Source organism: Phocoena phocoena, chromosome X, assembly GCF_963924675.1.
Source record: "Phocoena phocoena chromosome X, mPhoPho1.1, whole genome shotgun sequence".
In the NCBI taxonomy this organism is placed as follows: Eukaryota; Metazoa; Chordata; class Mammalia; order Artiodactyla; family Phocoenidae; genus Phocoena; species Phocoena phocoena.
Window position 1 is genome coordinate 10,621,153 of NC_089240.1, and position 288,358 is coordinate 10,909,510.

The 288,358-nt window shown below is 43.6% G+C and overlaps 5 protein-coding genes across 6 annotated transcripts; 3 read left to right on the plus strand and 2 right to left on the minus strand.

The window, feature by feature from the left end:
* The first annotated feature begins 47,119 nt into the window (after window positions 1-47,119).
* Window positions 47,120-48,237, plus strand: TCEANC (transcription elongation factor A N-terminal and central domain containing). The gene has a single exon (XM_065901315.1). It carries the CDS (start codon window positions 47,179-47,181, stop codon window positions 48,235-48,237), a length of 1,059 nt encoding a protein of 352 aa, XP_065757387.1. The 5' UTR covers window positions 47,120-47,178.
* A 46,449-nt stretch (window positions 48,238-94,686) lies between these two features.
* RAB9A (RAB9A, member RAS oncogene family) lies at window positions 94,687-95,292 on the plus strand. Its single transcript, XM_065901021.1, has one exon. It carries the CDS (start codon window positions 94,687-94,689, stop codon window positions 95,290-95,292), a length of 606 nt encoding a protein of 201 aa, XP_065757093.1.
* Window positions 95,293-99,803: 4,511 nt separating this feature from the next.
* TRAPPC2 (trafficking protein particle complex subunit 2) lies at window positions 99,804-112,795 on the minus strand. Its single transcript, XM_065900740.1, has 5 exons — window positions 112,685-112,795; window positions 105,387-105,498; window positions 102,698-102,842; window positions 102,187-102,272; window positions 99,804-100,957 (listed from the first exon to the last, which is right to left on the minus strand). Exons 2-5 carry the CDS (start codon window positions 105,477-105,479, stop codon window positions 100,859-100,861), a joined length of 423 nt encoding a protein of 140 aa, XP_065756812.1. The 5' UTR covers window positions 105,480-105,498; window positions 112,685-112,795; the 3' UTR covers window positions 99,804-100,858.
* A 580-nt stretch (window positions 112,796-113,375) lies between these two features.
* On the plus strand, window positions 113,376-176,657 carry OFD1 (OFD1 centriole and centriolar satellite protein). 2 transcript variants are annotated; one of them, XM_065900643.1, is made up of 22 exons: window positions 113,376-113,486; window positions 117,667-117,867; window positions 119,773-119,841; window positions 119,929-119,959; window positions 127,738-127,845; window positions 129,693-129,829; window positions 130,158-130,331; window positions 132,786-132,892; window positions 134,520-134,639; window positions 136,210-136,283; window positions 137,829-137,920; window positions 138,957-139,146; window positions 150,032-150,162; window positions 150,696-150,807; window positions 159,416-160,021; window positions 160,505-160,625; window positions 161,990-162,090; window positions 171,523-171,642; window positions 174,652-174,809; window positions 175,567-175,725; window positions 176,253-176,320; window positions 176,615-176,657. In XM_065900643.1, the coding sequence occupies exons 1-22, from the start codon at window positions 113,394-113,396 to the stop codon at window positions 176,655-176,657; spliced, it is 3,015 nt and encodes a 1,004-aa protein (XP_065756715.1). In that variant the 5' UTR covers window positions 113,376-113,393. The 2 variants fall into 2 exon arrangements, with proteins under 2 accessions (XP_065756715.1, XP_065756716.1); XM_065900644.1 differs by lacking the exon at window positions 134,520-134,639 and having other exon boundaries at window positions 113,412-113,486.
* Window positions 176,658-192,358: 15,701 nt separating this feature from the next.
* Window positions 192,359-234,345, minus strand: GPM6B (glycoprotein M6B). The gene is made up of 8 exons (XM_065900697.1): window positions 234,294-234,345; window positions 225,576-225,695; window positions 202,601-202,787; window positions 200,793-200,949; window positions 198,218-198,389; window positions 196,269-196,342; window positions 195,329-195,394; window positions 192,359-192,508 (listed from the first exon to the last, which is right to left on the minus strand). The coding sequence occupies exons 1-8, from the start codon at window positions 234,340-234,342 to the stop codon at window positions 192,359-192,361; spliced, it is 975 nt and encodes a 324-aa protein (XP_065756769.1). The 5' UTR covers window positions 234,343-234,345.
* Window positions 234,346-288,358: the final 54,013 nt, after the last annotated feature.

Sequence of the window (288,358 nt, forward strand, 5' to 3'; positions counted from 1 at the left end):
CCACCTCCATCCATCCTCTCATTATATCTTACCTACACTTGGAAACGACTCTAGTTTTTCCACTTACCTTTATCAACAAATAATCCAAAGAGCAACTTTGTATATAATGCCTTAGAAACCTCAGGTCTGACTCAGTAATACATGACCTCCAAAGTCCAAAGTTTTCCTAATTCCCTTTATTATTTTTTTCTAATTTGCATGTACTTACACTCTCTGGACATCCACTGTTCTCAGGTTCGTCTTCCCTGCAAAATCTGTCAACCTAGACATAGATTTAAGTACCACCCTCTAATTATCTCCTAGGGAATCCAGTTTTTAAAAATGCCTCAGCAAGCCTTATGGACTTTGTTAAAGACTCTTTAAGATAACCCATGGGAGATAGCAGTACACCCACAGATATCTATTTAATACACCCTCAGAGTATTTTTTTTCTTTTTTATAAAGTCTCTTCTGTCCAGTGAAGACTCTCAGCTCTTCTTCTTCAACATATGCAGTGTCTCACCCTTCTGATTACTCTCTGCTCTATCCCAGGGTCACTCCCTTTCCTGATATTACATTCTTTCCCAATTTTGTATGTTAGTAAAATCAAATAACATAAAATATAACATGTGAATTATTATAAAGTACACCGTTCAGTGATATTAAATACATTCATATTATTGGGTGATGAACATCACCATTTATCTTTCTAATTCTTTTCTACGTTTAAAAACTGTAACTCTATATCCTTTAAACACAACTTTCCTTTTTGTTCCATAACCACCTGAAAAGCATCATTACCCTCCCAATTTCTATGGTTTTGACCACACTAAGTACCCCATATAATTGAAATGAGTAGTTGTATTGTTATGACTCACTAAAAGTCACAAAAATGGCATTTTGGTAGCTAAATTTCCTCAACATTCATCCACGTTGTAGCATATTCCTAGATCTTTACCTTCTTAACAGTGAACAATATTGTATTATATGGGTATACCACACTTTGTTTATCCAGGAACTAGTAGATGAACACTTAGGTTGCTTTCATATTTTAGCTACTGTGATTATTACTGCTATAAACACTGGAGTACTAATATTTCTTTAAGACCCTGATTTCAATTCCTTTGGGTACACCTCATAGTAAAATTCCTGGATCATGTAGTAATTCTATTTTTCAATATCTGAAAACTTGCCATACTCTTTTGCAAAGCAGTTGTATCATTCTACATTCCCACTGACAGAGCACAATGCTTCCAACTCCCTCACATCCTCACCAATACTTGTTTTCTGCTTGTGTGTCTGTGTGCTTGTGTGTGTGTGCATGCACACAAATATATAAACATGCATTTAGTGATACGGAGCATCTTTTCAAGTGCTTAGTCATTTGTACATCTTTCTGAAGAACCATCTATTCAAGTCTTTTATCCATTTTTGAATCAGGGTGTTTGCTTTTTGTTGAGTTGTAGGAGATCTCTGTATATTCTGAATAGAAATCTCTTGTCAGATAGATGGCTTTCAAATATTTTCTCCTATCTTGTGAATCAGGGTGTTTGCTTTTTGTTGAGTTGTAGGAGTTCTCTGTGTATTCTGAATAGAAATCTCTTGTCAGATAGATGGGTTTCAAATATTTTCTCCTATCTTGTGGGTTGCCATTTTATTCTGTTTACATTTCTTTGATACACAGTTTTTTTTAATTATGTACTGCAAATTGTTTATTTTTTTGTTAGCTGTACCTTTGTTGTTCCTTCATTTCATATTGAGGAAAACAGTGCCAAATCCAAAGCCATGAAGCTCTTGTCCTGTGTCTTCTTCTAAGACTTTTTATTTTATTAGGTCTTATATTTAGTTTCTTAATACGTTTCCAATAATTTTTGCATATGATGTTAGGTAAGGGTCCATCTTCCTTCTTCTGCATGTTGACAACAAGACTTCTCAGCACCATTTGTTGAAAATACTATCCTTTCTACTTTGAAAAGTCTTGGCAACTTGTCAAAAATCATTTGGCCATATATCAGGGTTTATTTCTGGGTGTTCTATTCTATTCTATTAGCCTTGAATAAGGGAGAAAATAGTATAACCTATCCAGGTTGATGAAGAACATAAAGAAAGACCAGGACTGAGAATTAGGAGGGCAATACAAAACAGCAGGGAGTGAAAGACAGTGTGAGAGAAGAGCTTGTATTTGCATGTTCATGGAAATATGATCATGTTTAACCACTAAATGTTTGAACAATACGGTAAATGTGCTAGCAAGAAATATAACACTTACCCATCTCTGGGAAATATACTATGGGCATAAAGATAAAATACACACAAATATATTAAAAAGGGAAGGGTTTTCATGGTGTGAGAATATGGTGGGATTTGAAATACAATTTACTTCTGTTCTACCATTGTCTCTAAAATTTATCAAAGTGTATATACAAGCAATTCCAATTCTGGTAATGTGCTTGACAGGTTTATATATGAACTTCAGCAGACCAGTAAACGTACATTCATAGGAGGACTGTTCCCTAATCCAGAAAACAAAACACAAAGACTGGAAAGACTAGAGTTCACTTTGTCAACACACATACAGATGCAGCGATGGTGAACGGTCCAAAAACAGAAGGTGAGCATGGGTGCAAGAGGTTAATCCCCAGGCTGGGGTCGGGTGCAGAGTTTGAGGGTAACACAGGTAGAAAAGCCTTTGTCCTATCCTGGATTTTTGAGGTATGGAAATTCACAGATCACTACCTTCATTTCAAAATGAATGAATTCACTATTAAATTTTTTAAAACAGGAGAAGTAAACATGAGTGATAATAAATTTCAAACTGTCGCTAATCAAATAAGATACTAAGAAAAATTAAATAATATGATTTAAGAATGAAGTGGAGAGATTGTGCAAGATGGGAGCATTCAAAGACCCAGAGCTTGATGCCTCTCATGGGCACACCAAAGTCACAGCTGTTTACAGAACAGCAATTGATGAAAAAGGCCGGGACCTAACATAAATGATGTTTTAGAGCTAAAGATATAAGGAAGGCACCTCGGCAAGACAAGAAGGAAGGGCAAAATCTCAACAGAGTCAAGACCCATACCACCAGGTGGGTGGCCCACAAATGGGAGAATAATTACAATTTCTGAGGTGCTCCCAGGTAGCAAGGGGTATGAACAGAACATCAGGCTCCCAAGCCCAGGGATCCTGTGCTGGAAAGAAGAGTTCCTAGAAAGTTGGGCTTTGAAGACCAGTAGTGCTTATTTTCCAGAGAGCCAGAGGGTTGTGGGAAATAGAGATTCCACACTTAAAAGATGCTCACAGGGCTTCCCGGGTGGCGCAGTGGTTGAGAGTCCGCCTGCCGATGCAGGGGACATGGGTTCGTGCCCCGTTCCGGGAGGATCCCACATGCCACGGGGCAGCTGGGCCTGTGAGCCACGGCTGCTGAGCCTGCGCGTCGCGAGCCTGTGCTCCACAACGGAAGAGACCACAACAGTGAGAGGCCCGCGTACCGCAAAAAAAAAGAAAAAAAGATGCTCACAAAATCCCACATGACCCGATTATCAGAACAGAAGCAGTCATTTGAAAGGATCCTGGGTCACACCTACGTCCTGATCTTGGAGAGTCTCCCAGAGAGGCAAGAGGCAACTACAGCACAGCCTCAGGGACATAGACACTGGCAGCAGCCATTTGGGGGAGCTCCTTCTACCACGTGGCCACTGGTACCAGCAAGCATAATTTCAGAATCCTTCCTCTATCTTTTTAGCCTCAGGACCTAACCCTACCCATTTCCACCGGACCATAGACACAAGTACTAGGATGCTGCAGGCCAAGCAACTAACTGAGCAGGGGCACAGCCCCAACCACCAGCAAACAGGCTGCCTTCAGACCCTCTCAATGCACAGCTGCCCCTGGACATGGTCTGAGCCACCAAAAGCCCCAGGACCAGCCTCCACACCTCAGTGGACAGGCACCAGCCCCAGAGTCCCTGGCCCCTCTGACACGTGAGCCTGCTCTGGACTTGGAATCAGCCTCACCTGTCGGCAGGTGATTACTGCACAGGGACTGGATGGAGCTTGGACCTACCCAACAGCAAACGTCCTCTAGCCTTAGGATCAGCCTCCTACACCAACAGGCATGCACCAGCTCCAGGAATACCACAACCCGGCAGCCTGTGTGACCAGAACACCCACCTGCAGGCCAGAAGCAGCCATGGACTCAGCTGGGTCCTGACCCTGCCCATCAGAATGCCAACACAAGATTAGGGATACCCCGGACCCTGCAGAGAGCTGTGTCAGGGACAGTGATCCAACACCAACTCTGCGACTCCTGGACCCTGCAGACAGAACTCAGGACCTGTGTCCTCCTCCCAGTAGCCGTCATAGCCGCAGGACCAGCGACTGGGCACTAGCCCTGATATCACGTGGACTGCAATTCTACCCATAAGTGAACCAGCACTAGATTTGGTGTCCCCCAGAGTTGTGCAGCCAGCTGCCTTATGATTTAGCCTCACCAAGCAGCACAGACAGCCTCCATACATGGCAGAGTCTAGCAAACAAGCACTCTGGGGGCAGCCAAGCCTACCAGACCACCCACAGTAGTCAGCCCACCACAACAGAAGAGCCCAAGCAGTCCACATAGGGGGTACACCTTGAACATATAGCTCTAGTGACCAGGGGACAGTGGGCTGCTGGGACACATAGGATCTCTCCTACAAAAGGCCACTTCTCCAAGGTCAGGAAATGTAACGAACCTACTACATACATAGCAATAAAAACAGCAAGTTAAGAAAAATGACGTGACACAGAAACACGATCCAAATGAAGGAACAAGATAAGAAACCAGAAGAAGATCTAAGTGAAGTGGAGATAGGCAATCTCCTCAACAAAGAGTTCAAGGTAATGACTACAAAGATGATCAAAGAACTCAGGAGAAGAACCGACAACCAGAGCAAGAAGTTAATTTTTTTTTAAAAAAAGAGTTAGACCATTAAAGAACAACAAAACAGAGGTGAGGAATACAATAACTGAAATGGAAATTACACTAAAAGAAAACTACTGTAGACTAAATGATACAGAGGAATGAATCAGAAAACTGAAGGACAGAGTACTGGCAATCACTGAAGATGAACGGTAAAACAGTAGATTAAAATGAAATGAGGAAAGTTGAACAGACTTGTGAAACAACATCAAGTGTACTAATATTTGCATTATACTGGTCCCAGAAGCAAAAAGGAAAGAGAAAGCAGTGTAGAACATACCTGAAGACATAAGAGCTGAAAACTTCCCTGTCCTGGGAAAGAAAACAGACATCCATGTCCAGTAAACACAGTAAGGCCAAAACAGGATCAACCCAAAGAGGACCACACCAAGACTCATTGTAATAAAAAAGGCAAAAAAGTAAAGATTAAAAGACACTATTAAAAAGAGCAAAGGAAAAGCAACAAGTTACAAACATGGGAACTTGCATAAAGTTATCAGCTGACTTCTCAGGATAACCTCTGCATGCCAGAAGGGAGTGGCATGGTATATTTAAAGTCATGAAAGGGGAAAATCTATAACCAAAAATACTCTATCCAACAAGTCTCTCCTTCAGATTTGATGGTGAGATCTTAAGTTTTACAGAGAAGCAAAACTAAAAGAGATCAGCATCGCCAAACCAGCTTTATGAGAAATCTTAAAGGGGATTGTCTCAGTGAAAAAGAAAAGGCCACGACTGAAACATAAAAATTAGGAAAGGAAACTTACTAAAGGAAAAACCTCATTGGATAAGACAAATATTCAACAAAGGCAGTAAATCAACCATGTACACAGCTAGTAGGAAGGATGAAAGAAAACACTAATAAAATCATCTATATTCACAATAAGAAGTTAAGGGACACACAAAACAAGTAGATGTAAAATATAAGGTCAAATTCAGTAACTGTGGGGGAGGAGAGTAACAATGCAGAGTTGTTAGTGTCCATGTGAAATTAAGAGCTCAGCAACTTAAATAATCACACACACACACACACACACACACACAACTGAAAGAAATCCAAACAGAATATTAAAGATAGTCCTCACATCACAGATGAAGAGAATAAAAGGGGAAGAAAGGAACACTGAAGAAATTAAAGAGGGATTCTAAAAATACCCAAGACAAATGAAAATGAACACACAATGATCCAAAATCTATGGGACACAGCCAGTGCAGTTCACAGGGGCAAGTTATAGTGATACAAGCTTATTCTTAGGAAACAAAAATATCAAATAAACAACGTAACATTACACCTGAAGGAATTAGAAAAAGAAGAAAAAACAAAACTCAAAGCTGTCAGAAAGAAAAAAATTAAGAAAACAATACCATATGCAATCACACCAAAAAGAATAAGATACCTAGGAACAAACACACCTAAGCAGGTAAAAGTCATGTACTCAGAAATCTATCAGCCATTGGTGAAAGAAGTTGAAGGCAACACAAAAAGATGGGAAAATATAGCAGGTGCATGGACTGGAAGCATTAATACTGTTAAAATAACCACACTACCAAAGACAATCTACAGATTTAATGCAATCCCTCTCATAATACTAAAGCATTTTCACAGAACTTGAAAAAGTAATTTAAAAATTTGTATAGAAACACAAAGACGCCAAAGAGCCAAACAATCTTGAGAAAGAACAGAGCTGGAGGCATCACGCACCTTGACTTCAGATTATACTGCAAAGCGGCAGTAATCAAAGAGAATCGGACCGGAGCAAAAACAGACACAAAGATCACTGGGATAGAATAGAGATCCCAGAAAGAAGCCCACACACTTATATTTAATTGATTTATGACAAAGCAGGCAATATGGAGAAAAAAACTGTCTCTTCAATAAGTGGTACTGGGAAAACTGGTCAGCTACATGGAAAAGAATAAAATTAGAGTATTTTAGCACACCATATATAAAATAAACGCAAAACTGAATAAAGCCCTAAATGTAGGACCATAAAACCCCTAGAGGAAAATACAGAACATTCTTCAACATAAATGATAGCAACAGTTTTAGGTTCAGTCTACTAAGGCAAATGAAACAAAGCCAAAAATAAACAAATGGGACTTCACTACACTTAAAAGATTTTGCACAGCAAAGGAAACCAAAGACAAAATGAAAAGACAACCTGCTGAAGGAGACAATATTTGCACATGATAAGAGGTTAACACCAAAAAGATGACCAAGCAAGGGTTCATATCTCAACTACAGAAATAGCACATACAACTCAATATCAGAACAACACCCAAAATCTTTTTTTAAAAAATGAGAACACCTAAATAGACATTTTTCCAAGGAAAAAATACAGAGAGACAGCCAGAACTCACAAAGATGCTAAACATAGCTAATCGGCAATAAAATGCAAACCAAAACAATGAGATATATCGCCTCAGTCTTGTCAGAATGGCTGTCATCAAAAAGGTCACAAATAACAAAGGTTAGTGAGGATGTGGAGAAAAGGAAACTCTTATACACTGTTGATGTGAATGTGAAGTAGTGCAGCTACTGTGGAAAGAAGAATGGAGGTTCCACAAAAAACTAAAAATAGAACTACCATAACATCCAGCAATTTCACTCCTGGGTATATCAGAAGAAAACAAAAACACTATTTCAAAAAAATAACTGCACACCAATGTTCATAACAGTGTTATTTGCCATAGCCGAGATATAGAGTCAAACTAAGTGTTCATCAATAGGTTAGGGGATAAAAAAGATTTTTTATGATGACTTCGGCAAAAAATGAAATTTGCAAGAACATGGATGGACTTGGAGGGTATTATGCTTAGTAAAATAAGCCGCAGAGAAAACAAGCCTGGTAGGTTATCACTTACACGTGGCATCTAAAAAATTGAATACAACAACAACAACAACAACAACAAAACAGACTCACACATTAAAGAAAAAACTAGTGGTTACCAGCAGGGAGACACAGGGTGGAGGAGCAAAATAGTGATAGGTGATTCTGAGGAAGAATCCACTATGTACAAAATCAATAATCTACAGTGACATACTGTATAGCATGGGGAAGAGAGACACTCTTTTATAATAAGTATAAATGGAGAAGAACCTAAACATTTATGAATCACTATGTTGTATCTCTGAAACTAATATAATAATGTAAATTAACTATAGATCAATAAAATATAAAGTAAGAAACAATAAAGGGGAGACACTGATTATTAGATAGAAATCAATTAAATAAACACAAGTTTTAGAAATTAAGGAATTAAAAAACAACATGTAAGACACAACATTGGCATTTAAAGCGTACGATCTATTCATTTAAGTGGTGAAAAATGGTACCCATTCTCACAATTTTGTATATCTAGGATAAATTATTATCTACAAAAATATGTTACAAATATTCACTCAAAAAGAAAGAGAAAATTTGGATTAACCCATTTAGTATACAAATTTAATATCAAAGTCTCTATGTAACATTGATTTGAATAAGTTCTGTTAGCCACTTCTAGTTTCTTTGTGATGTAAAATCTTTTAAAGCATAAAAATCAGCCTTTCTACATTATTCCATTAGACATACATAGAAGTTAAAAGTAATGAGAAGACAGAACAATCAACCAGGAAGGTGAATTTACTGAGAAACAGTCACTCGTTCTCCCTCCTCCTTTTCTTTTCCTCCTTTTCCAGGTCCCTTTCGGTTCCAATCAAGAGAAGTCTTGAGAATTCTGAGAATATTTCTTTGAGGGCTTCAAATCACCATACCTACATCCTCTGCCACAACTACACACACGGAACAAAAATAAACCTCTGCTATCTACTCATGTAGGAGGGATTCGTGCAAAATAAACTCCTACATGGAGACCATCAGGTGAGTTTTCTACCTGTTCTTCATAATGTCCTTCCATTATAGTAAATCCCACACATTATGAGGCAGAAGGGGTTATGTGAGCTCTTCCTTGAAGTCAAAAAACTTGCATTCATTTCAAGTACCAGGTGATCATAGGGTACAGCCAGGGAAGATGCCATCCCCCTTCGCGGGGGGTCGGTGAATGGGCTCCCGCAACCATGCACCTCCTGATGTACAGATTCTGGAGAAACAAAGGGCGGTCACACCACAGTCAGCCTGTCAGACTGTCAGGCCACTGGGCAACCCCACCAGCCTGGAAGTGCCCACTCAGTTGCTGAAAGCAAAACTCTGTCCCCACTGTGAAGCCAGGCAATTTGGGCCAGAGAGTCAGAGGAGACGGGTAATCAACTCCTCCTCTCTGCTCACCACCTTGGGGTTACAGCAACCCCATCCCCCAATCCAACTCTGATCCTGGAGTGCCAAAGTGGGAGTGCAGGTGGGCTCTGCCGGTGCTTCAGCGCCCTCTGGGAAGCCCCCTAGTTTGAATATGATTTGAGTTTGATCCTGTGAAACCATCAGAACCTCCCACCAGAGATAAATTAGGAGATTCTGGCCTTTATTAGCACGCACGGTGAACACGGTTGTCCTGGCTGTATTTTCCAACCCTCCTATTTTACCCACCTACTTTTATCCACCTTCCTCCCTGTGAGTACCTTTGACCAACCCTGAGCTCAGACTCCTGACCTATTACAGTGACTTTGTCAGTCTTTCTTTAAAAATGGACAGGTAGGGCTTCCCTGGTGGCGCAGTGGTTGAGAGTCCGCCTGCCGACGCAGGGGACACGGGTTCATGCCCCGGTCTGGTAAGATCCCACATGCCGCGGAGCAGCTGGGCCCATGAGCCATGGCCGCTGAGCCTGCGCGTCCGGAGCCTGTGCTCCGCAACGGGAGAGGCTGCAACAGTGAGAGGCCCGCTTAACACACACACACACACACACACACACACACACACACACACACAAAAATAGGACAGGTAATAAAATGAATTTAACCTAGAAGCAGCAGCTCAGTAAGGGAAATAAAACCATCAGAAGTTATCTCATCACAGCTACAGCCATCCAGGGCTCTGTCTTATCTGCTGGGGCATAAGAATGGGACCTTCCTAAACTTGAAGGGCATCCAATCAAATAAGTAAAGGTGTCGCTCACCTCTGGCTCTTGGAGGGATTGCTAGGCAGTCTACCCAGGGTATACTAACTGCAAAACATTCTCATGGTTTTGAAACACCTATGTTCCAGGAAAGCTTTTTGGGGTGCATGGGGAAGGTTTCTTTTTGACATCAAGCAAAAAATAAATCACCAAGCTCTTTGAGCACAGGGGTTCTTAAGAGGGAAGTAGAAAGAAGGAATGGACAGAAAAGACGATCTCCTCTGAAGTGAAGGTAGTTTTCCCAAAAGAGTAGGATTTAGGCTCAGTTTAAGGAGAACACTTTTAAATAGCTGGGACAGCTCCAAACTGCAGTTTAGGGAAGAAGAGCTTCAAAAGAACAGTGCTTTAAAAGTCCTGGCAAGGCAGCAAGAGGATGAAGAGTTGGTTTTGCATAGTTTTGAACACAGGAGTAAAGAAGCAGAGGCATCTGACTAAAAGGCCCTGAGATCCTATGGCATCAATGGGTCAGTTGCAGGGGGCAGGGGTTGTGGGGGGCGATATTTCTCTCTCAACGTTTCCCAGGGCAGCCACCCCTCCCTACCCCACCCCCCTACTCCCTTCACCCTTCCTCCCTCCACTGTTGGGTCCCCAGGGACAGCACTTCTTAAGCTGGAGCACTCAGGCACCATCTCTGCAGTCTGGATTCTTCCTGGAGCCTGGCAAGTTCTGGGACAGAAAGGCAGGTCTGCAAGGCCGCTGGGGTGCAGTCGGACCTGGAGGCCTGAAGGGGAACTGGAGTCCTGTAGCCCACCCACGTCCTTGAAGCCGAGGGAGGAACACATCCTCCTAACAGTACTTCTCAGGGGTCAGCGTGCTCCCCACCCGATGGTGATCCATACTCACTTGAGGCAGCAAGGACTGCCTCTAACTGGCCCCCTCGATTCCGCCTTAAGGGTCCTCACACATGTGTGATAGCGCAGGCCCTGGCTCTCTTTAGTCAGCTGAGGCCAGTGCTGCCAGGGTCCCTCCAGTCCCATCCCCCAGCCCCTCCCTCTGGGACTGTATCTAATAGAAGAGCACAGAGGAATTGGATGATTCAAGGGACCTGGGAGCCTGGGTATGAGTTTGAAGACCGAGAACCTAAGGCACAATTACAAATTATTGGAGACTCTTGTGGGGTGTGTGGGGGGAGGTTAGGAGGCTGAGAGGCTGAGTCGACCTGGTGAGTGCAGCCCCAGGACATCACAGAGCCCCGCCCCCCTTTCCTTGCCAGCAGACAAGGGGTGCTGCAACTCCAGCTGGGACTCTGCACTTCCCCCTCCCTGATTCTCCTCCAGAAGAGCAGGTGGCCCCCCACTGAGGGCAGCGGCAAGACAACGCACCAAGTCCCCCTGCACTAAGGCGCTACTGGAAGCTCTTCCTGAACAGCAGTGCTGGCTTGGAGCGAACCCGTGCACCGCCAAAGTTGGTCTCGTCCTGCAGCTGAGGGAAGCAGGGTTTAAGTCAGCTGCCCTGGCTTTAAATCAATCAGCCCCACTTTAAGGCAGGTGACCCGACTTTAAATCACTGTGTGCCCCTCAAGCCTGCAACTTCAAAAGTTGGGAACTTCACTTTGATCCCAGCAGCTCACATAGCTGAACGCACACTGTAGTCACCCCCAAGCCTGGCTTAGAGGCAGGATATAAGGTAAGGGGATGGGCGTGCACTCATGGTGATGAGGGTGTACTTCATGTACCACAAGGGTCTAGGTACTCTGGGGTACAGCAAGCAGTGCACAATACAGCAGCTCCCTGGCAAAGCTGGTGATGCACAGGGAGAGCAGGCACACCCAGGCATGCAGAGGTTCCAGGGCGGGAGCTGGGGCACAGCCAGCCGGGATGGTGTGAAAGCAGAGGATCTGAGCCTTCTTGAGAAAGACAGACACAGAGGATGGATGAGAAGCAAAGACCAGATGAAATATGGATTTGAAAAACACACCCTGCTCTTGAAATTGGGGTGGGGAGGCACCCCAGATTTGAGTCTTCTTACTCCCCAGTACCTAGTGCTTTGACCTTTGCCCAATTACTTATAAAATTACTGATAACATCTAACCCATAGAATACTGCATTTGTAGTGGTATTGTGTTAATGTTTCTATAGTGGAATAATCTTTTCTACAAGAAAAATGTACACTATCTGAAATAAATTAAAACCCCTCTTTATAAAGTACTATATCGGACTTCCCTGGTGGCACAGTGGTTAAGAATCTGCCTGCCAACGCAGGGGACATGGGTTTGAGCCCTGGTCAGGGAAGATCCCACATGCCGCGGAGCAGCTATGCCCATGCGCCACAACTACTGAGCCTGAAGGCCACAACTACTGAAGCCCGCGCGCCTAGAGCCGGCGCTCCACAACAAGCGCAACAAGAGAAGCCCACGCACCGCAACAAAGAGTAGCCCCCGCTCGCCACAACTAGAGAAAGCCCACGCATAGCAACGAAGACCCAACACAGCCAAAAATTAATTAATTAATTAATTAATTGTTTTTAAAAAGTACTATATCCTTCTGTACAACTTCTCTGGGAAGAACAGAGAGATGGCGTGGGAGAGTGTGAAAGACCAATATTTAGTGCACATCTCTCATGCAGGTGCTCTGCTGGCTCAGATACATTTATCCCCACTTTACAAAGGAGGAAATAAGCTCAGAGAGGTTTAGTAATTTTCCCAAAGCCAAACAGCTATTGAGTGGCAGAACCAAGATCTGAACCAAGTCTGTTACCTTGAAAGCCTAAGTCCTCATCACAACAAAACTCAATTAATATTTACATTTATAGAATTACATTGCAAACTAGGGAGTTCTTGGCACAATCCTGAATAAGAGTGAGAAAGAAAGAAACAGCATTGTTCCTACAGTCAACCAAAATTTTTGGAGCAGCTGCTAGATACCTGGCCCTTTTTGGGGTTCAGCAGTGATCACGACAGGAAGAGTCCTGCTTTCATGAATCATGTAGTAGGGAGGAGAGACGGGTGCAACTTGGGTGAGGGATTTCACCTTGCTGGGCCTCTGTTTTCTCATCTGGAAAATGGGACGGGTGTTCCTCATTTTGTGGGATTGTCCAGCCCTCACATTCTCTGATTCCATAAGAAGCATTTGTTTTCCTGTTTCTTTAAAATTCATTCAGGCCATGAGCCGTGATGAATGTTGTTAGCTGCTCCCCAAATCACACTATTCCCACCCTTTTCCTGTGATCAGGTCTTTCCTGAAACATGACTCACAATCAGTCAAGTCACAGAACCTAAGGGGCACCCAGCAGAAAAATTCCAACCCTTGCTTCTCAGGAGCTCTGTGGTCTACCTGCCAGGTAAACTTAACTCACCTGGCACAAGGTGGCCATCCCTGGTTTCACATCAACGTGATCTCAGGCACAAACCTCCTTGTTTTTCCATTTTGTCTTTAAGCTACTTGTTGAAACAACTGTACAAATATGACAAAGATATAAAATCAGGCATCTTCTGCCCCCAGTGCCTACTAATAAATGATTTCCTGCCACTTTAATAATAAAGACAGAACATTTCAACATTCTGCTGCCCTTATTATTTGTCATTTTTGTTGATATTTCTATTGAACACATCTTTCAATATTTTAACAATGGAACATTTATTTAGGCTGTTCCAGACCCATGCCTTTAGCGGTAAAGGTTTTGTTGTTATATTTCTATTATGTTTCCTTTAAAAATCATTATCCTATTTAAATGGATTAAGTCAATTCTACAGGCATTTATTTTATGATTTTGATGAAATTAATACATAGAGGGCAGTAGTACAAGTTGATTGGACTTGAGAACCTCTATTAGCAGTTAAGTATAAATATTACCTATATGTAAACCAAAGTACATGCTGAGTGAGATTCTCTGACACTTTTTCACTCTCTGCCCCTCGAGCCTGTGAGAAATGGAATATTTCTTGCCATCTCAGTAAACAAAGGACGTCCCAGTCATCAGCACTTGCAGCCCTCCAGTGTGAGCCGCGGGGGCCCTGAGGAACTCAGGATATGCAAATACAGAATGCAGGCCCCAGAGAGCTGAGGTGCAAATGAAAGGCAGGATTTCAGTGAGCCCAGACTCTGGCATCTTCGCATACAAAGAAAAGCGCTACATTCCTCACGTTGGGAGAGCTGGTTTTCCTTAGTTAAAAATCAGCTTTTAATGTTCCCCATTACCTGCCTCAGTCCCCTGCCCTGTTCCCCCCCCCCCACGGTACTTTAGCTCAGGGAGGAAGGAGCGCAGAGGGACTCTGCTGAATAAGGGGCCTGCGAGCCTCAGGAGGAGTTTTCAGCCGCTTTCCCCGCAGTCAGGTGGAGGGGCGCTGACGCTGCCGACGGACCGTGCGCCTCCCTTGAACCGTTTCCCCTCAGGACGCTCAGGCCGACCCCCTCCCCACGCCCCCCAGGCCCCGCAAGCCAGGCCGAGGGCAGGGGCGAGAGGAGGGACCGAAGTTCCCCGGGACCAGGCGCTGGGGGCCGCTCTTTCTACACAGCAGCGGCGGGTGGCAGCGAACCCCTGCCCCTCAGAAGCTGGTCTTGCGCTGCCGCCCGGGCACCGGACCAGGCGGAGGGGTCGGCGCCCACTTACCGGCCCGCCGTCCCCACGACTGTCGCGGCTTCGGCCGCCGGGGCCCCTCCAGAGCCGGCAGCCTCAGTGAGGCCGCCCTCCCCTCGGCTTCCGGGTCAGTTCCGTGACGGCGGAAGGAAGAGACCCCGAGCCGGGAGTTCAAGCTCGGAGTTCAAGCTCTGCGGAAACGCGGGCTCCGTTCTAGGCGCAGGGGGTGGGACCGCTCTGCCCCGAGGCCTGCCGGGAGGGAGGGAGGGGGGCGCCGGGGGAAGAAGCAGCCAGGAGCGCAGGGCCCCAACGGGGGTCCTGGAGGGGCGGCCCGGCCTGGGGGCTCCGCCCACTGTGACCGCAGCCCAGGCCTTTTTCCTGGAATCCTACACAAAACAGTTAGAAAGATACACGGTCTACAGTAAATATTCACAAATGATTGTTGCTGCTGTGCTTAGTATCCTATTAAAGGTGTAAAATCCATAAAACACTTTAAGTTCAAAGTTAACTATGAATTTTTACCTGACCTTATTATGTCTCTGCTATTCCCAATTGCGGTTAATGAATCAGAGACTGTGGCATCACTAGTTAAAAATGAGCTTCTTAAAAAAATAGAACTCAGGCCCACCGGACCTACTGAATCAGAATCTGCACTTTTACAATCTCCCCAGTGTACTTGTGTACCCGTGACTAGTTGAAAGGTACATTCCCACCTCGACATGTCTTTTCTATCTGAGAAATACACATATTTTATCCAATTTGATATAAATAAAACACTCAGAAATGCATATGCCTGTGTTGAAACCATCATTTTATCATTTCTTTTCCAGATAAGTATAGTCTCTATACTGGTTTTGTGGATCACATGCCATACATACTCTTTTCTTGTAGTTAGAAGTAAGGTAGAGAAAGTTACTTTGTAATATATATATATATGTGTGATAATTGAAGACACTCTTCTAAATTAAAACCAGTTCTCTTAACTTGCTGTTTTCTTCTTGGGTCACATCATGAACTCTTCCCGTGGCCACATGGCATGTGTACTTTTAATTTCAGGGACTGCTGACATTCCAGGATATGGCCATAGATTTCTCTCAAGAGGAGAGAGAATGCCTGGCCCAAGATCAATGGGAATTGTACAGGGATGTGATGTTGGAGAAATATAGGAACCTGCTCTCCTTGGGTGAGGATACCTTCCTTCCAGAATTCCTTATCCACCCACAGGATAAGCTACAGAACCCATAAGCTACATATGCATCCAACAAATATTTCCTAAAACAATACACCACATCAATACTACTTATAATGGCTATTATCATTAATCTAATATACTCTGGTCAAAGAATAACAAAAATCTTTAATCCAGCAGCATCCACCCTCATGAAAATCGCCCTTGTCACAAAAGTAGGACTTTCCCCATTTCACTTCTGAGTGTCTGAAGTAACACAAGGCATTCCATGAACAACAGGCCTGACGCTATTTACATGACAAAAGTGCACCCCGATCAGTTTTATGCCACATGTCACTATCCATCAACCTAAATATACTATTAATCATAGTGATATTATAAATCATGACTGGAGGTTGAGGCAGACTTAGTCATACTCACCTGGAGAAAATTACACCCTCCTCACCAATTGCACATATAGGATGAATATGCTGGCAGTGGACTTCAGTGTTCTGGTAAGTGCACTCGGTCATGGTGTCTTTGCTATTCCCCATAAAGCATTCTCTCCATGTCTACTTCCTGTTCCTCCCGCTGTGTGTGTGTGTGTGTGTGTGTGTGTGTGGTGTGTGTTGGGGGGCTGTGAGATGTGTGCACACAGTGTTTGGAAACTTACCTCTGCCTCAGGCTTGTCTTCTTGGCTAGTCAAACCACATCTCCAATTTTCACAGAAGCCATAGGCACTGTGCTTAAACTACAGCAAGCATTCTGGAGGTTCTTCTGGTCACGACATATTTTCAAACACCGAAAATAAGATTTGAGGACAAGTGACACTGAGCAAATGCATCTCTTGGGATAGGCTAGGTGATGGCACAGTGACGAGCAAGCCCGAGTTGTCAGTGGCTCAGAACCACAGAAGGTTTTTAACCATGGCTTTTTCCAGAACGCACAACCGAAACGAAGTATGGAGCTGACGTCACTTTATCATGCTCCTCAAGCCTGTATTCACTTTTTTGTTGGCTAGCCGAGTCCCATGGTTCTTGCTGCTGAATTCCTCAGTGATCAGGTGGTAAACTCTGAAATCGATACAGCGAATGTATAACAAGAAAATGTCAGTGCTGTCCACAGTTACAACAGCAATCACAGTTTCTTTGTCACTCATGCTATATCTGGAGAGAGCTGTCAGGGTGTTTCTTCTCCGTGTTGTCACGTAGGAACCCAGGCTGACAGAGGCCCCACCGTCTTATGGTACCACGGTATCAATCTGAGGCCGTAGGGTTTGTCACAGCACGGAAGGAAGTGTGGACAGTCACCCACCAGCTCTTACTTAATTCAGCTTGGAATCAGGGGCAAAATATATATATAATCCTGCTGTGCATCCCAAAAGAGAAGAAAACTAGAGATCATGGTGAGACCCCAGAATGTCTACCAAGACAAGCCAGCAACGATTACAGCACCGTCCCTCCCCTGGCCAACCGTGTCCCACTGTGTTTAGTCATCCAGGTTTATCCTCTGATCATGTGCCTTTTAGCACTGGCTCATCACGTGCCTAGATTTGTTAACTGCCCTGACCCTGCTCTCTCACAGGCCCCTTAGCAGCGTTCCCACATGTTCCAATAAATACGGTCACAAATGGTCCCTTGACATGTATCCCATCCCATGCCCCCATCTGGCTGATGCTCCCAGTGACACAACAGAGCAGCCACTCAGTGATGGGAAAAATGAATGGTCCACACCATGACGGACACTGAGCCCCACACCCATAAAAGGTTCACCCTACCCCAGTGGCGCTGGGCGAGATGATGTACAGAAGAATATAAGCAAAGAAAGTGAGTCTGGAAATCACATTCTATGAAGAACTGCCAAAAGAACCGGGCAGCATTTAACCTGGAAGGGAAAAAAAAGTGTTGAAAAGCAGACATTGTGCCTATAAATATCTTGACGAATGTAAAATAAAATTGCCTTCCCAAAGCCGAAGAAGGCCAGTGGGTGGGGTTGCATTCTCTCTTACAGATTTTCCCACTGTGTATCTCAGAGTGGAGCAGGGGACCCCGTGGAGTGGGGACCAGGGCCTCTGGGAGGGACTCCCGCCTTGGGCTGGAGTTGAGATTCAGTGGCTACTCAGTCTTGATTCTATGGTTTCTGTCCCTCTGTGTAGATGTACCCATGGTGTCCTTCTGAAACTTTATTCAAAGAAAGAGAGAGAGACTGGCTGCCTGTGCAGGGCTGTGCATGGACGGGATGGGGGGAAAGACGCCATAATTTTGAGAGGCCCTCAGAGAAGAGACGGAATAAGTCAGCTTTCCACATAGGATCAGTGGTCAAGGGCTCCTTCACGCCACCAAATTTGCACATGTCTGTTCCGGCCTCACTTGTCTCAGGCTGTGTGATGTAATGGTCAGCAGCCCAGGCTGAGGGGCTAGGAAGGCCTGAACTTGAACCTGAGCTGTGCCCCATGCTGGCTGTGACCTTTCACAAGTTGCTCCCCCCATCTAAACTCAGTTTCCTCCTATCCAAAATGGGGCTCCTGGTGGTCCTGTGGTGGGTGCTCATAAGGGGCCAGGCCACAGTCCCTTGAAGACCCCTAATTTCAATGATGCGGGGTGACAGTTCTGTGCATGCCCCGAGCCCTGGTGCCATGGACTTTGTCTGCATCGTGGCCTTGTGGCTTCCTGTAGAGGGTGCCCATCCCCCGGCAGGTACACCCCTGAGTTCACACCCCTGGGGGCAGTCCTCAAGCAGTGAAAGCCAGGGGTCTGTGCGTAAATCCCCCAGCTTCCCCTGTGCAGTGGAACAGTTCTGAAGTGGGTTCTATGATGGTTCCCAGATGTCCCCTGCAGGACTGAGCCCCACTCACCCACAGTGATTACCTGTCCATGGAGGTACCTTTTCAACTTTTCTCCCTTCCCATCTCACTGTGCCCTTTCCCCCACTTCAGCCTCCTGGAACCACCTCCTAAGTAAACCACTTGCACCCAAATCCTCCTCTCGGGTTCTGCTTTGGGGGAGCCCACATTCCTCCCGGTAGCTCTCTCATAGGTTCATTGTGAGATTTGAATGAGGTAACTAATATAGGTGGAGAGAGCTGGGCACATAGTAGATGCTCAATAAAGTTAGCTCAGGCTGTGACTGTTATTAGCACAATTTCAATCATATTCCTTAAGGTCTAGCTCCTCTTGACTCTGAAATCCTGTAAAAGTGAATGCAAAAAAGAAAAAAATGCCGTGCAGAGAAAAAAACGGTGCCTTGGGAAAACACTTGTGTCAGTAAGTGGGCAACTCACCTCCACGTACCCACCCCTGCCCGCAAGCTAAAGAATCAAAGGGATTAGGAAGAAGTGGCCAGAGTAAATCTGGTGTCCTCTTCCTTCTCGATCATTTGCTCCCTCTTGAAACCACAGTGTGTTATCAACATCGAAATGAAGGCACTGTCTTTAAGCATGCAAGGGGGTAGGTGTTTGCAACCCGCGTTTTCGATGTTGTAGCCCAGTGTTTAGAAATTATAAATCCTACATCAACCCAAACATTTCTTTTTTAAAAAAAATTTTATTGGAGTATAGGCGATTTACAATGTTGTGTTAGTTTCAGGTTACAGCAAAGTGATTTAGTTATACATACACATATATTCATTCTTTTTCAGATTCTTTTCTCACATAAGTTACCACAGAACACTGAGTAGAGTTCCCTGTGCTATACAGTAGGTCCTAGTTGATTATCTTTTTTATATATAGTAGTGTGTATATGTTAATCCCAACCTCCTAATGTATCCCTCCCCCCACCCCCTTTCCCCTTTGGTAACCATAAGTTTGTTTTTGAAGTCTGTAAGTCTGTTTCAGTTTTTTACATAAGTTCATTTGTATCATTTTTTTAGATTCCACATATAAGTGATATCATATGATATTTCTCTTTCTCTGTCTGACTTACTTCACTTAGTATGATAATCTCTAGGTCCATCAGTGTTGCTGCAAAGGCATTATTTTGTTCTTTTTGATGGCTGAGTAATGATCCACTGTATATATGTATCACATCTTCTTTTTCCATTCGTCTGTCGATGGACATTTAGGTTGCTTCCATGTCTTGGCTATTGTAAATAGTGCTGCAGTGATCATTGAGGTGCATGTATCTTTTCGAATTATTGTTTTCTCAGAGTATATGCCCAGTAGTGGGATTGCTGGGTCATATGGTAGTTCTCTTTTTCATTTTTTAAGGAACCTCCATACTGTTCTCCATAGTGGCTGTATCAATTTCCATTCCCACCAACAGTGTAAGAGGGTTTCCTTTCCTCCACAGCCTCTGCAGCATTTATTGTTTGTAGACTTTTTGATGATGGCCATCGTGACTGGTGTGAGGTGATACCTCGTTGTAGTTTTGATTTGCATTTCTCTGATAATTTGTGATGTCGACCATCTTTTCACATGCTTTTTGGCCATCTGTATGTCTTTGGAGAAACGTCTGTTTAGGTCTTCCGCCTATTTGTTGATTGGGTTGTTTGTTTTTTTGACATAGAGCTGCGTGAGCTGTTTGCATATTTTTGTCAGCCCCAAACATTTCTTATGTCAAGAAAACTTAACGTTTTTCTTTGACCATCCAACTCTAAGTTTAGTAGAGGGGGGTGGGTAAAACAAATTTTTCCTGATTCTTGGAAACCTCAAATGCATCACAATGTTCTGTTTGATATCTGAAAATCATTCATTTTGTTACTATCCATTCTGCAGCAGAATCATTTCTTTAGTCTTTCGCCAGAATATTCATATACAAGAGAAAGTTATCTTTGGGTCATTCACTGTATTACTTGCCCAGTCCTTTCCATTCTGCTTCGATTGATTCTCTGTAAAATAAACAGCCATGCCTCTTTTAAAAATTGATCTTAAAGTCTTAACACACATTGCTTAAAGGATGGCCAAAAAATACACCCTTATGTGCAAAGAAAAGTCATACAAAAATGAGAGAATTGCATCCAATCAGCATCCAGCATTATAAGATGCTATGTTATAAAATACATTTGTATCCATGTAAATTGTATTATGTAATAACATAGCAACTTTTATTATGAGTTCATTGTTTTGGGGAAAGTTTAGGCCCCACGTGGCAGTACAGAAGAGGAGTTAGTCAGTTATCTTTATGCACCGTCTGTACCCAAAGGACAAAGCAACCTAAATGTCGATGTATGTTTTTTTTTTTTTTTTACTGTTCTAACATATGTTAGTGTTAACAATACACTGTTCGATAATTTGGTCTTAATTTGACAGCAGCTATGTGTCATTCTAAGGAAATCAAAACTTTAGTACTACCCGACTTGGGTAGTACCAGGCAATTTAGGAAAGGACCTAAAGTCATGTAGTTACCAGGAGCGTGGCTTCGGGAATCAAATTGCCTTGGTTTGATTCCTGGCTCCCTAGCCTACTGCCTGTGGACTGAAACTATTTAACCTTTCAGTGTCTCAGTTTCCACATCTACAAAATATACATAATAGTATCTGGCCCATAATATTGTTTTGATGATTACATGAAATCATCCATATATAATCAATAAACATTCACATATAGGGCTTAGCTCCAGCCCAGAATTATTAAATATTTGATAACCATGCACTAGTAATAGGAGTAATAGTGGCAATGGCTTCTTTATCAAAATTCAACAATCGTTCCCATTGGAAAGCAGCTTCTTTAGTCATGAGGAATATGCTTTGGTCATTATTAATTCAGTTTATACAGAGCATATTCAAGAGCATAGGTATCGCTACAACCAGGTCGTTGAATATTTTTTCTTTCAGTAATAACATAAACAGAAGTTTGGAGGTATGGCCTGGAATAAATTTTTTTAACTCAGTAGAAGATTTTCAACGTTCTGGTGATGAAATCTAAAAATAATAGCAAACACAGGCCAAATATATGTCAGGCACTAATCTTAGTAATTGATATGTGATCACTCACTTCAGCCTCACAAGTACCCTCTTCTTATCCCAGCTTTATAAATGGGGAGACTGAGGCAAAGAGAAGTTAAATATGGCCTTGAGGACATAGGACTAGAAGTTGTGGGGACTTGGGAGTCATACCCAGGGAACAGGCCTCCAGGGCTGTGTGCCTGAAGGCAGGATAAGTGTGTCCAGGACCCACGGCTACTCCTCTGGGGTGGGCACCTCTCCTGGACTCCTCCCCAGCAAACTCTCCTAGGTCAGCTTCTCTGCTATCCAGCCCCTTCCTGATGCCTGCACCTCACGATGCAGTATGTTCCTTGTTCATGATTAAGCCTCTCCGCCCATGACCACGTCTAAAGCTCAGATGAGAGGAGAGTTTCCCCTGACAGGTGATAGGAGATCATGTGGTGAACTTGGCACAGGTAAATGAATGTCAAAGTCATGTTCCTCCTGGGAAAGATGTTCTCACATCATAGTGGTCTTCTCTAAGCAAAGCAAGGATTTTCAGGTAGGTAGAGTTGTTGACAAAGTGGATATTTAGAGAAATCTCAGATCGCTCCGAAAGAGAAATTGTCAACCTCATTTACAGAAGACTGGCCTGTGAATCTGAAAACTGTGGAATTCCCTGTTTTTATGTCTGAGATCCCCAAATGTGCCAGATCCTCCTACTGTGGCAGCTTCCTCCCACGTTTGTGTATCCTCAAAAAAGATGTTGTGCTAATCAAGAAATTTTCAAGAGAAACAGTCATCAGCTGTGTCTTATTTGAAATAACAACACCTAGATACAGCCAAATCTATCCATTCATAGTTGTGCATATGCATAGTTTGCTTTATCCTTGCCCCAGCTCTTTACATACTGAAGGAGTGAAATTGTTGGCACCACAAAAGTTGTGATGGTTTGATTTATTTTTTTTCAATAGGAAAAATCAAAACTTCAAAACAGAAAGCAAAGGCAGATGTTTAGGTTTGCCTGGTGTGGATTGAAACCCTCTCCTCCTTATTTATTAAAGGTCTTCCGTGTTAGGTTACTGACTGCATAAAGGAAATTTCCAGGGAATGGGTATTTCCTGTTAATTTTTCATGCTGGGTCCTGGGAAAAGAATCAGAGACCCTTAGACAGAATTGCACAGTGGGGCCTTCAGAGGAAGGTGTATATATGCACATTACAGTCAGAGCTTATGCAACTTCTGGCAAATCAGCTGAAACAGGCCATCTGAAGTTCACGAAGATGAATAATGATGGATTATTTGTATTAGTAGTCATTGGTTTCGAACCTGTAACTACAGGCTGTCACATTGATAAATAACTAGAACATTTCATTGAAAAGAGAAATGTACCTCTTGTCATCACAAACTTAGATTGATTTCAAAGTAAGAGCAATGTATTAATTAGGAGTATATATATTTTCAAAGCATTTTTCTTTTTCCTTTTGATTACACAAAATATTGTGGACCTCTTCTTATTTATTTTTCTACCATTTTGGTACAGAACGAATCAGCCAAATGTTGGAGAAGGAACTGAGCAGAAGAGATTAAAATATTGCCAAGAAAAATATTCTAACAAACTCTCAATCCAATGTCTTTTTGTAATATTCTTTTTGGACACTGAAATTGGTGCCTACTCCCTTATTTCATTTCCCTCTGAACTCTATCCACGTTGTAGGATTGAGTGAATTGATTCAATGGTATTAGACCCTTTTTGCTTACTCTTAGACTACCACATGCCTAGATGTTTTATAAAAGGACAATATATTTGATTTTAAAGGTCGGGGTTTTTAATCTTTTTAAATAAGTTTTTTAATATTTTTGGCCGCACCAAATGGCTTGCAGATCTTAGTTCCCCAACCAGGGATTGAACCTGGGCCTTCGAGAGTGAAAGTGTGGAGTCCTAACCACTGGACCTCCAGGGAATTCCCTTAAATTACTTTTTCACATCAGTTTGGATATTCTTTTTTTTTTTATTGAAGTATACTTGGTATACAATGTTGTATTAGTTTCAGGTATACATCAAAGTGATTTATATATATATATATATTTATTTATATATATATTTATACATATATATTCTTTTTCAGATTCTTTTCTATTGTAGGTTATTACAAGATAATTGAATATAGTTCTCTGTGCTGTACAGTAGGCTCCTTATTGTTTATCTATTTTATATATAGTAGTGTGTAGTTGAATACTCTTTATTATCACTATTTGATCCCCAGAAAGGGGGCATGCATCTTTAGACTCTAGATCTCGAGGAATTTGAGGCAGTTAGAGAAAAGTAACCCTTAACCCTAAAGCAGGAAGAAACATGTCATGGAAATAGGACTGGAAAAAGACTCATTCATCTGCTTTACCCTCAAATCTAGCTCTGCCCCTGGGTAGCTGAGTTACATTGGGCAAGTCATTTAATGTTGCCCAGTTGTCTCATCTACAAAACAAAGATGCTGGGCTAAAAGACCTTTTTCTTCTACCTCTCAAGTTCTACACTAACATTTTCCCCCAGTGGTCATTGATCCTCTGAGGAGTATGAAGAATCACCCTAGAGATACATTTTTTAAGGTAGAACTACTTATGCATACAAACATGACAGTATCTCCAGACATTCATGAATAAAAAAAGCAGTTGTCAAATAGTACAGAGAGCATGAGTCCATTTGCATGAACCAAAATGAATAGTGTGGACAAAGTCTGAAGGATGATTTCCACCCTGATAACAGTGCTTAGCTCTGGGGAGAGCTCTAGAATTGGGGATGATGGTCAAAGGAGAGTTTGTTCTTATCCATAAGGTTTGTATTTTTTTAACTTGAAGTATAGTTGATTTACAGCGTTGTGTTTGTTTCAGGTGTATAGCAAAGTGATTCAGTTATACATACACACACACATATGTATTCTTTTTCAGATTGTTTTCCATGATAGGTTATTACAAGATTTTTTTGGTATAAATTTATTTATTTTATTTTTGGCTACGTTGGGTCTTTGTTGCTGCGTGCGGGCTTTCTCTACTTGCGGTGAGCAGCGGCTACTCTTTGTTGCGGTGTGCGGGCTTCTCATTGCGGTGGCTTCTCTTGTTGAGGAGCACGGGCTTTAGGCACGCGGGCTTCACTAGTTGTGGTGCACGGGCTCAGTAGTTGTGGCTCGCAGGCTCTAGAGCACAGGCTCAGTAGTTGTAGTGCGTGGGCTTAGTTGCTCCATGGCATGTGGGATCTTCCTGGACCAGGGCTCGAGCCCACATCCCCTGCATTGGCAGGCGGAGTCTTAACCACTGTCCCACCAGGGAAGCCCCATTACAAGATATTGAATATAGTTCCCTGTGCTATACAGTAGGTCCTTGTTGTTTATCTATTTTATATATAGTAGTGTGTGTCTGTTAATCCCAAACTCCTAATTTATCCCTCCCTTTCCCCTTTAGTTATCATAAGTTTCTTTTTCATGTCCGTCAGTCTTTTTTTTTTTTTTTTTGCGGTACGCGGGCCTCTCACTGTTGTGGCCCCTCCTGTTGCGGAGCACAGGTTCTGGACACGCAGGCTCAGCAGCCATGGCTCACTGGCCCAGCCGCTCCGCGGCATGTGGGATCTTCCTAGACCGGGGCACGAACCCATGTCCCCTGCCTCAGCAGGTGGACTCTCAACCACTGCGCCACCAGGGAAGCCCTGTGTTGATGCTGGAAGCATTCATGTACTGCACTTTGACGCTTTTTAAATGCTCCATTTTTCGTGAGAGATCTAATTATTGGCCAATGTGGAACTTCTCTTTTACTGTTGGTTTTAGTTATCCCTGAAAATTCTGTGAAGGAATTCCTCAGAGCACCTGGTACCATCAAAGACAGAATCAAGAAGTTGCTTGCTCACAAAAATAACATGAAAAAGAAGGTAAAAATGAAAAACATCGCAGAACCTGGAGGGACTCCTGCCCCTAAGGTTGACTCGCAGCCCTTCAACTCTGAAGAGAGCATTTCCAGAGATGCGAACCCTCATGGAACAAAAAAGAGGAATGAAGAGAGAAAGAAAGAGGGGCTGGAGGAAGAGAAAAGAGATGAGAAAGCGCTGGCAAGCCATGTGCAGGAGGAGCAAAGCCTTCTGGGAGATGTGTTTTGTATCACTTCTGTGAATTTATACATCTTATGAAAAGTGCATTGTAGTTTCTCCTGGCAAATGAAAGAAAAAGGGAAGACAGTTCCACGCCTTAAGTAAGATGGGGTCAGCTTTAAGTCCTAAGAAGCGGGGCTCTCTATAAGGTCTGGAAACTTAGTCTTCCACAGATACGAAATCCAATTTGCTGCTGTGGGACGCGCGGAGTGTCAGGCCTCTCCCCTTGCCTGGGGGGTTCCCTATTTGATGCAGACCCTCCTTCTGCTCCCGGCCAAGGAAGCCCACTTGTCCTGCCAGCACGGTTGTCTGGACGCCCAGCTTTGCATGAAGCACACCCCCAGACCCCAGAGAGTGCCCCCTGGTGGATCTGCCTGGCTCTACCTTTTTCCTTCGTGGAGGCACTTTTTACAGGCACACTCATGAAAGGAGATTTTCAGAGTTGTGTGGTTATGATCTAAAAATGCAAAATAGACAGTTGAAGGAAAGTTCTGTAGAGAGATTAAGCTTAAGTTTTCTGCATGAGCTGGAGAAACTGCCCTTGTCCCTGGTGACCGAGCAGAGCCCATCACCAGCCTCAGCCCCTCCAGGGTGTTTTCCATGTTAAACCACCCCGGATCCCAGGTTCCAAAAAAGACTAATGCCTCCTTTTCTGTTTCTCTTTTCTTCTGAATTCAAGAACTGCTTTGTGTGGTAATGAATCCTGAGTGTATTCCCTGAGGATGAAAGTATATTCTGTTTTAAGATTCTAGGTCAGAAAGAGGTTCAAGAGAGCTCCCAGACAGAAGATTCCCCAGATATTTGCCTGTTAGCCCGAAAGCAATGAAGGCATTGAGCTGTAAAAGGAAGGAAAGCAAGAAGGTGTCCACTTACTAATCTTTAAGATTTGTAGCCTTACTCTTAGAGTTTTTTTTTTTTTTTTTTTTTTTTTTTTGCGGTACACGGGCCTCTCACTGTTGTGGCCTCTCCCGTCGCGGAGCACAGGCTCCGGACGCGCAGGCTCAGCGGCCATGGCTCACGGGCCTAGCTGCTCCGCGGCATGTGGGATCTTCCCGGACCGGGGCACGAACCCGTGTCCCCTGCATCGGCAGGCGGACTCTCAACCACTGCGCCACCAGGGAAGCCCTCTTAGAGTTTTTTTATACTGAAACTCTGAGTAATCCTTCTTCCTTGTCTTTTTTTTTTTAAGTAATCCTTCTTCAACAATGTTCTCTTTAATACAACCAACACATACAACCTCTTTAGATGGTGGGAAAAAAATACATTGTTTTCCTTTAGTGTGAAGTTCTTTGGCCATAGAGTCTATACAGCACTGTAGCTGTATATGTTAGAATAACTTCTAGTTACAGAAACCCCCAAAACAGTGTTTCTAGTAAGACCAGATGGAGAACTACCTGGCTCGGTCAAATCAGCCCACAGAGTTGCAAGAGGTAATAAAATAGTTGTGTTAAGATGTGAAAGTTTGGGGTGGTTTGTTATACAGCAAAAGCTAACTGAGACAGGTGGTTTCTAACACTGTGCTAGGACTTGAAGAAGGACCCCCCAGCCCCAGGCCCCATGTCTTCAGTGACCAAGGAGATTTGAGAGCATAGTTTGGCTTAGATTAAAGGAAAATAGAAGGGAGACCTTGAAGTGAAGGACAGTGCCCCAGTAATCCAGGTTACAGGAAGAGATATTGAACCAGAAATGAAATAGGGAGGCCTGCAATTATGTTACGTATGGGGGAGAAAATCAATACACAAAGATGAGTTAAATTGAATAAAAATATTTCATGTTTCTGTAATATCTGTAGCAGAGACTTCTAGTTGCCTACCCCATATCCATTCTCACCTTTTTCCTTACTAGTATAACCATATACATGGGGGGAATGCAATGTGCTCAGCTAAAAGGCTGTATTTCCCAACCTCTCTTTCAAATCGGGGAGCCCGCTGAAGTCATTGGTGGGGCTTCCAGGAAGGATCATTAAAGAAGGCTCTCGGTCAGCAGCCCCTTTTGCCATTTCCCTTCCTCCTTACTGCCTGCAATGTGGCTGTGAAGGCAGGAGCTCTGGGAGCTGCCTTGTGACCATGAGGGCAAGGGCCACAACCTATGGAGGAGTACATAGCTTGAGGAAGCCTGAGTCCCTGATGACATGGTGGCATGTCTACCCCATCCCATACTGGTCACTGCTTGACATTAAGTAAGACAAAAATAAACCTCTCTTGGCCTATCTAGCATTTCAAACGAAACACAATCCAAAGTCAGGTGACCACTCTTCCCTGACCACTGGTGGGCTTCCCTGCCATTTCTACCACAAGACCACAGTGTTTGGGATTAACTTCTTGGACCTTAAATACCAACATATTATTTTGAATTCCAGTCAATGGCCAATAGCATCATGGACCTCCAGCCTGAAGTAGCATGGCATCATACTTGGGTTCCTTTGGGGAAACTAAGGTCAGATGATTCAGCCATGACTCCCATAAATGTTGACCCTGGCCATCACCCAGCATGCAGCTGCCCCTTGTCATCCATCCTCTCCCACTCTCTCATCCCCTCACTGTTATGGGCTCCCTCCTCTGGACACTAACTCCCACCGTTTCTGCCCCCTCCCCATCACACATACTCCATTGTCTGGTAAACAGACTCCGTCTCTCAACCTTAGCTGAACTGAGCTCTCCCAGGGCCACCGCTCCCCCTGCGTCCAGATCACATGAAGCTGCTCATCCTCCCCCACTGCACGCTTTTCAGGGGCTGGAGTTGAGGGCAGCATCCTCATTGCTCCAACTCTTGTCCACAGTCTCTTCTTTCTCTACTTGCACGTAAAGGCCACTGTTCCTTGAAGGAGAGTTAAATAACTCTTTGGACCTCCGTCCTTCTAGCCATAGCCATCAACCATCGTGGTGACATATAGCCAAATGACCCATTCAGAACCTGCCCTCATGGTTCTTTGACCTCCTCTATTCCAGTAACCATCTTCTCCTCCTCAGTCTCTGCCCTGTGGCCCCCCTTGAACTTGATCATCACCTCTGAACTCTTGAACTCCAACATCAAACTTTCCTGATTGATCTGGCTTTCTCTTCTTAATCTCCCCATGCTTATCCTTTGACCTTTTTAAAATGAAACCCCCATTCCCTTGACATTTCCATTTTCTCCCCATCTCTTGGTTTCTTCCTTGTTTGACTCTCCTCTCTAATAAAACACAACCTAGACCCCGAGGCCCACCATACCTTCAAAGACACCCTTGCCACTGCCTCCCCAAGGCCCGTGCTCTGGTGTCTTTCTGCCGCAGCCGCCAGGCAGAGCCGCAATCTGGGTCAAGCCAACTGCTTTCTTTTCTCCATCTTGTCTCCAGGCTGTGAAGCACTGTGAGAGAAAAGGACAGACTGTGCAGACTGGGTCTGCAACAACACCAAGATCTTCAACCTGCCACAGGCCCTGAGTGCTGTCCAAATTTCTTACCACTGAATGGTGCTGCCTGTCTGCTGTATAGACTAGATTACCTTCACCAGCATCTACCACGACCTCCAGCCTCACGAGTGTATATATTAACATTGAAATAACAATGGTGTGAACCCGATTTTTGCCTCCTCAGGAGGCTGAATGTCAGCGGCTGCCCAAAGCACTGAGTTAAAGATTTGAGACCACATCTGGGCTTCTGTCCTAAGCAAGGAAGTGTACTGAATGACCCCTTCTTCTCGGGCACTTGGTGCCTCCCTAAAATTGTGCTGATTCCTAATGTGGCCTGATGTAGCCTATATTTTTGGTACTTTTCTTTTTTTCTTAGGCACAGAATACTTGTGGGATGACTCTGGAATACTTTTACCTGAAGATGTTTACAGACGTCAAGAACTGTTCCCCTACTTGCAAGCTAACAAGTTGGCTTGTCACAGTTTCATAGATGTCAGTAAAAAACACGAGACTCCTGGGTCAGAGGTGGACTTTATTACCCACGGGACAACAGGTAGCCTGGGCCTCAGGGTCACACCACTGCCCCTTGTCACCCACCCCGAGTCTCAGAGGGGGTGGGGCAATGCAGAGGCGGGTCCAGGTGGATGCCAGGTACACAGTGAATTTGTGTCACAGTGAGGAACTCTGAGTTGAGGAAGCCCCAATCTTATAAGGGGACCAATAGCCAACCTGCCCAAACATTGCCCCAGAAGGAGATGATATTTTTATCTTTGTCAGGAAACGAATCTGCTCTTGAGAAATAAGATACTATCTCTATTCTCCCAGGCTCTACCAACATCCTTGATAAGATAGTACAGAACAAAAGCTGCCAATGCCTTTGTGCAGACGATAGGTGGAAACACGAGAGGCCCATGGAGAATGGCCTCCCTACATCCGACTCTTATTACCTTTCAGGCATCAGTGAGATGAGGTGATGGCAGTGAGAAACACTGGGTAGCAAGGTTGGCTGCTTATAAATTTATAGCTTTGCAGATAACATTCTCACCTTTGATACTACTGCTTTCTTTTTCAGGACAGCTATTTAAATCTCGTTCCAATCAGACCATAAGATATCAAGTAAATTAGTTTCTGCAAAATAAACATAGAGCAAAATCATTCTACATTGTGACTGAGAACTATCAAAATTTTATTTTTTATTTGTTTAATTTAATTTTTTTGTACATTGGTGTATAGTTGATTTACAATGTTGTGTTATTTTCAGGTGTACAGCAAAGTGGTTCAGTTATACATACACATATATCCATTCTTTTTCAGATTCTTTTCCCATATAGTTTATGACAGAATATTGAGTAGAGTTCTCTGTGCTATACAGTAGGTCCTTGTTGATGATCTATTTTATATATAGTAGTGTGTGTATGTTAATCCCAAACCCTTAATTTATCCCTCCCCCTCCCCCTGCCTTTCTCCTTTGGTAACCATAAGTTTGTTCTCAAAGTCTGTCAGTCTGTTTCTGTTTTGTGAATAAGTTCATTTATATCATCTTTTTAGATTCCACATGTAAGTGATATCATATGATATTTATCTTTCTCTGTCTGACTTACTTCACTTAGTATGATAATCTCTAGGTCCATCCATGTTGCTGCAAATGGCATCCAAAAGTTTTAGAATATGTTATAATTTGATAACTTTGCTCCAATAGTGGTTGTTTTTGAATCAAGTATTCTTGCCTTTTAGAACAATTAAGAAATCTGACAGGGGCCAATTGGATAATGACCATTTAGCATCATTTCAAGTAAATGCAGTTCTTTTGGTAGGTGGAGTGCTATCACACTGACAATCCAAATCACTAATAGTTTCTCCCCAAGCAAGAACGAGGGGCAGGGGTAGTGGCTAGACATATGTTTCCCTTTTAAAAACTGGCTTTTATAGAGAAATGCCCCTAACCACGTTTGTCTGTAGATTTTTTTCAAATTCCTTTAACAGGCTTGAGGCCCTTCAAGAAGGCTTAGACCGGGTCAACATTTAAAAGGCCATTGTAAATGAATTCGACCTTTTTTTTTTTTTTTTCTCTTCCAGTCAGTAAAACAGTGACTGCAAATGCCAAATAGCTGTGTTCTGTGTCCATTCAAAGCATCGTCCTGGCGCTGTGTGGATGCAGCTTCATTCTGTTTGGCCAGGGAATGGCAAGGCAACAAACGATTTGGGATTCCTGTAAATGTGTACAAATAAGGGTCATTTTTTTTCTGTGGAGAATGGAGTTGTAGATTGGAGTAGTTACTTATGACCTCTGGGGAACTCTTACATCTTTAAACGTCCTGTCCTGCTTCATAAAAATTCTATCCTTAGCATACATGTGAAAAGATTCTGTACAACAGTTTATAAATAGACTTAGAGGCAGTAGTAAGGGGTGGTGAGAGTCTGGCCTGGAGCTGAGAAGGGCTGCCCCAAAGTGGGTTTAGGATTAAAAGTTTACATATGCATATATTTTTTTAGCATCTGTATTGGAGTATAATTGCTTTACAGTGTCGTATTAGTTTCTGCTGTATAACGAAGTGAATCAGCTATACGTATACATATATCCTCATATCCCCTCCCTCTTGTGTCGCCCTCCCACCCTCCCTATCCCACCCCTCTAGGTGGTGGCAAATGAGGTATCACCCCACACCGGTCAGAATGGCCATCATCAAAAAATCTACAAACAATAAATGCTGGAGAGGGTGTGGAGAAAAGGGAACCCTCTTGCACTGTTGGTGGGAATGTAAATTGATACAGCCGCTATGGAGAACAATATGGAGGTTCCTTAAGAAACTGAAAATAGAACTACCATACGACCCAGCTATGCCACTACTGGGCACACGTATGCATTTTTTTTTTTTTTTTTTTTTGCGGTACGCGGGCCTCTCACTGTTGTGACCTCTCCCGTTGCGGAGCACAGGCTCCGGACGCGCAGGCTCAGCGGCCATGGCTCACGGGCCTAGCCGCTCCGCGGCATGTGGGATCTTCCCGGACCTGGGCACAAACCCGTGTCCCCCGCATCGGCAGGCGTACTCTTAACCACTGCGCCACCAGGGAAGCCCCATATGCATATTTTTGACAAAAACTTGTCCTATGTATATGTCTAACCAGTTTGGGAATGCTATAGAAATTGTTTTCCATTTCTAGGTTGTGGTTTTGTTTGTTATGGTTTCTCCCACCCTGTGGCCACTTTCTAGAGCATGATGAGTGCCGGATTCAATGAAATTAGGTAAGAACTAATTACTCTTTCCTTCTCAGTAATTTCTTTGAGAGCCTATATATGTATTTCACTGACAGTGTTGCTTAAAACACATTTGGAAGTGCCTTTTTCAGGTACAAAAATCATACAGAAGATTTGGTATGTCGATTTATGATCATGTGTCATTTATGACCGAAAACAGTACATATTTCCAGCCCAGTATTCCAGTCCTAGGTGTATACTCAATAGAAATGCATCGTGGCACTTTCTGTAATAATCACAGTGGAACAACTCAAATATCCATACTGTCCCTTGCGAGCAGAATGGATAAATCAACTGGTATATTTATTCAATGAAATATTACCAAGAAATGAGCATGAACAAACTCATGCTACTCACAGCAACACAGATGAATTTTTTAAATGTGGCATTGATGAAAAGAAGCCAGGGAATTCGCTGGCGGTCCAGAGGTTAGGACTCCACACTCTCACTGCTGAGGGCCTGGGTTCAATCCCTGGTTGGGGAACTAAGATCCCACAAGCCTCGCAGTGTGGCCAAAAAATTTAAAAAAAAAAAAAAAAGGCCAGAAAGTACATATTGTATGGTTCCACTTATATAAGTTTTTTCCCCTCTTCACTTACAAAAGTTTTGAGATCAAGGGCAATAACTCTATGATGGAGAAGTTTGGACTGTGTTTACCCTTGGAGAGGATGCTGCCAGGGAATGCAAGGTGGGGGACTTTTGGGGGGAGTGGTCATTGTTTCTTGATGCTTTTTAAAGGGACATGTTCACTCTGTGAAAATCTTTGAGCAGCACACTTATGATTTCTGCCCTGACTTTTCTATGCATGTGTTAGACTTCAATAAAAAATTTACTTTAAAAAGTAAAAGTATTACCCCCCCTTTAAGATGAACATCATCTATGTGACTTGGTGCCAGTTGACTTGGGACACCTGGAGTGAATTTGTCTCTTAATACCAGGCGGGTTGTGACTGAAAGCAAATGGCACTGGAGTCTTGAGGAGTCATTCAGCAGGAGCTAAGGCCTGAGAGTTTCCTTTCCTGCTGCCCAGGAGCCTGGAACACAGGCTCACCTTCCCCACATCTGTTGCTCTTTCTGCACAGTGATATAAGTTTCTGCCTCCCCTTTCCTATCCCTGTTACTGTCCTTTTCAAAACATTTTTCCTCCTGAGTTTGAGCTGCACTCACACAGCTCCCCCGCTGAGAGGGAGACACTTTCTCCTTGCCTCATTCGGTTTCCAGACCCTCTCTCAGAGTTCCAGCAGTGCCCCCTCCTGGCAATTTATGTGCATGTGTGTGGCTGCCAGTAGGCAAGCAGCAAAGAGGGCTGTCTTCAGCATCTCCTGCTTCATCTTGGCTCCGTTTCTCTTCTCCCCAGTGTCTTGTGAACTCATGCTTCTGGGTACCGAGAACCTTCCAATCAGTCACCCGTGGGATCTTGAAGAATCTAATCTTGCAGACCTCTCATTCTCTCCCAGTTCACCCCTATCAACATTTACTTGTTCAAGTCCCATTCTGCTGATCTCTGACAAGTAAAGAGAAACGACCCTTATAAGAAAACTCAGGTGTAAGGAGTAAAGAGGGGGCAGTGTAACCTTCCCTAAGTAATATTTGCTCTTTTGTAATAGCAGCTTCCAATGCCTTCATACAAAGGAACGAGTAAGAAGGCGATTTCAGCACCGTGTAAGATCAGGAATTCTCTTCCGATGACTCAAATCACACAGCTTCATCAAGACGGGCTGAGTCAATGTTTGCTTGTAGCAAGCAACAGAAACAGACCTCCACTAACCTACAGCAAAGGGAAATTACAGTAAGGAAACAGGAGTGTGCAGGTGGATGGAAAGACCAGAAATCCAGCCTTGGAAATGAACTACAGGGTTAGAAGCAGAATAATGGGAAAAAGCCATTGCTGATCAGGAAGCCACCATCGCAGGAATAAGCTCTTACTATGTTAGTCTCCACATTACTGTGCTTGAAATTCACATTCCAGGGAGGAATGTGCAATCAGCCCCCCTTGGGTCATGTAGCTGCCCCCTGGCTAGGGCAGAGCGGGGCACCTGATGGGCTGTTCTGAAGGTGGGCTGAAAGCCAGGTGGCCAAAACCCACCAAAATCCACCACGTAGACCCAATTACATAAAAGCTGGTATTGAGTGCATGTAATTGTCCCAGCCAACATACCAAACTATGTGATTTATTCTTGTCATAACTAAGGAGTTGACGCCTTCATTCTCTTCAGCAGGTAGAAAACTAGGTGGTGTTTGGGTCAGGTTTGAAATGTATAATAACTAGGAAAAATAGTATTGTGTGCTCCAAATCATGTGGCAACTACAATGCATTAGGTTGTTATGGGGGAAAATGAGGCTGAAATGGAAAAAATGCTTCTCTTGGGCACCATAAATCAGAATGGTACACTTCTGGCCAAATGTGTCTCCCACTGAAGACTTAGAAGACCTGGGATGAGCATGGTTCCCCTTTATATTGTCGTTTCTGACGAATGGTCCCTTCTGGCGCACGCCCAGGTCATGTTGGGAAAGGGGGGCTGTGGATGGTGTGTACAGTGGTGAGTCCATGAGAATAAGCCTTGAGGCTACAAGGGTGCGAGCACGAAAGACAAAAGAAGCAGCACAGACCAATGGTTTTTAGTTCAGTGCTCACTTCTTGTTCCTCGGATGAACTGCTGTTACAAAACGACCTCCTTTTAAAAGAAAAACCTGAGAACCAAAATGCGGTGAGGCATTTCATGGAGCAGTCCACATCCCTGGCAGGCGCATTCCTCCTGGTACCAAGCCACTTGGACAGAGTGAAATCCCAGCGGCTGGGCTTCGGTTCAGATTTGTTAACCACAATGCGGGAGGCAACTGAGTAGACAGGCCGAGGTGTTTGAGTTGGCATCCTTTTATCCCATCTCTTTTTGTACTTTTTCTCCATTTTTCTGATTACATGGAATTTTGAAGCATCCCCAGTAACAAACTAGTATAAATATTGTTTTACAGCCTCTGAATTTCCATCGTATGATAGGTACCACCAACTGATGGAAGCCAGGCTTCCTTCATTCTCTACCAACCTGTTGCCATAAATCTAGGGTACAATAACTTACATTCTACAGAAATGGCAAAATGGGCAAATGGTGTGGGAAAGGAGAACAAGAGGTATGGAAACGAGCTAAAGATTACTCTGAGGGGCTTCCCTGAGGGTGCAGTGGTTGAGAATCCGCCTGCCAATGCAGGGGACACGGGTTCGAGCCCCAGTCCGGGAAGATCCCACGTGCTGCGGAGCAACTAAGCCCGAGCACCACAACTACTGAGCCTGCGCTCTAGAGCCCGCGAGCCACAACTACTGAAGCCCGTGTGCCACAACTACTGAAGCCCGCGTGCCTAGAGCCCGTGCTCCGCAACAAGCGAAGCCACCGCAATGAGAAGCCTGCGCACCGCAACGAAGAGTAGCCCCCGCTCGCGGCAACTAGAGAAAGCCCGCACGCAGCAATGAAGACCCAACGCAGCCAAAAATAAATAAATTTATAAAACAACAAAAAAGATTACTCTGGGAACAAGAGGATGTTAAATGGGACTTTTCCTGACTTGGAGTTTCACCCAAATCTGAGCCCAGTGTTAAGTGCCCGCTGGGTACTTTTATAGATAGACATGCTAGACCATCTTCACACTGCTAAGTGGGGAGCCCAACACTATGTCAGGCACCCATGGCCTGTCACCCCTTTTCAGCTGATGTACAGGAGAAGGCAAAATTGGAAGATGGCCTTTAGAATTCTAGAAGCTTCCTCCCACCTTCCCAGCAAGTGGAGGGGAACTTGAGAGAACCGCTCAGAGAAATTGACAGGTGCTCCCGAATTGAATTGAAAGGGACAAGAAGTGGTGCATGACTCGCCCAAAAAACTCAACAGTTGAGCCAGCTGGGACTGCTGAAGTCTAGTATGACTGCAGAGGGCACGGCCTCTGCCTCCAGGGCTTGGTCGGGGCAGAGCTGCTGGGACTTTGCCAAGGGCTAAGTGCACATGAAGCAAGTAGCTGGGTTGTTCTGGAAGGGCCTCGCCCAAGAGGCCTGTCTGCACGTGAGCTGACCCAACAGAAAAAGGCTGGGGAAGACGTGCCACCAAATGTAGGAGCTGGTGGTCAACCACTGTATCATCTGAACCAGAGAATGGGTAAGAAGGGGCCCCCCAGCAAGGGGGGGGATCTCCAAAATATCCCCAAAGTGAGCGCACAAAAGGAACAAAAGAGGCAGCCTTGGATATCAGCACACAGAGAGCTCCAATACTAGGTAGCAACATCATTAACTGAATTCGTTTCCTGTGGCTGCCATAAAAAACTGGGTGGCTTAAAACAACAGAAATGTATTCTCTCACAGTTCTGGAGCCACAAGTTCAACCTCAAAGTGTTGGCAGGACCATGCTCCTCCCAAAAGGTCTGGGGAGAATGCGTCCTTGCTTCTTCCCGCTTCTGGTGGCTCTAGGAGTCCCTTGGCTTGTGGCTGCATCACCCCGATGTCCACCTTAATCTTTACGTGGCTTCTCCTCTGTCTCTGTGTCTTCTCCTCTTCTGTCTCTTCTAAGGACACTTGTCATTGGGTTTAGGGCCCACCCAGGTAATCCGGGATGATCTTACTCAAGATCTTTAACTTAATTATACCTACAAAGACCCTTTTTTCGAATAAGGTCACATTCACAGGTTCCAGGGTTAGGAAGCAGACGTATCTATCTTGGGGGGTGGGGGGACCATTCAATTCACAATACTAATCAAATAAGACCTTTTTACCACTCCTTCCTCCTCCTGCCCTCACCCTGGGGAGACCAGAAAATAGTGCAGGAAGCAGAGACAGGGTACAGTAAGGAGAGTGAAGAAATTAATCCACGTGTCTTTCCCTTTGCTGGGCCACAGAGTTACAGATCACACCTGAGCTGAGCGAGGGTCAGCACTTTGAATTGGTGGAGTAATAGAAGTTCTGATATTAGATTAGAATGGATTTAACAACCTAAAAATAAGATTGTTTCTTTATACCTGAAAGTGACTGGGAAAGCTGTGCGGAGGCAGGGGAAGGGGAACTGGATGAAGGTAGTCAAAAGATACAAACTTCCAGTTATAAACAAGTAATAGGGATGTAATGTACAATATTATAAAGATAATTAACAACCGCTGTATGTTAAATATGAAAGTTGTTAAGAGTAAATCCTGAGAGTTCTCATCGCAAGGAAAACATTTTTATTCTTTTATTTTGTATTTATATGAGATGATGTTCACTAAACTTATTGTGGTAATCATTTCATGATGTAAGTCAAATCATTATGCTTTGCATCTTAAACTTATCCAGTGCTGTATGTCAATTATATCTCAGCAAAACTGGAAGGAAAAAGAAAAGAAAAGCTGTGGGATTTGCTCAAGCCTCAAGCTCCAGCCCTAGAGCAGCCGAGGGGCAGGAGAGAGCCAACAGAGCTTGTTTCAAGGCAATGGTGAGAAAAAATTAAAAGTTTCTTCTTTCTTACACCCTACAGAGCCCAGCCTGTTCAATAAAGTAGATCAATAGGTGTCTCACTTTGGTCTTGTGATAGAAGCAATTTTGTAGCAATAGCCTTTTGAAACTAGTCTCTGAGGTTACATCCAGGATAAACTTGCAATGTTTCAACAGTTTTTAAAATGGAGTCGCTGCTGCTGCTTTACTAATTACAGCTTTAGTCTTGGTCCTGTCTTCCCTCCTTCTAGGTAAGGTTTATTACATTGCTCAGTCATAGAATCACCCTGCTTCCTGACAGCATCCAATCCAGAGCAAAACCCTGCTTCCTTTAACCTTCCCCCAAGTTACCCTCCAGTATGGGGTCAGCAAAGAAGGCTGCCACTTTCTCTAGTTCTACCAACACTTTGTCTTTATTGGACCCTTGCCGGTAAAGAATGTGTACAGGTGGGAAGTGCAGGATGCACAAGGCTACTTAATGAATGTTTTCTGCTTTCATATCAGCTGATGCATGCCAAAGGTGCAGTAGGTACTTGTTGAATTAATTACTGCGTTAAGTAAATAGATAATTCACAGTTTTGTCCAAAGTTTTGTCAACATTTAGTTGAGCGCTGTCTTGACTGGAGGCAGAAAGGGTAGGTGGCAGAGTAGTTCAACACACTTCGATGCTCAAAAGCAATAGTAGGGCTAGCTTCTTTCAATTCAGGGCCGGGTGCGGACCGTCGGCCCCAGACCACAGGACCTCATACTGGGAGCTGCGGGGATGGGGGGGTGTGGCGGGGGTGGGGGGGTGGGGGGGTGGGGGGGTGGGGGGGGTGGGTTGCGGGGGGTGGGGGCTGGCGGGTTGAGGGGGGTTGGGGGCTTGCCCCGGGCCCGGCCCCCGGCCCGGCCCACTGGGCCGCCGATCGCTCTGCGCAGGCGCCATTTCCCTAGCACGCATGCGCTGGGTCCCGGGCAGTGTTCTCCAGCTTGCGGGCTTGGATTGGTTGAGCTTTCGTGGTCCCGCCCTGGGACCGGAAGTTCTATCTGGACGCCGAGGCCTCCCGGGCTTCGCCTGTGCTTCTCGGTGAGCTCTTCTCTGTGTTCGCCGGCGTCTCTGTCACTGCAGTCAGGCGAGTCCTTGTTCCCAGTGGAAGCCCACCCCTGCTTGGGGAGGTTCTCGGTGTGCCCAGGGCCGGTAGACCGGAACGTGCCCTCGCCCTCACCTCTCCTCCAGCCGAGATCTCCCGGGTGGGCCGCTCCCTCGGGGCTGCCGCTGCCTGTGTGCTGGGTGCCAGGCTGTCACCCTTGGACGGCTTGCAGCAGGCTTTACTTGTCGCTCCACCCCACCCACTGGTACCCGAACCCGGGCCAGAGTGGGCTCTTGTGCAGGTCCCTTCCCCTCGCTGCACCTTTGCTAGGGGTCGTCGTAAGGCGAAAGGGCCCTAGAGCAGTACTGCGTGACTTCAGAAACTGCGACGCCCCTACCAACATTTGGCATCATTCCTCTGCACAGAGGAAGGGGCTCCTTGTGTAGCCGGAGAGGCGTATGTGGGTTACGGCTAGAAATTAAAATTTTCTCTTTAGATCTTAGATCTAAAGATCTAAACAGATCTAGGTTATTGCTGATTTGTTACCAGCTTTTGGAAATTTCTCTTTGATCTTTCATCAGGTTTTAGGGCGGATGTGTGCACTTTGTCCATATATCCGTTATGTCAGTTAATATTTACAAGGTTTTGTATGCATTCAGTCAACAGATATTTAGGGCCTACTGTTGTTGGCACTGTATAAACTGTTTTTAATATGTATCAGGAAGCTAGGGGTATAGGTGTGTATCTCAGCATTATCTATACTAGCATATGCTCTAGAACTGTGTTGTCCAATATGGTAGCCGCTAGCTACATAAGGCTGTTGAGTACCTGAAATGTGCCTAGTCCGAATTGAGATGTGCCTTAAGTGTAAAACAGTGAATTTTGGAGAATTAGTATGAAGAAGACAATATAAACTATCCCAGTTTTTTTATATCCATCAACGTGTTGAAACAGCAATATTTGGGATACACTGGGTTAAATAAAATGTATTATTAATTTCACCTGTTTATGTTTTTTTACGTGGCCACTAGAAATTTTACATTATATCTTTGGCTTGCATTATATTGCTATTGGACAGCACTGCCCTAGAAAGGGGTCAGCAGACTATGGCTTGCAGCCAAATCCAACCTTCCTGTCTTTGCAAAAGAGATCTATGGGAGCGAAGCCATATCCATTCATTTCTGTATTGTCTGTGGCTGCTGTTCCTGCTACAAAAACAGCAGAGTTGAGTAGTCCATACAGAGGCTGCATGGCCTGCAAAGGCCAAAGTATTTACTATCTGGCCTTTTATAGAAAAAGTTTGCCGACACCCTGCTCTAGAACAAGGCCCGGTATGGTAGATACAAGGAAACCTTTTCATTGTAGTCCTTTGTAATTGTCAGTTAGGCTTAGTGTGGGACATAGTTCTAAGGACTTTATAAGGACTCTCTCGTTTAATTCTCATATTAATTCTGGGATGTTGGATTCCCCTCCCCCCCACATACTTGACACCCCCTACTTCTGGGAACTGTACCTTCTAGACCCTCCTTATCCCCAAATGGCTTGACTCCTGGAGCCCACCTGATTAGCCCACAGGAGGCACCATGCTTCTGTTTTCTTTTTCTGAACTAGAATATTTTAAAATGATTTTCTGAACTAGAATTGAGATGAGGTTGGGCTCCCGTGGAAGAAGCTGAGGGGCACTGGGCTTAGTTAAACGCAAGTGGGTACAAGCAAGCTGGTCGTGGTGAAAAGGATGATGCTCGCAAGCAGAGAGGAGAAAGTATTTGTTGAGTAATAGTAAGCCCTGACCAGGTGTTTGCCAGGTGTGTAGCGGTGAATGAAACAGACGTCGTTCTTCTGTGGTCTTGTAGGGAAGGCACACAATAAAAAAAATTTTTTTCGTGTGATATGCACCATGAAAAAAAAACCAGTGTGCAAATATTTGATGTTCTTAATAGGTTTCCTCATCTGTAAGATGGAGCTAAGTGCTGTACCTGTGTCGGGGGTTTTGTGAGGATGGAGATGACGTGAGTGTACACGGCACACAGAGTTGCTCGATGTGCACTGTCTTCTGCTGTTAGAAGGTAAGTGCGGGAATGACTGTTCGGGACTCTGGGTGCATCGTGACACTTAAAACATTGCAGTCACCAGTTGTGGTTTGTAGAGAAGGTTCTTAGGTGAGTCGTGCACAGCAAGCGTTTTTAACATTTCCTAATTTAATGAGGCTCCTCTAGCAAAATGCAAAGTCGGAGAGGTTGTGCGCGTTCAGTGTGGGGGCAGGACGGGAGCTGCCTTCTGGCTGATGGCAGCAGAGCTGGGTTGGTCTTGCTGCGGGAGGGGGGTTGTGCCTGTGTGTACAGGGCAATGGTGGCAGCTCTGGTTTAGATCACAGTCACCTGGAGAGCTGCAAAATACCCAGGCCTGCTCTCAGAGATTCTAATTCATTCTGTCTGGGGTGAGACCCTGGCATTGTTTTTGCTTTTGCTGTTTAATTTCTCCAGATGATTCAGATTGGCAGTCAGGAGTGAGACCCACTCCTGGTGAGAGACAGGCAGGCAGGCTCAGGGAGCTAATGGGGCAAAGGCATCGAGCTGGGAGGTAGGCAGTGTCTGTCAGCGATGCAGCGCAATCACACTGGAAGCTGGAAGGAGGCTTTTCATCACCTGGCCAGGGACCGTGGGCTCCATCCTGAGAGCAGAGGGGAACCTCTGAAGGGCTTTAAGCAGGCAGATGGGGGAATCTCTTGCTGAGATCTGTACTGGAGGATGATCCCGCTAACAAAATGTCGTGAATCAGAGTGAAAGCAGCGAAGAAGTAATTGGAACCGGCCAGATGATGGGAAGCCCAGGTTTGCTTTCTGTATTCCTCCTACATGTGTCCCTTAGTAGTGGTGTCTGTCCTTGTAATTAGCCAGCTTCTTGTCTGTGTTCCTTCCGCTGGGCTGTCAGCTCCTTCAAGGCAGAGAGTAGCTCATTAGGCTCAGCATTTATCGTGTATGAGATACATAATAGATATTTATTGAATGAACTGTGTAGAACTCTAAACTGGACACACAGCCTACTTTGTCTTTTTGTGGCAGTTCTCAAAATTTTATATCCCAGGTGCTTCCACGCTATAGCCTCCTAGGGCAATAAATTGCTTTATATCTATGTGACTGTCCCACAGGGAGAATAGAAAGTTGGACAGCATTTAAATGATGTTAAAAATATGGAGGAGAATGGGAAACAGTATGGTGGTTCCTCAAAAAATTAAAAATAGAATGACCATATTGATCCAGCAATCCCACTTTTGGGTATATACCCAAAAGAATTAAAAGTAGGGTCTCAAAGAGATATTTGTACATTCATGTTCATAGCAACATTATTTACAAAAGGTAGAAGCAGTCTAAGTGTCCATCAGTGGATGGATGGATAAACAAAATATGCACTGTCCATACAATGGAATATTATTCAGTCTTGAAAAGGAAGGAAATTCTGACACATGCTCCAACATGGATGACCCTTCAGGACATTATGCTGTGTGAAATAAGCCCAACACAAGAAGGCAAATACTGTATGAATCCACTTATATAAGGCATCTAAAGTAGTCAGATTCATAGAGACAGACAGTAGAATGGTGGTTGCCGGGGGCTGCAGGGGAGAAAGAAATGGAGAGTTGTTGTTTAATGGGTGCAAAGTTTGTTTTGCAAGACGACTAGCGTTCTGCAAGTTGGTTGCACAACAGTATGAATGTACTTAATGAACCGTCCATGTAAAAATGGTTAAGATGGTAAATTATACGGTATGTGTATTTTACCACAATTCAAAACAAAAAAATATGGAGGAACAGTAAATAAAAGGACATATGAAGGGGCTTCCCTGGTGGCACAGTGGTTAAGAATCCGCCTGCCGATGCAAGGGACATGGGTTTGAGCCCTGGTCCGGGAAGATCCCACAGGCTGCTGAGTAACTAAGCCGGTGCACCACAACTACTCAGCCTGCGCTCTAGAGCCCGCGAGCCACAACTACTGTAGCCCGTGTGCCTAGAGCACGTGCTCCGCAACAAGAGAAGCCACAACAGTGAGAAGCCTGCACACCACAACGAAGTGTAGCCCCCGCTCGCCGCAACTAGAGAAAGCCCGCGCGCAGCAATGAAGACCCAACACGGTCAAAAATAAATAAGTAAATTTATTTAAAAAAAAAAAAAGGACATATGACATGCAGAGCAGAGTGCTGATATATGAATCCATTAACTTCTGTAGATTTCCATGAGTAAAGAAAAAGTTTTACTGTTAAGACAAACAGTGCTCCCATCGCCCTGAAGCCCTGAAGCCACAATTAAATTCCCCTTCAGAATCTCCTTGAAGCTCTGACCCTTCATTGAGAAATTCGACCTGAGTTAAATATTGCCTAACCTCGTTGTGGGCACTCTAGACTGGTCTCTTATTAACCGCCTTGCTGACATCCAGCCAACTTCAATCTTGCTTTCTTTCTTTGGTAGTGATGCATATAGAATGAGTATAGACGCAGGTAGGTTGAATACTTGTTAGGAAACTTTCCCACAGCTGGGGGGAGGGCTCAAGTTTATTGAGCTGCTTGAGACCTTATCATTGTGACGCCCCTGCTTGACTTCCTCCAGATCCCAAGATCTCAGGCAGACAATGCTGAGAGCAGTATTCAGCAATCGAGGATGTGTGTTTTTAATTTTTCTATGCTGTCTTGCCTGTTCTTTGTTTACTGAGCCTTTGATTCTTAGAAAGACCTCTTTTACTGTTTTCAGTCTTTAAAAGTGGAATTCAATGAAATAATGCCATTTGCAGCACCATGGATGGACCTAGAGATTATCATACTAAGTGAAGTAAGTCAGACAAAGACAAACACCATATGATGTCACTTATATGTGGGATCTAAAATATGACACAAGTGAACATATCTACAAAACAGAAACAGACTCACATAGAGAACAGACTCGTGGTTGCCAAGGGGGAGGGGCGATTCGGGAGGGATGAATTGGGAGTTTGGGGTTAGCAGATGCAAACTATCATATACAGAATGGATAAACAACAGGGTCCTACAGTAGAGCACAGGGAACGATATTCAGTATCCCATGATAAACCATAATGGAAAAGAATATGAAAAAGAATATATATGTATAGCCGAATCACTTTGCTGTACAGCAGAAATTAACACAACATTGTAAATCAACTATACTTCAATAAAAATTTTTTTAAAACTACGTAAGTAAGCGGGCAGGGCTATAAAACTTTATATATAAAAAAAATAAGTAAATCAATACATCTTCATTCTGATCATTCAGTAAAAGAAAGTGGAATTCAAAAAGGAAAAACAATGATCTTGAAGTACCAATTCTTGATAATTAGAAAATGCCACTTAAGATCCAGAATCAGTGGCCCATTGAGTTATTGCTAACTGACTTTAAAAAAGAAATAGAGAAAAAAAAGACTGCGCAGGCGGTAAAAATGCAAGACACAGAATCTTGGTCATCTGAGCTGTGCAGTGGGGAAAACCAGTAGGAACCTCAGAGTTGTAGTCCTGGGCACTTAACTGTTCACATTTGGGGTAGAGCTTGAGGGGAGATGGAACTGGTTTCGATGCAGCAGTGGACTTGTGAGGAAATCGTGAGGGCTGACCTGAATGCAGAGCCACGGGTGGGGTGAGGCAGCTGCTTTGTGGTGCCCTGATCTCCGAGGGCGGTGAAGTGGAATGAGCCATTTACCATGCCGTTTTCCAGTGGCCACATATCTTAAATGTATAGGGTTTATCATGAAATTGAACTAGACTAATCACTTTTCTGATTAGGAAAACAATACATACACATTAGAGGAAATTCAGGAAAGAGTAAAAGAACAAACGAAAATCATGTAAAATCTTGCCATTCAGAAAATGCCTCTGTCTGAAATTTTTTTTGGCCTTTTCTCATCACGTGATTTTTAAATAAAATTTGGATCAGACTCTAGATGTTGTTTTTCTTTTTATTTATTTTTAATTAAAAAAACTTTTTTTTTTTTTTTTGGCTGCCTCACATGGCTTGTGGGATCTCAGTTCCCTGACCAGGGATTGAACCTGGGCCCTCAGCAGTGAGAACACGGAGTCCTAATCATTGGATCGCCAAGGAATTCCCTAGACGCTGTTTCTTAATTTTTATTATTAAAACATTTTTTTTTTTTTTTTACCGTGCAACATGTGGGATCCTAGTTCCCCAACCAGCAATGGAACCCATGGTCCTTGCAGTGGAAGCGTGGAGTCCCAACTGATGGACCACCAGGGAAGTCCCTAGATGCTGTTTTTAAATAACAGCTTTGTTCAGATATAGTTTATGTACTGTACAGTTCACCTACTTAAAGTGTACGATTCAGTGGTTTTTAGCTTATTCACAACTGTGCATCCATCATCACAGTCAACTTGAGAGAAGATTTTGCACCTCCCCCAAGAAAAACTCTGCACCCATTAGTAGCCACTCACTTTTTTTTTTAACATCTTTATTGGAGTATAATTACTTTACAATGGTGTGCTAGTTTCTGCTTTATAACAAAGTGAATCAGTTATACATACACATATATTCCCATATCTCTTCCTTCTTGCGTCTCCCTCCCTCCCACCCCTCTAGGTGGTCACAAAGCACCGAGCTGATCTCCCTGTGCTATGTGGCTGCTTCCCACTAGCTATCTATTTTACGTTTGGTAGTGTATATATGTCCATGCCACTCTCTCACTTTGTCACAGCTTACCCTTCCCCCTCCCCATATTCTCAAGTCCATTCTCTAGTAGGTCTGCGTCTTTATTCCCGTCTTACCCCTAGGTTCTTCATGACTTTTTTTTTTTGCCACTCATTCTTCATTCCACCCCACTGGTTCCCTCCCCCTTCCTTCCATCCCAGCCCTGGTCTACCACTAATTTACTTTCTGTCTCTATAGATTTGCCTATTCCAGACATTTCTTTCATGTAAATGAAATCGTACAATACGTGGTCTTCTGTGTCTTTAATTTAACATAGAGCTTTGAAGGCTCATCCATGTGTAGTCTGTATCAGAGTTTCCTTTTATTGACAAGTAACATCCCATTGTGTGGATATACTATGTTTTGTTTATCCATTCCTCAGTTGATAGACATTTGGGTTGTTTCCACTTTTTGTCTGTTACGAAGAATGCTGCTGTGAACATTCGTGTGCAAGTCTAACCATTTGGGACCTCATAGTTTCTTCTAAGTTTGCAGGAAATTCTTACAAAAACAGCTTCCACATCTCTTATTTCCTTAAAGTAAATTTATAAAAGTAGAATTGCTGACTGCAAGGACCTTACGTTTTACAGCCCTTGTCAAGATGGTGTCTAGGAAGACTGCATTAACTCTCCCTGTAATTGCTTCAGCGTTGTTAGCCTGCGTGTGATCGGTGATAGTTTATTTAATATCACGTGCTATAAAATGAGAGTCCGTGGAGTGTTGAAAAGACAGTATCCCTGCCATCAAGATGCTTATGTTCACGTTTAGACCAAATGGGCAGATATAGATCCAAGGGTATTTGGTAGGCAAGGTTATATGCATTATGTGGATAGAAGAAGAGACTGGTTAGATAAAGTGAACATTCACCTCCCCAGGATGAGATTCACACAGACATAACCATTAAGCAACTTTTTACACCTAAAAGTTAAAAAGAAGAGAAAAGTTAATGGGACCAAACTCTGGCCTAGGGACCTGTTAGTCCAAAGTCATAAATCGCCCCGTTGTTCAGAAGAGTCAGATGTCAACAGTGTGGCCTGTTGACTTTGGGGCCCATCTGACCTGGATCCAGCTGCCTCCCAACCTGTGCCGCTTCATCATTTCTTTAGATTCCTTGGGACTTCTAAACAGCATCCACTTTTGGCCCTGTTTCTCATGCTTTTATATTCAGAAAAGTACTACTTCAAGACTGTAAAATCAGCAAGGAGTTCGGTGAAATAGCTGAACATGAGGGAAAATAGTCCGGCCTCTTGAGCCTTCCCCCATTGACGCTGACACTGGCATGTTTTCATCCCCAGCATAACCACCAAATTCCACAAAAAGGAGTTGACTAATCTTGATTTGGAAAGATCATTCATTTGTAAAATTAGAGATGGGAAAGTTACAGCAGATCTTTCAGCATGCTTCTATCAAGCAATTGTTAACGCAAAAGCTGTTTACAGGGCCATATATATATATATATATATATTTTTTTTAACTACTGAGAATCAGAGGCTAAACCATACTACATTGCAGATTGCATTTTCTAATACATTGCACCCGTTTTTATTACAGACCCTTTCTCTGCATAGGTAACTGGCAGAGAGCGCTGTGCTCCTTTCAGGAAGCTGCGCCTGGCAAACGCAAGCTTGAGAAAACGGAAACCTCTTTTTTCTTTGCAGCCGTAACAAGATGTCTGACAAGAAGCAGATAGCTGCCAGAGCTTCCCTTATTGAGCAACTGATGTCTAAAAGGAATTTTGAGGATCTCGGCAACCACCTTACTGAGCTGGAAACTCTGCGTGTGACTCCGGAGCATCTCCAGGAGACGGATGTGGTCAGGGCTGTGTACAGAGTCCTCAAAAACTGCCCCACGGCGGCTTTGAAAAAGAAAGCCAAGCGTTTGCTGTCAGAATGGAAAGCTCTGTATAAGGATACTCACTGCAAGCCACGGGGCAGCCCTAAACCATTTCATCCAGGTGGAAATAAAGAAGAAAATCAAGGACTTTCTCCTGACCCAAATCAGGATGAGATACCGGGCAGCTCCTGCTGTCATTCTCTGCACTCATCCCAAGATGTTGCAGGAGCTGTTGAAAGGATCATGCCAGAAAATAGCCCTGGTGGAGCGGAGCCTAAGGCAGCGCATCTCAGGGCCGGTGACCCTCGATCCCCCGACGAGAGAGCGAGTGGGCAGCCAGATCCTGCAGCGCCCGTGAGAGCCAAATGCACAGAGCTGCTGTATGAAGCTCTAGCTGGTCCTTGCACAGAGCAGCCCAGAGCCGATCTGTGGCACAGGTTTGCACGAGAAATCGAAGAGCACATTTTTACCCTTCACTCCAAGAACCTCAAAAAATATAAAACTTGCATCCGAAGCAAAGTTGCCAATCTGAAAACCCCCCACAAGTCTCACTTACAGCAAAACTTGCTCTCTGGGACCATGTCTCCAAGGGAATTTGCCGAAATGACTGCCATGGAAATGGCTAGCCACGAACTGAAGCAGTTGAGAGCCTCCTACACGGAATCTGGCATACGGGAACATTGCCTGCCCCAAGTGGTGGGGGGCACGCCAACCAAGAAAATAAAGTGCCAACGCTGCGAGAAATTCAATTGCCAGGTCACCGTCATCGCCAGAGGGACACTCTTCCTTCCAAGTTGGGTGCAGAATTCCAACCCAGATGAAGAAATGATGACCTATGTAATCTGCAATGAATGTGGGGAGCAGTGGTACCATAGCAAGTGGGAGTGCTTGTAATTGTAATAAATGTTCTCTTAACAGATAACTGGAGTGATCCCTTTTATTCATACCACCCTTTTATGCTTGTTTTTAAAATCTTGTACACGCTATTCTTTTTTTAAATTGAGGTATAGTTAATTTATATATATATATAAAATAACCTATAATGGAAACATATATGTATATTCTTTTTCAGATTCTTTTCCATTATAGGTTTTTACAAGATAGTATAGTTTCCAGCGCTATACAGTGGGTCCTTGTTGCTTATCTATTTTATATATAGTAGTGAGTTATACACACTATTTGCAAAACTATCCTACGAAGAAGGAAAGAAGGTTGTTTGCTGAAGCTCACACCACTGTCACTAAAAGTTGATAGTTTGGGGAGAGAGAGTGGACGCCTGTTTGCATCATGCTTAGTGGCTACTTAGTACTTTGCTGTACTCAGACATAACCTAGGTGCCCGTTAGAAATGCAGACTCTCCGGTCCCATGCTTCTGAATCTGCATATGCATTTTGGCGGGATCCCCAGGTGATCCTGTTCAAGGTCATTGGAGAAGTGCTGCTTCTGCAATAGGCCTGTAGTTCCCAGCACTGGCTGCATATTAGCAGGATCTGGGGAGCTTTGAAAACCCACAGTGCTGAGGACCCACCCTGGGACAATTACATCTGGATCTATGGGATGCAGCCCAGGCATCAACATTTTGGTTTTAATTCCTCTGCAGTCAGAGTTGAGAACTACTCATCCGTAGGCTCTCACTTGATCCTTTTGTCACCTTTAAGAAAAGAAAGTTATTCTGTACACTTCACAGTTGAGGAAACATCCACAGAGGTGCCATGACTCGCCCCAGTGACACTCCATAGTCAAACTTGAACTGCTGCCGGATTTTCTTCCTTCCAATTCCCTGTCCGAGACCGCTTCAGTATTGACTTCTGAGAAATACAGTCCTGGAGATGTGGAACTAAATGAATAGTGTCTTCAAGCTCTAACATTGGGGAACAAGAGCTTTGTTATTTTCCCCTCTCTTTTCTCTTCTCACTTTACAGGTGTCCCGTGAACCCTGAAAATGACCCTGCGACTAATCCCACAGTTAGAATTTTATTTCCAGTCTTCTTGCTCAGTCGAAGGAGTCATGTATTTTTTTCTGTCACACAAGTTCTCCAGGGTTTATAAACTATGACATTAGGTTCCTGATGTTAGGGAATCTTCATGTTATCAGGGGTTAGGTCTGTAGGGGAGGGGAAAAAATCCTGTAGCTGGGACCACGAAAACTAGACTGACAAAAGACAGATTAACAAGAGAAAAGTAGTCTATATGTGCAGCATGCATACCCGCAGGAGAAATTTGGTAATGCGTAACTCAAAAGGATGGTTACAACTTGGGCTTATACAGCATTTTAAGAAAAAATAGTACGTTTGTAGAGAAGTAACAAGACAAAGGAAAAGGGCTTTAGGCTTTTAGTGGCAGCAAACTCTGGGAAGGTAAATTAGCGTGTGTGTTGGGTGGGGGGGAACTAATGGAAGATAATGGTCATTTAGTAAGGTTTGTTTGTGTAGACTCTTTCCGGTGCCATCTTGCCTCCAGTGAAGACGTTGTTACCTCCTTCCTGGTAGGGAATTCACAAGGGGAATTTGTGTTCTGTTTTCAGGCAGGTAGTGGGAGGGCAGAGAGCTCACCCTGTGTTTGATTTTTCTCATTTGCTTTCAGCTCCGAATGATCCTTATGCCATTATAGTTTGGGGGTGGCACGCTCTGAACCCCTTTAGGTCTGAATTTCCAATTCTGCTTTTGTAAAAACTGGCATTAACCTCTCAGAGGAAGTCATTGCCTCAGCCTTTGAATCTACCAACGTTTCTCTGATAAAGGAAGAGGAAATTACTTCTTCGAGGCCTTTGTAAACAGTGTTTAACCAATTTGTATAATGTTTAAACACAACAAGCCTTCCGTGTAATTTTTTTCTTTTTTAAAAATTCATAGGGCTTCCCTGGTGGCGCAGTGGTTGAGAGTCCGCCTGCCGATGCAGGGGACACGGGTTCGTGCCCCGGTCCGGGAAGATCCCACATGCCGCGGAGCGGCTGGGCCCGTGAGCCATGGCCGCTGCGCCTGCGCGCGTCCGGAGCCTGTGCTCCGTAACGGGAGAGGCCACAACAGTGAGAGGTCCGCGTACCACAAAAACAAACAAACAAAAAAACATAGAATTTTAATGTTTATCGTTTTAACTATAGTTTGTGAGTTGTCTCCAAAACGACACATTTTCACCAGTTTTTTTCCCCTCACTCTCCTAAGTCCCTTTGCTAGAGCTCAGAATGTAATGTGCAGTTGACCTGCCTCATGACAGAATTCCCTCAGAGGTGCAGGAAATGAAAGTGCGTTCGTGTTTTCAAATGGTTTTGAAGAAATGGGCTTGAGGCCATTAATTATCAATTCTATTTTGATACCTTTGTATCTGTGGCTTCCCAGGGCTGCCTATTATGATGTAACGATCTTTTAAAGAAAAACTTGCAAAGTCACCTAAAACTTCAAGTTTCACAAAGTGTGGTTTCATGTGACTTGGAATGATCTTAGAAACTATTCAGTGGTTATAAAAGAGCACAGCACATGAATACCATGTGTGATTAGTTCATGTCAGTGTTTGTTTTTTGCTTTAGGGTTTTTGGGTGTGTTTTGTGGGGTGGGGTTTTTTGGTAGTTTTTATTTGTAGTGGACTTTTGCAAACTAAATTTGCAGACAAATAAAAGCACTTGAAATGGAAATTCCTTTACTCTCCAAGATATAAAAATCTGGGTAGTCTTCCTCATTTCGTATCAACTTTGTCAGTGACTTCTGCAACTATAGCTCGGAAAACAGTAATCTGATTTGTTTTTTTTTTTACTTTTAGTCAATGAGAGAGCACTACATTTTCTAAGTATAGATAATAATTCTTTTATATCCTATGCTTATCTCCTAAAAAGAAAGCGTTTTTGTTGTTGTTGTTGTTTTTTAAGTGCTCATGAGGTAAAGGATCTTTCATTTCATTTAAAATCATTTTTACAAGAACAGCAAGTACATAGACCCCAGGATGGGAGGGTGCCTGACACAGAGGCACAGCAAGAGTCCACCAGAGCTGAAGCACAGTGACAAGGGGAAGAAGGATGAGAGGTGAAGTCCAAGAGCCATCGGGTTCATGAGGGCCCTTGTCGGTCATGATAAGGACTTTGGGATTTTTCCAAGCCTGATAGGAAGCCATGGAAGCCAAGGGGTTGGTAGTGATGAGACTTGAATGACCTTTAAGAAGCATCCTTCTGGCTGTTGTGTTAAGTTAGATGAGGAGGGAAGCAAGGACAGATGCAGGGACACCAGTTAGGTGGCTGTAGCAATGGTCCAAATGTCATTTAACTGGTTTCAAACAAGAGTACACAAAGACTGGTCTCCCTGCATCCATATAGTTGAGAAAGTCCTTGGTGATGGGGTTGAGGACACACTACCCCCAAATCTGGCACTTTGGCATAGTGAATATTTTAAGCTGAAGGAATTTGAGAAACTATAGGTGCAGGAAGTCCTCTCTGACCTTCCCCTGAGGGAGGTCATAAGACCCTCAAGTGAGAGGTGCCCTCCCCAGACCGAGGAAAGGAGCATCCTTATCTCTGCAGATGGAGGGATGCTGGAGGGAATCGCAGTGAACGGGTCTTTCTGGGTTTTCCCCAGTTGACCACCCTTAGCTCATACTCTTTGTCCCTTTACATTTTCCCACAACTTTCCACTCTTCATCAAACCTAGTATAGAAACACCCAGGTGTAGCTGTTTCTTTGGGGGTTCATTTCCTTATAAAGGCTCCCAGGTCAGATAAAATTTACATTACATAAATGTGTGCTTTCTTCTTTTTTAAAAAAATTTTTATTGGAGTATATTTGATTTACAGTGTTGTGTTAGTTTCAGGTGTACAGCAAAGTGAATCAGTTATACATATACATATATCTACTCTTTTTTAGATTCTTTTCCCACATAGGCCATTACAGAGTATTGAGTAGAGTTCCCTGTGCTGTACAGTAGGTCCTTATCAGTTATCTATTTTATATAGAGTAGTGTGTATGTGTCAATCCCAGTTTATCACTCGCCCTGCCAACCCCCTGGTAACTGGAAGTTTGTTTTCTACATCTGTAACTCTATTTCCGTTTTGTAGATAAGTTCATTTGTACCTTTTTTATTTTTTTATTTTTATTTTTTTTGCGGTACGTGGGCCTCTCACTGTTGTGGCCTCTCCCGCTGCGGAGCACAGGCTCCAGACGCGCAGGCTCAGCGGCCATGGCCCACAGGCCCAGCTGCTCCACGGCATGTGGGATCTTCCCGGACCGGGGCACGAACCCGTGTCCCCCGCATCGGCAGGCGGACCCTCAACCACTGCACCACCAGGGAAGCCCTGTACCTTTTTTAAAAAAATTAATTAATTTAATTAATTAAATAAATATATTTGGCTGCACTGGGACTTAGGTGCGGCACGTGGGATCTTCGTTGCTGCGTGCAGGATCTTCGTCGTGGCATGTGGATCTTTAGTTGCAGCATGCAGGCTCTTAGTTGCGGCATGCAGGATCTAGTTCCCTGACCAGGGATCGAATCCAGGCGCCCTGCATTGGGAGCGTGGAGTCTTAACCACTGGACCACCAGGGAAGTCCCTATACCCGTTTTTTTAGTTTCCATCTATAAGCGATATCATATGATATTTGTCTTTCTCTGTCTGACTTACTTCACTCAGGATGACAATCTCTAGGTCCATCCATGTTGCTGCAAATGGCATTATTTAGTTCTTTTTTATGGCTGAGTAATATTCCACTATATATATATGTACCATATCTTCTTTATCCATTCCTCTGTTGATGGACATTTAGGTTGCTTCCGTGTCCTGGCTATTGTAAATAGTGCTGCAATGAACATTGGGGTGCGTGTATCTTTTTGAATTATGGTTTTCTCCGGATATATACCTAGGAGTGGGATTGCAGGATCATAGGGCAACTCTATTTTTAGTTTTTTAAGGAAGCTCCGTACTGTTGTCCATAGTGGCTGCACCAATTTACATTCCCACCAACAGTGCAAGAGGGCTCCCTTTGCTCTACACCCTCTCCAGCATTTATTGTTTGTAGATTTTTTGATGATGGCCATTCTGACCAGTGTGAGGTGATACCTCATAGTAGTTTTGATTTGCATTTCTCTGATAATTAGTGATGTTGAGCATCTTTTCATGTGCGTTTTGGCCATCTGTATGTCTTCTTCAGAGAAATGTCTATTTATATCTTCTGCCCATTTTTTGATTTTTTTTTTGATATTGAGCTGCATGAGTTGTTTGTATATCTTGGAGATTAATCCCTTGTCGGTTGCTTCATTTGCAAATATTTTGTCCCATTCTAAGGGTTGTCTTTTCATTTTGTTTATGGTTTCCTTTGCTGTGCAAAAGCTTTTAAGTTTCATTAGGTCCCATTTGTTTATTTTTGTTTTTATTTTCATTACTCTAGGAGGTGGATTGAGAAAGATCTTGCTGTGATTTATGTCAAAGAGTGTCCAGCGTTACATTTAAGTCTTTAGTCCATTTTGAGTTTATTTTTGTGTACGGTGTTAGGGAATGTTCTAATTTCATTCATTTACATGTAGCTGTCCAGTTTTCCCAGCCAAGTGTGCTTTCTTCTTGTTAATCTGTCTTTTGTTACAGAGCCCCAACCAAGGACCTAGACGGTTCGGAGAAAAAAGATTTTTTTCCTTCCCTACATTGGCAGTTTTGCAAATGGTTGTATCATAAAACACAACCAACCCTGAATTCCCAACCCATGGCCTATAATAAAAAATAACAAACAGCACAGAAATTCAGCACAGTATAGCCTGGATCCTGGTTGCCATGGTTATGGGTGATACCTGCACAGGGCATAAACATCAATTGTTATACCTGAATGTAGAAGGGCTCTCTTCATGGGATTTCACACATCACTCTCCTTTTGTCCATGTTACTTTTTTTTAGACTACAAATTGGATACAGTTGCAGCTCTGTCTCTTCTCTGAGCACTTCCTGTGATGAGAGGTTCCTTTCATTCCCTATTACCATTTCTAAACACCAGTCAGGAAGCCTGCAGCTGGCAGGGCTCCATTGCCTTTGGAAGGGTTGGGCCTTCATTTTTAAGGTCAGATTTGCTTTATTATTTATAGCTTCCGAGTAAATGCAAAGTATTTTACTAAAATATTATTACATCCCTCAGAGGTATTTACTGTAAATACCTAGATTATAAAAGGTACCTTCTTGGGACTTCCCTGGTGGCGTAGTGGTTAAGAATCCACCTGCCAGTGCAGGGGACATGGGTTCGAGCCCTGGTTTGGGAAGATCCCACATGCTGCGGAGCAACTAAGCCCGTGCACCACAACTACTGAACCTGCACTCTAGAGCCCGTGAGCCACAACTACTGAGCCTGCGTGCCACAACTACTGAAGCCCGTGCGCCTAGAGCCCGTGCTCCGCCAGAAGAGAAGCCACCGCAATGAGAAGCTGATGCACTGCAACGAAGAGTAGCCCCCACTGGCCGCAACTAGAGAAAGCCCGTGTGCAGCAACGAAGACCCAACGCAGCCAAAAATAAATATAAATTAAATAAGTAAATTTAAATAAATAAATAAAAGGTGCCTTCTTGCTTTCAGAAGAGCCTACAGTCTGAAGGGAGAACTGATGACAACTTCATATAATCCCATTTATATTATTTTTTAAAATTAGGTTTCCAGAGACGTTACTAAGCATTACCAGAAATGCTGTGCCATAATGATTGCACGTTGCTTTACACTCTGCCAAGTGCTGGGGGCCAAGAGATGAGCTAGATGCCATCCCAGGCCTCAGGCCCCCAAAATGCAGGTGACATAGCCACAATCACTTTACAGTTCAAGAACTATAAGAGAGACAGACTGTAGAGGCGGAGGTGCAGGGGACCCAGGAGGATCAGGGAAGGCTTTACAAAGGCTGTGACCCTAAGGGTAAATCTTGAGATGAAGTAAGCCAGGCAGAGAAAGCCGAGATGATGATATTCCATCACTGGACTTGCTAGATTCCTGGCACTTTGTTTTTTTTTGTTTGTTTGTTTTTTTTTTTTGTTTTGTTTTTTTTTTTTTTGCGGTATGCGGGCCTCTCACTGCTGTGGCCTCTCCCGTTGCGGAGCACAGGCTCCGGACGTGCAGGCTCAGCGGCCATGGCTCACGGACCCAGCCGCTCCGCGGCACATGGGATCTCCCCGGACGAGGGCACGAACCCGCATCCCCTGCAACGGCAGGCGGACTCTCAACCACTGCGCCACCAGGGAAGCCCCCTGGCACTTTATATACAGCATCTCAGTTAAGCTTCACACTACCCAGCCAGCACTTTAGAGATGAGAAAACTGAGGCTGAGAGACATTAAGTTACTTGCCCAAGGGTACACGGAGAGAAAGCCAGGACTATTCATAATGAACAGGTGGGGTTTTTTAATTTTATTTTTGCATATCACTTTGCTTCCAGAAACATGCAGGCTTCCTGTTAATTCCATGCAAGGTACAACTGTTTTTCAATTGTGGTTTGTTTTTCCAATGACAGGAGTGTGTGGTTTGCAGACTACACTCAGCGCAGTGCTATGCACGCTTCCCGCTGTGGAGAGATCAGCCAGGAATGCTTGGCAGTGGTTGCCAGCTCTCCTGGCACAGGGGAACCTTCCCGAACCTTCTAGTGGCACCCATGTGATTTATCTGATGTTCTGAAAAGTGATTTTTAAAATACTTAAACATATGAAAACATGTAGTTTTAAAGTGACATGCATATGTTCTTTTGAATTTGAAGACTGTAAGTATATAAATGCAGTTTCAAATGCCATTCCCTATAAAATATAGTGGCCTTTACATTTTCACTCTCTTTATTTATGACCTAGGGAAACTATATGATACAGATAATCGATTTTGACAAAAGAGGCAGGCTGTTTTGCATCCTTTGTTAAATTATCACAGACATCCATGCTGGACAGTGAAAAAAAATAGAATTAAAATAAATGTTTTGGATATATTCTTGCTCTCTTTTAAAAATATAAACAAGGTACAAATAGGAGTAGGTTCTAAGTAGTCGTTAGTCTTTTTCATGTGATGACATACATTTAAAAAAATCTAAAACAGCCATGGAAAAGTTACAGATCTGATTAATAAGCAAATGAAAACCTGGCCCATTCAAAAACTTCTTATTTTTGGAATATATTCAGTTTCAAAATGTATATAAACAGAGAGAGCTCCCAGCGGTTGCTTTTAAATAATCAAAATGGGAGCATAATAGGTAAATTTCACCTTTGTGGGTGGAAACAAAAAATTCAGACATTTCCAAGGGTGCCCAGGAAGGCCTGAGTGAGCTGAAGTAGACCTTCACCCATGTCCGAGGGGAAAGAACTCCCTGGTTTTAGTGGACTGTATGTTGGCGTCTCTGTGTCTACTAGCCCATCTGGTCTGGTCTTTAGTGTCTGCTCAGACTGAGGACTTCCATCTCTGCAGAGTTTTTTCATGCAACAGATGGACTTTAACCCCCCAGCTTTGTGAAATCTCAACAATGGCTGAGCAGAAAGTTTCCAAACATCTTAGTGGATTTTGATATCATTTTTACATGAGATGGTGGCTCAAGGGCTTGGGGATTTCTTTTGGGGGGGTGATGAAAATGTTCAAAAATTGAATGTGGTGATGGTTGCCCAAGTCTGCCAATATGCTAAACACCGTTGAATTATACCCTATTTTAATTATACCCTATTTTAATTCTGTGGTCTGTGAATTATATCTCAATAAAGCTATTACAAAAAAATCAAATGGACTGAGGGAGGGAATTGGAGACAGGATCTCTGCTGGATATTTATCTCAGTGAGTCTTTCTAAACCTATAGTATCCCAATTATGCATACATATTATCGAGAAATACTGGCAGGCTTCCTCAGAGAGGCCTTCTGGGAGGCACCCTGCCAGTTCATACTGACAGCCATCCAGCAGGCAGTGGCCTCTATCCAGGCAGTGTGCTGGGCCCTGGCCTCTGCATTTCTGCGTAGAAGCCCCTCCCTCTTTCAGTCACACAACAAACAGGGCTAAAGCTTCCATCCACAATCATTGCCCCTTCTTTTTCTTCCCTGTTTCTCAAGCCACAGGTTCGAGCTACACTATCAACGACATCAAGCCCCTGGAACATAGCAAATCATGTAGAATCAACCCAGAGCAGTTGCCATTTATGTCTCTGGTTAGATCTGCACTCAGAAAAGAAACAGCAGATAAAATCAGCCCTAGACCCTTGCTACTCATAGTGTGGCCCTGGCATCAGCGGCGTCAGCATCACCTGGGAGCAAATACAGAAACGGGGGCCCCATCCTGGACCTATTGAATCCAAGGCTATCTCTTCACAAAGCTCTCAGTGATTCTAGTGCATATTACTGTTGGTGAAATGCTGACTCATCCTCAGGAACTGGACCTATGAACTCTGCCTTCCTGCTTATATCTTTGGATGAAATGCCCGAGTTCCTAGCCAGCACTGGACTTTCCACTTGTCTCGGTTACCAGCCACCTCCACCCTCCACGTCGCTAAATCCAAGCGACAATTCTCAGCCCTGAAACCTATCAGCAGCAGTTGACACACTGGCTTCCTTCTTGAGAACATCTTTTTCCATGTGGCTTGCAGTAGGTTGTGCTTTCTCTGGTTTTCCCTCTAACTGGCTACTCCATCTCAATATTATTTGCTGCTTCCTTGTTATTTTCCTGACCTCTTAATTTTGGAGTGTCCAGAATTCAGTCCTCGGACACCTTGGATATCTACATCCATTCCTTTGTTGACTTATCTAGTTCCATGGCTTTCTGTAGCATTTATGCTGATGACTTCCCTTCCTTATCTTCATGCTAGCATCTCTCCTCTGAATTCCAGGCCCATAAGTCTAACAGCCTACTTGAAAAGTCTACTTGGATGTCTAATAAGCATCTCACCCTTAACATGTTTAAAATCAAGCTTCTGATCTTCTCTCCAATACTGCTTGTCCACTTAATGGCAACTCCATACTTGCATAACTTGAGCTAAAAACCTTGGAGGCATGCATGATTGATACCTTTCTTTCTCTCACATCGAACTTCCAAGCAATCAACAAATCCTATTGGCTGTATTCCAAATACATATACAGAAGCCCAACTTAAAAATGGGCAAAAGATTTGAATAGACACTTCACCAAAGAAGATGAAATAAGATACAGGGATGGCCAGTAAGCACAGGAAAAGATGCCCAACATCATTAGTCATCAGGGAAATGCAAATCAAAACCAGCACGAGATACAACTTCATACTGACTACGATGGCTATAATAAAAAAAAGTCAGAAAATAACAAGTGTTGGCGAGGATGTGGAGAAATTGGAACCCTTGTACAGTGCTGGTGGGAATGTAAAATGGTGCAGCCACTTTGGAAAATAGCTCGGCAGTTTCTTAAGAAGTTACGCAAAAATTTACTACACAACCCAGCAATTCCACACCTTGGTATATATCCAAGAGAAATGAAAACATACATCCACACAAAGACTTGTATGTAAATGTTCATAGCAGTATAATTCGTAATAGTCAAAAAAGTGGAAACAACCCAAATGTCCATCAACTGGTGAATGGATAAACAAAATACGGTCTATCCATTCAAAGAAATACTGTTCAGTAATACAAAGGAATGAAGTACTGATACATGCTGTAGCAAGCATGCACTTTCAAAACATTTCCTAAGTGAAAGAAGCTAGTCACGAAAGACCACACTTTCTCTGAGTCCATTTATATGAAATGTCCAGAATAGGCAAATCCATAGAGATAGAAAATAGATGAGTAGTGGCTGGGGGCTGGGAGTGGGACTGGGAATTGACTGCCAGTGGGCACAAGGGATCCAACCGGGGCGATGAAAATGTTCTGCAATTGGATTGTGGTGATGGCTGCACAAACTTTCTAACAATCATTGAACTATGCACTTAAAATGAGTGAATTTTATTGTATGTAAATTATACTTCATTAAAGCTGTTAAAGGGCTTCCCTGGTGGCGCAGTGGTTGAGAGTCTGACTGCCGATGCAGGGGACACGGGTTTGGGACACGGTTCGTGCCCCGGTCCGGGAGGATCCCACATGCCGCGGAGCGGCTGGGTCCATGAGCCATGGCCGCTGAGCCTGTGCGTCCGGAGTCTGTGCTCCGCAACGGGAGAGGCCACAACAGTGAGAGGTCCGCATAATGCAAAAAAAAAAAAAAAAAAAAAAAAAAAAGCTGTTAAGAATATCCAGAATCTGACCACATTATGTTCTCTGCTACCATCCCGCATCTCAGCCAGCATCATCCCCCACTTGGATGACCACAGTACCTTGCTAAGTGGTTGCCTGACTTCCACTCTTGTCCCCTAGGTGTATTTCCAATACAACAGCCAGAGTGATGCTGGGAAATATGCACATCAAATCATGTCACCCTTCCTCTCAAAACTCTCTGTTGGTTCCTGTCTCCAAGAGAAAGGCTAAGTCTTTAGAGCCTTACCTATCTGGCCCCTCTGCTACCTTTCCTCGACTTTTTCCTAACTTTGCCAACTCAACTACCGCTTCCCTCCTTGCTACATCCTGCACTCAGTCACACTGGCCTCCTTGCTAGTCCTTGACTGTGCCAGGCACATGCCTGCCACAGGACCTTTGCGTGAGCTGTTGCTTCTGCGTGGAATGCTCTTACCCCAAATTCCCAACAACTTAACCAACCTTTCTCAAGCCCTAGGTCAAATATCATCTTGGGCAGTGAAGTTTCCCTGGCTGTTTATTACGTTTCCTAGCACCCTTTCTGATTTTTTTTTTCCATAGAGGTTATTCACCATTTAAATACAATGCCTTGCTTATTTATATGGTTTATTGTCTGCTTCCCCCCTCCCCCCAACTAAATTGTACACTCCGTGGGGGTCAGGGATTTTTGCCTTTTTGGTTCACGGCTTATCCCCAGCCCCTATGACAGTTTCTGGCACATAGAAAGCCCTCAACAAATATTTGTTGAAGTTATGTGCTTAAGAAAACCAGAAGAGCCAGGAATATAGCCTATCAATACATACGTACATTTAAACAAAGGATTAAAAACAAGTTTAGAGGGTGTGATTGTAGTTTATAGTAGGCAAAACAGTTTCAGAGTGGAGTGAATGGAGAATTGGAAAAGAGAACATTTTTTTTCCCGGAATATTTTTGAGCTTTTCTTCCCCATGTAGTGTCTTTGAGTGGGCATCAGATACACCATCAAGCATTAGGCTATGTGCTCAAACTAGCGTACAGACAATTGTCCAGTTGTCTTATAAACTTTCCCTTTATTTAGCATTTTCCATTTTCATGTTCAATAGCACTGTCACCAGAAATAAATAAGGAAAAGGAGATCAAAAGCAAAATTCTGTTTGTTCACTGTTTTACTTGCTTGAAGACCCTACAAATATTTGATAAGGAATAGAATTTGAAGAGTTGCTTGGTGATTTCCTTGTTGTTTTTGTTTTGTTTTGTTTTTGCGGTACGCGGGCCTCTCACTGTTGTGGCCTCTCCCGTTGCGGAGCACAGGCTCCGGACGCGCAGGCTCAGCGGCCATGGCTCACGGGCCTAGCCACTCCACGGTATGCGGGATCTTCCCAGACCGGGGCACGAACCTGTGTCCCCTGCATCGGCAGGCGGGCTCTCAACCACTGCGCCACCAGGGAAGCCCTTCCCTGTTGTTTTAACTTAATTATCTATGCATTACAGACTGTACTTGGCTGTATGTCAGTAATTTTAAAAGTGGCTCTTTGAAAATAATCATCCCCAAATCATATATAAATGCCCTATGTGCAACTTAAGAGTTTATTTTAACCTTATGTGTGTTTATTTTTTGTTACAATTCAGTGGGTTTTAGTGTTTTCACAAAGTTGTACAACCATCACCATTATCTAATTTCAGAACATTTTCGTCACCCCCAAAAGGAACCCTGTACCCATTAGCAGTCCCTCCTCATTCCCCCTCCCTCCAGACCCGGGCAACTACTCATCTACACTCCGTCTCTATGGATTTGCCTATCCTGGGCATCTCCTATAAATGGAATCATGTAATGTTTGGTCTGTTGTGTCTGGCTTCTTTCACATGAGTGGTTTTTTGAAAACTCAAGTAGTAAACTAATTTACTAACCAAAGGAACTGTACTGACCTTTATTTAAAATGCAGCTTTAACTGAATTTACATAAATGATTTAGCATTTACACTGTCACAATTATACTTCTTCAAACTTTTGTGTCAATAGTTGTTTTTGGTTAACCACATGCCAAACTTGATATTTTTTTAACATCTTTATTGGAGTATAATTGCTTTACAATGGTGTGTTAGTTTCTGCTAACACAGTGAATCAGTTATACATATACATATAGCCCCATATCTCTTCCCTCTTGTGTCTCGCTCCCTCCCACCCTCCCTATCCCACCCCTCTATGTGGTCACAAAACGCCAAGCTGATCTCCCTGTGCTATGTGGCTGCTTCCCACTAGCTGTTTTACATTTGGTAGTGTATATATGTCCATGCCACTCTCACTTTGTCACAGATTACCCTTCCCCCTTCCCGTATCCTCAAGTCCATTCTCTAGTAGGTCTGCGTCTTTATTCCCATCTTGCCCCTAGGTTCTTTCTGACCATTTTTTTGTTTGTTTTTTAGATTCCATATATATGTGTTAGCATACAGTATTTGTTTTCCTCTTTCTGACTGACTTCACTCTGTATGACAGACTCTAGGTCCAACCACCTCACTACAAATAACTCAATTTCGTTTCTTTTTATGGCTGAGTAATATTCCATTATATATATGTGCCACATCTTCTTTATCCATTCATCGGTTGATGGACACTTAGGTTGCTTCCATGTCCTGGCTATTGTAAATACATAACTCTTTTTGAATTACGATTTTCTTAGGGTATATGCCCAGTAGTGGGATTTCTAGGTCGTATGGTAGTTCTGTTTTTAGTTTTTTAAAGAACCTCCATACTGTTCTCCATAGTGGCTGTATCAATTTACATTCCCACCAACAGTGCAAGAGGGTTCCCTTTTCTCCACACCCGCTCTAGCATTTATTGTTTGTAGGTTTTTTGATGATGGCCATTCTGACCGGTGTAAGATGATATCTCATTGTACTTTTGATTGTTGACCATTCCTTCATGTGTTTGTTGGCAATCTGTATATCTTCTTTGGAGAAATGTCTATTTAGGTCTTCTGCCCATTTTTGGATTAACTCAATCCAAAACTGGGTTTAAAATTGTTTGTTTTTTTTTTGGATATTCAGCTGCATGAGCTGCTTGTAAAGTTTGGAGATTAATCCTTTGTCAGTTGCTTCATTTGCGAATATTTTCTCCCATGTTGAGGGTTGTCTTTTCGTCTTGTTTATGGTTTCCTTTGCTGTGCAAAAGTTTTGAAGTTTCCTTAGGTCCCATTTGTTTATTTTTGTTTTTATTTCCATTTCTCTAGGAGGTGGGTCAAAAAGGAACTTGCTGTGATTTATGTCATAGAGTGTTCTGCCTATGTTTTCCTCTAAGAGTTTGATAGTATCTGGCCTTACATTTAGGTCTTTAATCCATTTTGTGTTTATTTTTGTGTATGGTATTAGGGAGTGTTCTAATTTCATTCTTTTACATGTAGCTGTCTAGTTTTCCCAGCACCACTTATTGAAGAGGCTGTCTTTTCTCCACTGTATATTCTTGCCTCCTTTATCAAAGATAAGGTGACCATATGTGCGTGGTTTTATCTCTGGGCTTTCTATTCTGTTCCATTGATCTATCTTTCTGTTTTTGTGCCAGTACCATACTGTCTGGATTACTGTAGCTTTGTAGTACAGTCTGAAGTCAGGAAGCCTGATTCCTCCAGCTCCATTTTTCTTTCTCAAGATTGCTTTGGCTATTCGGGGTCTTTTGTGTTTCCATAAAAATGCTGAAATTTTTTGTTCTAGTTCTGTGAAAAATGCCAGTGGTAGTTTGATAGGGATTGCATTAAATCTGTAGATTGCTTTGGGTAGTGTAGTCATTTTCACAATGTTGATTCTTCCAATCCAAGAACATGGTATCTCTCCATCTGTTTGTATCATCTTTAATTTCTTTCATCAGTGTCTTATGATTTTCTGCATACAGGTCTTTTGTCTCCTTAGGTAGGTTTATTCCTAGATATTTTATTCTTTTTGTTGCAGTGGTAAATGGGAGTGTTTTCTTGATTTCACTTTCAGATTTTTCATCATTAGTATATGCAAGAGATTTCTGTGCATTAATTTTGTATCCTGCTACCTTACCAAATTCATTGATTAGCTCTAGTAGTTTTCTGATAGCATTGTTAGGATTCTCTATGTATAGTATCATATCATCTGCAGACAGTGACAGTTTTACTTCTTCTTTTCTGATTTGGATTCCTTTTATTTCTTTTTCTTCTCTAATTGCTGTGGCTAGAACTTCCAAAACTATGTTGAAAATAGTGGTGAGAGGGGATAACCTTGTCTTGTTCCTGATCTTAGTTGAAATGGTTTCAGTTTTTCACCATTGAGGATGACATTGGCTGTGGGTTTGTCATATATGGCCTTTATTATGTTGAGGAAAGTTCCCTCTATGCCTACTTTCTGGAGGGTTTTTATCATAAATGGGTGTTGAATTTTGTTGAAAGCTTTCTCTGCATCTATTGAGATGATCATATGGTTTTTCTCCTTCAATTTGTTAATATGGTGTATCACATTGATTGATTTGCATATATTGAAGAATCTTTGCATTCCTGGGATAAACCCCACTTGATCGTATGATCATGGTGTATGATCCTTTTAATGTGCTGTTGGATTCTGTTTGCTAGTATTTTGTTGAGGATTTTTGCATCTATGTTCATCAGTGAAATTGGCCTGTAGTTTTCTTTCTTTGTGACATCTTTGTCTGGTTGTGGTATCAGGGGGATGGTGGCCTCGTAGAATGAGTTTGGGAGTGTTCCTCCCTCTGCTATATTTTGGAAGAGTTTGAGAAGGATAGGTGTTATCTCTTCTCTAAATGTTTGATAGAATTCGCCTGTGAAACCATCTGGTCCTGGGCTTTTGTTTGTTGGAAGATTTTTAATCACAGTTTCAATGTCAGTGTTTCTGATTGGTCTGTTCATATTTTCTCTTTCTTCCTGGTTCAGTCTCGGAAGGTTGTGCATTTCTAAGAATTTGTCCATTTCTTCCAGGTTGTCCATTTTATTGGCATAGAGTTGCTTATAGTAATCTCTCATGATCCTTTGTTTCTGCAGTGTCAGTTGTTACTTCTCCTTTTTCATTTCTAATTCTACTGAGTTGAGTATTCCTCCTTTTTTTTCTTGATGAGTCTGGCTAATGGTTTATCAGTTTTGTTTACCTTCTCAAAGAACCAGCTTTTAGTTTACTGATCTTTGCTATCATTTCCTTCATTTATTTCTGATCTGATTTTTATGATTTCTTTCCTTCTGCTAACTTTGGGGTTTTTTTGTTCTTCTTTCTCTAATTGCTTTAGGTGTAAGGTTAGGTTGTTTATTTGAGATGTTTCTTGTTTCTTAAGGTAGAATTGTATTGCTATTAATTTCCGTCTTAGAACTGCTTTTGCTGCATCCTGTAGGTTTTGGGTCGTCATGTTTTCATTGTCATTTGTTTCTAGGTATTTTTTAATTTCCTCTTTGATTTCTTCAGTGATCTCTTGGTTATTAAGTAGTGTATTGTTTATCCTCCATGTGTTTGTACTTTATACAGATTTTTTTCCTGCAATTGATATCTAGTCTCATAGCGTTGTGGTCAGAAAAGATACTTGATACGATTTCAGTTTTCTTAAATTTACCAAGGCTTGATTTGTGACCCAAGATATGATCTATCCTGGAGAATGTTCCATGAGCACCTGAGAAGAAAGTGTATTCTGTTGTTCTTGGATGGAATGTCCTATAAATATCAATTAAGTCCATCTTGTTTAATGTATCATTTAAAGCTTGTGTTTCCTTATTTATTTTCATTTTGGATGATCTGTCCATTGGTGAAAGTGGGGTGTTAAAGTCCCCTACTATGATTGTGTTACTGTCAATTTCACCTTTTATGCCTGTTAGTATTTGCCTTATGTATTAAGGTGCTCCTATGTTGGGTGCATAAATATTTACAATTGTTATATCGTCTTCTTGGATCGATCCCTTGATCATTATGTAGTGTCCTTCTTTATCTCTTGTAATAGTCTTTGTTTTAAAGTCTATTTTGTCTGATATGAGAATTGCTACTCCAGCTTTCTTTTGATTTCCATTTGCATGGAATATCTTTTTCCATCCCCTCACTTTCAGTCTGTATGTGTCCCTAGGTCTGAAGTGGATCTCGTGTAGACAGCATATATATGGGTCTTGTTTTTGTATCCATTCAGCCAGTCTATGTCTTTTGGTGGGAGCATTTAGTCCATTTACATTTAAGGTAATTAATGATATGTGTGTTCCTATTACCATTTTCTTAATTGTTTTGGGTTTGTTAGTGTAGGTCTTTTCTTTCTCTTGTGTTTCCTGCCTAGAGAAGTTCCTTTAGCATTTGTTGTAAAGCTGGTTTGGTGGTGCTGAATTCTCTTAGCTTTTGCTTGTCTGTAAAGGTTTTAATTTCTCCGTCAAATCTGAATGAGATCCTTGCTGGGTAGAGTAATCTTGGTTGCAGGTTTTTCCCCTTCATCACTTTAGATATGTCCTGCCACTCCCTTCTGGCTTGCAGAGTTTCTGCTGAAAGATCAGCTGTTAACCTTATGGGGATTCCCTTGTGTGTTATTTTTTGTTTTTCCCTTGCTGCTTGTAATATTTTTTCTTTGTATTTAATTTTTGATAGTTTGATTAATATGTGTCTTGGCATGTTTCTCCTTGGATTTATCCTGTATGGGACTCTCTGCGCTTCCTGGACTTGATTTCCCATATTAGGGAAGTTTTCAACTATAATGTCTTCAAATATTTTCTCAGTCTCTTTGCTTTTCTCTTCTTCTGGGACCCCTATAATTTGAATGTTGGTGTGTTTAATGTTGCCCCAGAGGTCTCTGAGACGGTCCTCAATTATTTTCATTGTTTTTTCTTTATTCTGCTTTGCAGTAGTTATTTCCACTATTTTATCTTCCAGGTCATTTATCCATTCTTCTGCCTCAGTTTTTCTGCTATTGATCCCTTCTAGAGAATTTTTAATTTCATTTATTGTGTTGTTCATCACTGTTTTTTTGGTCTTTAGTTCTTCCAGGTCCTTGTTAAATGTTTCTTGTATTTCCTCCATTTTATTTTCAAGATTTTGGATCATCTTTACAATCATTACTCTGAATTCTTTTTCAGGTAGACTGCCTATTTCCTCTTCATTTGTTAGGTCTGGTGTGTTTTTACCTTGTTCCTTCATCTGCTGTTTGTTTCTTTGTCTTCTCATTTTGCTTCATTTACTGTGTTTGGGATCTTTTCATAGGCTGCATGTTCATAGTTCCCGTTGTTTTTGGTGTCTGTCCCCAGTGGCTAAGGTAGGTTCAGTGGGTTGTGTAGGCTTCCTGGTGGAGGGGACTAGTGCCTGTGTTCTGGTGGATGAGGCTGGACCTTGTCTTTCTGGTGGGTAGGTCTACGTCTGGTGGTGTGTTTTGGGGTGTCTGTGGCCTTATTATGATTTTAGGCAGCCTCTCTGCTAATGGATGGGGTTGTGTTCCTGTCTTGCTAGTTGTTTGGCATGGGGTATCCAGCACTGGAGCTTGCTGGTCATTGAGTGGAGTTGGGTCTTGGCGTTGAGATGGAGATCTCTGGGAGATTTTTGCCATTTGATATTACGTGGAGCTGGGAGGTCTCTTGTGGATCAGTGTCTTGAACACTGCTCTCCCACCTCAGGCACAGCACTGACTCCTGGCTGGAGCACCAAGAGCCTGTCATCCACATGGCTCAGAATAAAAGAGAGAAAAAGAAAGAAAGAAAGAAAGAGAGAGAGAGGGAGGGAGGGAGGGAGGGAGAGAGAGAGAGCAGGAGGGAGGGAGGGAGGAAGGAAGGAAGGAAGGAAGAAAGGAAGAAAGGAAGGAAGAAAGAAGGAGATAAAATAAAATAATGTTATTAAAGTAAAAAATAATTATTAAAAAAATTTTAAGTAATAATAAAAGAAAGAAAGAAAGAAGAGATCAACCAAACCAAAAATCAAATCCACCAATGATAACAAGCACTAAAAACTCTACTAAAAAAAACAAAAAAACCCCAGACAGACAGAACCCTAGGAGAAATGGTAAAAGCAAAGCTATGCAGACAAAATCTCCCACAGAAGCATACACATACACACTCACAAAAAGAGGAAAAGGGGAAAAAATAATAAATCTTGTTCTCAAATTCCACCTCCTCAATTTGGGATGATTCGTTGTCTATTCAGGTATTCCACAGATGCAGGTACATCAAGTTGATTGTGGAGATTTAATCTGCTGCTCCTGAGGCTGCTGGGAGAGATTTCCCTGTCTCTTCTTTGTTCGCACAACTCCCAGGGGCTCAGCTTTGGATTTGGCCCCGCCTGTGCGTGTAGGTCACCTGAGGGCGTCTGTTCTTCGCTCAGACAGGAGGGGGTTAAAGGAGCCGCTGATTCGGGGACTCTGGCTCACTCAGGCCGGGGGGAGGGATGGGGTGCGGATGCGGGGCGAGCCTGTGGCTGCAGAGGCCGGCATGTCGTTGCACCAGCCTGAGGCACACTGTGCGTTCTCCCGGGGAAGTTGTCCCTGGATAACGGGACCCTGGCAGTGGCCCGCTGCACAGGCTCCCGGGAGGGGAGGTGTGGATAGTGACCTGTGCTCGCACACAGGCTTCTTGGTGGCGGCAGCAGCAGCCTTAGCGTCCCGTGCCCGTCTCTGGGGTCCACGCTGATAGCCGTGGCTCTCACCCGTCTCTGGAGCTCCTTTAAGCAGCCCAAACTTCACATTTTGAAAGCAAAAAAAAAACCCTCTTATCTCTAAGGTAAAGGTCATAAAATTCTTTTTCTTTAAGAAAAAGGAAATTTGGATATTTTCCCCTAGTTTCTTAATTTAGTTGACAAAGATGAGTTCAATCAAATGTCATCACTCTAACCATTGTAAGGACTAAAGTTGGGAATTCTTAGCAACATATTGGATCAATCTCTCCTCCCCTGCACATCTCCATCTAAACACACATACCCTGTGGTGTAAAATTATTGTGCATTTGAATTGTATGCCTTGTTGTAAAGTAGTCCCTTCCTCACATTTTCATAGGCTGAATTACATTATATCTCTACGGTGGGGGATTTCACACTTAGCTAATCCTATGAATTTTCCTCTATTTTATCATTGCCTTATATTATTTGTGGACATGTTTTTTTCCCTTGAATTGTCCATCAAGTTTTTAGTTGTATTTATATCCTTCAAAGCCCAGAGGCTATCTCTGGCCATGGTAGATGCTTAATGAAACTTTGTAAAATAGGTTTTTACTTAGAGCGGAATTTCAATATGAGTTCATATGTGTTTCTGTTCTGCATATTCCACCCCACACTTTGGAAGCCCGCATCCAACTTTAATAAACTAGATCAAATGTTACTGTTGTTCATGTTTCAAACTCAATCTCCAGAAAAGGAACTTATTCAAAATCAATTTATTTCATTGATGTTATGCAATTTGAAACTTATCAAATTAATAAAACAAAGCCCTGAGTTGTAAGAGTTGTGTTATATTGTTACTGTTCAAATATTTGGTGACCCTCCCAGTGGGCCAGTTCTAGAACACCACACCACTCAGATCAGATTTGCCACGTGACTTGCAGTGCCCTTCCCTTTGGAAGGATTGTACATCCCAGTGTGTGACATGCTTTTTAGCCAATGACATGGGTGGAAATGATGAACATTGCTTCTGTGTGGAAGCTTTGAGAGCCAGCAGGGGTATTACTTTGATCTCTCTTCTTTCAGTCAATGAGATATATCAGACAGAGGCTGCTCCGCTAGCTCAGGTTCATCAGTTTGGGTCCAGAGGGATGATGACATGGAACGGAACCACAGCTGACCCATAATGGACATTAAGGTAAGGAATAAATCTTGTTTTTGTAAGCCACGGAGATTTGAGGAGGGGTCATTTTTTCTACCACTGCGTGGCTTAGCTTAAGCTGGCTGATCCAAAAGTGTTAAGAGAGTGTTAACAGCTTATGGAAAACCCAAATGAACTTTGTGGCCAACCCAATAGTTGCAAATAAAGACATCAACTCCTTCTAACTTAGAAAAGGAGTTTCTTGGGGAGATGCTGGGTAGCTCTTAGAGGCAAGACTGGAGTGTTGAGTTTGGACAGTGGGCAGGAAAACAGGAATCCAGATCATGAATGGCTTAATTAAGATGCTGTCACTACTATAGGTACTAGATCCTGCCACTGGCATCATCACCACTGCTATTATCTGTGGTCACTGGGTACCAGGGGCCACCACTACCCATGGCAGAATGAACTCTGAGCTGTTCCAGCATCTCCGTGTTGCTTTCCCAAGACTCAGATCTTCAAAGAGAGTATCTGATTGGCCGGAGTATCACATTGGTAGTTAGGATTTCAACCTATGAATTTTGGGGGAATACACACTTTCAGTGTATAGCAAGACAAGCTGTTAAACTCTTTGAATGATAAGTTTTCTATGGAGTCCTTTGCATTTTCTAAGCATATCATCTGTCCTTAATACAGTTTTGTTTCTCCCTTTGCTATCATGATACTTGTTCTTTTATTTCTGTGTGCTAAGACCTTCAGTGCAATGTTGAAGAGACATACTTATCTTTGCCCTGCTTTAAAGGGCATATTACAGATTTTAACTATTAAGAATGAATGATGTTTTGGTATAGGTTTTCAATAGATATTCTTTATGAGGTTAAGAAACTTCCCTTTTATTCCTGCTTTGCTGAGATTGTCACGAATGGTTGTTGAATTTTATTGAATGCATTTTTTTCTTCGTCTATTGATTTGATTGTATGTTTTTTCCCTCTTTCAAACTGTTAATGTTAAACCACCCTTGCATTCCTGAGATACATTTAAATTGTCATAACATATTCAATTCTATTGTTTTGTTTTCTCTTGACTATGAGTCACTTTTTGCTGCTTCTTGGCATGTCTAATATTTTTTTGTTGCATGCTGTGCATTGTGTATAAATGAAACATAAATGGTCTAGATAATATCTTTCACCATTGAGAGTTCCCCCAGTCCTTCATTAGGCAGATAGGGTGAGGGATTTATCACTTTAATCCAATCAGGCATTGAGTTTAGGCTGAGCCTAGCTACAGCTGTGGCCAGCAGCCTGAACTGGCATGGATTATTTATGCCTATGTGGATGGCACTGACAGGAGGATGTGAGAGGAAAGAAGTTGCTTATGTGAGCACAATAGTTGTCTCAGCTTTTACACTGAAAAGGTCAAGAAAGCTGTTGATGGGCATTGGGTACTCAGACGTATGGCAACGGGGAGGTGGGAAGAGCACACTTCAGCATTACTGTCCTGAGTTCTAGGAGTGGCTCAAACTTTTATATGTGTCTGTGGATTTGGAAGGGCTTCTGTCTGAAGGAACGAGTTGGTAAGATAACTGGATTTTAGTCTGGCCCTTACCATTGAAGTCTGAGGCAAAGATTACATTTGGATGTCATAGAAAGTATTTCGAAAGGTTGCTTAAAATTGCTTCATTAAAAAATTTCCACTTACTGCTCAAAAGCATATTGTAACATGGGATTCAAAAATTCAATAAAAATTACCCAGATTTCTACTCCCCTAACAATTCAGCTGTTTTGAGTTTCCTACTTCCTTTCCATTCTTTTTTTTTTTAATAAACACTTATGTGCACAAACACCCATACTAACACACACAAACATACTATTTACATATCGTAACCATGGTGTGCCTGGGGTTTTCCTCCTACTGCCTTTAAAGGTGAAGTTCAGTTTATGACTCACATTCGCCAGGAAATCAGGAAAGGGATCAAATTCCCCACTTCATTCCTGAAGGTTAATGCCTGTGTCATTCTGCCCTCTGTAATTGCCCAGGTTAAGCTATGTTTAGAGTGTGGTAAAGAAAGAGCAGCGCTATTCAACATGTACTTATTACTTTTAAGAGAGCACATTGGATTTAGTTATGGATAGAGAAAAAATTATAATTTCAGTTTTTCCATCAGTGATGAAGATCTTGTAATAGTTTGCATCTTTATTTAGAATTTGCGTGCAGCTACATGCTAGGTTCTTGGTGAACTGCTGTGCCCTCAACCTGCACCAGCCCTGCCCACTGCTACTTGCTCATCATGAGTTACCTCCTCACTCATGCCTTCTTTGGTCCCATCACCCTGTATTCCCACCAGCCGCACCTTGTTTATTTCCTTCAAGGCCCTTAATCCAATTTATAACCACATTTATTTAGTTGCTTATTGAATGTCTCCTCCACTCTTCTGAGCTCTCTTAGGAAAGGGACTGAATCCAATTTATTCAGCAAGGTAAGGTCATATGATATAAACACAGCTGGTGGATAGAGGCAAAAATGAGGGAGGGTACCTGGGGACACCCCTGAATTCCTCCAGTGTCTTGTCTACCCGCTGTAGTCTCAATGCCTGAGAGGTCACATATCTGATTATTTAGATATGTCATTTAATGGTCAAATTGCCGACCATTGAGTCCTGTGTTTTTTCCCTGTATGTGAAAAGTATAATCAATTTAATTTTCTTTCTTTTTTTTCTGGCCGCGCCACGGGCCATGCGGGATCTCAGTTCCCCGACCAGGAGACCAGGGATCAAACCCGCGCCCCCTGCAGTGGAAGCGTGGAGTGTAAGAAGTCCACAGTCAGTTTAATTATAATCAATATTTATTATACCTGAATCTGGGGTCCACTTACTTGTAGCTTTTCATCAGAGACACCAGAGGTGATTTCTTTCAGACTCCAACTTGAAATGGAGTATTAACTCCCAGTGCTCATAGTAATAAGTAGGTGTTATTTAAGGAAAGGAATCATTAATGCCCAGCAGCCTTGATCTCTTTTTCCTCCTTGAGTGATGCACTAGATGTTTACAGAATATAAAGGCGAAAACCCTAATTAGACGAAGGGGGCCAAAATACGTCAGTTCTTCAATGTTTTTCATCAGTAAACAAGCTCATGGAGCAAGAGTGATAGAGACCATCTATCTAAGTTGTGTCAGCTTGCCAGCCACACACATCCAACAACAAAAATGCCCCAAACTTGCCCTTCAGGGAAAAATCTTTCCACCCACCCTACTCTTGCACTGTCAAATCGATTAGGTAAAGAAGTGGATGGTGGGGACTTCCCTGGTGACGCAGTGGCTAAGAATCCGCCTGCCGATGTAGGGGACATGAGTTCTATCCCTGGTCTGGGAAGATCCCACATACCGTGGAGCAACTAAGCCCGTGCACCACAACTACTGAGCCTGCGCTCTAGAGCCCGTGAGCCTCAACTACTGAAGCCTGCGTGCCACAACTACTGAAGCCTGCGCCTAGAGCCCGTGCTCTACAACAGGAGAAGCCACAGCAATAAGAAGCCCACGCACCGCAACTAAGAGTAGCCCTTGTTCGCAGCAATTAGAGAAAGCTCGTGCACAGCAATGAAGACCCAATGCAGCCCAAAATAAATAAAATAAGTAAATTTTTAAAAAAGAAAAAGTGGATGGTGGAAGAGACCAAAATATACAAGTATTCTTAAGAGTCAGCTGGCTAGTGTCCAAGTAAGAGTTATTTCAGAAAAAGTAGCTTTCTGCAATTCTTTCTTCAGGTGCTGACTATGGCTACACTCAGATATGTTTATATGCCTCACTCACATTTTGGAACAGCGTAAGAATCACTTGTAGGACCTTCTTAGGGCCCTTTTTCGAAAACTCTTAGATTTCTCAAGGCTTACTTTAAGTCAAGGTACAATAATTTCGTAAGTGCACCTGTTAATAGCTGGTTGGTATTACCGGTTACAGAGATAAACCCTTACCCCGTCACTCCTTGGCTATGATTATGACACATGATTTTCAGGTAGCATTTCCTTAGTGACCCTATGGAATGCTTGTTGCAATTTAGTCCAATGTATCTGACACTACGTATTTTTATTTTCTTTTGGAAAATTAACTCTAATGTTCTTATATGTTTGTTTTGTTGTGTAGTTTTAATTATGTGTTTTAAAATAAGATAATGAATATCTCTTCCTCCTCCCTATTGTCAATAGGTTTGTATTTTATAAGCCTTTACTCATATTTCCTTGGGGAAATAACCTATATGGATAAGATTCTTTTTAAATTTAATTAATTAATTAATTTTGGCTGCCCCAGGTCTTAGTTGCAACATGTGGGCTTCTTAGTTGCAGCATGTGGACTTCTTAGTTGCGGCATGCATGTGGGATCTAGTTCCCCCCACCAGGGATGGACCCCGGGTCCCCTGCATTGGGAGTGCCCAGTCTTACCCACTGGACCACCAGGGAAGTCCCTAAGATTTTTTTTTTTCTATAAAAGAAAAATTCATTGAAGCTCAAACTAGAACTCAGTCTTTATTACGTGTCCCACTTCCACAAGTATTCTAAAATTGTCTTTTATATTGATACTTGTGACAAACTCTCTCAAATAGAACCGTTCTAGTACTGAATGAAAAGTCTTAAATTAGATTCATTACCTGAAAATGACTCCCTAAAGAGCCAGAGGTTAATGATTGTGGGCCCAGGAAATAATAAAAGTGAGATCCTTCTCTTGGAAAATAAACAAACTAAATCTGCCCTACAAAATATATTTAGAGGGACTAAAAATCCCTCTTTGGTCTCCAGGAGCCTGTATCGGAAGACCCGTTCGATCAACTCCATGTTTAAAGTGAGGAATTAAGATGAGTTTCCCCAGTACCCCCTTTTCCCACTACTGCTTTTTTTTTTTTTTTTTTTTTTTTTTTCTCTTTTGCGGTATGCGGGCCTCTCACTGTTGTGGCCTCTTCCGTTGCGGAGCACAGGCTCCGGACGCGCAGGCCCAGCGGCCACGGCTCACGGACGCAGCCGCTCCGCGGCATGTGGGATCCTCCCGGACCAGGGCACGAACCCGTGTCCCCTGCATCGGCAGGCGGACTCTCAACCACTGCGCCACCAGGGAAGCCCTCCCACTACTGCTTTTTATTTAGAGAGGACAGAGGCAGTAAAATTTTTAACAAGAGCAAGGAAATTTAAAAAATTTACTCAAAAATCCTGTTATTTCACAGTATCACAGCTGTTCTCATTTTTCATCTACTCGTTTGTCTATTTGCATATTCATTTTTCAACGTAATCACAGCATCCTGTGATTGTGCTTATGCGATCTATTTATTTCCACTTTACGTCAGCCTTTAAAGATAACTATTATTTCGTGCTCTCTCGCGCGGAAACGTAGCCGTAGGACCAGAGGAATAGCCGACCGGAAGAAAAACCGGGATTTAGCTAGAACTGACAGGCACGGAGTGGGTGAGGGCTGGGCGAAGGAGACCTCGAGGCCCCGCCGCCCCCAGGCCCTCCGACCAGGCCCCGCCCCGCCTTCCCAGGGTTCCCGCCGTCAGGCCCCGCCCTCTTTTCCCCGGCCCCGCCCCGTCGCCATGTTGTTCCCTCGGTGCTGGACGGGAGCAGCTGTAGTCGGACCCGGGCAGTGCTGCGGACGTCAGCTGCCCGCTGGGTCCTCGACCCTCTCTCTTTCCTCACTGCACCCGGACGGGCCGGCCCGGAGCTCCCGGGCTTCCTCCGTGTGGCTGCGAGGTGAGCGGGGCGCTGACTCCCTTCGGGGCCGGGCGGGGGCCTAGGCGGGCTGCGCGGGCGTCAGAGTCTGAGAGGAGCCCGCGGGCCGCGTGTGCGGCCTGGGCCTCGGGCAGCTGGGGCGGGAGGCGTGCGTGGCCCGTGCGGGTCACTCTCCCGCCCCCGGGGTGGCGGGGCGGCCTGTTGCCCCCTGCCTCCTACTGACTGACGCAGGTGGAAAGATGGGGTCGCGCACCCGGGGAGAGAGACACACGCCCGAAGACAGACGCCCAGACGTCCTGGAGACACACACACGGGGAAGGAGATCCATCGACACCTGGTGACACATACCCAAACACCCAGGGAGAGGGACACATCCACACCAACCCCCGGGGAGACACACAGGGTCACACGGAGAAACCCCACCCAGGCACGCCAACCCAGCGCACTCCCGCATGACTCATGGAGAGAAAGCAGAGGCGCGCACGATTTGATATTGGCGACCTCCGACCTGCTTCCCAGGTGGATATTTGCTAAGGTGTTGGGGCCACTCGGAAGACCAGTTGGGACGTGTGGGGTGTTATCGGATTCAGACTCTCGCTAGGGTTTCGGAATCGTGTTCCTCTCTTTCTTCCAACTTAGTATGTAGGGAGGCAAGATGAAAATTTTAAGTGCTGACCAAATAGTTGTGGAGGTATCCAGTTGGTTTTTGGGTGGTGGTTTTTTCTTTTCAAATGATGACACATCCCGTGACCGGGGTTCTTTTTAGGAATGACTTTTCTGCTAGTTTCCAAATTGTCACGTGACCGCGCTCTTTTTGTAGGATTTCGGAGGCCTGATAAAAATCAATAGATTTTGGTTCCTTTTAAAAAAATAAATTAAAAAAATTTTTCTTCCGGGTTTGTCTTCCTCTGGCATCATTGTAGTGGAAAATACGTAAATTGCCCGTAATCTCAAAAACCGTTGGGTGGAACAAAACTGAAGAGATGAAGGAAGCTCCGTATTCTTCAGCCAGGGACTTTAAAGAAGAGTGTTCTTTGTTTCGCTTTTAGAAGCTTAGGTTGAAGTTATCTTCACTGCTTGCCTCCTACTCTCTGCATCTGCTGTGGCCGTTTGGGGCTTTCAGTATTTTTGTGTGGACATTGTAAATTCCTCTTGTTAGTACTAAAAAGTTTCTGGCTTGCTGACTTATTTACTTTGGAGAGTTTTGTGAGTTGGGGATATTTTTGGTTTATCATTTGTGAGGTTAGAATAGACGGAGGAAAACTAAGTAGAACATTGCTGGCCTTGACTCCAAGCCGGGTTCTTGAAGACTAAGGAAATACTTCAGTGCTCTTCCCTCTTGTCCAGCCTCTCCTATTTTCATTTCTTTCTTCCTCAGCCACTTCTTCCATCTAGACTGTGGTACTCTGGAGGCCTGCAGATAAGTTCCTTTGGTTCTAGAGACGAACTTTTAGTCTACCCTCATTTCTTAGCATTTCTTGGGCGGCCACTCCAGCACTGGGAGTTCTGTGCATGTAAATCCTGTAAGTACATCTTTTCATTTACTTCTCACAGCATTTCTGTGGTATTAGCTCCATTTTAAAGATGAAGAATTTGCTGGGGCGTAGGAGGGGTAGGTCTGTTCCAATGGTCACGGGTGGTGAGGGGGCAGAGCCGGGATTCAGAGCAGGGCTGTGTGAGTTTAGAGTGGTAGTTCTCAGTGGGGGGCTGAGGGTATTTGACAGTGTCTGCAGGCATTTTTGGTTCACACCTGAGAGGGTGTGCTGCAGGCACCTATTGGGTGGAGACCAGGGATGCTGCTCAACAGCCTACAATACACGGGACTGCTCCCCACGGCAAACAGTTGTCTGGCCCAGAATGTCGCTCGCACCCAGGTTGAGAAGCCCTGCTTGACCTCAGTCTGTGTAACTCCAGAGCTCACAGTCAGCGCTTCTCTAGTTCTTCAAATGTGATGTTGGTTCTATTTAGGGTACCGCCTCCTCATTTTTAGAAAGAGCAGGGGGTGGGGAGGATTTGAGAACTTGAAGAGATTTCCCTTGATTAAGGGACATATTCATTCATTTGAAAGATTGACCAAAAAATTTCTGATAACAGAATCTCCCCCCATCCTTTTAAAAAATATTTATTTATTTGACTGTGCCGGGTCTTAGTTGCGGCACTTGGGATCTAGTTCCCTGACCAGGAATCGAACCTGGGCCCCCTGCATTGGGAGTGTGGAGTCTTAGCCACTGGACCACCAGGGAAATCCCTCCCCCCCTTTTTTTTTCCGAAGGCAAAAGTGTCAGAACTTGAGAGTCACTCAGAGCCCTTGAAGTAGACATAGGGAATTTGGTTTCTGTATTATTCCACTTGTCAACAAACATTTTCTGAGTAGCCCGTCGGTTGCTGATACAAAGGTGCTGGTGATATGAAGGGCAGTGGGGAGTCCCCACCTCCCTGAAGCTTACAGTCTAATCACAGTCATGAGATCACGTTCTAACTTTGTCCTAGAACAAAATTTATTGCCCAGCCAAGGTCATGGGCCAGGTGTCTTTAAACAAAACAGCTGGGACTTCCCTGGTGGCACAGTGGTTAAGAATCTGCCTACTAGTGCAGGGGACACGGGTTTGAGCCCTGGTCCGGGAAGATCCCACATGCCGCGGAGCAGTGAACCCTGTGCGCCACAACTACTGAGCCCGCGTGCCACGACGACTGAAGCCCGTGCACCTAGAGCCTGTGCTCCATAACAAGAGAAGCCAACGCTGTGAGAGGCCCCCGCACCTCAACAAAGAGTAGGCCCCGCTCGCCGCAACTAGAGAGAGCCTGCGCATAGCAACAAAGACCCAATGCAGCCATAAATAAATAAATAAATTTGTTAAAAGTTTTAAAAAAACAGCTGCACGCCAGCACGTAGGTACCTGTGTCATGGCATTTACTGTGGGTGGACTTAGGTGAAATGGGGAAAGATTGTTTTTCTTTTAAATTTTCTTTTAAATTTTATTGGAGTATAGTTGATTTACAACGTTGTGTTAGTTTCAGGTGTACAGCAAAGTGATTCAGTTATACATATATGTATATTCATTCTTTCTCAGATTCATTTCCCATATAGGTTATTACAGAATATTGAATAGAGTTCCCTGTGCAGTACAGTAGGTCCTTGTTGGTTATCTATTTTATATATATATATTACTGTATGTATGTTAATCCTAAGCTCCTAATTTATAAGGTTGATGTGTTTTTGATAGTTTTGTCAGTTGATCACATGTGAATATTTACAAGAAACAAATTGGGAAGCCATTCTTGTTGAGCATAAAATTCTTCCTTGAATTAGCCTAAGTAGACAATAGTTCTGCATGCATTTTATCATTGAAATCAAGAAATATGGGGCTCCCCTGGTGGCGCAGTGGTTAAGAATCTGCCTGCCAATGCAGGGGACACAGGTTTGATCCCTGGCCCGGGAAGATCCCACATGCCGTGGAGCAACAAAGCCCGTGCGCCACAACTACAGAGCCCACCCACCACAACTACTGAAGCCCACGCGCCTAGAGCCCGTGTTCCGCAACAAGAGAAGCCACCGCGGTGAGAAGCCCACGCACTGCAACGAAGAGTAGCCCCCGCTCGCCGCAACTAGAGAAAGCTCATGCACAGCAACAAAGACCCAACACAGCCAAAGATAAAAATTAAAAATAAATTTATTTAAAAAAAAAAGAACAAATAAGCGATGAAATTTTTTTTAATTGAATTTTGCATTCTTCCTCTGGCATTCTCCAGCCTGTTTTCACCATGCCTAAATCTAGCCCCTTCAGTCCATGTAGTGCTTCATTCTGGTGGCAGATATAACTCTTAGGTGAACTTTGGGAGTGAGTGAGAGGAGTCCAAAAGGGTTGGTTCTGGGAGTTCCCTGGTGGCCTAGTGGTTAGGATTCTGGGCTTTCACTGCTGTGGCCTGGGTTCAATCACTGGTTGGGGAACTGAGATCCCGCAAGCTGTGCAGCACGGCCAAAAAAAAGGGTTGGCTCTGTTTAGGAATCACTGTGAGTGTTATTCTGTTATTCATGCGGTCAGCATGGCATCTTTTGTGAGGAGCTTTGCTTTTTGACTTGTGCTGATGGACAGTGTGTTGTTCATTGCTAATGGATAGATTTCTCTGCCTCTTATCAATTTTTGTCTGCTGTGGGGTAGAGGGGATGCTAAATTATACACCTAAAAATGATTGCTATCGCGTGGCATCTAACAAAGGGATGTGTGCTCTGTTATTACTGGAGGGGTTTTATTCTGGGAAGGATCAGAGGAATTGGTGCAGGAAGAACATCCACTGGCCTTGGAGGAGTCTTGCTGGATCTGCAGTTGGCTTGCTTCTCTGGCCAGGTTAGGTCATCACATTTCTTTCTTCATAAAATGAGATGCTTTTACTTTATAACGTATGTGTATGAGAATACATGACACCAAGTAAAGACGTCACATAATTGGCTTTCAAGTACAGGCATACCTCGGAGATATTTTGGATTTGGTTCCAGACCATCGCAATAAAGCGAGTCACACAAATTTGGTTTCCCAGTGCTTATAAAAGTTACATTTATACTGTACCTGTCTATTAAGTGTGCAGTAGCATTATGCCTAAGAAAAACAATGCTTGTACCTTAATTAAAAAATACTTTATAGCTAACAGATGTTAACCATCATCTGCGTCTTCAGTGAGTTGTAATCTTTTTGCAGTACTGACATCAGTGATCACAGATCAGCATAGCAAACATAATAATAATGAAAAAGTTTAAAATATTGCAAGAATTATGAAAATGTGACACAGAGACAAGTGAGCAAATGCTGTTGGAAAATGGCGCAGATAAACTTGCTCCATGCAAGGGTTTACCACAGACTTTCAATTTGTAAAAGCCCACAGTATCTGTGAAGTGCAATAAAAACGAGGTGTGCCTGTAGTTCTGCCTCAGGCAATTTGCTGGTCAAGCAGCAGGAGGAAATAAGCAAAATGGGAGAGAGAGAGAGAGAGAGAGAGAGAGAGAGAGAGAGTGTGTGTGTGTGTGTGTGTGTGTGTGTGTGTGTGTGTGTGTGTTTGGGAAACACATCTCACTTGAAAGCTAGCTAGGTAATAAATTTGTTAGTCAAAACCAAGGACAAGAAAACAGGGCCTGTGACTAAGTAGGTCTTCAGCAGAACATTTATTAAGGATTTTTATTTTTGAGGGGGTGAACTCACAAAACGCCTCAGCGAGTTTGGAAAGCTGTGATGCAGATGAAAGGTCAGGGTACCTGAGGGAAGGAGGGGGGCCGGCTACCCTGGGTTAGGGAGGTGAGGCCAGAGCTTGCCAGAAAGCCTGGGTGTGCCAGCTGGGGAGAGAACTCGGAAAACTCTCCATTTCCCAGCGTGAATCTTGGTATTGTATGTGTAGTGAAGTTGAGCTCTCCGTGTTTCCACGTTCTGGGTTCTTCCATTACTTTCTGTTAGTTTTTGATCGTGGCCGGTACAGGGTTTAGGATGCTGTTGCTTATCATGAACACAGAGAAGATGAGATCTAAGTGAATGTAGGCAAGGTCATAGCTAGATGAGCATGGGCTCGGGAGAGCTGGCCGTGCGTTTTGGAAGAAATATAGAAAGAAGCGAAGCAGGCCATGGAGGCTTCACGCTGGCTTCACTGAACCCGGCTCATTTCATCACGGGGAGTCTGAACACAGGCTCCACTTGTGTCCGAGGCCTGATGCCTTACAAATGTCTACTGTTGTTTGACGGGGATGGAGAAACAGTATGGAACAACTTTCTACATTCATCCCGTGGCCACATTTCATTATCCAAATGTGAAGGACAGCAGAGCAGTGTAGCCAGTGAACTGAGCTGCTGGGTCAGCGTGAACTGTTTTCATTCCAGGTTCTTATGAGCTGGATTAGGTTTGGGGGTACAGAAGCCAAGGTCGTTTCCAGAAGGTTTGTTCTCTTGAGAGTGGTTGTGTTATCAGTGTTAGAGAAGCGTGAAAGACGCCTTACAGATTCCTGTTTCTGGAACTTGCTCTGTAGAACTTTAACAGATAGGGAGTGTTTAAATGATTTAACAGGTTTGCAAATGCTGGAACTCCCTGGGGTGCGGTGTGTGGCTAGGCAACCTCTCCGGTGTGCGCAGTTTCACACTTGCATGTGTAACCAGAGCAGTGACTAGGTGAATACACCTGAACATACATATGTGGTTTAGTTGGAAGTCAGAACAGAAGAGCTGCTTGAAGGCCACATGTTGGTGAGTGCAGAGCATTTTCTAGAATGAGTTCCAGTACTCTTAAATAAAATTTCAGCTATCCTCTTTGGGAGCAAACAGCTCCTACCCTCATATCCTGTTCCACATTAATATTTGCACAGTACCTGAATTTTATCACACTAGCCCTGGGAAACCCCGCCTCACAAAGATACGGTGTCATTGAAAGGAATGTGGTGTGAGCTAACGTGGAGACTGAACTCCCTTGAGCGCCAGTTGTGTGGCATCCTGTGGGCGGCCAGGACCTCTGTGGTGCCCTCCAAAATATCACATACCCTGCCCTGCCTGGTTTCCTGTGTGCACTGTCGCTTGATCTCCCCTCCCTCATTGTCCAGAGTGTTCCATCCCCAACTTCTGCTGCACACAGTTTATTAGGAAGTGGGTCTGCTGGTGGGGAAAGGGGCCCCTGGGTGCAGAGGAGGTGTCATGGGGTCTACCCTTGTGCTTTCCGCCCAGCCAGCCTGTCTCAGTCAGTGTTGAGAAGTGCCTCGTGCCCTCTGGGGTCTGTGTGCTCTCTGGGGCTGGTTTCTCATTGTCAGCTGCTTCTCCCCAAGTTAGGATTTCTGTCTCTTCAGTTTGTCACTGCTGGACCATTTGCTTTCCATCTTCTCGGTTTTGTCTCTCATCTACAGTTGTTCTCTCTTATTGTCCTTTTCGGGTTTGTACATTATTTTAGACCTTTCCTGTCTTCTGATGGGAGTGAAGGTCACACATGTTTGACCTGCCCTGTTTAAGTAGACCAGGGGGAAGTTATTTAATCTTTATGAACTTGGTTTATTGATCTATAAAACATGGGTGGTAGTGTCCAACTTGCAGGTGACTTCAAGGTGCTCTCTGCCAGGTACCTAGTAGATATTCAGTGAACAGTGGTGGCTGATGTTACTACGGTCATAGCATTTGTTATTTGAGCAAACAAGAGAATGGCAGTAGGTAGGGAGGGAAGTGGACATGTTTGTTGTGTGGGTGAATGAAGTGGGTAAGACAGAAGAAGAAAGAGATTTTGAAAATGGGGGAAATAGTTAGTTTGGTGTTAGATATGTTGAATTTGAACTGCCATCAGGGTACCAGATGAATATATTATAAAGGGGGTTGGAATTCTTATCTGGTGCCCAAGGGGTGGGAGGGTGGAGGTGGGCTTTAGTTTAGGAATCACTGGGTTTTATATCCCAGGAAGATATGGTTTGGGAAGAGGTAAGGTCATCAACCTTGCGGTACATCTCCTTAAGAGCCCGTAAGAAAAGGGAGCCATCTAGGTTGCAGAAAGCCAACGGGGTGAGGGGAAGAGAAAGCAGAAACTATTATCAGGGTAGTTTTATGAACAATGAAGTAGGAAGCATTTTCAAGGTCATTGCCAGGCTGTTTAGACCTAATAGAGGCAGTAATGGTGGCTGAGTCCTGGCTAAGACTTGAAGGTCCTACTGAGGCCTCCAGCTATGGGTGTGATACTTACAAGACCCTTTCCCAGTTGGGCCTCCATTACCTTATTTGTTTAAAAAAAAAAAAAAGCCTTGTGTACCCTTCTGAGATTTTATATCATGTACATTCAGATAAATCTCTACATCTCAGAGTTCACTGTCTCCTAGGTGGGCCTCTGGTGAGAACATTGGTCAACCATGAGGGTGTGTCTCCAGAAGTGTACACAGGGAAGTCCTAAGAGAGGCACTTTTTTCATTATTTAGGGCTGCATGTGCCTTAGGTCATTTAGATGAGGACCGAGGAGAAGCCAATGGACTGGCCATTAGGAGGTCTCTGGTGACTTTTGCTGACATTCAGGGGGATAGAGGGGTTGAGAACCTGCGTTTAGTGAGAGGGTAGAGGGTTGATCAGGCACAGAGCCGAAATGGGTAGTGATGGCAGAGTAAGTTGGGGCTTGGAAAGCTTTTTGTAAGCAAAGTCAGCTTCAGTACCTTGGTGGGGACAAACTGGAGCATCACTGATGGAGAAGTGGGATGAAGTGAACTTTATATTTCTTTAATTGATCACACGAAATATACAAAAGCTACCTGCAGTGCTCTTAAATTTCTTCTCATTTTGACTTGGTGACAACTTCCTTGAAGAATGGGAGCCTCTAATCTAGTTGAGTCCTGTATGCCAGACATACAGCTGTTCTCTTTAAATAGACCTTGGGAAATTCCACTCCTCTTATTTAATTTCTCTAACAGCCAAAGAGTTCTACCTGCTGTGGCCCTCGTGGTCAGTGTTGCTATACTAACTCTTCCCTGAGCTTATATGGAAGTTCTCCAGCTCTTAACCTTTTCTGCTCCAAATTAAAGATATCAGTTTTCTTATCTAACTTGAAGAGACAAGTCAGAACCAAGGTTCCCTTAAGTTACAGCAGATCATTTAGGAATCACATTTAGTTTGTGTTTTGCTGCTTTAATGTATTTTTCTAACATGCATATTAAAATTCATTTCTTTCAGGACTTCCCTGGCAGTCCAGTGGTTAAGACTCCGTGCTTCCAATGTAGGGGGCGAGGGTTCGATCCCTGATCAGGGAACTAAGATCCCACATGCTGTGCGGCATGGCAAAAAAAAAAAAAATTCATTTCTTTCATAATGCAGTCTTCTTCCTGAAGTACCTAGCTGTACTTCCCAGTACAGTTTTCCTATTTTGTGACCTTTATCCATTTCTTTGCATTTTAATTCTGTCCCCCAAAGTGCAGCCTTTATCCCCACTCTTTTCTGTCAAGCATTTCAAATGCCTTTTTCAGGTGTCTTATTATAGGTAGATTTATGCTTGTTCCTTTTAAGGACTTCATTAAATAAAACAAAGAACAAAATGTGATCCTCACTTATAGGATTAGCAGTTTCCTGTGAATAAGTCTCTTCATTGAACTGTCACAGTTCATGGGCAAAGTGTAATATTAGGAAAGTCTTATGGGTGAGGGAAATAGTAACGCCACGTAAAGATGAAAGTCTTGAGGGTGTTATGAACTACACAGATCGATCACACGAAATATACAAATATTGCAGACATGTATTGATCATTTCTTGAGGTCCACATTCCTTTAAGAATCTGGTGAAACCTTTTTATACTCTTTCCAGAGAAAGGCTCAAGTACATGCTTCCATCCATACCCTCATCCTTATTTCACATGTGATTCTAGGAGGTGCATTTTCCCCCTGCAGCTCCTTCATGGACTCCCAATTAAGCACACTGGATACCTGTACTGTTTAATACAATACTCATGTAGCTATTTAAGTTTAAACGAATTGAAATGAAATAAAATTAACAATTCACTTCTTCAGCTGGACCAGCCGCATTTCAAGTGCTCAAGAGCCACATGTGGTTAGTGACGATGGTATTGGGCATAAGAACATTTCCGTCATCACAGGAAGTTCTGTTGGATCATGCTGCTCTGTACTTTCAGGATGATTTAAGAAAATTGAATTCCTTAACCAAATCTCTTTTTTTCTCCTCTCTTCTCCCTTCCCACTCTCTCCACCACTGTTAATGGTTAGTATACCTAACTACAAAGGTGCCTTGTTTTAAGCAAAATTGAAAGTATATATTTCTTTAAAGTTTAATTAGCTCATCTTCATAAAAGAGTACTTACTGAAACGAGTTCTTTAAGGAGAGTGAGCTGCTCTGATATCGTGGAAGCGTGGTTTGATTTACACAGCATTTTCCTTGTCTAGCTCTCTCTGAGGTAATGCTCAGTGGCCACCTAGATAATTTATTTCATCTGCCAAGTTGTGCCTCCAGTTTGGTCTGTTCTTGTGGAATTTTGCTTAATTCTTTTTGTTTTGGTTGACCTTTTGCTGTAAGAGATCACACCCATTATTACACTTAATGACTTCCTTGACTTGCCTCTCTCATTCGTGTGTTTCAGCACAGACGACCAGGAAGACTGGAAATAAAGGGTGGAGCTAATAGGCTGTTAAGCGAGACACCTGTATTAAGATATGAGGAAACAAATACACCTCAGGCGAAAATAGAAATAATGTAGGGATTATCCATGCTTTTGTTGCCTTGGTTAGTTTCTTCAAGCCTCGGTTTCTCAAGCTATGAAATGAAGTGGCATGCCTCTCACTAGGGCATTCAGAGTGAGTGCAAAAGGAATGTGTGATTTTGGGGGAAAAAAAAATTGTTCCTAAATTTAAACCAGGAGTGATAAATTCAGTTTAAGGTTTTGGAAGTGAGAGTTAGTCACGGGGTTTCAGATTTGAAAATCTGAAATTTTGAGGAAGCAGTTTATAAACCCAGCCTACTCTCCCTTTGATAACTTGTTAGAGGAATGTCGTTTTTCAGCGTTTCCTGTTGCATTCAGTACTTATTTTAAAGAGGTTTCCTCATGTGACTTTCAAGTAAGAATGAATTTTTTTGTCCTCTCCCACACATTTTTTCCCCCACACACATTTTAATAGACCTCAAAAATAGAATGGGGGAAGGAACTAATTGAATAGAGAAACACAGAACTGTAAGTACAAATAGAAAAATAAGAATAGAATAACAAGAATGAAGGAGGAAGTAGTTCACTCTTTGTTCTCAGTTTAGCATTCATTTGGTACCTCATCGAATGGAAAGCTTTGTACTAGATGTTGCAGAACCAAAAAAGGACAAATGAATGGATGGCATTAGGTGTTGTGTGTCCCTCCCAGGGAGTTGACGCTGTAATTAGGAAACAGACACGTACGCAACTGACAGATGGTTAAAGCATAAGTGAAGGAGAGCTGTAATAGAGGTGGAATGATGATGAGAATGAGGAGAAAGATTAGGTGTCAGAGGGTGGGGGGTGGGGGTGGCAAAAGTGGGCCTTCGGATGACTAGGATTTTCATAGCTGTTGATGTGTGTGGGGGTCCTGCTAGTCCAAGATAAGGGCCTGAGCAAAGGCTGGACAGTAAATGCCTGTGATAGGTTTGGGGATGGCGACTTGTAGGGATATAATTGGGACAGGCAGGTATATGAGGTTGGAAAGCTCTTGGAATGCCATGCCCAAAATCCTATATAATAAAAGTTATAAAGAAATAAATGGGTTTCATTATCTGTAAGAATGGAGGCAGTTAGATCAATGACCAATAAATACTGTCTACCTTTAATCCATACAAACATTTCTATTTGAGATATATATTCTCCATGCTTGGATCTGACTCCCCCTTGGTTTACTGTAATATAGTAATTGGCTTTGGAAGCCAGCATGGGGGTGGAGAAGGCCAGGGAAAAGGCTACTACTGATACACTATCCATAAACAATTGATAGTGCAAGATAAAAGTACACAATAGAAAAGCTGGAAAAAATAGTGTTATGAAAAGGAAAGGGTTGGCATACAATGCACTTTTTTTATCTTTAGTTTTGAGGTATTTGCTGAAAGCATGGTTTATTTTCTTTCCTGCCAGTAACCTACTTAACCAACTTCCTGTTCAGATTAGTGTGTGCCATGTATGACATGCATTGGTGCCACCACATGGTATTGTAATCCTAATAGAGTATCTATTGTGTGTGTAACTGGCTTATTGAAAAGGATACTGCTGAAGGGACAAGGAGATCGTCTGTGGCACGTGTAAATCTAATGTTAGGGTCTTACTGCTAATTCTGAGGCCGATGTAATTCCCATACCGTAAAATTCACCTTTTTAATGTATACAATTCAGTTGTTTTTAGTATATACACTAAATTGTGCAACCGTCACCACTATCTAATTCCAGAGTATTTCTGTCATACCCCCCCACCCAAAAAAAAAGAAAGAAAGAAACCCCATACCCATTAGCAGTTACTCCCGATTCCCTGGAACCACCAATCTACTTTCTGTCTCTATGGATTTGCCTATTCTGAACATTTCATATAAATGGGATAATATATATATGGCCTTTTGTGTGTGGCTTCTTTAAATTATAATGTTTCTGAGGTTCATCCATGTTGTTGCGTGCATCAGTACTTCATTCCTTCTTTGACTGATTAATCTTCCATTGTATGGATAGGCTACATTTCATTATCTATTCATCAGTTGATGGACATTGGATTGTTTCCATTTTTTGGCTATTGTAAATACTGCTACTTTGAATATTCATGTACAAGTTTTTGTGTGGATGTGTTTTCATTTCTCTTAAGCATATGCCTAGGAGAGGAGTTGCTGGGTCATAATGTTAACTCTGTGTTTACACCTTTTTGGGGAACCGCAGAATCGTTGCACCATTTTACCTTCCTACCAGCAGTGTATGAGACTTCTAGTTTTCCTACGTCCTCAGCAACACTTGTTATTGTCTGCCTTTTTGGTTTTAGTCATCCTAGTGGGTGTGAAGTGGTGTCTCATTATAGTTTTGATTTGCATTTCACTACCTGGCCAATGATGTTGACCATTTTTGCCCATTTTTAAGTTGTTTTTTTTAAAAATTATTGTTTAATTTTAAGAGTTCTGGATACAGGTCCTTTATCAGATATATGATTTGCAAATATTTTCTCCCATCCTGTGGGTTGTCTTTTCACTTTCTTGACAGTAGCCTTTGAAAGCACAAAAGTTTTAAATTTTGATGAAGTTCAGTTTACCTAATTTTTCTTCTGTTGCTTGTGTTTTGGGCTTCATATTGAGTTATTTTTAATATAATCTGAGTTACAGAAAAATTTAAGAGGCAGTTGTCCTTAAGGTCTGGTGGATAGCAGTATTTGATGAAACTTTAAAAGAAAATCATTTCTATTTCATTTCAATTAAGGCATTCAGTCAAGCTAGGCTTTAAGTGAAAATGAAGCTTTAAAAAATACTTTTGAGTCTGCCAACCCCTGCCCAAATTGCAGATTCAAGAGCAAAATAAATTATTTTGGTTGCTTTAAAAAATACACATTTGACATTAAAAAAAGCAGTATGAATTTGCAACCAAATCAGGACTTTGAAGACTGAACTCGGTATTGATTATTCGAGGTTTTCTTGCAGACTTTCATGTTAACCTGTGAGCTTTTACATGGTGTCATCACGGTGTGCACGTTCTTCAAGTTTATCACTTAACAATGTATTTCTACAGACCCGAGTCTCCATGTCTCCTCAAGGGTGGCAGACGATCCCCAATTATGCATTTAGGTCATTTCCATTTGCCCCACTGGGAAAGTCCTTCCTTCCTTCCTTTCCCTCCCTTCCTTTCTTTCAAGATGGTTTTAGAATGGTATGGGGATGTATTTTTTGGTAGAGTCTAGAAAACTGACAACTCAGGGAAAAGTCTGGGCATTTTTGTCATGGTATAATACATTTCCATTAATTGAATCTTTTTAGAGAGCTTGTTTCATTATAAAAATGAAATTACCATGGGACTTCCCTGGTGGTGCAGTGGATAAGACTCCGTGCTCCCAATGCAGGGGGCCCAGGTTTGATCCCTGGTCAGGGAACTAGATCCCACATGCATGCCGCAACTAAGAGTTCACATGCCACAACTAAGGAGCCCGCGTGCTGCAACGAAGGAGCCCACGTGCTGCAACCAAGACCACACTCATGCATATAACTATTTTAAAAAAAGAAATTGCCATGATAGGCATGCTGATTTCAGTATTGTCTCTGCACATAGAGGTACGTTCAGGGTGTGCTAGGAGCGCAGGGGAAGGGCTTCACGGGGAGACGAGGTCTAGCTGCATCTCCAAGGGTGAGCAGGAGTTCGCCGCCCACCAGAGAGCAGGAGGAAGGGTTTGTAGTGAATATCCTACTGCAGTCTCAAGTACGAGGCCCAACTACCGCAGTTTTCAACCCCAGAGCTCGCTGATACCATTGGTATTGACAGTTGAGAGGGATCATAAGGGATCCATCGCAGCTCTACCCGAGGCCTCCCTCCCGCCCTTGCCACAGTCTGCTCTTGATCGCAGCCCGCTACCTTTCTGGACTCCGCATCTGTTCAGGTTGTGGGCTGCAGAAGCCATTTCAGGGCTCCGCTCACTCCGAGGGTGTCAGCGGAAATCCTACCGTGGCTGCTGAGGCCCTGCCCCTCTAGTCCCGTCGTCACAGCTTGCTCCGCTCTCCGTGGCTCCAGGTGTTCGGCCCACCCTGGGCTCTCCCGGGACGTGCGGGGTGCCTTGGCAGGGCCTTCGCACCACTGGTCCCGCTTCCTGGTTCTGGCTCCTCCCCCTTCTCACAGGTTCCTCCTCCTGCTGCTGAGCTTTGTCGGTGGTCAGACCAAATCCCCCAGCAGTGGACTCAGCCTTTGGGGAGGCTGGTCCTAAGGACAGCGTGCTCCTGACACGGTCGTGGAGACGCTGCTTTAGAACAGCCCATGCTGGAGACTGGTGCATAGTCTCGCGCTAACGCAGGTGAACACTGCCGGTGGTCCTCTGGCCTTGGAAGTTACCACTTTCTTTAACTGAGCGGCAGGTGAAGTAGCTCTCTGTTACAGGATCATGTTGGATGAAAATGTAATTCCCTTGATAGCTGGAATCACGCAGCTCCGTGAGATGCTCACACCTGAGGTCTGGTCTGACCTAGGGAGCCGCAGGGGCAGAATCCCCGCACTGTTTAAGCTGTTCTTTGGGTTTTGGTTGGGTGTTGTACTCTATAGCACGTACCTCTCATCTGTAAGACTTGCATCAGTTGTAATGCAAGAGGGTTTGTGCCCGGATTGTCAGCTCCCCCAACTACTCGCCCCACCTGCCAGGGCCTGAGTGTGGCCTGCATCCTGAGTGCCTGGCCCGGGGAGGCACACACTGAGGACTCCTGCAGAACTGCTTTCCCACCTGCTCCACGTGCTTCTGGGAGGCGCCGCAGGGTTCTGCAGATGTGTGATTGCAATTGCATTTAAAACATGTTCAAACTGTGGAAACTCTAATAGAACTCAGATGTGCTTTATCTATGTGTCAGTGGATTGAATACTAGTAGTTCTGTCAGATTAACTTGTTTTTGTGCAGGTCTCGAAATAAAGCAAGCAAGTGGAAGACGCTTGCCATTGCTACCCCTTCTTTTCATTGTACGTACGAGAGTAACAGGAGAACCCTCTGAAATAAATGCAAAGGCAGCCAAGACTGCCGCGCCTGTGGGTTAACTACTGCGCTTTGGAGTGGGTCGCATTCCGATCTCACTCCCCCCGTCCCCCCCCCCACTAGCTGTGTGAGCTCAAGCAAGGACCGTAACGTCTCTGAGTCAGTCTTCATCCATAGGGTAGGGATAATGAGAGGCTTGTGAGGAGTGAACACAGTGAAGCAGAGTCAGTGGCTTGCAGGGCTCAGTCAGTGTTAGCGTGGTAATGGTGGTGATTTTATCCTTAACCCCCAAATATCAAGATTCTGAAGGGTAGCATTTTTTTCATCGATTGAATTTATAAGTTGAAGGCTGCTTTATGTAAGTCCCACAAAAATGCCCTTTGCTTTTAAAAAAGGGAGGGACAGGGGTTTGGAACTGTGGGTTTAGACCGAAAGAGGCTAGTACTTTAGCACAGCTCTGCCTACTCAGCACAGGAAACCTTCACCCTGAATTTGGTCTGTAGGACTGGGATCCTTTGGCTTCCTAATGTCTGCCTGCATTGCCCTCTCGTTTGTTCTGCCCATGACTCTTCTGAAATTTGACTGAAGAAATGGCCATAAAAGAAATCTACCTAGTTTCTGTAAAACTCCCAGTAAAGACTTCTTCATGTGTCCATTCCACAGAAACTCCCTGCACTCCTGTAATGAGCCTGGCACAGTGGTGAACCGCTTTCCCTGTTGTCCATGTCCAAGTGGATCTCCCCGACAGCCCTAGAGGTAGGTACTGCTGTCACCAGAGTCCCCAGAGCTGCAGGATGTCAAATAGCTTGTCCACAAGTCTGTGCTCTTGGCCTTTGGCACAGGGAACCAGTTCTCCTTTCTGACGGTGGGCCTCCATTTGCTCACAAAGTTTCCTGTCTGCCTTGACTGCCCAGAAAGAAGCTTCACGAAATTCTGCACTGCCTTTAGTCTTTGCCTGACGTTTCCTGTGTCACATTGGGTGCCTCTCCCTTGAGTGGTCCTTCTTTTTTCCTTCTTTGTTTTAGCTTTATTCTGTGGAATATGGTTGTTCTGAACCACTCAAAATTTGGGCAGATTTTGAATAATTTATATTTTACATTTCATCTTAACCAAATTTTACAGCTGTCTAAATGGGATACTTAGAAAGGTAGGATGGGTGGGGGCAGGTGAAAAACTTGTTGGAAAACAACAATGGTTAAGGTGTAGTATTTGATTCTAGGGCTATTTTTAGGCTGAGAAAGGTCATGGGCAGCTTTCAGGTGTAGTTTTCCTTTTAAATTAAGAATCTAGCTACTAATGGAAGTCAGACATTTCTTTTGCATTTTAATTCTTGTGTTTACTCTTAAAGTTATGAAAACAGATTGAATGTACATTGCTAAGGTGTGCTTTATGATTTTTTCTTTGCAGATGGTGATGTTTGAACTGAACAATTAAGGTGAGATTATGGCTTATGTGACATGCTTTTCTTATGCATATTTCTTTGTAGGGTTTAGCTGATTGCTAAAGTCATGTTTTAGCTTGGGTGAAGAATATTGCCTTTGGGCAGTCCTTCTAAACTGGAGTATAAAAGGCCTTCATATTACATTTTAAGGTAAGTTTTGAAAAGAACGTATCAGGATACCTTTATTCATTCAGCTTATACTAAAGAAGTTTCAAAGCATTTTACTGTTTTCAGAGAAGAAAAAGGGAACATTTTTAATGTTCATAAACTCATTATGTTAATGTAGAGATTGCATGAAGCTAGCTTTTGTTAGATGTCAGTGGGAAATAAGATAGTTTGTATAATTATATCACCATGCATGTTTATATTCAATGCTGCAGTTAGACTCGGAGAGCTGTTTATGTCTGGATTAGTTGTTTGAACAAATGCCAACGTACCCCCAAATAGGATATCTGGGAAGCCCCAAACTATAGATGAGAAATGTAAAAAATTGTACCCTATTTCCTGGTGTGTGGGTCTAGCATATCCCAAATTTGCTTGCTCAGAATAAGGGCACAAACTAGGAAATCCCACATTATTATGAAAAAAGAAAAGGACTATGAAAGTGTCCTGATAGAGTTAATGAATTACAAATCTCAAGGAATTTCTAAGACTTAATTTGGTAGATGTATGTAACCACACATCTGGGTGGAGGTTGTCAGATTGCACAGTCTGGTTTATAATTTGATGTACAGATCCTAACACGTTGATGCTGTACAATGAAACTTTGTGTCCAGTGAGGCAGTTAGAGACTTATTAAAATCCTGAGATAAATGATAGACTAGAATTCAGCACATCTGTTACACCCTTGTAACACAACGTGGAACGTCTGTGTTTATGTATCTTCAAAATCGTGGGAAAGGAACAGTCTTGGGATGGGGGGCTGCTGGAGGAGGTTCCCAGTGTGGGGGATGACTGTGCTGAGCGGTTCTGAGGGCCCCGTGGTTAGTTCGTGAAGCGGGGCTGGGTTCGCCAGCAGAGCGAGCAGCACGTGTGGGGACGAAGGCAAGGGCGAGCGTGAGGGCTGAGCCCGTGGATCTGAGTTTCACTTCCCTGTGACAGTGCGTTTCTGAATGGCTGATGCCAGGAATGGGGAGCAGGGTCAGGTGTCTTGCCTTAGAAGTTGGACTTAGAACTGAATCTCTGGAGAAGCACTGAAGAATGTTAAGGAGGGAGCATTAGATGCTTTCCTTGTGTCAGAATAGTTGGTGTGCTGTTTTGGTTTTGCTACTCTTTTTTTCTAAGTTGAAGTCGTGTAATCAAGATTCCAAAGAATTAAACAAAGGAACCGATTTAGTGCACTGTTACTATGTCAGGAAATTAAAGGGCTTGAGATAGTTTGAGTTTCCTCCCTAACATTAATTTAGCCTGGGCATTGGGCAGAGCCATCCACTGAAGTCGAAAAGTCTCCAAGTAGTACACACTTTGCCTCACACTTTTGTTGGCCAATTTAAATTGTATTAATTATAGTAGTAATTACTGTAGTAATTTAAAAACACCAATAAGAGTTAGGGACAAGTTGCCACATATTTGTAAGAATAGTGTGTAGCATGTAGTAGGAAATGCAGAATTCTTGCACGTTACGGGAATTGTTCAGTTACATTATACTGGGTCATACTTGCATATAACCAGGCGATTGCCAGATAATGTTTGTTTACTGCAGTGATTTTGCAAATTCATCCTAGTCAATACAACAATTATTGTTCATGCCTTTATTATCTTCCCACTGAGGGATTCACAATATCTACTTTCATGTTAAAGTTAATTACCAATTTTGCTCTAGGGCTGTGCTGTCCAATACAGTTGTTGGCTCTTTAAATGTGACTATTCAAATTAGTGAAAATAATATAAAATATTATTTTATATAAATTCATTTATATATATGTATATAATTATATAAAATATAATTTTATATAAATTCATTTTCATTTTATATAAATTCATTTCCTAGCTCCCACTAGCCACTTGTGGGTAGTGGCTGACAGTCCAGATGGAGGACATCTCCATCGTTGCAGAAAATTCTGTTAGTGCTACTCTAAAGGTTGTCTTCCTTTACAAATATCTTAAAAGCCATTTAATACTGAAATATTTACAGTTTAAATGATATAATTTGATTCAAAATAATTGGGCAGAAGGGAGAATGGGACGCTATGGAAGAAACAAGATTTGCTGTAAGTTGATAATTGGTGAAGCTAGGTTTAGGGTCTGTGAGGTGTCATCATATTATTCTCATTATTCAGAAATTGTGTATGTTTGAAATTTTTCATAATAAAGAATAAAAACAGAAGCCTTAAATAGGAATAGTGCTCCCACCAGCCTACAAAAGGGTGTCTGAATCTCCGTACCCCCCCAAGCCCCCCCTGGGGACTGGTGGTGGGGAGGGGGAGTTAGTCCTGCCCCAGGGCTTCCCCTAAAGGGTACACATGGTACCACATTTTTGTTTAATGTTCATTTCATTCCCCCTCGAAACACACGAGTAACAGCCCAGGCTCACATTTGTTCAGAAGAGTTGGAGCTGCCCAAATGAATCTTGTGGGTAGAATGTGCTAGGTTATAATATTATATCAAAAATTCGAGTGGTGCGGACATTAATGTTAGCCAACTCAAAATAGTGTTCCTAATGAAAAGAATAGAGTCCTTTACTCAGTGGTTGGCTTCGGTCTGTTCACAGCCAGATCAGTCAGTTCTGTCTCTGGTTTCCTGCTTACCAGCTCCTATGGTGATGGCGCTGGGAGAGAGAAAGAGGGGGTTGTCTAGAAACCCGCTGGCCTGAGAGGAAAGCCATCAGTGAACACTGTCACCGTGCCACCAGAGGGCTGTTTGCAGTTGCTACAGAAACGTGCCCACTTCGGTGTCCTACTGCAACTCTAACAGATGGTGGCAGGGCTTATTGTGAGCCAAGAGGAACGGTTGAGAGGACAGTCTTTGGGGTCAGACTTGGCCTTGAGTGCTAGCCTCAGTCAGCGGTGACCCGAGGAAGGGGAAGAATGAGCCCTCAGCAGCTGTCAGAGAGAGTGATGGTCGGGTGGTGCCTGGCACAAGGTGCAGGGCTCAGTAGGTGACATCTCTTGCCGTCCGGTATTCCCTGCGCAGAAAGGAATTGGGGCTCTGTGTTTTATTTCCCTTAGACACTGACATTCATAGAGGCATGTAGAACCATGTACAGGTCTAAAGGAATGTAATGGTGCCCTTTTATTTTACAGGGTTCCGAAATCAGAGATCTTGAGATTAAAAATGGCAGGAAAATCATCGCTTTTTAAAGTAATTCTCCTTGGAGATGGTGGAGTTGGGAAGAGTTCTCTAATGAACAGATATGTGACTAATAAGTTTGATGCCCAACTCTTCCATACAATAGGTGTGGAATTTTTAAATAAAGATTTGGAGGTGGATGGACATTTTGTTACCATGCAGATTTGGGACACCGCCGGTCAAGAGCGGTTCAGAAGCCTGAGGACGCCATTTTACAGAGGTTCTGACTGTTGCCTGCTTACTTTTAGCGTCGATGATTCTCAAAGCTTCCAGAATTTGAGTAACTGGAAGAAAGAATTCATATATTATGCGGATGTGAAAGAGCCCGAAAGCTTTCCTTTTGTGATTTTGGGTAACAAGGTTGACATCAGCGAGCGGCAGGTGTCTGCAGAAGAAGCTCAAGCCTGGTGCAGGGACAACGGCGACTATCCTTACTTTGAAACAAGTGCAAAAGATGCCACGAATGTTGCAGCGGCCTTTGAGGAAGCAGTTCGAAGAGTGCTTGCTACCGAGGATAGGTCAGATCACTTGATGCAGACAGACACGGTCAGTCTGCACCGAAAGCCCAAGCCCAGCTCATCTTGCTGTTGAAGTTCGAGAGGTTGCCCTTGCGATCTAACCAGGTCACACACATGCACAGATAAGCACAGGGTGGAGACGAGAATTCGTGTTTGCAGCAATGGATCGTGTACTCACAAAATTAAACTAACCATATTGCTGCCTTGTTAGTGGGTGGGAGAAGGGACACATCCACTCACAGGAGAATCTCTTTACGCAGTAACGGCACCTTACCTTTATAAGTTGTAACGGTTGTCTAATAATGTTTAATTTAAATATGTATGTCACAGAGCTAATAAATGAGATGACCAGGACTTTATAATTAAAACAAAACACTTGAGTATTCTAGAAGTTACTGTTTTTTCCCCGGGAAAATGGAGAACTACTTTTTCTATGTGTATATTTTTATGTAATTAGCACTCTGTTCCTGGTTCAGGGAAAACATGTCCTAAAGCAATAATGTTAGATATTAAAGTTTAAAATCCAGTGCATTTGCCGTGTAGTCATGTGATTTGAGGATGTGTTCATTCGGTTTAGAATTATGTGCGTGTTCGCTTTTTCATTCTACGTATCAGGATTGATCTCACTTGTAATCACTTGTCGTTTGTGTGCCCCCCTCGACCCCCAACACAGAAGCCGGCTTTATCACTCTTGGAGGAGGTACTGCTTCTGGATTGTACTGTGTGTGCGGGTAAATGAAGACATCTTTATTTGGTCATGTATTTATTCTGTGTCTTCTACATCACTGAGCTTTGTTTAGTGATTTGGTCTCAAGGAGATTTTTCGTCATTCTGCTGCAATGAGCAGCCTTATTGATAGAGCAAGTTGTGGTCTTTCGTGGGTAAAGTGCACCCACTGCGCCATTCATGCCGATCCCATCCCGCAGAGGCACACCAATGCCAGGCGCATGTGTTAGAGAGGACAGGACCCTTGGCTGTGGAGCGGTGGGTTATCAAGCGACAAGCTTTTGGGGGGCTGTCCTGTGCGGGGGAGTACATTTCGGAACAGCTAGGTTGAGAGATTTCTCTCCCTGGCCCCGCTCCTTGGAACCACTTGACACAGAACGCCAATACAGTAAGCTCAGCTTTTGAAAATCTAATTTCCTAACACAACAGATTTGGCTCTAAGCAAAACATTTTCACATTTTAAATCTGGGGAAATTAAATCTCCTTATAGTCTCAGGTTAAAGAGAGCTGTAGTTTTTATTATTTATAATCAATTCCGCCCCGCCCCACCAAACTATAATCCTCCATTCAGAAAACAAAATAGGAATCCACCATTAAGAAACGAGTGTGTAGTATATATTCCCTTTGTTTTTTTCTCTAGGGGACATGCTTTGTTATTTTAAATCATGTGTACTCATTGTTTTGTGACTTGCCCTTTTCTCTCAATCTGTCTGGGTATATGTCCATTATATAGTAGACCTACCTCATTTATCTGCTGCATGGATGTCTAACAGTTTATTCAAACCGTTCTCTGCTGATAGCTAGCTAGCAGTAGTATATTAAAGTTTCCCACACCTTGGTCACCAATGGATATTAGGAGTACATTTGTTTATCATTTGAATAGATGATAGAGTCACACGGTTGAACATTATAAGGCACAAGGGACAGATATCTACCCTTGCCACCGAGTTCCTGCACGTGGAGGCAGCCGTGTGTCAGTTTCTTGGGTATCCGTCTAGATTTTTAGTACGTAAGGAAAGCATATTGTGTTAGTTCACTACTGCTGCCATAACATGCATACCCGGTGGTTTAAACAATAGGGATTTCTTTTCTCATAGTTCTGGAGGCTAGAGGTCCAAGATCAAGGTGTTGATAGGTTTAGTTTTTCCTGAGTCCTCTCTCCATGGTTTGCAGGGGATCTTTCCTCTGCACACACTCCACACACACACACACACACACACACACACACACACACACACCCCATCTCTCTGTGTCCAGATTTCCTCCTCTTATAAGAACACCAGTGAGACTGGATTAAGGGACCACCCTAATGGGCTCAATTGAACTCACATTAACTCCTTAAAGGGCCTGTCTCCAAATACAGTTACGTTCTGAGGGACTGGGGGCTAGGTCTGTTGATTATGAATTTGGGGTGGGGGGGGACACAATTCAGCCCATTACACGTCTGTGTGTGTGTGTGTAGGTATTTACAAAATGTATAATTTTGATACTTGTATAGATTTAACTAGTACCTTAGTGGTTTTTCTAAACTTTGAAGCATCTTTTCAATAACCGCTTTTTCAGCTAAATATTCAGGGATTAGATTAGTTGGCATTCCAGAGGTCTAGAGCTGGGCAGCGAAAAAGGATCAAAGGACCGAATCCTCGTGTGTGTAGACAGGCTGACGGAAGGGAGAGTAATGGAGCTTCACAGCGTGACTTAAAGGGACCCAGTGAACAGAGGCTGACCAAACCCAGTACTGAAATGGGACGAGAGGAGGAGGAACAGGACCTGACTGACTAGCTTCCTCCTTCACAGCAACGACAACTCGTTCACCTGACGGAGGAGCTCTTCAGACAGCAGCAGAAGGTAGCTGAAAATCTGAATCTTTTAAGAAAGTAACACGGGCTTTGCCTGGCTGGTGTTACTTACACAAAGATGAGAACTAGGGAAAAAGTGAGAGCTGGGGAGCAAAGCAGGCGACTGCGGTGGCGGCAAGAGGGGCGGAGCAGCTGCGGAGCCCGAGGGAGCAGGCGGGAGGGAAGGACTGCGGAGCGTGCTGTCCCGTTCAGGGCCGGGCCCCAGTGTTAGGGGCCGGCGGCTGCCGCCGTGATGACAGGTGCTTTCGTGCTGTCTGCGCATGTAAAGCCTTGGAGACAGAGTTCAGGGTTAAGAAAAAGGCAAACTACTGAACTTGGGAGGATGGACAGATGTACACTTGCTAGTCGATGTAGCAATTACAATGTGCCACGTGGAAGATGGAAAAGTGCACGTTCCTCAGTGAATTACTGCTTTTGTCACCTTCTTCCCCTTGGGGAAAACTCCCTAGTTGAAGTTAAAACATCCTAGATGGTCCTCATGTTAAAACCTGGCGTTTTACATTTCTATAAAACCTTGTGTAAGCTTTCACTTCAATAGCATGACCCTGTGACGCCAGTTCCATCCACAGTGCCAGCGGCTTGTGGGGCAAGGAAGCGTTAGGTAGAAAAGAGGATCTGTGTAGTCAGTGGATTCTGAGAAGTTACCACCGTGGACTGTCAACCAGGAAGTGCTGTCCTGACCATAAAGTGAAAGGACACAGGTGTAGCAGGGTGGAGGAGAGACCAAAGGTCTCTACATACGTGGAGAACGTGGGCACCACCGAAGCATCCTAGGCAATGGAAGAGGACCAAACCCGATTTGTGCATTCTATTTGGATCACTTCGGGAGTGCTAACGTAGATTACAGGTTTAATGCTGACTTGCGTGTGCTCAGTGGAGCCTGATGCCCTGGGTGCTACTGATGTCCCCCAGTTGGTCTTGTGTTCCAGAGCTTTAAGTGATGGTCATCTACTACCAGATACGAGTTTTGCCGGCTCTTTTGCCGTTTTTTTTTTGTTGTTTTGTTTTTTGCGGTACGCGGGCCTCCCACTGTTGGGACCTCTCCCGTTGCGGAGCACAGGCTCCGGACGCGCAGGCCCAGTGGCCATGGCTCACGGGCCCAGCTGCTCCGCGGCATGTGGGATCTTCCCGGACCGGGGCACGAACCCGTGTCCCCTGCATTGGCAGGCGGACTCTCAACCACTGCGCCACCAGGGAAGCCCTTCTTTTGCTTTTTTAATGGTCAGCGCCTGTTTTTCCCCTTGTACCAGCCCTGGTTCCATCCTTTGAGCTGTCCTATCCGTGTGCCCACAGGCTTTCCCAGCACGGCCCTCCTTTGAGGTCCTACCCACTCCTACGCTCATCACTGAATCTGCCTTCATGCTCCTTCAGAGGCAGTCATACGTGAAATCTGACACTTAACTACACTGATCTACTCCCATGGGGCCTGTGTTATTCGTTCCCATCTCACCATCACAAGCCTGGTGCCAAGGCTGTTTGCAGGGCACTGCTGTTGTGTGGCTGAGCTGGGATCCAAACCATCTCCATGCTACAGCCTCCTGCTGAAGCATCACGCTGCTGCTCCTCACTGGAGCATTGCCACCCTCTGCACTACATGCTCATTGAGGGCAGAGCAAACTGTATACAGTAAGTACATGTGTGGGTCTCTCCAATTAGCATGGCGGACATCACTCCTGGATTTCTAGCTGAGTATCTCTTTTCTGCTCCGGCACCTAAGTTTGAGGCGATTTGAATCCTGTAAAATGAGTTGCAATATATGATAATATGCAGACTTTCATTAGGGGAAACAGGACTAAAATGGTAGTAGTAGTGGTGGGATGAGTAGCACTTAAAAAATTCAATATTGGGACTCCCCTGGCGGTCCAGTGGTTAGGGCTCGGCGTTTTCACTGCCCGGGCCCGTGTTTGATCCCTGGTCAGGGAACTAAGATCCTGCAAGCCGCGCAGGGTGGCCAAAAAAAAAAAAGAATAAAAAAAATCGATATTAAACTTCCACAATCTTGGACAAACATCTTTATTTAGGAAATCAAATAAATATGGTAAAAAATTATGCTAGCAACTTCACACAAAGATACAGGACCAAACTTTGAATTACTTGCTCAGGTTATTCAGAATGGAACAAAATTCTTCAGGTGCTCACCATTAGCACAGAAAATAACGCGGTTATATTACTTGCTTTTCAATGGACATTTACTGGTTTACTGTAAGATCCCACGCTCTTACAGTACAAAAGAGAGGCCACTCCTGCCCCCTCCGGTATACAGCCTAAGTGGCCAAGATGGCCAAGAGCGCAAGTGTTAAATGTGATGCAAGCTTTTCTTTGTTTACAATTCTAAAACTGCTTTACAACTGTTTACTAGTACAGCTATCAACGGGTTCACTTAATCTTTAGTTTACTGTCTGAGGGAAAGGAAACATAAGAACATAACCTGTCACTTTGGTCCTAGCCTCCCACTTGACAAACATGGATCCAGGATTCAAGGATTACAGCAGGATCACTGTTCCCAGTCTCCGACAGGGGCAGACCTGTGGCACTTGGCACTGCAAAGCTGTCTGCTCTGGCTTCTTGGCTTCTTAGTGTACATATACTACTTCTGTGTATACTACCTATACCTTTTCATAACATCTCTAGATGTACAGATGAACCCATGTATGTGCTGTCAACTTCATTCCCTACTGCAGAAGCTTTTGGGTTTAAATCTGCCTCTACCAAATCTTGACCATGACATTCGGTTCAGGATTGTTACAACAAGATCAAGCTATCTGAATGAGGAAAGTCAAAAGCTTATTCTCAATTTTTAAAATAAAAATACTTCAAGCTTACTGATGAAGAGCTCTTCATAAATAACACTGTTCACAAGCAAATAACAATCTGTTGATAATCATAAGAAACTGAATATGCTATTTTAAAATATAAAAGCAATTTCATTAGGTTTAGATAAATTGAGACTACAACTAAAATTTTTCCATGCTGTTTAATCAAGTTACTTACAATGTACACATTCCTGAGTACACCCCATTGTAGTGACACTGTTTACTTCTGAATTTTTTGCATTCAGCTTAAAAGGTGTTTCTTCCCAAGAAACTGAACTTTTCTGTCAAATGCACTTGATCGAATAGGAGAATTGGGTTCATAAAATGGATTCATTGCAAACTAGAAGAGAAGAAAGTATTAAGGTGAAAAGGCTGACATCATTAAGTCTCTAAAAGGAAAATCTTTTAAAGTTTTAAATTAAGTCATTAAAGACATTCAAAGCAAAAGTCTGAAGACCACATTTTTAAGTTTTAATGAAGATGTTCCACTGTTAAATATTAACAGCCCCTTAAGGAAATTTCTGTCTTGGTGTTTAAGGGAAGTACCTGTGGCAAAACCCATGGTGGCACGTATGGTAAGTGCTGCCTGTGTGAGCAAAACCAACTCCCGGGATCCACCGTGTGTGTGAAATACAACTAGATTCAACGTTCATTATCAAGATGTGGATTCATCCGGTAGGCCCTTTGGCTATATAAAACACACTAAAAATCTGATATGCTCAGAGTGGAGGAAAAGTTATACCACACTGCTTTTAAAAGTTACTCTTGTGCGGTAGTTTTTAACAATCAGGTTTTTAATACTCTCCTTTAACACAAGGTAAGTGATCAGTTTCTCAGATAATGTAATGAGTATATCATATGTGTGAGGGAAAATTAGTACTGGATGGAATCACAAATGAGGAAAGGAGTTACCAACTTTTACACCTTAATCACTTGATGTCCATCTTGATAAGATGGCTAAATATTCTTATTTGCTACTTCTGACTAGGAATATTGATTGTTAACTGTGCTGAGATGCAAAAAACCTTGTCCAATTAGAGAATGTTTAAATTATTAAGAATATACTGTCAGCACTGCAGTTTAACCACTCATATCTTATTACTATTTCATTTTTTCCAAATGAGTATCAAGAAACGCGTGTGGCCCCTTTCTCCTTGAGTGACTTTGATAATACATGAATCACTTCCTGTTTATGATCTACATTCATTGCACTGTAACTTACTTGTTAAGTAGATGGAAAACATTTTACATTAAAATTATGAAGCAACTTCCCTTATACAGACTGCTTCTGTCTCTCACTTTAGGGTTCCCTCATAAAATCAACTATATGCACCAAAAGGGGGAGAATGAAACTGATTTAAAAATAACTACGAGTTGTCCTGCATACGTGTTAAGCTGGTGGTAGAGACCTGCCTGGTGAAGGAGCTGCCGGAACGGTCCTGCTGGAAGGAGAGCTCTGCTGAGAGGAGAGCTGTGCGGTCTAAGGGGGCTGCCTCAACAGGCCAGTGTCCTGCCAAAGTTGGAATCTCTTTTATAACCAGATTTTACAAGGTACAGAACATATCATACCTTTATGTATAAATCATAGACATCAGTAAAGAAGTTCTTTATCCCGTCTTCTTGCCTGATGTCATGCAGCATAATAAATCTCATATGTGAAATAATTAAGGTATAATCTTTAGAAATGAAAACTGAAAAGCGATCAGTCACAATATTCTTCAAATGAGTCACATGCAGTGTATTTTGCGATGGAAAAGGTGAATCCGTAAACTGGGTTCAAAGTTAGGTTAGTTTTATCTTGAAGAGAACATAATCCTTTTAAGTTAGAAAATAACTACAAAATAAAATCACCATTGATATGGTTCAGATAAACCTTAACTTTATATATGAGACTTGGTTTTAAAATTATGTTAAACAAAAGGTGTTTTTTCCCCCTAAAAAAATAAAAGCCCCGTAAGTGGCCATGTTTACCTAATATTTTGCAGTCCACAGACTCAGAACCTGGCATCTAGGTCCCATGTTGGTCTAGTCTGTTACCCCAACCCTTTGTTAGAGCTCTTTATTAAACAGGTAAGGATATGACCCGCAGTGACGAATGCTGAAACAAACCACTCGTTGAACTTGTCCACCGTCTTCAAGTACATGTTGTTTGACAGCCACATGTTCTCATCTACGAGGTCGAGAGCCGCGTGAGCTATGAACTGGTTCAGATGGCGGTGATCGTCCTAGGTGGCAGCGAGCAGCACCAGATTAACATTTCCTTACAGCGCCAAGACAGCCAGACTTCACTCTGCAAACGCTAGACACAGCTTTCTGGGGTGCGGGGGGGAAGCTTTCTGCTTTTACTTAGATTATTGTCATGAGACAGAGGTCTTCAGTGCTTTCACATTATTTTCTATTTTCTAATCTGGTATCAAAAACTCAATAAATAGAAACAGCCAATTAGTAAATGAAATGTGTCCAAGAAACTATATTTTTAAAATTTTGCAAGAAGCAAGTTACCAAGTTCTGTAACCATTTAAGCATGTGAAAAAAGGATATACTACATTAAAAGAAAAAAGTAGATCCTGCTTTTTTGTTTGTTTTTCTCCCCCTCCCCATTCCTCCCCTCCCCTCAGCTCAGATCCTGCTTTCAAGAAGCTCGCATCTTTTTAGAGGAGGAAGACAGGAGAAAAACAAGGTAGGCTGGAGCTAAACAGGTGGTGAGTACAGGCCTCGGGTGGGGCTGGGGGTAGGAGGCGGGGCTTCGTGTGCGGTGACACCCGGTGAGCAGTGGAGACAGCCTGGCACAGGCCATCTTGAGGTACAGGGAGCTCACATGGCAGGGCACCTGGGAGTGGCAGGCGGCCAGGCTGAGCCCCAGCTGCGTACAGTCCCTTGTGCCGACAGTGCCAGGTGGTCCTGTCGAAGCCGCGGGTGTCCTTTTCATGGACTGTAAAGGCCTAACTGAAGAAGGAGGGTCTGTCCCAGCAAAATGTGCAGAAGGAATTCATAACCTGGAATGCAGTCTCACTCCTGTGGAATTCTTACTTTCAAAATGCATTTTTCAAAGAACACCTCTGTTACAGGTTGAATTTGTCCCCCCTCCCCCAATCCCTATGTTGCAGTCCTAACCCTCGGTACCTTAGAATGTGGCCGTATTTGCAAAGAGGGTCATTGCAGATGTAATTAGTTACCATGAGGTCATGCTACGGTTGAATGGGTCCCTAATACAATGACTGATGTATTTATAAAAGGGGGGAATCTGGAGACAGTCGCACACCTAGGGAGACTGGCATGTGAGGACTGCAGTTCTCCTGCCACAAGCCGAGAACTGCCAGAAGCTGGGAGAAAGGCCTGGAACAGACCTTCCCTAGCGCCTCTGGACGGGCATGGCCCTGCTGACAGCTTGATCTCAGACTCAGGCCTCCCCAACTGTGAGACAAGACGTTTCTGTTCTAAGGCACACCGTTTCTGGTACTCTGTGACACCGGCCCTGGGAAACGAACATAACTTCCTTGCTGAGGAGGCTGTTCCCGTGACTGGGCGGCCATGTTGCCCTGGAATCCCTCGCGTAGGTAAAGCATGTTTATACTTCACTCACGGCACCGTGACAAAGCTAATTTAATCCTCAGGGAAATGGATGTGTTTTGTCTGGCTCACAGTAGTGTCTTCCTTTACACTGATGATCAATCTTGAGACATTAGAAGAAAACTGTAGAAATGGTTTACGAAGGTAAGCGGTAGCAGGAGAAAGATCAAGTCACGTGATGCTAGTTTTACACGCACTGTTTTGCCTACCGCGAGGCCGCTGGAGTGAGAGAAACTGCCAGTAGCCGTATACCACACAAAGCAACTACTGCTGCAGGGATGCCTCACATCCAAGTTTTAACGAGCAATGTGCTCATGTGAATGTGGGAAAATAATGTAGCAACACGGGCTAGGATAATACCTTGGATTTCTATCATATCTTAGTGGCAAGATCTGAATAGTTGAAAAGCGTCTTGCACTGGACATTACAAGTCACTACTAATTTCAAAATCAGTTCCTGTCTTAAGGGACTTTCAAGCCTATTTTTGGAGGTTGGGAGAAACATAGCATAACCTGTCGGCAATTTATTTGGAATGTGCACTTGTACAGGGAGATGGAAGGCACCAGCTATGCTCATCCCAAGACTCTATGGCTCTGTTTACTCTCAGTGGCAACATGTTCCTGAAGCTTGTTTTTCGGGAACCACTCTTGACAGCAAGAAGGTTGGGTGGTGTCACGGGAGAGGAGAGCACGAGGGCACCACGCGGCCAGTGGGTGCCACGTTGGGGTCACGGAAAAAGGCCGCCGTCTCAGGGGCAATAGAAGGACGTGTAAGTCGGGGTCTCTTTTAACCCTCCCGGGGTAGTGGATCTAGCACGTATGTCCTGCTGAAAAAGGTGATTCACGGGGACAGAAGGGACTTCCCTGGCATTTCCCACTGCAGGTGAGCTATGTTTCTATGTGCTCAAGGAGCCACCTTCACAGGAGGTGAAAGAGGGAACTGATGACCAGGGAGAGGAGACCCAGGGCATCTGCTAGTGCGTGCCAAGTGTGTGCTGAATTAGAGCACGAACAAACAATTCAGAGGATGCTCCTGGCTGGCTTCTATCAACCTGTGGGACTGCAGAGCAAGCCTCATTTGTGCTGGGTTTGTAGTTACCTCATCTGTCCAGATCTCTTGCAGTTCTAAAATCACATCACACCATTATCGTTACAACAACAGGACAATTGTTATGGAATTTTTTAAGGTTCCATACGCACTTTGGATTCTGCTTTTCCAGCTGGCAAAAACTCCATTTCAAAAACTGGATTATCATGGTGACCAACAATGACAAAGTAGAAGCTTCCAGACATTGTCTTCAATATATAGCTCCTAGTTAAATGGAAATAACACATATTTTTAGTACTCAATACTGAAAACCAAAAACCAGGAAGTGACGAACTCCATTTTTTTTTTTTTTAACTTAAACCTGAATTGCAGAGGAGGTGGCCCCTAAGCTCGGCATGCTTTCCAGTATGCCACCGTAGATACATGGCTTTTGGATGATACAAATTCTTTATCTGTGATATGTACTGGAGAATCCACTGCTACATTTTCATAGGGAAACTGGAAGACCTCTAATATGAAATCCTAAGAACAACATTCTCATGATCTGAAAGTGTGGAACATTTAGGGTAAGCTGGCTTAAACTTGGACTAGATCAGTCAGCATTGGCACTAACACCTGGGTGCTGATGAGGAAATAACTTAGAAATTTTCAGGAAGGATGCTTCCAAAGAAGCTAAGAACCACTCTAGCGCGTGTCCTTTACAGAAAGGAGAGCTCCTAGAGCGGTCAGCTACAGACTGTGTGGTACTTGTATTCCTACCTGAAAGGTCTATGTTATGAATGTAACTCCGCACATAAAAGATCCTGTTATATGCCTCTTCAAACACCATTTATGAGAGAGGAAGAAACAGTTTTGTACTCTAGAAGAGATGGAAGAAGTCATAATCCAAAAGGAAGACATTCTGAGTCATTAAGAGGTCTTGGAACGAGGATTAATAGGTTTGCTACAGGAATAAAACAGAGAAAGTGGGGGGTGGGGGAGAAATCGGTGATTCTGGGGCATTTAGCACAATCAAAATCTGGATGGATGGACGGACAGATGGGCGGATGCATTTATGTATGCATTTTTCATACGAGATTTTTGGAATCAGACCAAGCTAGGTTCACGTCTAGCTCTAGCGACATGAGCGCAGGCACGTGGAGACGTGGGGCCTAGGAAGGCCCCCTCATGGGGCGGGGATCTGCTTCACTGGGAGCGTACAGTAAGGTGTGTCCGAACCCAGGGCCCGTCGAGCCTCACTGGGACTTCCATGAGACGACATCCGAAGACTTCGGAAATGTATTTCCTGATGAGTACAACATTTTGTAGAGGAAATCACGGCACAGCTGGCCCCTTTCACTCTGGAATTGGAAGGCCGTGACTGGAAGAAAAGGAAGATAGGAGACCTGTGGCATGATGAAGTGAGTCAGATTTAAAAGGTTATTTGGGGCAGCGGTTGGCACACTACGGCCTGCAGGCCCTATCTGGCCTGGTCCGTCCTCTTACTACCGTCTAAGGCTGCTCTTGCCCTACAATGGCAGCATGGGGTGGTCGCCACAGAGACCATCTGGCCCTTTACAGAAAAAGGGGAAAGATGAGAAAAAGACCCAAACAGTAAAACTGGACAACAAAGACGGGCAGGAACGATACAAAAACTCTACAAAACTAGGAGAATTGGCAGTAATTCTCCAGCACAAGTGAGGGAAAGAGGGATGGGAGCCTGAAATTTTAACCAAGTAAACAATGACATCATTCATTCTTGCCGGAATACGTTTCATAGCTGGAGTTTGCCAAGGGAAGGGCTTACTTTCTTCAGCACAAACATTTAAGCAGCAGCAGGGGAAAAAAAATACTGTAAGGAAGATGCTTCTCCCCCTACACACATTTAGAAGCAGCAAGAGACAATATATGTATAAGGAAGATTACCCTCCTCCCCGCCTTCCCCCAAACCCACTCAACCCTATATGAAGACCTGGGTCTGGGAGACAAGCACATCCTAAGAACAGTGTGAGGATAAACAGAAAGGCAACTGCAGGAAATACCGCATAAACGGTCGATCACAAACTGCTCAGCTACGCAGAACCAGAGCTGCCAATCGTGTGATTTCACACACAGCTGAAGAAGGTATGCAGCTCTCGATTCCATTCTGACAAGGAAAAGCTGAAAGGTGTAGTGGAAGAAAAGGAAGCCACAGGAGAACATAACCGTTTTGTCTCAGGAAGGGAATGTCCAGTCATTTAATACTTGGGGCTTCTCTGCCTAGGTCGTGAGCAGAGGTGAGACACGCTCTAGAATTCCGTGCTGTCTGATAAGGGAACTTTCCGCGAGGATGGAGATGATCTACACCTGCTCAATTTTTCCATCACCTAAAATAGGGGCCCTTCAAGTGTCTCCAAGGGCTTGAGGTTATGGAGGCAGTCACACAGAGCTTGGCGATGGATTACACTGGGGAGCTGCGGGAAGAATCTAGCATGTTTCCAAAATGTCTGGCTGAGGTGATCAAGCAGAATATCAAGATGATGAACCTATTCACTGAGAACAGAAATAAGAAAGAGAGGGAAGAGGGATGGAAATGAACAGGTCAGTTTTGAACGTGTGGCGGTAGCCAGAATAGCTCCCCCGAGCCCCACCAAGATGTCCACATCCTAATGTCGGAAACCTGTGAATGTTAACGTATTCAATACATGGCAAAGGGCATTAAGGCTGCAGATGGAACTAAGGCTGCTCATCAGCTGATCTTCAGATAGGGCGAGAATCCTGGGCTACTCAGGTGGGCCCAATGTAATTACAAGGGCCTTTAAAAGTGGAAGAGGGCCGCCCCCAAGGAAAGTCAGGGGGAAGCGTGGCTGTGGAAGGATCGCCGCGGAGCTACATCATTGCTGGCTTTGAAGATAGAGGAGGGCGTCATGCGCTGACGAATGCGGGCAGCCTCTAGAAGCTGGAAAGGACAAAGAAACAGATTCTTTTTTTTTTCTTTTTTTTTTTGCGGTACGCGGGCCTCACTGTTGTGGCGTCTCCTGTTGCGGAGCACAGGCTCCGGATGCGCAGCCTCAGCGGTCATAGCTCACAGGCCAAGCCGCTCTGCGGCATATGGGATCCTCCCGGACCGGGGCACGAACCCACGTCCCCTGCACAGGCAGGCAGACTCTCAACCACTGCGCCACCAGGGAAGCCCAAGAAACAGATTCTTCCCGAGAGCCTCCAGAGGGGATTTCAGCCCAGTGAGACCCATGTTGGACGTGTATGCTACAGAACTGTAAGATGGTAAACTTGTGTCGTTTTAAGCCAGTAAATCTGTGGTAATGTGTTATGGGCACAGTAGGAAACTAACACGTCAAAGCTGAAAAAACCTGCAGGTATAAGAAAAAAGGAAATACTCCCGTAAGTGTCAGCAATAAAGGTAGAAGGTGCATTCTATAGAGACTGGGGACAAAGTGAGTTTATTTTCCATGGGACGCGGGTTTCAGAGCCCTGTGGCAAGCGGGGGGAGGGCGGGCCATGGTGCATCGAGGTGAAGCCCCTGGGAACAGTAGGGGGATGAGAGTATGGAAGAGAACAGCGGCTGAGGCTGGGTTTTCCCAGCAAGTATCCCCTACAGCTAACAGCCCTTCCGCCCCCCTTGCCGAAAGGACCTGTGAGGAGGGGGCCATCGTTTGGGCAGTGTGTGTGTGGGGCGCGAGGGACGGTGCTGGAATATAGGAGAGGGAATGCAGGAAAGAGAGGCGTTGTGGGGATTAACTCTCCTCAAGGACGAGAAGCTTCTGAAAGTTCCAGTGTCGAGGCCCTCGGGGCCTCAGGGGCCTGACTGATGAATGCTGTGTCTGGGTTGATGAACAGCACGTTTGTGAGAAGTTGCCATAGTTGTTAAAGTACCAATGAAGAAATCCTCCCTTATAAGGGCAGGACTTGTTGGCTGAAGGGAGGGGAGCCAGGACTCCCATTTGTGGTGAAAACAGCTGTCTGTGGTGGCTAGAGTGTCTTGAGCTGCTTTTGAGAGAGGTAACTAAAATGCACAAGGAGCTCTGGATTTCACTGAAAAGACCGTGTACAGGATGTAAGAAGGAGGGCACTAACTAGTAATGAACATAAAAATGGGACTAGAAACCTGTGAGGCTAGCATCAGAAGGGCAAAAGCCCAAAACAAGCTGAAATGTGTGGAAGGCTTTCAGGCTACCACAGGGAAAAGCAAGGGAGAAAGGTCAATTAGTTGAGGCACCTGGTACATAAATAACACGGGACACAGGTGTGCTGAACTTGGGTTTTCTCAAAGAATGATTTTCACACGGCAAGTGTGGAAGCAGTTAGGTTAGGCAGGCTGTGAACCCCAAGACATATGTTAAAGAAACAGTTGGGTTGACAGCTGACGGTGTAACTACTGGTCAGTGACGTTTGAGAAATCACAGGAACAGAAAAGAGCCAGTAACTGTCATTCCAACTCTGAGAAACAAAGAGGCTTGCCTCCCGGTCTGAGTACTTCCAAAGAGATTAAAACACCAACAGAAATAGGTATTAAATGCCTGTCGTCAGTCAGACACCATGCTGGGGGCTTTTATGACAAACTAAGTCATTTAATGTGAATCCCTAGACAAAAAGAGTGGGTTACGGAGACGGTGAGTCACTTTCTGAAGTCCTGTAGTCTCTACCTAAGAGACCTGTAGCCTGGATGACAGCCTGTGGTACCCCCAGAGCCGCAGCAGTGCCGGGGCCCGGGAAGTGCTCGTTCTCTGCTGAAGGAGGGACGGTGCAGGGCTGACTGGAATGTCAAAGTGCTCCACGTCAGTCGACAGCATGGGGTCTCTAGGGAGCCTTTGAGGTTGACCTTAACCTAGTCCAGCCCAAGGTTTGCATCAGTAACTGAGATGAAGCCAGTTTACCACACCCAAAGATAACAAGCTAAGGGCACCTAATTTATTAGAAGGCTAAAGTTAGGATTCCAAAGATCTCCACGGCTAGGAGAAATAGGTGACATGAACAGGATGGAATCTAAAAGGATTTGAAATAAAGTCCTGTACTTGGGCTTAAATCAACCGCACGACAATAGGATGTGGGAAACCTAGTATAAGAGCAGCTAGCTCATCTATGAGAACCGGTTTTCATTTATTGCCAGCTAAATCGGAGGTGGCAATCTGATACAGTGGCTGAAAAAGCGAATGCAATTCTAGGCTGCATTAAGAGAAGATGATGTCCTCATCACTAATAATACCATCTCTGGGGGACATGCTCAGTTCTGGGAATCACATTTTAAAATCATTAACTCTGAAATGTGTGTGCTGGGAGGAGGGAGGCATCTAGGCTAGGGAATGCTCTGGAAACAAGACAAAAGCTACTGAAGGAACTGAGGATGTTTAAACCGGGGGCGGTGGGGAGACGTTTTTTGCGGGGGCAGTGGGCTATGGTGCAGTCTTTAAATACGATGCTGTCTAATGGGAAGGGATTTGACTAGGGATGGCAAATGGGTTTTTTCCCATGAGCCCATTCTAATCAACTAGCAGTGAAGGCCAGGAACTGGTGCTGAGAAAGATTCTGAGACTAACGGTGGTCCGGGGGAAAGACTGCTGTGATCAGTTACCCGCATCTGCTACGGGTTTGGGAGAGGGCAGTGCCTATGGGAGCGCCAAGTATTTGCTAGCTCTGAACTAGACAGACTTATTCCAAACTGTTCCAGAGGCCAAGCCTAGGGCTGCTCCTTTGAGGTTACATGGAAAGACATTTGGGTCAATGTAATTGAGAACTTTGTAATAATTAAAGAACTATCAGACTGCCTTGTGAAGTGACACACCACCCCCCCACCCCGATCACTAGAAGTGTGATAAGGGGAGGCTGGAAGACCACTAGTAGTGCCAGAGTGGGAGGATGAACCCAATGAACTTAGAAGGCCCCTCCGAGACAACTCATGGATGCCAGTTCCAAAACCACCCATTTTTACAGCAAACCTCTTTACAGCCTCTATAGAGAAACTTCTGGAAAACTTCCCTATGCTCCCAACAGCAGTGGCTTCACTTGTTCCACAGACCTGGAGCTGGAAGACTAACCTAGTGTGGCACTGCAATAAGCAGGATGAATACTGTTGATAGTTCTCTAATAGGGTATTTTTCCTATTAATATTAAAAGCAATTCCTCTACCTCACCATAAGTGAGGTTATGCTGGCTTTTGGACATTTAATCTAAATCTATTCAATTTGGGCGCCAAAGGTTGGGGGTAAGAGGGTCTTCAGGCACAGATGTTTCTATTTAACAGTACTTGCAACATATTAACATCGTCTTACGACATTTTTCATCATCTCACTATTTGCTCAAAAGCCTTAATGTTTCTCATCTACAGGGATCAAGTACCAGTATCAAAAATGTAGTCCCATGTTGCTCTGTAGAGCTTTTCTCATCCTCATTGCTCTACCTTGGCTACAGTGGACTGGTATACTTTTTTTCTCCCCAACTGATCGTGTCCACTCCAGATTTATTTCTCTCTCCATGCCTGGAATACGCTCCCTGATTCCATGTGTAAACCTCACCCGTCTTTCAAAGCCCACCCAAATTCCTCCTTCTCCAAGTATTTCCCAACACCAACCTACACGCTCTCTACCTCTTATGGAAGCCCTGTCACTCTTGATGCCTCTTAAATTCTCTAAGTCTTTCACCGCCAGGGGTGAAAATTCATTGTACTCATCAGTGCTGTTCACAAAACCATCACTGGCCCAATTTTGTCCTCATGGGGCCTAGATACCTTATACCCACAGCATGGGACTCTGGAGCCAGGCCAGATGCCTCACTGCTCTTGAAAGGGTCCTGATTTTTTTTATTAACTTTTCAGAGATGTGCCCACTCATGTCCATCTCCAACCACTTTTTCTAAAATCTTTACCCGGTCTACAATGCATCTTAGCTCTTAGTCAATTCTCTGGCTGTAATGTTTTCATTATTGCTTCTCGAGAGACTGGTTCCTTTCCTTTCTAATTAGATTTAAGTATATGGGGGACCCGGCTCACCTATCTTCACAGCACGTACAACGATGGGTACTCAAAGTTTAGCTCACTAGTTTTCAACCACGGGTAACTTTGCCTCCCAGAGGACACATGGCAGTGTCCGGAGACATTCACGGTTCTCAGAACCGGGGGCAGGGGAGAGCAGGTGCTACTGGCATCTATTGGGTAGAAACCAGGGATGCTTGCTCAACATCCCGCAGTACACAGGACAGCCCCACAACGGAGCATTTTCCGGCTCCAAACGGCAATAATGCCGCGGTTAAAAAACCCGGGGTGAGCTGAATGACCCAGTGAAAGGTACAAGAAGCAAAGCCCCCGAGCAGGTGGACGTTTGCAGGTTGAATCGCGCTGTGGACTGGCCCGGTGGGTTGTGAAGAGCTCAGCCGGCCCCGGGGCAGAGGGGAGAGACAGGGCCAACACTCGCATCCCGTGGGGCCGGGGACATCCCCCAGAGTCCCGGAGCGCCAGTCGCCCTCTCGCTCCATTCCCTACCTGCGGCGAGACGCCGGGAACGGAAACGCCCAGTCAGTTCCCGCGGCCGAGACCCGCGTTCCGCAGCTTCCGTAGGGACTCCTCGAGCAGCCCTCACGAGACTCTGCCGTTGCGCTCTCGCGTTAGTGGGCGGAGCTTCCAGCCGCAGCGCGGCGGCGCAGTTCCGGGCTTGCGCTGTAATGCTCCAGACTAGGGCCGCTGGCCTCGGAGGACCTCGGGGAGGGGTGGACGCAGGTCTGAGCGGTTCGGACTCCGGCTAGTGCCGCGCCTTCTCTGGCCTTCTGTCTCCGGTTTCAGCCTTCCGGGCGCCAGTGAGAGTCCCGCGTGGGCCACAACCACGCCCACCTGTCAGAACCGCGGAGGAAGGAAGTGCGTGTCTCTGCTTGAGTTCTTAGTTCGGAGTTCTGCTTGTTCCTCCCGTTTTTCTGGAACAGCGGCAGGGCTCTCCGGCCAGGGATTCCCTTAGGCCTGGGCTTGCACCCCGGTTTCGGGGTCCAACTCCGGGCACAGTGGGGAGGACTCGGGAGGAAGCTGATACCTGATACCTCAGGTAGATACATCTGCCCCCTCCTCGGGGCGGGCGGAAGTGAATCCTTTGTTTCCCTTAAACCGCCTTTGGCTTCCTTGGAGGCCACCGATCCGTCTTCAGAAATTCACGTCCCTTCTGCCCGCCAGTTAACCCGTTAACCGTTTTATCTTCTAGTCCACCATGCTCCCCAAATCTGACGTGTTGAGTCAAGATGAACTGCGCAAAAAGCTGTACCAGACGTTTAAGGATCGGGGTATACTGGACTCACTGAAGGTATCACTTTTAGGCATATCTCTTACATAAATTTTACAAGGGTAACCTGTAACAGGTAGTCCACATGTAAAGACATCCATGTCTTGGGTTTTAAAAATAGCATGATACACAGATTGTATTGGTGAATTACACTGCTCTGTTCCTGTGTAACTGTTAAATCGTAAAACAAACACATTTTAGTAAGGTTAGTAAGTGGGTTAGTAAGTGGTTTTGTAATACTCATATTTGAACAGGGGATATTGTCACCATATAGAAAACATTAAGGGACTGCTTACTGTAGAAAAGTTGGGGGAATGAGGAATTTCTTCTTTAAAATATATTGAAATGTATAAATACTTGAGCAGTAAATATTTCTTAGTACACTTTCATGTATGAATTAACAGCAAGGAGTAGGATTAGCTGAAATGTGTTTTCATTACTGTATACATTTCAAAAGACCATTTTACACTTAAAATGGGAAATTAAGGACTTTTTTTCTTGTCTCCTCCATTGTTTTTGTAACTTAAAAATACTTCAGACTCATCCGAAAAATACTTCAGACTCATCTGAAATATAGAAAAGCATACAAGAGAAGTCATCTCTAATACAAGTACTAATTGGCATAATGTTGTGTGTACTTGTGTATCCTCTTTTATGTGGTGAGCATTTTCCTGTGTCCTTAAATGTGTCTTGAAATCCTCATTTTCATTGGCACCAGGTTCATCTTTGGATCTTTGGACATATGGGTAATTTATGCAGCATTCCCCTGTTATTGAACATTTAGGTTATACCCAGGTTTACACGTTCCTTCAATTGCATCTCTCACTTTTTGCCTAGGATAGATGAAGTGGTATTAATGAATCAAAGGGTGTGAACATTTGTAAGGTTCTTGGTGTACACGTCTTGTTTTAGAAAGGTTGTAATACAACTGACCCTTGAACAACACGGGTTTGAACTGCTCAGGTCCACTTATTTGTGGACTTTTTTCAATAAATACCTAGTACAGTACTACACTGTCCGTGGTTGGTTGAATCTGCTGATGCAAAACTGGGGATATGAAGGGGGCTCCTAACCCCCGGTGGTTCGAGGGTCACCTTCAGTTTGTATTCCACCAGCAGTTTGAGAATGCATGTCTCTCTCCAGTAGTATGATCATGACATGTTTTAAACCAATCTAAGGCTGAGAAACTCTATTTTAACATTCTTTCTTTTATCAGTGAGGTTGCATATATTTTCTGGCCATTTGTATGTTTTCCATGGATTGGTGCTTCATGTTCCCCTGCCCGTTTTTTTTTTTCCCTAGGGTGCTAGTGTTTTCTTATTGATACGAGTCCTTTTAATGGAAACTTAATCTTTTTTTCCATTTTTGTGACAATACTATCTGTCTTCAATTTTAATTTGGCTCTAAAAATACTGAAGTTACATTTTTATGTGGTCAAGTCTATTGTTTACTTTTTTTGTGCTGATTATTCTCAGTCATTTTCCACTGACAGTGAATATTCACTTTTTCTAAGTTTTTAAAAAGGCTGGTTTTTTTTAACAGTTAATTCCTTAACCCACCTGAAATTAGTTGTAGTACATCACGCATTAGTCCACTTTCTTAGGCGGAATGGTTCTTGCCTCTGGGCATGGTGTTTGTTCTCTTACTGTCCTTTGGGTTTGGTTTGGTAGGGTTTTACTTCATGTCTGTAGTCCAGTTGATAATGACCTATCATTATCCATTTGGAGCTATCCTTGTTAGGCTTTGGTATCAGGATTATGCTAGCCTTGTTCACTTTCCAGCTGCAGCCTATCCTAAGGAGAAATACTGTTTCTTGTTTGCAGCTGGCCATTCCGTTTGTTATTCTAGCGTGATCAATGGCAGGGGGGGATTTTGGCAGGGGAGATTTTTACTTTCTCAGTCTGAACTAATTTACTTTCTCAGTTTAATGACCTGAGTGAGTTCTAATTTTTACAGTTGAAGTTTTCAGTGGCCTAATTCACTTTCTCTTCGGGTGTTTGGAAACAATTTGTATTTATGATTAAGTACAGAGTCATATGGGTATCTGGTAAACGAAGTTTATGAAAAATCTTTTTCCTTATTTTGAGTCTACTCTGTCAATTGCTGAGAGATGTGCTGAGGGTTCCGGGTCCCTAAGTCTTGTCTCTCCTATTTCCCCCACAATAATTGGCCTTCTTTCTTTTTTTTTCTTTCTTTCTTTCTTTTTTTTTTTTTGAGCAGAGAAAGGTTTATTGCAGAGCCAAGCAAGGAAAACAGGTGTCATGCTCAAACCCGAACTCCCCTGTGGTTTTTTGGGGAGAATTTTTCATAGGCACAATTTGGGGTGAGGGCTCTGTCCTTATTTCTGTCTTAGGGACGTTGCAAGCTTTAATTCTGAATAGATTTCCCTCTTGGCACTGGCTGCTGGAAAGCCCCCTGGCCAGTTTTTGGATTCCTTCCAGCAAGTGCTAGATGGCATGCTTTTTGGGCGTGTCAAGATGGAAATTCATCCGTAATGTCATTCCACTGTTTGCTACTCTTCCTTTTACCCTGCTTAAATCCCTCATTTAGTTCTTAGCCATTTCAGTACTTGTTTGCAAGACACCCTAAATCCTTTTGTTAATTAAGATGAATCTAAGTATATTTCTTCATTACTATGTTACAAATTTAATTAAACCACTAAAGTTTACTGGTGGAGGAGGCTTTAGTTTTCTCTTTTCAGTTAACTGTATCAGATGAGGTGAAGCATATATATTCTGTTTAGTGTAAATGTGTTTTTTACTATAGGATTTTATTTTTATTTTTGAATCTTAGTTTTTTATACAGCAGGTTCTTATTAGTCATCTATTTTATACATATGAGTGTATCCCTGTCAATCCGAATCTCCCAGTTCATCCCACCACCACCCCACCCCCTGGCCACTTTCCCACCTTGGTGTCCGTATGTTTTTTCTCTACATCTGTGTCTATTTCTGCCCTGCAAACCAGTTCATCTGTATCATTTTTCTAGGTTCCACATATATGCGTTAATATACGATATTTGTTTTTCTCTTTCTGACGCTTCACTCTGTATGACAGTCTCTAGATACATCCACGTCTCTACAGATGACCCAGTTTCGTTCCTTTTTATGGCTGAGTAATATTCCATTGTATATATGTGCCACATCTTCTTTATCCTTTCATCTGTTGATGGGCATATTAGGTTGCTTCCATGACCTGGCTATTGTAAATAATGCTGCAGTGAACATTGGGGTGCATGTGTCTTTTTTGAATTATGGTTTTCTCTGGGTGTATGCCCAGTACTATAGGATTTTAGATACATATATAAGTTCTGTTCTGTACTACTAATATAGAACTATATATAGAACTAATATATTCTCTTTAGCTAAAGGATAGAAAAAAGAGATGTAACGAGAACTTCATTTGTTTCTTGTTTGTATTCTATTAATAACAATTCCTTAGATGTTATTTACTGCTGAACCCCGTGAATCTAGGCAGTGTACTCTTAAGCTCTGCCCAATTGTATGTTTCAGATTATGTGTAAAATAAATTAGAACAAATATCCAGCAGTCTGATTAGGGGATTTTTTTTTAAAACCAAAATGAATAATAGCAGTGGTATTATAACTTTGAGAAAATTAGCCACCTTGAGCCTAAATTCCTCATTTATAAAATAGGGGAAAATTATTATATTTCATAACATCTAGAATTGTAAGTAGTCCATGTGAAAGTGAATCTTAATAAGCCTTTTTTGGGTTTACTGATTTTTCTCTTGTGTATACTATTTCCCTTTTGGGAACCTAATTTTATTTTGATCAATATACTTGAATATATTTAACCCAGTATTATTTTCGTATCCTCCAACAATTTGCAGAGAGGTGAGGAAGTAGCAGAGTTTTCTCCTGTATTTGGTACCCCAGTGAAAAGTTGCTGAACTGGGCTCGTAGGGAAGTGAAGTTAGTCTCACCACGTTCCAGCTCACCACCAGCTCACTAGGAAGCTGGTGAAAGCAAGCTACTCTTTCTAGAACCCACTGGGCTGCTTGTCTCACAGGGTAAGACAGAGTGTCCAGGGGAAGGCTCCTAACTTGTGGCCATGGATTTAGAACCATTCTGGAAACTAAAGGAAGGATTCTAATTCATGTGACAAGTCTGTGTCCCGCCAGTGGAAAAAATCCTGCTGAAAAATTTTTTCCCCTCTTGTTTCATTTTGTATTTGATCTAGACGCAACTCCGAAACCAGCTAATTCACGAACTGATGCACCCTGTACTGAGTGGTGAAGTGCAGTCCCTGTCCATCTCAGTGGAAGGGAGCTCCCTCTTAATAGGAGCTTCCAACTCTCTAGTGGCAGATCACTTACAGAGATGTGGCTATGAATGTTCACTTTCTGTCTTCTTTCCCGAAAGTGGTTTGGCAAAAGAAAAGGTAACATCTTTGCTTTTCTGTCTCTGAATTTTCTGTTAACAGCTTCTCCCTCAGATAATAGCTAGGTGCTCCTTGGCTAGCTGGGTCCCTTTCTTGTTTATCTTTGAAATTACATCATGTATTTGTTATAATGTGACCAAGGAGTATGAAATCTGACATTGTTACCAATTCCTTGGTATCTTAATTTGTCTTTATAAAATTGTAATGTTTTGGAGCTAGAAGTGATCTGACCCTCCATATAGTCTGAGGACACAAAACTGCCATTTTTGTTGAATGTCTGTTGTGAGGCTGGCACTGCTGGTCACTCTGCAGGTGGTACATGTATTACAGATGAGGATCCAGAGTCTGGAGAGGTGGGGTGATTTGCTCAAGGTCACATGATTTGGAAGTGGCAATGCAGGGCAGTAAATCTGGATCTACAGTGTGCCGTCTTCAGTATGCTACAGTCTCTTCAGATATTTGTCGTCTTTGTGATGACATAAGAGAAGTGAGGGATAAGTAACTTTTGAACACCTGTGGAGTTCTTAAATATTAGAACACCTTTTACCACTTTCCTAATTATTGTAACTATCTTTCCACCAACCACTGAACATACTAGTCACACTTGGTTATTTTAAAGGCAGATATAGCAAACTTTCCCTATTTTTTTTAATAGACATAATTTTTTAGAGCAGTTTCGGTTCACAGCGAAAATGCACAGAAAGGGAGATTGCCCATCTGCTCCCTAATCCCACATGTGCAGGCCTCCCCTGCTCTCAACATTTTTTTTTTTTTTTTTTTTTGCGGTACACAGGCCTCTCACTGTTGTGGCCTCTCCCGTTGCGGAGCACAGGCTCTGGACGCGCAGGCTCAGTGACCGTGGCTCACGGGCCCAGCCGCTCCGCGGCATGTGGGATCTTCCCGGACCAGGGCACGAACCCGTGTCCCCTGCATCGGCAGGCGGACTCTCAACCACTGTGCCACCAGGGAAGCCAAACATTTTTTACTCTGTACATTTTTACGTTCAGTGAACCTACATTGGCACATCATTATCACCTGAAGTCCATAGTTTACATTAGGGTTGAGTCTTGGGGTTGTCCCTATGTTTTTACTCTTTATCTTGGCCATAATTGTCCAGAAGTGTGGTATTCAGCTGTTTTAAGAGAACAGCAATGTTATTATTGGAAAAACTTAAAATTTAAATATGCTGTATTTATTCATTAACAATCAGATTTTACCAGCATTAGGAATTCTTTGTTGATCCTTCTAACTTTCTAATTACATTTCACAATTTTGCTTCTAGAATGAATAATGTGTCAATTATATGGTTATAGCAGTGATTATCTAGTTCCCACACTTAAAAATACTGTGCAGAATATTCTTTAATGGAAAACTAATTGTAGATGGTATCAATGTTCTCAGAGTAGACACAGCATGTATTTCTATAGTATGTATTGTTTACTAAGAATACTCAAACTCTTTGACCACATGTATATGTAAAATAGTTTTAAACATTTTGTAGTTGTAAAGATAGTACAAACTTAGTTTATTTACATTTTGAAGCAATAGTAATTTAAAAATGTCATTGCAATTGAAAGACCCTGGAATGCACTCATATATTCATCGGTGCCTCAGATGTTTGAGTGTTTCTTATCTGTAAGACATTAACCATTTCTGTTATTTCTGTTAGGCACATCATTTTTGCTGTGAATTATTTGGAGGTTAATTACGTGATCAAGAGAAAAATTTTATCCTTTTGACTGCAGCGTTTATTGTAACTTAATATAAGAAAGCTTACGTGTTACGTTATTAGCATAGTTATAATCTTATTTAGTCTGAACCATGATTTTTAGTCTTAAATTGGGATGTTTCTGAATATATCACTTACACATTGATGTTAAAATCTGTGTACTTTTTTTTTTTAAGGTATTTACTATGCAGGATCTATTACAACTCATTAAAATCAACCCTGAATCCAGTCTCTATAAATCACTGGTAGGATTGTTTCGTTTTTATAACCTGCTTTGGTTTGTTAATAATAACTGAATAGTTGAATAAAGGTAAAATATTTTCTTTTAACAGATTTCAGGATTTGATAAAGAAAACCATAAAGGTAGGAGCCTTCATCTTTGTAGAGAATAGGAACGTTTTTGTTATGTATTGTTTTGTATAAAAGTATGAAACTAATAATTTTCAGGTGGAAGAATAGGGAATTTGAATTGAATCATTTGACTTTTTTCCTTGCTGACAATACCTTTTTAAATAGAACGATTCATCTGTTTTACAAATGCGGATCCTTTCCCCAAAATTTTAACCTTTTAAAATCGCTATTACTCAAATGAGGAAACTAGAGACAGCATCAAGAGCCCTACGAACGGACTGAAAGCTGGTCTTTGTAGAGATACCCACTGTTTGGAACATTTGCAAAACAAAAACAAATAACGTTTAGGCCACTATCTTTGTATCCTAGATAGGCCCCTAAGTACAATATATAGAGTATTGTATTAATATTGGCTTAAAGAATGAAATATCTGTTCAGTAATGTGCTTGTTTTTATTGTTTATATAGGCCTGATAAATTGCATTAATATTGGCCTTGATAATAACCTTCAAAGAGTCCATAACTACTCTGAGATAATAGAAAATGTATATATTGGTCTCTGCCCCCAGTTCCTGGTACACAGCTCCCAAAATCCTTGTAATTTCCTAAGTGATGAGAACACAAGGAGCATATCTTGTTCTAGTATTGGTCTTTGACCTCCATTCTTGACACAGGTTTCCTGAAACCCTTGTAATTTCCTGGGTGATAGGAGTATTTTGTGTTCAAATGAGCCAAGACTACGTGGGTCCCTGGATGGCTCCTGGATGAGGGCTGGTCACTGGAAAGACCAAGCCATGATTAGAAGCTTGAGGTTTTCAGCTTTGCTCCCCATTCTATTGAAGGGAGGAGGACTGAAAATGAATAATCAATCATTTTTGTGAATAATCGATCATGAATGTGTGATGAAGCCTCCATAAATCCCAAAAGTATGGGGTTCGGAGAGCTTCCAGGTTGGTGAACACATGGAGGTGCTAGGAGATTGGCACACCTGGAGAGGGCATAGAAGCTCTGGGCTCCTTCCCACATGTACCTCGCCCTGCGTGTCTCTTCTATTTAGCTGTTCAACTGTGTCCTTTATCATATCCCTTTTTTTATATATAAGTTTATTTTATTTATTTATTTTTGGCTGCATTGGGTCTTCGCTGCTGCACGTGGGCTTTCTCTAGTTGCGGTGAGCAGGGGCTACTGTTTGTTGCAGTGCACGGGCTTCTTGTTGTGGTGGCTTCTCATTGCGGAGCACGGGCTCTAGGCACGCGGGCTTCAGTAGTTGTGGCACACGGACTCAGTAGTTGTGGCTCACGGGGTCTAGAGCACAGGCTCAGTAGTTGTGGCACACGGGCTTAGTTGCTCCGCGGCATGTGGGATCTTCCTGGACCAGGGCTTGAACCCATGTCCCCTGCATTGGCAGGTGGATTCTCAACCACTGCGCCACCAGGGAAGCCGCCTATCATATCCTTTAATAAACTGGTAAACGTAAGAAAGTGTTTCCCTGAGTTTTTTGAGCTGTTCTGGTACGTTAATGAAGCCCAAGGAGGAGGTTGTGGGAACCTCCTATGTATAGCCAGTTGCTCAGAAGCACAGGTGGCAACCTGGGCATGTGACTGGCACCTGAAGAATGTATAGGCATGGTGGCAGGGGGTGGTCAGTGTGGGACTGAGGCCCTTAACCCATGGGGTCGGATGCTGCCTCCAGGTGGACAGTGTCAGAATAGAGTTCAAGTGTAGGCCATCCATCCGGTGTCGCAGAGAATGGCTTGGTGTGAGGAAAAGCCCCACACACTGGGTGACCAGGAGAGTCGGAAGTAAGTGTTGTGAAGTGTTCTGTATAAAAGTCAAGGGGCTCACAGGGAGCGGAGAGATGGGAGGGAAGAGGTGGGTTTTTCCCTACACAGAAGGAGGGAAGCTGAGGGTTTTTTCCTTTACAACTGCTGTGAGTGACAGGCCACAGGCTGGACTTGATGATGGACTTGGTAGTATGAACATACACGTTACAGGCAAGTTACCAGCTTACTTGTTATTTAGATCTTTTCCAAAAAATCCGTAACGTCATGTAATGGCCTTTTTGTGTTAGCGTGCTCCTTGATTTTGTCTGTTGCCAGAATTGCTACCATCCCTGCTGGGACATTAATTCAGGACTTGCCGTTTGGCAGACACTTGAGTACCTACTTGCTGCCAGTCATTATTCTGTGACTTAACTGCCTGGTCTCCCGGGAGTAATGTTAGTAGAGGATAAGTAAATTGGATCAAAAGACATTCTGTTTTTATTTTACTGTATTATTGAAGTATAGTTGACCTACAATGTTGTTAATTTCTGCTGTACAGCTAAGTGATTCCGTTATACATACATGTACAATCTTTTTCATATTCTTTTCCGTTATGGTTTATCACAGGATATTGGATATAGTTCCCTGTGCTCTATAGTAGGACCTTGTTGTTTTCCATCCAATGTGTAATATTTGGATCACAAGACATTCTAGATCACCTGCAAAGTAGGTCATCCTTACTGAAGTTGAGGATGGTAGGTGATCCTAGGTTGTAGATTCTATGGCCTTGCTGTTTATTGTAACTCTGAGATGGGAATGTCTGTATGTGTGTTGCCTGATACGGTAGCCACTAGCCACATGGGGCTATTGAGCGTTTGAAATGTGGGTAGTGTGACTGAGGAACTGAGATTTTAAGTAGCTACACGTGACTAGTGGCTGTCACGTTGGACAGCACAGTTCTAAGTAAATAGCTGCTGTCTGTAGTGTAACTATTTCAGAAAGGAATTTAGAGCTTGAAGGTATATTAAGAAATAATTCATTTATTTATAGGTATTTATACTATTAAAAATAGCTTTTCACCTTTAAGCACTCTTTAAATCTTTCTACTTCAGAAAGACATCTGGCTAACATTTCTTACCAGCTTTACCCAGCATCCTAGTAACATTTCTGAAACTCAGAAAAACTGAGTTGCACACATGTCATGCATCCTAATGCCATAATTTGGATAGAATTCTTGGCTAACAGTAAAGCAGCTGCTTTTAAAATGAAATGATTTAAAAACTGGTGGCTCCCCATTAAGAGACTGAGACCATCAGAAAACATGTAAGAAGATGTTTTGTACCTAACTGTTGTGTATTCCCTGACAGAGATCTTTGGTCTTACCTTACTGTGTCTATACTTTGAGGGTGCTGATCTGTTACATGGTTACAGTACTTTTCCCCTAGATTCCACTCACACATCCTTCCCACCCCTAATTTTTCCTTTCAAAGATAATGATACCCAGAAAATAGTTGGCCAGAGGATTTGGACACTGGCTCTTTTCTTTCTGGAAGTTAAAATCCTTGCCTGTGATTGGCAAAAGAATAGATAGATATAGATAGATCAGTGGGACAGAATAGAGAGCCCAGAAATAGGTCTACACAAACATAGTCAACTAGCCTTTAACACAGGCAATTCAATGGAGGACATATAGTCTTGTCAACAAGTGGTGCTGGAACAGTTGGACATTCATATGCACAGATATGAACCTGGGCGCAGACCTTACACAAAAATTAACTGAAAACGAATCATATATCTAAATGTAAAACACAAAACTGTAAAACTTCTGGAAGAAAACATAGAAAATCTTTGTGACCTGCTGTTTGGCGATGAGATATAATACCAAAAGCATGATACATGAAAGAAAAAATAGACCAGTTAGACTTTATTAAAATTTAAAAACGTCTGCTCTATGAAAGAGTGAAAAGACAAATTACTGACTGGGAGAGGGTATTGGCAAAAGACATCCAATAAAGGACTTGCATCAAAAATACACAAAGAACTCTGAAAACTCAACACTAAAGGGACAAGTCAGTTAAAAGATGGGCAAAGGATCTGAACAGATAGCTCTCCAAAGAAGATATACAGGTGGCAAATAAGCATGAAAAGATGCTGCACGTTATTTGTTAGAGACATGCAAATTAAAACAAAAATGAGATAACATAGCCAAAATCCAGAACACCTTCAGCACTAAATGCTGGTAAGGATGTGAAGCAATATGAACTGTCACTCATTGCTGGTGGGAATACAAAATGGTACAGCCACCTGGGGAGATAGCTTGGTGGTTTCTTTTTTTAAAAAATAAATTTATTTATTTTTGGCTGCATTGGGTCTTCATTGCTGCGCGTGGGCTTTCTCTAGTTGCGGTGAGCGGGGGCCACTCTTCGTTGAGGTGTGCGGGCTTCTCACTGCAGTGGCTTCTCTTGTTGCGGAGCACGGGCTCTAGGCGCGCAGGCTTCAGCAGTTGCGACACACAGGCTCAGTAGTTGTGGCTCGTGGGCTTAGTTGCTCCGCGGCATGTGGGATCCTCCCAGACCAGGGCTCGAACCCATGTCCCCTGCATTGGTGGGTGGATTCTTAACCACTGTGCCACTAGGGAAGCCCAGTTTGGTGGTTTCTTACAAAACTAAACATAGTCTTACCCTACAATCCAACAGTCATTGTCTTAGGTATGTACCCAAGTGACTTGACAACTTAAGTCCACACAGACACCTGCACGTGAATGTTTGTAGCAACTTTATTCGTAATTGTCAGAAATTGGGAACAACCAAGATGTTATTTGGTAACTGAACGGATAAACAAACTGTGGTACTTCCAGAAAGGGAAATACTATTCAGCTAAGAGGAATGAGCTACCAAGCCATGCAAAGAGATGAATGAATCGCAAATGTGTATTGTTAATGTAAGAAGCCTGCCTGAAAAGGCTACGTGCTATATGATTCCATTTATGTGACATTCTGGAAAAGGCAAAGCTATAGTGATAGTAAACACATCAGTGGTTGCTAGGGATTTGGAGGGAAGGGGTAGGAGGTTGAAGAAGTGAAGCACAGGATTTTTTTTAGGGTGGTGAAAGTATTCTTCCGATACCTGTAATGGTATGATACATGGCACCAGACATTTGCCTAAAACCTGTAGAACTTTACAAAGAACAAGCCTTCATGTATGCAAATTTAGGAGGTCAGGTGATCTCAGGATGGAATGCGGACTGTGACAAAACCATCTAACTGTAGTAACCTCACTGAAGGGGGTGGGGGAAAAATATGCTAAGCTATCTAACTTGGGAAAGGAATGAAGACTAAGACAAAAGACAGAAGCAACTGTACATAGGCTGGGTATTCAAGGTGAGAGTTATTTCTCATGGGAGTGCTGGTTAACAATTCTGAAACCATGATACACGTATGCTGGAATTGAACAATTAAGTAAGTGGATAGAAGATGGCGGGAGCCAGGTGTTCACTGCTGGAGCGGGACTTTACAGATAAACAAGGGGAGGAGACTGGGATGATCCATACGGTAATGGCTTAGTTGGAGACATTAGTATGAACTCATGTTTGGCTTAATATAGATACAGATGATACATAGAGATATTTATAGATATGTTTGTGTACACAGGTTAGTGTACGTTCGTATTTCCTTGCTGTCTCGGCTGAGGGGCTGGAAGCAGTGACACCCCAGTTGCAATGAGCACACCTTGAGCCCAGTTTGCAGTACTGAGATTCGGTTTCTAATACCATTCCACAATAATAGGAACCAGGGCCCCTTGGAGTAGCGGTTGATTGCAGGAGTGGAACAGAGACTATACAAGATGAGCTTGGAGCCCCTTACAGTGCTAGAACCTAAGGAAGTGCTTAAGACAAAAACCCATGATGAAAGTGCTCCCAGAGGCCAAAGCTGGAACAATTGGAGCAACAAAATAAAAGAGTGGGTTTTATCAGTGAGTTGTAGAATTACACGTGAATTATAATTACCAAGGTATAAAACAGGAGTCCATACGGATATAAATAAATGACTGGATAAAGGAGGAGACTAGACGTATCCTTCTTGGGTGAGGGTGTGGAGGGGAGAGGGGGGAAGTGGAACTAATTAGGGGCCTGCGGAAAGCACTGCAGAAGTGGGAAAAGGCACCAGCGTTAGAAATGCTGAGGTGGAAGAGCACCCTGCCAAAGATGACCTCCTGCAGGATCTTGAAGATTTCCGTCAAACGTTGACCTTTGTCCATAGAGGGAGCCAAGATCTGGCCTCAGCATGACAGCAGGAAGGGGTGAGGTGAGAACAGGCTGATAGGAAATGGTCAGAATAAGAGGATGGATGAGACAGAAGAGTTGCAAGGCAATGAATATGAAAAAACAGAGTTTATATCTGCAGTAGGGGAAGTAAAAGAGAGTATGTTGTATGATATCACTTATAGGTTCATTTGTGTCATATTTTAGATTCCATATATCTATGAAACACACTCACAGACATAGGGAACAGGCTTGTGGTGGCCAAGGGAGAGGGGATGGGAGAGGGATGGAGTGGGAGGCTGGGGTGAGCAGATGTGAGCTATTATATATGGAGTGGATAAATAACAAGGCCCTACTGTACAGCACAGGGAACTATATTCAGTATCCTATGATAAACCATAATGGAAAAGAATATGAAAAAAAGTGTATATATGTGTAACTGAATCACTTTGCTGTATAGCAGAAATTAACACAACATTGTCAATCAACTATACTTCAATTTAAGGAAACAGTATATTGTAGTATCTTCAGGAGAAAAGAAAAATAAGCCCTTAACTTGGCTGATGCAGAAGTCCATTCATCTTTTCCAAGAAAGTGAAAACTTCTAAAATTTATACTCCTGACTTAAAAAAAAAGTTTCAGTGAATTTCCTGGCAGTCCAGTGGTTAGGAATCTGTGCTTCCACTCCCAGGGGCCTGGGTTTGATCCCTGGTCTGGGAACTAACATCTCACAAGCTGCACAGCGTGGCCAAAAAGAAAAAAAATTTTTGGACTATTCAGAAGGGTATGAAGTTAAAGAAGAGTAGGAATTTCTGTTCATATTCTCTAATTTCACTTTCTGCTGATAACTAGAATGAAGAGTGTCCTGTTTATCCTACCAGAAGTTAGTTCACAGGTGTCAAAGTCTATATGTAATCAAAACATACACTCATACATGGAATCATATTATAGATACTGTTGGGCAATTTGCTTTCTTTATCCACCAATATATCTTTCTCTAGCCGTGTACTTGGACTAATTGTTTTTTAGAATGTATTTAATTAACCCCCTGTTGATGGAGATTTTATTGTTTCATCGCTTGGTTTTTGCCATTAGAAGCCTGCGGTGTGCGGTGCTACACCCTTTTGGGAAAGTATAGCTGTGTAAATTCAGAGAGGTGGAATGACTAGGTGAAAGGGCACTTGCATGTTGAATATCCATAAACACGGGCAAATTTCCCTCCCAAGTGAAAAGAGCACGCCTGCTTCCCCGCTCCCTTGCTGACACTTAGAGCGCTAAGATTAAAATTTTGGTAATACGCTTATTGGGAAAATACGATCTTTCTGTTGTAGTGTTAATTTGCATTTATTTATAATTTTGTTCATGTTTATTCAACATTGAAAATTTTTTCTGTGAACTTTGTCCATGTCTTGCCCTATTTTTCTGTTTTCTTACTGATTTGTTAAAAACTCTTTGATGTTTATGAAGATTAGTTCTCTGTCTCTGTATTATGCCAAATAGCTGTTTCCAGTGTATCACTTGTCTTTTGACTTTGCTGTTTCACGCCACATATAAGTTCTTAGTTTGTACGTTTGATGAATATTTCTCCTTATTGCTTGTAGGTTTCTGTATCATGCTTGGAAACACCTTTCCTCAGAAATTATTCTTAAAATATACATGATGTAAAAAAGATAATGTTATAAAACCAAGATTGCATGAACAGTGATTGAGCAACAGTTAAGCAATGAAAGAAAGTTGTAAAACGAAACTATACACATTGTGTCGTTTAGGTTTTCTCATGCAGTTTCTGAAAGAATTGGCAGAATATCATCAGGCTAAAGAGAGTTGCAGTATGGGAACTCAGACAAGTTCAACATTTCCCGTCAAAGACTCCCTTGGTAATTATGGTCTTCCATAATTTCACTTCTTCCGTTTTCTCTTTTGAATGAAGGAGATGACCTGATGTACCGTATTATGTATTTGTTGCTTGACTGGGAGGGATGCAGGCTGCTGGCGGTAGGGGCGCCCATTTTTTCTGGGATCACTGCTGGGAGGGACCAGGAACTGCTCTCCAGGGCTGCTCCTCCCTTCATGGCCGCCAAGGCTATGCTTTCCAAATCTCGTGGGGATCCAAAGGCCCACTTCCTTGTCTGTTGGGTTGAACCTCTCTTGACTGGGAGGTTCTTCCCTGTGTCTCATCTAACTTTATAGCCACTAAAGTGAGAAGATCTTAGACTATTTGCATTGCAGAGAACTAAAGAAGTGAGTGGGCCATCCCTTCATTTTATAAGTTGAGAAAACTGAGGTCACCAGAGGAAGAGCAACTTGGCAATGCCGAGTCTCGGTCAGAACTGATATGAGTCCAAGTTTTCTGGTCAGTGATCCAGAGCCTTTTCTGCTGTGCAGGCTGTCTGTAATACCATCCTGCCCTTCAGTTGTGTGCTCAGGAGAGAAGGGAAACAGCTGGCTAATAGGATATGGTTAATCGATTTCTTGGCCCTTCCTTACTCTTAAACTGCACTAGTGCCTTTAACTTGTAAAAACATAAGTTCATAACTTGTAAAGACCGTATTGTATGACTGTGCCTTTCATTTATTTAGGTGTAGGTTTTATTCCATTAGAAACATAGAACATGCTTATTCTACAGCAGTTCTGTTCAATAATATGAGCCACATGTGTAATAAAAATTTTCTAGTAGCCAAAGTAGAAAAGGTAAGAAGAAACAGGTGAAATTTGTTTTGGTAATACATTTTATATAACTTCGTATGTCTAAAATATTATTCCAATATGAAATCAATATGAAAAATATTAATGAGGTATTTTACGTTTATTTTTTTGTACTCGGTCCTTGATATCTGGTGTGTCTTTTACACTTAGAGTACATCTCATTTTGAACTGGTCACATTCCATGTACTCAGTATGGCGAAGTGTGGCTAGCGACCTGCATTGGACAGTCCAGAGCATTTGGAAAATCCAGAAAAGTAGATGGAAATTTTTGCCGACAAGAGACATACCGCCAATATTTTAATCTGCTTCTGCCAGCCTTTTCTTCCTATGCCTGCTTTTTGGTGGTATTGGTGTTACACATGATTGAGATTGTATGCGAGGGCCAGGTTTGCAGTGTGCTACGTGGTTGGTTTCAAATCCACAGTTGGTTTGAGGACTGCAGGTCTGCTGGAAAGAGTGCCAGAATGCGAGGCAATCATAGACCTGGCTTTAGCCCCGCTGATGCCATTATAGAGTTGCTTAGCCCTCTGGACGTCACTTCAACTGTATGGGCGTCTGTTTCCTCTTCTGTGGAGAGGAGGAGTTGAAACACATGATCTTTGATTCATCTTAAGGTCAGTGTTTTGAAAGTGAGTCAGCTTTAACCAAAGTCCAATGAAGAGCTCTCTCCAATGGCATTTAGACACTAGAAAGAGATGCCCGTGTTTTCTGACTTGAACTGTACTTTTTTTCTTTTCCCCTGACATTTTATGATGAGGATTCTCAGACATTCAGAAAAGTTGACACAGTTTTACAGCACACACTTGTATACCTCAAGTCTGCCATGAAATTTGCATTATACTTGCTTGATCACTTACCTGTCCATCCATTAAGCTCTCACTTTTTGGATGCATTACCAAGTAAATTGCAGACATCCTTACACTTTCCCTTAAGTACACTCTTTGTGTTTGAACAGAGCTCTGGCCTCTTGCTCACCTGCCCACGTTTCTCTAACCTTTCCTGTGTTGTTTTTTGATAGCTGAGAAGCTTCAGCTTATTGACGATGAGTTTGCAGGTGCTTACCCTCAGCATCCAAAGTTAGAATCTTTAGAAATCAAGTTAAACGAATATAAGAGAGAAATTGAACAACAGCTACGGGCAGAAATGAGTCAAAAGGTAAGATTTATCTTGTTATAACCAAGAGTGATGTTTTTGCTTGTCTTTTAATGTCTTCATCTTAGGTATATGGGGAAATAACTAGAATCTTTACTAATGAATGTGATACTATACTGTTGTGCATGTTATTTCTCTTTCCAGATGATGTCATTTCTTTATGACTTTTGAACGCACCCTATAAGTACAGTGAATGAGATGAAACATAAAGACGAATTAAAACTAAATATATCTAGACAGCATTAACGTTAAACCTAACAGTGAAGAGAGAATGTTACTGTTTCTTTAGTATAGTTATTGACATTTACAATTATTTGTCATCAATTGGCAGTTGAAGTATTTTAAAGATACTGAAATAGCGAAAATTAAAACGGAAGAGAAAAGAAAGTGTGAGAAGGAATTAGCTGAGTTGCGGAATGAATTTGAGAGAGCTTGTCAAGCAAAATCTGAAGCCCTGATTTCTCAGCAAAAGATGATCCTTAAGAGAATTCAAAAGCACCAGGAGGTAATATTCTAAAATCATTTACCGGGTGGCTATTTCCGGGCCGTTTCCCAAGTAGGGACTGGGGTCAAGAACGCAAGTAGAAGCATGGGGCTTGGAAAGGATGTGCAGACACCCTTCCTCTGAGATGGCTGGAGGGAAAGGACCGGGGACGGGACCATCCAAGCTGGCAGTGGGAGAAACTCATACCAGAGAGGCGGCAGATTTGAGGCTTCGGTAGCAGCCTGGGGGAGAGGATCAGAGGTGTGGAATGGCTGCTTGCGGTAAAGGAAGAGCAGCCCTGGGAAGCAGATGGGGCTGCCTGAGCTATGTTGAGGCCCCAGCCGAGGTGGGCAGCCTGGAATGGCAGTAGACCAAATCCAGTGCTTACAGGCAATGGCTCTGGTGCAGCTCTCAGGACGATGTGTAGTGTTGGTGAGGGCGGAAGGATAGAGGTGCTTGGGGAGAGGAGCTTGAGAGCACCGAATTTCTTTGGCTTTGGAAAGACAGCCCATTTCGTGGAAGACATGGGGTTGGGTGGGGTGAGGAAGGCAGCCCAAGAGGAGGCTAATATAGGGCAGCAGGGAGGGTGACGGGGCCGTCTGGAAGACATCGAGAAGCAGGTCTGAGGATTCCTATGGGTGGAAGAAGAAGGACGGGCCAAGAGGACAGAGTTGCAGGTGGAGGTTTCAGGTCAAGACTGGAAACAAAGCACAGCGTGCTGCCATGGGGGCAGAGGTGAGGTCCCCGGAGTGGAGGCGTCCAGGGCTGCCGGGGTCATCCATGTGGCCGTTTGATCTTGTCCCCCAGGAAGGTGGCTGGACGGGAGGTGGAGAGGTTGCCAAGTGGCGGGAGGGCGTGTCGGGAGGGATTGGATCCATTGCTTTGGGAAAAACAGGTTCCTTTGCCAAGGGCATGTCTTAGACCAGGCTGGATCTGAGGCCTTGTTTCCTATGGACAGCGGGAGCTTCTATCAGGAAGTTCTGTTAAAAGTAGCAGGCTTCCTCCCAGCGTCCACCCTTGCTTAGAGCTTCTCAATAAGACCCAGTTATTTAATGGTAATTGTACCCCCTCTACAAGTTTTATATAGCAGTTCTGGGAATTGGGCTTGCTTAGCTATAAAATAAATGTTGGAGGCACAGGTGTTTGAGAAGCTTGGATTATGTTTATACTAACAGCGTCATCTTCAAGATAGGTGATTGACTAAGAAAGAAAGACAAATAGCGTATGATATCACTCATATGAGGAATCTAAAATATGACACAAATGAACCTATCTATGAAACAGAAACAAAATCAGGGACATAGAGAATAGATTGGTGGTCCCTGAGGGGGATGGGGGAGGGGGGATGGAGTAGGAGTTTGGGATTAGCAGAGGCAAACTGTTACATACAGAATGGATAAACAAGGTCCTGCTCTAGAGCACAGGGAACTGTATTCATTATCCCTGTGATAAAGCATAATGGAAAAGAATATGAAAAAGAATATGTATTTGTATGACTGAGTCACTTTGCTGTACAGCGAAATTAACACAGCATTGTAAATCAACTATACGTCAGTAAAATTAAGAGATAGATGACTGACTAGATCAGATCAACCAGTTAACAGACTCGAACCCTCGTTTAGTCACCTGATTCTCCGAAGGCACTAGAGAAGGTTGCCATCCTTGTGAAGAGCACCGTGGCTTTATTCCACCACCTGGAATGCCCCTCCCCTTCTCCGCCTGATAAAACCATCCAGTCCTTCAAAGTCCAGCCGGAATGTCACGTTCTCGTGACGCCTTTCCTGACCCCCACTGATGGAGTCCTTTGGGCTTTGTTCGTGCTGTCGAGTGTTGATGTACTTTGGTTGTGAAATCATCACACCGTAGTGTGACCGTTGGTTTGTCTCTCTCTCCCTGACTAAACTGTGAGTCTTTTAAAGGTTGGGGACGGTCCTATATCTGTCCATCATTGTGTATCCAGCTCCCAGTGTGCCCTTGGACATGTGACAGGTGTTCAGGAAACCCTTGCTGAGGGAACACATACATGGAAGTGTGGCCATTCATTCAGGACATCAGGCAAGCTTGCTGACTGAGCCAGAATGACCTCTGAATTGAAACTTTCAGACAGCGATGGAACTATGGGGATTCTTTTAAGTTTTATTGCTGAATACACATTTGTTTCATTTTTTTCTTGCTGAAGAACTTAGTGAAATTTTGTAAGTGTCTGAGAGATGTTAATTATGTAATAAAATAACGACAAGGGATGTTAGGAATATAGGGTAATGTGGCTTAACAGCCCTCCTTAACAGGAGGAGGAAGTAAATTTTTGTGGAAAAAAAGGCAAAACATATACCTCGCATTGGAACCTCTTGAAAGTGAAATTGTTCCTCTAAGTGTCCGTACTTTGCTTTCTGGAATTTAGGAAGCAGGGTATTAGTTCAAATCTCTTTTGTTTTCTTTAGCTTGCTTGCTAAAAATTACTACTTTCCTCTACAGAATGAAACAAAAGAAATTTATACTCAAAGGCAGCTTCTCCTAAAAGATATGGATTTTCTGAGAGACAGAGAAGCTGAGCTGAAGCAAAGAATTGAAGCTTTTGAATTGTAAGTAATGTGTGTTCATTTTGGACATTCAGAATGAATGAAATGCAAAAAAGAACTACTAAAATGTCTACATAGTCTAATATTAGCTGTAAAATAGAGTTCTTGGTTGTAAAGGTGATAGCACCTAACTTTCAAAAGGCACAAGTTAAGAGAAACAGGGACGAGGGTTTCACTTTTGAAATACTAGACACTGGGATGAAAGCAGAAGGAGACACCATCGTCAGGCTTCAGTGAGACCAGACAAATGATATGCAGAAGCGAATAACGCTTTAACAGATCATACGTTTCGCATTTATGTTCAACCATTCAGATCTCAGTTTCATGTGCGTGTAGTAACTGAATTCCAGAGAGTCAGACCTGCCACACTGACCTGCTCTGCTGGCGAAAAAGGGAAACACGGTGGCTCTGAGTTGACTTGTACTAGGTGAAAGTATTTCTTGTGATGTGTGTGTTGCTTTTTCCAAGTGCTCACCAACGTTTCATTCTTCACTTCTTACCTGGGATTCATAGCAAGCTCAGCAGTTTTATAGTTTATGGAGTAAGCCTTCTTTCCCATTTGGTATGTGCCATTAATTGGCACTCACAGATCCAGGAACCTTCTTTCATTAAAGGATTTGTCTTCATCTTCATTGATGTTGTTTTCTCATTTATATAAGCTCGGTTTGTTTGATTTCTTCTCTCTGCCAACCTTACTCTCTTTCTGGCAACACCGAAGAGGTAAATTGATCATAAGAGAGAGAAGGAACACAATTTGGGTAGAGATAGTTCATGATTATGTAATCACTTATTTACCTTGGCTTCCCCTCCTCCTCCTCCCTTCTAAGCATAGTATATAAGGTAAATAAATGTACTGGTCTACTGCTCCTTTGTGGACAGATTAACCAGCAGAGGGAGCAAACACACAGAGCTTTTATCCTTTGCTTGGAATAGTCTGGGTTCCCTAGCACTTCTCATTATGGCTTGATCTAAGTCCCTGTGAACCCAGTTCCTCGGCTCTGGAATTGATCTTGTGCTTGATTTCAGGTCTCACCAGGAAGATCATTCCTTTCTTCGGTGTTGGGACTTTCTGACTGATCCATCGATCTTTTGCTCTCTTTTCAGTATTTACTTTTCCGTATTGAATTAGTAGCCTGTGAAATGCCAGAACGAATCTTCTGTCTTTAATAGCTATGGGCTAGTCAATTAAATCTTACAGTTAGAAACACTATTATAGAAAAAACAAGCACTTAAGTGCACTAGCTGAAGTTTGGTTTGTAGCTTTGTAACAAAAAGCATCATTCTTTCACCCCTGAATTGATTATGGCTACTTTCCACTTACGACCTTTTTTTTTTTTAAGTCAGAACCATCTCCTGTGAGAAACCACTTTGGTTTTGGCACTTTCCCACTCCCGCCAGCCAGATGCCACCGTAGAGCTCCATTTGCTAGTTCAGATCCATCGTCACTAGGTCAGCTCATTATAAAAGAGGTGGGAGACTTCTGGCTCTTCGTTCGCATTTACTCCCCACAGCCGTGACAGGCACAGAACAGTTGAGTCTGTGGAGCTAGAAATACATGGTATCTTTTCCCCCTAAATTCTTCAAGTATTAAAGTTTGCTGATTTGCCTTATCTATTTTTGCTAATTTCAGGGCCCAGAGGCTACAAGAAGAAAAAAACAGAAGCATGACTGACGGGCTTAGGAGGCGGGAGCTGAATATAAAGCGTATTGAGGAGGCCTATGACCAAAAGCTCAAGAACGAACTTCTAAAGTAATTGTTTGGCGTCTTTAAAAAAAGTATCATGTTTGAATTAAGTTGATGGAAACACAGCAACACTAATGAAGTAGATAAGACTAATATTTTATGGCAAAATCCAGTATTTAAAAAAATACGTGTTTTCATTGGCAGTCAAGCCTTTCCCATGAGTTATTTGAGTTAAGATGGTTTTAAAAAGATACAGTACAGAGAATAGCATCCTCTGTTCACTCTTGTCTCTCCTCTGGTATTTATTGAGGGCCTGTGATTTGCTTGAATTTCTTAGGGCACCTTGTAACTTGCTGAAAAGCTATAAAATGGGAATTATCGTCACTTTTATCTTTTCCTCTACCCCACTCATGCTGCCATTAAGATGGGGATGTCTAATGATTTATGAATTATTCTGCTTATTGGTTAAAGTATTTGTCGATCTGTATTCCTTCAAGATTCTGCAAAGCCGGAATCGAAAGAAACTAGAATTAACTATATAAAGCAAAAAATGATATAGGAAAAGGAAAATAAGGACAACTCTGATACTATGGCTTTGCTCTAGTCTGAGTTTTGCTGTGTTCTGGTGAATAGTATCTTAGTGCAGAGCCATTAAGCCCATATATGGTAACTTTTCTCTCCAGTGCTCAGCAGCTCTGGGTATTTCTTAATCAGCGGCCTCTCTACTGCTTTGTCCATAATTTGGCATTGATAGTCCATCATGTAGTACCTTCAAAGGTTTTTTGAGGTTTCTCTTTAAAATAATTCTAATAAAAAATATAGCACTTCTCCGTGTATCAGTTTTGACATGATATAGATTTTATCCTCATATTTTACGTCCACTCCTCTAATACAGCAGTAAGCTCTGAAGAATCTGTAGTTGTTAAACTTCCAGGAATAAATGAATAAGAGTGTGTATGTTAGCTTGACCTAGCCATGGAGTAGGGAACTGTTAGGTATTGATGTCTTTGTCTGGCTGTGGGTGTCCTCAGTATGACTTTGGCAATTGTTGGGTTTCGGAGGATATTCACCACAGGAGTGCTTCTTTCCTTTCTCTCATCTCTGAACCAGAAAGTCAGCTGGTAATAGCTGGTGGAGATAGTAAAATTCCATGAAAACTTGCCTTTCGGTATCGCCAATCCATATATAATTCTGTTGGCAGTGGCTCTCAGTACTATGCTCAGTTCCTGAGTGGGAAAGTTCTTATCCTGCTTGGGGGTGGGGAGGCAGGATAGGTGGATTGGAAGCGACTGGCTTGTTATCCTTTGGGATTTAAAGTCTGTTGTGTACAGTGTAAAAGTAACTAAATTTACTTTCTTGCGTCAGTGGACACCAACTGAGAAACAGTGCCCTCTGTAACCTCAATAACACGACCCTTCATTTTGTGCTTGAGTTTACAGGATTGCAGCAAGATTTTACTGGACCTTTTATAGCCAGGATTCGGATCCCTGGCCTTAGTACTGAGTGACCTTGAAGTTCATGCATTGTCCTGTTCAGTGCCCTTCGGTGCCCTGGTACCATAGATAAGCTCAGGTACTGATAGCAGTCTGTTTAGGAAGGTGACCAGGAACTAATTTTCCATCCTTCTATTTCTCAGGTATCAACTTGAACTGAAGGAGGACTGCATCGCTAGAACTAATAAATTGATTGAAGATAAGAGGAAGAATAAAGGTGACCCTTGGGGGGAAAAAAAGCTGTACTGCTCAGTTTCGATGCAGGTTATCAGCTTCCTAAGTTGGGTCTGTTCTGTAATCCAAAAAATATGTACCTTCCACTTCATTGTTGCTATAAACTGACACATTTTTTGTCCGTTTAATTTTACAAAATGAAAAAAATAATCACCGTCTTTCACTGTGTTTTTGCAAACCTTCATGTTTAACCTTTTGTATATTCTCAAAGATCTGTAATTTATCGGTAGAATTTTATTCAATTTTATTTCAGTATATTTTGATGAATAAATCTGTGATGGCAGGAAGGCGGCAGCAGCTTATTGCCCTCGGTTAATATTACTCTAAGCCATGAGAGATTTCATTTTTTACTTCGGGAAAATTTTAACTTCTCTGTCCTCTGTGACCTGGTTTCTTATTTCTATTACTTCTAATATATATTTATGCTTCATGATATTTAAACTTGACATATAACCTCCTAAACTCTTATATGTATTACCCCAAGACTAGGAAAGTTGGGTAATTTTTCGATCTTTCAGACATTTTACATTTCAGTATATTTCTAGGAACCAACCTGTAACAAGGACTTTTGGTGGGCATTTCAAATGGATTCTTGGGAGTGAACCAGGGCTGGGTGCTTTATAGCCATCAGAAGGTCACCCAGTGTGTATGGCTGCTGCTTTGCAGCTATCTTGCTGAGACTAATACCTCTTGAGGAATTAGTACCGTCCTGTAGTCAGCATGTGATTTTTTTTTTTTTTTTTTTTTGTGGAACGTGGGCCTCTCACTGTTGTGGCCTCCCCCATTGCGGAGCACAGGCTCCGGATGCGCAGGCTCAGTGGCCATGGCTCACGGGCCCAGCCGCTCCGCGGCATGTGGGTTCTTCCCAGACCAGGGCACAAACCCGTGTCCCCTGCATCGGCAGGCGGACTCTCAACCACTGCGCCACCAGGGAAGCCCAGCATGTGATTTTTTTGATGATATATCTATAGAGTCTTGTGTTAGATGAAGTGAAAATGACAAAATAATAACTACAAATAACTGCAGTCTTACAGAGTAGTCTTTGTCTTAAGGAAGTTCAGAGCCGTCGGCATGAGGGCCCCGCACTCTGTGCAGGTGGTGTAACTGGTGACTTGTGTAGCAGGAAGTTCACCACATGTATGACCATTACAACCAACTTCCCATCACCTATTGAGTAATGGGGCTTACTTACTCACTCGCTGATGTTTTCTTTTTTTTTTGACCCAAGTATCTGCTATTTTACGTGTGTGTGTGTGTGTGTGTGTGTGTGTGTGTGTGTGTGTGTGTGTGTGTGTTACCATGCAACGCAGCTTGCTGGATCTTACTTCCCCAACCAAGGATCAAACCCACACCCTCGGCAGTAAAAACGTGGAGTCCTGACCTCTGGGCTGCCAGGGAATTCCCTCTGCTATTTTAGATGATGAAATAATGGTCATTAGATCTGACATACTGGCTATAAATGATTAAATGAGTTTTGTATTCACTGGGAAAACTTAATGATGTTTAGTTGGTTGGCTCTGTCTTTCAGAAAAAGCTATGCATTTCCAAGAGGAGTTTGCAACTCTTAATTTTAAAAAGGAAGAACTGGATCGTTCTGTAAATCGTGTGAAAGAACTTGAGGTAATTGTTAAGCCTATTGGTTTTTTTGAAATAGTTATTAGACAATACAGGAAATTTTAGCTTCAGTCATACATAATTTATCTCGAGTTATCCTCTTGGTATGTTTGGACTGTTTATTATATGACTCAGAGGGTGACGGTTGAACTTAATTCAGTAGTTCCTTATTTCAATCCTAGTCTCCTAGAGAAGCATAGAAAGAGCATGTCGTTTGGGGCCCAGAGTCGTCCTTGAATCCTTTGTGTCTCCCTCACTGCTTGTGCGCCTCTGGGCAAGATCTGTGACCTCAGATCGTTTCTCCGAAAACTCTGGGGTATTGCCCACATCCCATGGTTGTTGAGGGACTTCAGTGAGCTGGTTTACTGTGCCTGGCCCATCGCAGGTGGCTGGTGTATACTATTATCTACTCAGCCTCTTCTCCCTTCGCCTCAGCAGCAGGTGAAAATTCTTATCACTACATCAGGATCTCACAGATTAAAGCAAAATGAGAGGCATTTTTCACATGATACTGTTACTTTTTTTCTGTCCATTTGTGTGCTTGCTATCCAAAGGACAGGACTGGAACTTCAGGAACTTAAAATATGTTCTGTATATAAAATTTATTTTTGCAACTGTGATGACTTGTTTGAGAACTTTATAGGCTCCGGTCTCCAAACATGAGATATATTAGACTAAGAAAAAGAAAGCACCTCACAGCATGTTATTGGTATCGGTCTTACCTTTTCATATTAAAAAATAGACATATTATTAACTCTGTGAAGGCTTTTTGGTCCTTAGTGGCATCTGGAAAATGGGGTGATAATCCAAAAGACTTGCTTTGTAGGACAGGGTTCTGCATAAATCGAGTTGGATGAACTTGCCCCATCCCCAGCTCCAGGGCAGAAGTTGTAGTTAGGGTTGTCTTGTTGAAGAAAATGACACTTCAGTCAAGTGACCGTAATTAAATTATGCTGCCCAGCTGAGAGCAGCCCACCAGCATTTACCTGTGCAGTCCTGTAAAGTCACTCTTCAAGTACAAGTTTTCCTTTTCCAATTCCAGCTTCAGTTGGAGTCCGTCAAAGCTCAGTGTTTGGCATTAACAAAGCAAAACCACATGCTGAGCAAGAAGGTTAAAGAGATGAGCGACTATTCACTACTGAAAGAAGGGAAACTGGAGCTTGAGGCACAAAATAAACTACTTAAACAACAACTGGAAGACATGAAAAGTGAAAACTTGAATCTCCTAAACCGTAAGTCTTTTTTTTTTTCTGATTTGCCTGTGTTTGTAATTCGTGTTACGTTCATATTAGGAAACTCCTCTAAGGGAGGCTTCAATTGGGAAGATTTTATAAAGTTAAGATTCTCAGATTGGAATTTCTTTCTTTTTGCTTGCTATTCCATAATTTGTAGCATAAGAAGAAACATTTTTTAAAAATTTAATGTTTATTTTTTATTAGAATATAGTTGATTTACAATGTGTATTTGATTTACAGTGTTTTGTTAGTTTCAGGTATACAGCAAAGGGATTCAGTTATATGTATACACATATCCATTCTTTTTCAGATTTTTTTCCCGTATAGGTTATTACAGATCATTGAGCAGAGTTCCCTATGCTATACAGTGTGTCCTTGTTGATTATCTATTTTACATATGGTAGTGTGCGTATGTTAATCCCAAACTCCTAATTTTATCCCTCCCCCCGCCTTTCCCCTTTGATAAGTTTGTTTTCGAACTCTGTGAGTCTGTTTCTGTTTTGTAAATAAGTTCATTTGTATCGTTTATTTTAGATTCCACATATAAGTGACATCATAAGATATTTGTCTTTTTCTGTCTGACTTATTCCACTTAGTTATGATATTCCCTAGTTGCATCCATGTTGTTGCAAATGGCATTATTTTGTTCTTTTTATGTCTGAGTAATATTTCATTGTATTTATGTAACACATCTTCTTTATCCATTCCTCTGTTGATGGACATTTCAGTCACTTCCATGTCTTGGCTATTGTAAACAGTGCTGCAGTGAACACTGAGGTGCATATATATTTTCGAATTATGGTTTTCTCTGGATGTATGCCCAGGAGTGTGGTTGCTGGATCATATGGTAGTTCTGTTTTTAGTTTTTGAAGGAACCTCCACACTGTTCTCCATAGTGGTTGAACCAATTTACATTCCCACCAACAGTGTAGGCGGGTTCCCTTTTCTCCACACACTCTCTAGCATTGATTGTTTATAGACAGTTTTTTTAAAGGAATTTTTTCTTTTTTTTTCTTAAACTTATTATTTGTTTTATTTTGGGCTGAGTTAGGTCTTTGTTGCTCCACGTGGGCTTTCTCTAGTTGCAGAGAGCGGGGGCTCCTCTTCATTGTGGTGCACAGGCTTCCCATTGCAGTGGCTTCTCTTGTTGTGGATCATGGCCTCTAGGTGTGCAGGCTTCAGTAGTTGTGGCTCGTGGGTTCTAGAGCACAGGCTCAGTAGTTGTGGCGCATGGGCTTAGTTGCTCCGCAGCATGTGGGCTCTTCCCGGACCAGGGCTCGAACCCGTGTCCCCCGCATTGGCAGGCGGATTCTTAACCACCGCGCCACCAGGGAAGCCCTGTTTATAGACATTTTGATGATGGCCATTATGACTGGTATGAGGTGATATCTCATTGTAGTTTTGATTTGCATTTCTCTAAAAACTACTAAAGTTGAGCATCTTTTCATGTGCCTGTTGGCCGTCTGTATGTCTTTGGAGAAGTGTCTATTTAAATATTTTTCCCATTTTTTGATTGGGTTGTTTGAGCTGCACAAGCTGTTTGTATATGTTGGAGATTAATCCCTTGTCGGTTGCTTCATTCGCAAACGTTTTCTCCCATTCTGTGAGTTGTCTTTTCATTTTGTCTATGGTTTCCTTTGCTGTGCAAAACCTTTTAAGTTTAATGAGGTCCCATTTGTTTTTTTTGTTTTTTTTTTAATTTTCATTACTGTAGGAGGTGGATCCAAAAAGATACTACTGTAATTTATGTCAGAGTGTTCTGCCTATGTTTTTCTCTAAGAGTTTTATAATATCTGGCCTTACATTTAGGTCTTCAATCCATTTTGAGTTTATTTTTGTGTACGGTGTTAGAGAATGTTTTAATCTCATTCGTTTACATGTAACTGTCCACTTTTCCCAGCACCACTTGGTGAAAAGACTGTCTTTTCTCCGTTGTATATTCTTGTTCCTTTGTTGTAGATTAATTGACCATAGGGTCGTGGGTTTATTTCTGGGCTTTCCTGTTCATTGAACTATGTTTTTGTGCCAGTACCATACTGTTTTGATTATTGTAGCTTTGTAGTATAGTCTGAAGTCAGGGAGTCTGACTGCTCCAGTTCCGTTTTTCCTTTTCTTTCTTTTTTTAAAAATTTTTTAATTTAATTAAGTTATTTTATTTGGCTGCATCGGGTCTTCGTTGCAGTGAGCGGGCTTTCTCTAATTGTGGCGAGTAGAGGCTACTCTTTGTTGTGGTGCATGGGCTTCTCATTGTGGTGGCTTCTCTTGATGCGGAGCACGGACTCTAGGCACGCAGGCTTCGATAGTTGTGGCTCGTGGGCTCTAGAGTGCAGGCTCAGTAGTTGTGGCACATAGGCTTAGTTGCTCCACGGCATGTGGGATTTTCCTGGAGCAGGGCTTGAACCTGTGTCCCCTGCATTGGCAGGCAGATTCTTAACCACTGCACCACCAGGGAAGTCCCTTCAGTTGCGTTTTTCTTGCTCAGGTTTGCTTTGGCTCTTCAGGGTCTTTTGTATTTCTGTACAAATGAAAATTTTTTTTCTTCTAGTTCTGTGGAAAATGCCATTGGTAATTTGATAGGGATTGCATTGAATCTGTAGATTTCCTTGGGTAGTATAGTCATTTTGACAATATTGATTCTTCCAATCCAAAAACGTGGTATATCTTTCCATCTGTTTATGTCATCTTCAGTTTCTTTTATCAGCATCTTATAGTTTTCAGAGTACAGGTCCTTTGCCTCCTTAGGTAGGTTTATTCCTAGGTATTTTATTCTTTTTGATGTAATGGTAAATGGGATTGTTTCAGTAAAGGTGCACCTTTACTGAATTCATGGATGAGCTCTAGTAAGTTTTCTGGTAGCACCTTAAGGATTTTCTACGTATAGTATCATGTCATCTGCAAACAGTGACGGTTTTACTTCTTTTCCAGTTTGGATTCCTTTTATATCTTTCTCTTCTCTGATAGTTTTGGAAGTCCTATCCACAGCAGTGTTGTTTCAGAGTGGTGAGAGTGCATATCCTTGTCTTGTTCCTGATTTAAGAGGTAATGCTTTCAGCTTTTCACTGTTCAGTATGATGTTAGCTGTGGGTTTGTCATAGATGGCCTTTATTATGTTGAGGTAGGTTCCCTCTATACCCACTTTCTGTAGAGTTTTTATCATAAATGGGTGTTGAATTTTGTCAAAAGCTTTCTCTGCATCTATTGAGATGATATAGTATTTGTTCATCACTGATCGATTTGTGGATACTGAAAAATCCTTGCAACTCTGGGATAAATCCCACTTGATCATGGTGTATGGTCCATTTAATGTATTGTTGGATTGATTCAGTTTGCTAGTATTTTGTTGAGGATTTTTGCATCTATGCTCATCAGTGATATTGGCCTGTACTTTTCTTGTGGTATCCTTGTCTGGTTTTGGTGTGAGGGTGATGATGGCCTCATGGAATGAGTTTGCGAGTGTTCCTTCTGCAGTTTTTTGGAATAGTTTCAGAATGATAGGTGTGTTAACTCTTCTCTAAATGTTTCATAGAATTTACCTGTGAAGCCATCTAGTCCTGGATTTTGTTTGTTGTTAGTTTTTGTGTGTGTGTGTCTTATTTTTTATTGAAGTATAGTTGAATTACAATGTTGCATTAATTACTGCTGTATAGCAAAGTGACTCAATTCTAGATATATATACATTCTTTTTAGTATTCCTTTCCATTATGGTTTATCACAGGATATTGAATATAGTTTCCTGTGCTATACAGTAGGATCTTGTTGTTTATCCATTCTATATATACCAGTTTGCATCTGCTAGTCCCAAAGTCCCACTCCTACACTCTCCCACCCCCCCCACCCCCTTGGCAACCACCAGTCTATTCTCTATGTCCCTGATTGTGTTCCTCCTTCATAGATAAGTGTGATATTTTATTTTATTTTTTACTTCTTTCAAGTCACTTAACCTTTTATTTTAGTTTTTTTAAATTAATTTTTGGGCTTCCCTGGTGGCGCAGTGGTTGAGAGTCCGCCTGCCAATGCAGGGGACATGGGTTCGTGCCCCAGTCCAGGAAGATCCCACATGCCGTGGAGCGGCTGGGCCCGTGAGCCATGGCCACTGAGCCTGCGCGTCTGGAGCCTGCACGTCCGGAGCCTGTGTTCCGCAACGGGAGAGGCCACAACAGTGAGAGGCCCGCGTACCGCAAAAACAAACAAAATTTTTATTGGAGTATAGTTGCTTTACATGTCATATTTTATATTGCACATATAAGTGATATCATATGGTATTTGTTTTTCTCTTTCAGACTTACTTCACTTAGTATGATAATCTCTAGTTGCATCTGTGTTGTTGCAAATGGCATTATTTCGTTCTTTTTCATGGCTGAGTAATAGTCCGTTGTATATATGTACCGCATCATCTCTTATCCATTCATCTCTTGATGGATATTTAGGTTGTTTCCATGTCTTGGCTATTGTGAATAGTGCTGCTATGAACATAAGGGTGCATGTATCTTTTTTAATTAGAGTTTTCTCCAGATATATGCCCAGGAGTGGGATTGCTGGATCATATGGTAATTCTATTTTTAGTTTTCTGAGAAACCTCCATACTGTTTCCCACAGTGACTGCACCGACTTACATTCCCACCATCAGTGTAGGAGGGTTCCGTTTTCTCCACATCCTCTCCAGCAATTTGTCATTTGTAGACTTTTTAATAATGGCCATTCTGACCACTGTGCGATGGTACCTCATTGTGGTTTTGATTTGCATTTCTCTAATAGTCAGCCATATTGAGCATCTTTTCATGTGCCTATTGGCCCCCTGTATTTATTTTTTGGAGAAATGTCTACTTCAGTCTTCTGCCAATTTTTCAGTTCCATTGTTTGTTCTTTTGTTGTCGAGCTGTGTGAGCTGTTTGTGTATTTTGGAAATTAAGCCCTTGACAGTCGCATCATTTGCAAATATTTTCTCCCATTCTGTAGGTTGTCTTTTTGTTTTGTTTACAGTTTCCTTTGCTGTGCAGAAGCTTGTAAGTTTGATTAGGTCCCATTTGCTTATTTTTGCTTTTATTTCTATTGCCTTGGGAGACTGACCTAAGAAAACGTTGGTATGATTTATGTCAGAATGTTTTGCCCCTGTTGTCTTCTAGACATTTTATGGTGTCATAGCCTATGTTTAAGTCTTTAAGCCATTTTGAGTTTATTTTTGTGTATGGTGAGAGGTTGTGTTGTAACTTCATTGATTTACATGCAGCTGTCCAACTTCCCCAATACCAGTTGCTGAAGAGTCTGTCTTTTTTCCGTTGTATATTCTTGCCTCCTCTGTCGAAGATTAATTGACCATAGGTGTGTGGGTTTATTTTTGGACTCTCTGTTCTGTTCCATTGATCCATATGTCTGTTTTTGTGCCAATGCCATGCTGTTTTGATTACTGTAGCTTTGTAGTATTGTCTGAAGTTTGGGATGGTTATGCTCTTGGAAGTCTTTTAATCACAGTTTCAATTTCAATACTTGTGATTGGTCTGTTCTTACTTTCTGTTTCTTCCTGGTTCAGTCTTGGAAGATTTCACCTTTCTAAGAATTTGTCTATTTATTCTAGTTGTCCATTTTATTGGTAGATAGTTGCTTGTAGTAGTCTCTTATGATCCTTTGTATTTCTGTGGTGTCAGTTTTAACTTCTTTTTTGTTTCTAATTTTATTAATTTGAGCCCTCCCTTTTTTTCTTGATGAGTCTGGCTAAAAGTTTATCAATTTTCTTTATCTTTTCAAAGAACCGTCCTTTAGTTTCATTGATCTTTTCTGTTGTTTGCTTCATCTGTCTTTCATTTATTTCTGCTCTCATCTTTATGATTTCTTTCCTTCTACTAACTTTGGGTTTTGTTTGTTCTTTCTCTAGTGGCTTTAGGTGTAACCTTAGGTTGTTTGAGATTTTTCTTGTTTCTTGAGGTAAGATTGTATTGCTATAAACTTCCCTCTTAGAACTCCTTTTGTTGCATCTCATAACTTTTGGATTGTCGTGTTTTCGTTTTCATTTGTCTCTAGGTAATTTTTGATTTCCTCTTTGATTTCTTCAGTGATCCATTGGTTGTTTAGTAACATATTGTTTAGCCTCCATGTGTTTGTGTTTTTTCGTTGTTTTGTTGTAGTCGATTTTTAATCTCATAGTGTTGTGGTAGGAGAAGATACTTGATATGATTTCACTTTTCTTAAATTTACTGAGGCTTGCTTTGTGACCAAGCATGTGGTCTATCCTGGAGAATGTTCCATGTGCACTTGAGAAAAATGTGTACTCTGCTGCTTTCAGATGGAATGTTCTATAAATATCAATTAAGTCCATCTGGTCTCATGTGTCACATAAGGCCTGTGTTTCCTTATTGATCTTCTGCCTGTATGATCCGTCCATTGATGAAAGTGGGGTGTTAAAGTCCCCCACTATTATTGTGTTACTGTCAATTTCTCCTTTTATGGCTGTGAGCATTTGCCTTCTATATTGCTCCTGTGTTGGGTGCATAAATACTTAAAATTGTTATATCTTCTTCTTGGATTGATCCCTTGATCATTATGTACTGTCCTTTTTTGTCTCTTGTAATAGTCTTTATTTTACAGTCTATATTGTCTGATATGACTATTGCTACTCCAGCTTTCTTTTGATTTCCATTTGCATGGAATACATTTTACCATCCCCTCACTTTCAGTCTGTATGTGTCCCTAGATCTGAAGTGGGTTTCTTGTAGACAGCATATATACAGGTCTTGTGTTTGTATCCATTCAGCCGGTCTATCTTTTGGTTGGAGCATTTAATCCATTTACATTTAAGGTAATTACTGATATGTACTTACTGATGTTTTGTTAATTGTTTTGGCTTTGTTTTTGAAAGTCTTTTTTCTTCCCTTCCTCTTTTGTTCTCTTGTGACTTGATGTCTGTCTTTAGTGTCGTGTTTGGATTGCTTTTTCTTTTTTGTATGTGTATCTATTGTACATCTTTGGTTTGTGGTTCCCATGAGGTTTTGATATAGCAGTCTGTATATGTACAAGATTGCTTTAAGTTGCTGGTCTCTTAATTTCCAGTGCATTTCCAATATCCTGCATTTGTATTCTCCTCTTCCCATGATTGCTGGTTTTGATAATATATTTGTGTGGGGGTGATTCCCTACCTTTGTTTTATGTTTGCCTTTACCCATGAGCTTTCCCATTCATAATTTTCTTGATTCTAGTTGTGGCCTTTTCTGCCTAGAGAAGTTCCTTTAGGATTTGTTGTAAAAGCTGGTTTGGTGATGCTGATTTCTCTTAGCTTTTGCTTGTCTGTAAAGCTTTTGATTTCTCCATTGAATCTGAATGAGAGCCTTGCTGGGTAGAGTATTCTTGGTTGTAGGTTTTTCTCTTTCATCACTTTAAATATATCTTGCCATTTCCTTCTGGCCTGCAGAGTTTCTGCTGAAAAATCAGTTGATAACCTTATGGGAATTCCCTTGTATGTTATTTGTTTCTTTTCTCTGTTGTTTGTAATATTTTATCTTTGTCTTAATTTTTTGGTCAGTTTGATTAATATGTGTCTCAGTGTGTTCCTCCTTGGGTTTATCCTGTATGGTGCTCTCTGTGCCTCCTGGACTTGAGTGTTTCCTTTCCCATGTTAGGGAAGCTTTCCGCTGTTAGCTCTTCAAATATTTTCTCAGCCCCTTTCTCTCTCCTCTCCTTCTGGGACCCCTTTAATGCCAGTGTTGTGGATTTAATGTTGTCCTAGAAGTCTCTTAGACTGGCCTCATTTCTTTTCATTCTTCTGTCTTTATTCTGTTCCTCAGCAGTGATTTCCACCAATTTGTTTTCCAGCTCACTTACTCGTTCTACTGCCTCATTGATTCCTTCTGCTATTGATTCCTTCTAGTGTGTTTTTCATTTCAGTTATTGTATTGTTCATCTCTGTTCATTAAAGCAGCTAACTCTTTATTAAACATTTCTTGTATCCTCTTGGTCTGTGTCTCCATTGTTTTTCTTCTTGGTCTTGGATCATCTTTACTATCATTACTCTGAAATCTTTTTCAGGTAGGTTGCCTATCTCCGCTTCACTTAGCTGTTCTTCTGGGGTTTTATTTTGTTCCTTAGTCTGGAAGATACTTCTCCACTGTCTGGTATTGTCTCACTTGCTGTGTTTTTGTGGTCTCCATTCCTCAGGCCGTAGGATTGTAATTCTTCTTGGTTCCGGTGTCTGTCCCCTGGTGGGTGAGGTTGGTCCAGGGGCTTGTGCAGGCTTTCTGGTGGGAGGAACTGGTGCCTGCACACTGGTGGGTGGAGCTGTGTCATGTCCCCCTGGTGGGCAGGGCCATGTCAAGGGGTATGTTTATAGGTGGCTCTTGGCTCAGGACAACTTTAGACAGCCTGTCTCCTGATGGGTGGGGCTGTGTTCCTACCCTGTTCATTGTTTGGCCTGAGGCATCCCAGGACTGGAGCCTGCAGGCTGTTGGGTGGGGCTGATCATTGGTGCCAAAATGGAGACACCACCCCCACCCCCACCCCCACCCCCGGGAGAGCTCACGCCCAAGAGTTTTCCTTTGGGCCCCACGGGGAGCCACAGCCGACCCCCCACTCTGCCAGAGACCCTACAGTACCCGCAGGTAGATCTGGCCCAGGCTCTTACGGAGTCAGTGCTTTGTCCTGGGTCCCAGTGCACATGAAACCTTGTGTGCAGCCTCCAAGAGGGCCGTCTGTTTTCCTCAGTCCTGAGGAGCTCCTGCACTCGAGCCCTGCTGGCCTTCAAAGCCAAATGCTCTGGGGGCTCCTCCTCCTGATGCCAGGCCCCCAGGCTGGGGAGCCTGATGTGGGGCTCCAGACGCACTCATACGGGAGAACCTCTGTGATAGAATTATTTTCCAGTTTGTGGATCGCCCACCTGGAAGGTATGGGATTTGATCATAATGCAAAAGTGAACTTCCTACTGTCTCACTGTGGCTTCTTCTTGGTCTTCGGATATAGAATATCTTTTTTGGAAGGTTCAAGTCTTTTTTGTCAGTGGTTGTTGAGCAATTAGTTGTGATTTTGGTGTTTTCATGAGGGGAGGTGAGCTGAAGTCCTTTTACTCCACCATCTTGTCTCTCCCGCCAGTCCTGAAGAAACATTTTAAAACTGTCCGAATTTGCCCCTCCAGATGGTACCGGGCTTCCCTTGCCCACTGACTGCTGGTCAGGTGTGCCGAGTGCCCGCAAGCACTGGGAGGGAGGGAGGAGAGAGATCAAGGTTGTTTACCCTCCTGCCACCTCCATATACAGCGTCCCTGGGCTGGCCCTGCACCTTTCAGCCATGCAAGGTCCGAGTGTTTGTGGGATGGCCTCTCTAGCATTCTGCAGCAGCTCGCTCTCTCCAGTTCTGGGAGTTCCTGCCTCCCCAGCCCTCTAGGCCCAAGGGCTACAATCAGCATGGCTCTGCTAGTAGCCTAGGGAACTATGCCATCCTTTGTGGCTACGGACCCAGCCTAAGTCAGTCTGTATTGAAGGGTTCTCCGATGACCTGAATTGGGCGTGCCGTCTGTTTTCTGTCTGGACCCTGAGAGCCCCTGACAGATGCACAGATCGAATTGGACCTCAGGGCAGTCATTGACAGGTTTTGATAGAGCACTCCTTATCTGCCTCTGTAGGGAGAAGAGGCGGGCTTTCAAGTTAATTTGAGGATTTGAAAGAATTGTATTACATGGAGAAGGATGTGAGAATAGTAAAATTTGCATTTATGTGCATTAAATTATTTTGTTTTGAAATTTGTGAGTCAGAATTGCTTGTAGTCCATTTGATAGAATTAATACAATATTGTATGCATACAAAAAAAGGAAGAACAATTTGAAACTTCTTTGGCTGCTTTTAAAAGTCAAGCGACAGAAGTCAGAAAGAGAAAGACAAATATAATATTGCTTATGTGAAATCTAGAAAAGTGGTACAGATGTGACCTTATTTGCAAAGCAGAAATAGAGACACAGATGTAGAAAACAAACTTACGGTTACCAAGGGGGAAAGGGGGTGTGGGATGAATTGGGAGATTGGGATTGACATATATACACTACTATGTATAAAATAGGTAACTAATGAGAACTGAGTGTATAGCACAGGGAACTCAGTGCTCTGTAGTGACCTAAATGGGAAGGAAATCTAAAAAAGAGTGGGTATATGTATAACTGACTCACTTCGTTGTACAGCAGAAACTAATACAACATTGTAAAGCAGCTGTACCCCAATTTAAAAAAAAATAGGTAAACAATAAGGACCTACTGTATACCACAGGAAAGAATACTCAATATCTTGTGATAGCCTATAAATGGAAAAGAATCTGAAAAAGAATATATAGGGCTTCCCTGGTGGCGCAGTGGTTGAGGGTCCGCCTGCTGATGCAGGGGACGCGGGTTCGTGACCCGGTCCAGGAGGGTCCCACATGCCGCGGAGCGGTTGGGCCCTTGAGCCGTGGCCGCTGGGCCTGCGTGTCCGGAGCCTGTGCTCCGTAACGGGAGAGGCCACAACAGTGAGAGGCCCCCGTACCGCAAAAAAAGAAAAAAAAAAAGAATATATATTATGTATATGTATAACTTAGTCACTTTGCTGTACACTTGGAACTAGCACAACATTGTAAATTAACTAAACTTAAATTTAAAAAGAAAGGTCAAGGGCTTCCCTGGTGGCACCGTGGTTGAGAGTCCGCCTGCTGATGCAGGGGACACGGGTTCGTGCCCCGCCCGGGAAGATCCCACATGCCGTGGAGCAGCTAGGCCCGTGAGCCATGGCCACTGAGCCTGCGCGTCCGGAGCCTGTGCTCCACAACGGGAGAGGCCACAGCAGTGAGAGGCCCGCGTACCGCAAAAAAAGAAAAAAAAAAAAAAATGTCAAGCGAAATGAGAACACTTCAGGTTGGTAACGACCAGGCTCTTCTACCTTCTTAGGCATAGCTCAGCCATCTCCTAAACTGCTGATTTTTCAGAAAGAATTACAGAAAGCAGAAAATGCTATCACCTTGGAGCATAAGGAGTTTGAAACCCAGAAACAAGCTCTGCAACAAAAACTACAAAGTGAAGTGAGTATTTCTCCTTGAGCACCCAGGGGTCAGGCCAGTCCACTGCATAGACGTGTGAACTTGGCACATGCCACACTGCTGTGAGTGGGATTTATTTTAACATCAGATATCCCTTAAGGTGCTAACGGGTGTCCTTTCTCCTCTGAGAGAACTGTCCAGTGGTCATGTGACTCTACATTCATAATAGTCACAAAATCCAGAGGCAAGCAAACTCACACACAAAATTCTCCAAGTCCTGATGGTGCCCACAGTGGAAGTGTCTCGATGCTCACCCTGTGACTTGGAAATACTGCTGCCCTCTCTCTGGTGTCTTCCCATGCCCTGGAGTAGCTGCTCTGACGTGCGTGTAAGAAGAAATGGAAACTTGCGTCATCGGTCGTCATTTTAAAGGGACCCTGTGGGTTACGGGTATAAAGCTGCTCAGAATTGGCAAAAGAAAAAGAGAGAATAAGCCCAATGAGAGGATTGTTCCCTTTGAAGTGAGCTGTGATTTGTTTTATGTTGATTTTTTTTTCTTCTTTAATTCTCTGCAGATTGAGCACTCTGCCCAGCTGAAGGCCCAGATATTAGAATACGATGCTTCTGTCAAGAGGTTAACTGTGCAGGTTACCAATTTAAAATTGCAACTGAAACAAACTCAGATAGGTTAGAGACATTTTTAACCTGTGTGTGTGTGTGTGTGTGTAAAACTTCTGACATTTGTGGAAATGTAATAATTGTTACTCATTGAATTTTTAGTAATTCTCATAGTAGAGGTAAAGCCATAGAGCCATGGGCCATCTTAGAAGTCAAACTCCCTGTCCATTTCACGGATACCAGCCAGGTCATCAGCTGAAGTAACTTGCTTTCACAGGTGCCCCACGCTTGGGGGAGCCTCATACCCCAGATAGGAAAGGTGTGGTAGTGATGCAGAGGCCCCCAAATTCTTCCTGGACCTAGGTTTTCCTGTTTTATTTGCTACCCTGATAATAAGAGCAGTCTACTCTTCAGTGGTTTTATATACTCCTTGACAGGTGTATATACCTGTGGGAGAAGCAGAGTGCCCTGGCAAAAAGAGGGCTGCCGCTGGAATCAGAAAATTTGTTTTGTACCCCAATTTTGAAGTTAGTTGTTTGGCCTTGGACATGTTGCTTTTAACTTCCTTGGGCCTCAGTTGCCCCCTTTGTAATGAGGATAATAATACCTTCTGTGCCATGGAGGACGAAGGGGAAAGGTGATTGGCTCCAGTACAGTGCCTGGGGCATATGAAACACTGGGGAGATGGCCACTGCTACCATCTGATTACTATGTCTTCCTGTGGATGCGTGACATCTGCCCCTCCTCCTTCATAACAAGTGTTTCAAGGCTTAGACACTTCCTTTAGCTGCTTCCAAGCTCAGTGGAAGTTCCTGAGTGTTCGTGATTTTGAGCCTTCTTTAGTTCCTTCTTCCCACTCAGGCCCTTGGCCCCTTCTCCCCACGCCACTTTTATTGTGGTCTCTTTACTCATTTCTGCTCTTTCCCGTTCCTCATTTTCTCTCCACAATTCTGCCTTTGCCAAACTGCCCACAGCTGAAACCTGTACCAAGCTCCTGTCATTAGAAATAGTTTAATGAGGTTGGAAGCTTCTGGAACATAGGCATCACAAGCATCTGTCCCGTGGCATCATCAAAGTGGCTTTGCAGGAGAGGAGTGGTCACATTTACTGGCTTTGCATTAGGCCCGCGCAGTGGCTCGATGCCTCGCTAACTGGGGGATTCAGCCGCAGTCCCCCATCCATGGCATGGGAGCCGTGAGAGTTCTGGGCCCACAGTGGTGACCTGACCGCATGTCCTCCTATCTGAGACTCAGGCCGTATGCAGTGGATTTTGCCGCAGCCCTGGGGGTTCGGGGGCGGCATCCTGTAGTGCGACGCGTTCATTATTTTGAAGTCAAATGTGTGAACATTCATGCTGGGTGAAATAATTAAAGATTATAAATGGGTTTATATCAGCTCAGGTCAGATTTTTCAACCACATGAGTTCAAGTCTGGTTAGGCTTTGTCCCCTAATACATTGTAAATACCTTTTCAGTTCTCAAAGCTTTTAGATTTCAAGGTCGTGCATAATGGATTGTGAAATAATAACATGCGTTACGAATGAAGGCGTATGAAGCAGTAGCTGGTACACATGAGCTCTCAAGTAGATGTTAATAATTACTGTTATGACCATGCTTTCACAAACTATTTTTTTTATTTTTATTTATTGAAGTATGGTTGATTAACAATGTTAATTTCTGCTGTACAGCAGAGTGATTCAGTTACACGTGTATATATATATTCTTTTTGATATTATTTTCCATTATGGTTTATCATAGGATACTGAATATAGTTTCCTGTGCTATACAATAGGACCTTGTTGTTTATCCATTCTATATATAATAGCTTACATCTGCTAACCCCAACCTCCCATTCCATCCCTCCCCCAACTCCCTCCCTCTTGGCAACCACAAGTCTGTTCTCTTTGTCCATGAGTCTTTCTGTTTCGTAAATGTGACACAATTGAACACATCTTAGATTCCACATGTGGTATCACATGGTACTTGTTTTCTCTTTCCGACTTACTTCACTTGGTGTGATATTCTCTAGTTGCATCCATGTTGCTGCAAGTGGCATTATTTTGTTCTTTTTTTTTTTTTTTTTTTTTTTTACAGCTGAGTGATATTCCATTGTGTGTGTGTGTGTGTGTGTGTACCACATCTTCTTTATCCATCCATCTGTTGATGGACATTTAGGTTTCCATGTCTTAGTTCTTGTAAATAGTGCTGCTATGAACTTATGGGTGCATATATCTTTTTGGATTAGAGTTTTGTCTGTATACGTGCCCAGGAGTGGGATTGCTGGATCATATGGTAATTCTATTTTTACTTTACTGAGGAACCTCCATACTGTTTTCCATAATGGCTGTACTAATATACATTCCCACCAACAGTGTAGGAGGGTTCCCTTTTCTCCACACCCTCTCCAGCATTTGTTATTTGTAGATTTTTTAATGATGGCTATTCTGACTGGGGTGTGGTGGTACCTCATTGTAGTTTTGATTTGAATTTCTCTAATGATTAGCGATGTTGAGTGTCTTTTCATGTGCCTATTGGCCATTTATATTTCTTCTTTGGAGAAATGTCTACGTAGGTCTTCTGACAATTTTTTGATTCTGTTGTTTGTTTTTTTGTTGTTGAACTATATGAGCTCTGTGTATATTTTGGAAATTAAGCCCTTGTTGGTCGCATCGTTATCAAATATTTTCTCCCATTCTGTGGGTTGGCTTTTGTTTTATGGTTTCCTTTGCTGTGCAGAAGCTTGTAAGTTTGATTAGGTCCTGTTTGTTTATTTTTGCTTTTATTTCTATTGCCTTGGGAGACTGACCTAAGAAAACATTGGTACGATTTATGTCAGAGAATGGTTTGCCTGTGTTCTCTTCTACATATTTTATGGTGTCATGTCTTATGTTTAAGTCTTTAAGCCATTTTGAGTTTATTTTTGTGTATCGTGAGAGAGTGTGTTCTGACTTCATTGATTTATATGTAGCTGTCCAACTTTCCCAACACCCCTTGCTGAAGAGTCTGTCCTTTTTCCGTTGTATAAGTATATTCTTGCCTTCTTTGTTGAAGATTAATTGACCATAGGTGTGTGGGTTTATTTCTGGGCTCTTTATTCTGTTCCATTGATCCATATGTCTGTTTTTGTCCCAATAGCATGCCGTTTTGATTACTGTAGCTTTGTAGTATTGTCTGAAGTCTGGGAGGGTAATGCCTCCTGCTTTGTGTTTTTGCCTTAGGATTGCTTTGGCAATTCTGGGTCTTTTATGGTTCTATATAAATTTTAGGATTATTTGTTCTAGTTCTGTGAAAAATGTCATGGGTCATTTGATAGGGATCGCATTAAATCTGTAGATTGCTTTGCGTAGTATGGCCATTTTAACAACATTCTTCCAGTCCAAGAGCATGGGCTATCATTTCTATTTCTTTGAGTCATCTTCAGTTTTCTTTATTAATGTTTCATAATTCTCAGCGTATAAGTCTTCCACCTCCTTGGTCAGGTTCATTCCTAAGTATTTTATTTTTTGAGGTGTGATTTTGAAAGGTATTGTTTTTTTACATTCCCTTCTGTTATTTCTTTGTTAGTGTAAAGAAATGCAACAGATTTCTGTATGTTAATCTTGTATCCTGCTACCTTGCTGAATTCGTTTATCAGTTCTGGTAGTTTTTGTGTGGCATCTTTAGGGTTTTCTGTATATGGTATCATGTCACCTGCATATAGTGACCATTTTACCTCTTCCCTTTCAATTTGGATACCTTTTATTTCTTTGTCTTGTCTGATTGCTGTGGCTAGGACTTTCAGTACTATGTTGAATAGAAGGGGTGAGGGTGGGCATCCTTGAGTTGTTCCAGATTTTAGCAGAAAGGCTTTCAGCTTTTCACTGTTGAGTATTACATTGGCTGTGGGTTTGTCATAAGTAGCTTTTATTATGTTGAGACATGCTCCCTCTATACCCACTTTGGTGAGAGTTTTTATCATGAATGGATGTTGAATTTTGTCAGATGCTTTTTCTGCATCTATTGAGATGACCACGTGGTTTTTGTCTTTTCTTTTGTTGATATGGTATATCACATTGATTGATTTGCGTATGTTGAACCATCCTTGTGAAGTTGGGATGAATCCCACTTGGTCATGGTGTATGATCTTTGTATGTGTTGTTGGATTCGGTTTACTAATAGTTTGTTGAGGATTTTTGAATCTATATTCATCAGAGATATTGGCCTGAAGTTTTCTTTTTTGGCGGTGTCTTTGTCTGGTTTTGGTATCAGGGTGATGGTGGCTTCATAGAATGTCTTTGAGAGTGTTTCCTCCTCCTCAAATTTTTGGAAGAGTCTGAGAAGGATCAGTATAAGTTCTTCTTTGTATGTTTGGTAGAATTTGTGAGTGAAGCCATCTGGTCCTGAACTTCTGTTTGTAGGGAGTTTGTTGACTACAGATTCTATTTCACTTCTAATATCCGTCTGTTGAAATTCTTTATTTCTTCTTGATTCCATTTTGGTGGGCTATATGTTTCTAGAAAGTTGTCCAGTTCTTCTAGGTTGTCAAATTTGTTAGCATATAATTGTTCATAGTATTCCCTTAGGGTTTTTTGTATTTCTGTGGTATTAGTTGTTATATCTCCTTTTTCCTTTCTTTCTTTTGTTTCGTTGGGTTCTCTGTCTTCTTGGTGAGCCTGGCCAGAGGTTTGTCAATCTTGTTTACCCTTTCATAGAACCAGTTCTTGGTTTTATTGGCTTTTTCTATTTTCTTAATCTCTATTTTATTTATTTTCTCTCTCATCTTTATTATTCCTTCCTTCTGGTGACTTTAGGTTTTGTTTGTTCTTCTTTTTCTAATTTTTTTAAGTGGTAGGTTAGGTTTTTTATTTGACACTTTTCTCGGTTTTTTTGTTTTTTTTTTGAGGAAGGCCTGTATCACTATGAACTTCCCTCTAAGAACTGCTTTTGCTATGTCCCATAGATTTTTTATGGTTCTGTTTTCATTGTCATTTGTCTCGAGGTATTTTTCAATTTCCTCTTTGATTTCATCACTGATCCATTGCTTTTTTTTTTTTTTTTTTTTTTTGCAGTATGTGGGCCTCTCACTGTTGTGGCCTTTCCTGTTTGCGGAGCACAGGCTCTGGATGCGCAGGCCCAGCAGCCATGGCTCACGGGCCCAGCTGCTCCACAGCACATTGGGGTCCTGCCAGACCGGGGCACGAACCCACGTCCCCTGCATCGGCAGGCAGACTCTCAACCACTGCGCCACCAGGGAAGCCCGATCCGTTGCTTTTTTAGTAGCATGTTGTTTAGTCTCCATGTAATCGTTTTTTCTCATTTCTTTTTCTGTGGTTGATTTCTAGTTTCATGCCATTGTAGTCAGAAAAGATGCTTGAGATAATCTCTGTACTCTTAAATTTGTTGAGGCTTTTTTTGTGCCCTAGTATGTGGTCAATCCTAGAGAATGTTCCATGTGCACTTGTGAAGCATGTGTATTCTGGTTTTCTTTTTGTTTTGTTTTGGATGTAGTTTTCTGAAACTATCAGTTAAGTCTAACTGTTGTGTTGTTTAGTATCTCTGTAGCCTTACTGATTTTTTTTTTTTTTTGTCTACAAGATCCATCCATTGATGTGAGTGGGATGTTAAAGTTTCCTACTATTATTCTTGTCAGTTTCTCCCTTATGTCTGTTACTATTTGTTTTATGTATTTGGGTCCTCCTGTATTAGGTGCATATATGTTCATGTCTGTAAAATCCTCTTGTATTGATCCTTTTATCATTGTATAGTGTCCTCCTTTATCTTTCTTTATGGCCTTTGTTTTAAAGTCTATTTTGTCTGATGTGAGTATTGCAACCCCTGCTTTCTTGTCATTTCCGTTTGAATGAAATATCTTTTTACATACCCTCACTTTCAATCTATGTGTGTCCTTTGCCCTAAAGTGGGTCTCTTGTAGTCAGCCTATTGTAGGCTCTTGTTTTCTTTTTAATCCAATCTGCCACTATGTGTCTTTTGATTGGAGCATTCAGTCTGTTTACACTTAAGATGATTATTGATAGATATGTATTTATTGCAGTTTTAAGCCTTGTTTTCCCATTGATTTTATATTTGTCCATTTGTTTTTGTTTTTCCTCGTGTGGTTTGATGATTTTCTTTTGTATTATGCTTACATTCTCTTGTTCTTGTTTTTTTGTGAATCTGTTGTATGTTTTTGATTTGTGGTTACCCCATTCTGTATCTACTTGCCTTAGACTGGTAGCCATATAGGCTGAAACGCATTCTAGGAAATGAAAAAATAATCTACATTTTCTTGATCTCCTCCCCCACATTTTAAGATTTTGATGTCCCCTTTTACATCTTTATATTCATTCTTTTGCTGTTCATTGTGGTTACCGTCATTTCACAGAAATTTTTTGATTCTTTTTTAATCTGTGTACTGGCTTATTTAGTCGATTTGCTTTTTCCTCTTTTCTATTTAGAGAAGACCTTTCAATGTTTCCTTTAGGATAGGTTTAGTGTTGCTGTATTCTTTTAGTTTTCACTTGTCTGAGAAATTCTTAACTTCTCCTTGTATTCTAAATGATAATTTTGCTGGGTAGAGTATCCTAGGTTGCAGATTTTTCCCTTTCAGGACTTTGAATCAATCCCTCGCCACTCCCTTCTGGCCTGCAGTGTTTGTGTAAAGAAGTCAGCTGATAGCTTTATGGGGGTTCCCTTGTAATTAGCTCCTTGTTTTTCTCTTGCTGCTGTTAGCATCTTCTCTTTAACTTTTACCATTTTTATTATAATATGTCTTGCTACAGGTCTCTTTGGGTTTACATTGTTTGGGACCCTCTGTGCCTCCTGCACCTGGATATCTGTTTACTTCTTGAGGTTTGAGAAGTTTCAGCCATAGTTTCTTCAAATACATTTTCGATCCCCTTTTCTCTTTCTTCCACTTCTGGAATCCCTATTATGCATAGATTGGCACACTTTATATTGTCCCATAGTTCTCTTATATTGGTTTCATTTTTTTTTTCATTTTGCTTTCTGTCTGCTGTCCTGATTGGGTGATTTCCATTATTCTATCTTCCAAATGATTTATTCTTTCTTCTGCATTATTTGTTTTGTTGTGGCCATGCTGCACAGCTTGCGGGATCTTAGTTTCCTGGCCAGGGATTGAACCTGCACCCTTGGCAGTGAAAGCACAGAGTCCTAACCACTGGACCACCAGGGAATTGCCTGTTCTTTTGCGTTATTCATTCTACTATTCATTGCCTTTAGTTCAGTTTTCGTCTCGGCAAATGAGTTTTCTAATTTTTCTTGGTTCCTCTTTATAGTTTCTAGTTCCTTTTTACAGTACTCTGCATTTTTGTTGATATCCTTTCTTAATTCCTTCAGTATTTTCCTCATCTCCTTTTTGAAATTGGTGTCTAATAAACTGAAGAGATCTGTTTCATTGTTTGTTCTTTTAGGGGAATTTTCTTGGTCTTTTAACTGGGAGTGGTTCCTCTGCTTCTTCATTTTACTTATATTTCTCTTATTCTGTGAGTTTAGGAGAATCAGTTATCTACTGTGGTCTTAGAGGGCTATTTATATGTGGCATCATCCCTGTGTAGCGTCTGTGGATTTCATATTTTTTGGCATGAGAGCCGTTTTTAGTATGGATGTGGATGCCTGTCGCCTCTTTTCTCAACGTGTGCTGGTCGTTATCCCCTTGATCGAGGGGGTGTGCAGACGCAGCAGCTGCTGCCCAGTCCTGGAGTTCTCGGCAGCAGTGGGGTCTCGTGCAGCCCTGGAGCACACAGTGGGAGCAGAGGCAGCTTGCAACTGCTCCTGGGGCCTGGGAAGGCAGCTGTGGTGGCTTGCGACCACTCCTGGAGTCTGGGAGGGCAGTGGTGGTGGCAGCTGGAGACTGCTCCTGTAGCTCCTGTAGGTGGTGTCCTGCTGCCTTAGAGCGTGCACAGCGAAAAAGGCTGCAGTGGTGGGCCCCACCCTTCCCCTCCCCTCGCTCACGCCCCCCCTCCCCTCGTTCACCCCCCAAACAGTGGCACCTGGCTTCCTCTGCCTACACCCTCAGGTGTGGTTGCATCAGACTTCAGCTCCTTCAGGCTGTTTCCACGCAGCCCACCCCAGTCCTCTCCCTGGGTCTGATCTCCGAAGCGTGAGCTTCAGCACCCAGCCCCGGCCCACACTGGCGGACGCGCATCTCAGACTGGGGAGTACAGGGTGGTGGCACAGACCTTTTGTGCAGGTCTCTCTCCATCCTAGCTGCTGCAAACTGGTTGCTGCGTTCTCCTCCAAAGCTGTCTGTCTGTCCAGGCTGATCTCCGTGCCGGTGAAGGGACTTCCTGGGGTGCAGGAACCTGGCCTCTTTCACAGCTCCCTCCCAGGGTGCAGGTCCTGTCCCGATTCCTTTCTCACTTTCTTTTTTCTTTTGTCCTACCTGGTTGCATGGAGATTTTCTTGCTCTTTCAGATGTCTGAGGTCTTCTGCTAGCGTTCCGTAGATATTCTGTGAGAATCATTACACATGTAGATATATTTTTGATATATTTGTGGGAGGAGGTGAGCTCCATGTCCTGCTCTTCCACCATCTTGATTGCTCCCTCCACAAACTGTTTAATGTGCCAGTTTGCCCTTATTACTTTGATTTTTCAGAAAAGAAATTCTCAATAAATTTTAATTTGATTCTCCACCTTTTCCCTTCCTGTCTCACACTGTCTGTCTGTTTGTAACCCGTAGCTCTGGAGAATGAAGTGTACCGCAACACGAAGCAGTCTTTGTTACATCACTCCATCAGTGGGTTAATGAGTGGCAAGGAGGGACCTCGTGATGACGACATAAGCGGGGATTTCTTGAAAAATCCTCTGAGACAAGAGGAACTGATGGCGGGCCCAGTTATACCACAGATCCCCAGTTACCCAAATGCCAGCACAGAGAGTAGTTCCCCCGATTCCGACCTTGAGTTTGTAGCCAATACCACAGCAAGGGTGAGAGAGCTGGAGCAAGAGGCCGAGCGCTTGGAAAAAGCTTTCCAAAACTACCATCGAAGGGTCAGTCGGTGTCCCGCCGAGAGCCCATCGGCAGACAGGAGCCTGCCCACCCTGCACCTGCTGAGAGCTCTCAAGAACGCCCCTGCAGGTGCTCCTGAGAGGTGTGTTTTTGCAGAGGACAGAGTTGCCTCTCAGCAGCCTCTGTTGAATGCGCACAGAGGGGACGAGAGTGAGGCACATGACGTGCCAGGCAGCACAGCCTCAAGGTCACACAAGGACACGGCCTCCAGACGCCTCTCCTCCACTCCCCTCCCCAAAGCAAGGAGAAGCCTTGATAGTGAGATGTACCTGGAAGGTAAGCTACTGCCACAGGGGTTGGGGATGCTCTGGATGTGGGTGGGTTGGTCCTCATCGGCCCAGGATGAGGACTGCAGGAGCGCAGCCAGCACAGCAGCAGGTCGTGGGAGCCGGGCCCAGGAGAGCCCTGCCTTTGAACCGCGGGCTCCTGGGGAACCACGGCGTCTGCCCCGAGTCGCAGTTGGTGTGGGAGGCCGTGGGACAGAGCGTCAAGTGCCGGCATATTGCTCGGCACAGAAAGGTGCTCAGAGACTGGCACTGGCTTTGCCTTGGCTGCCGGTTAGTTTCATGTGTTTTCTTGTTACCGCTGCGGTTTCATTCAGGTGCCTGAATTGTCAGTTCTGTGGATCATTTACACAACTCCACTGTTTGCAAGGATGATAGAATTCATTTTCAAAGTAATAGAATTCTTTAGAAACCACACTGCTGTCTTCTCCACACAATCTGTAACATACTCACCCTGGTTCCTCCTGCCTTGTAGGTCTGGGCCAGTCCCCGGCCACTGTCCCCTGTCCCGACAGAACGCCACAGCCTTCACCTGCCGAGTCCAGGTACAGCCTCTCTGTGCACTCACTCTCCAGCCCTGCGGAGCAGAAGGCCGGGTATGTACCGCCTTCTGCCCAGCCTCTGCCAAGGCTGGTTGCTGCCTATGATCTCGGTCATGGCATGTTTGGGTCTTCTAGGTGATATTAAAGACTATGTGGCAGTATAGAATTTGCAGTCAGATTGTGAGATGTGTGATCTTTGAGAATCATCTGAATTACCTGGGGGGGAAAACACTCCTTTTAGCAAATGAGTAATTTTTACTCGTTTGCTAAACTTGATGTATAGAATATATACTATGGATGGGCTTCCCTGGTGGCACAGTGGTTGAGAGTCTGCCTGCCGATGCAAGGGACGTGGGTTCGTGCCCCGGTCCGGGAAGAGCCCACATGCCGCGGAGCCATGGCTGCTGAGCTTGTGCGTCCGGAGCCTGTGCTCCGCAATGGGAGGGGCCACAACAGTGAGAGGCCCGTGTACCGCAAAAAAAAAAAGAAGAATATGTACTACGGTATTAATAAGCATTTGCATAGTTCCATGAATAGACTTGGTTTATAAAGATAAAACAGATGTACAGACTCTGCAAAAGCAAATAAATTCAGTGTAAACTTAAAATAGTTTCATACATCATTAAAAAGTCACAGATACTTAGGCATTTAAATATAAGCAAATAAGGTTCCACTTTGTAAATCATTGAAATAAATTCGAAAGTGGTAGTGGCTCCTAGGATATGATGGCTGAAGCAGGATGCGGTGGGTGTGTTGAGAAGCTCAGGGGAGGGAGGGGCAGGCTGGGATTCGAGTCACATGGGGGACTCCTGCCTGTGCCCAGTCCCCGTGGCAGGAGATTCTGACTCCTTCGTTCTGGGCTCAGGCCTAGGCATCTATGTGTTGATGCAGTTCTACTGTACAGAGTTGAAAACTGCCACATGTGCCTGTCCTGGTCCTCAAGTATGTAATATTTTTTATATCACTCCTTCTGTACTAAAGCCAAGAGGAGAGGCAGGACACACATGGGCCGAGGTAGGCCACTGTGGTGTGTTGCATCTTTAGCTGGCTCATGCTAAAGGTGTGTACAGCTTTTCAAAAACTTGTCAAAAATTTTTTATAGTTCTTTTAAAGAAAAAATTCCTTCTAGGAACAGCCTTGAGAGTGCAACGTTATTCTTTGTTAACAGTGGTAGTACCTACCTCACAGCATGAGGTGGTCTGGAGGAGTGACTGAGTTAAAGTATATTAACTGTTTGGAATGATGCCTGGTGCATGGAGAGCGCCCAGTGCACCATAGCTCTTATTCTCTATGAGTGCACGAAAAATTAATTGTCTGAAGCATTTTCTTGAGTCACAAAAGGCTTTTTCATCACCCTGTGCTCTAGTGTCTTATATTATTAAAGCTTCACATTCTTGAATTTTATTCTTTCCATCCAGTCTTTATCAAAGAGAAACAGAACTTCAAGACAAAAGTGAATTTTCAAATCTGGACAAGCTAGCTTTTAAGGATCATGAGGAATTTGAACTGTCTTTTGAATGTAAGTTTAAATATTAATACTTGTTTTTATAAGTTCAAAATGTAGAAAGTTTAGTTTTGGCAAAACATACCCATTGTTCTAAAAAATAAAGCAGTTACAAATTAGGACACTCATGATAAAACCACACATACAGATACAGTGCCTCATTTTTGTATCAGAAAGATTTTCAGGTTCTGAGTTCCATTTATTAAAAATTTCAGGATAACTAATTGCAAAGTCGGAACTAAGCCCATAAGTGAATCCTTAATTTATGAAGTTTAGGATTGCCTCAGGTTTAAAATAAGTGACTTCTTAAAATTTGCTTTTTTTTTCCTCTTTTATGGAATGTGAAAAAGTTATTATTATGTTTTTTGAATTATACTGATTCCATCAATTGCCTCAGATTGAGAAAACCCTTTCTTAGTTATAGAATGGAGGTAAAAGAGTATTAGCTTAAGGGCTTCCTTGGTGGCGCAGTGGTTGAGAGTCCGCCTGCCAATGCAGGGGACACAGGTTCTGCCCCGGTCCGGGAAGATCCCACATGCCGCGGAGCGGCTGGGACCGTGAGCCATGGCTGCTGAGCCTGCGCGTCCAGAGCCTGTGCTCCGCAACGGGAGAGGCCACAACAGTGAGAGGCCCACGTACTGCAAAAAAAAAAAAAAAAATTAGCTTAAGAGTCTAGAAACTGGTGTCCTGACTTTGGCCCTGCCTTACACTGAAGCAGGAGGCTCTGAGGTAGAACAGTCTAAAATAAGGATGTAGAGTCAACCAGCTCTGAGGTTCTTTCCGGCTTGGCAAGTCTTGGGTTTTTTTTGGTTATAGAAGCTTTATTCACGATAGCCAGAAACTTGAAACAACCCAGGTATCCTTCAATTAGTGAATGGTTAAACAGATGATGGCAAATCTATACCGTGAACTACCACTCAGCAATTAGTGAAACAGACTGTTGATACATGCAACAGTTGGCATGGATCTGCACGGAATTAGCTTAGTGAGAAAAATCAATCCTAAGATTACATACTATAGTAACTAGTTTATATAAGATTCTTTTTTTATTGAAGTACAGTTGATGTACAATATTATAGAAGTTACTATGTACAGTATAGTGGCTCAGAATTTTTAGAGGTTATACTCCATTTATAGTTACTATGGAGTATTGGCTCTCTTCCCTGTGTTATATTGGGAAGCCTTTTTTTTTCTTATTGGAGTATAGTTGATTTACAATGTGGAGCTAATTTCTGCTGTACAGCAAAGTGACTCAATTATATGCATATATACATTTTAAAAATATTCTTGTCCATTATGGTTTATCCCAGGAGATTGGATATAGTTTCCTGTACTCTACAGTGGGACCTTGTTGTTTATTCATTCTAAATGTAATAGTTTGCATCTACTAACCCCAGACTTCTAGTCCATCCCTCTCCCTCCCGCTTACCCCCTTGGCAACCACAAGTCTGTTCTCTATGTCTGTGAGGCTGTTTCTGTTTCATAGATAGGTTCCTTTGTGCCATATTTTAGATTCCTCATTCAAGTGATATCATATGGACTTTGTCTTTCTCTTTCTGACGTACTTAGTATGATAATCTCTAGGTCCATCTATGTTGATGCAGATGGCATCATTTTGTTCCTTGTTAGGGCTGAGTGGTATTCCATTGTATATATGCACCACATCTTCTTTATCCATTCATCTGGCGATGGACATTTAGGTTGTTTCCTTGTCTTGGCTATTGTGAATAGTGCTGCTATGAACATAGGGGTGCATATATCTTTCTCGATTCGAGTTTTGTCTGGGTATATGCCCAGGAGTGGGATTGCTGGACCATATGGTAATTCTATGTTTAGTTTTCTAAGGAACTGCTATACTGTTTTCCATAGTGGCTGCAACAACTTACATTCCCACCAACAGTGTAGGAGAGTTCTCTTTTCTCCACACCATCTCTAGCATTTATTATTTGTAGACTTTTTAACGATGGCCATTCTGTGTGGTGTGAGATGGTACCTCATTGTAGTTTTGATCTGCATTTCTCTGATACTTAGTGATGTTGAGCATCTTTTCTTTTTTTTTTATAAATTATCCCAATATGTGATTCATTGATATTTAACTTATAATTTACAGAATACTTTGATTTACGTATTATTTGGTATACCTGATTCTGTCCTTACTCTACTAAAATATGTTCTCAACAAAATAGAGTGTTAAAACACAATCAAATAATGATATATCACTCCTCTTCTCAAAACCCTATACTGGCTTCTCAAGTATCCCACTCAGATTAAAAGTCCAGGTCCTTACGCTGAGGTTACCATTTCTCTCTGTGGTATTCACTGTCCCCACAAATCTTCCCTTTTTGCCTATAAAGGGGTCTCAAATTATCACCATTAGTATTACCCATTCAGTTCAGGGCCATTAAAACCAATTAAGTCATGGGACTTCCCTGGCGGTTCAGTGGTTAAGAGTCTCTGCTTCCAATGCAGGGGGCACAGGTTCCATCCCTGGTTGGGGAACTAAGATCCCACATGCTGTGGCCAAAATAAATAAATAAATAAAACCAATTAAGTCAGGTGATCTGGAACATGCACTCTGGCCCTCTTGATCTAGTTCCCTTTACTTCTCAGATCTCAGCTCACTTTCCCGGCTCATTCAGTTTAGGCACCCAGGCTTCCTGGCTCTTTTCCCAACACTGTACCCTTTTTACATATTGTCACATTCAATTTGCTAAAGTTTTGTTAAGAATCTTTGCATCTAGAGCATCTTTTCTTTACTGGCCATCTGTATGTCTTCCTTGGAGAAATGTCCATTAAGGTCTTCAGCCCAGTTTTTGATTGTGTTGTTTGTTCTTTTGTTGTCGAGTTGTATGAGCTGTTTGTATATTTTGGAGATGAAGCCCTTGTTAGTCGCATCACTTGCAAATATTTTCTCCCATTCTGAGGGTTGTCTTTTCATCTTGTTTATGGTTTCCTTTGATGTGCAAAAGCTTAAAAGTTTGATTAGGTCTCATTTGTTTATTTTTGTTTTTATTTCTATTGCCTTGGGAGACTGACCTAAAAAACATTGTTACAATTTATGTCAGAAAATGTTTTCCCTAGGGTTTTTCCTAGGATTTTTATGGTGTCATGTCTTATGTTTAAATCTTTAACCCATTTTGAGTTTATTTTTGTGTATGGTGAGATGGTGTGTTCTAAATTCATTAATTTACATGCAGCTGTCCAACTTTCCCAACACCACTTCCTGAAGAGACTGTCTTTTTCCCATTGTATATTCTTTCCTTCTTTGTCGAAGATTGACCATAAGTGTATGGGTTTGTTTCTGGGCTCTGTTCTGTTTCATTGATCCATATGTCTGTTTTTGTGCCAGTACTATGCTGTTTTGATTACTGTAGCTTTGTAGTACTGTCTGAAGTCTGGGAGGGAAATGCCTCCTGCCTTGTTTTTTTGCCTCAGGATTGCTTTGGCAATTCTGGGTCTTTTATGGTTCAATGTAAATTTTAGAATTACTTGTTCTAGTTCTGTGAAAAATGTCATGGGTCATTTGATAGGGATCACATTAAAGCTGTAGGTTGCTTTGGGTAATATGGCCATTTTAACAACATTGTTCCAATCCAAGAGCATGGGATATCTTCCTATTTCTTTGAATCCTCTTTAATTTCCTTATTTATGTTTTGTAGTTCTCAGTGTATAAGTCTTTCACTTCCTTGGTCATGTTTATTCCTCGGTTTTTTTGTTTTTTGGGTTCTGGTGCCATTTTAAAAGGTATTGTTTTTTTACATTCCCGTTCTGTTGTTTCATTGTTAGTGTAAAGAAAGGCAACAGATTTCCAAATGTTAATCTTGTTTCCTGCTACTTAGCTGAATTCATTTATTAGATCTAGTAGTTTTTGTGTGGAGTCCTTAGGGTGTTCTATATATTGAATATAGTGTCGTGTCATCTGCATATAGTGACCATTTTTCCTCTTCCCTTCCAATTTGGATATCTTTTATTTCTTTGTCTTGTCTGATTGCTGTGGCTAGGACTTTCAGTACTATGTTGAATAGAAGAGGTGAGAGTGGGTATCCTTGAGTTGTTCCAGATTTTAGCAGAAAGGCTTTCAGCTTTTGGGTGTTACATTGGGTATTACATTGGCTGTGGGTTTGTCATAGATAGCTTTTATTATGTTGAGAGATGCTCCCTCTATACCCACTTTGGTGAGAGTTTTTATCATGAATGGATGTTGAATTTTGTCAGATGCTTTTTCTGCATCTATTGAGATGACCATGTGGTTTTTGTCTTTTCTTTTTTTTTTTTTTGCGGTACGTGGGCCTCTCACTTTTGTGGCCTCTCCCGTTGCGGAGTACAGGCTCCGGACGCGCAGGCTCAGCGGCCATGGCTCACGGACCCAGCCGCTCCGCGGCATGTGGGATCCTCCCAGACTGGGACACGAACCCGTGTCCCCTGCATCGGCAGGCGGACCCTCAACCACTGCGCCACCAGGGAAGCCCTGTCTTTTCTTTTGTTGATGTGGTGTATCACACTGATTGATTTGCATATGTTGAACCATCCTTGTGAAGTTGGGATGAATCCCACTTGGTCGTGGTGTATGATCTTTTTTATGTGTTGTTGGATTCTGTTTGCTAATAGTTTGTTGAGGATTTTTGCATCTGCATGCATCAAAGATATTGGCCTGTAATTTTCCTTCTTGGTGGTGTCTGTGTCTGGTTTGTCCCTGCTGTCAGGGTGATGGTGGCTTCATAGAATGTCTGGGAGTGTTTCCTTCTCAAGTTTTTGGAAGAGTTTGAGAAGAATCAGTATAAGTTCATCTTTGTATGTTTGGTAGAATTTGTGTGTGAAGCCATCTGGTCCTGGACTTCTGTTTGTAGGAAGTTTTTTGACTACGGATTCTATTTCACTTCTAGTGATCGGTCTGTTCAAATTATTTATTGCTTCTTGATTCCATTTTGGTGGGCTGCATGTTTCTAGAAAGTTGTCCGTTTCTTCTGCATTGTTGAATTTGTTGGCATATAATTGTTCATGGTATTGTCTTACGGTTTTTTGTATTTCTGAAGTATCAGTTGAGATTTCTCCTTTTCCATTTTTTTATTTTGTTTATTTGGATTCTCTCTCTTCTCTTCTTGGTGAGCCTGGCCAGAGGTTTGTTAATTTTGTTTACCCTTTAAAAGCACCAGCTCTTGTTTTTACTGATTTTTTTCTATTGTTTTTTAAATCTCTATTTTATTCATTTCCTCCCTGATCTTTATTATTTCCTTCCTTCCGCTGACTTTCAGTTTTGTTTGTTCTTTTTCTAATTCTTTGAGGTGGCATATTAGGTTATTTGAGATTTTGTTTGTTTGTTTTTTTTGAGGAAAGCCTGTATCGCTATGCACTTCCCTCCAAGAACTGCATTTGCTGTGTCCCATAGATTTTGTATGGTTGTGTTTTCATTGCCATTGGTGTCAAGGTATTTTTAATTTTTCTTTTTTTAAAAAAAATATCCGTTTATTAATTTATTTGGTTGTGCCAAGTCTTGGTTGTGGCACGTGGCATCTTTGTTACCGTGTGTGGGATCTTCGTTACAGCATGTGGGATCTTTAGTTGCGGCACACGGGATCTAGTTCCCTGACCAGGGATCGAACCCAGGCCCCCTGCATTGGGTATGCAGAGTCTTAACCACTGGACCACCAGGGAAGTCCCTAATTTTCTTTTTGATTTCCTCATTGACCCATTGGTTTTTTAGTAACATGTTGTTTAGTCTCTGTGTACTCGTTTTTTTCTCATTTCTTTTTCTGTGCTTGATTTCTAGTTTCATGCTGTTGTGGTCAGAGAAGATGCTTGAAATAATTTCTGTATGCTTAAATTTGTTGAGGTTAGTTTTGTGCCCTAGTATGTGGTCAGTCTTAGAGAATGGTCCATGTGCACTTGAAAAGAATGCATATTCTGTTCTTTTTCTTGGATGTAATGTCCTGAAAATATCAATTAATTCTAACCTTTCTACTGTATCATTTAGGACCTCTGTTGCCTCATTGATCTTGTCTAGAAGATCTGTCCATTGATGTTAGTGTGTGTTTTAAAATCTCCTACTACTATTGTATTCCCATCAGTTTCTCCCTTTATGTCTGTTAGTATTTGTTTTATGTATTTGCGTGCCTCCTATATTACGTGCATATGTGTTGATGCGTGTAAAAGCCTCTTCTTGTATTGATCCTTTTACCATTATATAGTGTCCTTCTTTATGTTTCTTTATGATCTTTGTTTTAAAGTCTATTTTGTCTGTTATGAGTGTTGCAACTGCTGCATTCTTGTCATTTCCGTTTGCATGATATCTTTTTCCATCCCCTCACTTTCCATCTATGTGTGTCCTTTGCGCTAAGGTGGGTCTCTTGTAGGCAGCATATTGTAGGCTCTTGTTTTTTAATCCAGTCTGCCACTGTGGTTGTTATTTTTTAAATTAATTAATTAATTAATTTGGTAGCGCTGGGTCTTAGTTGCAGCACATTGGCTCCTTAGTTGCGGCAGGTGGGCTTCTTAGTTGCAGCATGCCTGTGGGATCTAGTTCCCTGACCAGGGATTGAACCTGGGCCCCCTGCATTGGGAGCACAGAGTCTTAACCACTGCGCCACCAGGGAAGTCCTGTGTCTTTTTATTGGAGCATTCAGTCCATTGACATTTAAGGTACTTATTGATACATATGTATTTATTGCCATTTAAAATGTTGTTTTCCAGTTGATTCTATGTTTCTTCTTTGTTCCTTTTTGTGGTTTGAGGATTTCCCTTTATGCTTGTGTTTTCTTTCTGGTTTTTGTGAATCTATTGTATGTTTTTGACTTGTAGTTGCCCTGTTTTTCAAGTATGTGAACCCCTTCCTGTATCTGCTTGTTTTAGACTGATAGTCATATAGGCCCAAACACATTCTTTAAAAAGTCTACATTTTCTTACTTTCCTTCCCCACCTTTTATGGTTTTGATGTCCTTTTTTTTACGTCTTCATGTTTATCCTTTTGCTGTTCCTTGTTTTATTGTTGCTTTCACAAATTGGTTTTTGATTTTTCTTTTTGATCTATATATACTGGCTAATTTAAGTGATTTACTTTCCAATAGTGATTTCGTCCTTCCTGTATCTTTTTGTTTGTTTTCTATTTAGAGAAGACCTTTCAATATTTCTTTTCAGATAGGTTTAGTATTGCTGTTTTCTTTTTGTTTTTGCTTGTCTGAGAAATTCTTTATTTCTCCTCCTCTTCTAAATGATCATCTTGCTGGGTAGAGTATTCTAGGTTGCAGATTTTCCCATTTCAAGACTTTGAATATATTTTGCCACTCACTTCTGGCCTGCAGCATTTCTTTAGAAAAATTAGCTGATAGCCTTATGGGAGGGTTCCCTTTTAATTAATCTTTGTTTTAAGATTTTTTTTAATCTTAATTATCTTTTAATCTTTTAATTAATCTTTTAATCTTTGTTTTTCTTTTGCTGCCTTTAGAATTCTCTCTTTAACTTTTGCCATGTTTATTATAATATGTCTTGGTATAGGTCTACTTTGCGTTTACCTTATTTGGGACTCTCTGTGCTTCCTTATCTAGATATCTGCTTCTTTAGGCTTGGCAAGTTTTCAGCCATCGTTTCTTCAAATATATTTTTTATCCCCTTTTCTCTTTCTTCTCCTTCTGGAATCCCCATTATGGGTAGATTGACCTGCTTTATATTATCCCATTGGTCTCTTACATTGCTTTGTTTTTTCATTTGGTTTTCTGTCTGCTGTTTGGATTGTGTAATTTCCATTATTCTGTCTTCCAGATCACTTACTGTTTCTTCATTATTCATTCTGGTATTCATTGCCTTTAGCTCCCCTTGAGTCTTGGCAAATGAATTTTCTAATTTTTCTTAGCTCCTCCTTATAGTTTCTAGTTCCTTTTTATAGTTATCCACATTTCTGTTGATAGCCTTTCTTAATTCCTTCAGTAGTTTCTTTTCTTTCTTTTTTTTAGCTCAGTGTCTGTTAGACTGAAGAGGTCTGTTTCATTGTTTGTTCCTTCAGGGGAATTCTCTTGGTCTTTTACCTGGGAGTGGTCCCTCTGCTTCTGCGTTTTACTTATATTTCTCTTACTCTGTGAATTTAGGAGAAACAGTTATCTACTGTGGTTTTGGAGCACTATTTATATGCAAGAGCGTCCCTGCGTAGCTTGTGTGAGTTTAGTATTCTTTTTGCGTGAGGGCCGTTTTTTGGTTTGGATGCTTACCGTCTCTTTCCTCAGTGTGTGCTGGTTCTTATCCCTGTGATAGGGGCTGTGCAGGTGTGCGGCCCACGCATCCTCCCAGGAGGGCGGGGGCAGTGATTGGTGCCCGGTTGTGGGATCCTCAGCAGTGGCAGTGGTTGCACCCGCCCCCAGAGCTTGTGTAAGTGGTGCCCTGCCACCTGAGAGTGCGCATGGAGAAGCTCCTATGGTGGTCCCCCTCCTCTCCTTGCACGTCCCCCAACAACGGCGCCTTGCCTATCTGGCCGTTCCAGGCTTCTTCCCATACTCCCCCAGTTGTGACACACCACACCCAAGCGCCCTCAGGCTGTCTCCCGGTTCTGACCTCTGAAGCCTGAGCCTCAGCACCTAGCCCCCAACCACCCCAGCAGGCTGAGGGGTGCCGGGTGGCAGCACCAGCCATCTGTGCAGGTCTCTGTTTTGCCCTCCACAACCCGGTTGCTGTGCTCTCCTCCAAGTCTTTGAAGCTCCCCCTCTTTCCCAGCTGATCTCCCCACCAGTGAGGGGACTTGCCAGGGTGTGGAAACCTTTCCTTTTTTGCAGCTCCTTCCCACGGGCGCAGGTTCTGTCCCGACTCCTTTCTCTCTCTTTCTTTTTTTTTCTTTCTTTTTTCTTTTATCCTACCCACTCACCTGGCGTTTTCCTCACCCTTTTGGAAGTCTGAGGTTCTCTGCCAGTGTTCAGTCGATGTTTTGTGAGAATTGTTCCACGTGTAGATGTATTTTTGATGTATTTGTGGGAGAAGGTGAGCTCCATGTCCTACTCCTCCACCATCTTGATCCAATCCCCCAGGAAGTCTTTATATTTGTATATTAACCTATTGTTTGCCTTGTGAGCTTCATCCTCAAGTCCGAGTGTATAGTATTTTGAACAGGTAAACGAAAGGGCTTAGTATGTTTTACCAAATCTTTGTAACCAACTTCATTAACTTTGTTAAATCATTGATATTTAAATAGAATTCAAATGATTATGTGCCAAGCCAGGTGAATTCTTCTGTCACTGGATTGATTTTCCTACTGGGTAACAAATTGAATTTGTAAATGAATCTCCTAAGAATGCTTTGAGAAACAGATACATTGGCAAGTGGCTAGGCTGACTTCCTAGAATCCTGTAAGGAAAGAGCTGGCCCAGTTGCTTTGTCTGAAACTTAAATGCTCAGCAAGGAGTTATCCCCACCCTCCCTTCTCTTGCTGCTGCTGTGAAGGACTCATGGGGGACTCGTTTGCACCTCATGTAGATGCAGGGAACATGCTGAGGCAGTTTGAGATGGACGGCCTCCATCCTGCTGGCAACGTGCCTCATGTGGACGGTGCTGCAGCCATTGTGCCTGCCAGACGTGTCTCTTATCAGTACCCAAGTAAGTTTTTCTTTAACTAATGAGATATGTTAATAATAATAAATATTATTTTTCTTTGTCTCTTTGCTTTCTTCATGCCTTAAAAAATTAGGAAAGTTAACCCTTTATATTTCAGTCTTCAGAAAAGCTGATGATATTGGAGGAAAAGTGATCATCAGACTTAACTTGTCTGGCCCACTTTGTCTCTCCCTCTCCCTTCTCCAGACTCCCCCCTTCCCTTAGCAGCCTGTGGAGGGGGAGATGGGAGCTTTGGTTCGGGGCTTGGCCAATAGCCAGGTCCTTTTCTCCTTGGACCAAAGTGCTGAAGCCTTATATTGGCAATTCCTCAAGTAAAACCACCTACTAGTCGTTTGCAAACATTCGGAGAACATCATCCCCCAAACCTACGTAAAGCCTCTTGTAAGCAGTTTGTTTGAAGTCACGGTACTCAGGAATATGTGAGTTGCTGACAGAAGCAAGAGATTTTTGAGAGGGTTGATTTTGCTGATTCCCACGTAAATCATTCTGGAAAGCACTCTGTCAGGGCAGCTTGATCAAGAGCTTTTTCTGTGCTGGGCACTTTCATGGAGGCTGGGAATTCAGCAGTGAACCAGCCCAAGTCCCTGCTTCACAGAGCTTCTAGTGAAAGGGTGGGATGGTCAGCAAGCCATCACCAAGGACCTCCAGTCGGATGGGTACTGAATAGGAACGGTGGCAACCCGAGAGCGGACCTGATGGGCAGCCGTCTGGCAGAGATGGGAATAAAAATAATAGAATAGGGCTTCCCTGGTGGCACAGTAGTTGAGAGTCCGCCTGCTGATGCAGGGGACACGGATTCGTGCCCCGGTCCGGGAAGATCCCACATGCCGCAGAGTGGCTGGGCCCGTGAGCCATGGCCGCTGAGCCTGCGCGTCCCGAGCCTGTGCTCCGCAACGGGAGAGGCCACAGCAGTGAGAGGCCCGCGTACTGCAAAAAAAATAAAAATACTGGAATAAGGAAAACCAACTGAGTAGATAGGTGTTCTGCCTCTGAGATGGAATGGAGATTATAATAATGGCTTTTAAAATGATTATTAAGTAGTGTGGCTACATTTTGATCATTGAGAAATTCTCTGCTGTTCATGTGACCTCTGCCTCTGGGCCCAAAGAGAAATGAAAAGGCTGAAACTTGGTATCTTTGAGGTGCCCAGTGGAAGAGCTTCTTTTTTTTAACTCTTAATCCAAAGAGGTTTTTGTATGCCACTCTGCAGCCACAAAGTACACCCCACGGCAAAGAAGGAGCCCTTTTTTCTTCCTTCTTTAACTTTTTTAATTGGCACCAAACAGCATTCCTATCTGAGGTCCCTGTTCCATGTGAGAAAGTGACACCATTTGGGAGTGACCCTTCTCCCCCAGCAGGGAGGCAGAAGGTTGCATTTCTGCCTGTGGAAATGACCAGCTGCCACCTCTGGTGTTCAAGTTCATGGCCAGGATCAAGGGACAGAGAAGATTGTTACCTCTCTCCTATTAGGAAAGCTAGCTCAGTTCTGTTGGTGATGTAGAACAGGGCATGGCAAAGAGGTTCAAAGTCCTCTGGTGTGAATCTACGAGTTTGTTTGTTTCTCAGCATTGTTTAGGGGGGAAGAAATGAGGTTGTAGACTGGAGCTGGTGGAGAAAGGTCAGCATAATCATCAGCGGGACGGGAATTTAATTAAACCTGTGAGGCACAGGGACTTGTGCTGTGGGCTATAGGGAGTCGACACATAATTAAAGCATGGGCCTCGCCTGGAAGGAATAGAAGTAGTAAAAAGATACCCAGGGTTTTGGGCAAGGCAGGCACGAAATACCGTGTGAATATGGCGCTGGAGAGGCTCCCTGTCCCTGTGGGGACACGTAGGTGCGCTTGGGTTGGGGCTCGCGGGGTAGGTAGGGTTTTGTGGGAGGGGTGGCGGGGGAGGGAGCGCGTCGGGTCCGGGGGCCCGCGGACGCGAGGGTGTGAGCAGGCAAGAGCAGCTGGAGTCGGGGATTGGTGAGTGTGCTGGCGCGGGGATAGGGTGTTTCAGGTGTAGGAGTGGTGGTGATGGGGAGGAAGTCAGTGCAGAAATAAAAAGGCAGGGTGTCGGGGCCTAGGCTGCCGTGGGTGTGGACCCTGCCAGAGCAGAGACGACGCACAGCAAATCCTGGCCTTCAGGGAGTGACTGGTGCTAACAAAGCGGGGTTGTTTGAAGGCCGAGCGACTGGTGTCGGGGAGAGTGTAGACTCCGGTATTGGAGCTGTGCAGGAGCTGGTGGTAAGGACCCTCACCACAGCAGTGGGAGCCGGAGGCAGAAGCCATAAGCCCTGGTGGCTTGCTGGGCAGAGCATAGGAAGAGCGCAGTGAAAGGGACAGGAATGCAACTGGCAGGGAACTGCCTCGCTGACAGCACGGATGTGAGGCCTGGGAGAGAGATCAGGATGAGAGAGAACGTGTGGGGATGACCAGGACGGAGGTGCTAACCAAAACCCCGGGGAGGGATCAGCCTGGAGGAAGTGGGGTGACGGCAAGGTGGCCCGAGCGGGGAAGCGGGGAGGGTGGTGGTTTTGTTGTGCTCCGGGCCCAGGAGACTCGAGTACCTCTGTGGGAGTGGGTGGCGGGTGGGGAGTGACAAAAGTGCTGTGGAAGTAAATGGGGACAAATGTGTGTGCATCAGAATCCTAAGGGTGGGGCGGGCTTGGAAACCAATGCAGAGGCAGAAATGCAGGGCTTGCCTTGGCAAGGATGGAGGAAGGAGGAGATGGGGGCGGAGGGGAGGACAGTGGATGTCGTGGTGCTGAGGATGACCTGGGCTCATCTCAGTGAGGTGAGAGGTGGGCGGCGCTCGCTGCCGGGAGTGGGTCTGGAGCCTCGAAGGCCGTGAGGGGGGAGCAGTTGCTCAAAGTAGGTGCACAGAGGCGGCCGAGAATCACGCGGTCTCCCTGGGGCTTGGCAAGGCCCCTGCCAAAGCCGATCCCACGTTTGTTTGAAAAATCTGCTGCTGGAAGCTGTTGATTCTTTATTTTCTGTCTCGTTAGGTGTAGATCAGAAACCACTTGGAGAACAGGAGGAAGAAGAAACAACACGGGAACAACAAGCAAAGGAACGAAGTCAGGGAGAAGAGCAGAGGCAGAGCGGGTGGCAAGAAGCTCTGGAAAGGGAACGGCAAGAAGTAGAAAAGCTGGATCAGGAAAGGGTGAGGATGCTCAGTGAGTTCTCTGTCCTAGCCGCTTCGTGGCCCCCTGCAGCAAGTGCCCTGCTCTTGGGAGGGTGAGTCCTTCGTGTGTCCTGAAGTCCTAGGAGCGGCAGATAAGTGAACAAGCCACTGGTGGCCTCCGACCCTCTCCTTTGCTGGAGAGCACTGAGGACGGCTGCGGGGCATGCAGGCCTCGTGCCTTTCCTGGTTCAGGGTAGCGTGGCCAGCCCCATTCGTGTGCATCCTCATCTGGTCCTGAAAACAGGCTTGTAAACGAGGAGGACCTTGTTTTGCTGTTGATCTTCTCGTTGCAAATGAGGTTGAAAGAAGAGACTCCCAGGGTTGGCTAGCTGGGACTCAAGGAACCCCGGGGAGGTGGCTTCTGGGGCACCCCTGCCCTCCGCCTTTGGTGCTCTTCTGGCCCTGGTTCTGGTCCCAGGTGGGTGACTCGGGCCACTTCGCCTGCCTGCTGAGCTTATGTGAACTCTAATCCTCCGTGTGAGGGTTCTTGGCCTCCTGGTTAATGTGGTGTACAGCACAGGACAGTTGAGGCAGATTTCATCCCTTCCTTCATTGAGATGACAGGTTTTTATCCCCCTTTGATAGTAGCAATGACTTCAGTTAAAAAAAGAAACAGTTCTCTGGCATGCAGGTTGTACTTAAAGGATCAGGATTATATTACTGTGCATTTTTCAACCCTTAGAAGTTTTAAAAGATGTCATTGTATATTTCTTATTTTGGCCCTCACCTGTTTCAGAGGCTAATTGAAGAATCGTTGAAGATGGAAATGGAAAAAGAATTCGAAATGAGCATTCAGGAAACGAAAGACAAATCTAAATCTGTCTGTAGTGAAAATCCTTTAGAGAAGTACATGAAGATCCTCCAACAGGGTAAAGACCAGGACACCACGGATAAGGTGCCGATGCTGTGGACGGGCGTCTGTGGGTGCGGGTGCCGAGGGCTTCTGTGGTTTACTTGAAACCTGGGGGATAAGGATCTGCCTTTTCCACTGGGGACAAAGGTAAAAGCATAGTCCAGAGTTCACATGGAGCCTCAGTACACTCCTGACAAAATGTCATCCCTTTTGCTTGGGTAAAAGATTGAAGAGATTTTGATTTGTCAAAGTTTGTGAAAGTTGGGATGTCTCTCTTATTTTAAGAACAAGAAATAAATGTAATGAAAGCCCTATGAACAAATACTGAATGCATTAGCCCTAAGACAGTAATATTTGATGTAAGTCTAAAGTACTATGGGTGTTGAGAATGCCTTCCAGGTAGTTTATTCTGATGTGCTTGCTAAATGTCAAGTTTAAAAGTCACTGCTTTTTTAGACTCTTAAATTACATATATATTTCAAAAATAGTTCTTAGAGAAATCATAAAGTGTTTAATAAAATGAATCCACATCTAATTGCAAAATTCTTCTCCCCGCCCCTTTGTGTCAGAGTTCAAAAAAGGTGGTCATAGAGGACTCACAAGTGGACACACTGCCATCTAGTGACAAAGATGAAAGGTATGGCGTCCCCTACGTTGTGTTCTTGTGCAAACCATTATCATATTGCTGCTTTTGTCAGCCAGGGAAAGGTTCAGATATCTGAGTTTGCCTTTAAGAAACTGAATCAGTCAAAATGACTGACTTAAAAAAAAAAATCGATAGCATTTTGTAACCTGTGAAATTGCTACTGATGCAGATCGTAAGCAAGGGCAGAAATCCCACAGGGAAGGAAAGAGAGCATGACAGAGATCCCCGAATAAACTTAACAAGAATTTAACAAATTTTTAAATTTTTTGTCTTTCCCTAATTTAGTTTGACAGGCTTTTCTCACGAGGAACCAGATGACACTTGGTAACCGTGTTCTTGCTGTGCAGCTTCTTACTCAGATACTGTAACTAAAGGCCTATGATTTCTCTGTGATAAGACGAAATTCTCAATAAAAAATCATGTGTGATCCAGTGTGATTTTTTTTCATAATTCTGTTTGGTACTATAGTGTATAAATGAAAAATAAGTGACATCTGTGGGGCGGGGGGATGAATTGGGAGATTGGGATTGACATATATATACTAATATGTATAAAATAGATAACTAATAAGACACTGCTGTATAAAAAATAAAATACAGTTCAAAAAAAAACAAAGGGACCCCTCTTCAGCATGTCTCATTCTTAGGCCCTTCATTACACTGAAATGAGCTGCTAATTTTTTTTTTTGCATTTTTGTCTTAGGTTATGTCTACCTGAAAACTTACCTTATTGGTCAAGTTCTAGGCCTGCATTTTGGAAGTTTCAGCTGTGTTCCTTCCTCTCCAGAGTCGGGCTACCAGCTGTCAAACAGAAGGCCGTCTTCCCTGACACTCTTGTTTGTGATTTGTCCCTGAACATAGAGACATGGGTTTTTCTATTCTAGGCTCTAGAAATAGTATTATATCACCTCTGGTCTTTTACTTTTGACATCTTTTTCTTGAGAATCAACACAGACCCTTCTGAAATGGTGATAAAAGAGAAGGTAACATTTATCGAGCACTTGCTGTGTGCCAGGTATAGTTTTAAACCTTTATAGGTATTAACTCATTTAGTGCTCGTATCAGCCACGTACAAAGTGTAGGTACTGTGAGTGTCCGCATTTTACAGATCAGGAAACGCAAGGCACAGTGAGGTTAGTGACTTGGCCAAGGTCTCATGGCCATCAGGTCACAGAGCCCAGATGTATACCCAGGTGTCGAGACCAGTACTGCCTCTGACCTGGGCTGTTCTGGAGCTGGTCTGGTGGAAGACATTCTGGGACTTGCAGTGGGTCACCCATCAGATGTCCCTCTCCAGAATGACCTTTAGAAACCACACATCGCCCAAATCTAGGAAACTGCAATCAAATGCAGCACCAGCATAACTTCCACAAAGGGAAGAGGGGACTCATTTGCTCACCCTCCCCTTCATCTTTGTACCCTTGCAGCTCTCAGCCCAGCATCTTGCTTGCACGTGGGAGCGTCTCGGAAAAGTTCTTTAATGACACTGCCGGTATAGTCACCAAAAAGTGCACACAGAACTCCTCTGAGGGTGCCTGGCCTTAGGGGTTTTCCAGGACGTGAGACTCTCAGTGCTAACAGGTGGTCACCCAGCATCTAGCACAGGCAGGGCTGGGCTGGTCTGTCTGCTCAGTAAAACCCTAGAGGATTCCTTTCCCTTTATGTATACAGACTGGGCTTAATTGTTGTTGCCGGTGAAACTTGTTTGGCCTTTAAGTTCCATAACAAAGCGGGAAGGAGATTTGGGGATATTTATTATTCCTTAGGCTTCTAAGGAATTTTTCATTTAAGTATACCTTTGAAAATAATGTGAAGAAATCAGTTGTCCAGGCATCGTTCATTATTACACTTTGCCCATCATACACTGAGCCTCATCGCCACCAAGAACTTGGCATCTCTTTCGACAGCACCTCAGATAACTTTCTTTTTCCCTTCCAGCTTTGAGATATAATGGATGTATGACATTGTGTGAGTTTAAGCTATAGAACATGTTGATTTGATATACTTGTGTTGCAAACTGATAAACACCAGAGCATTAACACCTGCATCATGCCACATAATTACCACTTGGTGACAACATTTAAGATCTACTCTTAGCAACTTTCAAGTAGATAGTACAGTATGAACTATAATCCCCCTGCTGTACATTAGATCCCCTGAACTGGCTCATCTTCCAACTGCAAGTTTGTGCTCTTAGACCAACATCTCCTCTTCCCCACCCCCAGCCCTTGGCAACCACCATTTTTGTCTGTTTCTACGAGTTCAGCTTTTTTAGATTCCACGTATAAGTGAGATCATACAGAACTTGTCTTTGTCTACCTTGTGTCACTTAACATAATGCCCTTAAGTTCCAGCCATGTTCGTGCAAATGGCAGAATTTCCTTTTTTCTGATGGTTGAATAATATTCCACTGTGGTTATGTATACCACATTTTCTTTATTCATTCATCCTTTGATGGACGCTCAGGTCATTTCCTATCTTGGCTATTGTGAATAATGCTGCAGTGAGCATAGCAGTGCAGATATCTCTTCAAGATTGTGTTTTCATTTCCTTTAAATACCCAGAAGTGGAATTGCTAGATCATATGGTAGTTCCATTTTTAAGTTTTTGAGGAAACTCCATAGTGTTTTCATAGTGGCTGTACCAATTTACATTCCTACCAGCGGTGCACAAGGGTCCCCTTTTTTCCACATCGTCAACACTTGTTATCGCTTATCTTTTGGATGATAGCTATTTAAGTATGTATAAGGTGATATCTCATTGTGGTTTGGATTTGCATTGCCCTGATGATTAGTTGAGCACCTTTTCATGTACGTGTTAGCCACTCGTATGTTGTCTCTGGAGAAATTGTCCATTTAGTTCCTCTGCCCATTTTTTAATTGAATGGCTTGGGGGTTTTTTTGCTATTGAGTTGTATGAGTTCTTTACATATTTTGGATATTATTCCTTTATCAGAAACATGGTTTGCAAATATTTTCTCCCATTCTGTAGATTACCTTTTCATTTTGCTGATTATTTCCTTTGCTGTGCAGAAGCTTTTTAATTAATGTAGTCTCACTTGTTTGATTGGATACAAAAAGCAAAAATAAAGAAAATCATCATCAAGACCAATGTTTACCCCCTATGTTTTCTTCTAGGAATTTTATGGTTTCAGGTCTTACATTCAAGTCTTTAATCCATTTGGAGTTGATTTTTGTGTATGGTGTAATAGGGGTCAGGTTTCATTCTTTTGCACTCGCCTATACAATTTTCCCAACACCACTTATTGATGAGGCTATTTTTTCCCTCTTATATAGTCTTGGCTCCTTTTGTTAGAAATCAATTGACCATATATACATGGGTTTATTTCTGGGCTCTGTATTCGGTTCCATTGGTCTATATGTCTGTTTTTATGCAAATAGCATACTGTTTTGATTACTATAGCTTTGTTGTATAGCTTGAGGTCAGGAAGAATGATGCTTCCAACTGTGTTTTTTTCTTAAAATTGCTTTACCTATATGGGGTTTCATTTTATTTTGTGGTGTAATTTACAATTACTAACTCTAGCATTGTTTTTTCTATTTCTGTGAAAAATGCCTTTTGAATTTTCATAGGGATTGCATTAAATCTGTAGATTGCTTTGGGGAGAATGGACACTTTAACAATATTCTTCCAGTGCATGAGCATGAAATATCTTTCCATTTATTTGTATTGTCTTCAGTTTCTTTCATCAGCGTCCTACAGTTTTCAGTGTACAGATCTTTGATCTCCTTGGTTAAATTTATTTCTAAGTGTTTTACTCTTTTTTTTAAAATTATTTATTATACAGCAGGTTCTTATTAGTTATCTGTTTTATACATATTAGTGTATATATGTGAATCCCAATCTCCCAATTCATCCCACCACCAACAACCCCCCCACCCCCCTACTTTCCCCCCTTGGGTCCATATGTTTGTTCTCTACATCTTTGTCTCTATTTCTGCCTTGCAAACTGGTTCATCTGTACCATTTCTCTAGATTCCACATATATGTGTTAATATACGGAATTTGTTTTTCTTTTTCTGACTTAACTTCACTCTGTATGACAGTCTCTAGGTGCATCTCTGTCTCTACAAATGACCCAATTTCGTTCCTTTCTATGGCTGAGTAATATTCCATTGTATATATATATATATATATATATATATATATATATATATATACCACATCCTCTTAATCCATTCGTCTTTCCATGGGCATTTAGGTTGGTTCCATGACCTGGCTATTGTAAATAGTGCTGCACTGAACACTGGGGTTGCATGTGTCTTTCTGAATTATGGTTTTCTCTGGGTATATGCCCAGTAGTGGGATTGCTGGGTCATATGGGAATTCTGTTTTTAGTATTTTAAGGAACCTCCGTACTGTTCTCCATACTGGCTGTATCAATTTACATTCCCACCAACAGTACAAGAGGGTTCCCTTTTCTCCACACCCTCTCCAGCATTTATTGTTTGTAGATATTTTAATGATGGCCATTCTGACCGGTGTGAGGTGATACCTCATTGTAGTTTTGATTTGCATTTCTCTAATAATTAGTGATGTTGGGCATCTTTTCATGTGCCTCTTGGCCATCTGTATGTGTTCTTTGGAGAAATGTCTATTTAGGTCTTCTGCCCATTTTTGGATTGGGTTTGTTTTTTTAATACTGAGCTGCATGAGCTTGTTTTACTCTTTTTAATGTAATTGTAAATGGTATGTTCGCTTAATTTCTCTTTCTGATATTTCATTGTTCATATTCATTGCCTAATTGCTTTGGCTAGGTCTTCAAGTACTATGTTGAATAAAGTGGCGAGAGTACACATCCGTGTCTTGTTGCTGATCTTAGAGGAACAGCTTTCAGCTTCTCACTGTTGAGAATGATGGTACACCTGTGGGCTTGTCTCTCATATGTAGCTTTTATTATGTTGTGGCACATTCTCTCTATACTCAGTTTGTCGAGAGTTTTTTTTATCATGAAAGGATGTGGAATTGTGTCATCTAATGTGACAGTCATGTTATTTTTATCCTTCATTTTGTTAAGGAAGTATTTTGCATTGATTGACCTGCCCATGTTGAACCATCCTTGCATCCCTAGACTAAATCTCATTTGATCATGGTGTGTGATCTTTTTAAGGTCCTCTTGAATTCTGTTTGCTAATGTTTTGTTGAGGATTTTTGTTTTTTTGTTCATCAAGCATATTGACCTGTAATTTTCTTATAGTGTCTTTGTCTGATTTGTGTCTTGGGTTAATGCTAGACTTACAAAATGAGTTTGGAAGTGTTCCCTTCTCTTCTGTTTTTTAGAGGAATTTGAGAAGAATTAGAGTTAACTCTTGAAATGTTTAGTAGAATTCACCAGTGAATCCATCTGATCTTTTTTTTGTTGGGAGATTTCTGATTACTGATTCAGTCTCCTTACTAGTAACTGGTATCTCCAAATTTTCTATTTCTTCATGATTCAGTCTTGGAAGGTTGTATTTTTCTAGGAATTTATCCATTTCTGCTAGGTTGTCCAGTCTGTTGGCATTTAATTGTTCACTGCCATCTCTTATGATCCTGTGTATTTGTGTGGTATCAGTTGAAATGTCTCCTCTTTCATTTATAATTCTGAGTCCTCTCTCTTTTTTTTTTTTTTTGGCTAATCTAGCTAAAGGCTTGTCAATTCTGTTTTTAAAAAACCAGTTCTTGGGGCTTCCCTGGTGGCGCAGTGGTTAAGAATCTGCCTGCTCATGCAGGAGACACAGGTTCGAGCCCTGGTCTGGGAAGATCCCACATGCCGTGGAGCAACTAGGCCCGTGAGCCACAACTACTGAGCCTGCGCGTCTGGAGCCTGTGCTCCGCAACAAGAGAGGCCGCGATAGAGGCCCGTGCACCGTGATGAAGAGTGGCCCCCACTTGCCACAACTAGAGAAAGCCCTCGCACAGAAACGAAGACCCAACACAGCCGAAAGTAAATAAATAAATTTAAAAAAAAAAGTAAAGGAGTCAATTTCAAGAAAAAAAAAAACCAAAAAACCAGTTCTTAGTTTCATTGGTCTTTTCTATTGTCTTTTTAGTCTCTATTTCATTTATTTGCACTCTGATCTTTATTATCTTCCTTTTGCTAACTTTGGGCTTAGTTCTTTTTCTAGTTCCTTGAGGTGTGTAAAGTTAGGTTGGGTATTTGACATCTTTCTTGTTTCTTAATGTAGACGTTTATTGCTCTGAACTGCCCTACTAGAATTGCTTTTGCTGCATCCCATAAGTTTTGGTATATTGTGTTTCCATTTTCACTTGTCTCAAGAAGCTTTTTGATTTCTCTTTATTTTTCAACCCATTTGTTGGTCAGGAGCATGTTTAATTTTCATATATTTTTGATTTTTCCAGTTTTCTTTTCATAATCCATTTTTAGTGTCATACCATCGTAGTTGGAAGAGATGCTTGGTATATGATTTCAGTCCTCTTAAATTGGTTAAGACTTGTGTTGTGGCCTAACGTATGATCTGTTCTAGAGACTATTCCACGTATGCTTGAGAAGAATGTGTATTTTGCCCCTGTTGGATGGAATGTTCTCTAAATGTCTATTAAGTCCATTTGGTCCAGTGTTTCCTTACTGACTTTCTGTCTGGATTATGTATCCATTGTTGAAAGTGGGGTATTGAAGCCCCCTATTGTCATTGTATTGCGATCTAATTCTCCCTTCAGGTCTGTGTGTGTGTGTATATATATGTATGTATATAGTTAATATATATATAATACATGTTTTTTTGGCTGCACCATGCGGCTTATGGGATCTTAGGACCCCAACCAGGGGTGGAACCTGGGCCTTCAGCAGTGAAAGCACCACGTCCTAACCAATGGACCACCAGGGAATTCCCTAGTCTGTTGATATTTGCTTTATATATTTAGGTGCTCTTATGTTGGGTACATAAATATTTACAAATGTTATATTCTTTTGGTGAACTGACCTCTATATCATTACATAATGACCTTCTTTGTCTATTGTTACAGTCTTTGGCTTTGTCTACTTTGTCCAATAAAAGTGTAGCTACCTCTGCTTTCCTTTGGCCTCTATTTGCATGGAATATTTTTTTTCCCTCCCTTCACTTTTTTTTTTTTTTTTTTTTAGTATTTATTTATTTGGCTGCGCCAGGTCTTAGTTGCAGCACACAGGATCTTCGTTGCGGCATGTGGGATCTTTAGTTGCGGCATATGGGATCTAGTTCCCTGACCAGGGATCGAACCTGGGTCCCCTGCTTTGAGAGCGTGGAGTCTTAACCACTGGACCACGAGGGAAGTCCCTCCCTCCCTTCACTTTAAAAAATTTTTTTTCAGGGCTTCCCTGGTGGCGCAGTGGTTGAGAGTCTGCCTGCAGATGCAGGGGACATGGGTTCTTGTCCCGGTCCGGGAAGATCCCACATGCCGCGCAGCGGCTAGGCCTGTGAGCCATGGCCGCTGAGCCTGCGCGTCCAGAGCCTGTGCTTCGCAATGGGAGAGGCCACTACAGTGAGAGGCCCACGTACCACGAAAAAATAAATTAAAAAAAATATTCAGTATTACTGCTTTTTTTTTTGTCTCGTTTATGGATGTTCCTTTGTTGTGGCCGCAGCGAGGGGAGAAAAGGGAAACTTTCTTCATGCATGCACAAAGGGTGTGCTGTTGACTGAAGATGATGGCAAAAAATTTCTCAATGTGCTTGCACTGGCTGAGGCTGGCCTACGGTAAAACTTGGAAACGAATTCCAGTCCCCAGAACCAGCCAAGCATGGGCCAGGATGCATGTTGGGGAGGGAGGAATGTGTCCCCTACCTGGCAGACCCTGCCAAGGGACATTGGAAAAATATATTTCTAGGGCGCTAGTCCACAGTCTGTGGCCCTGAGTGGAGAAATGTGCACCATGAGGATCCGGTCTGGCCATGAGCATCTGCCCTGCAATCCCAATGCGTCCTGCTCACTCAACTGCTGGTTGTCTCTTCCCTTTACTTTCAATCTGGTTTGTCCTTAAAGCTAAAGTGAGTCTCTTTTGGGCAGCATATTTATGGGTCATGGTTTTTTTTTTATCCATTCAGCCACTGTGTCTTTTTTTTTTTTAATTGAAGTAGAGTTAATTTACAATGTTGTGTTAGTGTACAGAAAAGTGATTCATTTCACTGTTCTTTAATCTGAGAATTGAGTCTGTTTACATTTAAAGTAATTATGGATAGGTATGGACTTTTGCCATTTTATTGTTTTCTGATTGTTTTGTAATTCCTTTGTTTTTTCCTCTCGTTTTCTTCCTTTGTGATTTGATGATTTTCTGTAGCGTTATGCTTAGATTTATTTATCTTTTGTGTATCTGTTATAGGTTTTTGCTTTGTGGTTACCCTGGGAATTACATAAAACATCTTATATTTATAACAGTCTATTTTAAGCTGATAACGTAATTTTGAACATATACAAAAGCTCTACATTTATACCCTCCCTCCATTTTGGTTTTGATGTCACAATTTATCTTTCTTACATCGTGTATCCGTTAACAAATTATTGTATAGTTATTTTCAGTCCTTTTGGCTTTTAACCTTAATGCTAGAGTTACAAGTGATTTACCCATCACTATAACAACATTAGAGTATTTTGAATTTAACAATATATTTACCTTTAGCAGTGAGTTGTATATCAATACTTTGATATGTTTTCCCATCACTAATTAGCATCTTCGCATTTTAGCTTGAAGAACTTCCTTTAACATTTTTTGTAAGACTGCTCCGGTGGTGATGAACTCCCTTCAGCCTTTGCTTGTCTGGAAAACTCTCTCTCCTTCAGTTGTGAAGCACAGCTTTGCTGGGTATAGCATCCTTGAATGGGAATTTTTCTCTTTGAGCATGTCATTTCATTCTCTGGCCTGCACAGTTGCTGCTGATAATCTTATGGGTATTCCCTTATCTGTAACAAGTTGTTTTTCTCTTGCTGTTTTCCAGATTCTTTTCTTGTCTTTAGCTTTTGACAATTCAAAATTAACGTGTCTCTGTGTGTGTCTCTTTGGATTCATCTTTTTTTGAACTCTCTGGACTTTGCGGATCTGGATGTTTCTTTCCCCATGTTAGGGAAGTTTTCAGCCATTATTTCTTTCAATAAACGTCCTGCCCCTCTCTCGTCTCCGTCATTGACCTCTATAATGTGTATAATTGACTCAGTTGATGGTGTCCTGTAAGTCCCTTAAGTTATCTTCATTCTTTTTCATTCTTTTTTCTATTTGCTCCTCTGACTGGATAAATGCCAGTGACCTGTCTCCAAGTTTGCTTACCCTTTGGTTTAATCTAGTCTGCTGTTGAAGCCCTCTGTTGAATTTTTGTTATTGTATTCTTCAGCTATGTGATGTGTTTGGTGCTTTTAGGTATTTTCTTTGTTGAAATTCTCACTTTGTTCATGCATTGTTCTCCTGACCTCGGTGAGCATCTGTATGACTGTTACTTTGAACTCTCAGGTAAGTCACTTATTTCCATTTCATTAAGGTCTATTTCTGGAGTTTTCTTTTGTTCGGAACATAGTCCATTGTTTCTTCATTTTCCTCGACTGTCTGTGCTGGCTTCTGTGCATTAGATAAAACAGCCACCTCTCCCAGGCTTGACAGAGTGGTCTCATGCAGGAGATGAACTTTGTTGATCAGCCCAGCCCAAGCTTTTGGTTGCATCTCAAACCTTTGTAATAGTCCAAGCTGCCTTCTTTGTTCTTGGTGCTTCTTGGTAGTTGAGAGTGTGTTAAGACTGGTCAGTTTCCCAATGGGGAGGATCACAGTCAGCACCTAGATGCAGGTTGATTGGAAGCTGAACCGTCAGATGGCAGCTGGGGAAGTGTGTAGTTAGGCCCTTTACTGGCGTAAACTGGGAGATATAGGGGTTTTTGCCTGCTCCCTCTGCACTTGGCCTGGGTGTATAGCCGCAGGGGGTGTTCCTGTGCCTGTTAAGAACTGTTGCTTTGTTTGCTACAGTCCTGTAGGACTTGTGAATGCAAGCCCTATTGGGCATCAGAGCCAGACAAACTGGGTTATCTGTCCCTCAGGCGGCAGCTGCTGAAGCTGGAGCACAGATGTGTGTATCAGCTCCTTCCTGGGAGATACTGGTGATTTGGAGCAGGCTAGAGGCAGTAGGTGGAGGAGGTATCCAGCGGATTTCTTGGTCTCTGGGGAGCATGGCTGTCAGCCCCTAGATGTGTGCTAAATTAGAAGCCTGGCTGTCAGGCAACAGCTTTTAATACCTGCAAATAGACCCCTTTTAGGGAAAGAGTAGGAGTTGGTGAGTCCTCTAGAGCTGACTAAGAACTCTCAGTTATAGTCTTGTGGGTTTCTTGGACGTAAGTCCCAAAACTAGGTGTTTGGGGGGGGTTGCATTTCTTAGGTGGAAGTCTTAAAAGTTGGGCTGCTGGGGTGCTAGATGTGGGGTCCAAACCCTTTGCTCTTCAGGGAGAACTTTGGAGTTGGGAGTGCCCACCTGAGTGTATGGTCGTGTGCCAGAGTTAGGGTTTATGGTGAGAGTATGTCTGAGCCTTTCCTGTCCGTTTCGATGTGGGTATTTTCTTGTTTGCTAGATGTGTAAGAGTAGCTCAGCTAGTTTTTCTTCTTTCTTTCAGAAAAACTCGCTCTGTGTGCGGTGGTATATTCGGTGTGTCCGTGGGAGGAGGGGGAGTTCAGCAGCCTCCTAGGTCACTGTCTTAGACCTAAACCCTCAGATAACTTTTTTTTATCATCATTATTTTTTTATTTTTTATTTATTTATTTTTGGGGTACGCGGGCCTCTCACTGTTGTGGCCTCTCCCGTTGCAGAGCACAGGCTCCGGATGCGCAGGCTCAGCGGCCATGGCTCACGGGCCGAGCCGCTACGCGGCACGTGGGACCTTCCCGGACCGGGGGCACGAACCCGTGTCCACTGCATCGGCAGGCGGACTCTCAACCACTGCGCCACCAGGGAAGCCCCTTTTTAAATGTATTTATTTTTGGCTGCACTGGGTCTTTGTTACTGCCAGCAGGCTTTCTCTAGTTGCGGCCAGCGGGGGCTACTCTTCATTGTGGTGTGTGGGCTTCTCATTGTGGTGGCTTCTCTTGTTGCGGAGCATGGGCTCTAGGAGCACGGTCTTCAGTAGTTGTGGCTCACGGGCTCTAGAACGCAGGCTCAGTAGTTGTGGCTCACGGGCTTAGTTGCTCCGCGGCATGTGGGATCTTCCCAGACCAGGGCTCGAACGTGTGTCCCCTGCATCGGCAGGCGGATTCTTAACCACTGCGCCACCAGGGAAGCCCTTCTCAGATAAGTTTTTAACACTTTCTAGTATTACTCACTTTTCCCCCCAGCTTATATTTTCATAGGCCTTGTCTAAATAATGTATTCTTTCAGTTTTCTAGCTTGGGGTTTGGTAGCTTCATTTTGTTTTTCTGTCAGTCAACTTAAATTCTAAGTAGTAGTTTGGTTTTTTAATTTTTATTGGAGTATAGTTGATTTACAAGGCTGTTTCAGATATACAGCGAAGTGAATCAGTTATACATATACACATATCCACTGGTTTTTCTTTTTCTTTTAGATTCTTTTCCCATATAGGCCATTACAGAGTATTGAGTAGAGTTCCCTGTGCTGTACAGTAGGTCCTGATTAGTTACCTATTTTCTGTATAGTAGTGTGTATATGTTAATCCCAAGCTCCTAATTCATCCCTCCCCCCAGCCTTTCCCCTTAGAAAACAAACTTACAGTTACCAATGTCTGTTTTGTAAATAAGTTCACTGGTACCCTTTTTTTTAGATTGCACATATAAGCCTAAGTAGTCATCTTAACACTCCATATGAGGTTAGAGTCTGTTTAAAGAAAAGTGAGTCATCTCTCTATGTAGCATTTCAGACGGCTGTATCATCTCGGGAAGCCTGTGAATACAGCTTTTGAAATGTGAGCCACTCCCCTGCAGGCTGCCTGCTGCTGCCTCCGCAAGACCCCCTGAACGGAGTCTGTTTAAGTCTTCCCCAGGTAGGTACAATAAAGTTTAAATATCAAAACGGGAAGGTTGAGGGGCAGTTTAGAAAAAGAACGTTCTTTGCCAAACCTGACTGACCTCTATTTGTATTTTTCTTTCCTTAAAACTTTCTGTAGTTTTACTCATCCTAATACGCATTTTGCAAAGTTACCTTAAATCTGTAATTTTTCACAAACTCCCAAGAACAAATTAGCCCTGCACTAGCTGGCAAAAGCTGCCACCATTTAGGAAAAGGTAAGTAATAACAAAGCGGATCGCCTCTTTTAAATCCTAGTACGGGCAGGCCTCGTTTTATTGCGCTTTGCTTTATCGCGTGTCACAGATACTATGATTTTTACAAATTGATGGTCTGTGGCAACCCTGTGTCGAGCAAGTCTATCGGTGCTTGTTTTCCAATGGGCATCTGCTCACATTGTGTCTTTGTGTCACATTTTGGTAAGTCTAACAGTATTTCAAACCGTCCACTAGCAAGAAGATGACCACTTGCTGAAGTCTCAGATGACGGATAGCATTTCTGGCAATGCAGTCTCTTTTAATTAAGGTATGTATGTTGTTTTTTTAGACCTAATGTTACTGCACGTGCTACTAGGCTACACAGTATAGTGTAAACATAACTTTTATATGCACTGGGAAACCAAAAAATTCACGTTACTCTGTGATAGTCGCCGTATTGCAGTGGTCTGGAACTGAACCCAGAGTGTCTGAGGTTAGCTTGGATTAGGAGTAGAGTAGTATTAGAAAGCCCTAAAAGGATTTTTTTCAAAACTTCTATTGTGGAAACTTCGGTCATCACTCTTTAATGGACTTAAAAGTATTTTGCTTGTTGGTGTTTACATGAGTAGGTCCCTCCTGTATAATTCTGACTTGATTTTCATTTCTTAAACATCAAGTTGCACAAGGTCTAACTAGAGCAATGGAAAAGTCTCTACTTCACCCTCCCGGAGTTGCTATATTTTGTGGCAGGATTGCTGTCAGTAATTAAGATAGTGCGTGTGGTCTTCTGTAACTTCATAACTGCACACAGTGCTCCATAAACAGAAGGTATTAAGCAGTGTGACCAACGGCGTACTGCTTGCGCTCCTGCTGGCTCTCCTGCTGAGCGTGAATCAAGGGCGATGACCGGAGGCAGCACCTCAGTGAGAAACGTCAGTGTGTCGATAGCTAAGAAAGGTCAGCTGTGCAAAGTCCAAATGTATAGTCATGCTGACAGATAAGAGATGATAAAATGAAATACTAAGTAACAAATTTAGCTCTGTTGCTTTAGCGAATGGCTGTTCGCTGTAAATAGTTGTTCTCTCAGTAGTTTTTTTATTTTATTCTATTTTTTTTTATCTATTTTTTGCGGTGTGTGGGCCTCTCACTGCTGTGGCCTCTCCCGTTGCGGAGCACAGGCTCCGGACACGCAGGCTCAGTGGCCATGGCTCACGGGCCCAGCCGCTCCGCGGCATGTGGGATCTTCCCGGACCAGGGCACGAACCCGTGTCCCCTGCATCGGCAGGCAGACTCTCAACAACTGCGCCACCAGGGAAGCCCTCTCAGTAGTTTTTTAATTGAAGTACAGTTGATCTACAGTGCTGTGTTTCAGGCATACAGCAAATTGATTTAGTTGTACATATCTATGTATATCTACTCTTCCTCAGACTCTTTGCCCTTACAGTTTATTACAAAATAGTGAGTATAGTTCCCTGTGCTGTACACACGAGGACCCTGCTGTGGAGTAGACGTCTAGATCGTGGGTTTGTAAAACAGCCAATGGGACATGGACCTTTATGAAGGTTCCTCATTGTTTCCACTTTCCCCGAACTTAAAGCTTTGTGTTAATCCCATAACCAAGTATGAAGCTAGTCAGAAAAATTATATACTAAAGTGTGAGTGGCACCTGATGTAAAATACAGGCCCGTGGGTTACGGTGGTTTCTCAAATTGCTCTTGCTTTAAAAGAGGTTTCCGTCAGAAATGAAACATGTAGCAGTTAGAAACTTGATCTCCATACAAATGTGGAATCTTGATTACGCACACTGTTTAAAAATGACACCATACCGAGGACAGAGAAGGACACTATTTATGTATGGTAAAAAGGCAAGTGAGTGAAGCTATAATTTTTATTTCATTTCTCTTAATACATCCACAGCTATTGCCACCTAAATAGATCTTTAAAATAAGCATACACAAGTACTGACTATTATCTACAAATATTTATTGTAACACTTGAACTACAGGAAGCCCTTGGCACTGATAGAAAATATTGATTCACTGTTAGGTTACAAAAATTTATACATAGCAAAATTTAATGCTCTTTACATAAAAAATATTAGACTACTTAAACAAAACTTTCAAAAATTCCTGGTAATGGCTACCAGAATTAGAAAAGTAAAATTAGGCTTTAGACACTGCCTCTTCTAGAACACTGGACTCAAAACAGCACCTCCACTGCTGGAAAAAATATTTAAGTCTGTCATGCAACAGGAAAACAAAACACCAAGCTATTCTGGAACAACTGTTCTACACAGAAGAGAATGTCTCCCAATTAAAAAAAAAAAAAAAGTCAAGATCCCAATAGGCATTTTTTTAGGCATTAACACCACCAACAAAAAGAATCCAAATGAACTATTATTCTTGATGTTCAATTTTAATAGCATCTGATAAAGGTATGCTTCCTCTCATTTTAACACATTTCTGCACATGGATACGTTTTAAAATCCAGGAAACGGCCAAACCACAAGTTAATTCTTAACATGAACATACATAGTTAACCCTATATTATGCAGCCCCCTTTGAAAAGCACTAATGCACCCAACAGTTATATGTATCATTTCCTAAAGAACAACACAAAGTTTACCATCACTAATACTCGATACCTATAGTCACTTAGTGTTCTGAAACACAATGATTTAGAAGGCAAGTTTCTTTCGAAGATGGCTTAAAACTCAAGCAGTTGGGTTTTGTTGTTGTTGTTTTTGTGGGGGGTTTTTTGGGGTTTTTTTTTTTTTTTGCTGAACACTGAGCTTTATGATTCCAGGAAACTAAGATTTAGATAAGAAAAAGTGAAATAAATACCAACCCTAATTGAAATTACTTCAGTATTCAAGTGTATAAAAGTAGGTGTTGTGCGGTCTGTTGGTCATTCGGTTTTAGCTATATAGTTGGTATGAAACTGTAAACTCACTATTCAGACCACGTAAAAACGGTTTTGAGTGGTGGTCATTTTAATAAGGTAACACTTTTCTCCATGAAGAAAAACACTTGTGGAACAAAATTCTATGAAGGATTTGGGGTTGCCTGTTGTTCTTAGAAATTTAAAGCAAATACTCATTAAGGCAGAGCTGACATTTCTCAAGAATGATGACAACTGGGTCACTTTATTAAAATGAAATCTATTATAAAGTTGATTCTGGAAAGTTTGTCAGTTGAAATCCGGCTTCTTCCACGCTCGGTGTAGCAGAATTATTATAGTGGGCTCATTTTAACATTCTTGGGAAAAAAGGATTTCTGATTGGATCAGGAAATTAATACGTCCTGCGGGTGCAGAGGTCAGCTATTATTTTTAAAAATTTTTTAAAAAAGGTCAATTGTAAGGATCACTTTATCTTTGAGCCGCAGCTTCATAAATGTCAGCTGTCTGTCAGAAATGGAACTTCACATCAATTCCACTTTATCTCCTGTTTTAGATACATTTATCTATTTGAGAACGGATGGTCACACCCCCTGATGCTGGTATGGCATGGTCCCTATCAAGATAGATAGGGGTATGATGTATTCTCACAGCCTGTCCTGGTAGGATCGTGAACAGGCCACAGATTTTCAAACGGATGATGAACGCTCATTTTTTCAAAGTGTTGCCTTTTAAAATGGCTCCCATGAAACCTCCAATATCTGTTCTAAAGAAAAAGATTTACCTACTGGAAGGTTTTCCTAGAAATACATCCCAGCAGCTTGAGACAGACAGTGAAGTGTTTGTTTGGACTTCTACGTGAGTTTGTTTGGTGGGGTACACATCTGTACTGCAGAGCAGCTGTCTGATGATTTGTCAGCTGTAAATTCGTCGGCTGAGACCCTCTGGCAAACATTTATGTGTAAGAATTGAGTTGTTCTTTTGACCGAGACTGGATATCTTGCAGTTCCTGTTCTTCCTTTGCTTTGATATCCTGGTAAGCCTGCATTTTGCTTGCATCCTTTAAGTAAGCCCAGTTAGAAGACAGTATCATGAGGAAGTGGATCTGGAAAAGAAGGGTGAGCATGATGGCTAGTGAGCATGTGAGAAGGCAAAGCGAGCTGCGAGGTAGATTAGACGCTCTGTACTGGAAAAAGGGAGAGGTGGTTATTCCGTATTAATACTCCTTCTGCTATCAATCAGAGGCATCGGAGACTGAGCGCATGCTCTGCTAAGACGCTTCACAGTAAGAGGCTGAGGAAAAGTTAGTACACACACAAACATAATGAACTTGGAAAAAATGGCCAAAGAAGTTACTGTTAAGAAAAGGCAAAAGTGAAATACGACAGGGCGCTTTTTACCATTTTGAGGGTAACTTTAAGGCAGAGGTTCAGGAACACGCTGTGGGGTTATTTTAGAATCAGTGTTGTGCAAAGATCTAGCTTTCCTATCTATCCGTGGATAGAAATAATTCCCCCAAAGGCCTGAAAGTGTGAACAATGTTTATTTTGAGTAAATAATATAAAACTACATCTTTAACATGTAAAAATGAAGTGAATGTCAATACCAAAATTAAGAACTAGAAGCCCAGCATGCAGTCTCTCTGTTAACACATTTTTGGTAGTGCAACTACAGTTTTCACTTTATAACTGCCATGATTTCATTTCACAAAATGTCAGAATCTTTATTATCATTCTTTACAGTTGATGTGGCAAACACTTCTTTCCCGCTTCTTTTCCTCATCTTTCCTGCAACACCTACATCTCAAGTTCCTTATATTATATACAAGTTCCTTCTCGCCATATTTGAGACTTTCCGATCCAAGCACAATTACTCTCCCCATTATAAACTCTTACGTGCAGTTTGAGAAGTGGCTATGAGGCATCAGTTACTACTCACCCAAAGCCAACACTCTGAGGTTATCAATTCTGGGGGCTCTGAAAGGACTGATGGCGTTGTGTAAAAATAAAACTACATACAAATCGTCTTTTTAGAGATACCAAATAAGCCGACGAAAACTTGAAGAAAAACAGCTTACTTGAGGGGCATTTATTGGGTGGTGAGCCCTGTAATCATAAAGAAAATGTTGTACTCAAATTTAGAATAATGTCCTACTCAAATTTAGACTGTTTGTAAAATATTTTCCAGACAGAGTCTGCCAAGACCAAATCCCCATGAAAACGGTTCTCCTCTGCTGCATCTTCAGCGCTTGTTTTCATCACTGAAATTGGTTATCAGACAAGCAAAAATAAAGGAAAATGCAGGTATTCCAAAGTTTTAATACTTAGAGATACTACTGCCCAAAGTAGTTTCGGTTCAGTTTTTCAGTGGCTGCTCACCAATGTCAGTACATAAGTGAATCCTTTCCAAAAGGTGGAAAGAGCCAGATCTCATTATTTTGTAGTTCATGGACGGTAAGTCATTTCATTAATCTACCATGCACAACGAGTTGACTAAAGCGATTTACAAATTACTAGAACAAAACTGCAGAAACCTAGGCTCTGCTTTAGTCTGGGGGTCAGTGATACTTCATGCTACCGCGTATAGCTCTCTAAAGCTCCTTATTGGCCTTATGCAATTTAGAACTTAGTGCAGCAATCTTCCCGACTCTTAAACTTCAAAACCGCATAGTTATATGTAGTAGCCATCATGTAGATCAGCTGGTGGAAGAGAACAGAACAGGACAGTAAGATACAGGCAATGAGGGCCGGTGCCCTGACGCTTCTAAGCTCGGGTGGGGATGAGTGCCAGCTCAGAGCCTACGGCGTGCTGCTTTTTTCCCAGTTATAATCGTAAGAGGAGATTTTTCATAGCTGGCACACACACAAGTTCCTATTTGGCATTTCACATATAAGTAAGTCGTCTGCTCTCCCGTCAGTACGTTTATGAAAAAGACTGGATGTATTTAAAAAATAACAGAGCTGGGCGAGCAGCATGAGAAAGATGAGGGTAAGAGCCCTGTTTCCCCTCGTTCTTTCCCACGCTGCCCACTCAGCAGCTGTTAGTCCTGTGCCTGCCTGTTGCTCAGTGAAGAGAACAGGTCACCCCAGTGATGTAGCCGGTGGTTCTTTCTTTCCCTGGCTGGAAGGGGAAGGGATGACGACGTCAAGGTTGGAAAAACTGGGAAGGACTCATTTCCGAGCACATGAGATTTCCCCTCTTCTCTACGAGTCTTAGATTTCTCGACACCACAAACCCAGCCCTCCCAAATGTTATATACACACACACACAAACACACAAACAAACATACATACACCTGTGTGGTTGCACCCTCCCTATGTGTGAATTTGCCTTGGTGCTAAAATTTCTCTGTAACTCCCAGGTCAGGACTCAGGGCACTGCCACGGCCGTTCGGACATGCAGAGTGGGGGAAAAGCTGAGGCAACCAAGGCACCACTCTGCCTTCTTGTGGCAACTCTCGGGCTGTAAACCAGCGTCCTTTTCGTCCTCTATTTAGTGCCACGGAGTTTGCATTTCTGTGATTTCGCTCTTTACACATTCCCTCACCGGCATGCTGCAGGGCTGGCTAGGGTCCCTAAGCACAGGAAGGCGGCGAGGGGCCTCACGGAGAAAGCACGTGTGTTAAGCTTCGTTCAGGTTTGAGTTACAGTGCTGTTCAGCAGTCGGCAGTATATACTCAGTAAGATGTCTTTCTTTAAACAGAAGCAAACTGATTCTTGCCACAGAATCCAAACTGCATCACCCACCATGGACGCCTAGACCACCACCTCGTACTTCCTGCAGTCTAGACATGGGGTAAGTCTACACAGGGGAAACTGAACCGAGGTCAAGTCCCAGGCTTGTTGGCTGGAAGGGAAATCTGTCATTAGAGTGAGTGCAGGGAAGTGGGGGACTGCACTAGGCCCGTCCTGGGGCCAGTACTCACCAAGGCAATGACGGTGGCGCCAGCTCCGGCACAGGCCACGATAAACAGGTGATAGGACATGTAGAACTAGGAAAGAACAGGGCGCCAACGTTAGCATTTTATGTGGAAGGAAATGGCCTCCCCCGATCCGGCCGCAGCTCCCTCTTTCTCCTCTAGGGCTGTTTTGTGAAGGCTGGGCACGTGCTGGAATCACCTGCGGGGCTTTCCAAACTTCCTGCGGCCCAGGCTGGACCCCAGACCCGTTACAGCGGAGAAGCTGGGGGCTGGGCCCCGGCGTCAGGCTATGATACTGCGCCGGCGTGCCTGCGGTCTGATCCCGGACATACACGCAGAGCAGCCAGGTCGGCGGGCCCTGCCGGTCTCAGTTGCTCGCGGCTTCCAAAGGCATGTCAGGGTTCTCTTGAGTATGCAAGCTTCCACGAGTGCATTTGAGAATCTGCTTTTATAAACAGTTATAAACCACTGCCTAAAGACTATTCTAGGGCAGAGAGATTTTAAATCATAGTGTGTCAGGATTTATTGCCAATTAAGGATGAACAAGAAATAGGAGCAACTCCGTCTGGAAACGTGAGACGAAGTGCCAATGTATAAAAATGTGCTTGTATACGACAAATTCAGGGCAATCTTCTCTATGAAAATTTACCTTGGTTCTGTGACAAGTGTCCTACTTTGAAACACTATCTGAAGGTGAAAGAGGAGAATCTACATATGTATTCAGATTTGCAGGACTGGGCTCACTCTCGAATTATTGCCAAAAGAGAAAGCTCTCTGATGGCGCAGGCTCCTCCCTCAGTGGGCTGGGCCATGGACCAGGGCCATTTTCCAGGTCAAAAAGGGAGGCAGACAGCCCTCTCTCGCTCTTTGTCCCTAGGAGAACCCCTTCGCTCAGCCTCTTTTGCCCAGTGGTCATCTAGGAGCCCGCTGAGGGGGCGGGGTTTACCTCATTGGTGTTGCAGATGTTCTCCAGGGCCGAGCCACATATTCTTCCTGGGAAAGCATTCCAAGGAATGATACCTGAGAAGCGAATCCCGTGATTAGTGCAAAGTCCAGCGCCCCTGCTCTCAGCGGGCCTGAGTTCTTCAACAACTGATGTACCTGCTCCCTGTAGAACAAGCTTTTGGGGATAAAAAGTCCTATTTGGACAACAGGGCAAGAGCAAAGTCAACTAACTAGTCCATAGGAGAATCAGACAACTCAATTCTTTCCCCTATGAATTCTGCTTTGCTTAGTTGAGCTGACAGTCCTGAACTCTAGTTCAACAGCCGCAGGACAACCCCCCCTCACAGGCATTTCCTCCTCCTGAAGCCAAACCAACACATCTCCCCCTGAATTTCATGGTCTGCGGCCTCACCCCTCAAGCTTGATGTCAGTGGTCCACCCCAAGATCCGTTCTGAAACTGGGAGGCTGTGCTCAGAAAGGTTCACGGCCATTCGACAGAGTAATTATGTTCTAGAGTTTGGGTTTCCATTTTGTATGTGTGTCTTTGCTTTTCTATTCATTTTTGTTGTGTTTTACAAGTATCTCGGAAATGCTTCTGGATTGAAGCTCCAATTGGAAACCTGGAAAACCACTGTCCTTCCGCACAGAGAGCGCGGCCCGTGGTGTCTCTCACTGGACCCAGCTCACCTCTGCAGGCACCTCGTCCACTCGGCTGCTGCTGCCCTTTCTGCCGTTAACGCCTAGGTGTGTGCTTAAATCTGACATGGGGCAAGTTCTCCTTCGCCCAGGCGGTAATAAGGAAGGAGGATTTTAACAAAACACTCCTTATTCCTTCCGTCTTGGCTATGGAGCAACAGTAAGTCTTTCTGCTTCAGAGGAATGGGAAACGAAACTACTGGTTTCAAATCTAGAACATTTTAAAAAATGATGACCAAACACTTGTAGTGAATATTTAAGAAGAGGGAAATGATACATGCGTCTAGATATTCACTTACAAATACGTTAGCAATCAACTTTAGGATGGACTGAAAACAGAGACTAAAGAACAGTGTGGGTGAGCCTTTGGCTCTATGAGAAGAGATTAGTCCGATGGGCAATTTTAGGTGAGTTTCGTATTATGGTTCAAGGTAAGATGCTGAGGAGAAGCCAGACAGGAAAAATAAGAAGCAGAAAACCTCTGAAAGAACAATGATTTCCTCTTCAGTTCTAATGAAAAGCTCTTCCCTTCCTCCTAGTTGTTTCTGCCAAGAACAGGATTTCCTACCATCCTGGCCAGAAGCACTACTGAAACTGCCTTCTCTCCCTCAGCAGGGAAGTCGGGTCTACAGTGATGGACAGGAGGCGCCCTGGCCCCTTCTGTGGCCTGCTTAGCTGCCGAGGGTAAGGATCCCACTCATTAGAAAATACGTGTGAACAGGTTTTTTCCAACAGCTGGCTTTGACAGAGTACCTTCTGATGACTTCAAAATACACCTGGATTTTATGTTTTGCTTTTCAATGTTAAAGCAATATGGTCATTTAAAAAAGACCTGATTTAAAGAGGTGAATGTGCAGAGTAACTGGATTATACAATGCATGCGGTGTTCTGGATGGAAAACTGGATGGTACAAAACCGAAAAGAAGTTGAAGGAAAAATATATACTCTTTTTAGAGTGGATATCCACACGTCTTTTTTGATTGAACTGCATTATAAAAAGTTTCTTTTACTGTACCCTGAACTAGCAAATATAACAGTTTTGAATGACCCTTTAGAGCCTAACTGCTGTTTCCATCCAGAAAATGGAGCACATCGAGGGACAGAGTGGAGCACATTGAGGGAAAGAGTATAATAACCTCTTCCAACAGAAGGGATGAAACCCATCTGGATGCTTAGACGCCCATGTAAATAACTCAGGCCCAGACACATGCACAAGAGGATACCAATGAATCGAGGAGACGAAAAGGAAGTACCGTATTGCCGGATGTCCACGCAGATCTGCTCCACCCCGGCTGTCCCGTTGGTCTGGGGGGACTTGATGACTTCACAGGTTGACCATATGTTGTAGAACATAAACACGGGCACCGCAGAGAAGCCAAACACACCCAGCCAGGCCACTCCCAGCACATAGGTGAGGAAGACGAACTAGGCCAAAAAGGAGGAGGAGAAAGAATCGTCACGGACCAGGGCAAAGCACATCCCCCGGGAGGAGTGATGACGCATTTCCTGGCCGATACCGAACCTGTGGGACGCGGTCAGAGCACCGCCTGGACCACGGCAGTGACAAGGGAAGTCTTGGAACTTCGCGGGTCCCTCTTTTAGCAAGGACGTGAGTGGCCACGAGAGGATCTCCCTTGTCCAAGGTCACAGAGCTAGTTGGTGACAGGGCCTCCTCCAGGCACTCCTCCTAAACACCACTGGCTGGACGCTTTCACCGGCCACTGAATTATAACTCCGTACCAGTTTCCTAAATTCCCTTTCTTTTACATAATGGATGGGCCGTAGAACAGCCATTGCTACAGGAAGCCCTTTCCCCAAAGGAACTTGGCTAGTTTCATGATCCTGCGAAATTACTAAAAAGCACTAGATGCTTGCACCTTCACTACGTTTACAATCGCCGTGATCACAAGCTTCGTGCACAGGGGACCTGATAAAATGCTCATTTCCCTCTAGTTTTGTTCTGTCGTGTTTTTCAGCTTTAAGATCCACAGCAGCGATGGCCGCGGGAAGAGGCTTCATCGTGCTGGCCCACGTGCTGCCATGGGCGATTTCACCCAGGAACAGGATCTTACGGCTTTCCTTTCTTCTTGAACTGCTTGGACTACCGCTTTTCAGAGAGCTTTGAAAAGGCTGTTTCAAAAACGCTGTGGGTCTGATATTTTCAGAACGCGCACCGACCCGGAGCCCGCCTCGCCCGCAGGCTTCGCCTCTGTGCTCCCTTCTGTGCTCTCACTCCCCACGAGCCCGGAGTCTCGCGATCGATGCCCTCTTGCTCACCTTCCTCCAGTTGCTGCCCCTGTGCGTGGTCCCGTCACAGCCTACCTGTCTTTCGATGTCATTCCCAGCCCGGCAGCCCAAGCCTTTCCTGATCTGGCCGCGGTCTGCTCTCTGCAGCAGCATCCCTTCCCTCCTCTGGGCTCCGGCCTCCCCTGCCAGCCAGGCCGCAGCGCCTCTGCTCCGGGCTGCTCTGCTCAGGCTGGATCCTCCCCCTCCACGCCGGGTGCCGCTGCCGCCCTCCCTGGGCCCCCCCCCCCCAACCCCCGGCCCTGGGCCCACAGCTCTACTGCTGCTCGCAGGAACGAGCGCATGCTCTCCCGGCCCCTTCCTACCTGGGCTCCCGTCTGGGCCCCAAGAAGTACGTATACTCTCTGTGCCTCCCTTGAGGATTTTTAGGAACACTGGGCACTCCGTGTCTTTTAAGACAGGCTCTGCGTCCTTACCTCGTGACAGCAGAGAGCTCAGTCGGTGCCCCCTGGGAGCCACGGCCCCGCAGCGAGGGTGCGTATCTTCCTTCCTTCCTGCCTTCCTTCCTGCCTTCCTCAGCCAGCCTGGGCGTTCTGCCTCTGTGGGAGCACGTCTCTCTCAACTCCCCAAGTGTTTTCATCACATCCGACCACTTGCTCAAACGCCAGCCAGCTGCTCGGCCCAGGCTATTACGAGCTGCACTTCAACACGCCCCAAATCAAACTCCACGAACGCCCCTTTCCCACCTCTCCCTCCACCCCGGACTTTCCTTCTGTGAAACGGCACGTTCTAACCCTGCCTCTTAACGAGCCCCTTTTAGGCTCTGTCCTCCTCTAGACCAGAGGTCAGCAAACAGTGCCTGCAAGAGGCCCGAGAGGGGACGGGTCAGGCTCCGCAGGCCACGTGCGGTCACAGACACTCCTCAGCGCTGCCGTTACAGCATGACTGCGGCCGCAGACGCCGTGTCAACGAAGGGGTGTGGCGGGGTGCCAAAAAGTCTATTATGGACATCAAACCTAGAATGGCATAGAATTTCGTGTGTCCTAAGATACTATTCCTTCGTTTTTTTTCCCCAGCTCATAGGTGGATAAAAACAGGTGGCGGACCGGCTCTGGAGCCGGCTTAACCCCCCTCTTTAGGCTCTAAACTTCTGGAGGACAGTCCCCAGCGAGGTGCTTAGTAGGAAGCATGCTTGGTCAACACTGCCAGAGGGACTGGGACCACTCATCATAGTATGGGTGAGTCTTCGTGGCCACAATCCATATTCGAAGATAAATGAAGGAGAGCAGTGAGACGATAGGAAAACTATCTCCTTTCACAGTGGGGACTTTATCTTTGAAAAATCTTCAATACCCTTGTTATCTGGACGTTGATAAGAGAAATGCTTGATTTCATCCTACCAGCCATAGATTTTAATTTCTCCTCAATAATATGTTAAGGGTTTTTTCATATTCCTCACTCTAAGTTGGAACGGACACTCCTGTCATGGACTCTGCACGTACTCTGTTAGCTTTTACCAAATACAAAGAAACACGTGGAGGTGTGGCTCTGGCTGGGTATCAGTCATCAGAGATTCGTACTCACCATCCCACTGATGCACCGGCCACAGGCGGTTGTTTTAAACTCCCCGTGCAGCTCTTTCACTGCGCTCGTGGTGTAGAAGCCTTCTGCCAACAGAATGATCCCGTACAAGAAGAAAAAGGACGCAATTCCATAGATGACATACTGCATCAGTTGTATTCTAGGAAAAGAAGAAGGTCCAAGTGGTTAACAGACGTTTTTGGCCTCTGGAGGGGGGCCATGAGGGTGACATCACTTGCCCCGCTGATGGCTTCGGTGGGCTCATGGGGCGTTGCAGGTGGGCATCCCTGCCCAGCCCACCGCAACCTGAGCTTTTCTTCCAAGGTGAGCAACCGTCCCAGACAAGGGAGAAGTTTCCTTTGCACAGGGGCCCAGTTGGAATCTTTCAATACTTATGAGATTACTTATAAATGCAGACGTTGACGAGTTAAAGTCACTCATCCAAGGATACACACACAGCCAGGATTTAAACGCTGGTTCAGTGGACGACGTGTTCCTCCACCATATCAAAATGCCTCCCAGCCAGGCCTAGTGCTTAACGTTATTCTGATAAAACCCCTAAGTAAGCACTGAGGGCTGCTTTAAGGAGTAACGTGGGCAAACGCTTTCTACACAGACATTCTCATGTCACAAGTGATAATATATCAAGTAGATACAAAAAGTTAATTCACATCTAATTTTGTCCTATGAAAGCCAGCACCGATGCAGCTGACAACCTTTGGCTGCCCACTGGAACTACCTGGTGAGCTTTAGAGACAACAGGTATCTGCGTCCTCTCCCCAGAGATCATGACTTAATTAGTCTGGGGTGAAACGTGGACATGGGGATATTTTTTTAAAGATTGCTGGAAGTTTGAGAGCCACTCATCGAGATCACCAGCTAATTAAACTAACACACCTTTCCCAGGCTCAGTCACGGTGAATACCTCTTGGTCTTTTTTGTACACATTTGGCACTCAGCGAGTCCACTGTCCTGCTCAATCCTCCTTATAGCCTCCCCCACTGCTGCTCATTTCTTTGGAATCATTTCCTGAACAGATCAAAGAATAAAGTTCCCCAAGGACTCTTCCCAGAGGATCCCGTGATTGTTCCATAAAAATTCACTCGTGCCTTTTTTCAAAAGTCTGGTAGAAAAGTTTCTTCCAATCACAAGATATCTAAAGACTGTCAAACCCTGGTAGTCAAGGAAGGAAAAAGAAAACACTGAAGGGCAAGGGGAAAATATACGAAGGAAATAAATTCATTGCTGTCACACATGCACGGTTAGAGAATCCCTGCATGGGAGTTGTTGTGACTCCACTGAGAATGATTCCAGAGAGGGAAGGCTGAGGCTGAACCCCTACAAACAACGTCCCCTCTTAACTGGAGGATACCCGGGGAGTTTTCTTCTGCTTGAAGAATGAATGTCCAAGTCCTGTTCCTGTAGACTTAAAGTTGGGCTAAGTCCTCCACAGGGTTCCTGTCATTCCAGGGCTGGCCGTTTTCTGTGACAACACTGGAGGGCGACTGTTACTTGGGAACCACGGTAACTCTCTCGGTGGGGGGATTGGCAGCATTGCCACCGTCGCCCTCGGCCACTGTGTGCAGTGTCCTATGTGTGCACCCTGGTGCGATCCCACCCCAGGTCCCAAACACCCACTGCACTCTTGACCCTTTCTTTTTCCTTCTCTCCCGGACCTTTTCCTATCTGCCTCCAGGGTACGTGAATGAAAAGCATCCATTTTCTCCCAGGTGAGCACACTGCAGTCTTTCTGTAAACCCTCCTGGGGTGGTGGCACTTTAAATACATCTTCAAAGGAAGCAGGTACTTACACCTCGCTCAGCAGGGCGTGGTCACTGGTGTTGGTGGAGAAGTGTTGCTCAAGGATCGCCACGGTGCCCGCGAGAGCCACGTGCCCACAGCCGCAGAACAAGGCGACCCCGGAGAAGCAGAGGATGGTGGCCACGAGGGAGGCGTAGGGGACTCCTCCCAGACACTTGATGCAGCATTCGAAGCAGCCTGGACCCACAGGAGAGAAAATGCCGCTGTTACGGGCAAAACTCCTGACTTCGTGAAGACCACCCATTAACAGAGAAGGCTGGCCTCATCCATCTTCCCGCGCATGCTTTATGGACAACAGCTCGACGTCCCAAGGACCAGAGGGGGGAGCTGTCGTCATCTCACATTCTGTGGGTGAGGACTCGGGGGCTCCAAGAGGACATGTGTAGCTTAATTTGCTCGGGGTGAGTGGCACAGCAGCCAACTGACGAATAGTTATGGAGTGAGGCACAATTCTACAAGTTTCTGTCTGACCCGGGGTCAGGTTAGGGGCCCCCCTGCTCAAGGAGCAGCAGTCATCCCACTCGCAATGTCAAAAGAACTGCAGTGAGGCTGCGGTTCTATGAAGAAAAGCGACCGTCAAGTTCCCCCCAACCTCAGCCTTCTGGGGTTTCGGGTACCTATTTCTCTCTTTCTGCAGCAGCCAATGGCTTTCCCCGAGCCTTTGACCTCCTGGGCAACCGGAAGAGTCAAATACAGTAATGACACTATTGCTGGGGTCAGAAAAATATCAAGGGAATCATTTTGGAAAGGTGGTGGGCATGTTGGTCCCTAAAAGCACCAAGTCACCCAGATCCGCTCAAGTGGGTCCACTCAAGTTTCATGTCAATATCAGAAATTAGCTCAACTTTTAAATAAAAATGTTGCCCTGGGCCAGGCAGCACAAGCAGTTTAATCACAGTCCTCCCCCACCCCTCCTCGGCTTCCACCTGCTGCCCTCCAGCAGAAACGTTCAGCGAAGAAAGAACCGCGAACTGGTGGGTGACGACATTTAAGTATCTGAAGAGGGAAAAGGAACACGGGGTGGGGGGGAGGGGAGAGACAAAATGAGCATCCATGAAGTGAAATGAAGGAGAGAGCCACAGTTCACGCTCCATTCTTGAGAGGAATAAGAGTTTCATTCATTTTTAAAACCAACTTTGACTTGAGATGTCCATAAAGACCTCCCCGGGGGCAGTCAGGTGACATTTTCAGTTCGGAGACAGTTACGTTTCAGTAGAGCAGTGCTGGCCTCGGGATAATGTCGGTACCTCTCGTGACCTCCCATCCCTGTTTACATTATCCAGACCCTTAAATAAATGGCTTGTCGGGGAAATGGAACTCTGAACGCATTACGATGTTAAATGGTAATCGAGAGCAGTTCATGACTTCAGGGCAAGCACATTAAGGCGGCTAAATTTCTTTCACCCCAACGGCCTTTACAGTACACAGGGAACGACTACCACAGCGAGAAACACGGGAGCTAGGCTTTTCCATCTTGATGAGCATCCCATTCTAAATTAGCATTTGCTTAAACCCACCCCAAGCAGTGACTATACACTCACTGCCCAATCTCTCTTCAGTTCACTGGAAAATAAAAAGGTCGGGCCCTCATAAGAAAGTGTGCTGCCTTTCATTTCAAAAGATGACCAGCTGTCTTCATGAAGACCAACCTCCCTGAAACGGACTAATGAAACTGCCCGAGATGGGACCCAGCACACGGTACAGTTCACGTTCACTAGCAAGTCAGTACCTCAAAGAGCTTTGGACACTTGAGATTTGCGAACGAGGATGACGGAGGTCAATCTTATTTTGTCCTATGACCTTCTAGGGGCTGAGGTGAAGCGAGAGGAATGCAACTAAAAGTCCAAATGCTCTCCAGGCTCCCAAATCGAGAGGAACTAAAATCGCTGGCCTTGATGTATTTCATTATATAAGAGGGAAAACAGACCTCTTTTCTCTTGTATTGTATCATTCCCCACCTCCCCCATTCTCAGCCTCCACGAGGAAGTTAGGAACAAGATGAACGCCTGCTTCCCTAGCTAACAAAGTTATATCTGGGGGGCTTCCCTGGTGGCGCAGTGGTTGAGAGTCCGCCTGCCGATGCAGGGGACACGGGTTCGTGCCCTGGTCCGGGAAGATCCCACATGCTGTGGAGCGGCTGGGCCCGTGAGCCGTGGCCGCTGAGCCTGTGCGTCTGGAGCCTGTGCTCCACAACGGGAGAGGCCCGCGTACCGCAAAAAAAAAAATGTTAATATCTGGTCCTTATTGGATAGAGAAGTGTGGCCTTGAGAGTGTGCCATCCAATATGGTGGCCACTTTAAATTATTCAAAATAAAATCAAAACTTCAGTTCCTCTATTGCATAAGCCACATTTCACATGCTCAGCAGCCACCTGGGCTGGTGGCGACCATGCTGGACCGAACAGATACAGGACATTCCATCACTACAGAACACAGCTGTGGAAGATCAATTTTGACTTACCACAAATTCACTTTTCTGTGACATGAGCTAGGTTCTGAGTTTTACTTTGGATTTCACTCACTCAGGACTTTGTGAAGATCCACAGGGTGCTAAGCCCTGTGCTTGGCACTGGGAATACAAACATAAAATCAAACGCCTCCTCTGCCTTCAAGGAGATCAGTTTAATGCTGCAGGCAGACGAGTAACAGAATTTCTATAGCACAGCGTGATGAGCGCCAAGATAGAGGCTGCTGGAGAGCCAGTGGATGGTGGGGGGCGGGGGGTGAAAAGAGAGAGATGGAAGGACAGGAGGAAATATAATTCAAATTGGAGAGGGGTCCGGAAAGGCTTCCTACAGAAAAACCTAGGATGCAGAATACGTAAACAGCTGACATGGGGACATTGGTATATAATCTGATAAAATATGAAGAAATCTGAAGATTTCTGTTGTATATTATTTTAATAAGCCCACATCCTGTCTCGCCATCTGGAGTTAGGGCTAGGTGTTACAGCAGCGTAACGCACTTGCCCTTTAACAATAGAACTCATCCTTCCAAATCCCCAGCTGCCACTTCAAAACAGTCTTTCATCCAAAGGGTTAGAGCATTCTGCTTCTTTCAAAGGAAATATCACAGCTGTTCCCTGGCTCAGAAAGACAAGTGGGGTTAGAAGAATGATGCGGTCCAGTCCCAAATTCACTAGATCAAGGCTAAAGTTTCCCTCCAATGTATCTCTCTCGTGGACTCCGTATACCCCATGCTGTGGGTCTAGTTTTAGAACAGCAGGGGAAACCAAGGACTCGAGAATTTGGGGGACCACTTCAGTGAATCACACTCTCTTAGCAGAAGCCCATGCTCTTAAGTTTTCAGCGGATGATTTTACTTGCAAACATACAACTCTGGCTCCTGTAGAACAGAAGTCACCATACTGGTCATCGTCATTCCACATGCACAGATAAAACTCTTACGGACCCTGCTGGCCACCGTGAGCAGAAGCTGGGTGAAATTTATAGGAAATAACCTGGGAAAAATGTATAGGAAATAATACAGCTGGAGGCAGAGCTTAGTCTAGCATGGTTGACCAGTTACCCACACGGCTAAAATTGCATGTGTGGTGGATATCCAAGCATCTGTAAACGGATCACTCCCCGCTGTACCTTCTATGTCAATCTAGAAGCCATCTCTCCCCACAGCATGTAACATAACTGAACACTGGGCGATTTGGTCGTATGCCATACACTTAACCCAGAGGAACCAAAGGTGCTGCAAAAAGTTAGCAAGAAAAACCTAAATATGTTTCTAAAATATGCTATCAATACTGTTAGGATCCTCACATTAACAGCATTTCTGACCCGAAAAACGTGCAGGTATGTGTGCGGCAGAGGTCGCGATGGAGGCTGACGGTGTGTTCAGCCTGGCCTCACAGGAGTACCACCTGCACAGGCCCATGGGGCCCTGTGCTTAGTATAATACTCCGATACTGCCATCTGGACATGCTTAATAATTTCTCAACAAGGGTATCCGCATTTTCATTTTTGCACTGGGCGTACGAACTATGGAGCCAGTCCTGGGTGTACTTATGTGGGAGGAGGCAGGAGGGGTCTTCCTACTTTATATGGCCACAGTAGTATTGTTTCATTTCACAGTGTTAGACAGAAATACAACCCAGAAGGGCAGACATTGCCTTGCCTACCATATCATCCTGAGTACAGCAACCATCATACTATATCAAGGGAATGGCATGTGCTAGAATTACTGATTTCCCCTTTACTCTGAGAGGGAATAGAAATCACCCGCTGTACTACCAATAGCAGAGTCAACACTCCAACCAAGTTCCCCTAAACCAGGGGTCGGCGAACTACAGCCTGTATTTTTGTAAATAAAGTTTTATTGGAACACAGCTCACACCCCCTTCATTTACAAATCGCCTGTGGCTATTTCTGCTCTGCGATGGCAGAGTTGGGCAGCTGTGACAGAGGGCACGTGGCTTACAAACCCTGAAACATTTACTATTTACAGAAGAAGTTTGCAGACCCCTATCTGGAAACACTGACATTCAGAGTGTGGTCCCAGGACCAGGAGCGTCAGCGTTGCCTATGAACGTGGTAAAAATGCAGATTCTCGGGTCCCACCCTAGAACAACTCTATCAGAAAATCAGGGGGTGGGGGTGGGGGTGGGGGTAGAACCGGTCATCTGTGCTTTCGGGTGATTCTCACGTAGGCTCCAATCTGAGAACCACTGTCCTAAAGAATCATGCCAGCTCTACACTGTGGCAGCCCCGCCTGATATCTTTACCAGCCAAACCGTGCGACAGTAAACACCTAATGCCATGAAACGATTCCTGGCTTCTGGCCAAGATGGAGTATCAGGGACCTAATTTATCCTCCTGCCTGAAGCCACAACCGAACTGAACAAAACCTATGAAACAATGGTCTTCAAGGTATCAGACATCAGGGTGTGAAGAAGCACCCGTGGCTAATGAGTCAATTATTAAATTCTCAACAGAACGGCCGAATCAACATGACGTCACCTGTAACGCACTTCGAAGAAGCAGTCGGCACGGGGTCCCCTGACGGTGCAGCCCAGCTCTCATTTGAACAGGACAAGCTCTGCCCCATAATCTAGCTGTTATCGTCTTGGGTACTGGGGTCTCTTAAAGGCCCGCTTGAATGGAAGCTGTCAGTTAAGCAGGGTAACAGATACGGGTGAGGATGAGATGCTGGGAGGGAGGGAGCAGCTGTCCATTCACCCATTCATTCCATTTCATTCCATTAGTGAACATTCAATGCCCACCGAGGTGTCTCTGAGGTCCCAGGTACTGGGCTGGACGCTGGGGACTCGATGGCGAGCTACGATAGGCATGGTCTACATGCTAATGGAGTTTATAGCCTATGGGGGAAACAGACACCATCCACATGGTTTTGGGCTCAGAAGTGCTAGGAGAGGAAACCATGAGGACTTACTGAGGCTTCTGGACAGTGACCAGGAACAGCCTCCGCAGCTTAGATCTGAAGGATGGATTGGAGCTGATTAGGTAAAAGGAGAGAGGGCTGGGTTACGGAGGGTGTGCTGGGAAAGAGGAACAGTGCGAACAAGAGCTCTATGGTGGAAAAGAGCAGGGCGCTTTCCCGGGCATAAAAGATGCCAGAACACAGAGAGTACACGGTGAGGGTGGGGCAAGGAAGGCAGGAGAGGGTCTATTGGAGCTAGAAGCACTGAGGGCTTTCCAGGCCTCCTGAAGGATTCTGGACTTTATCCGCAGCATCATGGGAAGCCACTGAACATTTTTAACCCCAGGGAACAGACCGGGGTTGTAGAAGATCCTCCTGGCGGATGTGACAGGAACAAAGTGGCCGTGGATATGGGGAGGAGCTTGCTGCAATGCTTCAGGCAAAAGAGGGCAGGCGCTTGGACCAGGGCAAAAGCAGCGGAAGTGGAAGAAAGGGATGGGTCTGAGAGAGGTTTGAGATGTCAAGTGGGCACAACTTGGTGTGGACTCAAAGGAGGGGTTGGGGATGGCTGGTGAGAACCAAGGATGACTCCTCCATTTCTGCACGTGGAACCCGATGGATGTTGTGCTGTTCCCTGAGCTGGGCTTGACCCAGGACGGCTAGGCTTTGAGGACAAAGATGTTGAGTTCAGTTTTAGACATGCTGAGTTTGAGGTGACCGGATGCCATCTTAAGGGGGGCGCTTCCGGTAGGCGATCGGATATGTGGGCCGGTAGCTCAGAAGAGCTGACGCAGGATGCTGTCAGCTTCTGGACCGCAGTGAACACTTTCAGAGGTCAAGGAAAGACATGAGGGGACCATTTAGCAGCTGAAAGTACTTGAAAGCCTTTGCTTTGCCAAGTGTGGTCCTTGGACGAGCTGCGTGAGGTTCAGCAGGGAGCTTGGGGGAAATGTGGAATATTGGACCCCACCCCAGACCAACCAAATCAGAATGTGCATCTGAACAAGCCCGCAGTTGTGTGCCTGAAAGTTTGAGAAGCCCAGGCCAGCCACCAGTCCCAGGTGCAGCATCCTGAGTCCCTTTGAAGTGCCTGCTTTTGTGTCAACTGTGTTTGGTGTTTTCTCCCAAAGAGGTGGCCTGCTGGGCTTGGCCGTAACTCCAGCCACTTGCAAATCAAATGGCAAGTTCCAGGGGCCGCAATGAAGAAAAACACAATGTTACAAGCTGTTCAGCCATCTTGAAAAGAGTGCAACTACAGTGTTTTTTTCTGAGCCAAGCAGGCACGGTTAACCTCCGATTTTTCACATCAAAGATGCTTTAGTGCCTTACCGCAGAAGGTCTGAGAACACAGACCTATCACACCCCACCCCCATCCAGACAAAGGTCCTGGATCTCTGCTTCGGGCTGTCCCCAGCATGAGAAGTCACAGGCCAGGGTGATGTTTTTAAAAAGGGAGGTGGTGCCGAGTATCAGCAGAGCGTCACGCTGTGAAATGTTGATGCCAGCTACGGAAGATCGATGCTTTTCTTGGATATTCCTATAAATCCACAGGCTGAGCTTTCCCGAGCTTCAAACCAGCAATGACAACGTTGGTGAACATAAACCAGAAAAGGCAAGGAAAGCATTTTTTGGATGAGTGCGAACTACTTGTGGGGAAAAAAAAAACACTGCTAGGCCTTCTAGCACATAGTATTTACTAATATTCTCAGTACCTCTCACCAACGCCGCCTCCGCCCCGCCCCCCACCCCCCAGCGGTTCTGTTAGGTTAATAAAGTCTTCGGCCTTCATTTGGCCGGTCTCTGAAGCTAAAGAGAATTTTCCGTTTTGATTTGCACTAAAACCCCAGTGTGCGTTAGCCTAAGATAGTTTAAAGATAAACCACACAGTAGGGAGAAAAAATAGGCCTCAATGCCTCTTCCTCTCAATGGCCATTTTGTCTCTGGCATCACTAGAACCTTCTGTGCAGAACAACAGAATAAAACATGTTTTGTCCTCGGGCTTGCGGATGGCTGTTGCCATGGCTGTGAGTTCATAACGGCCCAGTGATTTGCCCCAAGTTGTCTGTGATCCTGGCTGCAGCTTTAATGCTGGCTCAGGAGGAAGACCGGCAGCAACAAGGGCTCAGATTCTTACCCAGGGAATGAATCTCTCTCTCTCTCTCTCTCTCTCTCTCTCTCATCTCTCTCTCTCTCTCACACACACACACACACACACACACACAGACACACACACACACACACAACACACATAGCCCTCTACGCATGGCCTTCCTTGCTGCTTTACTGATTCCTAACAGTGCACCAAATTCAAAAAGAAAAGGATAAGTAACCAAGGTTTGCAACTTGCAAACAACCAGCAGGAAAACGGAGGCAGAGAGAATCCTTACTTAAGAGACATAAAAGCGGATGTCAGGGGACCAAGACCCCCCTGACTCTGAGTTGGCTCAAGCAGCGGTTCTCAATAGGGGGTGACGGTGCCCCCCCAGGGGACATTGAGCAACGTCTGGAGATATTTTGGGTTGTCACGACTGGCGGGGGGGGCGCTACCGGCTCTAGTGGGTGGAGTCCAGGGATGCCGCTAAACATCTCGCAGTGTACAGGACGGTCCCCGCCCCAAACACAACAAACAACAAAGAACGATGAGAAACCTCGTTCTCAGGCTATCGTGTACAATCTCGGTCTGAGACAACAGTGTGACTGCCAAATTCTACAATTAAAAAAAAAAAAGAGCTTAAAATAAACCTTACTTTGCTTACAAAATATTACAGAGCAGAAGTTCTCAATCTTTTGCTGCCCAACAGGATTATCTGGAGTGCACTGGAAAGCCCTGATCTCCACACTTCACTCCAGACCAATGAATCAGAATTTCTCGGGGCAGGGCTCAAGAACTAGTGGTTTTCCTTAAAAAAAAAAAAAAAAAAAAAAAAAAAGCTCCCCAGGTGATTTCAAGCTGGAGAACAAGTGTTCTACTGCAGGCGTCAGCCAACTGTGGCTCATGGGCCAGACTCAGCTCTCCATATGGCCTGCGAACACAGAGCGCTTTTTTCTATTTCGAAATGATTTTTTAAAAAACCAAAACTCAAAGAATAATACTACTTCGTGACACAAGTATATGGAATTCAAATTTCTGTGTCCATAAATAAAGTTTTACTGGAACACAGCCGAACTCATTCCTTTATGTACTGTGTGTGGCTATTTTCAACCTGCAAAGGCACAGCTGAGTAGTTGCCAGATATTTACCATTTGGCCTTTTGCAGGAAAAGTCTGCAGCTCCCCCTTCAAGAGCACTCGTTCTCCAACTTTCATGTGCATATAAATTCCCTGGGGATCCCGTTAAAATACAGATTCTGTTTAGGCAGGTCTCGGCAGGAGACTGTGCCTCTGCATTTCTCACCTGCTCCCAGGGGACCCTATTCTGGAGGTGCATCGGCTGGTCGCTGAAGCACAAGGGCAGAAAAGAGGGGCCCTCCAAGAGGGGTCTGTGCAGCCCTGGGAGACCCTGAGACTCATTCAGGAGGTGTGGGAGGCCAAAACTGTCTTTATAATTGCACTAGAAGACATTGACTTTTTTCACTGTGTTGACGCTTGCACAGTAAAACTGCGGATGGCTTAGCGCGAATCAGGCAGTGGCACCAAAGTATTAATCAGCAGTGCATTGCTCACCACCACACACTCATAGGAAAAAAACCAAAAGGGACAGTTTCACTTAAAAATGTCCTTGATGCAGTAAAAAATCAACTTTAATAAATCTAAACCCCCGTTTTGAAGGTTCTGTGCAACGAAAGGAGAAGGACACATACAGGACTGCTGCATACCAGAGCACAATGAAAAAGTTCACGTGCGACTGAGTTACGAGCTGAACTAGCACCTTGTTTGTCGGTGGACCGCCATTTCTTCTTTAAAGAATGACTAACAAGCTGTAGTTACTAAGACTTGGGAAGTCCCGGGTGGTGCAGTGGTTAAGACTCCGAGCTCCCAATGCAGGGGGCCGGGGTTCGATCCCTGATCAAGGAACTAGATCCCACCTGCATGCTGCAACTAAGAGTTTGCATGTCATAACTAAGGAGCCCGCCTGCCACAACTAAGAGCCGGTGCAACCAAATAAAACAAATAAATACTTTTTTAAAATACTTGGGAAGAAGACAGACACATAGACAACAGGCATATGAAAAGATGCTCAACATCACTAATCATCAGGGAAATGTAAATCAAAGCCACAATGAGATATCACCTTGCACCTGCCAGAATGGCTATTATCCAAAAGACAACAAATAAGTGTTGGCTTTAAAGATGCGGAGAAAAGGGAACCCTTGTGTACCGTTGGTGGGAATGTAAACTGGTGCAGCCACTATGGAAAACAGTTTTCATGTTCTCTGTATAAACACCCAGAAGTAAAATAGCTTTGGTCATACTGGTAATTCTACTCTTAATTTTTTCAAGAATCTCCACACTAATTTGAAAAGATACAGGTACCTCTGTGTTCACTGCAGCATTATTTGTAATAGCCAAGACATGGAAACAACCTAAGTGCCCACTGATGGGTGAATGGATCAAGATGATACAAGAACTACCATATGATGCAGCAATCCCACTCCTAGGCATGTATCTGGAGAAAACTGTAATTTGAAAAGATACACGCACCCCAATGTTCACTGAAGCACTATTTACGTCACTCAAGACATGGAAGCCACCGAAATGTCCATCAACAGACGAATGCAAAAAGGAGGTGTGGTACATATATACAATGGAATATTACTCAGCCACAAAAGAAAGAATGAAATAATGCCACTTGCAGCAACATGGACAGATCTAGAGATTATCATACCAAGTAAAATAAGTCAGACAGAGAAAGACAAATATCATATGACATCACTTCTATGTAGAATCTTAAAAAACGATACAAATGAGCTTATTTACAAAACAGAAACAGACTCACAGATTTCAAAGCCAAAATTATGGTTACCAAAGGGGAAACGTGGGGGGAAGGGATAAGTAGGAGCTCAGGATTAACATATACACACTACTATATATAAAATAGATAACTAGGGCTTCCCCTGGCGACACAGTGGTTAAGAATCAACCTGCCAATGCAGGGGACATGGGCTCGAGCCCTGGTACGCGACAATCCCACATGCAGCCGAGCAACTAAGCCCGTGCGCCACAACTACTGAGCCTGTGCTCTAGAGCCCATGAGCCACAACTACTGAGTCCATATGCCACAACTACTGAAGCCCGCGTGCCTAGAGCCCGTGCTCCGCAACCAGAGAAGCCACCGCAATGAGAAGCCCGCGCACCGCAACAAAGAGTAGCCCCTGCTCGTCACAACTAGAGAAAGCCTGCGCACAGCAACAAAGACCCAATGCAGCCAAAAATAAATAAATAAAATAAAATAGATAACTAATAAGGACCTACTGTATAGTACAGGGAACTCTACTCAATATTCTGTAATGACCTATATGGGAAAAGAATCTGAACAAGAATGAATACATATATATGTATAACTGAATCACTTCGCTACACACCTGAAACTAATACAGCATTGTAAATCAACTACAATAAAAAATTTTTTAAAGATGATATATATCTTATGTGTATATACATACATACACACACACACACACACACACACATACACACACAAAATGGAATACTACTCAGCCATAAGAAAGAAGGAAATCTTGCCACTTGCAACAACATGGATGGACCTTGAGGGCATTATGGTAAATGAGTTAAGTCAGGCAGAGAAAGACAAATACCATATGATTTCACTCACATGTGGAATCTAAAAAACCAAAACAAAACAGAAAACAACTCATAGACACAGAGAACAGATTAGTAGTTACCAGAGAGGAAGGGGGTTGGGGGTTGGGTGAAATGGGTGAAGGGGGTCAACTGTCTGGCAATGGACCATAACTAGATTTGTGGTGGTGATCACTCTGCAGTGTATACAGATGTTGAATTATAATGCTGTACCTGAGACACTGCGTGTGCGCACGCACACGCACACACACACACGCGTACACACACACACACACACACACACACACACACACACACACACACTTGGGTACCTGGCAGAAATTTTCTCAAAAATGACGTAAATGAGCTTGTTACTTCAAAGAAAACAAGTGATAGTATCTGTTGTCAATCAGTTTTGGAAAACTTGCACCTGTGACACTGAAAACTCCCAGCTTCCCAGTACTTAAAAGACTTCTTGATGAAATCGCTGGTGCTATTAATGAATTTGACTTTTGGGATATGGTACAATGGACAATGTGTCAATACTTGGAAGATCTACACCACCCAGAGAACCAGTATTTTCCAAAGGACCAACGTGGGATGTTACAAAATCGTTCTCGAATACAGATCCGATCAAAGTGCAAGGTAGAGCAACAGATTTTAATGGAACAGAGTAGAAGAAGTTCAGTAATATAGTTTCCGATTCCACATTACTAATAATCTCTAAGAAACCATCATTTGTTGGATTTGGGTGTATTATCAAGGAAGAGCTCCACAAATATATGAAAAGGCTGTTAACCACTGTGCCACCAGGGAAGTCTTAGTAACTATAGCTTGTTAGTCGTTCTTAACAGAAAAAATGGCGGTCCACCAAAAAACAAGGAGCTAGTCCAGCTCGTAACCCAATCGCGTATGAACTTTTCTTTGTGCTCTGGTATGCCTCTGAGTGAATGTAGAGGCACGTGTAAGGATCCAGCTGTCTGATATTAAGCCAGATATTAAGGAGATTCGCAAAAATGTAAGAGTGCTGCTCTTCTCACTCAAGTTTTACTTTGTTTGCGAAAAGACTTATCTTTCCCAAACATTATTTATGTTAACATGTAATGGGTTTGTTATTGTCATTTTAAACAAATAAGTTCATTATTTTTTAAAGGATAACATACAGTCTATTTCTGAGATCAAATATTAATAGATACGATATAAAAAATAAGTTATACAACTTTTCAAACTTCTATGATGAAAACGTTATTACTTAAGTAATAATAAATTTCTCAGTTCTAATTTCTAATACAAAAAAAGATTTAGAGCTATAACCCACAGGAGCAAAAGCTTTTTGGCGTCTTCAATTATTTGTAAGAGGGTAAAGGGACATAACAACCCAAAGTCTGTAAACCACTGGTGTACACCATTAAGAAGGTATCATGGGGACTTCCCTGGTGGTCCAGTGGTTAAGACTTCACCTTCCAATGCAGGGGGTGCGGATTCGATCCCTGGTCGGGGAGCTAAGATCCCACGTGCCTCGTGGCCAAAAAACCGAAACATAAAACAGATGTAATATTGTAACAAATTTAATAAAGACTTAAAAAAAAAAAAAAGAAGGTATCATGAAGTCAGTGGACGGGGGGCTTCCTGTTAAAGACCTAACTGAGGAATCACTTAAATGACAGATAGGTTGCTTCTCAGTTCTCCCTTGACCTTCCTAGAGTCGCTGACATAAAAGTCTAGCTACATAATGCCAAGAACGCTGAAACTATTTTTAATGATATAAAGAGAATTGCTTTTCAGGAGATCCTTCTAAAATCTTGTCCTAAAATCTATGAAATCAGAAATTTTCACTTTTGTGGTACGCTGTGAAAATCTTAAAATAGATGAGCCTCTCACGTTTGCAATATGGCTTGGGCAGTAGAAAATAAGCAATTATATAAAAGGAAAGTTATGGGGGGGCTCCCCTGGTGGTGCAGTGGTTGAGAGTCCGCCTGCTGATGCGGGGGACACGGGTTCGTGCTCCGGTCCAGGAAGATCCCACATGCCGCGGCGCGGCTGGGCCCGTGAGCCATGGCCGCTGAGCCTGCGCGTCCGGAGCCTGTGCTCCGCAACGGGAGAGGCCACAACAGTGGGAGGCCCTCGTACCGCAAAAAAAAAAAAAAAAAAGGAAAGTTATGTTCACATGGTGAGAATAAACAAAGACAAGAAAAAGACACTTGTTAGTCTCTTCCTTCGCCTTTTGTGGGAACTGGCTTTAGTTTTCCTAAAGACCGTGTGTGTGCTATTAGCCTAGTTAAGCGGGGAGCAAAGAACCAGGGAAACGGATAGTGAATAGGGGAAGCTAGCTCTAAATCCAAACGGCAGAGATTTTAAGAGCACAAAGATCTGTAGGGTGTTCAGGAAATCTGAGATCTCCCTGCAGTATTAAGCTTTAGCAGCACTCAACCTCCTTGACCATCTGGGCGACAGTGTCTATGCGCTGCTGGATTCCACTGGATTCAGTTGAGTGTCGACTGAATTGCTGCTATGTGCAAGGCACTGTGCTGGGGGCTGCAGCGGTTTGGTTTGCCCTCCCAGCCTTGACACTTTGGAGTGGGGTGAGGGACACAAACACATCAGAGATCACTACAGTAGAAGGAAGAGAGAGTTGACTTAGGGACATGGGGAGTGAGGTAGGGACAGATCTCCTTGGCTTAGCGTGGGGAGCTTAGGAAACGGTGTGTGGGTGGCAGTGGTGTAGACAGGCCTTAAAGAACAGAAGGATCTCATGGTTAGGACACACTGACAAGTATGAGCAAAGGAGAACAGGACCGATGTGGTGAGCGGCACGTGGGGAGACCTGAGGGCGTGGCCAAGTTTATCAAGGGGACCAGGACAGCATCAGGAGAGAAGCTGGAGAGGCAGGTGGGCCCCTCCTGTGGGGAGGCCTCTGAGGCAACCTGAAGCCTCGTGTGCTTCATTTTGCAGGCAGTGGGGAGAGAGGGAAGGTTTGTGAGCAAGCCAGTGACGTGATCTGAGGTGTGCTTTTAAGAGACTAATCTGGCACTAGTGTGTAGGCTGGACTGGAGTGGGTGCAAACTAAACTCTCCCACTGTAGGTGGTAGCAGAATGGGTCTTTCTGAGTTGTATTCGAGGGGGGCAGGGCGTTTTCAGTGGAGGCAGGAAGGGGGAAAAGCAGACGAAGCTTGGAGCTGTGAAGCAGTCAGTGTCACACAACATTTTATGGGAATGGCTTGGCAAGAAAAGATGAGAGAATATATGTGAACGAATCTTCCCAAGGGCCATTCCAGAAAATGTCAACTAACCCAGAGAGACAGAAGGCAAATCAGTGGTTGCTTGGAGAGGGAGGGCTTATAAAGGGACCCAGGGAAACTTTGGGATTGACGGACATGTCATCATCCTGCTTGTGGTGCTGGTTTCACGGGCACATACATATGTCAAAACTTATCAAATAGGCCACTTTAAGTATACGCAGCTTACGCATACCAATTACACCTCAAAAAAGTTAAAAAAAAAAAAACAAAAAACACCTGCCTCTTTTTCTTTTTTTTTTTTTCCCTTTTCTTTTTAAGATCTGCTTCTTAAGTTTGATTTTTACAAAAGATGCTAGTAATGTTAAAAGGTTACGAGTCCCCTTTGGAAACTAAGAATTGGCGGCAAAAGGCAGGAGCCACATCAACCTGGCTGGGATGGGCTGGGGGCACGTATCCTGTGGCTACAGAACCTGTGGGCTCCCCCACTTGGTGACAGGAAAGCGAGGGGGAAAGGAGAGAAGACAGTGCTGTAAGGAGGCACATGACGCATTTCCATTTTGAAATGTTTATACAGCTTGTAGCAGTCGGCCTTCTAAGACACCCCCGATGATCCTCACCCCCCGATATTCATACCCTTGTGTAATTCCCTCCCCCTGAGTGTGCGCTGAACTTGCTGACTAGCTTCCCCGATAAGGTTTCAAAAGACTGACTTCTGTCTTCCTAGCATTCTCTCTTCTCCCTTGCTGGCACTCTCTCTTACCTGCTCACCAGCGCTCTCTGATGAAGCCAGCTGTCATGTCATCAGGGAGATATGGGAAAGCCCACGTGGCAAGGAATCAAGGGAGGTCTTGGGCCAACAGCTAGTGAGGAACTGAGGCTCCCAGTCCCACAGTCTTTGAGGAACTGAGTCCTGCGAACAGCCACAAAAGTGATCTGCAGCTAAGCAGAGCCCAGACTCCTGACCTACAGAAACTGAGATAATATATGTTGTTGTTCCTGGCTGCTAAGTTTAAGATTAATTAGTTATGCAACAAAAGATAACTAATACACAGCTTCAGCTCTGGTGTCTGCCTGCACCTCTACCATCAAATCTTTCTGCGTTTTTTAATACACAAAGATGCAATGACAATATTAAAACATCAAGAGAAGTTTGCTTCTAATTCACTGTCTGCTAAGGATGTGGTGATTTGGCTTCGGGCATCTTGATGGTGGATATGTGTACACGTTGTCTCTGAATTTCAGATTTATCCTGTTCTTCAGATAGGTATTTTGAACGGGAATGATACTTCACCAAAGATGTTGTAACGAGGGACTATTTTCTCATCCAACGTTATGATCCTCTATGTATACAGTAGCGGTGGTCAGACTTCAGTGTGGCTCTGAACTGCCTGGGGAGCTTATTAAAACATATCAAATTCCTGGGACCCACCCTAAAGGGGGGGCCTGGGAATCTGAATGTTTAACCAAAATCCTTGGTGATTCTGATTCAGGGCATCAGAGGCCCATACTTTGAAAAATCACTTAAAGAAATTACCCCCAAGGGCTTCCCTGGTGGCGCAGTGGTTGAGAGTCCGCCTGCCGATGCAGGGGACACGGGTTCATGCCCCGGTCCGGGAGGATCCCACAGGCCGTGGAGCGGCTGGGCCCGTGAGCCATGGCCGCTGAGCCTGCGCATCCGGAGCCTGTGCTCCACAACGGGAGAGGCCACAACAGTGAGAGGCCCGCGTACCGCAAAAAAAAAAAAAGAAAAAAGAAAAAAAGAAATGACCCCCAATATTGCCCTTAACAAGATATAAATGATCTTTTACATATCACAGAAAATAAAACTTGCTAAAGTACAATGAATGGTATAATAGATGAAAACAGCTCCATGGCACCCATTTAACAGGACTTGGTATATTACGGGAACACTCAAAGAGGGACCTGAAAGAGGGGCTGAGCTTCCAGAAAGAGCCAAGAGACCCTCTGAAGAAGGGCTGAGCTTTAGTCTAAAGCCTGTGAACAACAAGTACCCCAGGGAGCAAGGATCTGGAGCCTGAAGAGAAGAAGGTGAGGGATCTCGGAGGGAGAAGATTCTAGGAAACTGAGTGACTAGCAGAATTTTTAGGTCTTGCCTACCATAAGTAGACTGGACTTGCAACGTGTGCTAAGAATGCAATTACTCTAAGTCAGGGGTTGGCTTTTTTTTTTTAATGGAAAGGGCCAGATAGTAACTATTTTTGGCTTTGCAGAGCATATGGTTGCAACCACTGAATTCTGCTGTTCTCGCAGGAAAGCAGCCACAGACAATCTGTAAATGAATGGGTGTAGCTGGTTCTAATAAAACTTTATTCACAAAACCACAGTGGGTGGCATCACCAGCCTGGTCTAAGCCAAGTCCTCACAGGAATCTCCGTAATCTCCATGTGTCACCACTGGGAAAGAGCACATGAACGTAAACCAGGTTGTCTTAAGACCATGAAAAGGCTCGTCTTCATCCCATCGCCTCTCCTACTGGCCTGACATTTCACCACTAGAGTTATTCCTCAGGGTGAAAGCACTGTCCATGGAAGTTCCCAGATAAAACGCAAGCGTGATGCTCTTCAGAGGAAGCCTCATCCCACTTAAATGACTCAGACACCCAGAGCTTTCTGTTTTCTAGTACACGAGCCATTTTATATAAGCTTTTGACAGATATGGAAACACATGGGTGTGAGTGAACAGGGACCCCCGAAAGGACACAGCCTGAGGGGGGAGGCGGGGAGACTCTAGCCTCTAGCAGCAGACTTCAGCTGCTTCCCAATGTCTCCAGTTAGCTCTAAGGGTGGCGAAAGAGTTCAAGACAAAATTAATTTTAATTAACCCAAAATGAAAACATACAACACAAGGGGCATCATAAAGGAAACAAAGATCAGACGTCACTATTTCTAAAAGACTGCGAATCACTGCTTTGAATAATCCAAGTCAGTGTCCCTAAAACCAGACGCTGCACCTGAGAGAAAGCTCCAGACTTATACTCAGTACTGATCCATCTGCTTTTCGTCTCTGCTTTCTCTGTCTGCCTGCTCTGAGCTGAGGGACAGACACAAGACCAAAAGGCAAAGGGAGTTCTATATATCACAGACACAGTCGCAGCCACTGCTACATAGTTGAGTGCTAATCATATACCAACAGCATAGCCGATAAAAAGTTGAACATTTGTAAATGAAAAATTATATGTATACGGCTGACATAATAGCCTTTGGTAAATAAGATACAGAACAGTTACCTGCTCTATAGGGGCACATGTTTTTGGTGAAAACTGCAGGTAATTTGAAAATGAAATAATTAATCCACAGCAGAAAACAAAATGCAAAGAACTCTTAAGAAACTCAGAAACATTATATCGATAGCATTAACCTGAGCTAGAATGTGCTTGCACTGTGTCCATTGTTCACCTCCATCTAACCTGAAACACCTTGAATCACTGGAAGCCATCAGACAGACTGGGTGCCTCCCCCGGCCAGAGCTGTGCAAACCAAGAGAGCTTCTCCGACCAGACTCTGGGGAAAAGCCACCCCGCCCGAGAGCCCACACGACACCATCAGACCACTGGGTACAGTCCTCATGCAACCAGCAACAGAGCCCAAAGACGCACATGAAGAGATTAAGGGTTCCCCACCATGAAATACATTTCAAGTATTTGCAGAAAAGGCCTCAAATGTAGTGGCCTTACAACCTTAGGTTAGGGCAGAGTGACATGAAAGAATAACAAATCCAACAGCATTTCCCAGGACTCACATATCCCAGGTGTCACTCTATAAAGCGGATCCACAACAGAGAAGTCCCAGGCTCAGGGGCCAGAGAGAAAGGTTGGGGATCTCTGGGGGCCCGCCTTCTCAGGTCACACCTGGGCAGATACATGGAGCCCAACAGGGTGACCTGATTCACAGCAGTGGACAGGCAGGAAATGCTTGCTTGCCCCTCACGGCGGCTCAGGAATCCATGCTTGGCCATGGAAATCCCAACACGTGGGCTTCCTGCTAAACTCTCAGCTAAACACCAACATTCCCCGTGCTCCCCCCACACTCTCCATTCTAGCCCGTATGTGACAGGGTGGTCTCTTTGGACTTCTGGAATTATCTACAGTCATCTTAACCCAAGCATCAGAGCCATTTAGATTTGGAAGATGGCCAGAAGGGGAACTGGTGGAAGGGGGTGGTTTTTCTACTCCTTATCTGGCGGATTGAATGCCAAACTACATACAGATTTACCAGTGTCTGAATAGTCATTCTTGGTCCCTTAGCTTATAGCCATATTAAGTGACAGCATCTTGCATGTCACTGGATTATATTCAAGAAGGTGACGAGGGGGACTTCCCTGGTGGTCCAGTGGTAAAGAATCTGCCCTCCAATGCAGGGGACGTGGGTTCGATCCCTGGTTGGAGAACTAAGATCCCACATGCCACGGGGCAAGTAAGCCCGCGAGCCTCGTCTAGAGCCCACGTGCCGCAAACTACAGAGCCCACGCGCCCCGGAGCCTGCGCGCCACAACTAGAGAAGAGAAAACCCGCCCGCCACAACTAGAGAGAAGCCCGCGCAACACATGAAGAGCCCGCGTGCCGCAACGAAAGATCCTGCATGCCGCAACTAAGACCTGACGCGGCCAAAAATAAGTTAAATAAATAATAAACAAATCTTTAAAAAAGAGAAAAAAGAGCTTCTCCCAGCTCCTGTCAACTACTTTCTCCTCTTTCTCTCCACAAGAAAACAAGCTGTCCCCCCCTTTCGATGCCCCTCCCCACTCTCCTCCACCAAGATTTTAAACAAAGGAATCAGAGAAAGCACATATTCAGGCAAGTAGACAGGAGAATCAGAGGTCACTGGCCTTTCAAACTAACCAGGACTCAGTGCCTTAACGACTGGCAATTCTTATACCTGCCTCCTCATAAATAGAGAGGGAAAGGAGAATGGACACCTTAAGCAATTCTCCGTCTTCTCTAAATATAGAGATTTCTAGAACTTTTAAGGGTAAATTCACTGCTTCGATTCCTTCCTGTCTTCTCCCTTCTTGCTTTTGCACCTGCCTCTAAATTAGTGCTTCCCAAACTGTGCCCAGGAACCATCTGGAAATCTTGTCCAAATGCAGATTCGGATTCAGCAGGCCTGGGGCGGGGCCTGAGACTCCGCATTTGGCTGAAGCTTCCAGGCGATGCTGATCCTGCTGGTCCACAGACCACACTTGGAACAGAGGATCGAAATTCTCTCAGGTGACACTCTTGAGTGAAGCCTGTGTAACACAACCCACAGTAGCTTGAAGCACACATGAAGCATAATATTCCGTCGAGTGCAGCTGTAGCCATAACAGTTCCTTCTTTCCCGAGTGCCACTGTCTCAGGCCAGCATCTCAGGCCTAGGTCCCCAAGGCAGCGTCACATGGGGTTGCCCTTGTGGCCACTCATCCTTTGATTTCCTGGAGGCCTAGAGAAGATGGGGATGTTACCTGGTCAAAGAAATTAAACAATGAAAAAAGAAGAAACAGATGGTGAAGGATTAACCAAGTGCTAAAAATGTAATTCTGCGGAGAAGTTACACCCAAGAAGGAAAATGGGAAACGATCAAGGCAAAGCAAACTGGAAGCACCTTGACTTCTCCAACGGGGAATAAGTAGGTTGAGGGGAAGAAAAAAAAAAAAAGCAAGACACAAGAGCCATATGGAATCCTCTATTTTTTCCCTCACACCATCTGGTTTGGGATCTAAGCACAGAATGGCAACTGCACTGATGGAGGAGCCGGCAAAATCTCCAGGCAACTAGGAAAGTGACCCCACGGCTGCGTTCGCTCCCCTCACTCCGGGGCCCGCGATGGCCTCTTCACACCATCCCACGTGAGGCCTCTGCCCCGGCTCCAGACACACATGGCCACAGTGCGTGTGCCACACGGGCACGTCTCCCCCAGTGATGTCCCCCCCGCACACACACAGGTACCACCACAGGTGCATGGAGACCATTTCGGGATGTGGCAAGATGATGCTAGAGATCAAGTTCAGTGATTTTGTTTCTCCCCACTCCGAAGAGAACCTGCTCGTTCGTGGAATTCTCACCGGAAATATCACCAGCAACGTGAGAACTAATAGAGTCCTACGATCTCTCATCATCCCATTCCAGAATTCCGAAAACTCTGAAAATTAAGGGGCTTTTTTTTTTGGGTAGGGGGAGGGGGGTCGAGCTCATCTGGCAGCAAAACCTGTTCTGCACTGAATTTCCCTGACGCCCAAACGTAACTCCGGCTCTCCAGAAAGATCCACGTGTTGGACTCGGGGGATGCACCCAGACCTGACTGGGGACGTGGCGCCGCACACGTGGTATGTGTGCCACGTCACTTTTCAAAAACCTCAACTCTTCTGAATTCTTAAATAAATTTGGCCCCAGAGGTTTCGGAGAGGAAATTGGAGGCTTGTATTTTTTCCTCTCAGCTGCCACTGCTCCTTAGAATGCCCATACTGACCTTTACGCTTTACCACCCAAATCCAGGAAAGATGCTTCGTTTTCTTCTCGATTTCTAACTAGGCTGGTGTCTTCTGACACATTCTTAAGAGGAAGACCTTTCTCTTTCTGGCAGTACTTTCGGATACTTTGGGGACCTTCTTGTCATGTTAGCAAATACTGTTCATTCTGTCTCTCTGCCACTGAATTGTGCCCGTTTCATTTTGCTTTGGCGGGGGGAGCGTTTTAAAAATTGCTTTGTTGGGCTTCTCTGGTGGTGCAGTGGGGTTGAGAGTCTGCCTGCCGGTGCAGGGGACACGGGTTTGAGCCCCGGTCCGGGAAGATCCCACATGCCGCGGAGCAACTGGGCCCGTGAGCCACAACCGCTGAGCCTGCGCATCTGGAGCTTGTGCTCCGCAACAAGAGAGGCCGCAATAGTGAGAGGCCCGCGCACCGCGATGAAGAGTGGCCCCTGCTCACCGCAACTGGAGAAAGCCCTCACACAGAAACGAAGACCCAACACAGCCAATCAATCAATCAATCAATAGAAGTGCTGTAGAATTATTTTAAAAAATTGCTTTGTTGAGCTAAGTTTACATAGAAAATTCACCTGTTTTAAGCGTGCAATCCAGTGGTTTTGAGTCCATTTACAGAGTGGTGCAACCAGCACCACGATCTAATTTTAAAACCCCTTCTACCCCAGCCTCTGGCAAACACTCAGCTATTTTCTGTCTCTCTGGATTTGCCAATTCTGGACATTTCTTATCGACGGAACCCCTACGGTATTTGTTCTCGTGTCAGCTTTTACTCAGCATCCTGTTTCTGAGATGCATCCACGTCGCAGTGTGTATCACGCGTACTTCATTCCCTTCCACTGCCGCACGGTATTCCACTGTATGGATACATGTCCAATGGTAATTTTTAAAACTCAAGATTCCAGAACCTTCCATCCTTCGAAGGATCCAAGAGAACAACTGTCTGATGGCATTTCTTGCTCACCTCTTCTAACTGGCACTACACAGGCACACACGGGGCTGGCGCCTAGTGGCCAGAGGTTGAGGGAAGGAATCTGTCACTCAAGGTGTAGAACTAATCCCAAAGTCAGATTTCACGTTAATTAACCTGAAGCCCCAATGTAGGTTTTAAAGAAAAGATTTAAATGAATTACAGGTGGTCTGACTTTGTAACTCAACGTGTGTCTGACGTTGTACCTCAGGATCGCTCTTTCTAGACTTGCAGGTTCCATGCGGTCATTTCTGATTTATTCCTGCAGAAGTAAGCAAACATTTGGGAGGAATGCTGCTATGGGTTCACAGAGAATTACAGCGGAACTTGAAGCCTGTTGTGTTTCTCTGACCCAACACCATCCCTTTATATTCACATTTTAAGTAACTTGAAACCACCGAATTTTAGCTCACTGAGCTGAGTATGAGGGTGCTTTGTGCGGACTTCGAGGATGTGGAGGGTGGCTGTGCACATCGCTCAGCCTTCTCCCCGTCCGGGTCCCCAGATGGGCTGATGCACAGTTCACCCCGACCCAACACTTAGACGTTCCGAGAGACCGGCGCTCCTCCTGAGCAAGGAGACTAGAAAGCGGACCCTGTGGACCTACCTGACGGGATGGCGTACCCAGGGATCTGCTCGTCATTTCATGGGCTCTGAGTTTTCCTTCTCAAAGGCAATGGACTGATGTGAGATCAGAGCGTGGCAGAGCAGTGTGGCCAGAAAGACATGTGGGGACACTGACAGCACCCTCAGAGCCCAGGCGCCTCAAATGTCCTGGCTCAGTTCTTGGTCCCATGATGGGCATGTGTGACGCCCCCCCCCCAACCCGTTATTGGTTCAGATATTAGAAATTTCGTGCTTAGCCCCAGGCATACCTCACTGTACACTGCTCCTTTTGAGAAGAGGTGAGGGGGAGGAAACAGGGAGGAGGGAGAAGAGACAGGTGAAAGATGGGGTGGAATGGAAAGGAAGAGAGAAAAAGAAAGAGGATGAAAAAAAATCTTAAGGGGCTAATTCCACCCCTACCCCTGTGAACAAATTAATGCATCAAGCAAAACAGAAAACAACACCAAACCGAAAGAGCTATCACAAATCATATTAAAGATAACAGAAGACTTGCTGTGCGAATTCACCCCGAGGCTGTATTTACCTGGACTGCTCAAGAGGCTAGCCCTGTCCCCCAGGGTTGGCACGGGACGGTACTGGTGGTTCTTTGAGCCTGGGTACATCCAGTGGTACCTGCCAATTTCCATTTCAGCTCTGCTGTTCACTGCCAATTTCAGGTGGCAAAGAGTCAGTGTCTCTATCTCCAGCAAAGATTCTACATCAGCATTTTAATTTATTCTTTTACCATATAGTTCAAGGAAACGGGGAGCTCACAAAATATGCTACTGAATTGCAACCTTTCAGTATCACCTTATCAACTCAGCATAATACACGGAGAATGTTACTCTCCTCCTCCATTTTTCAAGTTAAATTGACAAAAATCACCAATATTGTCTTTTCTTTCTGTATTTTCTCCATCTCCCCCCAAGTCCCGCCCCTTAGAATGATCATTTTGGGCAGACACTATTTACAAGGAAAATCTGGCTTCTCACCATCGTATGTTTCTTTCTGTTTCTTTCACTTTCAGACCCACAGAGCACCATCATTACTGCAGCTACACAAGCGAGGGTGAATCCAGGCTTGCTATGACGGCGCCTAGTTCCAGCCTGCAAAGTGTGGCCAATGACCCCATGGTCTGCTGAACCTTGGATGAAAACTCCTGTCCTTCCACTGACATCTGCAATATTCTCTGTCACTTCATCTTATCTAAGCTCAGGACTTCAGAGTCTAGAATGTTCCAGATTAAATCCTGTTCCAGTGATCTCCCAGTGTCTTTATAGAGAAACGGCTGCTGGTCTTGGGCCTGAAGCACTGCTTCCTCCCACATGAGGTGACAAGGGGCCTCCTGGAGACTCAGGCCCTTATCTGGTAATCTGACTGTATTTCTTACTTCTTAGGGGATTGGAGAGAAAAATATCTATCAACTTGCCTGACACAGAATCAGATGCTGGCTCGTAACTCTTAGTTGAATTACAACCTTGAAATCCCTAAGAGACCATAAGGTCACTATGGCCAGTTTATAGGTGAGAATCCCATCAAACCTAATGACGGGTTACGTCCTCTTGAGTGCCACAAATATTTAAGGATTAAAAAAGTGCTGCTGACACTGATGTGGGTAATTATTCCATCAGAAGAGCAGGTTATAATGCCCTAGGCACCTCAGAGCACTGAGGCTAAGGACTAAGCAAACTGCCATGTTGTGAGGCAAAAAGGCTACTGCTCTGACTGGGTCCACTGAAAACCTCACCGGCTGTTACGAAAACCCATCTCTGCTCTCCACAATCTCTGAAAACTCTCAAGGTATTTCCACTTGGGAAGTGGAGACCTACGTTTCTAGGTGGAGTTTTAGGGCAAACCTTTTTGGCTTCAAGGTAAAGTAAAACTGTCTTTTAGAGACATTGAAAAGACAGTTAAAGACTTTTAATGACATTTGAAAGGGGAAAAAACGATGCGAGGACAAGATCAGAGCTGCACGATAGAAGTATTTTTACTGCTGCTGGTTTTGTTGTTAATGAACATGACGACGCTTCTAATCTACAGAGTGCTCAGCGCGTGCTGGCCACCAAGCAAAGCATGTTGCACTCGTTACCTCAGGATCTTTTTTTTTTCCACGAAGTCTAACGGTTTTTGTTCTTTTTTTTTTTATGTGTAACATAGGCAAAATTATCTAAGTCAATACATGTTTAAGGACTGTCACCTGTTCTGATTCTTTCCACCGCCAGTCACCTTAGTACCTCCAATGTTTGAGTCATGATCACGACAGCCCTTTCAAAAAGAATCTTTGCTCAATCTACAGTTGTCACGTCAGTCAGTCCACAATTTCTTTAGTTGGGCTTCTTTGATCTCCCATGGAATACTGGACACACTTCAAAATTCCCCACTGGTAATCGTGGGGATCCAATTTCCTGAAGCAATTTATTTTAGGACCCTGTTTAGGGTCAGAGGAGATGGATCTGCCTGGTTCTGAATTTCAGACGCCCTCTAAACATGCATTAAGTTCACATCAGATTCCCTCGTAAGCGATCACACCTTAGAACAGCTGGGATACGCCAATACCTACAAACGAAGAAGGGCAACAGAAAGGTACGTCCCCTGCCCGCGATCACGCAGCCGGGGGCCTGTGCACTTGCTGTAATTTTCTACTCTTCTGCTGAGGTCTCTTTGGAGGTGAGCTGTGCTTCTGTGCCTTGTAAAGACATCTGTCAGGTCGCAAGCTCCTGAGGTTACTTCAGGGTTCTTAAAAGTTCTGAACTCTCAGCCTTTCCTGGATTCAGATTTTGGGTGAGTCTCTCTCATACATGGGTTGCGCTACATTCCCCGAAAGCGGAGAAACCCAGTGGGGCTGGTGGAAAGAACCAGAAGGAGGTCAAGTGGCCTCATGGTATGAGCTGATTTCCTCTCGGTTAGAGTGGCTGTAAGCCCTCCGTGTCGACCTCAAGCAAGAGGATTCCAAGGAGCTCGATCACTTCTATCTGAAAAATTTTCATCCTCCTTGCAAAAAAGTTCTCCCTCCAAGCCCAACACACAGTTGGTGCCCAGTCAATGTCTGCTGAATAAATATTTGGTAGAATGCAGGGGAGCATCCTGGGAGCCTGTGGATCAAGCAATGGGCCCCTAGGTCCCCCACCACCCTGACTGCACCCCAGCCAGGCCATGCAATTCAGGGGATCTTTGCAAAGGATTCATCCATTCTCTGCCCGTGTCTCTTCACGTAGGCAATCAGGCACAGGCTGCTTGGCAATGACAATGAAAAATCACGGAACGCCCAACGCTCATGTGTTTCCTGAGAAAAACAGGACAGCCAAGCCCGAGACGTGGAGATGGGATCCGCAAGTGGGTGGATGCTTTCCACTTCTACTGGGAAGGCCTTTGGACAACAATTAATCTTTAGATATGAAGGGAAGGAAAATCATGTCTATTTTATATTTCTGAGCCAGACTTAAATAAAGACATTAAATACCAAATTATAAAATTTCAAAGAGCACAGTATATGTTTCGTTTAAAAGGGCAGGGTCCCAACGCTTAAAAGGGAGTCACATGAGTGCAAGGAGAAGCCTCAGCTCCTGAGCAACTGTCAAGAAGTGGGAAAATGTACAGACCTAGGAAGATCCTGGCTTATGCCCTTCAGAGGGAAGCCTGCAAACATTCCCCTTAGAGAGGAGAAGGGAGAGGTGGGCAGGAGACTGACTGGTATTCGGAAAGAAGCACAGAAGACTGTGACATCTCAGATACTACTCATGGATGGGGCTGAGGGGAACGATGGTGACTGATGGCGAGACACACAACTGGGTGGTCATCACCAAAGTAGGTATGACAAACGACGGGGACTTGAGGAAAAGAAATCAAAATAATGCTGTGTACACTTTTCCCCCCATTTACTCAGATGACGTAATTTAGGGACGAGGCTGAATAACTAAACTGCAGACCGGTATGCTTTCGGCCATCTAGGAAATGATCACTGGAAGCACCTAAATGACAAAGACTGAGCTTCCTAGAAAGACTATACTCACTGGGCCAGGTCTCTGAAAGCTACGTCAATCCTCCTCCATTTTTAGCTAGTACTTAAAATATTAAAGGAAGCTATAACACCACTACAGGATATAGCAGAGGTCGGCCGATGACGGCCACCTGGTTTTGTAAATAAAGTTTGATTGCAATACAGCCACACCCATTTGTTTATCCTCTATCTGTGGCTGTTTCATGCTACCCTGGTAGCTTTTTTAAAATTATTATTCTTATTAGTCATCCATTTTATACACATCAGTGTATCCATGCCAATCCCAATCTCCCGATACATCACACCACCACCACCACCCGCCCCGCTTTCCCCCCTCGGTGTCCACGTGTTTGTTCTCTACGTCTGCGTCTCCATTTCTGCCCTGCAAACCAGTTCATCTGTACCATTTTTCTAGGTTCCACATACATGCGTTAATATATGATATTTGTTTTTCTCTTTCTGACTTACTTCACTCCGTAGGACAGTCTCTAGATCCATCCACGTCGCTACAAATGACCCAGTTTCATTCCTTTGAGTAGTTACAACAGACTGTGTGGCCCACAGAGCCTAAATATTTACTCTTGGGCCCTTTACAGATCAAGTACTCTGACCCATGATATCAAAGACAGCTAGTAAGGTTTGAATATACAAAAAAGGTAATGCAATTAATCAAATCCTACAAAACAGGACAGTATTTTATTTTCTCTTATCACATATTCTCTGGGCTAAGGGTCAAAATCCTCCTCTTGGGCATCATCAATTCTCCTCTTGCCACCAATCAGCAAGATGATACTCCACAGAATGGTCCCTAAGATGAGTTAGCACCCTTCTGCCCCTATGACGTGAGCTGAGGGGACAGAGGAAAGATGATGTTTCAGAGAGGAACATTATTAAATGAATAAATAAATGAACAAATGAATACACAAGCAGGTACATTTGTGAAGCTGGGATTGTAGCCTCCCTCTCTCAACAGCCACCTTCTTCCTCTGTCCCACAGCCAGCCTTATTCCTGGCCAACCATCTCACATGGAGGTACACCGGGTCCCAAGGAGAAAAAAGCAAGGGAGTATCTCAGAACAGTCCCATTTTTCACCAGGCCCAGTGAGGGGAAACTTACGTCATGGGGACACTGCCTATGTCACATGTTCTCAGATACAGCAAGGCTGGGAAGTCACGTTATGAAGATTACTTACTTTAAGTTGGCGTGTACTTCCAAATAAGAGAGAAACACAATTTTTAACGTTACAATCTGAATTCAAGATTTCCACTCAATTTCAAGGAAGGCAAAGCTACATTTCCGGAAATGAGTCCGAATTCTTTGTCTAATGAATGAGCGAGGCCGAGTGTTTAAAAGGATGCTATTGGAAACTATAATATCAAAGGAGGAGAGGTATCAACTGGCTTGCTGAGATCTTCTCCACATTTAAATTTTCTAAAAAAAAAAAAAGCAAGCTGTATCATACCTACCACATATGTCCAGCACCATCTGGCCGGCCCCGCTTTTCTCTACAGCCTTATCCCCAGACACCCTCTCTTCAAATGTCCTCCTTGGCAGATTCTCATAGGGAAAAACTGCATCTACAACCTTCTCCATACCATATGTATGTAGTCAAGCCAGAAAACGTCAATAAAAATCTCAACATCAAATAATTCATAAATCAGCAGGAAGAGTGTAACATGTTAAATGTGTCCCTCTGGGATTTTAGCCTATAGATCATATACTCTAGAGGAGTGCTTTCCCTCCTAAACAACAATGACAAAAAGGAGGGCCAAAAGTGTACATCTTTTGCTACATTAAAAAAAAACCCAAAAAACCCCAAACACCTAAGACATAAAAAGATTTAAATGGATGTGTTCATTTTTTAATCAGGTCAACCATGTGAATTCATTTCTTACTTTGACTGTGTCCTGTAACTTATTTTAAACTACACATTATTTCTGATTTTCTACATTTTTCTTTTTATGTGCTTAGAGATTTAATTTGAACCCTGGAGTTCTGAAATTTATTTGAGCAATGATTCAGAGGAGCTAAACTAGCCTGACAATTGTTTCCGTAGATTCCAATTTCCTACCTATAATAAAAATAATTTTCTTAACAGATACTTAGGGTTTTTTCCATCCGATAGAGCTAGTGATTCAACTGTTTTTCTGCCCCTAGATTACACCTTCCCAGCGACTCTCGATGCATTGGTTTTCACAAATGAATTGACATCAAGTAATACTCCACAGGAATAAACAGAAACCTCACTCGCATCTCTTTATTATTGAGTCCCGTGATCCAGTTGCTTTCATTCTGTCTTATTCATTTCCTCCACTTATTTCATTTCAGTTAATCTGCTCACTCAATTCTCGACACTTTGATTTAATTTAATGCTTCCAATTTAAAAACTGCCTTTTGTAATAATTTGGCATTTCTTACATCCGCCTGAGAAAACCTTCTTGCTTTCTGTAAAAATTCCTGAATAACTGCTAAATTACTTCTTGTGAATTTCGATCATCTCCAGTAGGGTTCGGTGACAAAAGCTATGAGGCTGTTTAAAGAAACAGCTCTCTTTGTCCTGCTGCAACTCCTGGGAAGTGACACCAGCTGGAAAAGTTGAGGTCAGCTTATAAAGCTAAGTTTAATTTGTATTCTTAGTAAACACTGTAATAATTATCTGAAGCCATTAATCTACAAGCTACTGGGTATTAGCCACTGGGTGATAATAGTCCAAATTCAGAGACAAGTACTGCCCCTACCACCGACTATGACAACAAATGGGAAAGGAAGAATGGGGCGGGGGGGGGGGTAAAATACATGTGCGTTAAAACTCTGTGGGAAGTGACAAAATGTAGAGGATTCAATTTGGCAAATTAAATCCCTTGCTGAAAGGCTTAAAAGAAAAAAGGAATAAAAAAACCCCACAGATTCACCCACTCAAGAATTATATAATGCATTCTCTGTGTCAAATTTGTACATGTTAACGTCAATGAAGTAAACACTGACTTTATAAATTTAAAATTAAATCTAAAGGAATCCTGGAGTGGCAAGCAGCTACAAACATGTTTATCATTTTATGCCTCTGTGTGTGCCTTGCATGACAACGGGCGAACAAACGGGGCAAACTACAAATGTGATACTCATGTGAGCTCTGATCCCGTGTAGCTGGCAGATGAACTTGTTCGTCTAGCCGAAGCTTAGTAAACAGGCTACCCTCCAGATCAACATTTCTGGTGGGTCACGGGGCGATCACAACCCCTGCTGCTGTGGTCAAAATCCATCCCCTGGCCCGTATTCTTACTCAAGCATGTATTATACATGTGACGGTATCGTGCAGTAACTTGGTATTTTTGAATTACTTAACAAACAGCTAGTGTTTATCCGTTTTGTAATTTTTAAAGTTCCTCCAGGAATTACCTTCTGCTTCTAATTTTGTTTCTGAAACCACAGCTAACGAGTTTTCATATACAGATTGCCAGGGATCTAGTGACAGCCTGGAGATTTTGGTATTAAATAATAAATATTTAATTGACATAAAATAATAGCACTCCATAAGAATAAATGATGGTGAGGCCCGCAATCGCGTAGTAAGGATTTTACATTGATTTTCTGCCCCTTTCTTGCTTTTGGAGAGAAAAACGAAAGGTATGTTTTTTGCGGAGACCAAAGTGGTTTTTATCTGCCACTGGCAAACACCATATTAATAAAAAGTGTGTTCTAAGCATCTGTTTTAGGGAAAAATCGCTACAACTGTGATTGGCTTCCTCACAACAATGCTATTATTCCATGATTATATCCCCTAAGCTTTGTCTCTAATCGTCACGGAAACGAGCCTTTAAACTTTTATCTCAGTTCCTCAACTTTATAAATATTTCCAAGTGTTTCTCTTACTGCTATTCGGTCATTCACGTAAGTGAAAAAATATATACATACAAGAAAAGGCAGGGGGTTTTGGGGGGCGGTAGGTTTGATGCAGGGATTAAGCTCAGCAACTACCAATTTTAGAAATCTAAGCGCTATGGACTTAACGCCACTGAATTATTCACCTAAAAATGGCTCAAATGGCACATTTTATGATCTGTATATTTTATCATACTTTAAAAAGCAATTAATTTAAAAAGTGAAACTACTCTGTTCAGGAGAGAACGTTATGCAGGGATCGCCCTGCCCAAGCACGCTGGTACGGTGAGATTTGAAATTGCCGTTTTTGTAGGTGTAAAATGGTTGACTGTCAGCAATTTCAGACCTACATATTCTTATATAAAACATATCTGTACCTCTATCAGGGAGAAGGACTATTGTTTAGCGACGGTCAGTGGATGTCAGGGTCATGAGAAATAACACTAGCACGGGTAGCTTTTGATATAAGAGCCACTGCAGGCACAGAATATGTTCTTGTGCCTTTACAGCAGTCTGTAACTTTGAGTGAGGGAGATAAATTACAATGCAGTGAGATGCTCTTAACCTCACGCGGGCTGAGCTGATTCCACCGGGTGGCAAACCTGAATCGCTCATTATCTAGGAAAAGACAGATTAATTTTAGCTTCTATTTTCTGCCACCTTCTTACCGCAAAACACTTTATTTCTCCCCGCAAAAACCATTCCGTATGTCAAGATCAGGATGTTTTCTAAGATGCCCTTTGAGGAACAGGACCTGTGTGGATTTTCCTCCCACAAATCTCCAAGTCATAGATAGCAGACACCCCACCCCGCACCTCCCCGCCAACGCCTTCCATCAGCACTAGCGGACAGAGCTGACGTTCCCTCTCTCAAGCTCCAACTGTAAATGGTTATTACATATCAGAGTCAGATACACGGAAATGGCAATCGTATTAAATACGAAAATTAGAGAAGGTCCAAAATCACTACCGCATCAGCGGAACAGAAGCGTATTTAATACGCGTGCCCCTCCAGTTGCCCCTTGGCATTAGCAGAAAGCAATGCATCCCATGTCCCTGGGATATAACATGCAGAACCTAGGACCTCAGTTAGGACTCATTATGGTAATTAAAACAGTTTCCCCAATCTAGCTACCCAAGGTGACAGATTGCGGACCTCCTTCTGTGCAATACCGCTTTCGGGAGAAGGGTTTGGACCAGGAGGGGACTGAAGAGAGGCTGCTCTATTCGTTTAACATCAGCCTCCAGGAGGAAAACCACCGTGAAAGCAGACCAGGCCATCCGGATGGTTTCAGAGGCTATTTTACACGAGACGCAAACCGGGCTACCCCTTTTGAAGCCCCCAGTGAAAAGCTTTAAACAGGCTATTGTCAGAACCCTGGGTACCTTTTCTCTCTTGGCTTTGTTCAGTATTTTCCTCGGCTGCAGTTTCCATGGCTGGCTTCGTACCATCCACCAAAAATGCTTTGCCCGCTCCCCCCAATACACACTTCTCCCCTCCTCTTCCTTTTCTTTTGGGCCCCCCTCCGGCTCTTATTTACACCCGCGTGATTGAGAGCTTCTGTTCTTCACTACAGAAGATTACAGTCCCTTCCAAGATGCAGAAGTCTCGTCGGCGTCAATCCCCCTCTGCCTACTGGTCCAGAAAGATAGCTGCCAAGGAGCCGGCAGCCGTACGTCACGGAGAATCCGGTTATAAAACCGCCACCGCCTGCCCCGCCGGTGCCGAGTCCCGATGCGGCTCCCGGGGGGCCCGCGCCCCGACCGACAGGGCTGCGCCTCTGACTGGCCTACGCGTGCGCTCCGGCTCCCTCCTTCCTCCCTCGCCAGCTGCACCCGATGAATGCTAATTAATTCTCCCAGGAAAGAATAGACTTGTGACATCACAGCAGGGGCTGTGGAGCGGAGGGGAGAGAGCCCCCTCCCACCACGTGACTCAGCGATCGGCCGGTGTGTGTTCTAGCAGAAAGCGTGTCTTCGCACAAGCAAACTCTTTCTTGCCCCTGGGACCCCTTGGCGGGGCATCACCGTTTGTTTTATTTCATTTATCCCTGACCCTGGCAGGATCTAGTCAAAGGACATGCCCAGGGTCTCCATTTTCTTTTTCTTTCTTTAACATGTGTCTTTCCGTAAGAAGACAAATATCATACGGTATGACTTATATGTGGAATCTAAAAAATGATACAAATAAATGATTTACAAAACAGAAGGAGACTCACAGAGGTAGAAAACAAACTAATGGTTATCAAAGGGGAAAGGGGAGGGGAGGGATAAATTAGAAGTTTGGGATTAACATATACACACTACCACATACAAAATAGATAACCAATAAGGCCCTAGTGTAGAGCACATGGAACTATACTCAGTATCTTGTAATAACCTATAATGGAAAAGAATCTGAAAAAGAATAGATATGCATATATATGTGTAACTGAATCACTGTGCTGTACACCTGAAACTAACAACACTGTAAATCAACTATACTTCAATTTTTAAAAATGTGTCTTTTACACAACCTCTAGCGAGCTAGCTAGACTGACTATTAAAGAGGGAAGAAAAAGTACATAAAGAGGAAGAGGACCCAAACATAGATTTAACAGCAGTGTAGCAGTTCAGCAACAGAATGTTTCCGGGTCTGTAGCTAACATATGTGATAGTAAGAGAAACTTCAGCTCAAGCCCAATTCAAACAAAAGTACCCATCCCTATTTAAAAATAATCATAATATGCTTATTTTTAAATAATAATGAGCTACCAAAACAATATTATTATAATATTAATAATATTTTGGTGACTCCTTAGAATGGAAAATCAAAACAGAGTGGTTTTTCTTATTGGATGTGGTTATTTCTATATGGAACTTTATTCCTTAGAACCCCGAGTCAAAAGGCTGTTCTCAAGAGCGTTCTAAATGCTCAGCAGAAAGCCTGTTGTGACAACGATACTGATTGCTGCTTTCACAAGTCTTGCATCCCCAGATACTACTGGACCAATGTTCCCAGCCCATCTAAGCATATAAGCTTTTATCGTGGATATTAGCCATGTTTCCAAGCATCGTTAATTTCTGCACCATTTTGAAAGCATTTGTTTGACCCACTTACCTTCACTGCCCCTACTTAAAAGATTTATAGAAACTCAGTATAATACCTTCAAGGTCCATCCATGGAGGCGCTAAGTGAAATAGGTCAGACTGAGAAAGACAAATACCACTTGATTTCACTTATATGTGGAATCTAAAAAACAAACCAAACAAAATAAACAAAACCCAGACTCACAGATACAGAGAAGAGACTGGTGGTTGCGAGAGGCGAGGGGGATGGGGGGGCGAAATGGGTGAAGGACGTTAAGAAGTACAAACCAGTTATAACATAACAATAAGTAAGTCACGGGGATGTAATGTACAGCATGGGAAATATAGTCAATAATATTGTATTAACTTTGTAAGGTGACAGACCTTAACTAGACTTATTGTGGTGACCATTTTGCAATGTATACAAACACTGAATCACTATGTTGTACACCTGAGACTAACATAATATTGTATGTTAATTATACCTCAATAAAAAAAATTTCTAGAAACTCAAGTCAAATACAGGGATGACCACTGATAAGCACAGGGTGAAGGGTTCCTGATTCAGAACAGTCCACTAATTGTTTGGGTTGGACACCCATCTTAGAAGCAAACATAAAGACAGGTCAGACGCCACCCGCTCTTAAAAAACCCTCTCCCGGGCTTCCCTGGTGGCGCAGTGGTTGAGAGTCCGCCTGCCGATGCGGGGGACACGGGTTCGTGCCCCGGTCCGGGGAGATGCCACATGCCGCGGAGCGGCTGGGCCCGTGAGCCATGGCCGCTGAGCCTGCGCGTCTGGAGCCTGTGCTCCGCAACGGGAGAGGCCACAACAGTGAGAGGCCCGCGTACCGCAAAAAAACAAAACAAAACAAAACAAAATCCTCTCCCAAGTTTTGAGGGTCTGTTGCTCAACACTTTAAAAAAAAAAAAAGTATAAGATCCTGAAGCAAAAATCCTCTAACAACCTGATCTTTTAATGCATTAGTTTGAGATAATCCCCGAAAGTCTTCTACATTCAATACCTCTGGCCCTGCTGAACCCGAAAAGATTTTGAAAACCAGTTCAGCCTGTTCCAATATTTTCTTTTCATCTTCCATCTCATTTTCCACTTTAAGCATCATCCTAGGCGACCACGCCCACAATCAATATCCCCTTACAATATGGCCCCAGCCAACTTTACTGTCTCACCGTGAGGGGACTGAGAAGCAGGGCAGCCTACGATTTCAAACTTGCAAAAAGAGATGCAGATCTGACGTAACTAACCTGCAAAGGAAAACCTGATGACATGTCCAAACAGGATGGTCTTCAAACATTTTTGCAAAGACGGCTTAGATACATTCGGACAGGAAGATGCCAATTGTTGTTTTGTGACAGGATCGTTCTCCCTCAGTAGTTCAAGTGAGAATTAATACCAAAACAAAATTCAGTTCAACACAAGAGGACGATTATGATTAGCTACGTTATCGGGTTTTATTTAAAAAGTGTAATCATTCAATCAAAAGCAAAATCATTCAATTATAGAACTGGCAGAATAGAATAATTTGGGGGCGCTATTAATTAAGAATAACGTTTTACAATGTTGGTGGAAGTGGGCAGGCAGAATATGAAAGACATTCTAAATTTAAGGGCAACTCTAGTTCTATATGAGTCATGGAAATCACAACCACTGGACAAAATATTCACAAATTCTCCAGTTGATACTCTGATCTCCTTTTCACCTTGAAAAACTATAAATAGACTTTTCATCACTTTTGCTTTATTCACAACTTTATCGTTTTCTTCTCATTAGACAATGAGTATCGCAGTTCTACAAGCTACCGTTGTATCACTGTCTAAGCAGCCTCAAAACCTCACTGGTGTTTATGACAAATGATGTGAATCAGAAAAAACATGACAGAAAAATTGTTAATGGCCAGAAAGAAAACAGAGTATACACTGACAAGATTTCTAAGGTCTGCATCCATGTTTGACCAGAAAAACTGACTACGTAGAATAAATAGGATGGGAAATGTCTCCCAGAGCTGAAAATTATTATTTGGGCCCACACTTTAAGGCAGTCTGGTTGAAGGTACGAATACTTCTGAAAGCCAAAACAGGAATAACAAATACTGACACAAACTGGATATATTAGATTGAACCATACAAGAATGCTGGTATTGACTAGAAGAACGGTAGTTTTCAATGGTTCAACCAGGTAACCCGTGGGCTAACGGGACACAGAGAACCCTTCTAAACCAGGGGAATCGAATCTGGTACGAGCACTATGGTATCCCAACAAAGGAGAGGAGGGGAAGGGGAAGAGGATTCGGGAGAAGCTTCCCAGAACAGAGTTGGCTACCTCAGCACGGTTAGAAACCTGCCGGGTAGGCGAGCGAAACAGTAAGGGCAGGGGAGGGGAGGGAAGGGAAAGATTATTCCCGGAAAAAGTGAAAAGCATACGAAAGGAAAAAGGGTCTTGTCAAAGTGTTGGGGAGATGACTTTCTTGACAGAGGGGCCAGAGCATATGGTGTACGTGGCAGGAGTGGGGTTGGATGGGGGAGGGAAGTGAAGGGAGATGGCTGAGCCAGTAGGTTGGGAACCAGGGAGGTTGAACACCCCACTAATCCTGGAGGCTGGCAAACTCATTCGAAGTCTCCTTAAAGAGTACAAGCAAGAGAATGGAAGAGTGAACGAGGGCATGAGGACGAAGGGAGGATCCAGATGACGTGTGTTTGGATACCTGCTAATGGAGTGGAAAAGAAGGGCGAAGGGCGGTGTGGAGTCTCTAGCCTGGGTGAGTGAGGGCTGGTCAGGCTGTGAACCAACGGGGAAACCAAACAGGAGGAAGACGTTTGGTACGAGAGCTGAGCGTGTACGGTTTCAGGGGTTCCAGGACATCCTGCGGGAGCTGTCTAGGAGGCATTCGGGAACATAGCTCCAATGGAGAGGGACTGACCAGAGACGAGGATCTGGGAGCCTTTGGTGTAGAGGTAGCCCTGGGAAATACAAGACGTCCAGTTCTGCTCAAACGTACCTTCCCAGGGGACCCTCCCTGACTCTCTTGCCTAAAACAGTAGCCCTGACAGGCTCAGTCTCTTAACCTGGGTTGGCTGTTCATTATGGCCCTAACCACAATCCAACACCGATCTAGCCCTTCACTCACCCATTTGTCTCCCTTCCCCTAGAATATAAGCTCCTTAAGGGCAGAAATTTTTGTCTCTCTGTCCTCTGCTGTACTACCAGCTCCTAGAACACTCCCCGGCACGTAGTAGGTCCTCAACAAATATACTTTAAACAAACAGCAAACGACTAGGGAGAGATATAGACCACAAGGACACTGAGATTTGAATTTAAGGAACACTGGCTTTTAAATATAAAGGTAAAGGAAACACTCGAAAGGGAGGTAAGAGAGACCGAGAAGGAAAAATCAGAAACGCCAGGGAATAAAGCCAAAGTGGGATGATGGAATGAGAAAAAGGTTCCATGAAGGGCAGCAAGCTAACAGTGTCAGATAATGTTGAATACTGTAGGAGGAGCAGAAAAGATGAGGATGGGCACGCAGAAAGTGCCCTTTACCACCAAATAGCCACTGGAACTTCCACAAGGAGAGTTTTAGTTGAACGATGGGCACAGGAGCAAGATTCCCAAGTCTGATCGCAACCATTACTCTCAAGATACGAGGCTCTCATGGGCCAACTGAAATTTTAATCTCGTACATAGGGCTTTGTGCCTATGCCTGTTTCTCCTGGTCCAGTATCTAACTTGTCAAGATCATTTTCTCTTCTATGATCTATTCCATTAATGATCTTCCTACGTTTACTCTGTCTCTATCCATTCTGGTCACCAGTTCGTGGTGTGTGTGTGTGTGTGTGTGTGTGTGTGTGTGTGTGTGTGTGAGAGAGAGAGAGAGAGAGAGAGAGAGAGAGATTCCCTCACACCACCAGGGAGAGAGAGAGAGAGAGAGAGAGAGAGATTCCCTCACACCACCAGGGAGAGAGAGAGAGAGAGAGAGAGAGAGAGAGAGAGAGAGAGAGAGAGAGAGAGAGATTCCCTCACACCACCAGGGAGTTCTCTGACACCAGCAGGGTGTGCTACAATTCAACTCAAGTATGACACTACCAGGACACAGCGTCAGACCCCAGAGATTAAGGGGGTCCCACAACACTGCCGGCCCATCCCCTGCCCACTTCAGACCCCAATCTCAAAGCCAGGTTGCTCCCTGTGCTTCAGACCAGCTATACAGATGGCAGTTCCAATGACCCCCCTCTTTGAATTTCATTCATTTGCTAGAGCATCTCCCAGAACCCACCCAAACATTTTACTTACTAGATTACTGGTTCATTATAAAAAGGATATCAAAGGATACAAATCAACAGCCGGATGAAGAGATGCACAGGGTAAGGTATGAGGAAAGGGCACAGAGCTTCCACGCCCTCTCCAGGCGCCACTTTCCCCATATCTTCACGTGTTCACCAGCCCAGCAGTTCTCCAAACCCAGTCCTTTAGGGTTTTTATGGAGGCTTCATTACGCAGGCATGATTGATTAAATGGTTGGCCACTGGTAGCGGAACTCAACCTCCAGCCCCTCTCCCCTCCCTGGAGGTCAGGGGTGGGGGACAAGGGAGGAAGGGGAGTCGGGGGGCAAGACTGAGAGTTCCAACTCTAGTCACATGGCTGGCTCCACTGACAACTAGCCCCCCCCCCACTTAGGTTCCAAAAGTCACCTCGTTAACAAAAGACACCTTTATCAGTCTCCATCACGGGAAATTTCCAGTGGTTTTAGGAGCTGTGTCCCAGAAATAGGACAAAGACCAAATACGTATTTCTTATTATAAATTACAATATCAGTCTCCAAGTATAGTAAATTCGCTTTGTGTTTCTTACACAGTCCTGTGATCCAAATAATTGATGGAAGGGCTGAACACAACAAGACCGAGATGAGAGAATCCTGTGACTGCCGCTATGGACATCATCCTGGACAGCTGACTGGTTGGTTGGTTGGTTGATTCATTCATTCATTCAACCAATATTCATTAAGCATCTACGGCATACCAGAAACTGAGCCACTATTCTCTTATACGACTATGATTCTTCAATCAACTGGGAATTCATCAAGTTGTCCAATGATCTACCTACATACCCTTATCCTACTCACATAGCTATCAATGAAGTCGGCCAAATGTGTACTTCTTTCTACTTTCAAAACTGTATTTTAGGTTTCTTCTGATCACAGAATGACTCCTCAGTGGGGAGTCATTAATCACTAAGAAAGGAGGTTTCCATACTCCTTCAAACCACAGTTGACCCTTGAACAGCATGCAGGTTAGGGGCGCCAACCCCAAGTAGGTGAAAACCAGGGAGGTTTCTCCCTAGGGAGAAACACAGTGAGGAAGAGAATCCCCAGAGGCTTTAGGCTGAAAAGAAGGCAGGGGTTGAAGGAGATTTAAGGAGAATCAAGTGAAGGTGGAGAAATGACAGATCGAGATCACAGGAGAGGCGGAGGGCCAGCTGTGGGTAGGAGGGTGGAACACTTCTCCCACTGACGTAGGAGTGAGGAAAGAGGAAATGGCGGGAAAAGGAAAAGTTTCTCTAAGATTTAAGGAATGTCATCTTCGAAGAGATGATGGTGGTGGCAGGGAGGTTAAAGGGCGACCTGTAAGGCAATGGGAGGGGTCCACTGTTACTTGATTCAGTTCACATCACAGCCCTAGAGGGAGGGAACACCAGCCCATGCTTCCATGATGTCACCCATAATGATGGGAAGCTATGACCGTTTTGGTCATAGCAAGAGAAACAGCTTGCTCTGAGTGCAGATCGCTTGGGGTCCTGAGCAGGGCTGAGTCTTCAGGAAATCAGAAATCAGAGGTCGAGCGAGGAAGATAAACAATACCCTCACTGTGGTTCCCATCACACCGGAAAGAAGTGGACCCCAACACGCTTGAACCACACGGAAGGCCAAAACACAGACGAGGACCAGATGACGGGGTTTTCAACTGGTTTTGATGAAAAAAAAAAAGGGGGGGGGCAAGTTTCTCCTTCCTGTGTACACAAGGCATACATCAGGAGACAAGGCAGCTGATCCACTGACAATGTGCTTCCTGAAGAATTATCACATGCCGTGGGGAGCTGAGACTCCTCATTAGGAGTGGCGCACCATCAGTGGCTCTCCCCGGGAGGGCTCCCAATGAACTCATTCACTGAGCGCGGACCGGCCAACGTGAACAAAGGCGGGTCTTCCGAGCCCCTCTGTTAGCCGTTCAACTGTTGCTACGGGGATGCCACTCATGTCTCTGGAGCAATTCCTTCTCTGTCAGCTAGAGACCCCAGGGGCTAGGGTATTCTCTTACCCAGAGGGAGCTTGTGGCTCAGCCTCAAAGCTGGGTGAATCGAGAGCGCTCCGTGAGGGATTTTCTCTACATCATGGCCAAAACCCCAACTCACGTTGTCTCCCCAGCTCTTCTTTTCCTGGAAGGCACAGCCCAAAGCCCACCTCCTTTAGGACGCCTCCTTGGTTAAATGTACCCACTTCCTCTTCCTCCCACTCTTCCCTTCGAACCATCCCTCTCTCTGTTATAAAGGCAAAGCTCTTCGAATGCTAGCTATTTCCACTGGAAAGACACGTAACCTGCCTTTACCTGCCTCCCCACACACGTGGGAAGCAAGCCAGACATTTTCAAATTCAAGGTTAAATCACAAGACATCTGGGCTTTGAAAATTCTCAACAGAAGGTGGCAAATTATGGGATGAGCCTGTCAGAGTAGGGAGAAAGAGGATGGGAGCCCTCTAAACCTCAGAACTCCAGGGGCATTAAGGAGACCTTATTCTTGTCCAGGGGCTACTTGGGCTGGCTTCTGACCCTCAACATGCAGGAGTCGCTGTCACCTCTCCCTGATGGGAGTCCATGTGGGGATGAATGGGTTTCTATCTGTTGGGCTGCTGGGTAAAGGTGTTGGATCACAATCCCACGCCTGGGCATATACCTGGAGAAAACCTTAATTCGAAAATACACACGCACCCCAACGTTCACTGCAGCACTATTTACAATAGCCAAGACATGGAAGCAACCTAGACGTCCACTGACAGAGGAATGGATAAAGAAGATGTGGCACATATATACAATGGAATATTACTCAGCCATAAAAAAGAATGAAATAATGCCACTTGCAGCAACACAAATGGACCTAGAGATTATCATACTACGTAAGTCAGAGAAAGATAAATACCATATGATATCACTTATATGTGGAGTCAAAAAACAATACACTTATTTACAATAATGAACTTACTTACAAAACAGAAACAGACCCACAGACGTAGAAAACACACTTATGGTTACCAAAGGGGAAAGAGGGGAGGAGGGATAAATTAGGATCTTGGGATTGACAGATAAACACTGCTGTATATAAAATAGATAATCAACAAGGACCTACTGTATAGCACAGGGAACTCTACTCAATATTCTATAATAACCTATATGGAAAAAGAATCTGAAAAATAATAGATATGTATATGTATAACTGAATCACTCTGCTGTACACCTGAAACTAACATGGTACATCAACTATTCTCCAATATAAAATAAAAATTAAAGGAAAAACAAGGTGCCATATCAGGCAGACATACAGACTCCCACGTCCATCTTGGGGAACCAAACCCCTCCGGGCCCACCTCCAACAGTGCCCACTTTATATTGGTCCGGGCAATGGAAAGAATGAACAGCCCCAGGGGTGGGTGATATTTTCCCAATCTTTGTATACGTTCCTCTGCAATGATCACCAAGTCATCATACAAAGACTGTAAGCGCCAGCTACCAGGGACACTTGGCCAGTTCCCTATAAGAGCTACAGCGAAAGAGCTGGCTAGACGTGGAAAGCAGGGCGCAGACTCAGGGCCGTGTCCAGGGGCCCCACCACACCCCCCTCCCCACACCACCGGAGATGTGACAGTAGCTCAGGCGGGGTAGAGAGAGACCACAACTCAAGGAATGAGGGTCTCCTGTGTACCAACACTGCTGCAGGAACTTTAACCCATGCTCTTTCATTCTGCCCTTCAGGAGGGCACTGAGAGGCAGGCATAACCACCCCTCTTGCCTGCACAAAGGAACCAAGACCACAGGGAGCCAAAGGGACTTGGCCAAGCTGGTCAGAGGCCGAGCTGAGCACTGACTCAGGCCACTGGATGCCAAACCTGGGAACTCAAGAGTCAGGCAGCCACGACAGAGTCTAGGTGATCAGGTGCGTCAACTCAGAGAATCTGGGTCACCACCAAAGACTCACTCAGGATGGCCAAAAACACAGGGCTCCGTACATCCCCAGCTGAGGAAGGCTCTCACGTCTGTGTCCTTGCCCACCACCCCTGCTAGGCCAGCTCCACCAGTGACCAACCTTGTGATACCACGTGACCTTTCTGAGCCTCAGCTCTGTCGTCTGTTGAAAGGGCTCGTAGAGGACTGTCTCCATCAGGCTATCGTTAGGGTGGTGAAATCCTGCACACAGAGCCTCAGGACAGTTGTGTCCTATGTAGCACTCATGAAGGGCTAGTATTTCTGCCTTGTAAGGTCTCCACGCTCACACCACCATCATACAGGTCCAAGGGGGAGGGAGAGAGAGGAAGGAATAGCTGGTGATCCTCCATCCTTCCAGATCCTTCCCTGTCGCTGAGGAGTTCACTTCTGTGCCCCTGTCTGGCCTGAATGGACTTCTAAGGACACTCCTTACTTCCACATCCACCCCAGACCCCCTGCGCAGGTATGGCTTGGATGCAATGCCTGTGAATAAGCTGCGAACAAATCAATGGCACTGAGAGGAACAAGGCAATCGCATTAAAAAAGATGTGCCTCCAAGGGCACTCTTTAGCAAATTGTCCAAACTGGTTTCTGGAATCTACACGATGTTGCTAATACCTGGGTACTCAAGACCAAATTAGATTTGCCTCTGATGCTTATTTAAAAAAAAAAAAAATCACATAGAGCCCCGCCCTCAGAAGGGCCTCAAGCTTGGTTTCACATGCTGCTGTATCTTGAAGTTCTTAATAACTTGAACTTTGAACTTCTGTTCTGCAAGTGAAAGCCGACGAGACAGTAGAGCATCCGTGTGAGCAGGGGGGCTATGCGCTCCTTGCCCCTATTTGCAAACAGCGTTCACAATGCCCCAGGCACAGAACGCCCGCGGGCCCACGAGGCATGGGAAGAGTTGACCTGAGTACAAGGTGAGGATGTTCTGTCTACCACTGAGCGAGCACTGGCCCTGTCCCTTGCCGCTCACGGTGACTTGGACAACGCACGCCTGAGCCTCTGTTTCCTCATCTATAAGACGACTGGATAAGATGCTTTGCGAAGCCTGTCCTGGCTCGAACGCCCACCGAGTCTGAAGTGACCAGTTTGGCAGCGTGGTTATAAGAAACAAAAGACATCAGGTAAGGAGCCCTGCAACTCTCACCTCCATCATTCTTCCTATTGACCTAAGTCATTCTCTTACTGTGCAGGTCGAGTCATTTTTCACCTGCTCTAACGGACGCGTCAACACCCTGCGATGGATTCCACTGGGCTCCCAGCATTCTTTGGAGCAAGATGCCAACGACTCTTTCTTTGGAAGGATGTGGTGCAATTCAGTTTTGAGCTTTGCTCTGACCTGTGTCCTGTAGCCTCTCAAAGCAGTTACACGAAACTAATCTTCATACTGCTGGCAGCACAAAGAAAAAGGAAACCAGCAAAGCCATGACAAAAATCTTTTATAATTAAATCTAGACCCTGTTAACCACTTGGAAATGTGTTTGGGAAGCAAAATGGATAAAACTTAGTGCTTTCCAGTAGAATATACAAACACTGAAGGTCATGTTCTAATGTCTGGGGTTTTTCCTAACAGAAATCTGGTAGAAAGTTTTAACTGAAGATTGGTTAAGATCTCTTCATGGATCGGGGATTAAAATTTTTAGTACAACTGAAACATACATTTGCTTACTTTATACAATTAAAAACTAGGCTACTGAAAGGCTAGGATGGGAGGACTATGGTATTTGTCAGCCCTCGAACTGCCAGTGTGGGCTGAGGTAATCCGGTCGAGCACATCGCTGTCACCTCCCGCTCCTACCGTCAACGTGACCTTCCTGAAACCAGCTACTCAGATGAAGGACAATGAAATCCCAGACAGGCAGTCTCACACCGAGTGGTTCTGATAAACACACCAAAGTCCGAAAGCCACTGATTTACGGAAAAGTATGATTATCCAACATGTTAGCTTGACAATATTTCCGATTTGCCACTACCTAGTTTGACAGAGTATGCAAAATTTACTTTCTGATGTTACAATGCCTATTCTTACTAGTTCGGGGAAACACGCAGGATTCGTAGATACATAATTCAAGAGCCCTCAGATTAAAGTCCACAAAAACATCAGTGCCTTGGTGATCAGCGGCTGGGTGGTCCAGGGTTGGTATAAAATACGAATTGCGGGCTTCCCTGGTGGCGCAGCTGTCGGGAGTCCGCCTGCCGATGTGGGGGACACGGGTTCGTGCCCCGGTCCCGGAGGATCCCACGTGCCGCGGAGCGGCAGGGCCCGTGAGCCATGGCCGCTGAGCCTGCGCGTCCGGAGCCTGTGCTCCACATCGGGAGAGGCCACAGCGGTGAGAGGCCCGCGTACCGCAAGAAAAAAATATATATATGAATTGCATGAAAACGCGAGCTATGTCATTTAGTCTACTGCTGATGAGAACCTACACTAAAAGAGACCAAAAACCACATACTTTATATTCACATTTATTCAAGTGCAATATTTCATTCAATTGCCTCTTCTGTTTCTATTCTGAGACAGAAATGAGAAGTGAGATGAAGTCATTTAAGGCCCTTTACTGCACTAAAATAATTCATGGGCTTCGCAAGTTGGAAACCATTGGGATAACTTGAAATAACCATCCCTGCCAGATCAGACATAAAGGATCCTAGAGCAGAGAAAAGGCAGCCCACACAGAATACATCTTAGCGATCTCACTGAAATCTATCAATACTACTAGACGTCATTAAATCACATGCGATGACTTCTTACTGGGGAATCTACAGACTCAGAGCATCTCAGAGGAAAAGGTAAAATCTGAGGAACCACCTCTATATGGTCTCTGACGCCAGGCAAAGGACAGGGGCCAGGAGGCCAACCACCTGCTGGCGAGGCAGGCACAGCCAGACCTGTGACTTGAGTTGTGTTCACCTTGACTAAATGGGAAAGCTGACGATTTTGCTGGAACGTAAAGGTTTGTCTCCAATCCCCAACAATGTACAGCTGGATCCTGAAAGGGGGTGGCTGCATGCCTGGCTAGAGATAATCACTGTGAAACCAGAGACGCTGGAAATTGAGACAAAAACTGTACTAAATTTTGAAGGCAGACAAAATAGAATTCTCTCTGATCACCGAAAAATCTCAAGATTTTTCGAGAGATGACTCAGGAACACTCTTAACAGGAAACTGTGCTTTCTAGAAGCCGGCCTAGAGGAACAAGTAATACCAAATGAACCTTTCTTTTTTTTAATTTAAACACGTAATTTGTGTATTTAACATGTTTAAACAACAGTAAGTTAGGAAAAAACCTGCTTTCTCCCATGAACATTTTACGAATCAATTTTAGTCAAACTCTGTTCCTGCATCTTCAACTTTACTCATTCAACCAATCAGCATCCTTGTCGCCCCAACAGCACCATTTGGAGTCATGTGTCAGCTTCTCAGAGCCCGTTACCTTTGGTTCCTTCCGAGCTGACACCCAGCTCTTCCGAAAAATCTGTGGATAATGCTGAGATGCGCCCAGCAGACGACAAGTACCCACCGACGGAATTCACCACTTCAGACGGGTCGGGCAGTTAAGGGTTTCTTCTGAATGGTGGCTTCATTATTTTTACATCAATGGCATTCTCTACTGCTAAAAGGAATCTACTTTCTTTAAGCTAGTAAGAGTAGGGCAGGTGACTGTCATCTTCTACGCTGCCCTCATGAGCCATTTGATAAAACCCTTCCTGTATTTTGGGGGATAACATAGTGGAAGGCTGGCAACACGCCAGTACGCTTTAAAACACTGCACTCATTCTGCGCTTTCAATTAACAAATTTAAGGTCACTTAACCATACACTCAAGCGGAATCAGAATGGGCTAATGTGCTTTCGTTCAAAGTGGTTACTGAATGATAGATGCCAATTCAGAGAGGAAGGTTTCCAGGGCTGTGCCATTGGGCTTTGTCCTTGGTCTGGGCCGTGGACATGGCAATGTCACCAAGGGCCCTGAGAGAGCAGGCCACTTACCCTCATTTTACCACCAAGGCACTCACGAAGGCGGCACAGGAGTCAAACAACCTAGAATTTCTTTACAGAAACTACAAGGAGAATTCATTGTATAGTGGACAATTTTGCTCAATTCTTGTCTAATTTTCTGGCCCTGCTCAAGATAAACGTTACGCGCACACAGAATTCTAAAGCAGGAGGAAAATTTTAAAACTGTGTAGCTCTTCTCTCCCTTTTCCAGTGTGCAATCAGGAAAGACAGGACTAAACACTCGGATCTCTTGACTCACAGCCAAACATGCTCTTGTTTTCACGTGATGCTCAGTTATCCAAGTAAATATTCTGTTAGGATGAGGCCCAAATGCCAGATCTGCAATGCACACACTAGACGGAGATAATTCTTCCTAAAATATATATTATACCTTTGCAAAAACACGTTCACGTATCTTACAAGATACCTTTTAAGAGTAAATCATATTGGGCCAAGACAGAGTATAAGAGAAGAAACAACATAAATCTTTGGAAATCAATGCTGTTAATGTCAATTTATCTTTTTAATGAAAAGCCACTGACACACCATGCCATTGGATTAAGTATCTAATGCATGCCGTGGGCTTTGCACAAGAGCTAGGAACACTCAATAAAAAGTAACTGTTATGATGAATAGGTAAGACTGGAGTGGGGGTTGAAATGCTTTTGCACGAAGGCAGTAAAGCTCCAAGATGGAGCTTGTCAAGCAGCCCCGGCCAGAGCGTAATGGATGGATAATGGTCACCTGCTCTACCCGCTCTCGGAGGATTCTGGGTAATTCCCAGCTCCCAAGCTGAGATCCCACTCAGGAAAGCAGATCAAAGTGCAAGGGAGTGACAGCGGTATATGACAAGAAGAGATGATACATTTATAAGAATAAAAAGGAAATCAGTGGACATCTCCCTGCTTGATCATTAAGAATAAATTGGAACTTCTCACCAATAATTGGAGCACACAAGTGTGACATGTTCCCCAGCTGAGAATGGATGCTTCAAGGGAATACAAAATGCCGCTAAAGCACTTAAAACGAGAAAGCATTAAAAAGAATCCAAGCTCTTGTTGTTCAACTGCCAAAGGAGAAATGCCCACTAATGTCTGCAACAGCAGAAAAATAAGCACATTCTTGATTTCGGCTAATTCTTCAAATCCCCAAACGAAATATGAGTTTGCAGTTTTGTTTTGTTTTTTAAGTGCCTGATCCTACGGGTTTGCATATAGAGGATAAATTGACCATGGCACTGTGAAACTGAAATGTATTTAGAAAATTTAAACATTTTTAGTTCTAATTGGCCATCCTGATAATTAGCTTGCTTAAAATGTCAAAAATCTTATTTGAGGGATTGGCTGTGTGACTTTTTCTGCTGCTCTGTCAGGCTCACAGGTAAAAGTGACAGGTAACGTGTCACGTTCGTGCCAAACAGTTGATCAGTCAATATGTTAATTATCCAATGTATTTACTCCTTTTAAAAAAGTAATTTGAGATTCACTTTGTTATACAGCAGAAACTAACACAACACTGTGAAGCAATTATACTCCAATAAAGACGTTAAAATAAAATAAAAAGTGATTTGATTATTTTTCACTAATTACTGCTAATCCCAGTGGAAGTATTCAAAGGAAATGAGATATGGATTTCAAACTCTTTAACCCCATGCTTGTTTTCATACATTCAGTGCAGGTAAAGACAAAAATGATTTCACAGCTTAAATTATTATCGCTAAAAATGATTATTTTTTTTATCACTGTGAATACAAAGCAGTAAACCTTTGCCTGAAGTGGTAACTTCTGAACTTTGCAGCCAGAACATTCCATTCCCTTCTCTTCGCCCTCCTCTTCCTCATTCATCAAAAATCCAGACACCTCGTTATTTCTCCACTAAAAACGTATTAAGGCTCCCAGTGGGAAATACACAGAAGGTGATAAAGGCCCATTCTTTCCTGTTTAAATACCTGCAATTTAATGTTAGCAACACCTAAAACCAATGCTAAAACTTTTAGCTCAGTAACTCATTTGTTCACTTAGCACACATTTATCACGTGCCTGGGATTATGCCAGGCATTGTGGCTTCTCATTCCAGGAGCAAGAAAGCTCTTGGGAGCAGAGGGACACACATTCACTTAGGATTCAGCAAATTTTTACCTACCCCCCCCACACTCTTGAGGGGGCGCTGTCATGGCAGCTGGAATCACAGGGCATCTACCTGGGCGTAGGCTCCAAGACTGATTCATTCCCCGGCGCAGGCCCAGCATCTGGTCCAGGGTAACTGTTATGAACGTTGCTGACTGGCCACCAAGAGGTATCTGGTCTTTGGCCACCCCAAACTCACACAGCCCACAAGCCACGGGAGGCTGTAAGGGAGCCCTGGGGCAAGGACGCTGATCTTGGTGGGCTGGGGGAATGGGTGGCAAGGAAGGCTTCATAGAAGAAGGGGTAAGGAGCAGAGGTTTCCTCCCTTTAGGAATTTCACAGAGTTTCTTTGGGAGTCCTAGACCCCACTGTAAAAACGAGGAGTTTAAGAGTTTCTCCACCTCGACCTGGGAAGCAAGTTACCCAACTCCTCTGGGTCTCAGATCCTCACCTGTAGAGCTAGCCCCATCCTATACCCGCCTTAAAGGGACTGGGAAGACGAAAGAGAATGCAGCCAAGTGGTGAGAACAGTTCCTGGCTACAATATTAAGCATTAAATCTAGTTAGTTTAGATTGAAGCTAATTGTTTAAACATGCCTGCCTATTTATTTAGGCTGCGCCAGGTCTTAGTTGCTGCACTCAGGAACTTTTTTAGTTGCAGCGCGTGGGCTTCTTAGTTGCTGCATGCTGACTCTTAGTTGCGGCATGCAGGTGGGATCTAGTTCCCCCACCAGGGATCGAACCTGCGCCCCCTGCACTGGAAGCGCGGAGTCTTAACCGCTGGACTCCTACACGTGCCTTTTTAAAAGCCGTCATCATATGACACTTCTCCTGTGTCGTAGCTCCACGATGTACAGTGCACCGGAACCACGGAGAACTCGACAAGCGTTCCGCGCATCACTGAGTTTCAAATCAGGGGCAAGAAATCTGGCTTCCAGGGTTTGCTTAGCTCTCAGTTTCATTCAACCTTTACATGCTTATAGTGAACTGGCTAAGCTCACGATCACTGCTAGTTGTGAAAAATGCTCAGCAAGACACATACTAGCTTCAGCTCCTGGGGATGCGAACCACGCCGCAGCTCACAGGCGTGCCAAAGCTGACTCGGAAGCACATGCAAGATGTTACTCAGAATAGCGTGGCTCTTAAACACTGATCTTATGCGACCTGTTGAAGTTAAAAAAAATGTACAAAGGAAACACGTTAAACCATTGCTTTGTGATCTGTGCGCGTTTGAATGAGACCAGTCTTGGACTTGTATCCAGTAAAAGTCACTAAAAAAGGTGGCTGATCTGCTTCTTCACTATGAGAGCCTTAGCCTACTATGACTTTAATCAGAAAAAAAGATTAATGGAGGCTGTTTATAGGCTGTGATTTTAATGTTAAACTGTGCTCACCAGACCAGCGAACAGAACTCACAAAAGGGAAGACTCCCCACCTTAATTTAACGAGAAAGCAAATGTACAGTCTCGTTAATTTAATACATGTGTGCATCCAGGTACCTGAGCTACTTCTTTGTAGGGGTGAATGAATGAATTCCAACTCTAGTTTCTATCCAATGAAGCTCCGTGGCTGTGAGTAACTTCCCATTTTTACAACGCAAAGATTTCTCATGTTTTAGCTTTTCAAACTTTATCCGGAAGAGAAACAAAGACGCAATGCTTAATTTTTTTTAAAAAAAGTACATTTAGAGACCACTGCAATAAGGACATCCTATATATTCGTTTCCCACCTAAAGCATACAACCATCCATATCTACTAAGTACTCAAAGCAAACCTAGAATTCAATTAACACTCATTTCCTGGCTTCGAACGGCGGTATTAAAACCATAGGACTATATGGATAGAATACACTACAGGTATAAATGACAAGTATATGAACTGCCTCCAATGAGTCATGTGAAATTTCAATCTGGAAGCACTTTTGCAACCAAATGGCTGCTTGGTAACGCCTGTGTTATTCTTCAGTTATAAAATTCACACGTTTGAAAAACTAGCTGCGCTAAAATGTGTCCACAAGGAATTAAATCAATGCACTTCCCTGCCTAAAAATCAGCCAGTCGGAGTAAAAGGAAAATATGTTTTTCCTTTTGTGGAAGGAACCCATTGCACATCCGGATACTGTCATCTCATTGTACAGAGATCCGGGCTCACTTTGCCACGTAAAAAAATCAAAGTTCAATGCCTCGAACTTGAGCCACACAACTAGTGATCCAAGGGGAGAGCCGAGTGAGTAAATGAAGACTCAACAAAAATGAACACGACCCAAATGGTATTACACCGTGCAGACGGGCTATGGGGGCCCATCTAGATCACACTTCCATCACAGCCTTGGCATAATAAAGTTTTTGCTGCCATTTCAAAACATTGATTTTTTTTTTTTTTCTTGGCTAGGTGTGTCTAGGAGGTGGAAGTTCCCCCCTCCCCCCAGTCCCTTGCATTTCATAATTTTCAGCACACTGCCTCCCTGGGGGGGGGGGGGGCTGCGGGCTACTGCGCCCAGTGGGACCCACTCAGCTCACTCAGCTCAGGGGCCTGCACACCCCAGGGGCGTCACGGGTGCCTGGAGTGGCCCCTTTCTCTGGGCACAATAAGAGCCCTGCTGCCTCCCCCTCTCTTTATCATCAGTCATATCTCACCTATGACAGGCTCAAAAAAGACTTGGAGGGGAAGTGTGCCTCAAATTAGCATATTTCTCCCCTCCACACAATAGAGGCTTTTAAGCTGCTGCTTTTAAAAAGCAGCTGAGAGAGGGGAGGAGGGGAAAAGCCAGGCTGCTCTTAGCAACAGTATCTAAATGTAATGATGTGCCTCCCTCAGAGAGGCTGGTGTGCTCTTCCATTTTCTTAAAGTGAGCCTCTTCTCCGAGGGCCTCAAAACTTAATATAAAATATTTACTGGGCCACTGAGTAATCCACATCTGCCCTCTTACTAAATTACAATTAAACTCTTTGATTAAAAAAATAATAATTATCCCGAAATTCTTCCTCCAAGCTGGCTATGGACTGTGACATCGCCCTTTCTCTCAGAGAAACTGACGACATGAAGAGATCTGGTTATTGTAAATACTTATTAAGGGGGAATCCTCCAAGGGGACACCCTTGCCGTGTTTATTTATACGTTTCCAATCACCACTAATAAAAAGAAAAAAGACTGAAAGGCATCGTAGATGCTCCGACTGCCCTAGACGAGGCCCATCACTTCACATCACTCGACCTCGGAGGCTGTCCCTGTCACCTTTGTCTTGGCTAACGGAGACTCTTAAAGCTGCCACAGGCGCTACGGCCAACCAGACTGGAACGTTTGAAAGGTCATAAAAACATCAATCTAGCAAATCTCTAAGCGGCTGGCAAAAGAAATGCTGAGTGTTCCGTGCCACTGAGCAGTAATTCTCCAAAAGACAGAGTCTCGTCTCAACTCGAGGCAGGAGAAATGAAGATTTCTCTGGCTCAGAATGAACTTTGCAATGGCTCTGAGCCCTTTAATAGTAACCCAGCACCATCAGGGATAACTTGAAATGACTCCCTCCCGCAAACTCCACTTCCTTCCCTAGGGCCAGGTGGGTGGTTTTCAAGGTCCCCCAGGGAGCCTTGGAGCGTTAGAGCTCTCCCCAGGGTCAGGATGGAGCCAGGCGCCAGCTTGGGCTAAGCCTGGCTCACGGGGAGGCCCTCCTGCCAAAAATGACATCGGGAGCCATCTGCTTTGCCTTCCAACCATGCCCCACAGAGCTATAGTAAGTCTCCGGCCTTTATCAGATGCCTAAACGTTGCTCCCGCCTTCAGGTCTGTGTCCCTCACACTGGGACCAAAGTGCGTCTGTGAGCATGCGATCCAGTCTCCAGTCACTGATCCTGAGTCAGCCCGTCTCTCTGTTTTCTCTAACTGGACCCCCAAAACCCTCAGCTCCCAGCTCCACCTTGCTTTCTCATGTACAGCACAGGCCCCAGCCCCTTTTTCTCTGGTAACTGATGCTTCTCTGGCCTGGAGGGTTTCTCAGTTTGGGCCTTTCCTAATACCGGGTCTTCAAGCCCGACTTAAAAACCGGCGTTCAAAACAATAGCTTAATTCTCTGTAATCGGAATCTATAGACCCAATGCAGTCAAGTCAAAATCCTGGCAAGCCTTTTGGTGGCTATCAGCGAGCAGATTCTAGAGTTCTTATGGAAAGGCAAAGAAATGAGGACAGCCAGAGTCATTCTGAAAAAGAAGACCAAAGTCAGAGGACTCGCAGTACCCAATTTCAAGACTTACTATAAAGCGACGTCAATCAATGCAATGTGCTTTTGACAAAAAGGCAAACACATAGGTCAGTGGAACAGAACAGAGAGCCCAGAAATAGACGCGCACACATGTAGTCAACTGACTTCTGCCAAAGGTAACTTGACTGAGAAAGGCTATTCTTTTCAACAAATGGTGCTGGAATAATCGGATGTCCATAGGCCAGAACGTGAGCTTAGATACACACCTTAAAAAAAAAATAACTCAAAATGGATCATAGGCCAAAATGTACAACTATAAAACTCGTAGAGGAAAATATAGGAGAAAATCTGCATGATTTGGGGTTTGGTGATGTGTGTTTAGAGACAGCACTAAAAGCACGATCCACGAATGAGAAAAGTGCCAAGGTAGACTTCAAAATGAGAGCTTAAGAAAGCAGGTCAGACTTGGTTTAAAAGTTTTTCAAGACATTTGCTCCATCAGAGCTAATGAGTTTATGGGAAATACCTCCTTCTGGAGGACACCACCACAGGGTGGGAGTCCTGTCCGCCGTGGGGACTATGTGGCTGAGCATCATCCCACCCGCCCCTCAGGCTCGGCCCTGGTATCCTCCTCTGTGACCCCCAGTGACCTGAGCTGCCCTGCTCTCTGAAGCCCTGGCACTTCCTCTCCCACTGTGGGCTATGCTAGTGCTTTGAGCGTGATCTCCCTGCCTGGCCCAGGACTCTGGGGGCTGGTGCCATGTCTGAAACTTCCTGGTGGCCCCCCCTCCCCCGGGTCCTCACTCGGTGCACACAATAAATATTTTTTTAAAAAAACCCACAACACTGACAAACATTCAGACAAACAACGGCCACTATGGAGAACAGTATGAAGGTTCCTTGAAAAACTAAAAATAGAGCTACTATGATCCAGCAATCCCACTCCTGGGCACATACCCTGATTAAACCATAATTCAAAAAGATTAAAAAAAAAAGATATATGCACCCCAATGTTCACTGCAGAACTATTTACAATAGCCAGGACATGGAAGCAGCCTAAATGTCCATCGACAGATGAATGGATACAGAAGAAGCGGTACGTATATGCAATGGAATACCACTCAGCCATAAAAAAGAAAGAAATAATGCCATTTGCAGCAACGTGGGTGGACCTAGAGATTATCATACCAAGTGAAGTAAGACAGAGGACAAATACCATATGATGTAACATATAGGTGGAATCTAAAATATGATACAAATGAACTTATTGACAAAACAGAAACAGACTCACACAGACATAGAGAACAAACCAAAGGGGAAAGGTGGGGGGGGGCGCGGAAATTAGGAGTTTGGGATGAACAGATACACACTACTGTATACAAAATAGATAAACAAGGACCTACTGTACAGCACAGGGAACTCTACTCAACATCTTGTGATAACCTATAATGGAAAAGAATCTAGAAAAGAACAGATATATGTATTTGTATAACTGAATCACTCTGCTGTACAGCTGAAACTAATGTAACATTGTAAATCAACTATAATTTAAAAAAATTTTTTTGATAAAATAAAAAATAAAAACCCACAACACTGACAAACATTCAGCCCAACATTGCTGGGCTCCTACTTCTGGTCAGACACTGCAGAGACACCTGCCCATGTAAGAAGGAATCCCTTCTCCCCCGGAGGGCACTCTCCTATTCTATATATGATCTGACTATGAATGTTTCCGAGCCTCGGTTGGGTGCCCAGTCTCTTTCTCATGGGGTCAGCCTTCCTAATAGATTCAAATGCTTTCTGTAGGTTGAAACCCTTCCATTCTAAATTTTAGGCCATCATTTCTTTTCTAAGCACCAGGGGCTCATTTACAACACACAGCACACGTACGTGTATATATGGATATACATTCACATGTATGTACATATATACACAGATGAAGAGAAGGATGAAGAAAGTTCTGGTGGGGATGGGGACGATGAATTCAACTTAGAATATTTTAGATTTAGAAGGCTGTAACATACTTAAGTGAAAGCATGCAGATGTATAATGTGTGTGCGTGTACTGTATACATGCACACATAATATATACATCTATGTGTGCTTGAACGCACATACACACATGCACTCACAAACACCTCACATATAGACATGCATACACATGTACGTATGTATATATGTATACACATATAAGCATACATTGTGCACAAATGCAGGTATATACATGCATGCACAGGACACACCCGCAAACACATGTGGTGTGAGCGCACATACATGTGTCCCATGTACACACAATACATGTTTACATATACACATATTTTCACTTAAATATTTCACATCCTTCTAAACTCAAAATATGCTAAGCTGAATTCATCTTGTCCACCCCCGTCTGATGCCACCCCCTCATTCTTCCCAAAGCTCTCCTTCCTGTCATCAGGAAGCATCACCCCATCTCAACAACTTAAAATCTTTAGGCATTCAGAATTCCAGCTCCTCCATTTACCAGCTAAGTCACTTTGGGAAGTATTTAACTTCTACCTCTCTGGACATCCATGTCTACACATGTATAAAATGGTCATACTATATTCCCACTTCACTGTACTGTTTGGGACAAATTCCATAAAATCCTTCTACATGCAATATACACACACATACTCTCTTCTCTCTCTAAAATACATATAAGTTGGCTATGACTTCTCCACACTGGGTTAGTTACCAGATATATTTGTGTGTGTGTGTGTGTGTGTGTGTATGTGTGTGTGTGTGTGTGTATGTGTGTGTGTGTGTGTAGTTCAAATCCGTCCTTGCCCCGTTATCCAATCTCTCCCGGCCTCTGGCTTGGATGGTAACCATGGCTGTCCAGCTGGTTACCAACGTCTACGATCTCCCATCTCAAGTCCCAGATCAAGGCTTATTGGTCCGAAATGAACAACTTCCATCAAGTGGTTCCCACAATCTACAAAGGAACCCCTGCCTACTAGATTAGATTGGCTCTCACAGACCCATGTGGATCACCCTCCTGGAAACCAAATCATCCGTGCTCAGCCTCCAGGATCCTCTTGGTTCCCCACGTGTACCTTCTTGCCTCTGCTTCTCGGGCCACTTTCCTCCTCACATTTCCCTCTCCTCATGCACTTGTTCTAATTCTATTCATTTGCAAGGTGTAACTCAAGAGCTGTAGCTTGTGGGGAACCCTCCCCATGATTCGGTTCTCACTACGTCTCACGTCTATGTCCCCCTCATTGACCACATTATGACATTCTTTTTCTCCTAAGTGTCCGTCTGCTTTCTTCCACAAAAGCTTTGACCTCTGATGGGACAGAGACCACACACATTACTTCTCTGGTGCCACGCCAAAGCACCTAGCCCAGGTTGAGAAAAACATGGTCACGTTCTATGAGAACCTAATTTTTCAAATAATAATTACTAGGATATTGGCAATGCTTATGTCCAGTGGCTTTTAAAACAAGAGTATCATTCTTCTGTCTCAAAGAAATAAAAATGGACCACATAGCACCACCTCTTTTAAAAATTGGTAAGTAGGGGCTTCCCTGGTGGCGCAGCGGTTGAGAGTCCGCCTGCCGATGCAGGGGACACAGGTTCATGCCCTGGTCTGGGAAGATCCCACATGCCGCAGAGCGGCTGGGCCCATGAGCCATGGCCACTGGGCCAGCGTGTCCGGAGCCTGTGCTCCGCAACGGGAGAGGCCACAACAGTGGGAGGCCCGCGTACCGCAAAAAAAAAAAAAAAATTGGTAAGTAAACAGCCCTTCACTACCAGAGAGGGAACACTTGGCAAAGTATATTATTAAGTGTAAATTTACATATCAAATATATTACATTGGTAGGGCTCAATCTGTAGAAACACCAAGTGGTTTTCATTTTCCACCTACAGTTTGCGCAGCCCAGGGGCTCAAAATGACCTCGATGTTGAACAGGAGGCACATCCATCTGCCAGCAGTAATTGTTTTATTGACCTGATTAAAGAACAACTATTTCCATGGACAAAGAGATCTATCCAAACACATCAGCCTGAGGCACACAATGGCAGTAATTAGAGATGCATATTTCCCTAATTAAAATATGAATCAATGGGCAGAACGTAAATTGATGGATTACTAACATTTACTCAACGTACTTCTTTCACTGGTTAAAATGTATGATTAGGCCAAAATCCATGTTTAAAAAAACAGCTTAATTGGAGATATTGCCATACCGCATAATTCACCCATATGAAAGTATGCAATTCAATAGCTTTTAGTTTATTCCTCCCTTTCCACTTGTTTCAATTCTATGGCTGCAGCTGTCATCACGATCTAATTTTGAAAATTTTGGTCACCCCTAAAAGAAACTCTGATCCCATTGGCAGTCAGTCCCCTTTCCTCCCAGCCCTACCCCATTCGCCAACTCTGGCTCTAAGCAATCTCTGATCTACTTTTCCTATCTATAAATTTGCCTGTTCTGGACTTAGATATATGGTCCATTGTAATTGGCTTCTTCCTTTCTTTTTATGGAAGTATAGTTAATTTAGAATGTTGTGTTAGTTTCAGGTATACAGCCAAGTAATTCAGTGTGTGTGTGTGTGTGTGTGTATAAAATATATTCTTTTTCAGGTTCTTTCCCCTATAGGTTATTACAAAATATTGAGTATGGTTCCCTGTGCTATACAGTAGGTCCTTGTTGGTTACCTATTTTATATATAGTAGTGTGTATATGTTAATCCTAAATGCCTAATTTATCCCTCCCCCCATTTGTTTTCTATGTCTGTGAGTCTGTTTCTGTTTTGTAAATAAGTCCATTTGTATCATTTTTTTTTAAAGATTCCACATATAAGCAATATCATATGATATTTATCTTTGTCTGGCTTACTTCACTTAGTATGATAACCTCGAGGTCCATCCATGTTGCTGCAAATGGCATTATTTCATTCTTTTTTATGGCTGAGTAATATTCCTTTGTGTGTGTGTGTATACACACACACACATATATATGCACCACATCTTCTTTATCCATTCATCTGTCCATGGACAGTTAAGTTGCTTTCATATCTTCGCTACTGTGAATAGTGCTGCAGCGAACATTGGGGTGCATGTATCGTTTTGAATTATAGGGCATATATCGGGAGAAAACGGTAACTGGCTTCTTTCACTTAGCATGTTTTCAGGGGTCATCCATGTTGTAGTATGTATCAGTATTTCATTGTTTAATTGATGAATAATATTCAACGATATGATATGCACATTTTGCTTATCCGTTCATCAACTTATGGACATTTGGGTTGTTTCTACTTTTTGGCTATTATACATAACGCTGCTATGAACTTCATGTACAAGTTTTTGTGTGGACATAAGTTTTCATTTCTCTGGGGTATATACCTAACAGTGGAACTGCTGGGTCATATGGTAACTCCACATTTAACCATTTGAGGGACTGCAAGACTGTTTTCCAAAGAAGCGGCACCATTTTACATCTCTACCTGCAATGTGCGAGGGTTTCATCGTTTCCACGTCCTCACCAATACTTGCTACTGTCTTTTTTTTTTTTTTTTTTTCTTTTTTGCGGTACGTGGGCCTCTCACTGTTGTGGCCTCTCCCGTCGCGGAGCACAGGCTCCGGACACGCAGGCTCAGCGGCCATGGCTCACGGGCCCAGCCGCTCCGCGGCATGTGGGAGCTTCCTGCACCGGGGCGCGAACCTGCGTCCCCTGCATCGGCAGGCAGACTCTCAATCACTACGCCACCAGGGAAGCCCCGCTACTGTCTTTTTTACTTCAGCCATCCTAGTGGGTGTGAAGTGGTACCTCATTGTGGTTTCGATTTGCATTTCCCCAATGAACAGTGATATTTAACATCTTACCATGAGTTTATTGTCCATTTATCTTTTATGGAGAAATAACTATTAAATCCTTGGTCTATTTTTATTTGGGGTTGCCTTTTTATTATTGAATTGTAAGACTTTTAAAAATATATATTCTAGATATGAGTCCCTTAGATATAGAATTTTCAAATATTTTCTCCCATTCTTTCAGTTATCTTGGCATTTTCTTGATGGTATCCTCCATAGTACAGAAGTTTGAAATTTTGATAAAGTACAATTTATCTAGTTTTTCGTTTATTGCTCATACTTTTGGTGTTCCACCTAAGAAACCAAGGTCATGAAGTTTTACTCCCACATTTTCTAGTTTTTTCACTTTAACTTTTACATTTAGCCTATGATCCATTTTGAGTTAATGTTTGTGAATGATGTGAAGTAGGGGTCCGACTTCATTCTTTTGCATGTGGATATCCAGTGGTCTCAGTACCATTTGTTGAAAAGACTATTCTTTCCACATTTAATTATCTTGGTACCTATCTTAGTCCATCCGGGCTGCTATAATAAACTGGCTGGTTTAAACAACAAAAATTTGTCTCTCACAGTTCTGGAGGCTAGGAAGACCAACCTCAAGGTGCCAGCAGATTCTATGGCTAGTGAGGTTCCATTTCCTGGTTCATGGATGGCCAACTCCTCCCTGTGTCCCCATAAAGTGGAAGAGGTGAGGGTACTTTCTGGGGCTTCTTTCATAAGGGCACTAATCCCATTCATGAGGGCTCCACCCTTATGACCTAATCACCTTCCAAAGGCCCCACACCTCCAAATAGCATCACATCAGGGATTAGGTTTCAACATATGAATGAGGGGGAGGGGCCGGCACAAACATTCAGTCTATAGCAGTACCCTTGTTGAAAATCAATTGACCACAAGTGTAAGGATTACTTCTGGACTCTCAATTCAATTCTACTGATCTTTATGTCTATTCTAATGCCACTACCCCACTTCCTTGATTTAGCTTTGTAGTTTTGGCTATTTGGGGATTCCCAAATTCATTCATTCATTCATTCATTCATTCATTCACTTATGGCTGCGTTGGGTCTTCATTGCTGCGCGCGGGCTTTCTCTAGTTGCGTCGAGCAGGGGCTACTCTTCATTGTGGTGCAGGGCTTTCTCATTGTGGTGGCTTCTCTTGTTGCGGAGCACGGGCTCTAGGTGAGCGGGCTTCAGTAGTTGTGGCAGGCGGGCTCAGTAGTTGTGCCTCGCAGGCTCTAGAGTGCAAGCTCAATAGTTGTGGCGCACGGACTTAGCTGCCCCGTGGCATGTGGGATCTTCCCGGACCAGGGATCGAAGCCCTCTCCCCTGTACTGGCAGGTGGATTCTTAACCACTGAGCCACCGGGGAAGCCCCTAAATTCCATTTGTATAGAATCCTATTTTAACAGAGATGCTGTTTATATTAAAAGTGACTGGAAAAACCTCATTTCACACTGGACAGATGTTCATTAGATGGCAAAGACTTTTAGTGCCTTAATCTTCTGACAGTTAAAAGGTGCTCTGATTACATATATATCCTAGGGAAGTCAAACACTCCATTTAAGAATTTCATCAACTTAATAGAGTCAGAATTATTTGAACAAACAGCATAAACATTATGATTCCACCTGGATACAGTAAGATGACCGCCAAGCCTTGGGCACAAAGAGACTCAGAGCCCAAGGAACTGAAGAATGTCATTCTCCAGGTCAATGCTGGGATCTGGAAGGAGCTTCAAACTCAGGTAAGACAAAATATTTCATGGTGTGGTCCAGGGTGTTTTCCACTTGTCTACAGCTACAGGTGGTTTTCCCCCACACCCAGAATCTACCAAGAGATTTCAACATAGTGGCTGAGCTCTCTGCGGTTTAGAGCTCTCTTAACCATTCTTTACCACTGACTATCCTCTGAACAAAAATCAGCAAACAAAAGAGACAACTCATTGTCTTTATTATAAAGTCTGACCAAGAAACCTGGGCTACATCTTGCCTTACTTACTGGGGTATCTTCTAAAATTTGCCAGAGTGTCTTCTTTCCTACAGTGCAAATTTAAGCAGCTGAAAAGCTTCCAGCTCTTTCAGTATTTATTTAGGACAGACTGCCATTTTCCATCTCACAGAATTTCTGTGCATCTGTATGAAATGGCCTTCGATCCCACCTATTCCAACAACCTATTCCAAGAACACAAGGCTTCACACACACACACAGAAGATAGATTTGATTTTTCCGTGTGAGAGGAAACTAAGAGTAAAAATCCTCTCTCCTGCAATATATATTTCTTGTATTTATATTCGACTAAAAGTTAGCTTTCAGCTTACCACTAGTTACGTATTTCTAAATCAAGTTTTAGGGTTTTGTTTAAATCTTTAGCATTCCACCACTCCTCTGGGATGCTTTAGCTTCTTAAGACTAAGGACAGCCAGCAACCTTGCAAGGAAACTTTCATTGTCAGGTGTTGAATTTTCAGTTCCCTGTTTTGTAAGGGGGACACATCCACACAGAACCCAGGGAAACCTCCAAATCAATGGCTCTCGTCATGGGTTTTCTCGGAGATGTCCCCCTCTCTGTGTAGGAGGTTGTGTCCTTCCGAAGATTCCTCCCCTGCCTCAAATGGGCACCATGTCTAAAGTGGTAGCTTCTTTGTCTTGGAGAGAACGGGTCAGGGGTGTTATTCCCCAGAGAAGAACACCAACAACCCTGCCCTCCACCGTCCATTCCCTTCTCCCTTCCTCAGTTTCCATCTTTCCCTTCCTCTGCCAGTTGGCTGCCTCTCCATAACATCAAAACCTCTGGTTTTGCCACCTGAGCCCTGTTGCTTTTCCACACTTGCATTTCCTCCATGGAATTCTGAATTTCCACACATCTCTCTACGGCATCTCCCAGTCACCCCCAGAATTTCTAGACTCATTCGTCTAATTCTGATCTGTGTTCCTGGGCACTACTCTCATGACCCTTGAACCAAAAAACACTCTTGCAACATCCACGGCTCAGAAAAAGTCTGTCTTACACTCACTGGAGGCTCACATTCCTGTTTTCTTGTTCCATATAATGAAAGGTAAAGAAACCGACTCTGACCAACTAGAGAAAATCCGGACTTATTCCCTCTCCTCACCACCCTTTTTTTTCTTTAATTAATTTTTTATATTGGAGTATAGTTGATTTACAATGTTGCGTTAGTTTCAGCTATACAGCAAAGTGATTCAGATATATATATTCTTTTCCCATATAATTACAAGATATTGAGTATAGTTCCCTGTGCTATACAGTAGGTCCTTGTTGGTTATCTCTTTTACATATAGTACTGTGTATATGTTACTCCCAAATTCCTGATTTATCCCGCCACCCATTTTTTTTCTTAAACTAACTCTTTCGTCTTTAACTAACCATCTTTCCTAGTACTGACTCACACTTTTTAAGGCAAATGTCAGTGCTGTGGTGGGTCGCCACCACACACAGTTATCGCTCATTTCTTGGCCTCATCACACGCACGTACAATAAGGTGAGCGTTTTCTCTGAACGACACCAGTGAGACGACCACTAATGGATAAAGACGGGCAGATGGCCTGGCTGCTCTGTCAATATGTCTATTTGCACTGAGCGTTTCTGCCCAGGATTTGTCATGTTTCCATATTTTAAATATATAAACATGGTACTCTAAATCCCAAATCGGTAGTAGTATAAAGATGAGACCTTATGAAATGATCTGAGATGAGCGAAAATACCACCTTATGTGTCTGCAAATATTCTGACACACAACTTGCTGCCCAACTTTTGAGTGTTGAACAGAGAAATCCGGCAGAAAATCAGTTAAGAGAGCAACAAGGCAATTTTTAAAAATCCAAACAATTTTTAATATAATTAAGTATTCAGAGACCAAATTTTAACATTTACCAACGAGTTTCTCTCTCCAAGTCTACTTTAAACAAATAAGGATTCTTGTTCTTTATGGATTCACTGTATTATTTCTAAATGCAAGGCATAAACATCCCATCTAAACTCCAACGCAACATTGGCCCCACCTCTATTTTTGCACACTTTGAATACATGAATTATGATTCCATTCAGCCTCCTTTCTTGCCATCACTCAGGCCCTCACAACATCCATTTCTTTACAGAAAATGAAAGTGTTTGCTAATCCATTAGCCTCTCGGCTATAAGTGGATTAATGCTGGTGCTTTAGAAAATGGCTCCTATATATCACATCAGGTGAGTCATTACAATCCTGGACTTTATAATAAAGCCAAAAAGGCCCTTCAAATTAGAGTTTTAACACTTGCTTAATACCAAGGTTCTTTTTCAAGCAATTGTACGAATACTGTGATTTAAATATTAATTGGCCTCTAAAATTTCTGTTATTTCTTCAATCATACTTGTTTCAAGACACAGAAGGTGAAGTACACAATTAACACCTACATTTTCTTTCTACATTCTAAGGTCTGAAACCACATGAATATTCTACGGCCATTACAAAGATATTAAGGGACCTATCTGACAAAACTAAATGTGAGAATGAGATTTCACTTCACTTTCCCAAAACTAGAATAGCCATAATCAAAAAGATAATAACAAGTGTTGGTGAGGCTAAGGAGAAACCGGAACCCTCATACACTGCCTGCTGCCAAGAATATAAATGGCGCAGCCACTCTGGGCAACAATATGGAAGTATCTCAAAAAGTTAAACAGCATTATCCATATGACAATTCTACTGCAAAGTATACACCCAAGAAAAACTCATACATGAAAGTTCATAGCAGCATCAGTTATAATCGCTAAAAATTACAAACAGCCCAAGTGTCCATCAACTGGTAAACAGATAAAGAAAAGGTGGCCCATCCATACAGTGGAATACTATTTGGCAATAAAAACAAAGTAACGATACATGCTTCAACATGTACAAACCTCAAGAACATTATGTTCAGTGAAAAAAGCCAGACATAAAAGAATACATATTACTCACTCCATTTATATAAAATGTTCAGGAAAGGGAAACAGAAAGTTGATTAGTGGTTCCCCAGGGAAGCTGGGACTGGGGATGGGAACAGGGATTAATTGTAAATAAGGTCAAGGGATCTTCTGGGGTGGTGGAAATGTTCTAAAATTCGATGGTAGTGGTGGCCATACAACTTGGCAAATTTACTAAGAGTCATTTAATTGTCTTTAAAACTGGTGAATTTGATGGTGTGCAGGGCTTCCCTGGTGGCGCAGCGGTTGAGAGTCCACCTGCCGATGCAGGGGACACGGGTTCGTGCCCCGGTCCGGGGAGATCCCACATGCCGCGGAGCGGCTGGACCCATGAGCCATGGCCGCTGGGCCTGTGCGTCCGGAGCCTGTGCTCCGCAACGGGAGAGGCCACAACAGTGAGAGCCCCGCGTACCGCACACACACACACAAAAAAAACTGGTCAACTTGATGGTGTGCAAATTATACAATCCAGTTGTTTAAAAAATACATGTGGGAGAAATAGTCAGGAAGCAGGTACAGCTATTCAGGTCAGAGATGATCATGGCCTGGACCAGGTAGGAATGAAATTAAGAAGAAGGCAGACTCATCAAAAGAAGCTGAGAAGACAGAACTATCAGGACTTCCACGATGCCTGTCCTCACCCGCCCTGGCATTCTGTGAACTCATACGGCACCCACACTTGATCCCATTCATTTTGACACGATCACACACTGCTTTACAGCATCAGGTGACTGTTTCGTGAATACCGTCACTGCCTGGAGGCCAGATATGTACATGGGCACACCATAAGTACTCACCAAAAAATGAGTGGCGCAACAATTGAACATAATCAGCCTCAGGCTGAATATCACTGATTTTTCTGGATTATATTAACAATCATCATTACATTAAGACAATAAAACTAAAGGGAATTCCCTGGCAGTCCAGTGGTTAGGACTCGCTGCTTTTGCTGCAGGGGACACGGGTTCGACCCCTGGTCGGGGAACTAAGATCCCGCAAGCCAGATGGCACGGCCAAAAAAAAAAAAAAACAGACAATACAACTAGAAATTACCTTCACACAGGAATTCCTAAAGTCATCACCACACTAGTACAGTAAATATTTTAGGCTTTGTCAGCCATGTGGTCTCTGTTCCACCTACTCCACTCTGCCCTTGTAGCACAAAAACAGCCGTAAACAACAGGGAAAAGAATGGGCGCGGCTTGGTGCCAAATTACTTTTTTAATTTACAGAAACTGGGGCTAACTTGTGGGCCATAGTCGAAGTAAGCAAAGGGAAAAGCAAATTTGAAGAATGTAAAATGTTCCTTATTTTCACTTCTAATAGCATGACTTTGACCTACCTCATCTATGCTGCCTCCTGTCGGCCCTTTCCAGTTTCCAATTAATTTGAAAACGTTAGTAGGCAATACGACGACAACCTCTACTGACTGTATTACTTACCCCCATACAGGGTACCGCTTGTAACAGTTAAAGCATAAACACACACACCTCCCACCTTTCCTTTGCAAAAAGTAGTGTACGATATTTACTGTCCCATATCTTGTTTTTCATTTAATACACACAAGAAATCTTTCTACATATCCACGTACAACTTCCTCATCCTTTTTTCTAGCTGCATAGTACTTCCTAGTGTGAGACCCCTGGAGATTTAGCCGGCCCTCTGCAGGCAGAAGATGGCTGCTGACCTTTGGCTATTACAAGTCAGTCCTGAGGGAAGAAGAGAAGGAAAAACTGGTCCGTCCGTGGTTTTGTCCAGGTAGGTGTAGAGCTACAGCATACATTTCCAGAAGTGAGATTCTGGGTCAAGGGGTCAATGAACTTCTGATTTTGATAGACTGATATCATGTCCTCAAAAAGGGTTGGTCCACGTTTGCACTCCCACCAGAAGCACATGGGAGTGCCTTCTACCCTAATTTTCATTAGAACAAAGCAGAAAAACTGCTTTAAATAGTCACTGAGGTTTCTGTGCCCCCAAGACCACACCTATGTTCAGAGATTCACTACAAGGACTCAGGGGCCTCAGCAGCCAGCTGTACTCACGGTTACAATTTATTACAGCCACACAGACCATAAGGGAATAAGACACACATGGCATCTGGAGAAATGAACACGCAGGCATCCTTACTCTCTCTCTATCCCATGAAGGCTCACAGGGGGCGTTCTCTGCCCTCAGTGACAAAAATACGACAGGTATGAGATGCTTCTGCCAGGGCAGCTATTAGAAAGACTCCGGCTGGCCACAGAGGCACCTTGGGCCTGGGCAGAGTGAAACCCCAGGCTCCAGGAAGGCAAGTGGGTGTTAAGCAGAAGCCATCTGTTTGGACAGTCTAGGCACCCTGATCCAACCTCATCACTTAGGGCCAAGTTTTGCATCCACGTAGGGAACTGTTCACCAGCCAAGCTCCCAGACACCAGCCAAGGGCCAACCTCGCAAGCGGACCTCGTTAAGGAGAGCAGTATCAGGCCCACTATTGTAACTCCTTTCTGCACCATCTCACAGGCTGCGATGCTCTCAGGTAAGCTAACCAGCTAGCTTGAAACTCTCCGGCCAATGGCCGGAAGTGGACGTGGCTACTGGCGTACTCTGGCTCAGAGGGACGAGCTCTGATTGTTCGGCTGCTTGCCCTGAGCCACTTCCCATCATCTGAACCCCGATACAGCACTCCAGTCGCTGCTGCTGGAAAATGTGCCCGGCATGACAAAACTGTCTCCTAACAAACTTACCCTTTATGGCAAGCTGCTTCTCTGAAAAAAATGACCCCATTCTTTCATTCTATAGAAATACAAAGAGCCAAAAAGGAACTGAGGGCTGGTGCTGGCTTCATAGATTTTCATGAAAGAGACACTGTACTAGCTCAGGAAGCAAGCGACTACGGAATGAATTTCCTTTGGTTTACAACTGCTGAGATTGAAATATACAGATCCCTTAACAGGAGATTGCTCTCCGTAGCGTGTGTTTTCTAATGATTCTATGAAAGCACACATTTTCTAATGCAGTCTACCTGTATACCTTTAAAATAAATCCTAAAACTAAATTCTTCAGAGCTTAATAGTAGAAAGGCTTGTAAGAGGTTCCCCGCTAACCCTTCTAACAGTCCCACTTTAAAGTTAATCTTTAACTGAAATGTAATCTACACAAATAAAATGCAGAAATGTGACACATACACCTCACTCCATTTTTACAAAATGGATATACCCGTGCAACCAGATGCCAGATTTTTTAAAATATATCTACTAGCACCCGAGACCCCATCCTTCCCGTGCCCCCACCACCCCTCTCAAAGCTAGCCGGTACCCTGACTTTTAACACCACTGATACGTTTGCTCAGTTTTGAGTTTTACATAAATGTAAATACGTGGAATGTTCTCTCCTGTTTGCCTTCTTTCATTTTATGTCTTGCTTCTGGGATTCATCTACATAGCTGTGCACTGTAGCAGTTTACTTACTCTCACTGCTGTATCGAAATCCACTGCATGAATATGCCAGTTTATTTATCCTGTCTACTGCTGAAGGACATTTGGATTGTTTCTAGTTTGGGGCTGTTATGAAAAGTTCAGAGTGTTCATTTTCCAAATGCTGGTAAAAATTTTTTTAATTGATGAATAATAGGCATACATCCGGTACACAGATCCTAAGCATATAACTTGATGGATTTTACACACGCACACACACACACCTTTGTAACCAAACCCAAGGGCGAGGCATAGAATACTTCCATCACCCTGAAGGCTCCCTGAGATTGCCTCAATTTTAAATCACTTCAAAGAGACGAGCGACCGACCACCCATCTTTTAACCCACTGCGCATGCTCCACTGAGGTAGTGCAGTGAATATGATCAAGCAGTGAGTTCGACTCCAGGCTCTGTCATTTGCCTGTGACCTTGCAAACGTCACTCCTGGCCTCTGTTTCATCATCTGCAAATGAGGAGATGGAGCCAGTCGGATCCCAGGGCCCCGCGCAGCTACAAAAGTCTACACATCAAATAAAACCACAGCCTTCCCTGCCTGTCCCTCGTTCCTGAACCCCAATTCTCTTTGCTCTTTCATCCTGGAGTTGGCTCGGTCAAGATGAGGAACAGTTAATCAGCATTCCCCACTGACTAACTCTCGAGGTGCTTCCATATCATCATCACACCATGCCTCAGCCTTCTTTTCCTCAGCTGGAATAATTACAGCTCTTTGATTCTTCCCATACTGGCTCTTCTCTAAGTCTTTGTGGCTCGCTTTGGAACGTTCTCTAATTCTCCACATGCCTCCAGAAACTAAAGAGCCCCAACAGGATATGATATTTTAGTAAGGCTGGCCAAACTGATGGAGGAGACGGAAGCCTGGACCATGAACACGCCCTCCAGAGCCTTCCTCTTCAGTGTGAGCTGGGACTGCAAAGGTTCAAGCTCATCCCCAGACACCCCTGAATCAGAATCTGCATTTTCATGGAACATCCAGGTGGTCCTATGTACAGTGAAGTTTGGAAAGCAAAGGATGCTCTTTTTAAAAGTAAATCAGGGGGGCTTCCCTGGTGGCGCAGTGGTTGAGAGTCCGCCTGCCGATGCAGGGGACACGGGTTCGTGCCCCAGTCCGGGAAGATCCCACGTGCCGCGGAGCGGCTGGGCCCGTGAGCCATGGCCGCTGAGCCTGCGCTCCGCAACGGGAGAGGCCACAACAGTGAGAGGCCCGCGTACCGCAAAAAAAAAAAAAAAAAAAAAAAAAGTAAATCTGAACTCACCTAGTGCACTGTGGGAACCTAAATGGGAGGGAAGTCCAAAAGGGAGGGGATATCTGTATGTGTATGGCTGATACATTTTGTTGTGCAGTGGAGGCTAACACAACATTGATTGTAAAGCAGCCATACTCCAATAAAATTAATTAAAAAAAATAAATATAGTCATCCCTTGGAAAAAAATTAAAAAAAAATAAAAGTAAATCTGGAGAAGTGATGATTTACTGGTTAAGTGTTCAGAGAATCATGCTTTGTATTCAAGTTAGACCGAGGATCACTCTAAATTTTAAATGGTTGTTCCAACTGCCTTTTTAGCATAAAAAGATGGCAGTCCATTAAAATCATGATATATCTTCATAAAAACAATAAAAGTCATGAATATTAGTTGACACGGTGCAAATAAAGACATCTTCACAGATATTCAAGAAAAGTGTAGGTAACCCTTCCCCAAAAGGTCAGAAAATTAAGGTACATCCATGTTTACTAAATAATTAGCCTCTATTTTGTAAACCATAGAAATCACAATTCTCAGATCAGTGGACCAGAAGAACAAGAATACTCCTGAATTCTTGTAATCTGTACTTTGATTTAGGATCATACAGTGCATCGTGAAGGACTTCACTTCGAATATTTATGAATGTAACGTATGTTAATAAAATTGAATGGCTTTTAACATGGTTAAAAAAAAAAGTAAATCTTGAGAAGAGATGATTTACTGGTTTCTACCGCTTCTATAACACATGACCAACCAACTTCAGGGCTTAAAACAATACAAATTCTTCTCTTACGGCTCTAGAGGCCAGAAGTCCCAAATCAGCTTTATGGGCTTGAGTCAAGGTGTTGGAAGGGCTGCTTCCTTTTGAAGGCTCTAAGGGGAGCTCTAATTTCCTGGTTTTCTTCAGCTTTTGTTCTAGTTTAACATGATTCTGCCATTATCGTCCCCCCGCAAAACTGTAACCTGGGAGCATTTACAATAATTAGTGAGGGGCTCCGGTGCTTGGGTTTTTCTCCTTTTCTGGGGAATTGGGTGAACTGTTGAGTACTCATGAGATTCGGAGACTTCTAGCAGTGGTTGAACCAGGCACAGTGCGGGCAGACGCGTTGAGCTTCCCACCGTGCTGCAGTACAAGCCTCCCCGCTGTTATGTTGACCATAGTTTTAATGTCAAGTTCACTAGTTTTAAAGACAATTAAATGACCAGGACCACTGTGATCACATTGGGCCACCTGAATAATCTCCCCATCTCAAGATCCTTAATTATGTCTGCAAAGTCTCTTTTGCCATATAAGGTAATACATTCACAGGTTCCGGGGATTATGACCTTGGCGTGGGAGGTTGGAGGCAGCGGGCATTATTCAGCCTACCGCAGATGAGGAGAAAGAGAAATGGGATAGCATAAGGCAGTAATTATTAGCCAGCATCACTTATCAATGATCATTTATATGGGTAAAAGAATCTGAGGCAAAGAAGTCAAACAAAAATACAGAAAATTTCCATGCAGTATATAACTCTACATCTTAATATGGAGCAATAAAGGACCCATGGTTTTAAGTCCATAAAGTCTGCACTTTACTTGCTCGTAGAATCACGGCATCTTAGACTCGGAAGAGACCTCGATAGCGGAATGCTTCCGTAGAGTACGAAGAAAACTGAGGTACTGGCAGACTAGTGCCCTCCAACAGCAGAGACGAGAATCTGACCCACGTTTTACACAACCCAAAGCTACCTTTTTATAATATTTTAAGAAAGGCTGCGGTTTGTTTTATTGACCAGAATCTGACTGATCTTTTGCTAACTGCATGTTATCTGAAAACTGAAACCGCCTAAATGCATTAGTTCTTTCAGTACAGCAGCAGGCGCTAGGATGCACAAAGACACAAAATTCCTGGCTCTTCCTGGAGTTCACACTACTGGGGAGACAAACAAGTAAGCAAGATTTGATGTTGTAAGCACACAGTATAAGCAACACTGTGATAAGGACACATTCATGGTTTCGTGCATCCACCACGCTGACTGCCTTCCATGTGCCAGAAACCTCCGAAGTACCAGGAGGCACAGAGAGCGGAGGACCCGACCGGCACCGCATGCATTGACAATTCCAGTGCTGTGTGTACCTCAAAGAAGTTGCTGAGGCAAGGGGGAGCCCCCTTTCGTGAAGGTCTGAAAACACCCCATTTTGCGTAAGAAGTGATTACACCTGTGCTTGTGAAAAGGCATGCCACTGCTTCAGCTCTCTAGGAAACTACACAAAAATTATCCTCCGTTTCCTCTTTCAGCCTTAAATATTTGTGCCTTTTCATCCCCCTTAAGAATAATTTTCTTTCTTTTTTGTTCTTTCAACACCTTCCCATCCACCTCTCATCCTTCTGCGTGCTCCCGTCTCTCAAGTTCATGATTATTTAAGATTACCATCAGTGGTATGCTGGTACACGGGTAACACCGGGGGGTAGGGGGCACCTGGATCTGTATACCATTTGTCCTTGTCCCCAGCGTAAATACTCCCGCCACGGCCAACCTTAAGCTACCAATGTGATGTGGCTGAACTCGCAGCTGGGAGGAGACACTCGTCACTGTGGCAAGAACCAGCATGCACCACTCTAGCCAGCCAGGCCACTGGGCGACCGGGAAGCCCACCCCTGATCCCCGCAACCATATCTGTGAAGCTGACAGACCTCAGAGTCAATCTGGGTCTTCCCGGCACGCTCCAGTCCGACCAGTTTCAAGTATATATGGTGACCTGCACGCCTCTCTTCCGATTATTTCCAGCATAGTCTATCCAACCCTTTCAAGTCTTATCTCTGGCAGGGACCCTCCTTGGCTACTGCAATCTCCACTCAACTCTCCCCCCTCTTTCCGATCCGCCCCAATACTTATCTGCACCTCACGCCTTGAATTCTATTTGCTCATGGGATTTCTTGATGGTTTCGTGTGCGTGAACTGTCTGGAACCTCCCTACAATTTGGGTAAGAATAAAGACTCGCATCTGTCCCTGTGGCGTCATTCCTTGTCTCTTTCACGACAGACAGGCATATGGTAAGCACTCTTCAAACCCATTCACCCCAGTTTTAAAATACAAGACAATTTAGTGTCATGTAGCCTTACAATTTGCGGCAAGTGTGCTTTTTAGCTTTAAGATATAATTTACATATGTTAAACTTCACCTATTTTTTATGTGTGCAGTTTGATGAAATTTACTAATTGTATGCAGTTGTGTAATGACCACAATCAAGACACAGACGGTTCCTCCACTTTGCAGAGCTTCCTGGTACCTTTCTGCAGCTGATCTTCTCCGACCACTGGCAACCACAGATCTACTTTTTGTTGCTACAGTTTGGCTCCTCCAGACTATCACATAAATGAAATCATACAGTACGTTTGCATTTGTCTTTTTTCACTTAGCATAATGTTTGAGACTCTTCCCTATTGTTGTGTGTATCCACAGGTCTGTCCTTTTGGTTGCTAAGTAGTGTCCCGTAGTATGGATATACCACTGTTTGTTTGTTTTTTTAATCCATTTACCAGCTGAAACAACATTTGCGTTGTTTCCAGTTTGGGACTATTGTGAATAATGCCGCTATGAACATTCATGTGTAAGTCTTTGTGTAAGCAGCTTCTTTTCACAGCTAATTTATTTACCTCCTTGAGTTTTTTTTTTTTTTTTTTGAGTTTTTTATATAGCAGGCATAATTATAGATGTATTATGCCTACCATCTCATTTAATGGTAACATCAACCCCAAGGGATGGGTACTTATAGTTTATCTTTAAAAAATAATGAAGTAAGGTGCACACATTCACACAGCTAGGAAGTGGAGGAGCCAGAATTTGAATGAGGTCATAGCGCACAGATGAGTTAATACATATAAAGCGCTTAGAAAAGTAAGCATTCAATAAATGTCAGCTATTATAACTACACTCTTGGCCACATATGATTCTACTGCCCACAGAGTATTCAATAGTGTTTCAAACTAAATCTGTACAGCTACTGAAATAAATGTATGCCTGTCAGCTGCATCATCCCTGTCATTGCCTCACTCCTTTCCTTCCCCATCCTCCATTCCAGTCCCAGATTTAAAAAGAAGTCCATGTTCCATCACCTCAGCAAATGATATTACATCATAGCAACAACTTAAACATCATTCAGTGCTAACACGCGCTAAGACAAATAGTTCACAGCGAGTTGAAAGAAAAGCTCTGAGTTGCCCAGCTGATTTTTACATAGGAAGGAATTTTAGAAGACTAGAGAATCCTCACTAGAGTTTTTTTCTTTCATCATCGACCTCCTTCTTTTTCCTCCCCTTAGTTATTTCAGTTTTATGGATTTTAAGAACAGAGCACAAAAATGTCTCCTAAACTTTGGTGGGAAAAGCAAAATATAACTGTCATTTGAAATATACAGGAATCTTACAACACTCTGGTACAGGGAAAGATTTACTATAAAAGATGGCTCCTGGGTGGAGTCCAACCAAGGCAAAGCACTTGTTACAAGTTCAGAAGAAGCTTTTTAAATAAAAAAGACAGTCACATAAGATAAGCTCTGCTGAAAACCCTGTAGGGAGGCTTCCCAGTATCTTTGCTCCTGATGTGGTAATTATCCTCTCATCCTTTCCATGCTGTCAAGGAGCCATTCTGGCAACTGTAAAATGATTCCCTTGTGAATAGGAGACCATTAACACAGTCAAACCCTGAACATATTTATGTCTGCTTTTAAATAAGGAGGTATTTTTTTTCATACTCTTTGTTAAAAATAATTCAGAAAAAAATTCAACTGTTGATCATTTTTTCTAATACTATTTTGGCTCTCAACACTTTGGCAGTCACACTGATATGTTTTGGTATTGAAACAGTCAATAATGAACAGTGGGCTTTCAAATTGACTCTCAGGACTCAATATTGTACTTAAATAAGGAAAACCTGTTTTGGGCTCTTGGTCTTCTATTCAACTAGTTTCTTAATTGCAAAAGTGACCGAGACAGATCCAATTAACAAAAGTAATATATGCAGGACTTCCCTGGTGGCGCAGTGGTTAAGAATCTGCCTGCCAATGCAGGGGACACAGGTTCAATCCCTGGTCCGGGAAGATTCCACATGCCGCATAGCAACTAAGCCCATGCGCCACAACTACTGAAGCTGGCACACCCTAGAGCCCAAGCGCCTTAACTACTGAGCCCACATGCTGCAACTACTAAAACCTGTGCGCCTAGAGCCCATGCTCTGCAACAAGAGAAGCCACCGCAATGAGAAGCCCACGCACTGCAACGAACGAAGAGTAGCCCCTGCTCACCGCAACTAGAGAAAGCCCACGCATAGTAACGAAGACCCAACACAGCCAAAATAAATAAATAGATAATTAAAAAAAAATTTTTTTAAAGTAATATATGCAGATGGTAACAAAACTCAAAACAAATAAGGGTATATAGTAAAAGTAAATCCCTCAGCATGGGTTTCATGGAAGCTATGAATCCCTGCAAAACTATAGGCAAACTCTACATACATTTGTAGAGACACTTTTTAGGGGGAGGGAATTTGTAAGTTTTCAACAGATTCTTAGGTGGTCTAGGACCCAGGAATGGTAAGAACCAATAGACTGGTTCATCTGGCTTAGGACAGCTCGGTGGGCTTGAATCTTAGGGTAAAAGAGGTGTGTGTAGTGGGGAGAGGGGCAGAGTCACGGACTCAGTTCTCAAGCCAGTAGATAAGGCAAAAATGCCACCAAGTTAAAACCATAAAGTCTATCAAGTAGGTCTTGGTCCTTGGAAGTGCAAAAGCCAAAAGGAAACTTTTGTTTGCCTTCGGCTGTGGCCTCCCTTTCCTGGGGGCGGGGCAGTCAAGATCCAGGCGGAATGAGGGGGAAGACAACGGGGGAAAACCCTGGCACTTCTCCCTCCTCTGCTGAGGTCACATGCCATCATGGGAGAGGTCACTGTACTTCTCACAGGACCCGCTGCAGTCAGTGAATGTTTCTTCTGATGAAGACAGCAGAGGTCTCAGCAATCTTGGCCCCTGCAACTTCTTAGAAATCCTCCCCCGGTTTCTGCTTTAAATCCCCAACACCATGTTCCTAACATTAAATACTAACTGCAACACAGCAGGCAGGTACAACAGAAATAATAATGAAGTGGGGCTTCCCTGGTGGCGCAGCGGTTAAGAATCCACCTGCCAATGCAGCGGACACGGGTTCGAGCCCTGGTCTGGGAAGATGCCACAGGCCACGGAGCAACTAAGCCCGTGCGCCACAACTACTGAGCCCACGTGCCACAACTACTGAAGCCCGTGCACCTAGAGCCCGTGCTCCACAAGAGAAGCCACCGCAATGAGAAGCCCGCGCACCGCAACGAAGAGAAGCCCCCGCTCGCCGCAACTAGAGAAAGCTCATACACAGCAACGAAGACCCAATGCAGCCAAAAATAAATAAAAATTTATTAAAAAAAGAAATAACATGAAGCAATAATAATAAATAAAAGTACACTTTAGAGCTTTTGGAAAATACCCAATGAGCCAAGTATTAAGACTGTTCTCCCCAAAGAGCTGTCTCTTTCACTTCTGACTTCAATTGTGAAAATAATAGTTTAAAAACTGGTATAACCATAGAAAGGCATATAGCCTTGAAGTCGTCTCCCCTCTCCCACACCCTCAAGCCCACCAATACTTTGCATCTCGGATAGGCAGCAAGCAGAACCTTCAGGAACAGTATCCTTCTCAGTTCTGCTGGGATGACAAGGGATCTTGCACATTTTGACACATTACATAGAGTTTCACCAAACCATCCTCCAGGGGCAATCTTTGAAAAATAAACAGCAAAAGATTTAGAAAATTTTACACCGTCTCAGAATGTCTCATTTCTGCAAAAGAACAAATGGCCTAGCCACAAGCTACGTCCACTTGAAGTTAAAGTTTAACGCACCCCATTCTGCTTGCTCATGCCACAGTAACTCTCTCCACCTCCTACGAAAGTGGTAGATTACAGTCCCACAATGCACAGAGGTTTCAAAAATAGACAGTCAGACTCAGTGGAAACTTTGTTTGAAGACACCAGGGATTCAGCCCCAGAGAAAACCACAAAAGCTGTAACACCACAAGCAAAACTAAGCTCGCAGTAGTTATTCAGGCGCCAAACGGTCAATTGTGCGACCTCTTTCCATGCTGGCCGCTACCCAGGGCTCATTATGAGAAAGGTTGTTCTCTCTCGCTCCCAAATGAATGCAGCTTTTGAACGGACTTTTCTAGTTACATCTGGTCCCAGCGCCGATGGATTATTTTAACCATCATCGCCTAATGGGAAACTCACTCACTTTCTTCCCAGAGAAAGAGCTGCCTTGTATAATTATAGTGGTTTTCAAAACGCCAGGATGTGTGGGGTTTTGAAAAGGAAAGAGAGAGCCTTTGGCAAAACAACACAGAAATAATCTCCCTCTGGTCCATCCTTGTTCCTTTTCTTAAGTTTGCTGTGAAAGGCTGAGAGAAACCAGAAAGAAAGACTCAACGTTGCCGTATCATCTTTTGGATCATATGTGATAACCAAATCTATATTTTTCCCAAAGCAATTCTTTCTGGTACCTCGTTTCATTATATTCAGAATTGATAACGAGTGACAGCAGCATGTGGCCCATTTATTTCTGGAAAGCAGTGAGAGGTCAGTGGAGGCCAGAGAAAAAGTTGCCAACAGTTGTATCAATAAAGTTACATTTAAAAGGCCATCTGGTGCTCGACTCTCCACTCTCATAGTAAAAGGAACAGTGGCAAGTCAGCAAGAGACTTCACAACTGGGAAAGAAATTGACGTTGACCCTTAACCTTCTGCGCAACTCTCCAAGGACATGCCCGGTAACGTAAACAGATCACTGAAGCCGATCTGCAGAGCATCTTATTCAGCAAAAAAGCAGAGGAGCTGATAAATTCTGAATCATCTTCCCTGGCAATGCTGCCAACTCCCTCCTGTAGAAAGCAGACAGGGGGAGGGGGCGGGGAGGGGGGCTGCTATACTAGACCGAATGCCAACCCCCTTGGGAGCTAAGTGGGTGAAGCAAAGGGAATCTTGGGAGAAAGTGGCTACGTCGTCGCACACTGAGGGGCGGCACACGGGGAACAGTGAAGGGAAGGGTTCCGGCCTTCAGGTTTTCCAAAGGTTCAGAAAATGGCCAATTTGATTCCAGGGTCAAAAGTTTCCTAAGGAAGATGGTTTTAGAGGACTGGGACAATCTCAGAACTGATATTCTGGTAATATACTCGTCAACTAGCCCCAAAAGAAGTGAAAGAGGAACAGGGGAGTTGGAAGGGTTTATGGGAATCTCCCTCCCCACACAGTGTCTATGAAAGACAGAGAGAAGGGCCTGTATTAAAGGATGAACAAGAACTTTGGAGGAGAAAGTCAGAAAGGTGAGCTCCAGGCATCTAAGTGCAGGTGATGAAATACAGCAAAGGTCACGTGGTGAAAAGGCCAGGAGGTGGCTGCTTTGCTACGAAGAGCAGAAGAAGGAAAAGTCACTCAACCCTACATGTCACCAAATGTAAGTTCAATTCTGTTTCTTCAAGTGAATTCTAAGCAATTCCTCAGAATTCCTAAAAGGCAGCTAGTAAAGTCACCGGCTTACCAGGGGGTCGTAAAGATCAAATGCACACGAGGGCACTTTGTAAATGACGAAGCGGGTCAGGAGATCATGATCAAAAAGAGCGAAGAGGTCATGGGCTAAATCCGTGGGCTGACGTTTCAGTTCCAACAGGTACGAGAAAAACCTGATTGTCTCCTCAACTGCATTTTGCTGCTGACGTCTTGGCCAAGAACAATGACCTTCAGCCAGGACAGAGTACGAAAAACTCCTAGGAAGAGAGAACTGAAGACCCACATCAATTAGTAGAAGATATTCTAAAGGAATTTAAGCATTACAGTGAAGACAAATTACATGCCAGGTACTTGGAGACATGGAGAAAAAATAGCTAAACCCTCCTCTGTAATACCAACGGAGTCGAGGAAAGGCACTGGTAATTTTCCAAAGAGAAAGACAAGACATATGGCTTTAAAACCATGGGTTGCTGAATTTGATACACATCCTAGTGAAGAGTCTAGAAGAGATTATTAAAGAATGTCTTATGCACACTTAGGAGAGGATGCAGTGATGATCAGATGTAAGAAGATTAGCCTCTCTTCCTGTTTTCTTCGAAGGTAATTAAATTATTAGGCTGAGGGAATTTTCCAGACGCAAACTATGTGGATATGGCAAGGCACTTGGTAAAGGTCTTTCAGATTGCCGTTGTTCACAAGAAAATGTGGAAGAATCGACCTTTAGTGACGTTGATTTCCCACACACCGCAGGCTGTGTCCAGCAGTGGGGATGAAGCACTGAGCTGCCAGGAAGCGTCCACCAAAGTTACTGACAGCCACTTGGTTAAGTCTGTAGGTGATAGGAAACTAGGAAGTGAGGCCAACCCACTCCCTTTTGTCACGATGACAAAAATCATCGGATGCCAAAAGGAACTTGACGAGAATCTGAAAAGGTTAAGTGTCGTGGGAGACAAATGTCACTTCCTACATTTAGGTCTTAGGAACCAAATCCACGATTCCAAGAGAGGGGTGAGAGGAGGTGGCAGTGGGCCAAGCTCATGCATCAGCAACACATAAGAAGGGACTGAAGGGGTTAGGTGAGATAAACATCAACTTGAGCCCAATAATACGTTCACCCAAAAAGGCCAATTAGAGCTTATACGCTGAATGACCAAAAACGTGAAAGCAAGGTGGTATCTGTTGTTTGGGGTGCAGTTCTGGGTAGCTATAAGGAGTCCAGTAAGTGGGTGGAAGGGCTGGTGGCAAGATTAGAAATTATGCTCCCAAGTATCAAGCACAGCGCCCCATTCTGAACTCTTAGATTCTGTGAAATGTCTCCATTTCGAATCTAGGTATGAAATCAGATTACTGAGGAAGATTCAAGTTGGGCACCGAATTTTCCAGAAAGTGAAAAGTTCTCCATAGGCACTGAAATAGAGTGAGGGTGTGTGTGTGTGCGTGTGTGTGTAGGTCCTCCTAGAAAAAGAGTTATTTAAATGATGGGAGGAAATGCTTTGTATTAAAAATAACTTTTAGAGAACAGTCCCTGATAACTGCTGGATTTCAAAAATAAAAAGTCAACACCTCAGCAAAAAGTTGACACTTTACTCAGTTTCTGAGTTTGGAAGCTAATCTCCACAAGTGAATTGAAATCAGATCCAAAACCAGTCTTGGGTTTTTCTTGCATTTCCTTATTTCCCCTAACTTTGGCGAATGGAACGTGAATTAGATATGTAAATCAGCTCTCACTAAAAGTGAAATACAGGGTCTTAGTCACCTCTTCTTAGATAAAACTGTCTATTGTTGGTTATTAACCAGCCTACATATAAAAGAATAACCTTTAAAATGTGATGGTTGCATAAGAGTTTTTCTTTACCCCTTGGGTCAAATGAGGGGAAATTCCATGGCACAGAATAAAATGTATGCTGTTTCCACAGAAAAGATTCTGTTTCCACAGAATTTGGCAAGAGCATTGTTGGACAACTAGTATCTTTCTTTTCTCACACTTATTCAGTAAAGTGATTCATTGTGAAGCTCCCTGAAGTGGTGGCTACTGATTTGGACATAACATAAACCACACTCTTTTCCTTTCTGGGATCCTGGGGTCATTGCTTGCCTTGATTCAAAAGACGTTTCCAAGTGGTAAATGTAAGTAAACAATACTGCATGGGATGCTCTGCAGAAGATGTAAACACTTTATCCCAAGAGTTATCTCCTGGAGCAACAGATGCACAGAAGGTGGGAGGGTCAGGGGAAATTCTACTCTAGGCTTTGACCAAAAGCCATCAGGGTAATCTCCAAAAGATACTAGGTGTCCATCCACTGATGAATGGGTACACTGAATGAGATACATATCCGCACAGCGGAGTATTACTGGGCCATAAAAAGGAATGAAGTACTGATACACGCTACGACATGGGTGAACCTCGAAAACATTATGCCAAATGAAAGAAGACCCAAAAGATCACATACGGTGCCGTTTAAAATACTGATAAATGTCCAGAATAGGACACGAACAGAAAATGACCTATAGAGACAGAAAGCAGATTGGCTTGGTTACTTAGGGCCAGGGGAGTGAGTTGGGGATAAAGTCAAGTGACAGCTAATGGGTATACTTTTTTTTTAGGGGGACAAAAATGTTCTAAAATTAGATTGTGGTGATGGCTGCATAACTCTGAATATTCTAAAACACTGTGAATTGTACACTTTAAATGGGTGAACTGTACGGTATGTGAAGCATATATATCACTAAAGCTATTAAAAAAAAACATTAGGGAGCAGTGATGAAAATGAGAAGCCATCACTGTGTCATCTGTGGCTATCCAGTTGGGTCTCTATGTTGAATTAACTGTCTCCCCTTGGGCTTCTTTAGTCTCCCTTCCAGCACACCCCGTTCAGTGACACTGCAATTGCTTTCTATCCTTTCATTTATAATTTATTTTTAACCACACTTTTTGGCAGGGCATTGGGATAACTTTAAGCCAAAATACTGCAGAGAGGTTCCATGTAGCCTTCACCCAGCGTCTCCTTATGTTAACGACTTATATAACTACAGAACATTTATCAAAACTAAAAAAAAACTAACCTCGATACAGTGTGATTAACTAAAGTACAGAACTTTGGGGGATTTTGTCAGTTTTCCCACTAATACTCTTTTTCGGTTCCAGGATCCAATCCAGGATCTCACACTGCATTTAGTTGTCACGTCTCCTTGTTCGTCCTCCATCTGTGACAGTTCCTCAGTCTTTCTCTGTTCTCCGTGACCTTGACTCTTCTGAAGAGTAGTGGTCATGCGTTTTATAGAATGTCCCTCATTTTGATTTGTCTGAGGTTATGCATTACTGGGAAGGAAACCAGAGAAATCAGTGTAACACATCCCTCCACTGTCTGCCAAGTGCCAGAGAGAACGTGAGGCTCTAGGGCAGCGATGCGCACTCCTGTCTACAAAGCAAGATGGCCTGTGAAGCCTTTTAGACGCGCGCACACACACATTCCTAGGCCCAGCCCCTTGAGATTCGGAGCCCGTAGGTCTGAGAGAGGCTTCCCAGGAGATCCTGGCAGTGGCCTGGAGAGGAAGACAGAAATAGGATGGAGGCCCTACTTTGGAGGAGCTCTCAGTCTACAAGGAAGAAGAGGACACAGACAAGTCATAAAGTGATGACAGCCATTGTAACGAGGTCCTGAGGGCCGTGGGAGCACAGAAAACGGAGTCCCAGCACTGCTTCTGGGAGGTTCTGATTCCCTGGACCTGACTATTAAATAGCACTGATCTCTGTACTTACTTCTTTTAAAACTGTACGATGAACCTATGTGTGCAAAGAAAATTTCCCAGGCCTGTGTGTTTTTCAGAAAAGCCATGCTGTCTAGAACACTCCTTTGCAGAAAGGGAACTCCTTGACAACAGTGAGGCCAAGTCTGCTCGGCAGCTTCCAAATCGCTTTAAAGAAGTTAGAGCTGTTCCAACCTCTGGTGAGATCAGGAGCTGTGGGGGAGAACGTGGGCAGGGAGTCCTTATCAGGGAACTGCCAAAGGCCACCTAACGCGCCCTCACTGGTTCCTTCGATTTTTTCTTTTTTTAATTAATTTATTTTTGGTTGCGTTGGGTCTTCGTTGCTGTGCGCGGGTTTCCTCTAGTTGCGGCGAGCGGGGGCTACTCCTCGTTGCGGTGCGCGGGCTGCTCGTTGCAGCGGCTTCTCTTGTTGAGGAGCACGGGCTCCAGGCACGCGGGCTTCAGTAGTTGGTGGCTCACGGGCTCTAGAGCGCAGGCTCAGTAGTTGTGGCTCGCAGGCTCTACAGCGCAGGCTCAGTAGTTGTGGCGCACGGGCTTAGTTGCTCCGCAGCATGTGGTATCTTCCCGAACCAGAGCTTGAACCCATCCCCTGCCTTGGCAGGCGGATTCTTAACCACTGCACCACCAGGGGAATCCTCCTTCGATTTTCTTAATGCTCAACCTTTTACGAAGTCTTGAGTGGCTAGCTTACTCCCTGAGCTCCTGATGGAACTGGTTTGGGGCGGGGCCTGGTTTGGGGCGGGGCCTGGTCTGGGGCATCTGGCAGATTTTTAACCCTTCCCAGGGGTGGCTAATGTGAGCCGGGGTTGAGAATCACCGGGATAGACTCGAGCCTGGCTTCTCAAAATGTGGTCCTCGGACTGGCAGCGTCGGTTTCACCCGGGGGCCTGTGAGAAATGCAGAAACTCACGTCTTGTCACGGACCCACTGAAGCAGAGTCCCAGGTGGTCTGTCTGCACGGTTAAGTTTGAGACGTATTGAGAGCTGCTCTGTACCACAGAGATCCACATGGCTGTTGAAATTAATTACTATGAAATAAAAATTAAGTCAGTTCCTCAGTTGCATGAGCCCCATTGCAAGTGCTCAGCCACAAATGGCTCATGGCTACCATACTAGGCAGCAGAGACCTAGAACATTTCCATCATGTCAGAAAGTTCTGTTGGACAACACTGGGCTAGAGTGTTGAATCAGCAGTAGCCCTTGGTATCCTAGGGAGGGTCCATGTCAAGGAACGGAGGTGGAGGCTCCTGGGTCCAGCTGTTCCTCCAGGTGTGGCAGTCCCCCTCATCCTTGGAAAACAGGTTTCCTTCTAGATATAATTAACCAAGATGGAGAAAGCCAAGGTGGTGCAGCCTCTGGGCAAGACAATGAGGAATCTGATTTTGATCTGTGGAATTCCATATGCCTGTGGGACATTCTACTAGAAGCGAGGCCCTGGGGAGGAGGGTTGAGTACATGACCATATACCACTTTTGAGAGTGACGGGAGACATTGCCAATACTGATTCCAAGACAACAGGCATGAATTGGGACTCTGTAGGCCAACCAGGATATATGGCCACTGAGGGTGACGGTGTGAGAGAGGACAGGACTAGAACTGTAAGTGTGAGAGTCACCAACATACAGATGGAAGAACACGGTGTGGATGGGATGACCCAGCTGCGTCCGCAGAACAAGGGAAAGAGACAATCAAGCAGAGACTGCCCACATTAAGGGGGCGGGCAAAGCAGGAGGACCCTCAGAGAGGGCTGAAATCAGCGACCGGAGACAGGACTAAGAGTCAGGAGCGGGGAGGATCCCAGAAGTCAACAGAGGGAAGAAGTTCAAAGGGGAGGCAAGGAAGGAGAGGCAGTAACAATTGAACGTGATCTTGGAGGAGGTACACGGCAAGGCTGGGACTAGGTGGGCCAAGAGAGCCCCAACCCAGAGCGTACACGACCCCCTAAACATTTTGCACCCTGGGCACCTCTCCTGCTGCACCCTAGAGTCCCAGCACTGGTGAAGGGGGTGGGACTCTTCTGAAATGCGTGGAAGAGTGCTGATGCAGAGAAATGTGGAGGTAGGGCAGCAAGAAACAGGGTGTGCGCTCTGCTCGGCGGAATTAGGGTTTGGAGGTTTGGCAGAGGAAGAAAACCTATGGCCCGATTCCTATTCCTGAGGGGAACAGGGTAGGGAATTTGGAGTAAATTTGGAGTAGCCCTGAGGGCTCAGCGACTAGCAGGCACATTCTCTTATTTCCATTTGAAAATCATGACGTTAAAGAAGCGAAATGCTTTGCCCCCCAGGAGTGAGGTGTCGCTCAGACTCAAGCATGGAGCTTCCAACAGTGGTACCAAGTGGCCTGAGTCCCAGCGCTCAGGCTCAAAATGGGCTCCATCCCTTACCAGTTGGGTAAACTTAGGACATGGGTGTATCGTCTCCATGTCTCTGTTTCCTGATGCTTAAAAAATGGATAACAGGGTTTCCCTTTGGGGTGATGAAAACGTTTTGGAACTAGATAGAGCTGGTGGTCGTTCAACACTGTGAATATACTAAATGCCATCGGATTGAATGGTTAATGTTATGTGAATTTCATCTCACTTTTTTAAAAAAGGGCTGACTACTGACTTCATAGGGTGGTCCTGGGGTGAAATGGGTCAGGCAAGCCACATTAAGCAATGACAACACAGTCGGCCACACAGTAAGCCCCCCAATGAGACTGATCACGATTATATCATCGTCCAGCTGCTTCATTCCATGTAAGTGCCATGAAAACGCGCTTCAGGGATCTAGACCACTCAAGTGTCTCAGTTTTTCCCTAATGAGTGATAAAAACCCAAACATTTATAGTTAAAAATGCATTTCCTCTTAGAAATGTATCAAAGTATCCAGTCCTCCACATTTTCCATCATCGAAATAGCAAGTTGCCACTTCATTATGCTGTATTTCGTCTTTTAAAAATTAAATACAGGGCTTCCCTGGTGGCGCAGTGGTTGAGAGTCCGCCTGCCGATGCAGAGGACGCGGGTTCGTGCCCCGGTCTGGGAGAATCCCACATGCCGCGGAGCGGCTGGGCCCGTGAGCCATGGCCGCTGGGCCTGCACGTCCGGAGCCTGTGCTCCGCAACGGGAGAGGCCACAACCGTGAGAGGCCCGCGTACCGCAAAAAAAAAAAAAAAAAAAAAAAAAATTAAATACAGCATTAAAAAAAAAAAAAGACTGGCCTCCTTTAAATAAGAAAAAGCACTGTGTCATCTTTTTTTACCCTGAGCAGCACCACCAGAGAATACTTAATAGTATATATTGTGCAAAAAGACACATTTCAAATCGAGCTGCCAGTGATTTACAATGGATATATTAATACTATTTTTATCCAAAAAGAATGGGATTAAGAAAGACATTATGAGGCAGTCAAAAGCCTTGTTTCAACAGTTTGTAAACAGATGCAAATAAAGATTGAAGCTCCCATCTAAGAATAAATCAGAAAATTTCATAAACAAAAGCCGACATTTCTCTGGGGCTCAAGGGAAAAAAATTACCAAAAAGAGAGAATGGATGTTAGGGGAAATTAATACAATCAATGGCCTATCCCTTGGTCATTAGATTTAACAGATATTCATCAAGCATCGAGTATACACAACACATTCTGGAAGGTGCTGGGGGACACAAGAACTGGTGAGCAACTTTGAATGCTAGAGGTTCATGGGTAATTCCTGCAAGGCTGGGGTAGGAGGTGGTGACAGTGGTCCAGCCTCAGAAATGACAATGTATGGCACAGGGCAAGAGCTTATGCGCTGTTGAAAAATTAACTTATACACTGTTGTAGGCTGAATTGTGTCTCAACAAAAATATATGCTCAGGTCCTAACCTCCAGTACCTGTGAATGTGACCTCACTCAGAAATAAGGGTCTTTGCAAATGAAATCAAGTCAACATGAGGTCATACTTGATTAGGGTGGGCCCTAACCTGATGACTGGTATTCTTGTAAATAGTGGGAAATTTGGACACAGAGGAGAGATACAGGGAAAATATGAAGGGAGAGGCGGAAACCGCAATGATGCTTCCACGAGCCAAGGAGTGCCAGGGATTGTGGGCAACGCCAGAAAGTAGGACAGAGGCATGAAACAGATTCTCCCTCAGAGCCTTCAGTAGGAAGCAACACTGCTGATACCTTGGTTTTAGACTTCTAGACCACGGAACTGTGAGAGAATAAAGTTCTGTTGCTTAAGCCACCCTGTTTGTTGTACTTTGTTACGGCAGCCCTAGGAAACGAATTTAGGTGCCATGTTGCGCATACCTTCTTCAGGCACAAACTCTATACTCAGACATTTTGACCTTGCCACACAAGAGTTGCATGGCCTTGAGCCAGGGGCTAGATCTCTCCGTGCCTCAGTTTCCCTGTTTTCAAGTGGGGATAATAATAGGATCCGCCTCACATGGTTGTCAGGAAGAGTAAATGAGATCAAAGTCGTGAAGGCAGTATGAATGCTTTTTATCGTTAATCTGGAATTTAAAATTTTTACCCTACATGTATAACAACCGCCTTTCCCTCTCTGGCCTACTTTTTAATTCTCGGACATTTTAGTATTTCAAACATGGTAGAATCTATGATGCCTCTATTTCAATGAAAACCTGAGCTTCACGAACAACAGAATCAAATCTATTTTTGCCATCTCCAGTTGTTACTAGAATAGCCCAACAATAGAAAGGCAAAAATACTAACAAGTGCCTTTGAGCGCAGAGAACATGTGTCCATCTCCGTCCTTGAGAGGCTGCAGTTGGGTGCTGGTAGAGGGACACACATCCTCGAAGCCGAAAGAAATAGGGCAGAGGCAAATGAAGATACGAAAAGACAAAAGTAAAGTTTCTTGAGGCAGAGCTGAATGAGAGGCCTTTGTGGGACACACGAGTCAGCAGAAGCTGCAGGGAACCACCAGGAAAAGAAATCGCAGTGGAGGCGAGTCCTACCATGGGTTTGAAAGAGAATGGACATACATGGCGGAGGAGGACTGGCGTGCACAGAAGGCCATGGGCAGTTCCTCAATACGCGACACATCAAATTACCATATGACCCAGCAACTCCACTCCTATGTATACAGCCCCCCCAAACAAAAACAGGTGTTCAAACAAAAACTTACACACACATGTTCATGGCAACACTCTTCCCGAGAGCTAAAAAGGTGGAAATAACCTAAATGTCCATCAACCGATTAATGGATAAGCCAAATATACAACGGAACAGCATCCACCCATAAAAAGGAACAAAGTACTGATACACGCGACAGCGTGCATGAACGCTGAAAACACGCCAAGTGAAAGAAGGCAGATACAAAAGGCCACATGTTGTATGAGTCCATTTAAATGAAATATCCCAAATAGGCAAATTCATAGAGACAGAAAGCAAATTCATGGTTGCCAGGAGCTGAGGGGAGAGGGAGACGGAGAGCGGGGAGAGGGTTTTTTTGGGGGTGACGGAAATGTTCTAGAACTAGACAGTGCTGATGTTTGCACAACATTATGAATGTATTACTCGCCACTGAATTGCATACTTTAAAATGGCTAGATGGAAAATCTTACGTTACATATATTTTTAACCATAAAATAAAAATAAATTAAATGAAAGGAATAAAAAGAAGGAAAGATTCCACAAGAACAACAACGAAGAGCCATGCTGAGTGTGACAGGGTGATGTGTTGTGTGGAAATAAGAGAACTAACGGTAATTCATTTGTCACCGAGATGGGATGAACTTGGTACAACACCTAAGGCAGTTTTTTAATATCCAAGATCAAAAGAAAGGCCATACGCAACATCCTCAAAGCTCTACACAGTTTGAACCTGCAGGCTGGGTCCTCCACTACTTCTGGATCACTCATAAGGGTATTAATAAGTCTGTAGGTCACTGATAAATTGTTACTGACTGCTTATTCATCAAGGGACGCACACGGGTGAACAGACAAGGTGTCTACA

Excerpts from the sequence above, each read along its gene's own strand:
- TCEANC (XM_065901315.1), top strand. The coding sequence starts at position 47,179 with ATGTCTGACAAGAAGCAGATAGCTGCCAGAGCTTCCCTTATTGAGCAA.
- RAB9A (XM_065901021.1), top strand. The coding sequence starts at position 94,687 with ATGGCAGGAAAATCATCGCTTTTTAAAGTAATTCTCCTTGGAGATGGT.
- TRAPPC2 (XM_065900740.1), bottom strand. The coding sequence starts at position 105,479 with ATGTCTGGAAGCTTCTACTTTGTCATTGTTGGTCACCATGATAATCCA. Across the intron at positions 102,273-102,697 it reads AGCATTCGTCACTGCGGGTC|ATATGAGATTTATTATGCTG; the intron begins ATATCCTTACCT and ends TAATTATTTCAC. Across the intron at positions 100,958-102,186 it reads TCTATGATTTATACATAAAG|TTTGCAATGAATCCATTTTA; the intron begins GTATGATATGTT and ends CTTCTCTTCTAG.
- OFD1 (XM_065900643.1), top strand. The coding sequence starts at position 113,394 with ATGCTCCCCAAATCTGACGTGTTGAGTCAAGATGAACTGCGCAAAAAG. Across the intron at positions 119,960-127,737 it reads TGATAAAGAAAACCATAAAG|GTTTTCTCATGCAGTTTCTG; the intron begins GTAGGAGCCTTC and ends TGTGTCGTTTAG. Across the intron at positions 139,147-150,031 it reads AAACTTGAATCTCCTAAACC|GCATAGCTCAGCCATCTCCT; the intron begins GTAAGTCTTTTT and ends CTACCTTCTTAG.
- GPM6B (XM_065900697.1), bottom strand. The coding sequence starts at position 234,342 with ATGGAAACTGCAGCCGAGGAAAATACTGAACAAAGCCAAGAGAGAAAA. Across the intron at positions 195,395-196,268 it reads ACATCTGCAACACCAATGAG|TTCTACATGTCCTATCACCT; the intron begins GTAAACCCCGCC and ends GTTCTTTCCTAG. Across the intron at positions 192,509-195,328 it reads GCGCCACCGTCATTGCCTTG|ATCCACTTCCTCATGATACT; the intron begins GTGAGTACTGGC and ends CTTCTTTTCCAG.